This window comes from Gopherus evgoodei, chromosome 2 (genome assembly GCF_007399415.2).
Source record: "Gopherus evgoodei ecotype Sinaloan lineage chromosome 2, rGopEvg1_v1.p, whole genome shotgun sequence".
NCBI lineage: Eukaryota > Metazoa > Chordata > Testudines > Testudinidae > Gopherus > Gopherus evgoodei.
This window is the reverse complement of record NC_044323.1, coordinates 233,539,451-233,827,808: the sequence shown is the minus strand read 5'-3', so window position 1 is coordinate 233,827,808 and position 288,358 is coordinate 233,539,451. Positions and strand designations below refer to the sequence as shown.

The following is a 288,358-nucleotide window of genomic DNA, read 5'->3' as shown; positions in this document are numbered from 1 at the left end:
AACCTTGAACCATTTAAATAACATTTTTGTTTGCAAATTAGTGTTAAACTTAAATATCCCAGAAGTCACTCTCAGCGCTGGCAAAGCCAGCATTGTTGAGGTGGTGCCAGACGTGAATATTAAGAATATGGGACAAGTCAGGGATCATGTGATTTTCATGAAATACAGGAAAAAAGCCTTACAAATTTGCTTTGGGACTGCTAAAATGACTTCTGTCTAAACTGACAATGCTTGTGTGAACAAAATGGGTTTTCACAATACCAAAGGGAAGTGTAGACTGCTAAGGAATTTTAGGATAAAATTGGAGGAAGCAATGAATTTCTGGAGCAGTTTGTGTTGTGAGATTCTTCAAGTGGCAGAGGTGGATAAGGAAAAGATAAAAAAGCCCATTAATGTTTTCCTTCACTCCCATATGAGACACTGAATCTGCTACCAATTGGGCTATTGACTTCTAAAACCAATAAGTTAAACACAGCCATTTAACTCTCTTCTGTTTGTGTCTGTTGTTGTGAATCTACTGTAAACTGAAAGTGCTTTTGCAATGCTGTCACCATGATCCTAACAATGGCCATCTGCTCGAGGAAAAGATCTCTTGTCGCCAAGGCTCAAGCACACCATTTGAGACAATGCAGAGACAGCAGATGATTGCTGCTGTCTCTCTCTCGAGCACCTCCTTGCACTGCCCTTTCTATGGCTAGATTTCCTTAATTTATATCTGCTCCTATTTTCACAAATCGCATAAGCATTACCCAGGGATTATGGGTGTCAGACTGGTGGTAGGATCTTCAGGCTCTGATCCCATTATGTTGGTGCAATAGCAGGCTAGATCACAATCAAGGATCCTTAGAAACAGCCATTTGCCTTAGAAACAAGTTTACCGTTGCCCAGACTGCAGATCTGAGGCTTTACAACAGAGATGCAGTCCTATATTATAAATATATTTATCTGTACTACAAAATATATATATTAGTTGCTTGAAAAGCGAGATGTATTCATCACGCTTGAGTAAGGGAAGTAAAACCAGAATTTCACAGGAACCTGTGAGTAAATGGAATAAAAAGTTATGATTTTAGAAAATTCCCTTCTGATTCCCCATGAGCAGACGGAGGGAAAGCCCAAGTAGTTCAGTGTGTAAATGAACAGAGAAGAACACCAATATTTGTCCTAAAAAAGCTAGCAGCACCTTTTGAAGGCAGTTTGCAGCTGCTGCATGTTGCACTTTTCAATAATCAATGTATTCCCCTCAAATAAGGTATGGTCTTATTTTTTTGGAAGGTTTGACTTCAAATCAAACAGTGTTATTTGGTGCCATGCTCTTTTGACGAATTATATATCTGATGAAATACAAGCAAAAACAGTGCTTTTGGAGCAAGTGCAATAATAAATATTATACTCTGCATTAATCTATGAGAACTTCTTTTGTGGAAAATAATTGGTTCTACTTATTACCAGCAGATTCAGACTCTGTTTGTTCTTTGGCATACAAAAAGTATTCTGCCTGGAAATGTGCTTCAGACTATTTAATGCAAAGGTAAAAGGAAACATTTTATCATAGTTGCTAGACATAATGTTCTGGTGATTCAGGTCTTTGCAGTCATGGGGTAGAATGGTGTCATTACTTTGCAAATATTGATGGCTCTCAAGCTTTTAAATATGCCATCACTGTTTCATTAAGTGTAGCATTTTCAGAGTATTCCAGAGAATGAAATGCAAGATTAGATTTAAAAATTATCTGCTTCATAATATTTCCTTGATATTGCACCCTAGAATGACCTGGAAGGACTACTGAAGGAATGAGTATGACTAGAATAGTATTGAGTGCTAATTATCAGGATAGGTTTGGTGATAGAGGTGCTCGTCTATTATGACCTGGCTTGAGAGCACAAATTCAATTTTCACTAGCCAATGAACAGTCATCAGTAAAAATCAGCTTGATTTGAACCTGTGATCTAGATGTGAAAGATTCTATATCCTATTAGCAAGCCACCCAACCACTCAATGGTAAATTAAGGAGCCCATAGGCAACAAAGCTTGTGGCCTCACAAATCTCTCTTTTATTTTCTAAATAGATTCTTCCTTCCAGGTCAACCCTCCCACATGAGACAGATACCTTCAGTCTCCCAGAATGATGTTGGTCTACTTCCCATTCCTGAGTCCTTTCTTGTTCTCACATTAGACAGAGCCCTGTCTGCTAAAGTCCATTCAAATAGGTAGATGACTGATGTGTTGCAATCAGTCTCTAAAATGGCTCCCAAAACATTTTCACTCTGGTCTTTGACTCCTCCTTTCTTTAGTGAAGATATCCCTGGTGGCTCTCAACTCTTGATTTTTCTAAAGCTCTTTAGTAGCTCCTAGCAGGTGCTGGATCATTTATCTGCTCACCAGTTCTTTTATAAATCCTCCTAATTAATGCTCTACAGGTATTGAAGAAGTTAGGTGTTTGGGTTTTCTGAATGACTCCTTCCAATGGTTTGGGCTTGTCATAAACAGATAGTTAAGGGTTAATAGAACAGGAGTACTTCATGTCTCTTTTGCCTGTACAGGGTTAACAAGTTCAGTGAGCCTGGCTGTCACCTGACCAGAGGACCAATCAGGGGACAGGATACTTTCAAATCTTGAGGGAGGGAAGTTTTTGTGTGTGCTGTTAGTTTTTGGTTGTTGTTCTCTCTGGGTTCTGAGAGTGACCAGATGTGCAACCAGGTTTCTCTCCAATCTCTCTGATACAGTCTCTTATATGTCCAGAATAGTAAGTACTAGGTAGATAAGGTGAGTTAGGCTTATGTTTGTTTTCTTTATTTACAAATGTGTATTTGGCTGGAGGGAGTTCAAATTTGTATTCTGCTGAAAGGATTTTGAATTTGTACTTGTATACTTAGGCTGGGAGGGTATTCCCAGTGTCTATAGCTGAAAGACCCTGTAACATATTCCATCTTAAATTTACAAAGATAATTTTTACTGTTTTTTCTTTCTTTAATTAAAAGATTTTCTTGTTTAAGAACCTGATTTTTTTTTATTCTGGTGAGACCCCAGGGGACTGGGTCTGGATCCACCAGGGAACTGGTGGGGAGAAAGGAGGGAAGGGGGAGAGAAAGGTTAATTTTCTCTCTGTGTTAGGATTACTTTCTCTCTCAGGGAGAGTCTGGGAGGGGGAGAGAGAAGGAGGGGGGAAGGTGAATTTTCCTCTCTGTTTTAAGATTCAAGGAGTTTGAATCACAGTGATCTTCCAGGGTAACCCAGGGAGGGGAAGTCTGGGAGAGGCAACAGTGAGGGAAAGGGTTTACTTTCATTGTGTTAAGATCCAGAGGCACTGGGTCTTGGGGGTCCCCGGGCAAGGTTTTGGGGGGACCAGAGTGTACCGAACACTGGAATTCCTGATTGGTGGCAGCACTACAAGTACTAAGCTGGTAATTGAGCTTAGAGGAATTCATGCTGGTACCCCATCTTTTGGACGCTAAGGTTCAGAGTGGGGGATTATACCATGACAGGGCTCCTCAAGGATATACTGGGAAGTGAATGTCTGGCATAGTCGTCCCATGGCTACCTGAATTTTACTGATCCTATGCGTCTAATATGAGTAGTTCTGAATGTTAACATATGAAACTTTTATTTGTAGTATATCACACATTCTAACAAGATTGGTAAAGACTCTATAAACCTTAACCACCAACCCTCACAGCATCCCTACTGTATAGATGGGAAGGTTCAAATCACAAGGTCACATAGCAAATTAGGGAAGATGCAGCAATAGAATCTGCAAATCTCTTAATTCCCACCCAATTCCATGTTCTAACCTGTGGTGGTGTGACTACCCCATCTAGGTAGATGGAGGGTTAAAGCAGCCCTTTGGGAAGCTGTGCATAACCCAACCAATAGGAGGAGGGCTTGCAGAGAGCCAGTTAGGAGAAGGTTTGTTGGAGCAGCCAATCAGGGCCAGGGAGGGCCATATAAGAAAGGCTGCTCAACAGAGCAGGGGAGTCTCTCCCTGGAGGTCAAGGGAGGAGGACTAGCTGCCCTGTAGAAGGGTTGAGAGAGACAGCACCATGGACAGAGCAGTGCTGGACAGGGCCAGGGGAGCAAGAGAGAGATGCCAGACTGAGGCTCTGGCCTGGTCTACACTACGTGTTTAAACAGAATTTAGCAGCGTTAAACCGAATTAACCCTGCACCCGTCCACACAATGAAGCCCTTTATATTGATATAAAGGGCTCTTAAAACCGATTTCTGTACTCCTCCCTGATGAGGGGAGTAGCGCTAAAATCGGCAATGCCATGTCGGATTAGGGTTAGTGTGGCCGCAATTCGACAGTATTGGCCTCCGGGCGGTATTCCACAGTGCACCATTGTGACCACTCTGGAAAGCGATCTGAACTCAGATGCACTGGCCAGGTAGACAGGAAAAGCCCTGCAAACTTTTTAATTTCATTTCCAATTTGCCCAGCGTGGAGCTCTGATCAGCACGGGTGGCGATCCAGTCCCAAAACCAAAAAGAACTCCAGCATGGACCGTACAGGAGATACTGGATCTGATCGCTGTATGGGGAGACAAATCTGTTCTATTAGAGCTCCATTACAGAAGACGACATGCCAAAGCATTTGAAAAAATCTCCAGGCTATGATAGACAGACGCCACAGCAGGGACTCAGTACAGTGCTGTGTGACAACCATAACGGAAAGCCAAAGAAACAAATGGACACTCATGGAGGGAGGGAGGGGGGAATGAGGACTCCAGCTATCCCACAGTCCCCGCAGTCTCCGAAAAGCATTTGCATTCTTGGCTGAGCTCCCAATGCCTGAAGGGTCAAAAACATTTTTCTGGGTGTTTCAGGGTATATGTCATCAACTCCCCCCTCCCGAAAGAAAAGGGAAAAAATAATTTCTTGCCTTTTTTCAATGTCACCCTATGTCTACTGCATGCTGCTGGAAGATGGTGTGCTGCAGCACTGAACAGCAGCATCCCCTCCCCTCCCCAGTGGCAGACAGTGCAAAATGACTTATATCCGTCCTCATCATCATCCCTCAGTGAGGCTGGCTGGGAGCACCTGGGCAAAAATGGGAATGACTCCCTGTTATTCCTGGCAGATGGTACAGAAGGATTGAAAACCATCCTCATAATAGCAACTGGAGGCTGAGCGCCTCCCCCACCCCTTTCATGTCTAATGAAGATTCTGTACTGCCTAATTATCATAGCAGCGGGCGGCTGCCTCCCCCTCATTTTATCTCACTAAAAAGTCAGTGTTTCTTATTCCTGCATTCTTTATTACTTCATCACACAAATGGGGGGATAACTGCCATGGTAGCCCAGGAGGAGTGTGGGAGGAAGGAAGCAACAGGTGGGGTTGTTAGAGGGGCACCCCCTAGAATGGCATGCAGTTCATCATTCCTGCGGGTTATCTGGGGCTCCGACCCGGAGCGGCTGTGCTCTCTGGTTCTCTAGTAGACTTGCCCCATATTCTAGGCAGGACTGACTCTATTTAGACAAAACATAAAGAAGGGAATGACCTGGGGAGTCATTCCCAGTTTTGTCCATGCGCCCCCGGCCGACTTCAGCAAGGCCAGCCAGGAGCACCCATGACAGCAGCAGACGGTACAAAAGGATTGATAACCGTCATCGCCAACTTCCAACTGCAGACAGTACAAAAGGATTGATAACCGTCATCGCCAATCTCCAGTTGCAGACGGTGATATAGGGCTGGTAACCGTCTCTGCTACCTTGCAAAGGCGAATGGATGCTGTGTGTAGCACTGCAGTACCGCGTCTGTCAGCAGCATCCAGTACACATACGGTGACAGTGAAAAAAGGCTAAATGGGCTCCATGGTTGCTATGCTATGGCATCTGCCAGGGCAATCCAGGGAAAAAGGGTGCGAAATGATTGTCTGCCGTTGGTTTCACAGAGAAAGGATTGAGTGATGACATTTACCCAGAATCATCCGCGACACTGTTTTTGCCCCATCATGCATTGGGATCTCAACACAGAATTCCAATGGGCGGAGGAGACTGCGGGAATTATGGGATAGCTACGGGATAGCTACCCACAGTGCAACGCTCCAGAAATCAACTCTAGCCTCAGTACATGGATGCATACCGCTGAATTAATGTGCTTAGCGTGGCCGCGTGCACTCGACTTTATACAATCTGTTTTACAAAACCGGTTTCTGTAACATCGGAATAATCCCATAGTGTAGACATACCCTCTGATACAAGGGCAGAGAAGGTGCTAGGGCTGCTATGAAGTAGCCCAGGGAAACAGATGGCGAAGTAGGAAGGGCAGTATGTGGCTGCCAGCTATAGGGTCCCTGGACTGGACCCAGAGAAGTGGGTGGGCCCAGGCCCCCTCCTTTTATTCCTTTCCCCACTTGTCTTCAAAAGGAGTGGCCAGAGCATGGACTGCAGTTTGCCTGGACTGAGGACTGTCAGATCCCCCAAAAGAGGGGGAGAGAACCGAGTGGGACACAGCCAAAGGTCCTAACAGTGTAGGCAGAAGTGACTGCGGTGAGATACCACTAAAGGAAGGTGCATCGGTAACCAAGAGCTAGTTCCCAGCCCAGCCAGCAGAAGGCACCTCAGAGGTGAGTCACACCCAGGGATTTCCCTACACCCCCCTATGGAGGTGTTTACCCCCCTCGAATTTCCCCAGCACCCTCCCCCCGCAAGTTTTGTGAACTAGTTACATGCAGTGTTGCCAATTAAGTGATTGATTGTTTGGAAATTTGAACTGAAATTGAAACATTAATACACACTTTAAAAGCATATACAGTGTATGATAAAATATGTCTCTGAAAAAGTACAATAGATTTGAAAAGTATGAACATAGACTAGCTTCCTTGTACAGGTGTTTATGACAATGTCAGTGTATTCATTTCAGTGATGTTGGCCAACCTCATAATTTCAAATTATGATTTGTAAACAAAGTCTAAAAGTCTCCCTGACAGCTATGATAAGCTGGGGGAAAAGGCTTCAGGACCAGATTGTATTTACATTCACACCTAATCTACCTAGGCATCCAGTAAACAGAGCTGTGTTGCCCAGGTGATAGATTCTGGCTGGGGTTCGGTTACAAATCACTTCAATGTATGTGTGGGCGGGGGGAGTTGTAATGAAATGTTGTTGTTTTTATTGTATAGGTAAAGGGCAGCAGAACTGTACTTAGTCTGTGCTGATTGAGGGCATTGAGAGAGAGGGTAGGGACAGGTGTTTTGCTTGATGGTCTGCCTGAGTAACAAGTACTATTTGACCTGCCGCTCTCCACTGTTTAAAGGCTGATTAGGCTCCATAGATAGTCTTTGTTCTGTTAAGTGATCACTACAGCTAACATAACTGATAATCAGGTCTAAGTGCTTAGACCTGCTGTGGGACAGTGTTTCTGTGGCCCAGTCTGTACTAGCAGCGAGGTTCCCCCACTGAAAGCTGAAATCACTGGGGCTACGTCTTCACTACCCGCCGTATCAGCAGGTAGTAATTGATTTATCGGGGATCGCTATATCGCGTCTCATCTAGAAGCGATATATCAATCCCTGAATGAGCTCCTATTGATCCCGGAACTCCACCAACCCGAACGGCGGTAGCAGAGTCGACGTGGGGAGCCGCGGACATCGATCCCGAGCTGTGAGGATGGTAGGTAATTCGATCTAAGATACTTCGACTTCAGCTACATTATTCACATAGCTGAAGTTGCATATCCTAGATCGATTTCCCCCCGTAGTGTAGACCAGCCCTGAGAGCTGGGTGGAATAGGATGACCAGACAGCAAATGTGAAAAATCGGGATGGGGGTGGGGGATAACAGAAGCCTATATAAGAAAAAGACCCAAAAATCAGGACTGTCTCTATAAAATTGGGACATCTGGTGACTTTAAGGTTGAACCTCAAGAGACCAAGTCACAGAGGTCACAGTGGCAGCAGAAGGTGACAGTGCAGGGCCACTGGTAACAGAGCGATGGAGTGAATGGTGGCACAATGAACAACAGTGGCCAGAGCAAACAGTGAGCAGCTGGAGGAATGAGCAAAGTACCTTCTTGCCCCCAACTTGAGAGATGAACTTATGTGAAAGCACCTCTGAACTCTGTCTCCACTGACCAAGGACAACACCAGTGACTGTTAATGAGGCTGTTAAGAATGTTGGAGACAACACAGTTCATGCGAACAAACATGGCCACAGCATCATACTTTCTATTTAAGCAAGAGATACCACACACTAAAACTGGAAGCCAATGTTAAGTGCATTGTCACTTGTTATTCCTGAAGTTTAACACTAGTTCCGAACAAGACCAGCAAATTCTCACTATCTTTCAACAAGAAACTCAACTGACTTGCTAGACGCATGTGGTGCAACAGTGAAAGATTCAACAGTTGAAAAAGTGAATTCTCACCACATTCAAAAAATTTGCATACATGGCTGATGAATGCACCAATGCAAATGGTCATCAAGTATTAAGTCATTGTGTACATTATCTTGATGTTAGTAGTAGGCCAGTAGATGCATTTCTAGATGTTCAAGTTATAGAAGACAGATTGGCTGCATCTGTGACAACCCACATCTTAGAGTTAAATGCTTGTTAATTGGACCCCAGACAGATGGCTGCTGCAAACTTCTCTGGAAGACATGGTGAAGCACAAGCTTTGCTCAAAGAAAAGGGTAACTCTAGACTCTCCTTTACACGCTGCAGAGGCCATCTACTCCAACTAGCACTAGTATGAGCTGCAGACTCTTCAAAAGACATTAAAAAAGCTATAAATTTAATGTCTTCATTATATTCTTTTTTCAGCAAGAGTCCAAAAAGACTGAATATCTTGGAAAATATAGACTGAAGTTCAAATTAGTCCAACCTGGAAAACCCTCTGGCTTTCTCATGAGCAATCCCTGGCTGTTGTCTTAAAATTATTCCAGCCATTATTACTGGCTTTGGAAAGTATCTACCAAGATGGGATGGATCTAAGTAGTGAAGCTGGTGGATTACTTTTGCTACTACATTCAGAGAAGACTATTGCCATTCTCTCTCTTGTAAGTCTACTGTTGAAACCACTTCGGTCATTAAACAATGCCATCCAGGCATCTGCTACAACAGTAGTAGATCTTTGTCCAGCAATAGAAGCTACATTTGGATCAGAGAGCTGTCCATTGAAAAAGTACTGGAAGAAACAAAGACTTCAGTCCAGAAGTTAACTAATGAAGGCATTTATATTGAATCCTTAAGTGATGAGGACAAGTGTTTGTTAAGACAACTGAAAAAAGTACACAGACTAGATTCTTAAAAATCTACAACAGCAACTTCTAGATTCAACTCAACCTCTACATAGCTTTTACAGATCCCTGTCTTATACAACACCAACAGTTGAGTGGAGTGAGGCACTACCAGCAATGGGACTGCCATGTGCTCAGGACAGAACAGAGAATTTGAACACAGAGTGGAATATCATACAATGAATGAAGATTTGACTTCAACTTTTTTATCATCACTAGTGGCTTGACCCAATCTTTATGCTATGTTAAATATATATATCAGGGTTGGAAGGGACCTCAGGAGGTTATCTAGTCCCTGCTCAAAGCAGGACCAATCCCCAGACAGATTTTTGCCCCATATCTCTAAGTAGCCCCCTCAAGTATTGAGCTCACAACTCTGAGTTTAGCAGACCAATGCTCAAACCACTGAGCGTCCCCCACAGGCTAGGGTCAAAGATGTAGGAATTCATCTCTTGCTACTCCCAGTCACAACAGCTACCGTTGAGCATTCTTTTTCATCATTTGATAGAATTTTGTGTTTTGAAAGAAGTTGCCTTCTGCCTGATCATGGGAATGAACTAATGAGCATACCAATTGAAGGAATGGAAGTACCGGACACATGAGAAGCCACCAAAGATGAATGCATTCAAGAAGTTCATTAACAGAGTTGTGCAAAATTATAACAAGAAACCAAGAAGGATGTAGATTTAGTGCTTCATAGAAGGCTTGAGTAGCCAACTTTAATTTGTGTGATTTTAAAATCTAATAAAATGGTCATGAAACATATTTTTCAGTTTTTACTATGTTGCCATACAGCCCACCTTCACCCTCACGGTCTCACCCCTCACTGGCCCTGACTCCATCCCTGTAAATTTGAACATGCCCTCCCATTTCAATTCCTTAGGAAAACACTGATCACACCTCATCACATAACCACTTGGCACAATCCCATTTTTGTGTGTTCTTCCTGATGTTTGAGTGATGGATGAGAACAATTAAAAATAAGCAGTTCTGAGCCATATCAGAATACTTAAGTATCACAGATATGAGATTTTGAAATCCTGTTTGCAAGTCAAACTGTTGCAAAACAACCCTGGGAGAAAAGAAACAAACTATTCCCTTCATCCTTGTTCTAATTAGATCAGTCATTGAAACTCTAAGAGCAAAAAACACCATTTATTGTAAAGACTTGTTATCAAAATAAGGCAATTATAAGGTATTTCATGTCAATGCAAACTAAAATGAAAAAGCTTTGCAGAAAGAAAAGAGTGAGTGCCCTTTAATTAGAATTCATTTTTGTATATTTTCTTAAATATACTAATTTGTATAAATCCTCTATACATTAAATTAGAGTGTTCCCAGAAACCGCCTTATTTCAAGAATGTACTTCACTTCCACTTGACTTCCACTTAATTATATTTCGATTGCCTGCGTAACCCACTTTAGTGTATACTCAACACATGGTCGTGATCAGATGCCAGTGGACTCAATAACTGCTAATTAGGATTAAATCCAGACAATTGTAATTATTTCAGATAAATGAGTGGCAAGATGAGGCATGGATTTTCACCTAAATGGTTAACTCACCCATGATGTGTGAAGTCTTGATTCAGCAGTTAATTGATTCTGTGAAGTGAATTAGGTTAATTGGTATGTATGTTAGTACAACTATCCCATACTTTAAGCAATGGAACAACTCACTTAACTTTGATGGTCCTATGTATTTGGGGGTCAGGAAACTGGTGGTCTTCCCCTGCTCTGGACCCAAACCTAGGAGTCTCTCTTCCTGATCTTTAGGTTGTATTGGTTCACTAGTTCCCTTCAGCAGGCTCTTCATGATAGTGCCTGGAATAATCTGTTGCTCTTAATCTCTAAAAAGTTTTATTGTGGAAGAAGGTTCTTTTTTTTTTTGATTGCATCAGCTATCCATAACAATCTTCCCTCCTCCATAGCATGTTTTTTGTCATGTATCAGATCCTTAAACATTCAAGAGAATACAATCGATAACCATGGATGTGTTTTTATCTTCCACACAAATTTAAATTGAGTGTGTCACATAAGGCTTGGGACCATTCTATAGAAGTATTTCAGGGGTTGGTGTGGAGCATGTCATGAACCTAATAAAAAACCAATGATTCATTTTAATTTGCGGATACCCATGCCTAAAGGCCTCTAGTGTGTGTCTGCACTGCAGCTGGGAGGTATGATATTATTGAGCTAGCATGCTAAAAATAGCAGTGTGACTGTTGCAGCATGGGTGGCAGCTTAGCCTAGCTTCTGGAGCTCAGACCCAGGGGGTCAGGTGGTTTGAACTCAGGTGGCTAGCCTGAGCCGCCGCCCATGCAGCAAATCTACACTGTTATTTTTAGAGCACTAGCTTGAGCAGAGCTAGTGTGAATTTGTCTCCATGCTTTGGGAATCACATTTCCCAGCTGCAGTGTAGACCCATCCTAGATGATTTACATCACCATCTTACTGTAAGCAGAAAGCAGCAATCACCTTGGAGCTGCACTAGACTCTAGCTTGCTGTTTCAAAAAGGTGTTCATCAACACTGCTTTATTTTACATCTGTCTGCCTTTGTATGGAAATACACCCGTGCATTGCCCTTGATGAATATGATGGTGGTATTCACACTGATGGAAGCACATGTTTATGTCATCTTTATAGGTTTAGGGAATTGTAGCAAGAAAAGCAAGTTACTAAAGTGAGTGTGAAAATCAGGTCACACCTGACACACAAAAAGACAAAGAAGACGACTTCTGGGAAGCAGCATATCCCAACAGCAAAAAAGATAGATGGAACAAGGTTAAACAAGAAGTTTTGTTCTCTAGGCTTCATGGTGTACAAGCTTCCAGAGATAGACAGAAGTATGTCAGGGTTTATGGCTGTGACTCTGAAGACCATTTAGAGTGAAGAGTGTGTCAGGGACCACAAATGTCAGGTTAGTAAAACACGGATTAAGCCTTTATGACTGTGAAAAATGGATCCTTAAGGGAGCAGATGCCTTGGCCCCACCAGGGCTGGTTTGTGCTAGTCCAGTAGCACAAAACTGCTACACTGTGGGCTAAACTTCTTCTAGTGTGGAGCAATTCCCAAGCAATGTAGGGTTCCAATAGTGTCTCTTATGTCAGCCCTTGTCCCAGCCCCCAGCACTGATGGAAGCATACTTATGTCACAGGTAATGTCTCTCTGTTAAAATAGCTACTCTTGACTCTCTGCCCCCTCTTTATTCAAGGATCAAGTTAGGCTGCTTATGCTCTTTGTAAATGCAAAATGGCAGAATAGCCAGAGAATGGGCTCCTGAAAGAACAGGTGCTTGGAGATTGAAATGCTGCTGTCTTGTATGCAATGGAGGGATCTTGAGACTGGAACCAGTCTCCTAATATCCTGCCATCACAAGTTCAATACATGTATTCATCATCTGCTTTGAGAGCACCTCCATTATGAAATATCCCCTTTCTTGTCTCTTCACATGTTGGTTTAGTTTCTTAAAAGAAAAGAAAAGAAACCTACATCACTGTTTTTGTTTTAAAAAACAAACTGGGATTGGCTACTAATTATTACTTGGGGTATGTCTACACTACGAAATTAGGTCAAATTTATAGAAGTCAGTTTTTAAGAAATTGTTTTCACAGTCGATTGTGTCCCCCCCCCACAAAATGCTCTGTGTATTAAGTCGGCGGACTGCGTCCACAGTACCGAGGCTAGTGTCGACTTCCGGAGCATTGCACTGTGGGTAGCTATCCCACAGTTCCCGCAGTCTCCGCTGCCCATTGGAATTCTGGGTTGAGATCCCAATGCCTGATGGGACAAAAACAGTGTCGCAGATGGTTCTGGGTATATATCATCAGACCCCTCCCTCCCTCCCCCCGTGAAAGCAACGGCAGACAATCGTTTCGCGCCTTTTTTCCTGGGTTACTTGAGCAGACGCCATACCATGGCAAGCACGGAGCCTGCTCAGCTCACTGTCACCGTATGTCTCCTGGGTGCTGGCTGACATGGGACTGCATTGCTACACAGCAGCAGCTTATTGCTTTTTGGCAGCAGACGGTGCATTATGATTGGTAGCCATCGTCATTGTACTCGTGGGTGCTCTTTTAGCTGACCTCAGTGAGGTCAGTCAAGGGCGCCTGGGCAGACATGGGAGTGACTCAGCCAGGTCATTCTCATCTTCTGCCAAGCACCCAGGAGATGATGATGGCTAGCAATCGTAAGGCAGCATCTTCTGCCAAGCACCCAGGAGATGATGATGGCTAGCAGTTGTACTGCACCGCCTGCTGTCAGCCTAAGATGTAAAAGATAGATGGAGTGGATCAAAACAAGAAATTGACCCGATTTGTTTTGTGAAATCAACAGCCTGCTAAACCCAGGGTTTTGAGTTTAATCCTTTAGGGGGCCATTCTGTGTGACAGTTGTTTGTGTTTGTCCTTGATGCCAAGCCATCCCTTTTGTTGATTTAAATTCCCTGTAAGCCATGTGGTCAGTCGCCCCTCCTTCCGTCAGAGCAACAGCAGACAATTGTTTCACAAAAAACTAAGCGAAGAGGCGATGGCAGCACGGTGATGAAAGGGACATTGTCATAGACTTCTCACAAAGTACGGGCCGGGCAATGTGGCCAGGCAATGTGCACGTTATGCTGATGAGCTCTGCAAATATACTGGCCAAACAGGAAATGAAATTCAAAATTTCATGGGCCTTTTCCTGTCTACCTGGCCAGTGCAGCTAAGTTGAGAGCACAGTCCAGAGCGGTCACAATGGAGCACTCTGTGATAGCTTCCAGAGGCTAATACTGTCTAATTGCATCCAAGCTACCCCAAATTCGACCTGGCAAGGCCAATTTCAGCGCTAATTCCCTCCTCTGAGGTGGAGTAAAGAAATAGATTTAAATAGCCCTTTAAGTAAAAAAAAAAAAAAAGGGGCTTCATTGTGGGACAGGTGCAGGGTTAAATCGAGGTAACGCTGCTAAATTCGACCTAAAGTTGTAGTGTAGACCAGGCCTTGGTAACCTATCAACAGTACACTTTCTGTTCCTCCATGTCTCAGTGTATGTACAATGTACCTCAGCTGGCATGTGACAAGGATTCATCACTGAATTTGGTCCATGAGGACCCTTAAAGCAGCTCTTATCAGCAACCCTGAGCCAATTCTTGACTCCCAGTTATTATTCCCACTACTCCTAGCACTTTCATATTACAACCTTCTGTCCTATCTCTTGACAACATTCAAACTGTTCTTCCTGATGTTTCAATAGCAGTAGAAATGACAGAATTGTTCATTCATTCTTTTATTGAATTTATAACCTAACCACATAGATGTTTGTACAACAATTACTAAAAACAGAGAACCAAACACCACACAAATATTTTCTGTCATTCATGAAAACTCTCCAGGAAACATTCCACCAAACAAAGCAACAAATAATAATGTTCAATCAAAAACTGACTAAACAAAAGAAAGAAAAAAAAGGAAAGAAAAGCTTGGCAGAATGACCTGAAGCTACAAAACCAGGCATCTCAAAGACAGTGATGAGGAGAAAATGCTCAAGGCTTGCAATAGATACAATCAGCCTTTGGAAGCCAAGTCCCATGAATCAACAGTCAAGACACTCCACTGTTTCTCAACTGTCCTGCTGAGACTTAGGTAAAGAAACTTTTAAACAGCTGGGTCTCACTGTTGGGCTTGAAGAATATAACTAGCACATTGAATTACATATATGTAGCCATGGGTTTGCGCAGAGTACTAGTGTTGTGCTTTCATAGTGATTGTCCCCTCCCAGTAGACTGGCTTTGACGTTCTGCAGCAGCTGAAGTTTCTAGAAAACACTGGCATCATATTCCTGACTGTCACTGTGTTATCACAGGCTCTGGTAGCATCCTGACTACCTGCTGCCATATGATGCCCTCTGGGGTCACTACAGAAGTACAGTGGTGTTGACTTTCCCCACATTCCAATGCAAGTGGGGTTTTCAGTGTGGTACCATATTACTAAATGTGCCACTGAATGCATTCTACAGAGGCCAAATCCATGTACCTGATTCCATTCTCCCAGTGACATTGTAACTCTTGAATTCAGTGGCATTATTCCTGGTTCACACTAGTTTAAATGAGAGCAGATTTAGGATTTCTGGATCTATGGATCTGATGGGAAAAACATGCAATGAATAATGTAACCTCAGTACTGACTCTTAAAAGGCTGCAGAAAATTATCTGCATTACTCATCTTGGTAACTGTAAAGAGGAAAGCACTGTAGGTAAAAAACATAAAAGGATCCTATACAGTTCAGCAGATTAAAATGGCCTACTTTAAAATGTAGTTGTTGTAATACAAGCACCAGTTGCATTCAGTAAATTGGCTGCCATTAATGTTTTTACAGGCAGAAAATTGACTAAAATAACCAGTATAAATTATTGATGTATTCCTATTGACTTATTTTCATCTTTCTGATCGATAGAAAATACACGACACTAGTATAATACACATTGTATTAAGAACATGACTAGTCAAACATAATTTTTAACAGACTATGACACTAGGTCTTAAAATATTGATGTGTAATAGAGAGAGTTATTGCATTAGTAGAATCTACTCATTTCACTGACCATTTGATGTGGTCCCATCTGCCGTAAGTACTTTTCCTCATCTCTTCAGTACCCATTCAGGTGTCTTTGGAGCAGCTGGGAGATTAGTTCTCCACGGAGAACTAAGAAATTTCTGCAACAAGCCAAGGCTCCCTGCAGTTCCATGCTCCCCAGCAGCCTCTTCAACAATACAAGGTCCTTATCTGTTCCAGTTCTAATAATTTAGTCTCATAAAACAATGTAACTTAGTCCCTTAGAGATCGTTGCCTTATTAATAAAAAATGTGACAATGCAATTTACAGTTCTACACCAACATTTCTCTTATTGCTTTTTATTTAGTTGGAAGTCTTTAGACAAGACTTAGTAAACAGAGAATTGCACAAGAGGCTAGCAGTGTCCTTTGTGTAAAACGAAGGACTGGGATTATGGCAAGGAAATAGAAGGGGAGGAATAGAGCCTAATGATTTGAACAAGACAAACTAGAAAGAAAATATTACTGTCTACCAGACAGCTGTCTGTGTGTAAGCTATCAGGTTTTGAACCAGAGATCTGTAAAACCTCAGTTCGAACCCTGTCATGGGGTGTGCATACCCCACAATAGGCGAGATAGAGTTAACCCCACATTATGGGCAGCGGAAGTCCTGCCCACAGACCATGCTGGCATTCTCCAACTGCTGCCTCAGTTTAAAAGGGAGCAGCCCAGCTCATTCTGTGCTGACCACAAGGGACGAAGGACACTTGGTGGAGACTCCAGCCCATGAGCCACTTCAGCCCCTGACTGCAGGAACCAGAAACCCTGAGGCCCAGGCAGGAGACAGGTTGCCTACAGCCAGCTGAGAGGAGTCAGAGTCCCAACAAACTACTTATGCTGAAGAGCTCGGAGACCCTGATGACAAACGGACTCCGACTTCAGGACTCGTGGTAGAAAGTGGCCCAGGGAGGTGGGGTGAGTGGTATCTTCCACCCGAGGAAAGTCAGCATCTTGCAGCAGGATCCCCGCTGACTGGGTGGTGACTACACTCACTGCTGACAGGGCCATGGGCCAGGACCCAATGGAGAGGGAGGGCTTGGGTCCCCCTACCACAGCCACCACCCACCGCTAGGTGTTGGCCCACTTCCCTGACTCCGGCCAGTAGGCCGCACAGCCCCAAACCCAAATGCAGTTGTACTGACTCTGGTCACTAGCCTGCACAGCCCTTTGCCAGAGGGTAGCCATCTTGATCCTGACCACTGAGCCATACTGCCTTCAGCCTAAGGATCATCAATAGTCGCAGTAATATCACAACTCCACCTCACCCTGAAATAGGACTGGGTATGCATACTCTGTAACAAAGTTCACTTGAAAGTCTGCACATTTGTGTGAGAGCTGGTTCTCAGCCCCTGAAATATGAAAATATTCATGTTATAACTGCACTGTGTTTTCCATGGTCAAATCTCGGTGAAGACTCCTAGATAAGGTTCAGGTTTGATAAGTCTGTACTGAGTCTCTGGAAGTGGGAACAGGACTGTGTCTCAGAGGTGATACAACAGATCTAATACCTTGCACTCCAACAAAGGCAATTTATCCTGTAGAGCACTAGTTTCTGAAGTGCCATACTAGGTGCCATGTTCACTTAAAATATATTGGATTCTTGCCATCAGCACAATGTAGCTTAGAGGCCAGTAGCTAGGATTGCCACAAAAACAGCTCTCCAAGGACTGCCTTACATTCTGTCCTTTTCTAATGCGTGTACATGCTTAAGGGCAATGACAAGGGTTGAGAAAGAGCTGTTACCGCCTGAATCCATCTTGCTCCCACCACCCAATCATCCCACAGGGGTTGATATCAGGGATTGCGTTACCTACCAATACTGCTAGGATATAGGACTTTTCATATGCTAATAGGGAAAACTTTTGTGCTCTTTATTGAAATATTGTTGGTATATCATTGAGCCAAAGCTTCTATGGAGAGTTTGCAAACGTGAGCATTTTATTCACACTTGAAATTACTTGAACAAAGGCAGATTCCAAATATAAATATTTTTGTGGTTTAGGTCAAACAGTTTGCATAGCTCAACAAAGGACATCAAATTCTCATAGGGACATAATCTTTGCCTAAGAAGGGCTGAGGAATATTTTGTTATCCCTAAGGTCTCCATTCTCCTGTTGGGGAGACCTGGGTCTCTTGACTGTGGTTGTCTGTGGCTACGTCTTCACTACCCGCTGTATCGGCGGGTAGCAATCAATTTCTCGGGGATCGATATATCGCTTCTCATCTAGACGCGATATATTGATCCCCGAATGCGCTCCTGTCGACTCCGGAACTCCATCGGGGCGAGCGGCGGTAGCGGAGTCGACAGGGGGAGCCGCGGACGTCGATCCCGCGCTGTGAGGATGGTCGGTAACTCAATCTAAGATACTTCGACTTCAGCTACGTTATTCACGTAGCTGAAGTTGCGTATCTTAGATAGATTTCCCCCCCTAGCGTAGACCAGCCCTGTGTGTGAATAAATTGGCTCAAAGCAGGTTAGTCACTGTGTACAGTGCAGATCAGACTGTGGCAAGCGCTAGAATTAAGCATGTGCTGTGTGTTCAAGGTTCCTTGTTCTGGCTACCCAACCACACAACAAGTGTTTTTGTTCTTCTCTGATCACAGTAAACACAGGATAGCTTTCTAATAAGAGCTAAAATTATGTGAGGTGTATGTGTATTTGTTCTGGAAGAGCTGGCTCACAAAAAATATGTAAGCAGTATTGTAACTGTGTTGGTCCCAGGATATTAGACAAGGTGGGTGAGGTAATATTTTATTGGACCAACTTCAGTTGTTGAAAGGGAGAAGCCTTGGAGCTTACCTAGAGTAGTTCTTCAGGTGTGGGAGATGTGAAGAACTACTCAAAAGATTGTTCCTTTCATCAACAGAAGTGGTCCAACAAGAGATATTACTTTACCCACCTTGTCTGTGTAAAAAATGTTAGTTTCAAAGTGGACTATTCCAGAGATTAGGGTTTCAGAAGAAAGCAGTAGAGTTTGCTGAATTTTACTGTATGAATATGAGTGAAACTTAATGACATGTCTCACATGAGCTTTTTGCCTACATCTTCCTACTTAGGTAATGCCACATGTGATGTGATCACCTCACACTATCCTGGAAAGTGTTAAGGGGCTAAGTAACCTGGTTGGCTACACCTGAGAGAGAGTTCAGCTGTAGTGTAGCCAATAGCCTAAATCAATATAAATTATGTTGCTCAGAGGTGTGAATTAGTCACCCACTTGAGCGACATAACTTTTGCCTACTTAAGCTGTCCGCATTAGGGCTTATGTCAGCGGGAGAGCTTCTCTCACCAACATAACTACTACCTCTCATTGGGGCTGGAGTAATTAAGCTCACTGGAGAGTTTCGAGTTTTACAGTAGTACAGCTGCTTTGGTGCTTGACAGCCAATCCCTGACAGAAGATGGAGCCCAGCTGATAAGAAGCAAGTGGGGTGCTGTAAGACTAGGAAGAGAGGACATCAGGGGCTGCAGTGTTGAAGCCTGTGGCCACTCTCTGGGCTTAGAGAGGGAAAGGAGGAAATGCAGTGGGAAAGTAGAAGCTCTGGGATTCTGAGGTGGGAAGAGGTTTACCCAGAAGGCCGGTGGATAAGGAGGCCTGACAGAGATGGAGTAGAAACCAGTCCAGGAAAATAGCAGCAAGGTTTGGGATGGCAGGTTGACAGCTGATTGTAGGGTCCCTGGGCTGGAACCCAGAGTAGTGGATGGCCCCAGGGTTCCTCCACAAGCCAGTGTGAGAAGTGGCATACTTTGACTTGGAGGATGAATGAGAATGATACTGAGACAGGCAGTCCAATGAGACTGATACTCCAGAAGGGGGAAACCACATAGTAACCTAACCAGATGGCCGAGCCATGAAAAGGGAGCACCCTGAGTCATGAAGAGGAAGCACTGCAAGTCTGGGAGTATGAAAAGGGCCATGATATGAACAAGAGACAGCAAGAGAGCATCAGACTGGGCAGAGCTATTCCCCAGATGCAACCACAAGAAGGCACCCCCGCAGTGAGTAGAACCATGTTACACCACTGTGGTTGTTCTTATAATTAAGGCATGAAGAGCATGGAGAAGATCTTCACCCTGATCCTTTTACCAGGAGGAGTAAGAGTAGAAAAAAGGTGTCTCAATAGGCCCTTACCCAGCCACAAGAGGATTCCCCCAGTACAGGCCGTATGGCTGCTCTCTAAAAACTACATCACAAACTTTGGCACGTGTCATGGTATAATTCCCCACTCTGAACCTTAGCTTCCAAAAGATGGGGTACCAGCATGAATTCCTCTAAGCTCAATTACCAGCTTAGTACTTGTAGCGCTGCCACCAACCAGGAATTCCAGTGCCTGATACACTCTGGTCCCCCCAAAACCTTGCCCGGGGACCCCCAAGACCCAGTCCCTCTGGATCTTAACACAAGGAAAGTAAACCCTTTCCCTCACCGTTGCCTCTCCCAGACTTCCCCTCCCTGGGTTACTCTGAAAGATCACTGTGATTCAAACTCTTTGAATCTAAAAACAGAGAGGAAAATTCACCTTCCCCCCACCTTCTCTCTCCCCCTCCCAGACTCTCCTTGAGAGAGACAGTAATCCTAATACAGAGAGAAATTAGCCTCTCTCCCCTCGTTCCCTCCTTTCTCCCCATCAATTCCCTGGTGAATCCAGACCCTGTCCCCTGGGGTCTCACACCAGAATAAAAAAACAATCAGGTTCTTAAACAAGAAAAGCTTTTAATTAAAGGAAGAACAAAAGTAAAAATTATCTTTGTAAATTTAAGATGGAATATGTTACAGGCTTTTTTAGCTATCGACACTGGGAATACCCTCCCAGCCTAAGTATACAAGTACAAATTAAAATCTTTTTAGCAAAATACAAATTTGAACTCCTTCCAGCCAAATACACATTTGAACTCCTCCCAGCCAAATACACATTTGCAAATAAAGAAAACAAACATAAGCTTAACTCGCCTTATCTACCTAGTACTCACTATTCTGAACTTATAAGAGCCTGTATCGGAGAGATTGGAGAGAAACCTGGTTGCACATCTGGTCCCTCTGAGCCCCCAGAGTGAACAACAACCAAAATCTAACAGCATACACAATCTTCCCTCCCTTAAGATTTGAAATTATCCTGTCCCCTGATTGGTCCTCTGGTCAGGTGACAGCCAGGCTCACTGAACTTAACCCTTTACAGGCAAAAGAGACGTGAAGTACTTCTGTTCTATTAACCCTTGACTATCTGTTTATGACAGCATGTGTTTACACCAAGGTCAGGGTTGGGGACCCGAGGGATGTGCTGAGGTGGGGTGACAGGATGTAGTATTGTATTGATTCCAGGCAGCACTGAGGCCCACAAGGCAGTGCTGGAAGGCTATGACCACATTAGCATGCTAAACATAGTAGTGTCGCTGCAGTAGCACAGACAGCGGTTGCACATGCTAGAAGCCCCAAGTACAGAATCATAGATTCAGGCAGGCTTGTAATCAGGGTGGCAAGCATGGTGCAGCTGCTGCCTATGCTACTATTGCTTTGCTAGCAACCATAAAACACCATGTATAGGCCCCCATTCACTGTAGTGCCAAAAGAGGTGACACCAGTTTTAGGCCTGGCAGATGTGAGAAACACAGTCTGGTAAAACAGTGTGCTCATACTGAATCTGGCTATGAGGAACTCTGTTGGGAATATCATGACCTGTTTCAAGGGCTGAGAACACCATATGGCTGTGTGCAGCAGTTCAGAGATGCTCTCCAGTTTGTTTTATTCCTTTCTCATTCACTGGTTTGTAATTTAACAAACTCCAAGATCGTTACAACTATGTTGTAAAAACTACTGTTTTTAGTGTCCTAGCTCAGATGAGAGCTAGCATGAGTATGTCTACACAAGCTGGGAATTGGACCCCAGCTCAGTGTAGTCATAGCTTTATATATGGCTAATGCTGTCAGTCAGATTTCATTAGGGGCCTCAGCAGTCCAGGTCTTAGCAACCCCATGCACATCCTTATGCAATGACGACTACTCCACACGGCGACTATTTGTTTGTGGTATGGCACTGTCCAGCTACAGTATTATGCCATTTTAAAAGGAAGTGTATAATGTGCTTATGTCATACTCGCACACAAATTACTGCAGTCATCTAACAGCAGTCTATCCATGTGGTTCTCTTGCAGGACTGGGGCTTCATTGACTTCAAGGAGCTGCAGCTCCGCTACACCAGAGGGGCAATTAGCCAATGCTTTTTGGACACAGTGACAAACTATCTTTTTCACTCTTACTGTATATGCAACATCCTTTTGCATATTGAAGTCAATATATGCATTATTTTTTCCAGTTAAAATGTATGATTATACACATTTTAAAAATAAGAAACTGGGGGGGCATGAAAACTACATATTTTGCTCAGTCCATACATGTGAAATTTTAAAATGAAATCTAATTTTCAGATCCATCTATTTATTCATGCTGCAAAATGCTTCTTACCTTTTGGAGTTTGAGGAATGGAATATGGCTACAGTTTACTCTGTAGTGCAGATCATGAAATATATGAAAACAGGATTCTATCTAGAGTTACTTGTAATCCCAAATTGCTAATTTGTTTTTAATGGAATTGAACTCCGCCCAAGATTGCACCAAATTTATATAATGATCCTGAGTGCTAATGTTTGCACTGAGATCTTTACACTAGCAGATAAATTTGAGAGAATAAATGTATCCATATATCCTAACAGGCATATATCTGACGAGGCAACTGCACATTGAGGGTTTCTTAATCAATTGGCTTAGTGGTAAAATGGCTCCTTTTAACAAAAGAACTTGTTAACCTTAACATGGAAGTTGTAAGGACATATGGTAAAGCTCGGTATACAGTCCTGTTGGGGCAAAATTGGGGCAAATTATTTGCAAGCAAGTCACTCTGCCATCCAGACATGCTCACACCCATGTGCTTATCTAGAGTGGCTGGCCTTTGTGCAAATGCTCGTATTTGCACATGCACATGCTCGTATTTGCACATGCACAAGAATATTCAGGCATGAGGACCAGTATTTTCCATAGTCACTTGAAGTGCTTGCACTTTGTTTGTAAAATTTAAGTCATCCAATCATAAGCAGAAACACTAAGACAAATGACCAATCATGCATCCCAAAACACGAATAGCAAAGATTCAGAGACTTAGCTGAAATGAATAGTTTACAAAAAGCCATATACTGCAATATAGCTGCATAATCTAATTTCAGAATAATAAAGATGTGAAGAATACTCAAAGGGATAAAGTAATCAGACAAATTATTCATTCCAAAAAGGTAACCCAGCTCCAGTCTTCAGTATGACAATAAAAGTAGATTTTGTTCATCCAGTTCTTAATAGGATATTAGGGAACAGATCTGGCTTCTGGCCAGAAAAGAATGAAAATATTTGGGGTTTAGTAGGAATGTGAGGTAATTCTTGAGACTAAGAAATGAGCACAATTTAACAAATTTGGACTTAGTCTTGGCAAAAATGCCACTAGTTCAAGAATCAACACAAATGAATAACATACATTTGCAAACAACCTGCCAGGTAGAAAATGACTAAAGTATTTGGAAAAACAAATGATTTTCAACATATCAAATTGGTTTGTGACCATTTGCTAACTAAAATGGGGCTAAATTAATAATTTTCTTTTTTATAATGAATAATTTACCAGCTCCAGCTGTGAGTAATGATTATAGAGTTAGGGGCCTTAGCCGTGATCCTGAAAAACTTGTATATATGATTAATTTAACACACTGTGAGTAGGTTTATTGAAGTCAAAGAGACTACTCAATGTGTAAACTTCAAAACACGTGTTAGTCTTCAAAGGATCAGGGCACTGGCTCATATCTTGCTTCTCCATATGATGCACCTCCCACTTAATTTTTTACATCATCCTTAGAAATCAGACAACCAAAACAATTTCTAACATCTCTAACTTTGTTGTTTTGCATGAAATCTTACCCACACATAGGTTCTTAGATTTTCACTGGGAAGTACCTAACATAGATAAGATAGCACTTCTTTAGCCTTAATGGGTACGTACAGAATATGCATGAATATTGAACAAGTGTTCTAAAAATAGCAGTTGTCCTTCCTGATCTTTCTGGGCACCCAACTACTGCTGTATCTACAACTCAACCTTGGGATATATTTTTGTCAATTGTGTGTGTGTGTAATTCCCATTATTGCTAATAGGAGTTATGTATGAATATTGAGAGTAGAATATACCCCCAGTTTCAAGTACCTGAATTATTTTTACTTTGCATGGAATGTGATTAGTTATAATGAGAATTTAGGATTCAGTGAAGGCACAGTAGCTTAATGGTGACGATTTAGTGCACTTTTACAATCTGATTATGTTAAAAATGTCTCAACTTATAGCTTTTCCAAACAGACATAATGGACCTTATTCAATAAGTTTGCTTAATCAGGTGTTACTTGGGGAGAAATATTACTATTCTTCTAAAATAAAAGTGTTTCCATGTGCGCTACTGGGCTTTTTGCTTCTGCTTTCTGAATTGGTTATAGATCTGGCATTATTTCACTGAAGGTATTGTGTGTTCTAGCTTTTGTTTTTTACTCACATTTTCAGATTGCAAAGTATTTGATATAATGATATGATTCTTGTCATTTGGCTTGACATGTTTTAATTAACAAAACATAATAGTAATTACCCATGATTGTTTCTGAACCACACAAACCACTATCTTGTAAAGCAGTGTGAGCTGGAAGACTTGAGGGTTAGGAAACCCTGACTTCTAATTCTAGCTCAGTCACTAACTCAATGTGTAGCTTTGGGCACATGTAAAGGTGCAGGACTCACCCCTGCAGCACCTCGTGCTGGTTGTCTCTGGGAATTAGCTCATCCAGCCTCCAGGGCACCATCTGCAGGCCACTGTCCTGCTGCTGCTTGGCCCCCATGTCCCTCCTGGACCTGGTGCCCCATTATCTGGGGTGCTGCCCCCTGGCAGTAACCCCTTTCTCTTAGGGTCTACCCCTCCCCAGGAGCCCCCACCCACTATCCCCACCTCACCTCAGTATAAAGCTACTGCCAGTCATTGTCTAGCCCCCACACCCTGGGGCAGACTGTAGTATCAGCCTACTCATCACTGGCAAGGTTGGGTTTGGACCTGCTGCCTTGGCCTACCCCTGGGCTGCCCTCTGCAACCCCCAGTACCCATTAGCCTTCTGCTAGGCAACAGCCTGGGGCTTTCCAGGCTGGAGCTTCCCCAGCTCCTCTGCCTTTCTCCAGTCCTGCTTCACTCAGGTATCCTATCTCTAGCTCCCTGCAGCTAGACCATCTCCCTCTACAGCTAGAGAAAGGCTGCTGAGCTCCTGGCTCCCAGCCTCTTATACAGGCCAGTTGTGGCCTGATTGGGGAAGCAGCCGCAGCTGGGCCATGCCCCAATCAGCAGTCCCCAGCCACAGCCGTCTCCAGGGCTGCTTTCAATCCCTTCTATTTTAGGAGCAGGGTAGCCACCCTGCTACAGAATGTCATTTCATCTGTCTGTTTCCTTATCTGTAAAATGGGAACAATAATACTGATCCATATACCTCACAAGGAAGTCTGAGGGCTAATTAGTTAAAGTCTGTATGGTGCTTTGAACATATAAAGGCTATAAAAATGCTAAGTATTATTATTGTCACAGTGCTTCCTCCACATTGTCCAAAGTTTTCCAGAACCAAAGGTTATATTCTTCCCTTGTTTCTAGCATAGCATGTCTATTGATAAGGTAAATATGTACAAAGGCATAAGGGAGAATATGATGTCAACTGAAGCTCTGTGCAAGGACTGAATCTAACTCCTATGTTTGTACAATACCTAGGACATGGAGGCACAGCTCCTGATTGGCTTTACCGTAATATAAATACTGAATATTTGTAATGCCACCAAATCCACACCAAATTTTTAAAGAATCCAAGACAAAAATGTGAACCTGGAACATAGCAGCATGATTAAGAATACTCCCTTTTTACACTTCCTCCTTTAAAAGAAGTTTGTTTGTGTATGCATGTTTGCATATGCATATAGAATATACATAACGAGCTTTTTTGTTGTTTAAAGGTAAAGAATGATACAAAAAATTATCAAAATGATGTCTTCAACATTTGCTGTAGAAAGACTGAAGATTCTACTTTTGCTGTTGCCACAGATATCTGTTACACTTTGTCCAGGTGGACATTCACCTTTGGCAATATGAAAATATTGAAAATGTGAATATAAATATCTAGCATATCTAGGGTTTTCAAAATACATAACTAACTCCTACCCACTTAAACAAAGCACCAGGCCATTATATAAAAGCAAAAATGCATGCGCAAGGGGAATTTTAAATATCAGTTTCTGGGTAGAAAATTATGTGGATTATAAATATAAGGGTTAGAGTATGAAGTGTGGTGATTTTCTGTGATGGGACATGCTGCAAGAGAAACCTTGTAATTCAACAGATTGTTTTATTTCTGCATTGAATACCAATTATGTATGTTAACATCTTGGGGTGAGAAATCTGTCTAAGGCACCGATCACTGAAGTATTTAAGTATCATATAGTTTTTAATTACTCTGATACTTAACCAATAACATACAGAGGACTAGGACAGGCTGAAATTTTTTTTGACATGATTAAAATTTCATCTTCAAAACAACTATACAGTTGGTCAAAATTTGATTATTTTTTTAATTTAGAATTTAAAAGAGGAAATGAAAAATTCTTCATCTACCACTCCTGGGTTTCTTTTTTTTAAAAATTGGTTTTATGAAGGACTTAATCCTGTAGCCTGTATTCAGGCATTCTGGTCAATGGCAATTTTGCCTGAATGAGGACTGAAGAATCAGGTCATAAGTTACACTGCATTTTACTTTTTGCTGTAAATACATGTATTATGGTAGAGACGAAGTGAGCGAGATAATCTCTTACTTTTAGTTTTCCCATCTGAAATGGAAACTCCACAACATGAATAAAAAAGGGAACAAAACTTAACAGTGATATCTACTTCCTCAGCAAATGCAAGAAAGAAAACATCATCCCCAGAGGTCTCACTCTCTGACCATTATATGCAGCTCCAAACCAAGACCCGTGTAGCTTTAAAGCTTGTCTCTCTCAGCAACAGACGTTGGTCCAATAAAAGATATCACCTCACATGCCTTGTCTCTAATATCCTGGGACCGACACAGTTACAACAATGCTGCATTCATGTACTGTTGTAGTCCGATACCCTACACTTAGTCTGAGAATGTTAAGGAACAGCAGACCCTGGGCCCAAAATAGGTTCAAGAGGTCCGGTAAAAGCCAAAAGGCAAATTCCCTAGTTTGTACTTTAATTGCAGTGAGAAAGCACCAACTGAGAAACCAGTCAAGACAGAAGGAAATCAAGTAGCTTTATGCTGTAGAACGTCTTATTTCTGAACTTGCTTAGGGCTATTCTGAATAGAGTTACACAGACAAAAGCTAGTTTCATTTGCACCAGTATAAAGCTAGAGATACTCCTTTGAAGTCATTGGAGTTATTCTGATTTAAACACTGATGTGACTGAGATCAGAATATGACTCATACATTTCAACTTTCTTTCATTTCAGACCCAAGTTTTTCTCCATCTCACTTAGATTTAGACTTCTCACTTCTGTTGGAAATTGTGCGCATGAGCAATGCAAACTCATGAAACAGATGCTTTGACAATGTTAATAACGCTAAAGAAATACGATTCCTTGCACTATTATGTTTTTTCTTTGGCTTTCATTTTGGGCTTTGTCCTAGAAGTGAGTCTTCGCAGGTTGACATGAACATGCAGAATGTTCAGAGAGGAAAGAGTTTCCACTGTCATTCTGCCACACTGGTTAAAATAGCTTAAAAAAGCACATTTTTCCATGATCCTCAAGGAGCTTTAAATTACTGGCTGAACTGGCTCCATCCTTCATAAGCTTACTCTAGTCTGTTATTTCAAATTAATTTTTTAAGTGTGGAGCGTTTGTGTGTGCACCTGCTGGGGCTAAATTAGGAAGGGCATGTTTGAGGACTGGGCCAAAAAATAGAAATAACGTAAGGGAAAGACTGCTAAAAGGAAAAATACTTGTATTTGAACAGGGAGGTGTAATAATCACTTTCAAACTTTATTTTTAAAAAGGCTCCAGGTTTCTTTAATATTCCAGACTCAAAGGCAGGCTTTGGCTGAAGTGGCAGTCTCCATATACCCTACTTAACACATCATTGCCTTTTTAAGAGGTGGATGGGGAAAAGTTACAACCTCTGATGCTCTATGGGTACATGCTGCCTGCCCAAGGATAGACATGTACCCCAAACTGTGCCCACAGAAGTCATATTTACATACCTCGGTCCACTATCACAGTCAACCTTTCACTTGAAACAGAACTTAACATCTTCATTGGAAAAGATGCCACAACAATGTCTAGACCAGGGGTCGGCAACCTACAGCATGCATGCCAAACAGAGCACACAAGCCGATTTTGAGTGGCACGCTGCCGCAGTCCCGGGCCCCAGCCCAACTCAACCCCCCCCCCCCCGGCTCTCCCCTGCGGAGGCAGGAGGCAGAAGCTTGGTCCTGCAGCAGCCAAGCTTCCCTCCTCCCCTATTTCTTCCCCCAGCGTGGTGCTTTCCTGCCCCTCCCCCTCTCCTTCCCTGCGCCAATCAGCTGATGGCCCTAGAGACGGGGAGGGGGAAGAGCGGCAGCATGCACGCAGCTCTGTAGAGGCAGAGGGAGGGAGGTTTAGGGTGTAGGGGAAGGGGGTGGAACAGGGCATATCCCTTCCAGCCCCCTGCCATGAGCCACTCAGGGCAGGGGGCTGGGAACACCCCTATGAGCAGAACACTCCACCCCTCTCTCCTGACCCCTGAACCCCCACACACACCCAGTCTTCTGCCCTACACCCCAGCTCTCTGCCCTGACATCTGAACTCCCCCCACACCCAGCCTTCTGCCCTGAACCCCCCCACACACACTCCCAGCCCTCTGCCCTGACCCCTGAACCCACCCCCAGGTCTGGGGTCCCAGCCGCAGGCCCCGCTCAGCCTGCTGCCGGCCTAGGTGAACAGAACCCCAGGCTGGCAGCGAGCTGAGCAGACTGGTGGTGTAAGATCAGCATTTTAATTTAATTTTAAATGAAGCTTCTTAAATATTTTGAAAACCTTATTTACTTTACATACAACAATAGTTTAGTTAAATAATATAGACTTATAGAAAGAGACCTTCTAAAAATGTTAAAATATATTACCGGCAAGAGAAACCTTAAATTAGAACGAATAAATGAAGACTCGGCACACCACTTCTGAAAGATTGCTGACCGCTGGTCTAGACTGACCAAGAGGGTATGGCAAAACAATAAACTGAACAAAGATCTGGGTGTGTATCATGCATGTGTTAGAAGCACACTTTTGTATGGGAGCAAGACATGGACCTTATACTGTCATCAGGAAAAAGAGGCTCAACAGCTTTCATATGTGTTGCCTTTGTTGAATCTTTGGAATCTCCTGAAGATACAGAGAGACCAGCACAGAGGTGCTCAGATGAGTCAGCATACCAAATATGCAAACTCCTCAACCAGAGATGGCCCCGCTGGCTTGCACATGTGTGCCGAATGAATTATGGGCGCATCCCAAAGGACATCCTCTATGGCAAATTGGCAACTAGAAAAAACCGAGAGGATGCCCAAAATTGCATTTCAAGAATCTGTGCAAGCATGACCTCAAAGAAATGGACATGGATGTGGACAACTGGAAAGATCACACTCAAGACTTCAGCCTTTGGAAACAAGAGCTTAACAAAGGTCTCCAGAATTACCAGAGGAAGCAGTCCAGCTTAGCAGAAGAGAAAAGAGTTCGTAGAAGGCAAAGCCCAAAGGGTCAAAACATCACCTTTAAATGTGACAGATGCAGCAGAGATTCTCTCTCTCTCAAGCGGGTCTCTTCAGTCAAAGCTGTGGCTGACATAAAACAAACTGAGTAAATTCTTTACCTCTCAGAGGTGCATAGTCTTGAGACTGAAGGATGCCTACTACTACCTAGTATGATGCAGTTACAGTATTAGCATCTGAGACACTACTTAACCTGGACAGGTTTTGGAAGAATTGTTATGGATGACAATGCTATTGTCTAAATAACAAAAAAAAACAGCTTGTGACTCCTGTTCCAAATCCTCACACTTCCTCAAAGGGTATTGAAGATACTGGGCACCACATCAGCTATCAACATTTCCCCTTGTCTCTCCTCCTCTCATGGCGTCTCCTTGTTCCTGAGGACAGGAGGCACCTAGGAGGTGCAAGTTTGCTCCTGAGTGAAATTTCAGGTGACACATCTACCAGTGAAGAAATTACATATATGCATGATTTGTGTACACCCCCTCACAAAAATTTGGTCCAAGCAGAAGAACATGAGCTAAGTTTTTGTACCCACATGTAGTTCAAAACATCTGCCATAAACTCAAGAGAATATCTTGATATGCTGGGCATGTTGTCTATATTGCTCCTGCATTCTGTTAGGACTGTGACCACACATTTCCAAAGATCCTGCATCCTACCATTGTACTTCTACTTGGTCTGCACTGAATCTCCACCTTTAGTTGCAATATCAGACCTTTGAAAATTTACACCATAGTTACCTACTTCAAATATGCTTTAACAATAACATATATTTAATTCTAAATCAGAAGCCCAGAAAGCAAAGGCACCAGTAAATATCCTAGAGAAGGGAGTGAGTTGGAAGAGGTGGTTTGGAGACAAGAGAAGGAGGTATCCTGAGCATTAGGAAAATTAAGTATAAAGATACCAGCGAAATTATGAGAAAAATCAGAAGGTTTTAGTTGATTTGTCAAATAAATCTTAGTAGAAGAACAAAACCTTTTTAAGCTACATCAGTCTTGCATCATATAATCCTTTGTAAACTCCATATCAGCTCTGTGTGTGTGCAGAGTTACTTTAAACATATGCTCCTCAGGCTCTGCCAAAGCTAAACCTGAAATGTATTTAATAGTTTGGTGTCAATTGAATGAAATTTTCACATGTAATTCCTTCTAAACAAACTCTTTATTAAGACAGCAGCACAGAGACATTTTCCTAAAGCTATTTAAAAGATTTTTTTCCAAATTGCAGCTATATTCACTTTTTAATTATGTTTAATAACCCCTGCTTCCCCCACCCACCCAAAGAAAAGAAAGAGAAAAACACTGTGGGCACTAAATGTCATGGATCCATTTGCAAAAATAGCAGACTGCTCTGCTGCTAGTAGTGTAGTGTGGCTATAGCGAAACACACACTAGTGAGTTGGAATCATATCATTCTGAGCATCTGCACCACTCCTCCTTGGAGAGTGCATACTAATCATCTCTCTTCATGGTCAGTAACCACATAAGGACAACACCAGACGATGCCAGTGGTTTGGTCCTGTAGCATTTATATGCTTTCCTGCAAAGATAGTCATGCCAGATAATATTTGTCAACCTTGTCTTTGGTCTTTTCTCTTGATTGAGGCAGATGTTTATTTTCCATCTGCACTATATGTCAGTGCAACTGCAGCCTTCATCTGGCAATTGGTGCCTACAATATCATGAGGCCATCGCATAAGCTGCTGGAAAGATTACTCTTGTGAATAAAATCAGTTTATGGCTAAAAACATTTATTCTTCATTTTGATAAGCCCTTAACAAATGAATATTTGCTTTCTTACACTTTTGCCAAGCATAGGACCATGTTTATTTCTAGCTATATGGGTCACGAAGGATTCCCAGCTGTTAGATAGAGTCAGTTGTGCATTGCTGCACTCAACAACATCTGTTTCACAAAAACAGTATCCAGCTTTTAGCGCTCAAATGGAGGTTATACCATATGCCAGCAGACCACTTAGTTTTTACCTTGGGAACCAACTTTACACTAGTCAAGGTAACAGAGGAAGTACTGAGTATTTAAATGTTACCAAGCTTCAGTCACATCTTCATGTGCTCTTGTCATTTCCAACTATATATAGTAAAATTAGTTCCAAGCATATACCACAAGCTGTTCTTCTGTTTAATAATTAACTGGAAGAAAGTTTGTTTGCAAAACAGTTAAAATGTTTTTTGTGATAGACTCTGATGTTGGAAGTGGTGCCATAAGCTGCTTTTGCAAATACAGAACCTTGTTAAAATGTCAAATAATATCAGCTATCAACAAAGACAGATCAGGTTGAATACCCTTTAACTAGTGAACAGTGTGTTAAAAAGTCATATTATCGTGGAGCTCTTTGGAGTCTCGCAAAACATTTTAAATGTCTGGTGCTATGTTGTATTACCAGAATGTTTTCCATTATAATTGATATTGTACTACCAGCTGTCTTTCTCCCCTTATCTAGTGTTAATCATTTAATGGGCATCTAGAAATAAAATCATAATAAATCCCTATCTTAGGCAGCAATAGATAAACAAGGTTAAAGGAAAAGTTGTTTGTGATGTATTAACCATTCTGTACATTTTAAGAAGACTGTGGTTCTTAATAATATTGCATAATATTATATCAATTAGTTCTGTAGTGCAATACATTGTTTTACAACTGATTAATATCATAAAATATTTGGCTGGAAAGCATATATTCTTTAATACTTAATTATTTTGAATAGAATGTACTGAACATCATTCTAAGGGCTTATTTTCACTAGAGGGAGATCAACGCTGCTGCAATCAATGCAGCAAGGATTGATTTAGTGGGTCTAGTGAAGACCCGCTAAATCGACAGTAGAGTGTTCTCCAGTTGACTCCAGGTCTGAGAAGAATAAAGGAAGGCAACCAGAGAGCGTCCCGTCAACACAGCACAGTGAAGATACCGGGGTAAGTCAACTTAAGCTTTGTCGACTCTAGCTATGTCAACTTAAGCTATGTCGACTCATTAGTCACATAGCTGGAATAGCGTAATTTAGTTTGACTTATCCCCGTAGTAAAGACAAGCCCTTAGTTACACATTGTGCCTGATTCTACTAACTTACACTGGTGTAAATCAAGGGTAACACTAGTAAAGTCAAGGGGTTGGATTCTGATGTCACTTGCACAGATTTTATAAGGGTATAACTTCATTGACTTCAGAGGAGTTACTCTTGATATTAGTATTAGGCCCATATTACCTTAAACAGAAGCCTGTAGGTTGTTTGTCTTGCTACACCTTCCCACCTTGGACTCTTCATTAAACTCACCTTGGAAAATTAATGCCAAATTTGGTGAAAGTTGCATTAATTTATCACCCGTTTCCCAATCAACATTTAACCAATAAGTAACCTACATCTTCATTTATGTTATCAGAGAACCTGACCTGCAAACTTCCATGGGAGTTGCTCCTTCTTGCTACAAATTCAGTTCTGTTCTTTGTGACTGTTTTCAAGATACAACAGATACAATCTCCAGACCATATAGAGAATTCTTTCCTGGAAGTGCACCAATAAACCCAGGTAACCAATAGAACAAAATCCCAAGTATGCTGCATTCTAAATCAATTGTATCAATAATTCAAAGCTACCATGAAAATGAAAGAGTTTGATTGTCACAGAGGTGCCCAGGAGAGACAGAGACATAGGGGCAACTTGTATATGAACCGGAGGAAATTGTCCAGCACAGTTCAATGTGTAAAGACCTCTGCAGAAAAACACATACTAAAAGCCCCAGATAAGTCTGGAAGGAGAAAAACAAAAAGATAGAACTGCCCAAACTTTCAAAATGGGGAGTATAGAAGGCTGAAAACCTATATTGTTAGCATGGTCTTTACAGAAGTGGGCAGGTACCTGCTTAATTAACACTTAGGGCCAGAGGCTCAGGTGGTGTAAATTGGTGTAGTATAATTGTAGTCAATGGAGTTATGCCAATTAGCACAAGCTAAGAATCTGACCTATAATTACTACATTTTCATTTTGATTTTGCACAACTTAGGGCCACGTTGTGCCTTTGAGTTATTCTTGCAACTACATTTACTCAAGTCACTCTTCAAAACCTACTTTTATCATGTTGCCTAGAAGAAATTAGTCAGCTAATAATGGTCCATCCAAGGAGTAGTTAAGGTGTAATGGGGCTCGACTCACCACTGCGGTGCCTCCTGTTGGCTGTCCTGGGAATTAGCTGTGGTTTGCCGGTGCGCCTTCATCTAGTGGCATCTTGCTGCTGTCACTTCTGCCATCAGGACCTGTGTTGCTCTAAGGAGTGCGGTGTCCTCTTCTGGATACAACCCTCCAGCTGTGCCCCGCTCGATTCTTCCCTCTCCTCCATCCTCTTCTTGGGTGGGGGGGGAGGCAGTCCTCTCTCCAGCCACTTGCCTTAGTGGCAGTCTGCAGTCCAGGATCTAACCACCTACGTCAGTGGTACTGCATCATCTCCAACCCCTGCCATCTGTTTCCCTGGGCCACTACCCCGCAGCCCTAGCACCTTCTCCGTCCTTGTGTTAGGACCTCAGGCTGGCAGCAGCTAGCCAGCAGCTCACTCATGCTCCTCTGACCCACCTAGCACTGCTCTGACCATGGTGCTGTCTGTTCTTCCTCCTTCAGGGCAGTCAGTTCTCCCTCCTCTAACTCCAGGGAGTGACTGCAGCTGCTCTGTTCAGCAGCCTTTCTTATATGGCCCAACCTCACCCTCATTAGCTGTATCTCTAAACCTTCTCCTGAATGGCTGTCTCTACAAGCCCTTTCCTAAGTGGCTTCCTCCTGCGCAGTCTCCCCGGGCTGCTTTAACCCCTCTCCTGCCAATGTGGGGCAGATGCCTCACCACATAGTGGCATCTTGTATATTAAAAAGAAAAAATAAAAGCATTAAATGATCAAGTCCTGACCATTCATTATTATACTAACTTTCCTTGCATATTGTACCATCTTCTCACCCTCCGAAAGTTTTCAGGCCAGGGATCATGCCTTTCTAGATGTTTGTACAGTGCTTACTGCATTTGGGGTACTACTGTAAATAACAACAATGCATTGTGACTTAGGAGACTGATTTTGCCCTCAGTTCAACGAGTGTAAAATCTGTGAAGCTTTCAGGATTCATGAACATTTCATAGTTACCATGTGGTGGGCTGAAATTCAGATACCATGATGCTACAGATCACAAGTATCAGAGGGGTAGCCGTGTTAGTCTGGATCTGTAAAAGCAGCAAAGAGTCCTGTGGCACCTTATAGACCAACAGACGTTTTGGAGCATGAGCTTTCGTGGGTGAATACCCACTTCGTCATGCATCTGACGAAGTGAGTATTCACCCACGAAAGCTCATGCTCCAAAACGTCTGTTGGTCTATAAGGTGCCACAGGATTCTTTGCTGCTTTTACAGATCACAGTGAACCAAACTTAGTGCTTTTATTCTCAAAAATATTAATGAATTCTTTCAAAAAATTACATGCTTGCAATTGATTATTTGACTGCTCTTAATTTAGAATGTTTTTTATAGTCCAAAACAAGGTAAGAACAACGTGTTTACATTTTCAGTATCTCAAAGAGCAAGCACATAATAAATTGTTGCAAAAGCCGCCTATCTACTTTGCCATGAGGCAGCCGGGCTTAACATTCTACAGAGCTGCAGTACAACTCTTGTTCCACTCAAGAAGGATGAGCAAACAGGCAAATGAGAAACCTGTTCAGATCTGCAGTGCATTTGAAAGCTTTGATGTTCCAGATCAAACAAGGACAAGAGTGGTCCTCAGGTTGATTACCCGCCACAGTATTCTCATCACAATTTATATTGGAATTTGTGACCAAGAAAAAGCATGATCTACTTCTCCAATTATTGTACTCTGATGCTTAAAGTGCTGCTGGTCTCTGAAAATGCGGCATTGGGATAGTTTTGTGACATCTTAGTGATCTGATAGTAAAAAGGTGGAATTTTTTTTCCTAATTGCCAGTTGTGCAAACTCAGTCTGAGCTCTCAAACTCATTCTAGTCTTTTTCCTTTTTCACACATCATCACCAGTAATATTCTTCAGATTATATACTTATAGACACTCAGACAACCTGTTAATTTTCAGTGGGATTGCACAGGTATCTCTGAAGTCATTAGTTGGCCAAGGAACCTATATTTCTGAAGGTGATACATGAAAAGGAAAGAAGCCTTGACTTTCAGAGCTCCCAGCAGTTTGCAGGGCTAGCACAGAGAAAGAACATCTTTTTATTTGTAAACACAAATGTTTCTATAGAATCAATGGGACAGAATGAACATCCCACCTCACACTGCCATTTTACAGGCATTTTTCAGGGTAAAACTTTTTTTTCGTGGTGCCAAGAACCCTCAACTCACCACAAGAGGAGAGGATTTTGTTAAGAATGGATGAGTGAGAAGGGACTCTGTTCCCCTCCATGTAGTCTCTTTCCCTTTCCTATATGATAGTTTCCATTCTTTACACATCTCCACCACCAAAGGGATGATAACGCACACCATCTACTTTTGGTTCCCCTTTAACTGTATATCACTTCATCTAGGATTTGTATTATGATTTTTTGCTGCTGAACTCCCCCCACCCCACCCCACTTTAAAATTTCCCAATGACTTCCCCCAGCCAGCAAGTTTGAGCTTTTCAGAACAACATAAATAAAAAACAAGCTGGTTTTCCAGGTGGGTTTTCCCAAGCTCTCACAGCTCTCATTAGAGTAAAGTTTTTACAATTACATCTGTGCAAACAATGAAAACAAATGCAGTGTAATGGCACAGAGCTGAAGGATGTTAACTGTACCTCTCCACCTGCCAGGGCCCAGATGTGGGATATAATATGGCACAAATACACCAAATAAGGGACACAAGAAAAATATTGCTGCACAAGGCTTCAGGATTATGTTGGTCTAATTTTTTTAAGCACAATGTTTTCTCCTTGCTTTGTTTCACCATGCCTGCTGCAAACAGTTTTACAGAAATAAGCACAAGATGACATTTATGATATCACTACAAACAAAACTGAGCAAAATGCATGTCTAATTTGAAGAGTGTTGCTCATAATGATGTGGATTGAGAGATGGTGAGGTTGTGGCCCTTTCTGGAGACTGATAAACTGCACAGCTTAAAGAATGGTACTTACTTCTGTGTTGAATTGCACAAATTGGGTGTACATCACTGGAGCAAAAATTTCCATTTTCTGAGTCTTACCTATTCCCTCCTCCCACAAAATAAAATCTATGACATTCACATTAAGCATCATTTTTTGTCTTCTCTGTAAGCCCTCTCCTGTTGTACATACTAACGATGCAGTAAACTATAATAAGCTAATCAACCACTGGAAGTCCTCTTTCGAACCTTATACACAACTTCATCACACAGAAGCTCTCTTTATGAAGTAGTAGTAAAAAAGGTATAAATAAGTGGTGGGGAAATCTTTAAAAGGCTCTGAATGCAGTACTAAAGGAATTTGATTTGAGTCTAGGCCTTCAGGCCTTTTCACTGATTTTGATTTAGTGTGCGGTTTTGGAGGACAGGAACTCCTTTAAACTTCATTCTATAATTATGAAGTAAAAGGATCAGTATAAACAGTGGGAAAGGGAATCACTTTGTACAATCACAACAGCTGCAAGCAAACTAAGTTACAGCTAAAACACAAAGACAAGGAACTCTAGTAGGCAACATCACCATTAATGCTGCCAACATCTAGAGGAAATGAGATAAAGGGAAAAGGCAAAAGAAAACATAACTATGCCTTAGATTTGCCTACTTTGACAACATAGACACTATATATCTGCCAATTTAGGATGAGTGGTTTGGCAATGAAAAGCTAATCTTACATCTCAAGCAGCGTTGTTTTTTTTCTTTTTGGTGGCAGGGCGGGAAGTATTGTGGCATTTGTTTGTTTTTCAGGGTTACAACAAATATACACATTTAATATACTTTAAAGCATCCCAATAGAGAACCCAGCTTATTGGCCTAGAAGTGGTAAGTCCACTAGCTAACAGAAGATCCCAGACTTTCTCTTGCTTTATTAACTAGCCATGGCTGAAAAAGAAGTGTGAAAGTGGCATGTTCAGACCCCAAGTTTAAGGGTTCATCTTATGTCAAGTTGCATTAATCTCTGCAGGCGCATAAAAATAGTATGTACTGTCCTCCTATATTTGTTTCAGTCCTCTCTGTCAGAGGAGAATAGTGGAAATATACGGCAGGCAAATTGTGGGGATGAGGAAAAGGTAATAGGCAATAGAAGGAGGAAAACAGTTTTCTTGAAGGCTTGGGTTCATTTCCAGATTTCATGATTCATCCCAATTGCCCTAACCTGTGTGATTGTACAACAGTGTCTTTGACGCTTATTCCCATCAATAGCTATGAAGAGTTCCTCTTGGTTTTTAAGAACAGGTGAGACAAACATCTATCATGGATGGTCTAGAACATAAGAGTGCTTGGGGAAACCAGTACTATTGGGGAAACCAGTACTCCAATTGTCTATTTGAAGAGGTAATGCTTCATCTTCAATGTGCATGTCAGAATTAGATGTCAGTTGGAGGATTAAAAATACAATACTTTTTAAAACATTCATGTGAAATCTGTATCTACCTCACTGAATGCGTTAACTACTTTGACTTTAAGATTATACAGGGGACTGCAACCAAGGGAGTTTGAGAGGGAAAGAAGGAGATCCCACTCCTGAACGAACAAGGCCCAAGTACTAACTTTGGGGTGAGTGAGTTTGTTTGGCTGTTTGTGTTTTTTCCTTCTCTTTCAGATTATTTTCAGTTATTTCAATTATTGGGTCAGTTGGGATTGTGTGTCTGGGGACTGTTTGAGCCCTTGTTCCCTGGATCATCCTTGATCAGCCAAAATCCTGTGTGATTAATGAGGGAGTAGGGCTTACCTAGGAGGGAAGGCCTTAAAAGCCAGAGGCTAAGCAAGCAAGGGACCGCAAGCAGGGGAGTTTGAGAGAGAGGATGTAGTAGAGAGTTATAATATAGATGCTATGATTAGGAAAGGCTGCATCGCCAGTGCCAAAGCTGCTCTTGTCTCCTCCACCTGAACCTGTATCCAGACAGACAATCTAACTACGGATGCCTCTACCCAGATCTTGGTGTGGATCTGTAGAGACTGTGGCCTGCATTTCCCACTCACAGAAAGCCAGGCTGGGGGGACCATCCAGTACGAAAGGTGCCTGCTGGTGGGACCTCTCAGGAAGCAGGTGGGAGAACTACAGAAGGAGGGTGCCCAGGAAGAATTCCTCAAGAATATTTACGTGGAGACATCCAAGGCTGAGGAAGCTATCCAGCTACAGAAGATTGCTGTCATGCCACCAGGGGAGGAGGATATGGCTCTGTCACAGGGAGGACAGTGACAGCTGTTTACTTCTGGCAGCAGGCAGTGCTCCACCCCTACTCCCAAACCACCCCACCATGATGATGGAAAACCGATATGCTGCCCTGACAATGAGCAATGAGGAAACACCCCCAGTGGAGGAGGAGAAGCCATGTGCCCCCAAGGCTGAGAGGATCATAGCCACTACTCCCAGGAGAAAACATAGGGTAGTGGTGGTTGGTGACTCTTTTCTGAGGAGGCACCCATCTGTTGCCCTGACATGGCATCCCGGGAGGTATGCTGTCTGCCAGGGAGCCACATCCGAGATGTTATGGAAGGATAGTCAAGGATCATCCAGCCCTCTGACTGCTACCCCATGCTACCCCTCCGTGGGGGAATTAATAATACTATGAGGTATGACCCTCATCAGATCAGAAGTGACTACAGAGCTCTGGGAGTAAGGATGAAGGAGATGGGAGTGCAGGCGGTGCTCTCTCCGATCCTTCTGATCCAGGGTAGGATTCCAGGCAGAGACAGATGCATCCTGGAGGTGAATACCTGGCTGCAAATATTGTGTCACCAGGAAGGCTTTGGCTTCCTCGACCACAGGATACTGTTCCAGGCAGAAGTATTGCTAAGCAGAGATGGGGTCCACCTATCGAGGAAAGGGAAGAGCATATTTGGATACTGACTGGCTAACCTAGTGAAGAAGGCTTTAAACTAGGTTCAGAGGGGCAGGTGACCAAAGCCTACAGGTAAGTCAAAATCATGGAGACATGGGAGAAGGGTCAGAATCAGGGGGGAGCATGGGCTGATATAGCAGGGATAAAGGAGAGACAAGACAAAACTGGGAGCTGAAATCAGATCAGTATCTTAGATGTCTGTATATTAATGCAAGATGTATGGGGAATAAGCAGGAAGAACTCAAAATGCTAGTAAATAAACACAGCTATGACATAGTTGGCATCACAGAGACCTGGTGGGATAATACTGGAAAATACATGACTGGAATATTGGTATAGAAGTGTACAGCTTGCCAGGAAGGACTAGCAGGGAAAAAAGGGAGGAGGTGTTGCCTTATGTATTAAAAATGTATACACTTGGACTGAGATTGAGATGGAAATAGGAGACAGACTTGTTGAAAGTCTCTGGGTAAGGATAAAAAGAGTAAAAAACAAGGGTGATGTCATGGTATTGGTCTACTACAGAAAACCTTACCAGGAAGAAGAGGCGGAGGAGGCTTTTTTTTAAACAACTAACAAAATCATCCAAAGCACAGGACTTGGTGGCAGGGGTGGCTCCAGGCACCAGCGCTCAAAGAGTGTGCCTGGGGCGGAAAGCCGAGGGGGGCGCTCTGCTGGTCGCTGCTAAGGCAGCAGGCAGGGTGCCTTCGACGGCTTGCCTGCGGAGGGTCCACTGGTCCTGCCTGCGGAGGGTCCGCGGCATCGGTGGACAAGCAGACCCTCCGTGCTTGGGACGGCAAAATGTCTAGAGCCGCCCCTGCTTGGTGGTCATGGGAGACATCAACTACCTAGACATCTATTGGGAAAATAACACAGCAGGACACAGATTATCTAATAAGTTCTTAGAATGTATTGGAGATATTTTTTAATTTCAGAAGGTGGAGACAGCTGTAAGGATGAAGGAGTTGGGAGTGCAGGTGGTGTTCTCTCCAATCTAGAGGCTGTTCTAGATTTGATTTTGACAAATAGAGAGGAACTGGTTGAGCAGTTTGGGTGAAAGTGATCATGCAATGACAGAGTTCCTGATTCTAAGGAATGGTAGGAGTGAGAACAGCGAAATAAAGACAATGGATTTCAAGAAGGCAGAGTTTAGCAAACTTGGAGTTGGTAGGTAAGATCCCACAGAAGCAAGTCTAAGGGGAAAAACAATTGAAGACAGTTGGCAGTTTTTCACAGAGACTTTATTAAGGGCACAAGAAGAAACTATCCCCCTGCGTAGGAAAGATAGGAAGTATGGCAAGAGACCACCCTGGCTTAACCAGGAGATCTTCAATGATCTAAAAATCAAAAAAGAGTCCTACAAAAAGTGGAAACTAGGTCAAATTACAAAGGATGAATATAAACAAATAAAACAAGTATGTAGGGACAAAATTAGAAAAGGCAAGGCACAAAACAAGATCAAACTAGCTAGAGACATAAAGGGTAACAAGGAAACATTCTACAAATACATTAGAAGCAAGAGGAAGACCAAGGACAGGGTAGACCCACTACTCAGTGGGGTGGAGGAAATAATAACAGAAAATGTAGAAATGGCAGTAGTGCTTAATGACTTCTTTGTTTTGGTTTTCACCAAGAAGGTTGGTGGTGATTGAATGTCTAACATAGTGAATACCAGTGAAAATGAGGTAGGATCAGGAGAGGCTAAAATGGGAAAGAACAAGTTAAAAATTACTTAGACAACTTAGAAGTCTTCAAGTCACCAGAGCGTGATAAAATACAACCTAGAATACTCAAGGAGCTGACTGAGGAGATATCTGAGCTATTAGCAATTATCTTCAATAAGTCATGGAAGAGGAGTGAGATTCCAGAAGACTGGAAAAGGGCAAATATACTGCCCATCTATAAAAAAGGAAATAAGGAGAACCCAGGGAATTACAGACCAGTCAGCTTAACTTCTGTACCCAGAAAAATAATGGAGCAAATAATTAAGCAATCAATTTGCAAACATCTAGAAGATAATGAGGTGATAAGTCACAGTCAGCATGGATTTGTCAAGAACAAATGCTGTCAAGCCAACCTGATAGCTTTCTTTGACAAGGTAACAAGCCTTGCGGATGTGGGGAAGTGGTAGAGGTCGTATATCTTGATCTTAGTAAAGCTTTTCATACTGTCCCACATGATGTTCTCGTAAACAAACTAGGGAAATGCAACCTACATGGAGCTACTATAAGGTGGGTGCAAAACTGGTTTGAAAACCATTCCCAGAGAGTAGTTATCCCTGGTTCACAGTCATGTTGGAAGGGCATAACAAGTGGGGTCCTGCAGAGATCAGGTCTGGGTCCGGTTCTGTTCAATATCTTCATCAGCGATTTAGATAATGTCATACAGAGTACCCTTATAAAGTTTGTGGATGATACCAAGCTGGGAGGTGTTGCAAGTGCTTTGGAGGATAGGATTAAAATTCAAAATGATCTGGACAAACTGGAGAAATGGTCTGAAGTAAATAGGATGAAATTCAATAAGGAGAAATGCAAAGTACTCCATTTACGAAGGAACAATTAGTTGCACACATACAAAATGGGAAAAGACTGCCTAGGAAGGAGTACTGCGGAAAGGGATCTGGCGATCATAGTGGATCACAAGCTAAATATTAATCAACAGTGTAACACTGTTGCAAAAAAAGCAAACATCATTCTGGGATGTATTAGCAGGAATGTTGTAAGTCAGACATGAAACGTAATCCTTCTACTCTACTCCACTCTGATTAGGCCTCAGCTGGAATATTGTGTCCAGTTCTGGGCACCACATTTCAGGAAGGATGCAGATACGGTGACCAGATGTCCCAATTTTATAGAGACAGTCCCTATTTTTGGATCTTTTTCTTATATAGACTCCTATTACCCCCCATCCCTATTTTTCACATTTGCTGTCTGGTCACCCTAGATGTGGACAAATTGGACAAAAGCCCTGAGAGAAGGGACAAAAATGATTAAAGGTCTAGAAAACATGGCCTATGAGGGAAGATTGAAAAAAATGGGTTTGTTTAAACTGGAAAAGAGAAGACTGAGAGGGGACATGGTAACAGTTTTCAAGTACCTAAAAGGTTGTTACAAGGAGGAGGAAGAAAAATTGTTTTTCTTAACCTCTGAGGATAGGACAAGAAGCAATGGGCATAAATTACATCAAGGTAGGTTTATGTTGGACATTAGGAAAAACTTCCTAACTGTCAGGGTGGTTAAGCACTGGAATAAATTGCCAAGGGAGGTGTGGAATCTCCATCATTGGAGATTTTTAAGAGCAGGTTAGACAAATACCTGTCAGGAATGTTCGAGGTAATTAGTCCCGCCACGAGTGCAGAGGACTGGACTACATGACCTCTCGAGGTCCCTCCCAGTTCTATGATTCTATGATTAAACTATATATCTTCATATATGTAACATTTTAACAGAACATATATGAAAAAGGTATCTATCTAAAGCCACAACATGGTAGTGTTACCTTTTAAAAGCATCTGTTTGTATAATTGCTTATTTAGCATTCTGCAGTGATACTTAATCCAGGGTTATGATACAGTAGCTCAATTAGAAAATGCCTGAAAAATATCCTTGTCATGCTTTGATTACTAAAATACTTAGGGTGAAATCCTGACACCATTGAAGCAAAACTCCCATTGATTTCAGTCAGGCCATGATTTAACTTTTAATACTTAAGATAGGATCAGATTCTTATCTGGCCCTTATGCAGAAGCCACTCTTGTGGTTCTGGTTGTGCAGAATCCACTCTACATGCTGAACAGAGTGCAGGGTGTCTCCTCTACTATTTGGAGGGGAGGAGAGGTCACAGGGCCATGACTCCAACCACTCAGATGCCAGCCAGCAGCATGGAAAATATGCTATCCCCATGAAGACACATAGAGTGCGTGCTCCCCTTGCATGCCAATTTCTAAGAGGAACAAAGCCTCCTAGGGCTCACCCTGTGGTAGTGCAGCTTAGAACTGCCCGCATAGAATGGGCTACGCACATTTTGGACAATGAAGCCCATATATTTTTCAAGCCCTGCATGAACAATAATGAATTAAATGTAATTAGTCTGTGTTCAAAAAATAGGTCTCCCAAAGGAAAACCCCATCTAGACACCTTTTGTAACAGATTTCCTTTTCAATCGTAACCCTAAAATTAAACTCTTTGAGACAATTTGGCCAACAGCTACTGCTCTGTTCCATTGCATCATACACTTGCTTCCCACTGGTAATGACTTGTTCTTTGAATTGCAATTAACCTATTTAAGACCAATTAAGAAACGGATCTCGAATAGGCCTGCAGTATTACAGCTCAATACTCACAGAAGATGACAATGATGTTTTAATTAAATATGGGAGCAAAAGGTCTCAAACTGAAGCTTACGGCTAACCAAGCAGCAGTCATTTGGTTACTGAACAGGCAAGGAGCTTTATGGTCTTCTTACACATGGTTCAGCCTCCATAGCTCTCAAGTTTGCTTAAGGCTAAATAGCTTTCCTAATCTATTACTGCAAAGAAAGAGTTTTCCACCTCCTCCCATCTTCTAAATAGCACTTTGAACAAACTCTGATTTTTTTTTTAAACAAGGCGAGACTATTGCTGATGAACTGATTTAATTTAGCCAAATTAACTCTGTTAGTTACATGAAAGATTGAACACTGTTATCTTACGCTGGTATGCAGAGAGTCTCATAAGTACAAAATACACATCATGGGCCAATTACACATGAAAAACGCCTTATACTATGAGAGCTGGTTAATATTTCTGAATTATTAAGTCTGACAGCATAATCATGCTTTATTGTTGTTTGGTCTATTGATACCAGATGTTTAATGCACAGTAAAATGTGACAGTGTAATAGGAAGCACTTTAAGGTAATGCAGTTCTCCAAAATGAAGAAACTACTCGAGGTAATTTAAAAAAAATAAAAAAAGTAGATGCTGGAACTTGAAGCTGATTTCTTTGGGAAAAAAAGAACCTGTGGCTCTTCACTGTCTCTTGCTTTTCCTCTCTCAAATGCAAACAATATTCTGATTGCAGCAACAAGCTTGAACCATGTGGTCTGGACAAAGCAGTCAACATCACCATAACCTATTAATATTGCTTGACTGGCTGGCCGTGGCCACTTTTAGTATAACAATCACCTCTTTCCTCGTACAGCAGATTATTCTACCTCTGACTTTTATTCTGCTCATGATGACAACCCAAAGGCTGAATTAAGAAATTAAATTTTAGCTCCCTTTCATGCAGAGTAAAGGACTCTAATTAGGTCATCAGGCTGTCCAAGAGTGTTGGCTTTTAAATCAAATTCACCAACAAGCCACTCAGTTCAGCTTGGATCATAATAAGCCTTTGTTAACCATTGTAAATGTGTATCTATTAAAGAGCACTGTGGAATAGTACAAATCCACATATCTGATTAAATGTTCTTTAAATATTCTTGGTATGATATGGAAAAAGTGACTTTAGGGAAAAAATGCACATCAGAGCCAATTACACATGGAATGCCACTGATGATTATGAGAGCTGATTAATATTTCTAAACTATTAAGCCTGACAATATAATCATGCTTCCACCATCTCCTTGTTTCTTCTGTCGGCACACGATGCTTAAAGCACAGTAAAATGAGACTGTAATCACTATAATTAATGGTTAGAAAACACAAAAGTAGATACTGTAGTTTTGTGTTGCTATTAAGATGTTATCTTGTGGTTTGTAAAACTAAACAGATGTTCTTTTTAGGAATTTCCATTTGATGTGCTAGGAATTCCCCTTGGGAAATGAGTGTTTGGGGGAATTTTCCATGACCGAGGTGATGAGTTTATTTCTAGAATAATAAAATGAGTCTTTTAGTTAGTCAGCAATGTTATTTACACACAATAGGAGATAGGAGGCTGTGTACAAACAGTAGTCCGCCAATGTTTACAGAGATTGTGAAAGATCTTATTTCATAGTACTTTGCCTCTTCAAAGCACTTTACAAACATCAGTCTTCATAGTACAATATCCCGGCAAGGGAGGAAATATTTACACATGAAGAAACTGTGAATGGCTTGCCAATTACAAAACCAGTTCTCCTCCCTTGGTTTTCACACTTCAACTGCTAGAACAGGGCCTCATCCTACCTGATTGAACCACCTCATTATCTCTAGCTTCCCTGCATATATATATATATCTGCCCCTGGAAATTTCCACTACATGCATCTGACGAAGTGGGTATTCACCCACGAAAGCTCATGCTCCAAAATGTCTGTTAGTCTATAAGGTGCCACAGGATTCTTTGCTGCTTTTGTGAAGAGACAGTGACAAACTGAAGGCCCAACAGTGAGTTAGTAGCACAGTCAGGATTAGAATTTAGGAGTCATGACTTCAAATCATATGCTGAGCTTGCTAGATCATACTGTCTATGTAGAAACCACTCAAAAATATTCCTTAAATTCAGAAATAGGAAATTAAAATACAGAAATGATTTCGGGAGGCTATTATTTCAAAGGAGGAAGGGGAACCCGTCTACTTATCTCTTACATAAATCTAGCCCACTAGCTCTTTTAAATTTAAATAGCTTTCCTAGTCTGTTATTGTACAATCTGCTATTTTTTTTAAACAGCTGTTTTGTAGATAGCTGTTTCATTCTACAAACAACTGAGAACTGGTTTCTTGAATGTAGTAAGTAAATAGAGGACATTTTTGGTTTAGAATTGTTATTGCTCTTCTAAGTGTATTAACTTGTGAACACTGGGATGGGGCATGGGTGGATGTATCCTAAATATCCTAAATTCATCTTTTTTGTCAAACTACATGGCCTTTTTGAGAACAGGATCATTCCCATGTTGCCCTCTCCAGGCGTTCAAAAATCATGAGCCAGGCCCTCTCAAAATCATAACACTGGCTTAAAAGCATGAGATTTAAAAAATAATAAATGTTGGGTCTTTTTATTTGCCTTCTGGTTGTTTTTAGACCTTAGGGTCCACCCTTTTCTGCAATTTAGGCTAGAAACCCATATTTTTTAATGGAAACTGAGATTATCACAGAATTACCTACCTCCAGGTTCTGGGGCTTTAAGAAAAACACCGAATATCATGAGGTTTATAATAAAACCATAAGGGCTGACAGCCTTCTTGTTTAATATGCTGATCCTGCAAGTTGGGTTGCTTATACCTGTTTCAATCCATGTTGCAAATAACAGGACTCCAATTTGATTTAAATAGGAAAACACCAGAAATCCTAATGATCTGTCATAGTGTTTCAAACATTTCTCTAGCAGGCAGAAGATTGGAGTTCATCTTGGGATAGATTTTGTGAATCCAAAGTAATAATTTAGGATGACTTTTTTTTTTTTTTTGCTCTCTGTAAAAGAATCCTATATTTTATTTAAAAAAAAGAAAAGAAAAGAAAAAAAACCTATATATGATAAAATATCACAGACTTTGCTATCTCCGCCCATTAATAATACTGGATTGGTAGGATGTCTGAAATATCATTACACTGTGCCTCCATATGGCTGAGATTAAAAATGAATACAACTACAGCACATCTGTCAAAAGTACCTTACTATTTAATGAGAAATACAAACTGCTAGGGAAAAAAAAAAAGACTTTTTCCCTTTTTGCAATATAGACTTATTTCTCCTGGCAGACTGGTCAACTGGGTATTGTTCTGATTCAATCATATGATTCCAGGGGTGTCTGAGAATGACTTAAGATGCTCAAAAGGAATGAAAGAAATGTTTTGGAGATTCCTAGATCTATAATATATCTATTGTAAGAATACGAGTACATCTTAATCCTATATGGATTTCCAGTTTAAAGCGTGGAGTTACTGAAAATGGAGTTTAACGTTCAAGTGAAGAGATTTTTGAAAAATGTAGAATCCCTCTTATGCACGCTCTCTCCTTATCTTTTTTTAAGCAAAAAAAACCCCTAATGAACTTTGTGGGTATCAATGGGTTATGCTAGTAACCCCCTCAGGAAGATGGAACACTAAAATTATTTACCATGTGTACTAAAATCATTCCGATTACTTTGCTCTGAGAGGCACATAAATATAAAAAGGCATTCTTCATAACTTCCCTAACCTCAGCTGTACTTTTCAAGGATGTATTGTATGTACTGACTTGATACTGAGCCAGTCTGGCTTCATGGAGCACTTTGTTCACTCCCGAAAAGATCTGCTGCTTGAGGAGTTTGTGTCAAGATAACTTACCTTGTTTTGCTAGTTATGCCCTGGGAGACTGAAAGAACTACTGCTCCCAAGAGATTTCATAAGAGCTGTGTTTTTTTTAAAGTCTGTTTAAAGTCAGGTATTTTTGTTTATTTCACTGAGCATGGACTGTTTGTGACAGTATTTATCTACATAAGCTTTGGGTCAATATGCCTACCTTACCAACCATATGGGTGTAGAGACAGATTCTGATCTCCATTACACTGGTGTAAAGCCAAAGTAACTCCACTCATGTAAGTAAAGTTACTCCAGATTTACACCAGTGTAACAGATCAGAATCTAGCCCACAGTCTGTTCTAATCCAGCTAGTTTTCCTGTATGTGGAAATCTATTTTGCTGTAAACTAAATATACCAGTATATTGTCTAGTTAAAACTTACAGATAATAGTACAATTTTTGGTACCTTCTGGCATTGAAGGGTGGAGAGGTACTTTTCATTCTCTGCATAACTCTGATTTTGTCTGTTCTCTTTGGCTTAAGTCTCACTGTATCGTCTTCCTTGAAAACTGCCAGAAACTAGTCTGGAGAAAATCTCTCAGGGAGATTTCTTATTCTGAGAAAGACTGAGGACCCATAACTCTCACTTCCATTAATGCAGTACTCCATTCAAAGTGCTTAGCACATCGCAGGAGCAGACTCAAACTGTAGTACAAAGAGTGGAAATCACAACCTAGGCAGAGCCTATGGTAAATAGGTAGTTCAGTTCCAGCAAATATCAAGTAAACCCCTATTTTTAAATATGTATTTCATAGGTACTTTAAAGTATTTAAGAGGTATGATGCAGAATCTGAGTCTAGCAAAAGAAATGGAAAGTGGGTTGATGCATTAAATATGAAAATGAGGTAAAAGGACAGTATGTTGGTAGCATAGAAAAAGGCATGAACTTATCGTGGAGAGGAGAAGCTGCAGTAGTTCAGGCATGAACAAATGCTTTAGCTGGAGGGACAGAAAGGAGAGGTAGTTTTCAACATGTTGAGGAGAAAACAGCAGAATTTGTATCAGTCTAGATGAGCAGGCAGAGAGTGGAGTTAAAGAGTATGCCTACAATGCAATTAAAGACTCACAACTGGTCTGTGCCGGATGACTAGGGCCTCACAGGGCTATGTGGCTGTTTAATTGCAATGTAGACTTTCAGGCTGGGGTTGCAGCCCTAGCTCTAGGACCATTCTCCCCTCATAGGGTCCCAGATCCTGGGCTCCAGCTTGAGCCTGGATGTCTACCCTGCAATTAAACAGTCCTGCAGCCCGAGCCCCCAAGCCTGAGTCAGCTGGTATGGTACAGCCATGGGTTTTTAATTGCAATGTAGACATACCCAAAGAGAGTATTAAGGCCTCGGGAGACAAGTACGATGATGGTGTAGTAAACAACAGTGGAGAAAGAAAAAGCTGGAGGAGAGGGTTCATAGGAAAGATGATGAGCTGGATGCTAACCATCCTCAGCTGGTGGTGAGTCATCCACCATGGTGGGTTGAGGACGGGTAAGAAGCAGGACTGAAGACCAGATGGAAATGTTGCAGCTGCCCTTGATAGTCTTTTGCCATGCAGCTTGTATTTCCTTTGTTCCAAACACAAAGGCCATGGCTACACTGGCGCTTTACAGCGCTGCAACTTTCGCACTCAGGGGTGTGGAAAAACACTCCCCTGAGTGCTGCAAGATACAGCACTGTAAAGCCTCAGTGTAATCAGTGCCGCAGCGCTGGGAGTGCGGCTCCCAGCGCTGCAAGCTACACCCGTAAGGGATGTGGTTTACGTGCAGCGCTGGGAGAGCTCTCTCCCAGCGCTGGCACTCCGACCACACTCACACTTCAAAGCGCTGCCGTGGCAGTGCTCCCGCAGCGCTGCCGCCGCAGCGCTTTGAAATTTCAAGTGTAGCCATACCCAAACTCATAGCACAGGCACTGAAAGGCCTTACGGGATGGCTACACTTGCAGCTGTACAGCGCTGCTGCGGGAGCGCTCCCACGGCAGCGCTTTGAAGTGCAAGTGTGGTCACGGCACCAGCTCTCCCAGCGCTGCAGGTACTCCACCTCCCCGTGGGGATTAGCTTACAGCCCTGGGAGCCGAGCTCCCAGCACTGGGGCACTGTTTACACTGGCGCTTTACAGCGCTGTAACTTGCTGCGCTCAGGAGGGTATTTTTTCACACCCCTGAGCGAGAAACTTGCAGTGCTGTAAAGAGCCATTGTAGCCAAGGCCTTAGAGTTCTCTCCATAGGCGTGCCCCTGCATGCCTTGATGAGTTATAAGGTGTATCCCTGACCCTTTCAATGGGTTCATTGTACAGTTGATGTCCCTTGATGGGCCATCAAGCAGGCTAGGCAGTGCTGATGCCAATCTGCCTGGGGGTGTCACCCAGATGCAAAGCACATGTTTGAAATATAGATATACCTTTGTAGGATGAGTTATAGATACGTAGGGTGTTTACAAGTGTATAAACAAGATTATCATATATGGCATATTACATTTTCTCAGATACCTCACATGGCATATCTGGCACAACTTTTTGCCATTTTACAATATTGGCATTCACAATATCCTAAAGTGTCCCCCAAATTCCATACAGTGTCACAAGGCCATCAGTAAAATCTGTGTCAGTTGACAAGCGACTGGCAAAGTTGATATTGACAAGAGGTGAAGGTCAGAATACTTGCTTGCTGAAGGGGACTAAAAAAGTCACCAGGAGAGTATTTAGATGACTTTCTGCTTTTTAAATGACATGCTGATCACTTTATAACATACTATAGGTGACATGATCGGATTCTGCAGTCTCTGCTGCTCAGCACCATTAGCTATTATTATGGAATTGGAGACCAAACACAACAGTAAAGCTAGACAGACAAATATGGATACAAATGTGTATTAAAAAGTACATCTACTGTAGCACTGGTTCTGAGATAAAAGATGAACCTTTTATTTAACATGTGATGAAAAGATTGAGAGCTTAATTTTATCCTATCAAAGTAAAAGGATATATTCTTTAGTCTACTTTCCCATTTTTAAAGCATCTCATCATTTTATATTTTGATGCTAACCCTAACTAAGGTTTAAGTATTATCAGATGTGAGATTTTTAGAAATGAAGTTTCTAGTTTTATTGTGGAGAATATGACAAAAAGATATATCCTTGTCCTATTATTTGATTTTCCTTAAACTCTGAATTTTGTATAGGAAAATTAGACCAAAGCCCTGATCCTGAAAGCACTTATGTACATGCTTAACTGAAAGCATATGAGTAGTTCTGTTGAAAGCAATGGGACTAGTCATGTGCTCAAAGCTCAGCACATGCATAAATCATTCCAAAATAGGACCAACAGTTCAGCAGGATCCAGAAAAGGATTGAATATTTATGTAAGAGCTAGTTATTACTATTATAGATAACAAGAGTGTCCAGAATCACAATAAGAAGGATTAAAATAACTCCAAGAGTTTTGGAAGGGATATAAACCCTCATTCTTCAGAGCACAAGCAAACCTCTAATGGGGTTAGGAAGAAACTTTGCCTATGGGCAGATTATTCCAAAACTGCCTACTGCAGAGACTTTACACCGTCTTCTAAAGTATCCGGAGCTGACTGCTGTCAGACAGCATAGAAGACGAGATGGACCACTGATGTGATCCTGTGTGGTACTTCCTATGTTTCTAAAATTTCTGGGCCAGATTCTCAGCATAGCTCTATTGTTGAGTTTAATGCATGGGTAGCTGGGTGATGGTAGTGGCCTGTAATATATAGGAGGTCAGATCTGATGGTCCCTTCTGGTTTTAAACTCTATGACTTTCTATGTGTATATCAACACTGCAAGTTAAAGTTGTGATTGTAGCACAGGTAGACACAAACATGCTAGTATGGGTAAAAATAGCAGCATAGACATGGTGGCATGGGCTTTAGTGAAATTAAGTACATACCCAGGATGTCTGGGGGTATATCTGCACTGCAGCTGGGAGATATGATTTCCAGCACATGTAAACAGACTTGTGCTATCTTAGCTTGAGCTAGCGCATTGAAAATAACAGCATGGGAACTGATATGAGGTGCTGAATGAGGCACATGAAATGATGCTGCTGCTGAAACCAGTATCAGAGGAGGTTTTACTGCAGGAGCAGCTACAATACATCCTGGGGTGGTACACAGAGGAGCTGTTGGATGTCCCTGGGAAGAATTGGCAGCAGAAATGGAAGAGGGAGAAGCTACCCCAGAGCTGAGTAAGTTTCTGGCTCCATTTTTCGGTTTATTATTACAGGAATGGGAGAGACTTTTGCTCTATGAACAAATTCAAAAAATATTATAAGCCCTGGGTAGCACTAATGGCAGGTTGAATGCCAGTGTCTTGGCATCTTCCTCCCCCACCATGTGGAATTGGAGATTGGGAAACGCAAACAGTAAAACAAGCATGTAAAGGTGATTGTTTTACTAGGAAGACACACATTTTTGCTGGTATATTCCAATGTGCTTAAGAACTGTACATTACCTTCCCTCTATGTAGGCCACTCTGTACTAAACCAGCAATGTAACAAGCTGCCTGATAAGACTGAACTGTATGGGCATGAAGGGAGAGAAGTTCAAATGTAGTCCATTTTTTAAAAGTAGTCCATGTATTCCATGGTGTGATGGGGTATACAAACCCCACACTGGGACAGAAGGGGTTAAAGGACTACATTGGACCTACCTCTCCAACCCTGCCCCCGCTAGAGACAGATTTGAAAAAGGAGCAACCCAGCTCCAAAGGCAGAGGCTGGGGAGGAGTGCAGAGCCATGCAAAAGGCTCCTGCCAAAAGGGCTGGAGAAGGCTCCTTGAAGGAACAGGACTGTATGCGGAGCCAAGGCTGGAAGTTTGGTTGCCTTTTATTTTTCTTTTCTCCTTACCTGGGACTAGAAACTGAGGGAGGGAAGCAGTGTTAGGAAGCAACCCAGGGATGGTAGCTCAAAGGGCCCCTCCCAGAGGCCAAATACTGCTCATCCTCTTAGAGCCCTGGGCTGAAGCCTGGTGGAGTGGATGGGCCTGGGCTCCCTACCACCGCTCTGTGACCAAGTAGATGCAAACCCCTGGGCCCCTTGGCCCACTGAGGACCCTATTACACATAGTAACAAAATCATTAGTCCCAAATACAACTGGGGGTTGAATTCAATCCATAAATTTGTATGAAGAAAGGAATATTTTTGGAGCTTTGTGAGCAGCTTGCCCTGACCCTCCAGAATAAAGATACATACACGAGGGCTACCATGCCAGTCCAGAAGCAGGTTGCTATTGCCATCTGAAAGCTGGCTATCTCAGACTGCTACAGATCCATTGCCAACCAATTTGGTATTGGAAAGTCGACTGTGAGTAAAGTGATTGCTTGAGAAGACTCTGCCATCAGGCATGTGGTTTACCCCAAACTGGAGGGCAAAAAAGATATTCCTGAGATATGGCTGGCTTTGAGAGAATGGGTTTCCAAACTGCGATGAGGCCATTGATGGGACATGAAATGTTGAGGGAAGATATAGGGTGCTGCTATACTGCAGTTCTCCATGACCTGCAAAAGGAGGCAAGCCATAATTGTTGAACCTGTAGGTCCACAAGAGTCTGCAGCATCTATGTTTTTGCTGCTAGAGAAGTCCCATTATTTCCTGGTGAATCTCCCTCTGTGACTTCTGGCCCTTTCTCCTGTCTGCTCTTTCCTTCTCCATACAGTCTTCAATATTCATTACCCGGGCCCTTTGCTCACAGTCTGATGTAGCACTGATGTGCAGGATCTCACTGGACATGTCATATTGACATCTCTTTCTCCTCCTTCTCGGGCTCAGGCATTCCACAGGTGTGCAGAAGGAACCTTTCAAGGCTGCAATGGCAGCAGTTACAGATGAAACACACAGAAATACCATTGTCAGTATGATCCCAACTAAAAGTGAAAGTTAATGCTCTCCTAACTTTTAAACAAGACATGCTTATTGACACTTCTGCTTTGGGGTGCTTGTGCACGGTGCCATTCACCACTTCAGCCAGGGATGAGACAAATGAGGAGGTAATTGCTTAGTTGCATAAAACTGACTATAGGGCAATGGCACTGAATAATGGCACCATTTTCCATTGGTGGTGGTGATTTTAGCTATCTCACTCCTGAGGATAACAAAGGCACCCAGAGAGCACAGCTGCTACTGATGTCCCGTAGACTGCTAGCCTGTTTACTGCAGTGGGGCCTGTCAAAGTTATCACCGATTGGCATGGGAATGTATCTTACTGTGAAGGAAGAAATAAGGCTGCATGCCTAGAAACTTTGGGAGAGGACTACAGAGTACCTCCATGAAAGTTTCATTGAGATCTCTCAGGAGAATTCAGGCAAAATCCTTGCATACATAAACAAACTGCTCCACATTTCCCACTTTTTCCTCCCCCACATTGCCTAACTTCACAAGGAAATGAAAAGCAGATGACAATTCTGTATCTCTTTGTTGTACCACTACCTCTTTTCCTACAAGTAAATTAATGAAAAGTCAATAGCTGTGTCCTGCTAAGTTGGGGACACCATCAGTGTAAGGGGAAATAAATTTACACACTTACCGAAGATTCCTTCCCCTTCATTGGGCTCACACGTGTTCAACTGTTGGGACTAACTGGGCTAAAGCAGAGTCTCAAACAGGTCCTGGCTCATGACATAGCTGGACCCCCCTGTTGCATGTCTGCCATCCTCCACCTCCTCCTTATCCTTGCTGTTCACACCAGGGGCTGGTGACTTGGGCTCCTTGGAGGTATCCGTGGTGATGTGCAGGATGATGGTGGGGTCTCCACTGAGTATGGCATGCAGCTTTTTATAAAAGCAGCAGGTCTGCAGTTCAGCACCCAATTGATGGTTGGCTTCCCTGGCTTTCATGTGGCACTGCTGTTGATCCCTGTCATACCTTCTCCTGCATTCCCCCATGCAATCTGCTCATAGATGTCCACATTTCTATGGCTGGTCTGTAGCTGTGCTTGCACAGCCTCTTCTTGCCACAGGCTCAGGAAATCCAGCATCTCCTCTCTGCTCCAAGCCAAAGCACATGTGGAGCATGTAGCCTGCATGGTCAGCGTGTAGCCTGTATGGTCAGCACACAACAATGGAGAGCTGCTAGATGTGCTTGCCAAACTACACAATCGGGAAAAGGCATTTCAAAAATTTGAACTCTAAATGGGAGAGGAGCGGACACCTTCCGGTCTTCATTACCCCTGGGCAGTGAAGTTCACAATTGTGGCTAGAGTGATCAGTGTCAGGCATTGTGGGACAGCTGCTGGAGGATTGTCAGGGTTGACATAGTTTAATGCAGTGTCTACATTCATGCTGTTTTGATCTCAAAATATTGATCTTGGCTCAACGCCACTTAGGAAGGTGATGTTACTGTGCTGATGTAAAGGAGAAATGATGTCATCAATGGGAGACAATTTTAAGTATAGACAGATGTGCAGCTGGGTCAACACAAGGCAGCTTATATTGCTCTAACTTTGTAATGTAGCTCAGGCCTAAGACATCAGCTGAGTTGACCCTCAAAGGGCCCCTCCCAGAGGCCAAACACTGCTGACCCTCTTAGGGCCTTGGGCTGAACTTTAACCAGGTAAGAGGAAAATCACTTTAGTTAACATTTTAAATACGTTCTTTTATTTTCACTGCACAATTATAACTAAGGCTTATATTGTAGCTGTTATGAAGTCTACTGGGAATGAAGTCTACTGGGAATATTCAAATTTTGGGGGTACACATGCAAATTCTTTTTGTTCTTTACTCCAAAAGACAGACATAGTCAGAACTTACTAAATTGTCATTCCAGATAAATCACAATGTAAAATGCACTTTATTTTACTGCCATTTAAAATGGTTTTTGAAATAAAAGGTGAAATGAATCACTTGAATTTTATTTACTATTTTATCACCAGTGTCTCTCTTTGAATTTTAATAACAAAAATATTCTGTGGGAGGCAGAATGTCAATATAGTATAAGTATAAAGTTTTAAGATTCAGAAAGAAAGCTTCACAATTCCAGCTCCTATTTTACTGCAGTGCTTTCAAAATTGTTGTAATAAAAACTTGTAAAGGTATCAATTTTATTTTAATAGGGGATAGAATACTATGCCATCTTCCAGTATCTTGATAACTATGCTATGAGTAAAATACACATTTCTGCCTCATGAGGACTACCCCTGACTTTCAAAAGTGTTCTAAACATGGAGGACTTACAGAATCAAATCCTGGGTTTTGCACTGATATCTTAAAAGGCATCAGTTCCCAAACCACAACATTGTCAGCACTGTTACTCGCACCTTCATTGAACTTTGCTTAAATGGGCATTGTCAATTTGACTTCAGTAAAACTACTCGAGTTTAAAGCTAAGCATGTGCTTAAGTGCTTTATTGGATCAATAGCTACATTTATCCCAAAGTTTGAATTTGAAAAATAAAAAAAGCTTTTATAAAATCAAAGACCAATAGAAATATTTCCATATTAAAAAAATCCCAAATAAAACTGTTGTGTTTAAACAATTAACATTTTCTTTTTCGTTTAAAACTAAAGCATTGCAGCACTAAGTACCTGAAAGGAAAACTAATTATAAATAGAAGTGAATTTTTTTCAAGCCGAGGGAAATTCAGACACGAAACAAAAAGCATAACTTGTGAAAAGTAAACTATTCTTTAAAAATTTCTTCCACTTTCAGTAAAAAAAAGTGTTATCTGTTAACTTAGCTGGATACCTTTTAGCAGGGCCACTGACGGGGGGCGCAAAAGGGGCAGCATCGTTAAAGCTTTAAAAGGGGCAGCACTTTAAAGTCAGCTGTACAGGCAGGTACCGTTGGCCACTTTTTACCAGTATGCCATTCCAGCCTGTACTTTCATCCCTGGAGAAAGACAAACATTAGCAAACCACAACTTTTTTTCAGATTTACTGTAGTTCTTATTTCCTGTTTTGAGACTCAAACCACCTCCGAGTTGGCTTCAAATCAAGAAAAATTCCCAGAAAAAAAAAGGGAAGTGAAAAAGAAACTAAAACAAGTAGTTTGCGACCCTAAGAGCAGCACAATGCCAAATGGCAAGGGACTCCCCTATGCGTAGAGTGAGTTGCAAGTGGCCTGACCTGCCTAGTGTACATCAAATCACTATTGTCATCATCTGTTTCTAAAAGGGATCATGTAAGGTACCATATGTGAACTGGCGATTAATATAATTGTGAAATGTATGTGTAGCGGGAGGGTCACTGTGCTCTGGTCCTTAAAGGGTTAAAGCCAGCTCTGGGAGAGGGCTGGGGCTGAGAGCCAATAGGAAAAGGCTGGGAGGCAGCCAATCAGGGCTGGGCCCTATAAAAGAGCTGCAGAGGCAGAAAGGAAAGACAGACTCACTCCAGCCTTGGAGTGAGAAGGGCTAGCTGCCTGCAAGCACAGGAAGGAGCGCAATGCTGGGGAAGGGCAAGAAGAGCTGGAGAGCTCCAGCCTGGCAACTCCCCAGGTTGACGCCTTGCTAAAGGCCTAAGGAGGTACTGGGGCTGCAGAGGTGCAGCTCAGGGATAGACAGAAGCAGCTCATCCAACCCTCTTGCCAATGATAAGGGGGCTAGATGATGACTGGCAGTAGACACTGACGCAAGATGGGCATAGAGGATTGGGGGTTCCCCTGAGAGGGGAGACCTGGAGTGGGGGGGTACTGCTGGGGCAGAACGCTGAAGTAAAGGGCACTGAGGTCTGGGAGGGACATGGGGGCCTGAAGCAGGTGAGACACCGGCCAGCAGAGGGTGCTCTGAGAGCTGGAATTGAGCTAATTCCCGAGGCAACCAGCCAGAGGCACTGCGCTGGTGAGTGCTCGATCTGCTACAGTATGTATTAAGGCTATATGAGGAATTACAGATACTTGTTAATATTGCTTTTAAATCTGTTACCCAACAAAGGAAGAGAAACAGGTTTTCTCCCAGACAGGAGGGAAGGCAGCTATCAACCTGTTTCCTATGTAAATTAAGCATGGTGGAATCAAAACAGTAGAAGCTCTATTTACATATGAATCAGCAGGGGGATTGGAAGTCAACAGGAAAGGAAGAATGGCATGAGGTCATCCTAGGTCTGGGAACAAAGGAGTGAATTTGGGAAGAGATAAGTAGAGACACAAAGCCATCTTGGCATCCATTACTGGATGGACACGAGCAGCCAGAGCGCTTGCAAGCGAGGAGAGTATGGATTTGAATGCAACCAAGGGGGTTGAAATCTCTAGGAAAGGAATATAGACAAGATGCCTGCTTAGGTCAAGATCTTTCACTTAGGAAGATAAGGGAAACCAGCATATTGTACTTATGTGGAAGGTCCTGACTGAGAGCAAGTCAGTGATGGCTGGAAAGAACAAAAAGATTGGGAAGAAATCTATCTTGCACCAAGGCTATAGCTTGTTAACTCTTAAGCATTAGAAGACATATTTTAATTTTATTTGTTTATAACCATTTTATCTTTATTCCTTGTGCTTGAACTCACTTAAAAAGTCTCTTTTTGTTAATGAACTTGTTTTACTTTTAATCTAAATCAACACAGTGTGGTGCTGAAGTGATTGTTATTTCCAGTTAACACAGCAAGCTGCTGTGATTTTGTCTCTTTAAAAGAGTAGTGGACCTTATTACACCTCTGAATGTTCCAGGAGAGGGCTGGAAATTTCAGAGCAGCTGATTTTGGGGAAATTTGGGGTGTGTTGGGGTCACCAGCAAGTAATAAGCAACACTGATGGAGATCAGGATGAGTCTGTTGTGTTGTAGGCATGTAGGGGGCTGAAGTCTGAGTGTTGAACCAGGTTAGGGTTAGGGTTCATTCAGGGATCTGCATGCTTGTCTGCTGGCTGTTGGTGTGTGCATGGTGAGCTAGAGAAGTAAAGCATTTAAGGCACCCAGGATTAAAAGGTGAGCGGTGACACAACATCTCAACTCAAACTGTGACATGGCCATCTCAGTAAGAAAGGCCTGGTCTACACTACGAGTTTATATCGAATTTAGCAGCATTAAATCGCATTAACCCTGCACCCGTCCACACAACGAAGCCCTTTATATCGATATAAAGGGCTCTTAATACCGATATCTGTACTCCTTTCTGATGAGGGGAGTAGCGCTGAAATCAGTATTACCATTTTGGATTAGAGTTAGTGTGGCTGCAGTTCGACGGTATTGGCCTCTGGGCGCTATCCCACAGTGCACCATTGTGACCGCTCCGAACAGCAAGCTGAACTCGGATGAACTGGTCAGGTAGACAGGAAAAGCCTTGTGAACTTTTGAATTTCATTTCCTGTTTGCCCAGCGTGGAGCACCAATCAGCAAAGGTGACTATGCCGTACAGAATCAAAAAAGAGCTCCAGCATGGACCATATGGGAAATACTGAATCTGATCTCTGTATAGGAAGATAAATCTGTTCTATCAGAACTCCGTTCCAAAAGACAAAATGCCAAAGCATTTGAAAAAATCTCCAAGGCTATGATAGAGGCCACAATAGGGACTCAACACAGTGCTGCGTGAAACTTAAGGAGCTGAGACAAGCGTAACAGAAAGCCAAAGAATCAAATGGACACTCAAAGGGAGGGTGGAGGGACTGAGGACTTTAGCTCTCCCACAGTTCCTGCACTCTCCGAAAACAATTTGCATTCTTGGCTGAGCTCCCAATGCCTGAAAGATCAAAAACATTGTTGTGGGTGATTCAGGGTATATGTCGTCAGCCCTCCCCGCCCCCCAGTGAAAGAAAAGGGAAAAAAATAATTTCTTGCCGTTTTTCAGTGTCACCGTATGTCTACTGCAAGCTGCTGGCAGACGCGGTGCTGCAGCGCTACACAGCAGCATTCCCTTCCCCTCCCTTCCCTTCCCAATGGAAGACGGTACAATATGACTGGTATCCGTTGTCATCATCATCCCATGAGTGCTCTTGGCTGGCCTCGGTGAGGTTGGCCAGGGCGCCTGGGCAAAAATGGCTAATGACTCCTGGTCATGCCCTTCTTTAAGCTTTGTCTCCTGGAGATTCAGTCCTGCCTGGAATATCATAGCAGCTGGAGGCTGCGCTCCCCTCCCTCCATTTAATGTCAAATGGGGATTCAGTCCTGCCTGGAATATCATAGCAGCTGAAGGCTGCCTCCCCCTACTTTTATCTCTGATTGCAGACGCAATAAAGTCAGTGTTGTTTCTTATTCATGCATTCTTTATTACTTCATCACACAAATGGAGGGATAACTGCCATGGTAGCCCAGGAGGGATGCATGGGTGGGGTTGTTGCAGGGGCACCCCCTAGAATGGCATGCAGCTCATCATTTCTGTGGGATGTCTGGGCTCTGACCCAGAGCGGCTGTTTGCCTCTCTGGTTCTTTAGTAGACTTGCCTGATATTCTAGGCAGGACTGACTGTACCCTTAGACAAAAGTTAAAGAAGGGAATGACCTGGGGAGTCATTCTCATTTTTGTCCATGCGCCCCCGGCCGACCTCACCGAAGCCAGCCAGGAGCATCCATAACAGCAACAGACGGTACAATATGACTGGTAACCATCTCTGCTAACTTGCAAAGGCAAGGGAATGCTGCTGTGTAGCACTGCAGTACTGCGTCTGTCGGCAGCATCCAGTAGACATATGGTGACAGTGAAAAAAGGCTGAACGGGCTCCATGGTTGCCATGCTATGGCGTCTGCCAGGGCAATCCAAGGAAAAGGGTGCGAAATGATTGTCTGCCGTTGCTTTCATGGAGGGAGGATTGACTGACGACATTTACCTAGAATCACCTGCAACACTGTTTTTGCCCCATCATGCATTGTGATCTCAACCCAAAATTCCAATGGGCGGGGGAGACTGCAGGAACTATGGGATAGCTACCCACAGTGCAACACTCCAGAAATCATTGCTATCCTCGGTACGTAGACGTACACTGCCGAATTAATGTGCTTAATGTGGCCGTGTGGATTCAGCTTTATGCAATCTGTTTCCAAATACCGGTTTCTGTAAAATCTAAATAGCCCCGTAGTGTAAACAGACCCAAAGAAGCAGAAAAACACCCAGAGTTAAGTAGTTCTTGTCCTTTAAGGTGCTGAGGAACCTCAAGTACCATTGACTTCATTTATTACGCTTTAACTCCACCTCTAAACCAGTTTCTGGAATTTACATTAAAATTTCATAATTTACAAAGTTATGCTCTACTTTTGTATTTCACAGATGTATTTAAGTCAAAATTATTAAAAGACTGCAAATGAATGCTTTAAATAATATGAAGTTTAAAAAGTTCAAATAAAACCTATATGATGAGGGAAATCTAAACTATCGCTAACAGAATAATTATCAGATCAATAAACAAGGTGGGTTTTCATGCTTTAACTTCTACTTCCTAAGAATTTTTCTCATACAGTATTTTTGCACCCAAGCTTATCTCTAATTTGTTTTGGGGTTTTTTTGGTTTAATTCCGCAATCATGATTTTTTTTCATTGGGATAATTGTTCAGTTTTAAGATTCTTGTGGAATTTCTATTTATAAATCAGACTGCCACACTCTCTTTAATGTTGACTCACATTTACTTGTCCTAACCATACTGAACAAGATCTCCAGGATCTGCAGTTTCCCTATTAATTATGTTAACAGTATTAGCTTTTAGATGTTAGGATATCACCGTCCCTTCTTTTCTTTTTTTGTTTCTCTCAGTCACCTGTCCTCTAATTCATATTATAGCTGTGTTCACTACTTGAGAGAAATGAAATTGTCCAGATGTTGTTTATATGTGTACACCTGTCATTTAATGAGTTAATACATGCTAGTGTATTTGTTTTACAGTAGTAGAAACAGGTTCTTTAGTTATCCAAAATATTTGTTGTCAGCAAAAAATGTAATAATTCTACTATTCCCAAGGAGCCTTCAAAAAACAAAAAAACAAACAACCCCCCCAAACAAACATCACATCACAACACACATCCAAAGTTAAAAGAACATTTTTAAGATTGAAAGATTCAAGCATGAAAAAGTTGGAAAAACCAGAATTAAGGTTGATTGTGTAACCTTAATTTGGTCCCCTTGTATGGATGCATGATATAGCTACATTATATCATCATATACTTTTTCCCACAGGACCCCTACCATATTCAGTGCACAGGAAGGACGGTGCCCACATAATTATGCAATTTTTCATTTTCTCATTATTGTTCAATGTGTGGCCCCATGTCTTATTTAATGCAAACTATTCAAACCCTGTTCTGCATACAGAATTATTCATTTCTTCTTGGGCTTTTCTGTGGTGCTTATCACTCTAGTATCTGAGAGCTTCAGACCTGATTTTTCATAGCACTTAGCATTATATAGCAGTTTATGTTCTAAGCACAGCTCCCGTTGACTACAGTTGTAGGTGTGAATGCTCTTTACTTCTGTAAATCAGACCCAAAGGACTCAAGTTTGGCACCCATAAAATGAGGAAGACACAGTTATTGACCACTTGTTAAAAGTTTGGTTTAAATCTCTTGCCCAGCACCACCCAAGAACACTGAGACAAAGGCAGGGATGGAATCCATTTCAGGAACACCAGAAGGACTGCAAAAGTGAGCAAGACCAAGCAACCAAAATATCTAGAAAATCTACTGAAATGTGCAGGGGTTTTTTTTTGTTTGTTTTTTGTTTTTTACTATAGTAAAACCATATGTAACTATAGCCATGATGGAACAGCGATGAAAAAGAAAGTGAAGGATAGACAGGCAGTCTCAATGCAATCTTTTTAAGTGGTTTTACTGGGGCTGTTTACTTTTTAATTATTACTACATGACGGGAGGCCATGGATCAGCATTCATGTCGCACTCCCTGTCAGTACCTGCCCCAAGCCAGGGAGCCTATCGATCCAACCAGTGGACCAAATTCTGTGATGAATACTGGTCACGTGCCACTTGAGGCACATTGCACATAGGCTAAGAAGAAGACTACATAGCTTGACACTTAAAGAGGAATACTAATACACCTGAATACTTTCAGCCACATCAACAATATTCTGAAACAATCTTAGGCAAAAAAATCCAGTGTGGGGGTGTAGAATTTTATCTTCAGAGACTAGAATCTTGTGGATTAACTGTAAAGGCTTGGGGCTCATTCACTCATCTTGTAGATGGTGATAGCTGCTAAAAAGTTTTTATGGGAAAAGGAAGAATGAGGAAAATACACTCAGACTCAAGAGGGGCTTAACTAGTTTACTCAGCACTAGATTTATATTTCAGAGATCTGAAGGGCAGCCATAAATGCATGAAACATTGTGATGGCAGCCAGCTGTAGCTTTAGAGAAGATATTTTGAATCCTGATTTAGATAAAGAGGAAATGACTTGAGAATATTAAATTCTGAATACAATACGGAAGCTTATACTTTGCTCAGGAGCCAGATTGTGAAGTTTTTACTAAAACTTACTTGAAGTGAATGGGTGTTTTGCTTGATTAAGGAATGAGTTTAAAAAAAAACCTCTAAAAACGTTAAGATTTGGCTCCTAGATCCTAATACGTGGGCTGATAGAAGGGATAGTGATAAAATGGAATAGCACGTGTCCCTTCAAAAGTAAAGGCCAAGAGAGAATCTAGGGAATAAGGAGGATTGGTCTAAAAGTCTAATCCACAAAGTTAAAATAGGTGGAGGGAATGTCCAATAAAGTATATTTGGTTTCTGAACTGAACCTTCAGAAAAATTAATATATACAGTATATAAGGTTCTCATCTCTTAAAGTTTGTCCTCCAAGACTAATTCATTTTAGCCCAATGCTTGACACCTTGTCATGGTCAAGTAGAAATGTCATGAGGCATCAACCTGATAAGGTGATGCGTTAACCCGTGTAGTGAGGCGGTCTGGTTCCCCGCTGCCCTGGAGAGGGACGAACCCCTCCGGACTCCAAAGTGGGCAGAGCCAGTGGAGCTTGCGCCCTCCCCCCAGAGGTCAGGGCACAGGACCAGAAGTGCAAAAGCCTAACCCCAGAGCTCACTAAGGCCTGGCCGCTGGAGAAGCCAGATGCCTGTGGCCTAACTCCCAGTGGGGAGACTCCTGAAGTCAGCGATCGACCCGAGGACTGGCCAGACCAGCCAAGGCCTGATGGCGACCAGACCCCGGAAAAGCTGTTAAGCCTGCCTGTGGCAAGCTACCCAGAGGAGCTGCCAAGCCTACTGCTCTCTGAGTACCCTGAGGAGCCCATGGTGCTTGATTTCATGGAGGACACCATCCAGACGCAAGTACCTCTAGAGGGGGACATAGGAAGTAGCCCGGGGGCGGCCGACCCTAGTCTGGCTGCAGCACACCCAGAGCCGATGTCAGTGTATTGCAGCCAGGATCCCCACTGACACGGCAGGAGGCCATCTGCTGCTGCTAGGGCCCAGGACTGGGACACAGTGAAGTGGGTGGGCCAGTGTCCCTTCTGCCACCCATACGTTGGATGGCAGTCTCCCTCTCTCCCCAGGCCCTTCGAAGCCAGAGCCTAGGTCTCCTGAACTCATTTGTTTGCTCAGCCCCTGCATAAGGGCCTGAGCCATAGACTCTCAACTGCCCCGCCGTGAACCAGGGCCTGGGTCTGCGGAATAGAGCTGTTTGTTGTTCTCTACTGTTGCTGCAGCATGAAACCCCACGGTCAGGCTAGTTCTCCAAAATAATCCAACGGACGTAGCGAGGTGGTCTGGTTCCCTGCTGCCCCAGCCAAACCCTTCTACAACCCCACAGATATTTAGGACAGTGTTTAAAATCCTGCAGACCTGGGCTTTAGGATGCAGGACAGCACCATCAAATGCAAATCATCAAAATTTGGATGGCTAATAACACTAGATCTAGAGGAGAGTCATTTGGAGGTTCTGGGCTTTTTCTAAATCAGTTTAGAACTCTCTATAACAAGCTCAGCTGGAAGGTGCTACTTTCTTGCTGTGTCCTGTGGTACAAAAAAAATTATGTGACAATGGAAACAGTTCTCCCCCCCATCAATTAAATAAAGGATAAGTTTGGCACTTGCCCAACTTGCTGGCAAAGGAGAGTGAGGGGGGCGAGACTCCCCTTTAGTTTCCTCTACTAGGTACCCACATTGCCAATGACAGCATAGGCAGGGAAGCAGCCTCCCTAGGATTTCTACTCTCCCTCCTATGAAGGAGGGCAGAACTGGAGGATGAGTATAGCCCTTGACTTCACCCACCAATGTGTCAGCCAGCAAAGCTGAAATGACAGAGAGAGAGAAGTAATCTGAACCTGGTTAAGCGTTGGTACAGGGAGAAGCAGGGACTGAATTATGACTTTCAGAGTCACAATTAATTCCTGGTCTACTCCTGGAACAGCACAGGACAGATTGTATTATTAAAATCTAGTCCTAAATTTGGGATTTTTTTGTATTTTTGTCTGTTTATTTTTATCTTTTATTTATCTAAATTTTGATACTAACAGGAAAATGTGAGTGCCTTTAAGAGGTCACTGCCATAAATTTCCCTAATTGTCTCCCAGGATAACTGGGTTCAAAAAAGAATTAGAGTTAATGGAGGATAAGTCCATCAATGGCTATTGGTCAAGATGGTTGGGGACATAACCCCATGCTCCAGGTGTCCCTAAATCTGGGACTGCCAGAAGCTAGGACAGAATGACAGAGGGATGGATCACTTGTGAATTGTCCTGCTCTGTTAATTTTCTTTAAAGCATTAGGCACTGGCCACTGTCAGGAGACAGATACGGGGGTAGATGGACCATTGTTTGGATCCAGTATCAATTTTTCTAATGTTCTCCCTATTTCTCCTCTTTCTTTCATTTATTTATGTATTTACTCCACTCCCCCACGCACACACAAACACACACACACACTCACTCTCTTGTAGGGTGTGAGACACTCCTGTGAACATTGCTTCTTGGAAACCCATCATAGCCACAGTTTTATCATAAAAGCAACACAGAAGATTAAAAACCTGATAGATACTGCTCATAAAAGTTTCATGATTTTATAGCACAGTCAAGTGCTTGTTTGAAAAAAAGAACATCACATACAATAAAAATAAGTGTAAAAATGGTAGAAATTGTTTCATTTATTGTCTCTTTTTTTTAAAAAATGAGCAGTGTTTGAAGTAGCAAAAATCAAACTATTTTCAACAGCAGGTGAACAATAATATTTCATATTTGATTTCTCCCTCCCCCCTCTACCATGTATGGTACTGAGAAGATATTTATCATTTGTAAATCAGGGATTATAAATTTTACTGATTTAACTAAATTGATATCAAATCGATATTAAACTGACACAAAACCTTCTATGACACCAATGCAGAAAAGGTAATCAGTGCAGTGTAAATCCATCTAAACTAACCATAGATTTATGCCATGTTCCTTGATAAGAAGTTATGTCAGTTACCCATTCTCATTATGTGGAATAAGTGAAGATACGCTGTTGCCTCATTGTCTCAAAATTTCATTCTGCCAGAAGTACAGCTAGTAGAACCTCCCTGAGCCTCTTTCTCCCTATCCCCCATCCAGCCTGACCATATCTGCAGCCACTGCTCCACCCCCTCACCCGCCCACAAGACAAACCTTCCTGGAGGCCCTTCTTCCCCCTGCCCTTATCTTACCTTCCCTGCTGGTGCTGGCAAGCCTGAGGCCCTCAGTTTGTGGGTCCAGAGTGTCCTGCTTCCCAGACCCAGCTGATCTCTGTTGCCAAGATGAGCTGCCATCATGGTTTTGTCGATAGGTGAAGGTCCAACTGTCAGAACTGGGCCTATGGAGTGGGATCTGGCTGGCATTTGGGTGCAATGGAGAGTGGGATCCAGGTGGTGGCCAGGCCACTGTGTGCTCTCTCTCCATTGTGTTCAGACTGAACTTCAGAAGTCTTCAGGTTTTAAACAATGCGTGTGGGAGGAGGAAAGGAGGGGAGGGGAGGGAAGCAATGGCCCTTTGTCCCTCCTTCCCCATTTCCAATGTCTATGATCCATTTCTCCAGAGATGCCTTAACTAGGAGACCCTTTTTTCTCTTCCTGCAAGCCCCTGCCTCATTCATTACATACCTTTCCACTTCTGCAATAATTGAAGTAGGGGTCCCAGAATCAACAGTCCCCTTCACTACACAACCATGATTTTATCCCCGGAGCAGGTCCATCCATTCCTAACTTTTAAGGGCTTGACTTTGCAACCATAATATTCTTTTAATGTAACTTTGTGTGTGCAGTTTTCTAGGTTTATTAAAAAAATTAAAAACAAAAACAAAACCAGAAATTTCATCATGACCTATGGACAGTCACATAACTCTTCAGCAGAGTTGGAAACTTTAGATCAGGGGTAAGCAACCTATAGCACATGTGCCGAAGGCAGTACGCCAGCTGATTTTCAGTGGCACTCACACACTGCCTGGGTCCTGGGGGTCTCTGCATTTTAATTTAATTTTAAATGAAGCTTCTTAAACATTTTTAAAACCTTATTTACTTTACATACAACAATAGTTTAGTTATATATTATAGACTTATAGAAAGAAGCCTTCTAAAAATGTTAAAATGTATTACTGGCACACAAAACTTTAAATCAGAGTGAATAAATGAAGACTCGGCACAGCACTTCTGAAAGATTGCTGACCCCTGCTTCAGATATACTGCACAGACCTCTGCCACTTGAGCTAAAAGAGTAATTTATAGCAGTAGTTGGGTCTCATCCTCTAAATGGACCAGCACTAGAGGGGGATGAGACATGCACTTTGCCAATGGATTTCACAAATGTCTGCTGACGACAAAGGAATGGTGAGACTCAGGAATTGTGGGTTTCATTCCAGGCTTTGGAGGGAAGTGTTCTTTAGTGGCCACAGACTCTTCTGTTCATTCCCCACAAGCTTGACACCTTTGCCCCTTCAAACAGTCTCTGTCTCAGTCGTGTCTCTTCCCTAATCCTCCTTGTCCCAGTCCTAGTCTCATCAACTACCCAGTCCAAGTCACCCCTTTTCAGGCTTCTCAACCCAGTTGTTGTCTCCTTGCCTGGCCAGGCCTCGTTTTACCTCTGTGGACACCCCGTCCCAGTCTCCTTGCCAGCTAATTGTAGTCTCACCTCTCCAGACTTCCCATCTCAGTGTCCTTGCCCAGTCAGTCCCTGTTCTCTCCCTACCTGCTTCTAGTCTGATCCGTCTCTCTTCCCCAGTCATGTTTCCCATGCTCTTCTGGTTCCAAGTCCCAGTCTTCCTCCCCAGGCTCCTCATCTGAATTCAGTGTCATCACTTAACTACTTATTCCAGTCTCTTTGCCCAGCTGGTCCCTCTGCATCCCAACTTCTCATCAGATCTGTCTTTCCTCTCTTACCTCCTCCTTGCTGCCATTGCATTGGTTGCCAGTCCCAGCCTCCTTGACCAGATTCTACCCTCTGCTTCTCATGTGATCTCAGCCCAAGCCCCAGAAAGCTTATCAGCCCTCTTGCTGTTTCCCTCACCAATTCCCAGTCCTAGTCTCCTTGCCTGCCCAACTGCCAGTCCTAGTTTCCCTCCCCCACAGCCTTCAGTCCCAGTCTCCCTTTCCCCCCTCAGCTTCTTATGTCAATCTACTCCCTTCTCATCCCCCAGGTTTGGCTCTTGTCCCACCTGCTTTTAAATCAGACAGTTCTCTCCTTCCTGGGCCCAGTGGGGGCGGGTTGAAAGCACAGGAGGGACATGCTCTCTTTTTATTGTTCCCAGACCTGACCTGGTCTGCAGCCCAGAATTGCAGTTGCAGGGAAAGTCCTGATCAGCCCTGGCCTAGACCCTCCCCAGTGCAGATGGATTGAGGGATTTAGCTCCAAAGCTCTAGCAAGTCTGTACTAAGCATGTGCAAACTGATATTTTTAAGTGTGGAACTTAGCCAAATTTGGGCACAAGGCACATCCCTGACATAAAGGCCATTCCCCTGCCAAATTTCAAGTCCCTGGTCCAAAGACGGAGATGGTAGAGGTTCTCAATGAAAATGTCACCAGAATGATTTAACATGGACAAAACAATGTATTTTTTTTCCCTAGCTTCATTCTCTAACACAGCTGGACTGTTTTTGGCTGAAAATTTCAAAGTAAATTCAGCCTAAAATAAACAAATGACATGAAGAATGTCTGGCCAAATAGCTGACATTTGACAAAGCTATATACAAAAAGGAAACCAGCCTTATTATGGGAAATGTTCATGCAACTTTAATTACAGACGGTGCGACCAGTCACACATACAATATAAATCTCACTGATATCTTACTGATATGGACCCTGATCTTCTGAATATCACATAGCAGAATACTTACACTTAAATTCTGATTCACACAGAGGTTAGCCGGTGGAGCAGTGGCTACTCTACGTAGTGCATTGAGCATGGGCAGCGGGTATAAGAGACCAGAGGATGCTAAGCCTCAAGAACAGTGGGCCTACCACCTTTGTGGTACGTCACTGCCGCTGAAAGGGCACCCCGCCTGTGCTTCGCCCTGGGGCCCCTCTCCTGCTCATCCTCTTCCCTCCAAGTCCTGCCCTCGCTCTGCCTCTTCCTGCATGGGGGCCTCCGGGGAGGGGGTGAAGAGGCAAGCACAAGCGGTGAGCGGCCAGTTGACGGGTTGGTGGGTGGGCAGGTGGGAGGTGGGGGGTAGGGGGTAAAGAGGCACGTACGGCAGGCAAGTGAGGGGGGCCTGGGAGAGGGGGCAAAGAGATGTAAGCGACGGGTGGGGGGGCTCAGGGGAAGAGGCACGAGAGACGGGTAGGGGGCTTTGGGGGTAGGAACCGAGTGGGTGCGGGCCTTGGGGCGGGGCCATGGTCCGGGCATGCCCAGCCTCCCCAAATGGAGGAGTCATGTGCCACCCATGGCATTGAGTTACCCCTGATATCTGCAATGACATTGATTACTATATTTGATTACAATATTCTACAGCAAAATCACCCTGTGAAAAGTAACATACTGTACAGATTATGGTGCATTATGTACTAAGTTTATTTTAAATCTTCTACATTTTCATAAGGCAAAAAATATGATCAATATCATCTTACAACATTGGCAATATGAAATATACACACAGTATGCATTTTGAATTGTAGCATATGTACAGAATAGTCACAGTTTAAACAGGAGAAATTTAACTGAACATCCATTTAGCTATCTATCTTACGATGCTCACCAGAATGGTATATGAACACCTACATATAATATTACATTTACATAAGTGACTTTCAACCTGAAGGATCTCAAAATATTTTATAAAGTGCATACATGCAGATATCTCTTCATCCATCATTGTATTGCAGCCACCTCTACCAGCTTTCTAGAGATCTGTTTTGAATTCAGTGGAGTTTTGCAATTTACTTAAGACCCAATCCTGCTGGTATTTCACAGCATACAGCAGCACCACACAATAATTTAGGAGAAGCAGACACTACTGTATCCAACTGGAAATGTATTGTTAATCTTTAATAAATACTATAATATGCACATGTCTCCTGTTCATGATCACGATTAATCAGGAGCTCTATAATAGCCTCATGAAACCCTGCACCAAGAAAAAAAGAGCTTCCAGTCTTGAAATACTTTTTTTTTTAGAGTAAGGTCAAATCCTGCTGACCAAATCTGACAATGAAAGAAACATAATAATTTAAAATTATACTTCCTGATGGGGAAAGCCATTTCTTCTGAAAAAGCATCAAGTAATCAGGCTTTATGAAGGAGAAGGGGAGGGGGAAAGCTGGGAAGGTGAAAACCATTTTAAAACCCAAGCCCAGAGCGCAGGGTTTCATTTCAGCCTCTCCACTGAAGCTGCTTCAGTGTTATTGGACAACTCTGACCTGGACGGTCCCACTTTAGGTGTCAGAGGGGTAAGTCTTCCTGCCAGTTCAGTTCTTGACCTCTCTACCTACCCATCTAGGATGGCAATGTGTACATTTGTGGTGCTACATGAGTAATTGTAATGGTGTGTTTTATGTGAAACTTCTGTCCCATGGAAATTGGACTGAGATGGCTCATTTTGTATCTAGACCACCAAACAGCAATTAGATAGTAATAATATAACCGGTGCCCAGGGATGGCTCCAGGCACCAGCGCAGCAAGCACGTGCCTGGGGCAGCAAGCCGTGGGAGGGCGGCCCGCCGGTCGCCTTTGAGGATGGCAGTCAGGCTGCCTTTGACTGCTTTTCTGCAGGAGGTCCGCCTGTCCCGCGGCTTTGGTGGCAACTCATAGAGCTGCTCCTGCCAGTGCCTTACAGTTGAAAGGATCTGTGCTGTTAGGCACTTTGTAAGGTCTGATCCTGAAAATTTTGAGCACTCTTGTCCAATGAGATTTGATGGTGCTTAGCACCTAGCAGGATCAAGCCCTTAGTATTGCAAAAATGTGACCTCACCTGTGTTTTATTCTGGCCAGTAGATTTGAACAATGTTAATGGTGTTAATAATTACAAAAAACAGTTGGATCCCTCTTTATTCCCTCTCCCATACCCAGTAATCTGTTCCATGTTTAATATTTCAAATCACCTATTATTTTAGCTTTTATAGGCTATTAAAAATTGTATGCAGATTATGAATTCTCCCAGTAAGGAAGTTGTAAAATACTGGATTTTCGCAACAGAGGACATTTGTGGAATGGAAAGTATTTAACAGTCTGTAATAATGTCTTGCAGTGCAGTGGTTTTCAGTTTTAATTTGCTGCATTCACAATGGATTAGCTCAAAGACACAATGAGCTACTGATTCTTGGAAATCCCTTGGGATTTCCAAAATGGTGATTTAAAAAAAAAGAAGTCCTAAACAGGAAGCTTAAATTCTGATTCTCAAGATGCCAGGAAAATGTCAGTTTCTTTTTCAGTAAGAAAGGCCTGATCCTTGCACTACATAGTAATTCTGTCTGTCCCTTGACTTCAGTGAGACTACTCACTGTTATAGACATTATGGGCCAGATTCTGAGCCCCTTATTTGCATTGAGTAGTACCTTAGTACTTCCTTGAACAGTCCATTAAAATCAATTGGAACTGAAGTGCAAGATACACGGTATTGCCAAGCCTAAACATTCTAAAATCATGAGTCAGGTCTCCTAGTATCAAGAGATTGGCTTAAAAATCACGAGTTAAATAAATAAATAAAAACATTTAAGGTTCTTTTTATTTGCCTTCTGTACTTTGGGTATTTATGGTGCATTTGGGTCACATCTGCAAGTCTTTTCCTATAACCAGGAAGGCTAGAATCTTACTTTAAAAAAAAATGAAAGCTGAAGTTCTCATATAATCCCTTGTTTCCATGAACTCGGGTATAAAGAAAACATCAAATATTATGAAACTCAAAAAATCACAAGAGATGGCAATGCTGAAAAAGAACTGAGTTTTTTCAGGTAACCTATCCTCAGGTAAAAACACAGTGAAGACCAGCCCCAAGTTGTGTCCAGTGTTTTACCATGAGGTAAACTCACTGAGGTCAGCCCCGTACTTCTGCCTTATCTTCATTGTATTTTTATCTTGGGATAGCTCACATGTGTTACTTACCCTGAGGTAATAAATGCAGGGAAGAGAAGCCCTTAGGATGAGTAAGGGTATCCGCTGGGCTGGCTCCCAGCACCAGCGCAGCAAGCTGGTGCTTGGGGTGGCCCATGGAAGGGGGTAGTATATCTGGGTCTTCGGTGGCTATTCGGTGGCAGGTCTCTCAGTCCCTCTCAGAGGGAGGGCCCAGCCACTGAATTGCCACCGAAAAATGACAACCGCCAAAGTGCCGCCAATTGCAGCTTTTTTTTTTTCTTTGCCGCTTGGGGCGGCAAAAAAGTTGGAGCCGGCCCTGGGTATCTGGCCTCTGTTTGATAGTGTTTACCCACGAGGCCTTTAGAAAGTCGAATGAGCCTACTTGTTGTCTTAGTCAAGACCCATAAGCATGACAGAGTGGTGAGATCAGTCACTCCCCAATATTAGCACAAGGAAATATGACTGGTTTTCAAAATATGAACAAGTAGACCTCTCAAATTTTTCCACTTCCTAAATTGGTCTCCTAAAACAGCCCTAAGATTGGCATGAAGGGAGTACTATTTATCACCCTGGTTCTATCTGGCCAGTCTGGGAGCAGCACCAATTAGACCTCTGGACCTTTCATCTCATCCCACCAAAAGGAGATGCAGTCTCTGATTACATTGTTACCAGAAACCCTGAAGCTCTGTAAATTCACAAACCGCTTAAACCACACAGAATAAAGAACCTGGAGGAAGTGCTAAGACAGTGATTCCTGGCAGCTTAGGCTTGGTCTACACACAGTTTTTGTAATCACTATTTCATAGAATCATAGAATATTAGGGTTGGAAGAGACCTCAGGAGGTCATCTAGTTCAATTCCCTGCTCAAAGCAGGACCAACACCAACTAAATCATCTCAGCCAAAGCTTTGTCAAGCCAGGCCTTAAAAACCTCCAAGGATGGAGATTCCACCACCTCCTTAGGTAACCTGTTCCAGTGCTTTGCCACCCTCCTAGTGAAATAGTGTTTCCTAATATCCAACCTAGACTTCCCCCACTGCAACTTGAGACCATTGCTTCTTGTTCTGTCATCTGCCACCTCTGAGAACAGCCTAGCTCCATCCTCTTTGGAACCCCCCATCAAGTAATTGAAGGCTGCTATCAAATCCTCGCTCACTCATCTCTTCTGCAGACAGCCTCTCCTTATAAGTTATCTGCCACAGCCCCTAATCATTTCCATTGCCCTCCGCTGGACTCTCTCCAATTTGCCCACACCTCTTTTGTAGTGGAGGGACCAAAACTGGAAGCAATACTCCAGGTGTGGGCTCACCAGTGCCGAAGAGAGGGGACTAATCACTTCCCTCAATCTGCTGGCAATATTTCTACTAATACAGCCCAGTATGCCATCGGCCTTCTTGGCAATAAGGGCACACTGATGACTCATATTTCCATGAAAGGTGTGGGGTTTACTTTTTATTAGCATTACAATCCCCTAATGTGAATGCAGTTCTGGTGGTATAAAGAACGACTGTGAGGATAGTTACATTAAAGATTGGGAGGTGCTTAGATACTATGACAGATATCTTGGTAGCATAGGTGCTGGAACTAGGGGTGCTGCCACACCCCCTGTCTTGAAGTAGTTTCCATTATATACAAGCTTTACAGTTTAGTTCAATGGCTTTCAGCACCTCTGCTTGATATAGCCTATTTTATCGGAATAAACTATACCAGTTTAAGCACCCTTAGACCCATGTAACTGTGTTGACACTGGGGAAAGGGTTACAGTACTTTCACTATACAGTGTAGTTAAAGGGGCACTACTTTTGTGGATCATTCTTGGATGGGTGGATCGTTACTAGAAGGTGCATTTCCTGCCTCACTGACTCATTCCTTGGGACTTTCTAGGGCAGCAACGTAGTTTTCATCTTTTTTCCCTTCCCCGATATGAGGGGCCACTTCCCCTACCCCCGGGCATGAGGAAAGCAAAGAACTGCGCCCCGGGGAGGGGCGGGCGCATGCCCTCCTACAGCTCTGGCTACCCGCCCGCCCGCCTCTCCTCCAGACAGCAGCCGGGACAATCTTGGCGGGAGGGGCGCTCGCACGCTGGGTAGCCAAAGTTCAGCGGCTACACGCCGAAGCCAAACCCAGCCCCTGGCCGGGGGAGGATCTGAACGGCAGCTGCAGACAGGGATTGGCAACAGCAGACACAAACTTTCCCCTCCAAAGCGAAGCAGTCTTTGCAGCGGCGGCGGGGGGAAGGAAACGCGCCCGCTCCCTTAGCATGGGCCCCTGGGAGCTGCTGCTGCAGCTCTGCACCTACGGCCTAGCCATCGCCACGGCTCTGCTCCTCTGCGCGGCGTGCGCCCGCGGCGGGAGGCGAAGGTAAGGGACGGGGGAGGAGGCAGGCGCTGTACAGCGTTTGGAAGAGCGTGGGGGGAGCGGGCTTCCTGGAGGGGGGAGAGAGGGGTAAATACTCAGCCAAAGTGCCAGGGCGGGGGAGGACAGAGGTGCTGCCCCGAGCGGGGAGAGTGAGGAGAAAGGCGGCAGGTCTGGCGCCGCCTCAGGCTGCGTTCCTGAGACCAGGTTATCTCTTGTACCCCGCCCGCCCCCTGCCAGGGCCCAGGGGAAGCGCTGAAAGTAATCCAGCGGCACTGAGCTACACTGACCGAGAGCCCATTGGCAGGTCCTGAGTTCCTGCTTTCGGGGGGCAGCGTTTGGAGAGTCCCGTGTTACTGCCCTTTGCCCAGCACGCAGCATTTTTAGAGCCAGAGGTTTTCTGTGGGTCTTAAAAGTTATATATGAAATGCAGCGTTAAGTACCAAACACTATACTCCAAATAAGTGAGATGAACATATGTCCCCTATTTCAGCTGCAGTGATAAAACCAGTTAATATTTTATTAGCTGAGTGTGTTGTCTAAAGGGTCCATGTACTGGTGTGAGGCAGGATCCAAATTCAAGTTTGGAGGTTGGCACAGTTTTGAGAATTGAATGCACCCAGTGATCTGTGCAGTCTTAGGCCTGTAATTTCTAAGTGAAGTATTTCTGTGACATTCAGACACATGCATTATGTGCAAGAATGTGCTGAATTCGGGATGTAAGGACATTTTGTGCCCTAGGTGAAGCTTCCACCTTGCACCTCCCCTTCCTCTCCTCCTGGAGCATCACTTATAAACTTTCAAAAATGAATACTGCATAATGTGGCATTGTTCATTAGAATTAATACAAGGGGGTCAGAGGAGATGATCACAGCGGTCCCTTCTAGCCTAGGGGAACCTATGAGCAAGGAGGAGGCTGAGAATACCCCCAGCTTACAGAGTCTCAAGGTTCCTAGGCTCTGAGTTCTTCACCCTCTGGGGGGACCCAGGGGCAAGGAGGGCAGAACTGGGCTCTCACAGGGAACAGGTGAGGATCTCCTTGGGGATCAGGGTTGGCCCCCTACATTGGCATGATGCCATTGGGGTGTGTGTGTGTGTGGAAGTGGCACCTACGCTAGCCCTTTCCCCTCCGTTGCGCTTCGGGGTTTAGTTTCATTTTACCTTGCCTCAGGAGACGGCGCTGCCTGGCCCCAGGCGCAGTGCATTGGAGAGCGAAGCTCACCTGAGCTCAGGACTGCATCCTGCATCCCCCAACGGCTCTGTCCCTCGGCCGTGCTGGTCGCTGCTCCCGGCTAGCTGTCTTCTCCTTGCTCCGCCGCAGGCTCCCACTGACCGTCTTGCGTGGTGCCTCTCGCTGCGGGGGCGGGTTTGTTATGGAGGCCTCACCCCCTGCCCTGCTCAGCTGCCTCCTGTGATTCCGGACACCGCTTTTTGGTGCCCCCAAATCTTGGTGCCTTAGGCGGCCACCTAGTTCACCTAGTGGTTAACCGGCCGTGGCTGGACTGATAATAAATCAAGAGGGCTGATTTCTTGTGCATCCACATCAAAATCAGTGGGAATTTAAGGTGTACAAGCCATGCAGGCCTGTGCCATGTTTGCATGTAAAGTTCAATTAGGTGTGACACTTAAGCTTCATCCATACCCTAGCAAGAAAAACTTAGTGTAATATACCACACGTGGCCCCAAATAAACAATCCAGACTTTAGTGACCTGTCACATTCAGCCTCAGGTGAAGTTGTGTGTCATGTTGGTGTCAAATGTACACCATGTTGCTTCGTTATACTCCTGGGCTTCACCTGTTCTTTGCCCTCTTTTATTTACAGAGAGTGCTGATATAATGTTGAAACAGAGAAAATAAGTTGTGGGTATTTCTGTGTTTCTTGTTAGTTTCTCCCATTATGTTAGTTTTTGTTTCTTCCAACTAAAGAACTGGTGATTTCAAAGAAGATACGTGATCATAGTTTTGCACGGGCTATTTTGAGAAAATGGTGAAAATAGTTGTGTGATGCATGAATAGTTGTTAGGATGTGTTGTCCCATGTCCCTCCCTTCTACCCCACCCCAGCTTTTCTTGGCACTAAATGCAAAACTTGTGCCCATAAAATTTACAGTCAGACATGAATTGCAGGAACAATAAAAGTAAAGAACATATTCTAAGGCAGGGGTTCTCAAACTGGGGGTTGGGACCCCTCAGGAGGTTGTGAGGTTATTACATGGGGGGCCTCGAGCTGTCAGCCTCCACCCTAAATCCCGCTTTGCCTCCAGAATTTATAATGGTGTTAAATATATAAAAAGGCATTTTTAATTTATGGGGGGGGGTTGCATTCAGAGGCTTGCGATGTGAAAGGGGTCACTAGTACAAAAATTTCAGAGCCACTGTTCTAAGGGTTATATTCATAGCCGTAAGGCCTACAGACTTTTTTTTTTTTAAGTAAAAGCTTAGTTTCTGGAGCAGAAGTGTATGGCTGTTGTGCTACAACAGAATTATATTATAAATGAGACCTGGCAAGATCACTACCATGTCCAGCAAACAAAATTACTGTTTGGTTAACTAATTCTCTATGAACTGGTTTCAAAGTGGCAGCTCTGTTAGTCTGTATCAGCAAAAACAACAAGGAGTCCTTGTGGCACCTTAGGCCTGGTCTACACTACGCGTTTAAACTGAATTTAGCAGCGTTAAACTGATTTAACCCTGCACTCGTCCACACAACGAAGCCTTTTATATCGATATAAAGGGCTCTTTAAACTGATTTCTGTACTCCTCCCCGACGAGGGCAGTAGCGCTCAAATTAGTATTGCCATGTTGAATTAGGGTTAGTGTGGCCGCAATTCGATGGTATTGGCCTCTGGGAGCTATCCCACAGTGCACCATTTTGACCACTCTGGACAGCAATCTGGAGTTGGATGCACTGGCCAGGTAGACAGGAAAAGCCCCGCGAACTTCTGAATTTCATTTCCTGTTCGCCCAGCATGGAGAGATCATCAGCACAGGTGACCACGCAGAGCTCATCAGATAACAATGCAGTCTCCTGAGAATCGAAAAAGAGCTCCAGCATGGACTGCACGGGAGGTACTGGATCTGATCGCTGTATGGGGAGAGGATTCCGTGCTAACAGAACTCCGTTCCAAAAGACAAAATGAAAAAACATTTGAAAAAATTTCCAAGGCCATGATGCAGATAGGCCACACTAGGGACTCAGTACAGTGCCGTGTGAAAGTTAAGGAGCTCAGATAAACTACCAGAAAACCAGAGAAACAAACGGAAAGTCCGGGGCAGGGCCGAAAACATGCCGCTTCTACGCTGAGCTGCATGCAATTCTAGGTGGGTCCGCCACCACTACCGCACCCCTGTCCGTGGATTCCGAGGTGGGGGTGGTAATTGCAGCCATGGCTGAGGATTCCGCGGACGGAGAAGATAAGGAGGAGGAAGAGGAGGACGAGCTTGTGTAGAGCACATAGCACTCCATTCTCCCCAATAGCCAGGAGCTTTTTCTCACCCTGACGGAATTACCCTCCTAGCCCTCTCAAGTAACTATCCCAGACAATGAAGCCATGGAAGGGACCTCTGGTGAGTGTACCTTGTAAAGATAAGACATGGTTTAAAAGCAAGCGTTTTTTAATGATTAATTTGCCTTGAGGACTTGGGATGCATTCGCGGCCAGTACAGTTACTGGAAAAGTCTGTTAACATGTCTGGGGATGGAGCGGAAATCCTCCAGGGACATCTCCATGAAGCTCTCCGGGAGGTACTCCAAAAGCCTTTGCAGAAGGTTTCTGGGCAGCGCTGCTTTATTCCGTCCTCCATGGTAGGACACTTGACCATGCCATGCATGTAGCAAGTAATCTGGTATCATTGCATGACAAAGCCGAGCTGCGTATGGTCCCGGTGATTGCTGGCATTCAAGCAACATCCATTCTTTATCTCGCTTTGTTATCCTCAGGAGAATGATATCGTTCATGGCAACCTGGTTGAAATTTAGGAATTTAAGTAAGGGGAAAGAGATGGCCATTCCTACTCGGCTGTTTGCCTGTGGCTTAAAAGAAATCCTTTCCTGCAGGTAGCCAAGCGGGGGGAAGGAGGGGGGCGATTGGTGCTGAGCTTTTCCACGTTTGGCTAGCAGGGATCTTCCCTGCTACCAGCCACGCGGTTGGGGGGGGCAAGGGGGTATTTAGCAGTGATCTTCCATGATATCAGCCATGCGGTTGGGGGGCGGGAAGGGGGGTGTTTAGCAGTGATCTTCCATGATACCAGCCATGTGGTGGTTTCTGCTGCTGCACATTAACAGGAAAGAAGTAACACTCAACGGGCTTTGCTTACTATTTGGGAAAGGAGGGTGTTGGATAGATGAAGGCTGCAGAAGACAAAAGACAATGGCTTACCATGGCCGCATGCAAGCCAAATTCTTGCCTGGACCTGCATCTGTGATCTGTAACGCCAGAGCCGCAGGCACTCAATATTAAGATGCAAAATGCGACCTTGTAGTGAAAACACATGTGCTATGTAAGGTGAATAGTGTTGTTCATCGTGAAAGAGTATGACTATTGTTCTCTAAAATGTATCTTTTTAACTACTTCTCTCCATTTTTTCCCTCCCTCATGGAGCTGCACATTTTTCAAGCCTCCCTACTCCGTCCCGAAGGCTATCTCAGATAAGGCGGCGGAAAAAAAAGACGCGAGAAGAAATGTTTTCGGAAATCATGGAAGTGACCCGCAATGAAAGAGCTCATCTGAATGAGTGGAAGGACGTGGTAGCAAAGTACAGGAAAGATGCCAGTGACCGTGAGGACAGGAGGGATGAACGTGAGGATAGGAGAGATGCTCGAGATGAGAGGTGGTGGCAGGAAGATCAGCGGTGGCAGGATGCAACTCTGCGGCAGCTGCGTGATCAAACTGACATGCTCCGGCAGATGGTGGAGCTTCAGGAACGGCAGCAGGATCACAGAGTGCCGCTGCAGCCCCTGTATAATCACCCTCCCCCCTCACCATGTTCCTTAGCCTCCTCACCCGCCAGATGAGTAAGAACTCGTGAGGGTAGGCTCTGTGCACCTGCCCACTCCACCCCAGTGGACAGCCCAACCAAAAGGCTCTCATTATGAATTTTTTTTAGTGGGCTTTTCCTTCCCTATTATCCTTCTTCAAAACCCCACCCAAGCTACCTTCATAGATTCATAGACTCTAGGACTGGAAGGGACCTCGAGAGGTCATCGAGTCCAGTTCCCTGCCCTCATGGCAGGACCAAATATTGTCTAGACCATCCCTAATAGACATTTATCTAACCTACTCTTAAATATCTCCAGAGATGGAGATTCCACAACTTCCCTAGGCAATCTATTCCAGTGTTTAATTACCCTGACAGTTAGAAACTTTTTCCTAATGTCCAACCTAAATCTCCCTTGCTGCAGTTTAAGCCCATTGCTTCTTGTTCTATCATTGGAGGCTAAGGTGAACAAGTTTTCTCCCTCCTCCTGATGACACCCTTTTAGATACCTGAAAACTTCTATCATGTCCCCTCTCAGTCTTCTCTTTTCCAAACTAAACAAACCCAATTCCTTCAGCCTTCCTTCATAGGTCATGTTCTCAAGACCTTTAATCATTCTTGTTGCTCTTCTCTGGACCCTCTCCAATTTCTCCACATCTTACTTGAAATGCGGTGCCCAGAACTGGACACAGTACTCCAGCTGAGGCCTGACCAGCGCAGAGTAAAGTGGAAGAATGACTTATCATGTCTTGTTTACAACACACCTGTTAATGCATCTGTCATAAACAGATAGCTAAGGGTTAATGTCTCTTTCACCTGAAACACCTGACCAGAGAACCAATCAGGAAACCGGATTTTTTTTCAACTTTGGGTGGAGGGAATTGTGTGTCTGAGTCTTTTGTCTGTCTGCCTGCTGTCTCTGAGCTTTGGAGAAGTAGTTCTGTTTTCTAATCTTCTGTTCTAAGTGTAAGGACAAAGAGATCAGATAGTAAGTTATATGGTTTCTTTTCTTTGGTATTTGCATGAATATAAGTGCTGGAGTGCTTTGATTTGTATTCTTGTTGAATAAGGCTGTTTATTCAATATTCTTTTAAGCAATTGACCCTGTGTTGTATCATCTTAATACAGAGAGAACATTGGTATGTATTTTTTCTTTCTTTTTTATATAAAGCTTTCTTTTAAGACCTGTTGGAGTTTTTCTTTACTTCAGGGAAATTGAGTCTGTACTCACCAGGGAATTGGTGGGAGGAAGAAATCAGGGGAGGTCTGTGTGTGTTGAATTGGCTAGCCTGATTTTGCATTCCCTCTGGGGAATAGGAAAGTCCTTTTTGTTCCCAGGACTGGGGAACGGAGAGGGGGAATCACTCTGTGTAGTTTCACAGAGCTTGTGTCTGTGTATCTCTCCAGGAGCACCTGGAGGGGGGAAGGGAAACAGGATTATTTCCCTTTGTTGTGAGACTCAAGGGATTTGGGTCTTGGGGTCCCCAGGGAAGGTTTTTCAGGGGGACCAGAGTGCCCCAAAACACTCTAATTTTTGGGTGGTGGCAGCAAGTACCAGGTCCAAGCTGGTAACTAAGCTTGGAGGCTTTCATGCTAACCCCCATATTTTGGACGCTAAGGTCCAAATCTGGGAATAAGGTTATAACAGCATCCCAGAATCATGTTTGCTTTTTTTGCAACAATATCACACTGTTGACTCATATTAAGCTTGTGGTCTACTATGATCCCTAGATCTCTTTCTGCCATACTCCTTCCTAGACAGTCTCTTCCCATTCTGTATGTGTGAAACTGATTGTTCCTTCCTAAGTGGAGCACTTTGCATTTATCTTTATAGAACTTCATCCTGTTTACCTCAGACCATTTCTCCAGTTTGTCCAGATCATTTTGAATTTTGACCCTGTCCTCCAAAGCAGTTGCAATCCCTCCCAGTTTGGTATCGTCCGCAAACTTAATAAGCGTACTCTCTATGCCAACATCTAAATCGTTGATGAAGATATTGAACAGAACCGGTCCCAAAACAGACCCCTGCGGAACCCCACTTGTTATACCTTTCCAGCAGGATTGGGAGCCATTAACAACTACTCTCTGAGTACGGTTATCCAGCCAATTATGCACCCACCTTATAGTAGCCCCATCTAAATTGTACTTTCCTAGTTTATCTATAAGAATATCATGCAAGACCGTATCAAATGCCTTACTAAAGTATAGGTATATCACATCCACTGCTTCTCCCTTATCCGCAAGGCTCATTATCCTATGAAAGAATGCTATCAGATTAGTTTGACACTATTTGTTCTTTACAAATCCATGCTGGCTATTCCCTATCACCTTACCACCTTCCAAGTGTTTGCAGATGATTTCTTTAATTACCTGCTCCATTATCTTCCCTGGCACAGAAGTTAAACTAACTGGTCTGTAGTTTCCTGGGTTGTTTTTATTTCCCTTTTTATAGATGGGCACTATATTTGCCCCCTTCCAGTCTTCTGGAATATCCCCTGTCTCCCATGATTTCCCAAAGATAATAGCTAGAGGCTCAGATACCTCTTCTATTAACTCCTTGAGTATTCTAGGATGCATTTCATCAGGCCCTGGTGACTTGCAGGCATCTAACTTTTCTAAGCGCACGTCCAGACTAACCCGCGGCATTGGCGGGTTAAAATCGATTGCTCGGGGATCGATACATCGCGTCTAGTCTGGACGCAATGTATCGATCCCCGAGCGCGCTTACATCGATTCCGGAACTCCATCAACCCGAACGGAGTTCCGGAATCGACATGGAGAGCCGCGGACATCGATGCCGCGCCGTCCAGACGGGTGAGTACCTCGATTTTAGAAATTCGACTTCAGCTACGTTATTCCCGTAGCTGAAGTTGCGTATCTAAAATCGATTTTAATACCTAGTCTGGACGTGGCCTAAGTGATTTTTGTCAGTTCTCTCCCTCTTTTTATAATTAAGTAATACAGAATACATGATTTTTAAACAAGAGTGACTTTATTTCCTTAGAAAGCAAACTGTGATCGAAGGAGGGGTAGGTGGGTGGCTTACAGGGAATGAGTCAATCAAAGAGGCGGGGGGGGGGTGTCATCAAGGAGAAACAAACGCAACAGTCACACTGTACCCTGGCCAGTGATGAAACTGGTTTTCAAAGCTTCTCTAATGCGCACCGCTTCCTGGTGTGCTCTTCTAATCACCCTGGTGTCTGGCTGTGCGTAATCAGCGGCCAGGTGATTTGCCTCAGCCTCCCACCCCGCCACAAAGGTCTCTCCCTTACTCTCACAGAGATTGTGGAGCACACAGCAGGCAGCAATAACAATGGGTACATTGGTTTGGCTGAGGTCTGAGCGAGTCAGTAATGTGCGCCTGCCCGCCTTTAAACGGCCAAATGCACATTCTACCATCATTCTGCACTTGCTCAGCCTGTAGTTGAATAGCTCCTGACTACTGTCCAGGCTGCCTGTGTATGGCTTCATGAGCCATGGCATCAAGGGGTAGTCTGGGTCCCCCAGGATAACTACAGGCATTTCAACATCCCCAACTGTTATTTTCTGGTTTTGGAAGTAATTCCTTTGCTGCAGCCGTTTAAACAGAGTAGTGTTCCTGAAGACACAGGTGTCATGAACCCTTCCTGGCCATCTCATGTGGATGTTGGTGAAACGTCCCTTGTGATCCACCAGTGCTTGCAGCACCATGGAAAAGTACCTCTTGTGGTTTATGTAGTGGGTGCCCTGGTGCTCCGGTGCCAAGATAGGGATATGGCTTCCATCTATCGCCCCACCACAGTTAGGGAACCCCATTGCAGCAAAGCCATCCACTATGAGCTGCACATTTCCCAGAGTCACAACCTTTTGTAGCAGCAGCTTAGTGATTGCTTTGGCTGCTTGCATCACAGCATCCCCCACAGTAGATTTGCCCACTCCAAATTGATTCCCGACTGACTCCTAGCTGTCTGGCATTGCAAGCTTCCAGAGGGCTATTGCCACTCGCTTCTCAACTGTGAGGGCTGCTCTCATCTTGGTATTCTGGCGTTTCAGGGCAGGGGAAAGCAAGTGACAAAGTTCCATGAAAGTGCCCTTACGCATGCGAAAGTTTCACAGCCACTGGGAATCATCCCACACCTGCAAAACTATGCAGTCCCACCAGTCTGTGCTTGTTTCCTGGGCCCAAAATCGGCGTTCAATGGCTAAAACCTGCCCCATTACCAGCAGGATCTCCAAAGCGCAGGGGCCTGCAGTTTGATAGAATTCTGTGTCGAAGTCCCCATCACTCTCGTCGCCGCTCTGCCATAGCCGCCGCCTCCTCACCTGGCTTTGCAGGTCCCGGTTCAGCACTGACTGCACGAGAATGTGTGAGGTTTTTAAAACATCCATGATTGCTGTCTTGAGCTCAGCAGGGTCCATGCTTGCAGTGGAATGGCGTCTGCACAGTTCACCCAGGAAAAAAGGCGCGAAACGGTTGGCTGCTGCTGCTTTCACGGAGGGAGGGTGAGACTGTACCCAGAAGCACAAGCGGCAATGTTTTTTGCCCCATCAGGCACTGGGATCTCAACCCAGCATTCCAGTGGGCGGGGGAGACTGCGGGAACTATGGGATAGCTATGGGGGGATAGCTACCCACAGTGCAACGCACAGGAAATCGACGCTCGCCTCGGTACATGGATGCACACCGCCGAATTAATGTGCTTAGTGTGGCCGCGTGCACTCGACTTTATACAATCTGTTTTAAAAAAAGTTTCTGTAAAATCAGAATAATCCCGTAGTGTAGACATACCCTTAGAGACTAACAAATGTATTTGGGCATAAGCTTTCATGGGCTAAAACCCACTTCATCAGATGCATGGAGTGAAAAATACAGTAAGCAATATATATATTATAGCACATGAAAAGATGGGAGTTGCCTTACTAACTTAGTGGTGGGGGAATGTCAGTGCTAATGAGGCCAATTCAATCAAGGTGGAAGTGGCCTATTCTCAACAGTGACAAGAAGGGGTGAAGTAAAGAAACAGATTGACAGAGCCTGAAGGGTACCCAGAAGTCACCTACTACAGCCCAGGCCCAACAAAGAAAGTAACACAACACCACTAGCTGACACCCACAGCCCCCAAGTAAAACCTCTCCAGCGCATCATCAAGGATCTACAGCCTATCCTGAAGGACGATCCCTCACTCTCACAGACCTTGAGAAAAAGGCCAGTTCTCGCTTATAGACAGACCCTTACCTGAAGCAAATACTCACCAGCAACTATACACCACACAACAAAAACATTAACACAGGAACCAATCGCTGCAACAAACCCCATTGCCAACTCTGTCCACATATTTATTCAAGGGACACCAACATAGGACCTAACTATATCAGCCATGCCATCAGGGGCTTGTTCATCTGCACATCTACCAATGTGATATATGCCAGCAGTGTCCCTCTGCCACGTACATTAGCCAAACCAGACAGTCTGTACACAAAGAATAAATGGACATAAATCAGACATCAAGAATTTTAATATTCAAAAACCAGTAGGAGACCACTTCAGTCTCCCTGGAAACTCAATAACAGACTTAAAAATGTCAATTCTTCAACAAAAAAACTTTAAAAAACAGACTTCAAGAGAAACTGCAGAACTGGAATTAATTTGCAAACTGGACACCATCAAATCAGGCCTCAATAAAGACTGGGAGTGTCTCGGTCATTACAAAAAGTAATCTCCCCTCTGCTGATACTCACATATTCTTGTCAACTGTTGGGAATGGGCGACGTCCACCTTGACTGAATTGGCCTCGTTAGCACTACAAAAGTAATATTCCCTCTGTTGATATTCACCCCTTCTTGTCAACTGTTGAGAATAGGCCACTTCTACCTTGATTGAATTGGCCTCATTAGCATGGATCCCCCATTTGGTAAGGCAACTCCCATCTTTTCATGTGCTGTAATATATATACTGCTTACTGTATTCTTCACTCCATGCATCTGATAAAGTGAGTCTTAGCCCACGAAAGCTTATGCTCAGATACATTTGTTAGTCTCTAAGGTGCCACAAGAACTCCTCGTTATTTTTTCTCTATGAACTGAATTTGTCAATATTTGAATCAGTGCCTAAAACACCAATATATCTGACATTGGAAAGAACAAATCAAAACATCATCCAGCTAGAATACCACGGATCCCTACATAGAGCTTTCATACCAGCACACTACCTTGCTACAATAAAATGTGCAAAACTAAGGCAAATGTAAAGATTTTTTTTATCAAAAAGTGATGAGGAGAAACTGCCACATCGAGAAGAAGAAGAGACATGGCAAAGATGGCATCACACTATACAGCAGTTTGCCACTGGCTCAGGAATGGATGCTATTGACGAATGAACATGGGATCAAACCTCAAACCCAGTGTGTAGCCCCAGCCTTTGGCAACTTTGGTAACAGGTGTATAGCTTGTCATGCCAGTGAAGCCTTATTGAATTGAATGACTGAAAAATAGTTCATATTTTATGAAGTCTCTTAGCTGACCATTACTATTGCATTTCAGACTGCATAGGAGTTTAAATGTCCTAACGATTTAGAGAATTTTCTTTCATTCCTATAACTCTCATGAGATGTTGCAGGGGTCACTGTTTTTGAAGCTGTAATTGTGCTCAAAGGTGAGGAGCACGGTCGCTAGTTCAGCTTAAGCACATGCTTAATTAAAGTGCTATAAAAGTCAATGGGACTTAAGTGCTTTGCTGGTTAGGCATGGTTTGATGAACTGGGGTCCTTTATTTGGAGTGGCTTATTAAAAAAAAAACTAGAGTGCAGGATTTTGGTCTTAAATGTTACTGAATTTAATAGTTTTGCTATTACTTGCATAGTGCTATAGGTGTGCATTAGCCTTAATCAGATTTCAGGAAGAGGTAAATGCGGTTTCTCTCTTAAATTACTTAAATACATTTGTGATGCTCCGTACCTCGGGGGTACACCCTGCACCTCCATGTTTACCTTTATAAAATGATTGCGTGCTATCCAGTGCAAAGTTGGTCATGTTGGGTGTCTTTGGAAGACTCATAGTGCACTGAGCATGGTTGTTATTGTTACAGTAATGTTATAGGTTATAATTTCATGTGTATATAGTTATAAGGCTGAAAAGTACCCTCATGGCTTAAAGCAAGCCCATGCAGAAACTCTCCAAGAACAGAGAGGTACAGCCTCACAGGAACAATGGACACTGGCTTAGGCAGCAACAAAAGAATCTGTTAGACCCTTGAGGGAGTCACCCCCTTTGGGCAGTTTGGGACTGCGATGAGGTAATGCTCACCTGATTCTGAAGGGCGGGGCGTGGGGGGAAGCCAAGAGAAAAGAAAGGACAAGACAAAAGGGAAAGACATTTTGCCATGCTCTCCCTCTCTTCCAGCTATATCTACAGACACCACCACCAAGCAACTGAACCACTGATCAAAGGGGAGAGCCTGGCTGAAGAGCCAGCCTGTAGTGAGAAGCGTCTAAGTTTGTTAGGACAGTGAAAGTGTTAAGATCAGCTTAGAATGCTTTGACTTATAATCACTTAAATCTATCTTTATAGTTAATAAATCTGCTTTTTTATTCTACCTGAAGCAGTGCATTTGGTTTGCAGTGTGTCAGAAACTCCCCTGGGGAGAACAAGCCTGGTACATATCAACTTCTTTGTTAAATTGACAAACTTATGTAAACTTGCAGCGTCCAGTGGGCATAGGCTTGTTTCTGGGACCAGAGATACTGGCTAGTGTCATTCGCTTGCAAGTAGCAGCTTACATGCCGGAAGCTGTGCTTGAACAGCCCAGGAGTGGGGGTTCTCTCAGCAGAGCAGGGTAAGGCTGGCTCCCAGAGTCAAGGATTGGAGAGGCCTAGCAGGTCACTGGTCCAGATAACACCAGAGAGGAATGTCACAACATTATTTGGGGATTGTAAAGGAAGGAAGAGGAGTTTCCCTTTTAATACATGTTTATCTTTTGAATGCTGGCAATAATAATAAATAATACAAAGGAAAAGCTGATTTCTAACAGTCTTTGCCAAAGCTTAATATCAGGGATAGTGAAGGAAACAGAATCAAGAACAAAGGTTTGCTCCATCACAGCAAATATTATTTTGGGTTAAACTTCAGTATCCGATGATGCTCATTACCTCCTGCCTGCAACAAAAAGGTTTATCTCTTGTGGAAGGAAGAAAAGCTGCTCTGGAGGGACTGGGCAGTTTGCTGGAGGAAGGAATGTTTTTGTCTCCAGGGAGTTCTGCCTTCATTTCTTTCCCCATTTTTCCCCATTCAGAAAGATTTCTAATATGGAAAAACCTGGTGGCACTTGCCATTTTATTGTGAATATTCCCATTTATCGTCATAAAATTATTGAATCAGCATTGGCTTTCTAATTCTTTCTTCTCAAGCTGTTCTCCTCTGCATGCAGATAATCTATCCAAGTACGAGGTTAAACAGCACATATCTTGCTTGCTTGACTCACGGCATAGTGCCACTGAAGTCATTGTGATTATTGTCCAAAGTAGGGTGAACAGAATCTGCCCCTTAATGATGTAAGCTTTAAAATCCTTGACAAGAAACATTTCTTACCTATGGGTCTGATGCTGCAAATACGACAAGACCATGTGTACTACCATGATATCAGGAAATCTAATGATGGATAAAAATGTTAGACGTATGTGTCTGCTAAAATGATCAGCTGTGAAGTAGTTAACAAGGTTGACATTTTAATAGACAACACTAGGCTTTAGAGTTAACTCTTTGAGATGAATGAAAAAATATACATTACATGTAACTCACTTGAACGTAACCATGTAGGAGTGTAAAAACTGCAATACTGGAGTAGACCAATGGTCCTTCCAGTTCAATATCCTGTCTTTGGTGATGGCCAAAACTAGTGTTTCAAAGAACAAAACTAGTGTTTCAAAGAACCCTAAAGTGGGTAGTTATGGAAAATATTTACCCCCACGGACATTTCTTACTAACCCCCTCAGTTACAGCTTGACTGTGCCCTGAATCATGCTTGTGTTCAACTTTCTCTCTCTTCGTTAGTTTAGACTCCCTCCAAAAAAAACAGACTGAAATTTATTTAAAATCCTTCTCCAAGAGATCACCTTCCTGTGCCCAGACAGATATTTCTGAAAAGAAGTTAGATTTCATCTTTGTCTCCAGAACATCCTGTCCTTTTTTGTGACAAGTTGTGAGCCTGTTAACAGCTTTCTTACCAAGTGAATTGTAGTTCACGAGATGTCATCAGCTTGTCTGTTTTACTACTCTGCTAATTTAGGCAATATGTTAAGGTAGTTTTCTTGTTTGAGGAAACATCAGGAATGACAGATAGATTTTTCTGGTATTCTAACCTCTGCTCTCAGTATCTTTTTCTCCTAACAACTTGCTTTGTATGCTATTTATTGCAAGGGCATTGTATGCATAGACATTTTCATGACCTGTGTGTTAGTTTCATCCTCCACACTTCTTATTGTCTTAGCCATCTTTACCCTAAAATTAATAGAGCTAATGACTAATTAACTCTGTTTTAAGTAGGGAAATAAACATTTAAATAACTATGAGATAATTTGTTTTAAACAGTGCATTTATTATGTTTTTCAACATCTTGGATTCATTATTATGTTGGAAAGAGTTAAGTTGTAGTTAAAATTTATTTCTCTGCATTCTTTTTCTGTTGAAGCTCAACAATGGTTGGATGAAATGCAATAAGCAAATCTCTGCTCTTTTCAAGCTGTACAGTCTCAGTTCACTGGGTTTTTAGTTCTCAAGCAACCAGAAAAGGACTGTGAAGCTATTCTCTTGAGGATATTGCATAATGGTCTGTCTCATAAACAGTTTTTCAGTGCTGCTTCTCAGTCTGCTCAAAAAAGATCTGTGCCTAATGTATATCTAGGTTTATGTTTTTCATCTAGGTGTGGAGAATGGTATTATGGGAACAAGTAATATGCATCTTAGTAAGTAACAAACTTCACAAGAATCTATGATTTACAATATTCTTTGCTTAAGGTACACTGCCACCTAGCAACAGTTATTTTTTTCCCTCCCACTTCGTTTGACCTACTTCGTTCTGCTTTAATTTGTACTTTGTCTTATCTTTGTTAATCTCTAAAAGTCATTCATATGTGCTTTACCAATTTTTGTATAGGAAATGCCATGGAAATAAAAAAAAAAGTAGTCATTTTTGTTGCAAATAAGACTCCAAAATTATTAGCTTCTCGTAAACATTTTTTTCAGTTAAAAATCAGTATTTTGTTTTTGTCTTTCCAAAATTTGGATAGGAAACTCTGGCCATCTTTCTCTTTTAGGAAATGCTAATGGAACTTTGCTTTATTCTTTTATCAGTTACTCATTGGAGAAAATGAATAAAATAAAGGGATAATTATTTTAATTTATTATTTCAGTGCAAAATCGGTTCAGCCTTAACTATGGCACTGTGACTAGTGCCTCCATCCTATATATAGCACACCATATTATACATTGTGCAGAATGTGTAGAGCAAACAAATGTCCCTGCCCCAAAGGATTGGCATTCTTAAAGCATGAGACAGAACAAACAGAAAAGGGTGGAATGCCTCATAGAATAGATTGGTCTTTATTGATTTTTGAAGGAAGAGATGGAGGGTACTTGACAAACTGTAATTGGGTGGTTTTTTGAAGTGTAAGGGATGGTATGAAAGAAGGCACAGAGGGGAAAATCTTAAGCCTGGTGGCCCTGGCAGATACAAAGGAACAAATCTGTCTTCTGGAGGCATAATAGTGGAAGTGGCCACTTCAGCTGCTTAAGCACTGGTAATGTGATTTGGCTCTTCCTTGTCTGAGGCTTCAGGAAATGACGTCTCCTATTGTATTCCTGGGATGGTCTGGGAAGGATGGTCTTGCAGTTGGTAAAGGCATTGGACTGAGGCTCAGAAGGTCTGGGCTTGCTGCTGGTTCTGTCACAAATATAGTGTATCATCTTGAGCAAGTCATTTAGTCTTTCCGTGCTTCAGTTTCCATCTGTAACATAGGGATAATAATTATTTCCTACCTAATGATGTATTGATTCATGTATCTGAATAACTCACAAAATACTCTAAAATACTCAAAATTGCTGGAATAATCACTTATGTCCCACCTCTCATGGGAACGGGAAGACAAGATAGGCATAGCAGCAGATCCCTGACCAGTCAGTGACCTGTGTACTGTATTGCAGGGAATTCATAATAATTTATTCTGAGGGAAAACCCCCACATCATGCTAATTCTACAAACAAACTGAATCAAGCTGTATGATGTTAAGGGTAAGTACTTTGCCTTATGTTGTTACTCAATTCCTTTTGTCCCCATATTTGTGCTGTTATGGAAAGTATGGTCTGACATAATTGTTCTATTAGTTAAAGCTGTTTGCCTTCATCATTCAAATATTTGCATATGTATCATCACCACCTGGGTGAGTCATCAACAGCAAGGTTTAAGCCTTGCTGTTTCTGGATCTCAGTGCATGAGAAACTAGTGCCTGTGTTACAAGACCCATCTCTCTTAGCCCAGCCTGTAGCTCACTGATTTCTAGGTGACCCTGCCACCACCAGAGGGGGATAGAGCACCAGACCAAGTGGGGATGTCTTGAACTGTGTTCATCTTATTTATATGTTTCTATAAAACAGAAGACTTTTTCCAGTTCTGTATGTTGTCACTGGTTCAGCCTAGTGTATAGTGATGTGGGAAATGTAGAAGCTAAAAGAGGTGACTACCATAAATGCAGTAGCTCTGCAACTCAAAGGGTAAAATCTCATGTATGAATTTCAGCAGTATCCCAAATGTGAATTGCCATTTTTCTTTCATAAATGTCACACAGCAAATGTATAGCAGAACCAGGAATGGAACTCGGTTCTCCTGATTTTTAATCCCATGCTTTAACACTTGTCCATGTTTCCTGTCTAACACACGTGACCTTACAGTCTAATAGAGCAGTAAATTTTTCAAATATGAAACAGATTTTGAGTTTTGATTTAAGCTTGAGGTGTTCATAGATTCCAAGGGGCCATTGTTTCACTGGTGTTATTTTATTTATCATCTTCTGATGTTTTTTGATAAATATACTTTTTTGACTAATATCCTTTTGCACATCTGGGAAAATTTTAGCTGACCAGAAATCCTGCAGTACAAAAGTTTTCTGTTTTCTAAACCACATGGAGCTTGGCTTTATTCCTTTCTCCACAAACTGGCTTTTTGAATGTTGCCAAGTTCTTCTGTTTCTTCAGCTTTGTTTGGCACATGTCAGGAAAAAAATATATCTTGGCTCCCTTATAGAATACATCTTGTTTCTTCTTAACCGCTTGTACTTTTTCTCTTTTTGTAATTCATATCAGAAAAAAACTACTGTGGTTGTGCTTCCAATATTTCAATTTTGTTGCAGTTTTCTGAGCAGTATTCTGATATTCTGAAACACTCTTTCTCTTTGTGGGCCTGATCCAGTGCCCACTGAATTTAATGGGAATATCTCCATTGACTTCAGTGAATATTAGGTCGGGCCCTGATCAAATGGTCAGTTCCACCACTCTGCTTGCAGATGTGAAGGGAGCAAAGAAGAGTAAAATGGCTAAAAAGGGAGCATTGAGAGTAGCCCCCTTTGTAATATGCTCCTCCCTCCTTGGGAACATACTGCAAGTTTACAGGATTAAGTCTCTTGGGAGAAGTTGGATCAGGGAGTAGATGTTCTACATATGCCGTCTTGGGGACCTGTCTGACATTCTAGTGAATATTTGTCAGATGCTGAAGGTGCTCCTTGAGGTACTATCTTGTACTCCATGCCTGCAGTCTTCCTCAAAGACATATGTCTACACTGAAGCTGGGAGCATGCTTCCACTGGTAGGTATGGACAAATATGCTAGCTCCACTCAACCTGGCACCCTAAAAATAGAAGTTTAGCTGGGGATAGTATGGGGAGCAGCTTAGGCTAGCTATCTGAGTACAAACTTGCCTGGACCCCCTTGGTACATACTTGGGTGGCTAGCCTGAGCTGCCTCACTGCTACACTGCTATTTTTAGTATACTAACTTGAGCAGAGCTAGTGTGTGTCTTTCTGCATGAGCTGGTAACCATGCTCCTAACTGTAGTGTAGACATACCCATAGATAATCAGTGGCATCACGGCTTCTGAGAAATGGCCAGGCAGCACCAGGGAGGGTCAGCCCTTCTTTGTGTAGCTGGAACTCTCATTCCCTGTGGATCTTCAGGATACAGAGAATTTGAAGTCCACATCTCCTACCTCTACTGCAGCTCACCAAATCCTGCCTCCCTTACAGGAGCTGTCATCTTGCTTGCTAAGTGACTGTTGCAGAATTTTTTGGGGTCTCCTGTCCCCACGTTTAAGCTTTTATACAGGAGGATACAATGCAGCAAAAGTCTTATTAAAAAAACTTTGGACAAAGCTTTACAACTTTGATTGGTATTAAAAATAAACTCTACAGGGAGCAGAGCCCTTTAAAATATCATGGACAAAAAAATTATGAAACTGAAGTTAAGGCTGATAGTGAGTGTCATTAATTTAAGGGCCAATACCTTACAACAGCTTTGTAGCTAAAGCTAATTGAAATTTTGAGCTCTACGTTTTTTTCATTGAAAACAAAATTCTCAACATAATTTGTTATCATTCTTCAATTTTTTTATTATGTGCAAAAACTTTGTTGCCTTTTCAAATCTTCATTTAAAAATATCAAAAACATTATCAAAATGATTATTGACAATTTTTCATTTACCAAAAAACTCCAGGTTTGAGTAAATTAATATTGTCAGTGTTTTTGATAATTATTTGTAAATAGTGAAAATTTAGAAAATGTAATGACTTCTTTTCAACACTTTGAATGAGATCATGTTCAAAATTTAGATTTTTTTGTTATATGCCTTTTAGATTATTATTAATAATAATTTATTATTTTATATTATATATTTTTTACCAATTCTAATTGTAGTTAGTAAAAAAATTTAAAATTAGAAACTCCTGAAATTCAGTTAAACCCAAACATAGATAGTATGGATAATTCCTAGTTACAACTGCTAAACTCCCCTACTTCTGCCTCTCTAGCAATGCCCTGAGGAAAACCACATCTCTGAGGCAGCCTTACCTATCTGACCTTGACTGCAGAGCTGCTAGGGTAGTAGCTCTCAAACTTTTTTACTGGTGTCCCCTTTCACATAGCAAGCCTCTGAGTACGACCCCCCTTATAAATTAAAAACACATTTTAATATATTTAACACCATTATAAATTCTGGAGATAAAGCGAGGTTTGGGGTGGAGGTTGACAGCTCGCAACCCCCCATGTAATAACCTTGCAACCCCCTCAGGGGTCCCGACCCCCAGTTTGAGAACCCTTGTGCAAGGGAGAGCAGCTCTGTTTTCCACTAGGGGTCCTATCAGTAGATGCTGCTGTAGGAATGCACTGAATCAGTACCTCCCCAGCTGTGCTGCTCTCTGCCCTTCCTGGCCAGTGCTGCCTATTTTCTGGGTTTCATTAGCTCTCTGAAGGCCCCCTCTTGTGGAGGGGTAGATTGTAGCCATGATGAATCGCTGTTCCTTCTCTCCAGCAGTTTTCCCACTGCAAGTTAGTGTAGCCCTAGATTGAAACTAACTCTGTAACTTCCCCAAGTAATTATGTAGTTTGAATGCAAAAGTACAACACTTACATGGATTTTGAAGTCAGGGGGTGAGTCCTGACCCCACTGAAGTCAATGGCAAAAATTCCATTGACTTCAGTAGGGTCAGGATTTCACCCCAGATTTTCAGCCAGGTCCCAACCCCATGTTCTTTTTTGACAACACAATTTTGCATCCACAAATGATTGTACTTTTTTTTTTTATGGCACAAATATTACTAGTTAGGCATCTAATTCATTCCAGATGCAAAGATACACTCAGTTATTTGTGAATGCAGTTACACTAACAAAAATGGAGTCCACGAATTAAGTTGGCCTCCAAAATAGAAATGTATTGGTTCAGCTTGTAGGACAGATACAGAAGAGCATCACGAGCAGGTTTGATTTGGTTTCTGTGAGCTGGAATATCTCTGTTGAATTTCCAGTGGAATTTGTACCGTTTCCTTGTTCCTTTGGATAGTTCTGTTTGTATTCTCTATGATGGGATTTTTTTTGGTTATTCCACTTGGTTGGATTGTTTTTTCCTTTTTAAAAAAATTTCAGATTTCAGAGTTAGTTTTTAGTGGTGATAGGTGAAAGCTGTTTTCCCAATAAGCAGGTTTAATAACCTTTCATGTCTGAGTGTAATGGCCTATTACCACATACTGCATGCCTATTCTTGCTCATAAACTTCCTTTTAGAGGAGTGGCTATAATGATGTGCGAGAAACTGAAGAATTGTTTGTAATTCAGGCGTCACAGATGAGTCATGAATGGTGTTTTGGTAACTTAAGATATTTTAATTATCATGAACAAGAGAATCTGCACCATAGTAAAATGGAGTATAAGAATTAAATTGCTGGGATGAGAGACTTTTATTTGGGGTCAGTATTAGTTTCCACAAGAAGTTTGAAATATGTACTGCTAATCTGATTGCATTGGGAGTTACATGTCCATATCTGAGAGAGGAGCTTAGCCTACAGTACATGACTGTACAAAAATGGTATATGTACTTCTAAACAGCTAATGTCTTCACAGTATGTGTGACATGCACAAATGAATCCCCAGGCACTGAAGTGCAACAAACTGAGTTCAGAATTAGAACTCATTTGAAGGTCCAAGTGAAGATAATTAAGTTCATGTCATAGTTGGTTGCATATAATATTTTTGAAGGTTGGATTAAGGTAGCTGTCAATGCTTAGGAGTGTCAGAATTGTTAACAGTTGGGTTGGATAATTTCCTCACATCAACAGCTGCTTGTACAATACCTGGCTTGTGGTTAGAGAACTGCACTTCTGATACTGCCACTTTATTGTCAAAAATATGGTTCACCTTCAAGGGAAGAGAATGAGTAAATGAGTCAGTATTTTTTATTTCTGCAGTCTGTAAAGATATACACCTCTACCTCGATATAATGCTGTCCTTGGGAGCCAAAAAATCTTACCATGTTATAGGTGAAACCGTGTTATGTTGAACTTGCTTTGATCCACCGGTGTGCGCAGCCCTGCCCCCCTGGAGCTCTGCTTTACCGCATTATATCCAAATTCACATTATATCGGGTGGCATTATATCGAGGTAGTGGTGTAGTTTGTCATATTCTGTGTAGTGGAAATTGTACTGATGTGCAGAAATACTATGAAATTAGGCCAAGCCTGTACACTACATATAGTATAATATGAAAAATAAGCATTATTTTTTTGAACTTCCTTTGATATTGTACAGAATCACATCAGATACAATATATTCTAGGCCTTAACACTGACTTTGGTACTGTCAAAATCCTAAACCAAAGAAGTGCATCTCTCCTGGTTGGGCTGAGAGGATAACAGTCCAAAAGAGAGTGCTGAACCTTCCCCCTCTGCCCTCCTGTCTGGCTTTTTGGTACAGTTTAAAAGAAACAGAACACCGCTCCCAGCTTCTCTCAGAAATAGACTCAGATATTAAGGCCAAAAAGAAACCATTGTGACTACCTAGTCTTACTTTGTGCATAGCGAAGGTCATTCATTGCTGGTAGTTCCTTCATCAAGCTCAGTAATTTGTGGTAGAGTGATAGCATATTTTTAGGAAGATAGTCAATCCTGTTTTCAAGACTTCAAGTAATGAAGAATGTACCTCCATGCCTCGGGAAGATGTTCCAGTGGTTAATTACCCCTACTGAGTGGGAGGTAAAGCCAACCCCAAGGAGTGAATGGACATGTCTTTTAATTGCTAAATGGACATATTTTTTTTTTTTAAAGAAAGATACTTTTGGATGCCACAGTATGCTAACAGGGCCATATTCTGTGTAACATTTCGCATGCTGATGTTGTAAATAAACATTTCTTATTTTACACTGACTTCTGCTGGAAGGTGTAGACTGGATAATTCAGACATTCATTTCAACAGTGCTTGCCAAGTCAAATCACTAAGAGTTGACACCATTTGTTCTTTGTCCCCTTTTCCTCACCAAGAACATAAGCTTGGATCAATGTTTTTGTTTATTGCCTCATTCTTTGTGTAAGGCAGAGCTCTTCATTGTTTGTTGGTTGTTTGGGATTTGCCAGTTTTTTAACTGAGGCCATGCAGACAGAGATACATAAGGTTGTGTGAATATGAACCAGATGAACCACTGCCTCATTTTCATTTAGTGAAAACATTTAGAAATACTGTTTCGTTTATTTTGTACAGTATCTGGAATGTGTCTGGATTATTGTAAATACTACTGAGACTCCTGTTTAGGAGCCATGAACACTTGCGCTATCTTGCCTTTTGAGTTGTGCCTTAACAGTTACGGAGACTCAAATGGACAATTTACAGTTGGAATATGACTGGTAAAATGACTAGTATTATAGTTAAAAGATGTTAGATGTTTTTAATCAAAATGAAAACAAGAAGATTTTTGCAATTGCAAATGTTAACAGAAAAACAATAATGCATTGATTTGATGTTTCAGTTTGTTTCTATCACTACACTATGTAAAATGGATCTAATATAACTCTTTTAGTGCTAGATTATTAGTGATAGTAGCTCTCCAAGAATAAGATCTTGGTCATTGGCACTAAGAGGTTGGTGAATAAAGACTCCACACATGACTGTGATTTAAATGAATAGCTGCAGCATTGTATATTGTGTGACATTGGAAATCCCAATACTTGTTACTTGGTAATAACGTTACTCTGAAGTGGTTACCTCGTCAAACAATAACTACAGTAGGTCCCAAACCAAAATAGAAGCCCAGTGTTCCCTGCCCAATGAGATATAACTCTCAGCTGAAATCCCTCAACCAGCCCCTTCCTCATGGGAAAGATTGGCCAGGGACAAAGGGTCTTTAATATGTGTTTTATAGCAAAATCCCTCCCTTTGACCTGTGGCCCTCCCTTACTCCAGCCCTGTATTCAGGTATAGGATGAGTTACAGCGTCAATAAACACTAATACAACAGAGAGTTTCTTTTCCCATGAACTCGTGACAAATACCAAATTAACGCTAAGAGAGCACCAACATATTGAAATCCCTTCCCTACTCCTGTTGGTGGCCAGTGTTTCCTCCAAGGAGAAGGATTGGAGCATTTATATCCCACCAGAGGATTAAATGTCCTTGCTCACGGCAAACTCAGCGCAGAGTATGGTAGTTGGAATTTTCCCCCCTGGAGCCTGCTGATAGAACCACTCCCTGCCCTGCTTATCTCACCTCCCCCCCAGTAAACACTACTTAGCATTCTGAATTTCTCTAATTTCTCCAAATCTGTGTTTGTACAGCACCTAGCATAACAGGGCCCACTATCCTTACTTAGGCCTTTGAGTGCTACTGTAATTCAAATGATAATTATATTATCATATGACTACAGAGTTCATATGTCATGTAAATTTTTTTCAATAAAAGTTAAAAATCTGTTTTTATCAGTGATTAGTTTTCAGCAGGCTCTATATTTTATATCAACTTGTTTGCCAATAGATATTGAGAATTGAGAGATTCTTTCTTTCTTTCTTTTCTTTTCTCTGGGTAGTGACTCTTTCCTTTTTGGGATATTTACTGTTCGACTAATGAGATACCTCCCTTCCTCTCCCCCCCTTCTCCATTTGAGTGGGGTCTGATGATTGCTTCTGTCACTGTAACGTATAAGGGGACTTTCTAAAAACACAATGACAAAAAATTAAGTTTCTGTGTTGGTGAACCACCTGGTAATTCCACCTGGATCTTAACATAACGATCAAAAGGTATGGGTGATTCATTAATGGCTATCACCTCTAATCTTCTTCTATTCCTATTTGTCTTCTACTACAGGACTTCTCAGTTGTACCCCATCAGCTGAGAAAACAAAACAAAAAAATTAGCAAATGTGTAGACCCAGGAGGAGCCAGTGCCTGAACGGCAGTTGGCTTAGAGGAGGGGAAGAGATGCTCCAAGAAGTCATGGAACTTGAACTACAACTGCAACCTTTTCTTAAAACAGTGCTGCCCCAGATCAGAGTGCAGGGTTGGGGGAAGGAGAGGAGTGAGGAGAAAAACCCTCAACAACAACATTGTGTCCGCCCTCACTCTGGGGAAGCCTCCTACAGCTCAGCAGCAACCAGCTCAACAACTCCTAATCTGTACCGTCTCCACCAATGAGCCTGCTCACCCAGCACACCAGTTATTCACCCAGAGGTTCTTGTTTGACCCTGACCTCACAAACTTTGTCATCCGCAAGGGATTATGGGATTTGAGTAGTGTTAGCAAGAAACAACAGGTGAATGTTAAGCCACAAGAGAGGGATATTGGGAACCACTAGTGCAGTGGGTCTCAAACGTTTTTACTGGCGACCCCTTTTGCATCGCAAGCCTCTGAGTGCAACCCCCCCCAATAAATTAAACACACTTTTTAATATATTTAACACTATTATAAATGCTGGAGGCAAGCGGGGTTGGGGTGGAGGTAGACAGCTCGTGACCCCTCATGTAATGACCTCGCAACCCCCTTAGGGTCCCGACCCTCAGTTTGAGAACCCCTGCAACAGTGTATTTAGCAATGTACATCTGGGAAAGTGCTCCCACCATCATTCTCAAACAAACTGAGCTCTGCGTTTAGTTGAACATGCTCTTTTGGACCTGACTGTAATGGATCTTCTTTCAATACATTTTTCATATCTGCAAATATTTATGTAAACCCCCCCCCCTTCCCTCCCTGGTTACTCAGGAGCAGGCAACACTCACCTACCTGTGTGCCTGGACGCCTGATGTTGTTGACATTAAAGAAGAGCCTGAGTATCCCCAGGGTGCTGTTGGATGGAGAGATGGAAATCCTCTCTATTCACCCCTCTGCTGCAGTCTCTTTACTCCTAAAGGAATTTAAAATTGGCAGTGTCCCTGTACAGACTCAGTGATGTGCCTTGGGAACCTCCAGGAATAAAGCTATTCTAATAATAACTAATATAATCTGTGGCAAGGATGTAACTCAAAAATACCAATTAAAAATAATATACATCCAATATACTTAAATTAGAGTTAACACACCTTTATTTAACAACAAATCAGGGTATAGCAGTCTGAGATTATATGTCACTACTAATTTAAATCCACAGGGGACAGCTGAATAAAATCAATTAACAAATATAGTATACAGTAATAAATGAAACTTACATAACCAGCATTTACACTGCCACCGTTTACCCCACCTTAGAGTGTACACTCCTCTGGATTTCAGAGTCCTAGGCACTTGTGTGGGAGTGCTTGAAGATCTGCAGCTGGAGACAGCGCTCTGTTGGTTCTATGCATCAGTCCAGCCAAGCTGCACAACCCCTCTGAGGATTGGAGCTGGCCCCACCAAATGGCAGCAGCTCTGGGTTCTGGTTCAATGGGAAGATCACTCTGCCTCTCCTCAGACTCAGTCTCTCTGCTGTGCCCCTTCCCTTGCCAGTACTTTCCCAAACAAGAGTGCAGGTTACTCACAATTCCTTCACTGCAGGCCCACTTCCTTCAGCTCTAGGCACAGCAACAGTCTCTGCTCTGACTCCAGTGAAACCACCAACAGCCTCTGAGGCTTCCTGCTCGATCAAAGCCCCTGCAGGCTCTCAGCAGCAGCTTCTGGTACAGACAGAGCCCCACAGCAACAATCTCACTCCTTTTCCAAAAATGTAGTCCGTAGCATGTTCTCCCTGCCCAAAGAAGTCTCTCCCTCTTTCTCCAATGCATCATGGGAGTTGTAGTCTCTAGTTGCGGCACACCGGCTTTTCCCCGAACATTCCCTATAAAGTTCAGAGGCCCCTCTAGCAAAGGGTTCCTACATTTATAAATTGCTCTATGCTGATACTAAAAAAAATTATGTAATTTTGCATTAATATAATCATTGTTTTATGGGGTTTATTTATTTTTGTGTGTGTGGCAAGAAATTGTGACTTGAGACACTCCATGATCACTTTTTATTATTCTGAGTTCATTAAGTCTAGCTTCAGAATCCCCCACTTTTTCTAGAACACCCAATTACTTCAGGGCTTCCGCTCTTCCTTCCATGGTACCACTGATTTCTATGATTCTGACAATTTTTATGGCAAGCCCTTTTTGACATCAGCTAAATCTCATTGACTGGTTGATCAGATAGGTGTTCAACAGTTTTAGACAGAGACAAAAATCAATACATTTAAGAGTTCCTTGATCTTTTTGGGAGCTTCCTTGTCATTCACGCTTGTAATTTATTTGTTTATCATCAGTTTATATGGGAGCATGTTTCTCTTGATTGCTACAATCTGGCTCTGGTACAAATGACATTTCCTAATCTTAAGGCCTCTTGCTCTCTTCATTTACTTTTATAACTTGTTCATTGCTAAGAATGCCTCATCAGTCACTGCAGTATCATAGATAAAGGATAGAGGTGAAATCTTGCTTCCATTGAAATCAGTGAGAGTTTTGTCATAGACTTAAATGGGGCCAAGATTTTGCCCCAAGTTCCTTATCCGTGTCCTACAATTTATACAGAGACCTTGAAAGGTAATAGTTAAATATTCACTTTGGTATGTTGTTTTACTAAATTTAGTGAGAGAAGGTGGGTGAGATGATGTCTTTTAATAGACCACCTTTTTTTATTTTACTAAATTTCAGTTTTACAAAACTTTGACAAATGACAGATTTTTTGTTTTGAACTAAGTTTTTTGGTTTTGCAAAAGAGACATGGGGAATTCCAAAGAACATGAGTCTCTCTGGAGGCCACATGCCTTGAAGGAATGAAAACAGACTTGAGAGCCCAGAACTTCAGAGTTCTGCCATGCATTAACTTTAATAATAATTTGCATGTTGTAATGGGGATATTTGATATTCATTATTCACCCAACCCAAAAGTATACAGGATTTAAGAATTCTACCATCACGTATACTGAGAAGTTAAATGAGTCATGGTCTTGTGGTTTAGGTGTGGACAGAGGGAGAATCTTGCTTCTGACACTGACTCACTGTCTGACCATGAGCAAATTACTTCCTTTGTCTGAACCTCATTTTCAACATCTGTAAAATGTGAGTTTATTTGCCTGCTTGATAGAGATATTATGAGCCCTACTTAAATATGTCTTTAAGTGCTTTGTAAGACTTTGACGTCATCGAGAGGCGTCGCTGCTGAAATTCGGTGGCATTTTGGCGGATGCTCCACCGCCGACCAGGACGTGGGCGTGTTGGGGACCCCTGGGCTAGAAACTATTATTGCAGAAAAGGATCTGGAGGTGATAGATCACAAATGAAATATGAGCCAACTATGTGGTGCAGATGCAAAAAAGGCTAAAGGAGTATTCTATGTAAGACCTGGGAGGTAATTGACCAGCTCTGCTTGGCACTGGGGAGTCCATAGCTGGAGAATTGTGTCCAGTTCTGGGTGAAACACTTTAGGAAAGATGAGGACAACTTGTGGAGAGAGTCCGAAGAGAGCAACAAGAACAATAAAAGGGGTTTAGAAACCTGACATGAAGAAAGGTTTAAAAAAACTGGGCATGTTTAGTCTTGAGAAAAGAAGACTGGTGGCGGTGGGGGAAGCTGCTAGCAGTTTTCAAATATGCTAAGGACTATTGTAAAGAGGACTATGATCATTTGTTCTACATGTTTTGAAGGTAGGACAAGAGGTAATGGGCTTAATCTGCAGCCAAGGAGATGTAGATTAGGTATTAGGAAAATCTTTCCAACTATAAGGATAGTTAAGTTCTGAAATAGGCTTCCAAGGGAGGTTGTGGAATCCCCATCATTGGAGGTTTTTAAGAACGGGTTAGACAAACACTTGTCAGCGATGGTCTAGATATACCTGGTCCTGCCTCAGTGCAGGGGGCTGGACTGGATGACCTCTTGAGGTCCCTTCAAGCCCTACATTTCTATGATTCTATGATTGTTGTTGAAAAATTGTTCAATTTTAAATTGAATTTTCTAAAGCATCTTACTTTTTGTTATTTTGTACAAAATAATCTCCTTTTGGGAACTACATTTTCATACTGGGAAGGATAAGATAAAATTGTAGTGAAGAAACTGGCAGAACCATTACTCTTTTACTTGGAATGTACATATTGTTAAATAATGTATTTAAATTCTTTTTGTAAGGCTCTGTGGATTTATCAGACCCCTTTTCCTTCCTCCCTAGTGAGACAGTTTGTTTTTTCTTGTCAACAGAAAAGGCTACCAACTACAATTGACAGGCAGTCAGGGTGATGGAGAAATCCTCTTCCTCTACTTTTTTTTCCTTAAATCAGCTTCTAGTTTTACTTTCTAATCTAAACTTTACTTTAGAAAAACTGCCCCAGCTAAAACATGAGAGCTGCAGCCAAGCTAGAAGATGATGGCTGTAGAGTTCTAGAAGATTAAGTTTAGACTAGAAAGTTAAACTAGGATTTAGTTAAAGGATTGAAATATAGTTTCTTGTACTGCAAAATTGAAGATCTGGAGAGAGAAGAGAGGCTAGCTGAGGAGACAAGATGAGATTAAAATTACTTGGGTTACTCCCAGACATGTGTTTTATGTGTGATGGGAGCACATTGAGCCATAAAGGATCCATCAGGGAACCTCATAAACAGGGTCCTACCAATTTCACGGCTGTGAAAAACATGTCACGGACCATGAAATTGAAATAAGCCCTTCCCTGTGAAATCTGGTCTCCACCTTGCTTCTGGAAGTGCCTCAGCCAGGGGGCTCCTAGCTGCAAGTCCTGGCTGGGCTGGGGAGGGACAGGACTTGCCCTTCCATGGCAGCTGTCAGGGGTAGCGGGAGAGATCAGATTAATCTTTGAGTGCCTCCCCCTGCTGCAGGAAGCTCCAGTGCAGCACCCAGAGGTTCCTGCAGTCAGGGGCGGCTGTAGCTTTTTTGCTGCCCCAAGCATGGCAGGCAGGCTGCCTTCGGCGGTGTACCTGCGGGAGATCCGCCGGTCCCGCGGCTTCGGTGTACCTGCTGCCGAATTGCTGCCGAATCCGTGGGAACGGTGGACCTCTCACAGGCAAGCAGCCAAAGGCTGCCTAACTGCCGCCCTCACAGGGACCGGCAGAGCACCCCCTGCGACTTGCTGCCCCATGCACGCATTTGGAGTGCTGGTGCCTGGAGCCGCCGCTGCCGGCAACTGGAGGAGGCTTGTGGTGCTTGTAGATGCACTGGTGGCTAAAATTCCTAATGTGTAGACAAAGCCTCAATGAAACATTTAGTTTTTAATTATGAACATTTAAAGTGCTTGGAAAGTTCAGGAGTGACATATACTGAATGATGTATATTAAACTCTGCTTGAAGTATAGGATGATTCATAAGGACTTGAGAGATGTACATTATTTTCTGATACCTAACAACCCATGCAAAAATTGCCATTATTCAAATAGAGGTACCTGGCACATAACTCTCTCTAAAAACTTATCTAAATCACTCTCTTTGCCTCTTTGTCACTGTTAGAAGCACTGTGAAGACAAAAAGTCTGGTTCTGATTTCGCTACAACAGTTTTAACATTGCTGTACCTCCATTGACCTCAACTCCTCTATTGACTTCAGCAGAGTTATGCTTGATTTACATCAGTAATTAGAATCAGGCCCAGCAAGTACATCTTCTATGGTATAGGGAACAGCTCACTTTGCTTAACAGTGATTCCTCCTCTAGCTGGTTAAGGAAGCTCTTCCTTGGTGAGGAGGATCGTACTAGTGAAGCTTACATTAAAGTTGAGCAGAGTGTTGGTGTATGAAGTGTGATGGAACCTTTAGACTTTGTCAGAAGTGAAAAATAAAGGACTTCCAAGGAGCCGGGGGAATAGAAGATTGTTGACATAGTTAGTCTTCTAGTGTTTCAAAATAAAAGTTACAGTACATAAATATTAGAGTAATTTCATTTATAATGTATTTAAAATGATTTGCAATAATTACTGCCAAAAAATTATTTGAAGCTGGTAGACTTTTGAAACAAAGTAGTTCAATAGAGCTTGGTTTGTCATGCCTTCTTTTTCTCATAATTCTTTTCTCTGGACAAAAATTACTGCAGGATGTAGATACATCTTGTGTGTGTGTGCCCCATAACATCTAAATAAGTTAGATTAATTTTTTGGAAGCTAACCCTTATTCCAGCCTGCTACTTTTCCAGCTTCCCAGTTTCTCTGTGGTTATGCCCATTCATGGCTATCTTTCCATGACCCACCAATAAATACAGACTATACATGATGTTGAGAACATGATATGATGCAAAAGGTGTCTGTAACCTCAAGCTTTCATGAAAAGGCATCAGTTATTAACCATTTTTTCTTTCTCTACCAACACCCTGTAAGGATTGGTATTGTTTGATGGGGTGGCTGGTCTTTTTTTTTTTTTCCCTTCCAGGCCAAGAACACTTCTCCCTATGTTCGACGTTAAAATGTCAGCATTGTTGTGTACATATTATTATGTATCCTACACAAATTTTCAAACCTGTATCATCTGTGATTTATCTGACTTTATGGCAGGGAAAACAAATGGTTTTGTCAGTTTGATTTTAGTATCTCAAAAAAATGTAACTATAAAAATTAATTGGCATTCAACTCAACTACTAGAGTGGGTTTGTTTAGCTAACAACCTTTATTGCTGTGTTTTTAACTTTCTTAGAAATCAGAGGGGTATGTTTTTTGTGGCACTAATATATAACTCTAAATTTTCAAAGCATTGCATCGTGTTTTAACCATATATCTCTCATTGACTTTTATGCATAGATAGAACCCCACAATACTGAATGAAGTCAATGGAAGTTTTAACAGTTGCAAGATCAAGGCAAGAGGAGATGAAGGTCTGAATGAGAATTTGAGTAGTGGAGGAGTCGAAACATTGAAATACATGCACAAGAGTGTTGTGGAGGTAGTGGTACATTTTCAGACTTGGAATATATGGAAGAAGAGTTCAGAGTTGACAAGGATACAAACTTTAGAAATGTTGGGGGAAAATAAGAGGTCTGAGTCTAGAGAGAAGAGATAGACGTGAAGATGTTTGAAAATACTCTTTTTAGTGGAGGAATTGTGTTTACTTGATCAAGGTGGAGGGGATGGATAGGAAGGAATCATGAAAGCTTTCAAAAGATATGTACAGCGTAATATTATCTGCCTAAAATAGGTAGTTATTAAGAGTAAAGGGAGCAATTGCACTAGCAGCTGGCCAAGGAAGAGAAGGACCTAATGGTGGTGGTGATATAATTATTAATTTAATTATATCTTATAGTTGCTGGCTCTCTAAATATATTTCTGGAATGCCTCACTCTTGCACATCACAAATACTGTACACAGAGTGCCTGGGTTGCACTGAGACTTCCTGGTATTTATGATGTCACTGTGATGGGTTGGATCACAGAACCCCCCTTGGGAACTGCCAACTGATGTGTCAAGACTACTTCTGCCCCTGCTTTCCCTGTCAGCTTGGGACTCGAGCACCCTGTCTTGCTGAGCCAGACACGCCCGTCTGCTCCAACACAGACCCAGGGTCTGAAGCAAGTGCCCCAGAGCTGCAGACTTAACCAGAAAGCAGCTTACAGAAGTGTTCCTGTCTTTAACACTCAGATGCACAACTCCCAATGGGATCTAACCCCCAAATACAATCATAGAATCATAGACTTCAAGGTCAGAAGGGACCATTATGATCATCTACTCTGGCCTCCTGCACAAATAAATCCATTTTACCCTGTACAAAGCTTATACAGGGTAAACTCATAAATTGTTCGCCCTCTATAACACTGATAGAGAGATAGGCACAGCTGTTTGCCCCCACCCGTGGTATTAATACATACTCTGGGTTAATTAATAAGTAAAAAGTGATTTTATTAAATACAGAAAGTAAGATTTAAGTCACATGTCCATGCATGACTGAGTTTCTTACCAGCCAAGCCTCACTCCTGGGAAGGCTCTGATGTGGATTGGCATCTTCAAGTTCATTGCTGGCTTAAGCGGTTGTTGACTGGGCATTTAATTTGCACATTCCTTTCTCAATAGAAATCAAGCAAGTATACAGCCAATATTCCTAACTTCAAGTACAAAAATGATACATGCATACAAATAGGAGTAATGTATTCAGTAGGTCATAACCTTTACATAGATATGTTACATGGTATATGTAGCATAAAACATATTCCAGTTATATCATATATATATAAACTTATTCCCATGAACTTATTCCCATGAAGACTTACGGGATACACCGTCACAGTCGCATTCTAGGAAAATATTGAACCAGAAAGGGCCAAGAAGATGTCCCCTATAGCCTTGTGGGTAGGGGCATTCTGAACAAAAATCTGTACTTAACTCAGTTTTCAGTTTTGCTTTGTAGTTCACCATTAAAATGTTCACTTTTCCCTTGTCAGAAGAGAACAACCCTCCTCTCTACCTTCAGAGTGAACATGTCATATCTCTTTAATTAAATATCCAGTACACTGCTTCACTCCATTGGTAATATCATTTAATCCAAAATAATGAAAAATAAAAGAGAAAAATGTTCTGCATATGCATTAAGGCCAAATAACTACATGCTTCTTTTAAATTGGTGCATTTTCTTAAAGAAAGCAACAGGTTGCATCCCCTCTAAAGCTGAAAGAATTAGAGATATTACCGACCTGCAATTTATAAAGAACATTTAAATGTGACTATCTGAATTAATTCCAGACAGTCCGGTACATCTGCAGTTTTAATCCTGTCTCTAAGGATGAGATTCACCCAGGGCTGAGGGCCAGCACAAGGGCTTCTGCCACTTGAGTTCTGTGCTGCTTATCCACAAGGTGGCAAAGATGGAAGTGCTGCTTAAGGGAACTTCTGCATCGCTGTGCACTGGGAGAGGACAGGAGGGACTTTGTGTTAGTCCTGTTTAGATTGACTTGGAGAAATAGGGCCAGATTAATGCAATCCAGGCACCTTGGCTCACCACTGTAAGGACCCCTTGTTCCCATCCATAGCCCCACCTTTGTCTGAAGTGATAGTGGCAGGGGCCACCCACAAAATAGCCATCTGATGGGGGCCCACCATCACTCCATTCTAGGCATGATGGAGCCCTCCAGCTCCCCTGGCCATGGCTCTCTGATGTTAAGTGGGCTGGGGTGTATCCCAGAAGAGTGAAGACTCAGTCATCACCTACGCTTAATGTTCTAGAACAGTGTTTCCCAAACTTGGGATGCCGCTTGTGTAAGGAAATCCCCTGGCGAGCTGGACCGGTTTGTTTACCTGCTGTATCCGCAGGTCCGGCTGATCGTGGCTCCCATTGGCCGCGGTTCACTGCTCCAGGCCAAGGGGAGCTGCTGGAAGCGGTGCGGGCAGAGGCGGCATCCCAAGTTTGAGAAACACTGTTATAGAAGAACCACAGTGGGGTCGTGGCAGCAAGGGTCACACCCTTGGTATTTGTGGGGACTGCGAGATTGATAGGTTTTGGAGTTAACGTGAATGGGGTGCTCTGCACCTCTCAGAGCTATTATTTTGGGCTTTCTGCAAACACCCCTGTGATGGTTATGCATGGTCATGTTTGCGAACATTTCTTCACCAACATGAGCACTAGAAACTCAATTTTTTAAAAATTTAAAGTTGAGATTCTGATGTTATCACCGGACTCCAGGAGTCAGAGCCCTGAGCACAGGCCTGTAGTGCCTATGTCTTAATTAGGGTCTTTGAAGAAGGGGCTTTTTGATTTGTGTTATGTGGCTGCATTGGGAATGGGCGACAAGGCATGGATCACTTGATGGTTACCTGTTCTGTTCATTCCCTCTGAAGCATCTGGCATTGGCCATTGTTGGAAGACAGGCTACTGGGCTAGATGGACCTCTGGTCTGACCCAATATGGCCGTTCTTAAGTTCTTATGTTCATTGAAATTTCCTAAATAGGGGCAGCAACAGTGACTACTGTTCCATACCAAAAGCAGGAATAGTAAATTCGAAGGGGCTGTTCCCAAACTGGGGGTGGATTTCATCATTGTTAGTTCCCTATGGAATTTCCTACACAGTAACTGCAGGGCTTAATGAAAAGAGTGTTAAATAGTGAGTGAGAAGGTAAGTGTTACATTCAGTTCAGATTCCTCCTAAGATGTTATATCTCTTGTTTAAGTGACCTTTATGGTTTAATTTTGTAATTTAATTTTTGATTTTGAATGGGCTCAAAATTCTTAGCTTTCCTTATGGTCTCCTGGTACTGTATTAGTTATAGAGTGTGTGCCTATGTCTTCATACTTCTATAGAAGTATGACTTTATATATATATATATAACTAGTCCTTTTTCACTTGTTAGTGTGTTATGCCATATGGTGCTGAGCAGCATGCCAAATGATAAAAATATTTCTAGAACATATGATATCATCAGTCAATTCAAGAAGGGTGAAGCTTCTTGACCAAAGTATTTGTGGCTTTGATACATTTTCACATGTGTAAAGTGTATATTTTGAAATGATGAAATATGTCCAAGAGGTCTCTTGTTTGATATTATTTCTAAAATATTGATTCTGAGCATTTGTTTTTCAAAAAAGTAAAAATCTGAAATATGCTAAAGGAATTCATAATAAATGAGCAATTCTTTTCATAGTAAACATGATCAATTTTCCCCTCTGATATATGTAACTAGTAGAATTTTTGAAATAAGGGCTGTGCCATGGAAGTGGCATTCTTCCATCTCTCTTCTGCAGTGGACAGGTCTGTCTGATCAGAACATGCTTTGGCTCACTGTGAGTAGTCAACTAGACCGATCTGGAATAAGATCACAGTATACGTGATTAAAAAAATTATTGTCATTTGTGGCTTTAGTAGAAACAATATTCCATGATCCTTGTTAAACTTAGTTTTCAAAATATCTTGGCCAGTGGTCACATAGTCTATTGATAGGACTCAATGTATATTTTTTAGGACAAGTTATGGCGAAAACAAAACAGAAGTATAAGAGAGACATTGAAACCTGCATGCATGATCATTTACCAAGAATGGCCTACATTCTTCCATTATGATAGCAGGAATGATGCATGTGCTGTGATATTACAGTTTTGAATATTAGAGATGCCTGAATAACCAGTCTCTCCATACACATCTCAGCTCTCCAATTATTTGTATTGTCGTTCATCTTGTGCGGAAGGGATGGACAGAAACCTCAACCTCCTGTTAGGAGTTAGTTTGCACTGCTCTGTTTATTAGTATCATAGAATCATAAAATCATAGAATATTAGGGTTGGAAGAGACCTCAGGAGGTCATCTAGTCCAACTCCCTGCTTGAAGCAGGACCAGCACCAACTAAATCATCCCAGCCAGGGCTTTGTCAAACCGGGCCTTAAAAACCTCTAAGGGTGGCGATTTCACCACCTCCCTAGGTAACCCATTGCAGTGCGTCACCAGCCTCCTAGTGAAATAGTTCTTCCTAATATCCAACCTAGACCTGCCCCCACTGCAACTTGAGACCATTGCTTCTTGTTCTGTCATCTGCCACCACTGAGAACAGCCTAGCTCCATCCTCTTTGGAACCCCCTTTCAGGTAGCTAAAGGCTGCTATCAAATTCCCTCTCACTCTTCTCTTCTGCAGACTAAACAAGCCCAGTTTCTTCAGCCTCTCCTTGTAAGTCATGTGCTCCAGCCCCCCATATCATTCTCATTGCCCTCCGCTGGACTCTCTCCAATTTGTCCACATCCTTTCTGTAGCGGGGGGCCCAAAATTGGACTCAGTACTGCAGATGTGGCCTCACCAGTGCCGAATAGAGGGGAATAATCACTTCCCTCAATCTGCTGGCAGTGCTCCTACTAATGCAGGCCAATATGCTGTTAGCTTACTTGGCAACAAGGGCACACTGCTGACTCATATACAGCTTCTCATCCACATTAATCCCCAGGTCCTTTTCTGCAGAACTGCTGCTTAGCCAGTCGGTATCATCTTAATCGTATCACTGATCTCTTCCTCTTTGCTAGCTTCCCTGTTTACACTTCCTTAACGATGTTTAAAAAGTTCTGAAACTTTTAAAAAAAAGTGTTTATTGCCTGATTTATCTTAAAAGTATGAGGAATGTCAAGAGGTTAGGGATGCTGAGTCTCTTTGTTAAAAACAAAGCTCTTTTGTCCCAAATGTGTCTCGAGGTTTATTTATTATTTATTACTTACTTACAGTGGTTCTCAGATATCCCCATCAGGATGAGGCGCTCAGTTTATGGCAGGTGCTGTTTAAACTCACAATAAGAGATAGTTTCTGGACTGAAACTTATTATTTGAATTAACAGAGTTAATGAGTTAAATGGATGTTAACAAAAATGAACAAAAACCGAAGTTCAGAAGAGCCTGACTAAAATCTCTCTCTCCCTACCCTCCCTTAATTGCTCATGTTTCAATTTCTTGTGGTACTATAATCTCACTAGTTCTCCAGTTATTCTTAATCATGCTATTTCTCCAATAAGAATATCAGAGCGGCCATACTGGGTCAGAGCAATGGTCCATCTAGCCAAGTATCCTTTCTCCTGCAAGTGGTTAATGCCAGGTGCTTCAGAGGGAATGAACAGAACAGGTAATCATCAAGTGATCCGTCCCCTGTCACCCATTCTCTGCGTCTGGCGAACAGAGGCTCGGGACACTTCAGAGCATGATTTTGCATCCCTGCCTATCCTGGCTAATAGCCATTGATGGACCTATCCTCCATGAACTTCTCTAGTTCTTTTTTGAACCCTGTTATAGTTTTGGCCTTCAACATCATCTGGCAAAGAGTTCCACAGGTCGACTGTGCATTGCGTGAAGAAATACTTCCTTTTGTTTGTTTTAAACCTGCTGCCTATTAATTTCATTTGGTAACCCCTGCTTCTTGTGTTATGAGAAGGAATAAATAACACTTCCTTATTTATTTTCTCCACACCAGTCATGATTTTTATAAACCTCTATCATACACCCCCCTTAGTTATTTCTTTTCCAAGCTGAAAAGTCCCAGTCTTATTAATCTTTCCTCATACAGCAGCTGTTCCATACCCCTAATCATTTTGATTAGGTTTTCATTTGGTTTTGGTTTGGTTGTCATTTTCCGAACCTTTTCCAATTCCAATATATCTTTTTTGAGATGGAATGACCACATCTGCACACAGTATTCAAGATGTGGGCATACTGTGGAAATATGATATTTTCTGTTTTCTTATCTATCTCTTTCCTAATGATTCCCAATTTCTGGTAGCTACAACAACCATCTGTAGAGTTCCAGAGTGGATAGGACATGAATTTCTAATTTAAAAATTGGTGGATGGGAATTAAACACACCCAACCATAGGAAAAAAGTTTAGGTTTCTTTTTGTACAGCATAAAGGGAAGAAAAGAGTGGCACTGGGTGATAAACCTTTATAAAACAGTGAACATGATGAAAATGCTCTCATAAGTTAACGTCTATGTAACAGTGTGAATGGTGCAAGTATAATGAAAAAGATCTACTTCTAGTTTACGCTTTCAGCCCTTAACTGGTTATAGCTATTCTCTTTTGCATTTAATGGCCCTTCATAACAGTCTCATTCAACCCATGAACCCATCAGCAATTTGTTTTTACAGGTTAATATTCTTACAAATGATTTTATAATAGAATATCCTCATCAGAGGACAGATTTATTAACCCTCCTCCTCCTCCTCTGATTTGTCTTTTTGAATCCTAACTACATATATAATTTACCTCCTCTATAGCGAACTCTTAGTATGAAGAAGACTGCTTTGCCTTGTGATTTAATTCTTTAACCACTCGAGGGTTGACCAATGTAGCTCACCCCATGTATGTTTTAAGAACTGAGTATTATTTATTTGTTCTGATGGTTTAATGCAGAACTGAAGGGGTTAAAACAAAGATCTCATTGGATTAAGTAGCCTTCAGGGAACTTTTTGGTCCTGTATGAATAAATTTATTAATGAGGAGTTTTTGGCTGGTGATATTTACCATGGCTTTTAACGATCCATAGATGAGTGAAATGGGATATTTAAAGTCCTCAGCAATCACTGCTGATCTGTCCTGGAAATTAGAAGATGGTCTTCAGCTCAGTTACTTTCATCATTTCCAAGATGGAACACGGTTTTTACGTTTAGAGTTTTGATAATATGGAAGGGGGATATAATTTATGCAGATTTTTCAAATGCAAATACAGACATCCATCCAGTACTCTGGCACCTGTCTCATAAATTAAAAATCATAACATGAATCATAACTAAAGGATGGACTATCGGTAAGGAATATAATCTCTGTTCCCTTGTTGTCAACCTATGTTTTAGACTCAATTGACAGTGTCCAGTGATGGATTAAGACTAAATGGAGTGCAGATCCAACCTGACCAGAACCCTAACACATGAAAATCCACCCCTTCTCCTTGCTAAATTGCATAAAGCCCTCTGACTCCATGCTCTGCCAGTATTGCTTCCTCCTTTCCTCATGTGTTTGGGAGCAGGCCTCCTCTGTTTGTCCTGAGATTCAAACTTTGAGGGTCCATGGGCCTCCTTCAGGCGCACAGCCCAAGACCATGAATCCTGCCATAGAACACAATTCAGCAAGATACTTGAGTACATCCTGTGATGGGTTGGATCACAGAACCCTCCTTGGGAGCTGCCACCCGAAATGCCAAGGCTACTTCTACCCCTGCCATCCCTGCCAGTTCGGGGCCCCAGCACCCTGTCTTGCTGAGCCAGACATGCCCGTCTGCTCCAATAAAGACCCAGGGTCTGAATTACTTGCCCCAAAGCTGCAGGTTTGCCTGAAAGCAGCTAACAGAAGTATTCCTGTCTTTAACACTCAGATGCCCAACTCCCAATGGGGTCTAAACCCAAATAAATCCATTTTATCTTGTATAAAGCTTATGCAGGTAAACTCATAAATTGTTTACCCTCTATAACACTGATAGAGAGACATGCATGGCTGTTTGCTCCCCCAGGTATTAATATACTAATTAATAATATTGCTCTACAGTCAAAATGCTTCTGAAATAAATGTAGTCCAACTTTACTAATTCTGGGTCACTGAGGCCTGGTCTACACTATGCGTTTAAACCGATTTTAGCAGCGTTAAACCGATTTAATGCTGTACCCGTCCACACTACGAGGCCCTTTATATTGATATAAAGGGCTCTTTAAATCGGTTTCTGTACTCCTCCCCGATGAGAGGAGTAGCACTAAAATCGGTATTACCATATCGGATTAGGGTTAGTGTGGCCGCAAATCGACGATATTGGCCTCCGGTCGGTATCTCACAGTGCACCACTGTGACCGCTCTGGACAGCAATCTCAGCTCGGATGCAGTGGCCAGGTAAACAGGAAAAACCCCGCAAAATTTTGATTTTCATTTCCTGTTTGCCCAGCGTGAAGCTCTGATCAGCACGGGTGGCAATGCAGTCCCAAATCCAAAAAGAGCTCCAGCATGGACCATATGGGAGATACTGAATCTGATTGCTGTATGGGGAGACAAATCTGTTCTATCAAAGCTCCGTTACAGAAGACGAAATGCCAAAGTGTTTGAAAAAAAAATCTACAGGCTACACAGTGCTGTGTGACAAGCATAACGGGAAGCCAGAGACTCAAACGGACACTCATGGAGGGAGGGAGGGGGTACTGAGGACTCCAGCTATCCCACAGTCCCCAGCAGTCTCCGAAAAGTATTTGCATTCTTGGCTGAGCTCCCAATGCCTGTAGGTTCAAACACAATGTCCGGCGTGGTTCAGGGAATAGCTTGTCAATTTACTCCCCCCTCCCCACGTGAAAGAAAAGGGAAAGAAATCATTTCTTGACTTCTTTCAGTGTCACCCTATGTCTACTGAATGCTGCTGGTAGACGCGATGCTGCAGCAGTGAAGAGAAGTATCCGCTCCTCTCCCCTCCCTGGTGGCAGACGGTGCAGTAGGACTGGTAACCGTCCTTCTTATCAACCCGTGAGTGCTCCTGGCTGACTTCAGGTGAGGCTGGCTGGGGACACCTGGGTGAAAATAGGAATGACTCCCGGTCATTCCCAGTAGATGGTACAGAACAGCTGGTAACCGTCTTCATCATAGCAACTGGGGGTTGAGCTTCAATCAGCCCCCTCCCTTTCATGTGAAAAGAAAAGATTCTGTACTGCCTGGACTATCATAGCAGTGGGATGCTGGGCTCCTCTCCCCCACACTGCCTAATGTCCTGCCTGGACTATCATAGCACCTGGAGGCTGCATCCCCCTCATTTTATGTCACTAAAAACTCAGTGTTTCTTATTCCTGCATTCTTTATTACTTCATGACGCAAATGGGGGGGACACTGCCACGGTAGCCCAGGAAGGTTGGGGCAGGAGGGAAGCAATGGGTGGGGTTGTTGAAGGGGCATCTCCCATGAATGGCATGTAGCTCATCATTTCGGCGGGATCTGACACAGAGCAGCTGTACTCTCTGATACACTGCTTCTCTAGTACATTTGCCCCATATTCTAGGCAGGACTGACTCTATCTTTAGAAACCATAAAGGAGGGATTGACTTGGGGAGTCATTCCCAGTTTTGCTTTTGCGCCCCCAGCCGATCTTAGCCAGGGGCACCCATGATAGCAGCAGACAGCACAGAAGGACAGATAACCGTCATCTCATTGCCAAATTACACTGGCAGCAGACGGTACAGAACGACTGGTAACCATCTCTGCGATCATGCAAAAGCAAATGAATGCTGCTGTGTAGCGCTGGAGTATCGCCTCTGTCCGCGGCATCCAGTATACATACGGTGACTGTAAAAAAAAAAAAAAAAAAAGGTGAACGGGCTCCATGGTTGCCGTACTATGGCGTCTGCCAGGGCAATCCAGGGAAAAAGGGCGCGAAATGATTGTCTGCCATTGCTTTCCCGGAGGAAGGAATGACTGACGACATTTACCCAGAACCACCCGCGACAATGATTTTTGCCCCATCAGCCACTGGGCTCTCAACCCAGAATTCTAAGGGGCGGGGAAGACTGCGGGAACTATGGGATAGCTACAGAATAGCTACCCACAGTGCAACGCTCCGGAAATCGACGCTAGCCTTGGACCATGGACGCACACTGCCGAATTAATGTGCTTAGTGTGGTCATGTGCACTCGACTTTATACAATCTGTTTTACAAAACCGGTTTATGTAAAATCAGAATAATCCCATAGTGTAGATGTACCCTGAGAACGAAAATGATACTTAAAATTGTTGATTGGCTCTAGTTTTCAAGATATGCTATTGGGTCAGTATATATGACCCTTTACTTGGGAATGGCGGAGGATAAGGGAGTTATAAAGGGAAGGGATCTCAATTTGAACCAGAAATGATTAAAATACATCTTTGACTGGATCTATGAATAAATCTATGACTGGGTTTGGACAGTACTTGCTTTTTAGGCAAAACAATGAATGATGCAATCTGAAGCTGGAATTGCATCATACATAATATGAATTGCATCATGTTCTTCCTAGAAGTCATGGATGATGCAATCATAACGAAGCTTACATCACTCTGCTAAACAAATTGCCCTATATCAGCTCTAGAAATCATACAGTGTCATCCTCTCTTATTTGTCAGTGTTTGATTTTGCAAAGGGACACATTTCTGTTTAGCCAAAGTGAGCAGAGATGCCTCGTACTTGTGTGAACAGTGCAGATAACGTCTGCTATGTTTGTGGTGAAATGACTTTTGCATCACAAAAGCTCAGTATAACCACTATGGTTAAGAAAGCCTATCACCTTTATTTTGGCTGCAAAATTGGAGATCAGGACAAGAGGTGGGCCCCACACATATGCTGCAACACTTGTGCAACAAATCTTGGCCCGTGGTTGAACAGGAAAAGGAAATCTATGCCTTTTGCCGTGCCAGTGATTTGGAGAGAGCCAACAGATCATACCAGCAATTGTTACTTCTGCATGGTGCCTCCAGTTGGGAAAGGTGTGTCAAAGAAGTAAAAGTGGACTGTGCATTATCCAAACATTCCATCAGCTATACGCCCAGTACCCTACGGAGAAGGACTGACGGTTCCTGATGCACCAGAATCATTCTCACTTGAGTCAGACGAGGAAGAGGAAGAGGATGAAACGTCTGGTCCTGAACCATCAATGTCACAGGACCCACATTTTCTCCCATCCTTCTCCTCATAACACAAGGTGAACTGAATGACTTTGTCAGGGATTTGGAACTACCCAAGAGTAAGGCAGAGCTGTTGGGCTCCAGACTACCGCAGTGGAATCTCCTGGCAGGCTGTCAGGGCAAATGGAGCCCATCAATGCTTGCAGACTATTGCTGGACAGTGACAAGAGATGCTCCATTTAATGAATACAAGAGACAAGCCAAGAAGCGCCGAGTAGACACTGAATAGGACTAAACTATGTACATAATAGTTTTTTGCCTTTTGTTTCATAATCAATTTTATTTATATAACCCTTTTGCTGATTTTTAAAGTGTTACATAAACAGGACAGGTGAAATATTATCATGTAAAGCAACCATAAACACATGAAAAGACGTAGGTTTACAATTTATGATTAAAACTCTACTATCTACACAATATACATAGACATACATAAAATGTAAAAGCTTAAATATCTCAGAAACAGTAGCCAATCAGTTGTTTTAATTGTCATATTTGAATTCAGCACATCAAAATACATAATAAATATCACATTTTATCTCTGAAACAGACGACTTCTCAAAAATTGTAGACCAGTGTAATTAACAAGTAAAAAGTGATTTTATTAAATACAGAAAATAGGATTTAAGTGGTTCCAAGTAGTAACATACAAAACAAGGTAAGTCACTAAAAGCAAAATAAAATAAAATGCGCAAATCTATGTCTAATTAAACTGAATACAGACAAGATCTTCACCAATTCCAGAATGCTCCCTTTTCCAGACTAATCTCCTTTTAGCCTGGTTCCAGCAATCACTCACTCCCTTGCACACTGTCCTTTGTTCCAGTTTCTTTCCAGTATCTTGCGGGGTAGAGAGGCTCTCTCTTTAGCCAGCTGAAGACAAAATGGAGGGGTCTCCCAGGAATTTAAATAGACTTTCTCTTGTGGGTGGAGACCCCCTCCTCACTCCGATGCAAAGTCCAGCTCCAAGATGGAGTTCTGGAGTCACCTGGGCAAGTCACATGTCCACGCATGACTCAGTCTTTACAGGCAGAAGCCATTGTCCACATGGTATCTTGTATGTCTCCAGGAAGACTTTTTATGTGGACTGGAGCATTCCAAGATGCATTGTTCCCCAAGTGCTTCCTGATCGGGTACTTAACCTTGCGAATTCCTTCCTAAAGAAGCTGACCAAATGCCTCACAAAGCTTACTTAGAAATCAAGCAAGTATACAGCCAATATTCTTAACCTCAAGTACAAGATGATATATGTGTACAAATAGGATGAATAGATATAATGGACCATAACCTTTACAGAGATATGTTACATGGCACAGGAAGCACAAAACATTCCAGTTATGTCATATTCCCATGAAGCATTATGGGGTATACCGTCATGCAGCAAGACAGGGTGCCGAGGTCCCAGACTGGCAGGGAAGGCAGGAGTAGAAGTCGTCTTGGCACATCGGCTGGCAGTTCCCAAGAGGGATTCTGTGATCCAACCCGTCACACATACCTCCTCTTAAACTTGTGAGTAGTCCCACTGAAGTCTTTACTGCAACCGGATCATTCACATGCTTAAAGTCAGGCATGTGTCTAAGTATCTGGGTGAATCAGGGCTATAATCCACTTCTGGGTGCATCTTCCAGAAGACAGCAATAACATACTTAGGCTCCTTTTAGTGACTGATAATTTACTTAAAGGAGGGGTGAGTCCTAGTAGTCTTACACAGTGTTAATTTTAGAATTGAATCATAGCCAGGGTAATATGAGAAAGTGAAGGAAACAAATGATTATGCACTGGGATTACTGTAGCACTTAAAGTAAAAACTACATCCACATACAAGGGAAGAGTGTAGATATGGAGGTTATAAACCCAATACTCATTAATATTTTGCATTTACATTGCACCTTCTCTCTGAGGACTGCATCACTCTTTTCAAATATTAATTTGGGACCACTGAGTATTATTGTCCTTAACTTACAGATAAGGAAACTGAGGCACAGATATATACATATATTTTTAATGCTACATAATGGAACCATGCAAGGAAGGGCCCTGTGTAACCAAGTCCCCTGACATTTGTATTGATTTAGTAGATGGTGGCCTCAGTTTCTTGTCCAAAGTTAGACTGAAGGCTGTGGCAGAGTCAGGAATTTAGAATCCAAGTCTCCTAACTGAGTCTTGTGTTTTAATCACAAGGCTATCCTAAACATGTACAATAATATGTCTCGTTAAACATAGATTAATTGCTGACTTAATTACATTGCAGACCATCCTGATCCATTTGTAATCAAACAAAAATGATATAAGTAGAAACACTTTACATCTTATAAAATATAAAGTAAATGGGGGATTTTGACCCATCTGCATAAATATGTGGCAGCCTGTTTGTATGTACAGCACAAGAAATAAGAATACAAACCAAGAAACAAATCGTGTAATTTGCTAGATTGTTATTAAATAACGATCGTTATAAAATATGAGTCATTGTGTAAACCCTATATCAGCCTGTTTAGCACACTAGAAATATTTTCATAGGGGTTCTGTGTTTTTGTTTTTACTGAGGAATGATAAATGGGTAGGGCAAGGCATAGAACTTCTAGGAAACAGTTGAAGAGAATGTATGTGTTATAATAACCCTCAACATATAATATCCATCAAGCACAAGAAACCACATTTTCAAAAGGTAGAGAGACTTGTGAGCGCAAAAAATGTGCATGCACATATATGTTACTACATTTACCACGTGTTAGTGCAGTTTGAGTAATTGTGCAAACAGATAAGTAATTAGGCACCTAATTCTGAAGTGTAATTATGCTGGTTGCATGCACAGTTGCTGTAAACCTGCATGAAGATATCATTGCAGGTGGGCATTCATGAGCATACACAGATCTCTTCCTCTCTTTAGAAAATTAATCTCATAATGTCAGCATATGAGGGTCTCCCTTACAAGATTTTAAGAAGTTAGTCTTAACAGAAACCCGATGGTTTCAGAAAGCTGAAGCAAAGAAGGAAAACAAAAAACAAAAGAGATTTTAACACAAAAACACAATGTATAATGTTAAATCAAAGCCAGAGTGATAGATTAAGTTTTGATAAGAGATTACAGCAGGTAGCCTTTCTGTGAATGGGAATCTGTTCAAAAAGAAGGGTAAGAGATTAATTTTGCTTTAAAAGTTCCAGATTGAGACATTTAATACTTTGTAATGTTTCTTAGGAGACTACATCTCCTGTATAGATTGCACCAGGACAACACTTTTTATGTATTGTTGTAGATCCCAGAAGTCTAGAAATGCCAAGCCATATAACTCCTTTTCTGGGTGCTATGCATCTCCATTGTGGCATTATCAGCAGGCAAGTTTGTGGGCAAAAATGGATTGTGAAGGTGCATTTTGACCCTGGATTTTATTCTTCAGCATTGCTGAATTCAAGATTCCCAAATGAGCTTTGGTTACCTTAATGTGAGCTGGAGTGTTAAGTTTCTTACATTTTCTTCACTGATCCTTTAAGAAAGGTCTGGGGGAAGAAAAGATATCTGATTGATTGTCCCATGTTCTGGGGGACTTTTTCCTTTACTACTGTGAGGATTAATTATTTGTCTGATGTGGAGTACCTTAAAATACATGGATAAGTCTGTCTTTTCTTAGGGTGCATGTGAGAAGGGATCACATGGACTCATCTACTGCCAGTAGACTGGCCAGAATACCTTTATTTCCAACCATTTGTGAAGGAGTGGACTCAACCTTGGGAATTAGAAACTGAATCCAAATATTACCATTGAGTCCTATTTTATAAATCAACTAGGTCACTCTAAGGACATTTTCATGGTAGTCAGATATATGCTGTGGACACAACCACTGATATAGCATTCACCCTTAAATACACACACCTTATAGCACTCAGTAACATCTGTCATTTTAGTTGTTTCTTCTTCCATGTCTTGGAGGTTTCATTGCTGGAGACCTGAATGACTTGGATAGTCTGAACCTACTGCATCTTGGAGTGTTGTGGTGGTATACTAGTCTCCCAATAGTGTTTTTTTCCAGGAGAGGGATGCTAGATACTACAGTGATGGGTGCATTTAAAATGCCTGGAGTAGATGGAGAGAGTTTGTTAAAAATTTTGTATTCTTCCAAATGTACTCAGAAGTCAGTGGTTCTGTTTTGAGAATACTTGGTTCCTGACATTAGATAGGAAAGGTTTGCTGTTCTTTCCCTTTTATTAAGCTATAATAAGATGCTTTAATTTGGTAGCCATCATTAGGTCTCAGCAGAGCATAGACATTAGGCAGTCATCTAGCATCAGCATTGCATGCCTCAATAATTGTTGCTATTTAAAATTATCAGAAAAAAATCTGTATCCCAGCAGGAAGGAAAGGACAACCTATTCCACATGGCTAATTAAAATGTTTATCGTTAACTGCTTTGTTGCTTTTCTTCCAGATTATTTACAGCACTGGAGCATCACATGGTTTATCAAAATTTCAGATATACTGCACTGTAATAATTTAGTAAAACAAACTATTTCATTATCAGAATTTATACCCATTTTCCCTTCAGAACTAAATCTGTCCCAATAGTGTTAATTGCTGTTTTAGTATCCTGTATTTAAATTCCCTCCACAGTTTCCTAAGGAACTAATCTTTGTCTATACTTCAGTGTCAAATCCTGATGAAACCGAGAGGTGTCACAAAACAAGTTACAAAACGACCCCATACCTGTCTATTCAGGACCTGACTTGATTGAGAATTTGCAATGTTTGATGATAATAGCAAGGGCTAGACTGGGGGTTTAGAGTGGGATTTTCAAAAAGCATTCAGAGTTGGTCTAATTCAGTTCCCATTAAAGTCAGTTGTAAAAATAGCCTTAATAGGAACAGAGTGAGGCCAACATTAAATGCATTTGAAAATCCCACCTTTGGGCACTGGCTAGTACTGGAGGTTGTACAGAGTTTCTTTTGGCACAGAAGAAACAGTGGAAAGGATTGTGACTTGGAAAGCCCATCCTCTCCTAACTCCTGGCTCCATTGAAGTCAATGGTAACACTCCTGTTGACCTTAATAGGGCTGGAATTTCGCCTCCATATGCATGTTTTACTATCCCGTTGGGTGCTCCAACCTGGTCAACTCTGCAGGCTGGTAAGTGAGTAGCAAGGCCATGGTTGCATCTCCTGCCCACTCCTACTCCTCACATTTGGGACATTTTGGGTCTTTGGTGTTGCCAGGAAGGAAGAATTCCAGGCCCTGCCTCCCCATCATAAAGCGCATGAACTACTTTTGTACATATCCTTTGCGTGTGGTGGGTCGGGAAAAGGCTGCTTGTGTCTTTATCCCAGAACTACTGGCATATACGTAAGACATATACAATTTCCTTATAAACACTGGAACGTCGTTCATTTTGTGTCAAGTATCAGAGTGGTAGCTGTGTTACTTTGGATCTGTAAAAAGCAATAAAGAGTCCTGTGGCATCTTATAGACTAACAGAAGTTTTGGAGCATAAGCTTTCATGGGGGAATACCCACTTCATCAGAAGTGCTCCAATACTTCTGTTAGCCTATAAGGCGGCAAAAGACTCTTTGTTGATTCATTTTGTGGTTTTCCTCAGAACTAATCATGCTAACATCACATGCATATTTTGAATTGGATGAAAAAAGTATTCTAAGAATCTTGGTTTCCAATAAATTTTGGAACAACATAGTTCTATTTTTGTAACTCTTGTTAGGATGAAAATCATGTTGTGTGACTCTGAAATATAATTACTTTTTGACTTGTAACAGCCGCTACAGACAAAAGAATCTTTCACATTAACAATCCTGGGCAGTCAGTCAGATTTTGAACTCTGGAACACATCAGTCTTTTTCCCAATGGACCAGCATAGCAAGGAATGATTTGGAAACATACAACAAGTACAAAAAAGGGCCTGTGAAATTTTTTTGGGATCCAACAAGTAAATGGTGACTAGAAATCTCATTTGAAGAAATTAAGTCATGTGACAGAAGAAATAGGAAAACATGTAAAATCTGCAATCTGATACACTTTTTTTTAATTTGTACAAAACAACTATCATGAAGATAGTTTCTTAGCTGGTCAGCAGAGAGCAGACCTATTTTATTTCTAAAGAACTCTGCCCACTAGTGTGTGCTAGGAATACTTGTTCTAGTGCCAAACTTGATAACTTTGACTATTTTTTCATTTTACAGTGATATAAATCAGCAGTTATAATTTAAAAAGACATTGTCAACACCTTTGAGGAGCTAAATGTCCATTTTAAAGCAATTGAAGGATGAGTTATGACTGCAGATATTTAATTTCTGTTTAGACTGTAAAAGCTACAGCATAAAATAGCTGAAATACTGCTGCTACTGAGTACTAGAGAAGAATCATCTCTCTGCTGAATTCTGCAAAGTGCAATAGTTCTTTCTGATGTGAACTCCTATATCACGAATGGGGTACAATTACATTCTAAAAAGTCATGATTGTTTTTGAAGATTTGGATCTCCAGACGATATACAGTATATAGTAATTATTAAAAAGTCCATTATAAATGTAAAGGAGATTCAACAATGCTTTTAATCTCTACCTTCTTGTCTCAGTAACTGAAATAGTGTTTGTATTTCAGTTGGACAGAATACCAAACAGGCTCTGAATGCAGAATAAAATCAGCATCATGTCTGATTAACTCAGTAGGAGAAACTGAAGTGGATTTAAAGGAGCATTATTCTAAACTCCCTCATTTCCTCTCTTCCTCAACTATATTTTAGCATTGAAACAAAATGCCGACATAACCCCTTCAGGAAACTCAACTCACTTCATGAAGCACATCACCAGCAGTTCTTGGGCTAAAGTAAATGATTTGTAAGGGGCATGAAGTGAGATTTGTTCTTTTTTTGCCACTTGAAGAATATTAACAGTAGAAATGGAGGTCTAGTTTATGTAACTCTTACTCATGTTTAGGGCCCTACTGAATTCATGGTCCATTTTGGCCAATTTCATGGTCATAGGATTTTTAAATTCATAAATTTCATGATTTCAGCTATTTAAATCTGAAATTTCACAGTGTTGTAATTGTAGGGATCGTGGCCCAAAAAAGAGTTGGGAGGGGGGCACAAGGTTATTGTAGGGGGGTTGTAGAAATTCTATCCTTACTTTTGCACTGCTGCTGGCGGCAATGCTGCCTTCAGAGCTGGGCATCTGGAGAGCAATAGCTGCTGGCTGGGAACCCAGCTCTGAAGTGAGAGCCACCCCCAGCTGCAGCGCAGAAGAAAGGATGGCATGGTATGGTATTGCCACCTTTACTTCTGCTGCTGTTGGTGGGTGCCACCAGTTCAGAGCTGGGTGCCTTGCCAACAGCCATCATCCTCTGGCCACCCAGCTCTGCAGTCAGCACAGAAGTAAGGGTGACAATGCCAGGACCCCACTAAAATAACCTTATGACCCCCTGCAACTCCCTTTTGGGTCAGGACCCCTAATTTGAGAAATGCTGGTCTTCCCCATGAAATCTGTATAGTATAGGGTAAAAGCACAGAAAAGACCAGATTTCACAGGGGAAGACCATATTTCATGGTTCCTGATGCATTTTTCTTGGCCGTGAATTTGCTAGGACTCTACTCAAGTTGGTAAGCCCTTACTCACATGAGTAACCTTCATGAGTTTCACTTCAGTGGGACTGTTCATGTGAGTAAGTGCTCACAACCATGGGTAGGAGGTACATAATATAATCCTTGTAGTTCCCAGCTTGGTAGGTTTATATATGTGATATTTTTTTACTATATTTGATTTACCTGCATGTCTTGAGGTTTATGTCCAAAATTTAATAAAAATCCCACTGTATTTTGCATCTCTGGAAGAAGCCAATATAAAAAAGTCATTTCCCAAAATATAATTTTGCTCCATCCAATCCCATCCCATCCCATCCCATCTACCCACCTTTTGAAACAAGCTCTTGAGAAAAGAGAGAAGCTTTGTACCATGCTGTAAAATTCAACAGACTCTAGCTGTGTTGGACTATTAGAGGAAGCAAATTCTTAAGATGAGGCCCTGGAGAATGCTTGGCCACCAGCTCCAGACTTTTAGATCTAGGAAATTTTAGTCAAAGTGCCCCAGCTGTCCTCAGTTGCAACCCTGGCTCTTTGAGCGACAGACTGGCTCAGATAGCTAGGACTAAGCTATTAGGTCTTTATTGATTGAAATAAACTCCTTAAATTGCATTTGGAAGTGAATATGGTGACCACTGCAGTTTTTTGAGATCTGAAATATTGTGTTCCCTGTAAATGATATGGCTTACCTTGCCAGTAGCCGAATTCTACACCGCCTGTACCTTCTTAAGGGTTCTCAAGTGTAGTTACATATTACATTGCAGTAATCCACTCTAGAAATCCCAAAGCCATGAATTGCTGTGGGCTTAAACTGCAGCAAGGGAGATTTAGGTTGGACATTAGGAAAAAGTTCCTAACTGTCAGGGTAGTTAAACACTGGAATAGATTGCCTAGGGAAGTTGTGGAATCTCCATCTCTGGAGATATTTAAGAGTAGGTTAGATAAATGTCTATTAGGGATGGTCTAGACAATATTTGGTCCTGCCATGAGGGCAGGGGACTGGACTCGATGACCTCTTGAGGTCCCTTCCAGTCCTTGAGTCTATGAGGTACATATTTTAATTATATATGTATATATAGGAACTTTAATAAGAATTTAAAGTTCAGTGAAGAGATGCAAATGATAACAATTATAAACATTTTCAATGAAATCTGGACTTGAAGTTACTGGTATCATGTGGGTGCACGTTACTAAATTAGCTGTAATTTTATCTGCTTATATCTTTCTCCTAGTTACTCTAGCCAGATGGAACCGCTAGCCATATGCAGCGTATACCATGCACAAAATCCGCAGGATATACTTTAATCTAATCCTACTCTTAACCCTTGAATAGCTTAGTTCTAAACTTTCTAAGATGTTGATTTTGCAAAACAGAACTCTGGTGAATGTTGATGCTGTTGAGTTGCTGAACTTCATATCACGTCACTGGAGATGAATAACACCTAGAGCTGTACAAAATACAGTTCTCTGTTAAGCTAATAATTTATGGCACTACAGAAAATGTTTGTAACCACATGGGTTGTTGGGAAAAAATAGATGTTTCTGTAGATAATGTGATACTTTTCCTGTGGTCAGGAAATTACTTACAAGTATTAATGCGTAAACTTCCAGAAATGAACTTTTTGATTCCAAATGTCTGCCACTGACTTACTGTAGTTATAACTTGTGCAGTGTAATCTTAGGGTAACTTATATGGACACCATCAGTTTGAAATCTCGTGACTTTTTAAAAAAATTAATTGGAAGTGGTATAGAAACTATCCCTGCCTTTGTTTCCCCCTTGCCAAATTTTGTAATTTTACAGTTATATTTCCCTCCCTTTTTTAAGTGCTTTTCTCTTCCTTGTTGTGTTGCAAGAGCCTCACAAACAGGGGAAAATCTGCTTAACAGAGAGAACAGTGAAACTGAGTTTATGCTAGTGCTGCCAAATGCACAAAGGAAACAAAATGAAAAACAAGAGAAACATTTATAATTCTCTAAAGTTTTTTCAAACATAGAATCATAGAACTGGAAGTGACCTCGAGAGGTCATCTACTCCAGTCCCCTGCACTCACAGGAGGACTAAGTATTATCTATACTGGGGTTGGCAACCTGTGGCATGCATGCCAAAGGTGGCGCGTGGGCCGATTTTTAGTGGCATGCTGCTGCCAGCTGGGGTCCTGGCCACTGGCCCCGCTTGGCCCGCTGCCAGCCTGGATTACAGAGCCACAGACCAGCAGTGGGATGAGCCGCACAGCCCACTCCCGGTCCGGGGTTCCTGCTGCTGTCCCCTTGCCAGCTGAGGTCCGGAACCGGGCTGGCAGCGGGCTGAGCGGGGCTGGCGGCCAGGACCCTGGCTGGCAGGGGCCGGTGGACAGGACCCCAGACTGGCAGTGGGATGAGTCGCTCAGCCCGCTGCCAGTCTGGGGTCCTGGCCGCTGGCCCCTGGCCAGCCGGGCTCCCCGCCGCCCGTTCCTTGCCAGCTGGGTTCCTGGCCGCTGGCCCCACTCAGCTCACTGTCGGCCTGGATGGACGGAATCGTCTGGCAGTGGGCTGAGTGGGGGCTGGCAGCCAGGACCCTGGCTGGCAGGGTATGGCACACAAAACCTTTTCCTGGAACACGAAACCTTAATTTAATGAAGACTTGGCACACTCAAAGTTGCCGACCTCTGATCTATACCATCCCTGACAGATGTTTGTCCAACCTTCTCTTAAAAATTCCCAGTGATGGAGATTCCACAACCTCCCTAGGCAATGTTCCACTGTTTAACCACCCTGACAGTTAGGAACTTTTTCTTAATGTCCAACCTAAGTCTCCCTTGCTGCAGTTTAAAAGCCCACTGCTTCTTGTCCTATCCTCATAGGTTAAGAAGAACAATTTTTCTCCATGCTCCTTGTAACAACGTTTTATGTACTTGAAAACTGTTATCATGGTCCCTCTCAGTCTTCTCTTTTCTAAGCTAAACAAACCCAGTTATTTCAATCTTCCCTCATAGGTCATGTTTTCTAGACCTTTAATCATTTTTGTTGCTCTTCGCTGGACTTTCTCCAATTTGTTCACATCTTTCCTGAAATGTGGTGCCCAGAACTGGACATAATACTCCAGCTAAGGCCTAATCAGCATGGAGTAGAGTGGAAGAATTACTTCTTGTGTCTAGCTTACAATACTCCTGCTAATATATCCAAAATGAGGGGTTTTTTTTTGCAACAGTGTTACACTGTTGACTCTTATTTAGCTTGATCCACTATGACCCCCAGATCCCTTTCCACAGTACTCCTTCCTAAGCAGTCATTTCCCAGTTTGTATGTGTGCAACTGATTGTTCCTTTGTAAATGGAGTACTTTGCATTTGTCCTTATTGAACTTCATCCTACTTCAGATCATTTCTCCAGTTAGTCCAGATCATTTTGAATTTTAATCCTATCCTCCAAAGCAACCTCTCCCAGCTTGGTATTGTCCACAAACTTTATAAGTGTACTCTTTATGCCATTATCTAAATCATTGATGAAGATATTGAACAGAATCGGACCCAGAACAGATCTCTGAAGGACCCCACTCATTATGCCCTTCCAGCATGACTGTGAACCACTGATTACTCTCTGGGAAGGATTTTCCAACGAGTTATGCACCCACCTTATAGTAGATCCACCTAGGTTGTATTTCCCTAGTTTGTTTATGAGAAGGTCATGCAAGACAGTATCAAAAGCCTTACTAAAGTCAAGATAGACCACATCTACCGCTTTCCCCCATCCACATGGCTTGTTACCCTGTCAAAGAAAGCTATCAGGTTGGTTTGACACGATTTGTTTTTGACAAATCCATGCTGACTGTTACTTATCACCTCATTATTTTCTAGATGTTTGCGAATTGATTGCTTAATTATTTGCTCCATATCTTTTCGGGTATAGAAATTAAGCTGACTGCTCTGTAATTCCCTGGGTTATCCTTATTTCCCTTTTTATAGCTGGGCAGTATATTTGCCTTTTTCCAGTCTTCTGGAATGTCTCCCATCTTCCATGACTTTTCAAAGATAATTGCTAATGGTTCAGATATCTGCTCAGTCAACCCCTTGAGTATTCTAAGATGCATTTAATCAGGCCCTGGTGATTTGAAGACATCTAACTTGTCTAAATAATTTTTGACTTGTTCTTTCCCTATTTTAGACTCTGATCCTACCTTATTTTCACTGGCATTCACTGTGCTAGATGTCCAATTGCCACCAACCTTCTTGGTAAAAGCCAAAACAAAGAAGTCATTGAGCACCTCTGTCATTTCCACATTTTGTGTTATTCTCTTTCCCCCTTCATTGAGTAATGGGCCTACTCTATCCTTGATTATCCTCTTGCTTCCAATGTATTTGTAGAATGTTTTCTTGTTACCCTTTATGTCCCTAGCTACTTTTGTTATTTGTTATTATTCATCCTTTGTAATTTGACCTAGTTTTAATTTTTTGTAGGACTCTATTTTGAGTTTTAGATCATTGAAGATCTCCTGGTTAAGCCAGGATAGTCTCTTGCCATACTTCCTATCTTTCCTATGCAGTGGAATAGTTTGCTCTTGTGCCCTTAATAATGTCTCTCTGAAAAACTGCCGTCTTCAGTTGTTTTTCCGCTTAGGCTTGCTTCCCGTGGGATTTTGCCTACCAGCTCCCTGAGTTTGCTAAAGTTTGCCTTCTTGAAATCCGTTGTCCTTATTGTGCTGTTCTCCCTCCTACCATTCCTTAGAATCATGAACCCTATCATTGCATGATTACTTTCACCCAAGTTGCCTTCCACTTTCAAATTCTCAACCAGTTTCTCTCTATTTGTCAAAATCAAATCTAGAACAGCCTTCCCCTTGGTAGCTTTCTCCACCTTCTGAAATAAAAAATTGTCTCCAATATATTCCAAGAACTTGTTGGATAATATGTGCCCTGCTGTGTTATTTTCCCAACAAATGTCTGGGTAGTTGAAGTCCTCCATCGCCACCAAGTCCTGTGCTTTGGCTGATTTTGTTGGTTGTTTAAAAAGAGCCTCATTCACCTCTTCTTCCTAGTTTGGTGGTCTGTAGTAGACCCCCTACAAAGACATCACCCTTATTTGACTTTCTACAAGTCTGTCTCTTATTTGTATCTCAACCTCAGTCCAAGTATATACATTTTTAATATATAAGGCAACACCTCCTCCCTTTTTTCCCTGCCAGTCCTTCCTGAGCAAGCTGTACCCTTCTATACCAATATTCCAATCATGTGTATTATCCCACCAAGTCTCTGTGATGCCAACTATGTCATTGTTGTGTTTATTTACTAGCATTTTGAGTTCTTTCTGCTTATCCCCCATACTTCTTGCATTAATATACAGACATCTAAGATACTGAATTGATTTCCCCCCTCCCAGTTTTGTCTTCTCTCCCTTATTTCTGCTATAACAGCCCATGCTTCCTCCAGATTCCGACCATTCTCCAAGGTCTCCATGTTTTTGACTTACCTGTGGGCTTTGGTCACCTGCCTCCTTCGAACCTAGTTTAAACCTTCCTCACTAGGTTAGCCATTCTGTCGCCAAATGGCTCTTCCTCTTCCTTGATAGGTGGACCTCATCTCTGTTTAGCAGTCCTTCCGGGAACAGCATCCCGTGGTCAAGGAAGCCGAAGCCCTTGTCATCTTAACTGTTATTTATAACTTCTTAAATTTATATTAGCATTATGGTCATGCCTGGAGGCCTTGGTGAAGATCAGGGCCTCATTGTGCTAGGCATATTACTAACACATAGTAAGAAACAGTTCCATCCCCAAACAACTTACTATTTAAATAGACTTGACAGGAAAATGGTTGGAGGAGAAACAGAGGCAGGCAGAACTTAACTGGGTAGCCCAATAGTAGGTAAAGTATTTTCAAACAAAAATGTAATTTTTACATGTGATGTCCCTGTATATTACTGTATTTTTGCATTCCATTCCTTAATTCAAGAATTGTTATCCTACAACAAACCATGACCACAGTAATTTAGTAGTGGTATTTAAGAACTTTTCTCTTGCCAGAAGCAGTTCTCTACACTCTGGCTTCCTGCTCTTGATCTGACCCATTTACCCTCTGGTAACATTAGCGCATTGAAGTGGCCATTTCCAAGCCATCAGGGCCTCTCTTGCAGCACTTTTAATTGGTGTTCTGCAACCTCTCTAATACGTGGGATGGTTGAATGGTGGTGAGATATGTGGAGGGAGAGGGGAGTGGAAGGAATAGGGAAAGGGAGTGTGAATGGAGGTGGTCTGAACCCCAGTTTAGGACAGCATTTAAACACATTCTTAAAGTTAAGCACATGCATAAGTGCTGTCCTAAATAAGAATGCTTTCCTGAACTGGGGCCGTAGGGAAGAGGAGAAGACAGAGAAGAGGAACTAGGATGTACAGTGAACAGAGAGAGAAAGGAGTGAATGAGGATGAGAGAATAGTCGTCTAGGGAGAGGAAAAAAAGTAAAAGAGGTTGAAAGGAGAGATAATTTGAGAGAGAAGGATGAAAAAGGATAACAGGAAAATCTGAGAAGAGGGGATATAAAATAGGAAAAAACAGAATTTCTTGTCAATCACATGCAAGAACCTCTGCCTTGAGAAGGGTTAATCCAGGCACTTGAAAATATAGAAACAATAGAGAAGGGTGAATATCCTGATATAACATAGGGAAAATTAGCATTGACTTCAATGAACTTTGATTCAGACCTTCAAAGAGCTGACTAATTTAAAAAAGCCACAAATAAGTACAACAAATTACTGGAGGAAAGGAAGATGGAGGATGAGAGCACCCCCTGAATAAAATCACACAGTTATGTAGGTTACATAGGTGCATGGTTTGATAGTTCCAAATCATTTGAAAGATTTTTGTGGGTTTTTTTAATTTAAAATAAACAGATATGTTAAATCAGTATCCATGCCTTTCCTCAATTAAGCCATGATTAGTTGGCTGACTTCTTGTAGCTGTCATAGCAGAGATAGGCATTAATGATGGAAGGATTTGAAGAAGGAGACAGTAGTGACCTAAAAGTGATCTTTCCATTCAAGAAGAGCAGTATGGCAAAAAAGGCGCAAAAAAAATGGAAAGTGGGCATTCAAGGCTGGCATCATTGGCAGCGTGGAGAAACACTGATTGCATATATAGTGAATATTGTACTGCATGTCAGTATGGATTTAAAATTCCACCTTTCTGTGGCACTATTCAGGGTTGTATGAAAGTTTCCATTGTAAATCCCTTTTTATCAGGGGTTCCTGATTTGACTTTAAACATTTTTTTTCCAGACTGAAATTTAGCAGAGAGCCTGGGATTGAAATATATTATATTTTTTAAGTCACTATTTAAATGTAGAGTTTGTGGTTTTCAGTTGGGTTTTTTTGTTTCTTTGTCTGTCTTGAAATATTTGTCACATTTTCTCGAAAATGCTTGCAAAGTAGGCTTTTTGGATTTAAAACAAAAAACTTCAGAGCAGCGTAATTCTTAACGTTTGTGATCCAATTAATGTATATATTACATACATTACTTCTTCTTTATATTTTCAGTGGGCCAAATCCTGAAGCCCTTACACACACGAGTAGATTTTTGGGAGTTTTGCTTCAGATACCTCACTATTTTGCATAACATAGGCCTTGATCCTGCACAATGCTGAGCACTCTAGCCTCAATCCAGTGGAGTACTTAACCAGGTGCTTAATGTTTAAGCATGTGAGTTTTTCCATAGAAATCAAGGTTGAGTGTGTGCTTATGTGCTCTCTTGGTCTGAACCATTGTGCTCAACACCTTGCAGAATCGAATCCTAAATATCTACCTAAATAGCTGGGACTGCAAAATTTAACCCAATAAGCATATCCTTCCTAACTATGTAATAGTCTTGTGATTGAAGCAGTACTAGTTCAGGTGTCTGGGGTGGAAAGTTCTCTCTCTTTCACACACACACATAGATTTTGAATCTTTACAACCCACCAAGTGAAGAATATGAATTTTAAATATTTTCTAATAGCAAAATCCTCCATCCTTGTCCCAAGCCAGAGTATACTGACTTTTCATAGAGGAATTCCATGCTGGATCGCACTAATGGAATCCTCCCAAAGTCATAGAGCATATGCATAGCAACTATGCAATTACCCATTGATTAAATCACACCTGCTGTGCCTCAAGCCCCTTATTTCCACATTGAGGTTTGTGGCCAGTGGCTCTTCATAATCACACCTCTAACCACACTTATCCCTACTTTCCTTCATGGTGCTGCAGACTAAGGGCTTTCTACACCAGTGGTTCTCAAAGCCGGCCCGCTGCTTGTTCAAGGAAAGCCCCTGCTGGGCCGAACCGGTTTGTTTACCTGCCGCATCCGCAGGTTCGACTGATTGTGGCTCCCACTGGCCGCGGTTCGCTGCTCCAGGCCAATGGCGGCTGTGGGAAGTGGCGCGGGCCAAGGGATGTGCTGGCCGGTCTCTCCCATTGGCATAGAATGTCTTCACCAGACACGCTAGAGTGGCTCAGCTGCATTGATACATCTTTCACCCCCACTCCAGTGCACAGCAGAACCACAGCAGTTCTTATGCTTTCAGACCCTTAAGCACTTGAGTGTGGGAGGGAGCAGAATTTCATTGCAAATAGGTGTTCACAGATTCTATACCATCAGGGCTTTTATGCCTGTTCTAATGTGCTTTCCTGAAAACATTTTATCTGTAGCATTAAGAAGAGAAACACAACAAATGCGCACGCACGCACTATAATAGTATGTAAGAAGAGGCTTAATCCATAGCAAAAGCCAGGAAATTCAAAGTTCAGGCTAGCTCTCCGTTATTAACTTTCCCCTTTTGTGTCTAGGTATTCCAGTACATGTGATATGTGAGAACACTCACTGTTTGGCATTTCCCACAATGCCATGGATATTCCATAGAGTAAGTTAAGGATGAATTTTCATCCTCACCTCTGAATTTCCATCTGTAGTTTGTTTAAACCAGGTCCCTAATGTTATGAGAAGTAAGAAAGTTGGTTTGTATGTGTGTTTGAATTAATAGGATTTTTAAGTGTATTTTTAATTTTTATCATCACAGAATGCTCCATTATCTAATAGATGATAAAATGTCCTGAATAGTTGACTCTGGGGCTTTCACTAAACCACCATGAATGCTGAAACCATCTGTTTTTCTGGACGTTTGTCAGGGTGAGTGTGGCAGAGGCAGCTGTTTGAAAAGGGACGCTTTGGATGATGAACCAGCCCATTGTTTCTAAGCAATTCACTTGCATTCAGAGGCTCTACCCAAGCGTAGTATAGAGCAATCAAAATCAAACTATTGTTTGTACCAATCATATTGATCTGAAAAGAAGGTGGTGGGATGACCCTATTGTAGATGCAAATAGTTGTTTAGAGCAGCTGTATGCTGGCCAATATGTACCACAGTAGGAAACACACTTGGAAACTAGAGGGCTCTCTGCGCCCTACTGGGGAAAAAGAAAAGATTATGCCAGATTGAACTTCAGTTTAGAGCAAAAATGAAGACACAGGTCTGTTGATATTGCTAGTAATTTGCTTTTACAGAAATTGTTGACATTAACACGATGGTGCCAAAGTTATTAATCAGCTACAGCTGATTGGTTTTGCTGTATCCAAACTGTAAACTAAGAGAGTTCATAAACAAGATAAATACTAAAACTACTGCAGTTAAAAAAATTGCTTGGGCTTCAAATGGCCATTTTCTATTCTACAAAAGTTAACCAATCTCTGATTTCTTTGGTTTATTCAGAATAATTCATGTGCAATGTACAATTTTCATAATTTATGCTGCAAATATAGCAACTGAATCAAAACATATTGTGGTTCTCATTTCTGTGTTAAAAATAACTGTATTATCTATGCAGAAAGTAGAGGAAAAGATAATCTTCAGTGCATGTAATGAAGATTATAGCTTTTAGTTTAGAGTAATGGAGAAAACTATACTTCATCCATTAACATTTTAAGCTTTTTAGTTGTCCTTGTCACTTCATTGCATGCATGCTAATATCTCCTTGTATAAAATTTAATCTGTTGAACTAAATGAAGGAATTAGTATCTGAAAGACATCTTTCATTAAGCAATTAACGAATCTTTCTAACAAATCTACAAAAGCATATGTGTTTATATTTAATAAGTGTTTGTATGATCAGTCAATTACTGCACATTGCTACATCTTCTTTTATTTATTTTAATAGTACAAAGTATAAACTTAAGCATTATTGTGGCTTGAATTTTAGTGAATATATTGTAATTAATGGGTTTATGTTTCCAGGCTTATTGTCTTTCACAATCCTTGTATGGGCCTACAGAACAACAATAATAATTCCTTGTAACAGGATTCCTTGTATCTCCATAAGATTCACAGACAGAGATTATTAGGTGCTGAAGAATCAGTGCAAGAAATAAATGCAGAAAAATGTTTTAAAAACTATATTAACAAGCCTGTGCATGTGCATGTGCACACGTATGCCTGAATGAGAGGAAGGGTGAGGTGTACTGAAAGGTGACCATCTGCACCAACCAGTAATATGTTTCACAACACAGCATTAAAATACCTTTTCAGATGTATTCTCCTCTTTCTGTAGGTAAATAATCATGCCTTGTAGCTCTACTTTGTTTGGGTTACTCTTTCTTTTCTTACACATCAGCTTTAAACCATTTTCTACCAATTTGCAATTTTATTTCTAGCTTTTGGTGTAAGTGGAAAGTTTTGATGTAAAAATTAGTAACTTCTGTCGCTATCAAAGCCTGTGCCATCACTGACCAGTATGCTCCCAGTTTTGGAGGAATTAAGTTTGTCAATATTGTTCTATTAACAGCTGATAGGAATACTTTTTTATTTCACTTCACTCCCACCTGGCATGGTTCAGTCTACCTCATCTGAGGTGTAGATGCTAGCTAGCTGGATGATAATAAACTCATGGATTCGCTTTAATAATTCTGAGATAGTTCAATTATTCAAAAAGAAAATGAAGCCTATAGGATACTGTCAGATAATTTTCCTCTATTAAGTATTAAAGAATATGATTTTATATGATTTTATAAGCTTACAAGTACACATCCACAGAGAAAAGTCTATAGTAGAAGAAATAAAAGAATGAAAAGTCTGCAAAGAAATGGGGGACAGAGAAAAATCAGAGAGGAAAAAATGAAAAACAAAATCCTCCCAAAACAGAACATTATGCTGCACACACCGTTTTCTCCCTGGGGAGAGGATGGGAAGAGAACAAACCACAAATAACAGATGTTAGTCACATCTAGGGTGATCAGACAGCAAGTATGAAAAATTGGGACAGAGTGTTGGGGTAATAGATTCCCATATAAGAAAAAGCCCCAAATATCTGGACTGTCCCTATAAAATTGGGACATCTGGTCACCCTAGTCACATCATTTAATACACTCTAGGAAATTGCAGTGATGTAGTATAAAACCTAAATAGAGAAGTCTGGCAGTAGGAGAACTTAGCCTTCTTTCCCCTCACAGTCAGCAACATTAAGATAGGCAATAACACACAAGATTTGATTTTTTTTTTTTAAACCATTTTTTCATGACTAAAGAAGTCTACTTGTTGACTGTTTTATAGCTCAGCCCTTTTAATTTTAAAAGTGCTTAGCAGTTTGAAGCTAAGATGTACATCTAATAGTGTTAACACATCATGACCCAAGTAACGAAGGCTTGAAAGATTTATCAGTCACCTACTAGCTAACCCCATTAGCAAGAGGTAGAGACACAAGTCAAGAGCAGAGACTCTCACCAGCACTCCTGTCAATCTCAGCAGGTGGGAGGAGGGAGGACACTGGGATTTCTACCAGCTTGCTGTCTGCCTGCAGCTCCTTTATTTGTACCGGCCTCTGTCTAGCACTTGCCTTAGTATTGTCTACAGGCATTGGTCAGGATCAGGTTCCCATTGTGTTGTGAGTTACTCCATGTTTGTATAAGTGCAGTTCCTTCCCAAAGAGCACCACCTCCCCTCCATATACCAGAAGTTTTTATCTCTGTTTACCCCTGTATAGCTTCCTGGACAGAAATCTTTGTTGTTATGCTCCTCCTTCATCCTCCTTTTTGTTTTTTTTAGTTGGCTTCACCCATGATTAATTCCAGTGCCTTGCTCTGCTGCTATTCAGTTTTGCCAAATATCAGCTGCATGTCATCACTGTGATTCTTGACAGTTTTGCTTCTGCCTATAGTGTTCTGAATAGCAGTAATGAACAACAAAGTTATGAGCAACTGCAAAGACACTGGAGCTGTCTGCAGAGTCCGATGCAAAAATGAGAGTCCATCACTTAACTTTTCAAATGTGAAGTAAATGTAATCTTCACATCCATAAGGGCTAGAAACTTTTTTTCTCCAAAGGCCATTGTGGTATTTGGATACTTTCATATGGATTTAGATGCCAATAAATGGGCACTCAGGTCTGAAAAATTTGGCCAGGTTTAATATATCTACAAGTAACTTTAAGAATATACTTAAGGCTAAGCTAACACCAGGGTTTACCTAGTGCAGTTCATGGATCCACTTTTCCCTATTTTAATTTAAATTACTTCAGCAGAAATCACATAAAGACATTTTGACACCACAGAGAGCGGCAGTATAAATGCCTAAATTAGTGCTTTTCACACTTTTCTTCTGGCGACCCAGCTGAAGAAAATTGTTGATGCCCATCACCCAACGGAGCTGGGGATAGACTCACAGACTTTAAGGTCAGAAGGGACCATTATGATCATCTAGTCTGACCTCCTGCACAATGCAGGCCACAGAATCTCACCCATCCACTTCTATAACAACCCCCTAACCTATGTCTGAGTTATTGAAGTCCTCAAATTGTGGTTTGAAGACCTCAAGCTGCAGAGAATCCTCCAGCAAGTGACCCATGACCCATGCTGCAGAGGAAGGTGAAAAACCTCCAGGGCCTCTGCCAATCTGCCCTGGAGGAAAATTCCTTCCCGACCCCAAATATGGCGATCAGTTAAACCCTGAGCATGTGGGCAAGACTCACCAGCCAGCACCTGGGAAAGAATTCTCTGTAGTAACTCGGATCCCATCCCATCCAACATCCCATCACCGACCACTGGGCATACTTACCTGCTGATAATCAAAGATCAATTGCCAAATTAATTGCCAAAATTAGGCTATCCCATCATACCATCCCCTCCATCCCCCTGGGATGAGGGGTTTGGGATTTGGGAGGGGCTCAGAGCTGGGGCAGAGGGCTGGGGTGTGGAGGGAGAGCTTGTGGGGTGGGGCCAGTGATGAGGGGTTTGGCGTACAGGAGGGGGTGCCAGGTTTGGGGAGTGGTTGGGGCCGGGGTTAGGGTGTGGGAGAGGGTCACGGCTCTGGGCTGCTGTGCAGGCTCTGGGATTTTGGGGGGGCTCAGAGCTGGGGCAATGGATTGGGATGCAGGGTTGAGGCTTACCTCAGGTGCCTCCTGGTCAGCAGCACAGTGAGGGTGCAGAGGCAGGCTTCCTGCCTGTCCTGGCATCGCAGATCACACTGTGCCCCGGAAGTGGCCAGCAGCAGGTCCGGCTCCTAGGCAGAGGCACCCAAGTGGCTCTGCGTGGTTCTCACCAGCAGGCACCGCCCCCAGTTCCCCTTGACGGTTCCTGGCCAATGGGAGTACGGAGCTGGTGCTCAGGGTGGACCTAGTCCTGGCCGCTTCTGGGGCACAGTGCGGTGTCAAAACAGTAGGGACTAGCCTGCTTTGGGTTGTTTTGGATTGTAATCCACAGTTAGAAAACTACTGGCCTAAATAGACAAAATACTTCCATAGCTCATTGGTTTCTCTCCTTTCTCACATGATTACTTTTCTTTAAAGGATTCCCTGAAAATTAGGTTATCTTAACAGTGTGGAACACTTCTTATCAGGCAAGTCTTGCTTCTTAGATGTGCGTTGAAAGTTGAGCTGCAATTAATTAACATCTCCGTCCCCTACAACTTTATTCTCAGTTTTGTACTGTAGTAGCATACAGAGGAACATTGGTGTATGGATTTAGAGCTGGCAAAGTGTTGTGGATCCCTTTTAATTCAGCTCTGCGTTGTGCTCCAGTTCATCTATATGCTGCTCTATTTGAGCTGATAAATTGATCTCTCCAAATCCGGCATCCAGTTTGTAATCTATGCAGGAAGCTGTATGAAAGGCAGCTGCCAGCCAGAATATGGGACAATCTTTCATAGTGTTTTTGTATACTGGTTTGTGTGTGTCTTCACAAGGAAATAATAATAACAGCGCTTATAGAGCACTTCATCAGTAGATATCAGAATGTTTCACTGTCTTTAATGTATTTATCCTCATAAACCTTCTGGGAGATATTATCATTCCCATTTTACAGAGAGGCAAAGTGACTTACAAACAGGAAGTCTGTGGTGGAGCAGAGTATTAAACCCAGGTCTATAAAATCCTAGGCTGGTGCCTTAACCATAGAGGTTCTTCCTCCCAAGCTATCTTGAGTTAGCTATTTCATTGTAAAATCCTTGTCAAGACAAGAAATCAGGATAATTTTACCTCAGGATAGTTAGTGTTTATCTGGACAACTATATTGAAGTAAAATTACCCAGTGCCTTATCTCCATTAGGATTTTGCAACAAGATAGCTATCTCAAGTTAGCTTATTGTAAAAAGCAAACAAATAAATAAACAAAAGCCCCTCAGTTTCCTCCCCCTAATGAACGCAAGCCCTTTAAAGGGTTTGAGCCATTTTCCCCTCTCTAGCTGGAATTTGGCCCCTCTCCTGCCAAAAAAAAAAGTCACATTTTGAAAATGGAACCAAACCGTGCCCTCTAACGGTAGACAATATGTTAGGCTTATTATAGAAAATGTAAACAAAACAGGACCAAGGGCAAAATTGTCAAACTTGAGTCTCTAAAGTTGGATACATAAGCTTGTAGGTAGGCTCTTTAAAAACAAAACAAAAAAAACAAAACACGAACCTGCCTGGATTTCAGAGTTCATGAGTTCCCACAGCTCCCATTGACTTCAGTGAGTCACATGTACTCTGCAATGAGGCCTCTCATTACTTCAACTTTAGTACCTAAGGGCTTGTAAACAGATAGTTAAGGGTTAATTTCTCTTTTACCTGTAAAGGGTTACAAGCAGTGAACCTGGACCACCTGACCAGAGGACCAATCAGAAAACAAGATACTTTCAAATCTTGGTGGAGGGAAGTCTTTGTTTTGTGTTGTTTGTTTGTCTGTTGTTCTCTCTGGGTTTTGAGAGTAACCAGACGTACCTACAGGCTCTCTAATTTTCTGTTCAAATAGTGAGTACAATTCAAGGAGAATCAAGTGTTCATTTGCTTATTACATTGAAACTCTTTGCTGCTGCTGCTTGAAAGTAAATGTTCCGTCTGCCATTTCCCATGAACAATGGGATATTTTGAAGCCATGGGGTGGAGTTCACCCCTGTGCATCAGGTTAGTACCAAGGCCTATACACTACGTAAGTCCTCTTTCATTTTTTCTGTGTTAATGACTTCCTAACTTTGGGTTTTTTACTGTTCCCCTTTCCTTCCTGCTGGGATATAGATTTTTTTCTGATAATTTTAACTGTTCCCCTTCACCACAGTATCTTAGCACAGTGTAGTATCTTTCTCTTGCTTGACTATATACAATCATTTATTAAATTTATAAAATATAAAATAGAAACTTTGAACAGAATTTTAATTAGATAATTTTAAAAAATCTAATATTGTTGCCTCAACAAAATAAAATTGAAAAATTGGTCTATACAAAACTCTCTCTTCCACCTCTTTGAATTTTATCTTCATCTTGGTGGTATTATTTTAAATCTAAGAAGCATAGCTTTCAGTTTGGTCTAGACTTCAACTAAAATGCCATGTCAGTTTGGTAGTAACAGCAGTTAATCTTTTATTTAAGAATTATATTCTGAAGGCTTAAACTTCAGATTTTGCGAGTTGGAAAGATAAGTGATTGTACTTCTATAAAATTCAGTATAGGTGGCAGGAGTGAGATATCTTCAGAAAATATTGAAACATAGTCAGTATAAAAGTCATGCTTTTTTCAACAAAAAATATAAATAATGCTTGTTTTAGTCCAGACATTCCTCCTTGAGTTGTGATCTTATCCATTGGTGGAAGGTAAGCCAAGTCAGATCTTGTGCTTGTGGATGTTATAACAGGAGAACTTTAAGGGAAACTATATTACAGGAAGTAGCTTTGTGAAGTTGTTTAGTGTGTAGCACTCATATTCTGAGATAGTGCTGAGCTGATTTATCAGCATTGCAGTAGGTGGCATTGTGCTGCATTTTGCACAATTAGTATTGTGCTGCTAAATTCTCCACAGGTGTAAGCCAGTGGAGGTGGTCTCATTTATGTTAGTATGGAATTTATTTCACTTGCTTTTGGATGAAGATTTAAAATGAAGATTGCTTATGACAATTAAAGTTCTCACATAGGTTTCTGCAAGAGGCAGGCTGTTCACCCCAGTGTACTCATCAAATGCCAGTTTGGCTGTTTATGTACACGGATCACTAGTTTCAGAAAATACCTTGCCACTGCTGTTTAAGGCTTCCCCCATGTTGATTTAATTTGATGTACTATTTTTCATTTTCTGTCCTGAACTGTTGTGTGGCATAAGTGTTAGGGCTGGAAACAGCTTCTGTGTTTCTCATAGCTGTTGGTTACTACGCTCTGTTGAAACAACTCTAAGGTGACTGAAGTGGCCAGTAGCTGGCCAGTACTCTAAACAAAACTGGATAGTTGCAGAAATGAATATGATTCTGTCTGCCCAAAATGTGGAAGGTTTTCCAATACTCTTTCCATGCTTTATGTGAGGGAGTCAGCACTAAGATAGAAAATTTCTACTTTCACTTGGACTCTGTGATTTTTTTGGCATACAGTACAATTCTGATCATAGCCCTTTTCTTCTTAAAAAAATTTTCTTTTAGCTATCTATATTATTATGACTAATCAGTAGAGCTTTCCTTTAATTTTAAAGTTCTGGAGTATATCATTGGATTATAACACTTTATTATTACCTACAGATACATTCAGATTATTAAAATGCCTCCATACAGAAACCAAAAGTTTATCGAATTTTGGTATGAGGACAGAAATTAAAGTTTTCAAAATGTGGATTATTTGTGTTCAGATTATCTAACAGATTTGCTAATTTCCCTGCATATATTTTATATATACTGTTGTAACACCAGGCCTGCTTCTGCATGTCTGCCCTGGCCTCCATGCTTAGATGCAAAGCCAGCACGTACACCGAGCTGTTTCCTGTTTTTGTCTTTGCCAGTAAAGGCTGAGGGTTGACCATTCCAGTAAAAGGCTGAGGTTGAAGTTTGACCACTCTGTTGCAACTTTACAGATACTTTACAGATATTTTGCAAACAGCTTGCAACAAAATATCCCCCGCTCTTCGGGGAAACTCGGCGAAACCCTATCTATAGTTAATTTTACCTTATTTGATAGACGAGAAGCCCCATATAGCTGTCAGCGATTTCTTCACTAGATCTTGGGGGAAAGGGGGGGGCGTCACTTTGGGTATATCTGTCCTGCCCACAGTTTGGCAGGCAGAGAGGAGAACGCACCTGAGTCACTTGCACCTTGAGTGCACCCGTAACCGAGCCTGATCACTTCGAAGCCTCTCTCAGTTCTCGTGTTTCAGTGGAGCTTACGCGTCTGCCGGCCGTAATGAGTTTGCATTGGTTTGTATTAGTAAGTATGCTTTATAACTAATGGTTTTTGGAAGTTAACAAGATTTTCTTTTTGGGTTAACTGTATATTGTGTCTTTCTTTGTATGAGTATATTGTGTGTTTCCTTGTATAAATAGAATTGTTAGTCAATATTGTTTCTGTATCACTAATAAACCATTAAGGTAAAGCCATACGTCTCAGTGCCTGCACGCTCCAACACTGTGCCACAACTGTTCCCTCTCTAAACATCCAAGAACGAACCTCTATCGTTTGGTCACCCCTGCAACCTGGTAGATAACAGGTGTGCATCTGAGTACTTGAGTCCTCGCATACTATTGGGTGACTAACATTGTGTTCAGATTATCTAACAGATTTGCTAATTTCCCTGCATATATTTTATATATATATAACACTATATTGGTTGGGAAATTTTCTATTATCCACAAGATACATGTCTTGATTTTCCAAGATATGTGATAATACACCAGAATCCACATAGACCCTTACACTGATTCATACCTCTTTTCATAAGCCATCCCATGGATTTCAGTGGGGTTGGATGCGGAGTCAGATACTGCTCAATATAAGTAAAGATTGCACAGTTTGGCCCAGGAGTAGTGGTTTCAGTGTATGCTTCATAGAAGCATGTTCTCTTCTTGATATGGATGCATACATTGCCATCAGTATTGAGTGAAGATTTTATACTGCATCCGCAACTTAAGGCTAAAGGCTGCCTTGTTTGATTTGACAGGTGTAAATGCCCCAATTCTAGCAACGAATGAGGGAATCAAAATTTAATGACAGCACTAAGAGAAGGCTATATTAACTGAGTTTATGCATGAAATAAATATGAAATGTTATACATTTCAAGTCAGTGTCCAGAATCTTAAAATATTATAGGCCAAATGACATTCCGTTATCATCCTCCTCTTTGTGAGGGGTAATTTTTCCCCCCACTTCTTCCTGCTATCTCAAAGCCAATTTCTTTCCAGTGATGAACTAGCAGGAATTTTCTCACTTATACATATATTCAGTTGCTTGTGCCTCTCATTCAAAGGTGTTCACAGGTTGTTTTTATTTCCCCTCTTGGATTGGCTCTTCAGTCTTCTCAAAGCAGCTACAGCTATTGTACCCACTGAGAAGTATTGTGCTACTACAGGTCACTAGACTCTCGAATGCCGATCAGCAAACAGGATGTATGACAACAGAAGGGTGTTCTAAGCATCATAACTGTGAAATCTTTTTTATGGTGAATCTGCTTCTAAACTTGGATAATGCAGATAAATTATTCCCATAAATGTGAATGTAATTTCATGTATTTGAATGAGCATCTGTAGTATGTGGAAAAAAGAAGTGTCTCAAATTAAAACAAGTCAGTGTAAGTTCAGTGGTGTTGGACAGAGAACAAAATTTCTCCTCCAGGCTCTGTGTTCAGAAGGCCACCTCAAGTAGAGATTTCCTTCTTCTGGTACACTAACTTTTGCATGCACCTTCCCCCATAGTAGAAACTTCCCTTAAGGTTCATAGGCTCAATAGAGGACCAGTTTTGGGGCATGTTGCCTTCATGCAGATGGCTTGGAGCTGCTAGCAGAGTCCCCAATCTATCCAGGTTGTTCTGCTGTTCTTACTACAAAGGTACTGGAGTAGCCCAGGATTCACAGGGAACCCATTCTGTGAGGTGACCACACCTCTCCTCTCACAATTGAAATGATTTAGGAAAAATTGTCTAGTGGGTGAATATTGCAGAGATTTTCTCTCCTGATGGCTCTACCTGAGCAATTTGCCTTCTCCTTTCCTTCTCTCACCTGCCCCGCCAGCTCCCAGGCCCCAGATACAATGAGCTGGACTTCAAAGGAAAATTACTTAAAAAGAGATAGCTAAACTGAATTCTGTACTTTACAATCTGAGCCAAGAATAATGACAAGAGAAACACGTGATAGGTGAAATAGCCTATTAATTATTCAAATACTAAAATAACTGAAAGACCCAGTGTTTGAAAAGAATAATTAACAAAGAAAGTAAGATTTCTTTACAGAGCCCTAGTTTTGCTCAGCCTTGCTTACAGAGTCACTTCTTTGTAAATCATATGAGAAAATTAGATGAGAGTTAATCCAGTGGATTTATTTCAAAGCTTCCTATTGGCCCCAGTGGGAAAATTCTAAAGCTAATAGTTATACGTCAAACTCAATTCAAAGCTGAATAGGTCCGTATTATAAATAGATGAGAGTACATTATTTAGCTGTGAAGAAATCACAAGTGTAGGGTATCTGTAGGCTGAACAAAAAAAATTGACAAATCACTTGAGATATTGCAGAATTTTATCGAAATATTTTCAGATAAGCATCCAAAGTTGATCCTTCTTTTAGGTAGTAAATGCAGCACTATTACATGGGGTGTGGAGGGATGTTCCCACCCTGCTCCAAACAGCCTACATGTGCTTTTTTGCATTTTGGCTTTATTGGAAACTTAATAATAGCTGAACCATAAGCCTCAGCCTAAGCTTTCTCCCAAAATCTTGCTGTGGCTAGGGTCTCCAGCACTACTTCCTTGTCTCTTCTATAATTTCCTCTCTCATATCCTTATGTAGTTAACAAGTGAGACCTGCGGCAGTGAGTCAGTAGAACTTACCGGTACTTAGGGCTTGTATTTACTGTGGAGTTAACTTGAATTATAACTTCAGTAGTGCCCCTAACCCTAAATGCAAAGTAATCATAGAATCATAGGACTGGAAGGGTCCTTGAGAGGTCTTCTAGTCCACTTCCCTGCACTCCAAAAATATCCAGTGATAAAGATTCCACAGCCTCCCTAGACAATTTGTTCCAGTGTTTAACTACCATGACAGTTAGGAAGTTTTTCCTAATGTCCAACCTAAACAGTCCTTGATGCAATTAAAGCCCATAGCATCTTGTTCTATCCTTAGAGGTTAACGAGAACAATTTACCTCCCTCTTTGTAACGATCTTTTATGTACTTGAAAACTGTTATCCTGTACCCCCTCAGTCTTCTCTTCTCCAGACTAAACAAGCCCAATTTTTTCAATCTTCTCTCACAGATCATGTTTTCTAGACCTTTAATATTTTTTGTTGCTTTTCTCTGGACTTTCTCCAATTTGTCCACATCTTTCCTGAAATGTGGTGCCCAGAACTGGACACAATACTCTAGTTGAGGCCTAATCAGTGTGGAGTAAAGTGGAAGAATTACTTCTTGTGTCTTGCTTACAACACTCCTGCTAATACATTCCAGAATGATGCCTATTGGAAAACGTGATCCCAACTTTACATACAAAATGGAGGGGTCTAAATGAGCTATTATCACTCAAGAAAGCAATATTAGAGTCACTGTGGATAGTTCTCTGGAAACATCCACTCAATGTGCAGTAACAGTTAAAAAAGCTAACAAAATGTGAGGAAACATTAGGACAGGAATAGATAATAAGACAGTAAATATTATAATGCCACTATATAAATCCATGGAATGACCACATCTTGAATACTGTGTGCAGTTCTGGTCGTCCAATCTCAAAAAAGATATATTAGAAATGGAAAAGATACAGAGAAGGGCAACAAAAACTATTAAGGGTATGGAATAACTTCTGTATAAGGAGAGAGTAAAAAAACTGGGATTGGTCATCTTGGAAAAGAGATAACCAAGGGTATAGAGGTCTATAAAATCATTAATGGTGTGGAGAAAAAGAATAAGGCAGTGTTAACATAACATAAGAACCAGGACTACCCAATGAAATTATTAGGTAGCAGGTTTAAAACATACAAAAGAAAGTACTTCACACAGTGTACATTCAACCTGTGGAACTCATTGCCAGGGTATGTTGTGAAGGCCAAAGGTATAACTGGATTAAAAGAAGAATGAGATAAGTTCATGGAGGATAGGTTCAACAATGGCTATTAGCTAAGATGTTTAACTTGGGGATGCAACCCTCTGTTCTAGGTGTCCCTATGCCTCTAACTGCCAGATGCTGAGAGGTATTCCCCACATCCTTTTTCCCCAGTGTAATTCCTGCTGGAGAGAGGAAGGTTTTGGATCCTGGTACCCTGTTAGGTAAGATCCCATCAGCAAGAGCAATGCTTTTGTGTGCTCCCTTTCTTCACAACACATTTCAGATTCAAGGTTCAGTGATCCCTGTTGTTGCATAGTATCTGGTTTCCTGCCTGCCTTTTCCATGACTGCAAGCTGGTCTCATTGCTCCTAGACCCAGAGAGAGTTTCTTGCAGCCCAGGTGGGGATCAAAAGTATTTCCAGTCTCTCCTTTTGACTACTAGCCAGTTTTGAGCTCTTCGCTTGCTTTTTTACATGTATAATAATAAAAGCCAAGAGCAGTGTCCAGGAGTTTCCATGTGCATAGGTGGTCCAAATAGAGTCTGCCATCCATAGTAGCTCATGTGTGACTAAGTAGTGGATCATTTAGGGCAAAAGCTTAATCCCTTGCTCCTGAGCTGGCAGTTGGCTGGGTTTTCTCTTGAGGCAACAGAACTACTAGCTCTTAGTAGAAAGCAGACCTTTGTATCTCTGTGGAGCAGCATTTGTGGCTGATGCTTTTGGGTCGTTGATAGGCTGGATATGACTCCCTTCGGAGACCATCTCAAAGGAAGATGGGAATAAAGAAGGAAAAGGTGTATGTGTGGCAGGAGTAGAGGGGTGCTCTCATCTGATCTGGGAGTGGGGCTCAGAGAAGGCCCGGGACAGTTTTCAGTTTAAAAATAGCAAGTCAACATTGGGTTAATTGACTGCCAAAGTCCCTTTGTACAGTAATTTCTTCATTGTGTACTTGGAAATATTTTAATGCAAATTAACAATACACTTTTCTATAAAACCTTTTAAATAGGTTTCTCACAAATATGTGGTTTGCTAAGTTTCTGTGTCAGAATATTGAGTTGATTATGGGTTTTGATAGATCATGTCCCACAAGCTGCATAGCCTGTAGGAAAGAGCCCCTCTACTTTTTTTTTTTTAAACTTTGCTTTATAAATGGTTTTCAAAACAGTTGCAAGACTAAAGAAGCTGGGACACTGAAATAAACTTTAAAGACCACTGGTTCAGGGCTAATGCATGTATGGTTTATTAATCAAATGTATGTAGCTGAAAGAAGCCAACTACAATTCACTTACAATTGAGATTTTACCCTATTTTAATGTTATTTTAATGAGCTACAGATTTGAATGTGGGCTTTATTTATCTGTTGCTTCCACTCAATTGCAGTTTCACCCTAAGAAGACACAAGACAGATTGATCAGGCTTCCAGTCATTGTGAGACTTAAATGAAGTGAACGGGGCCTTATGTTTCAAAACCAAATGAGAGGATTAAAGGGAAAAAAAAGGCAGCTCCTAAGTTATGTCTGTTCTTCTTAAATTTGATTAAGCTACTTGCGACTAATACGTTTGGTTTTACTGTAAATATAGCTTAGAAATAAATTTTTATGACTACAGGCATCAATCAGCAAGTGGCACTGTGAATAATTAGCCCTTAGAAATGCTTGTTTGCATTGGAACATTTCTTTTATTGCCATTTCTAAAAACACATTCAGATAATAGAACTGTTCAAATTTTCTTCCAGGTCTAACTGGGATGTATCTCCATGCCAGTGACTACAGTAATAGTGTGAGCAAACTGCAAATTCGCTGATTATTTTGAAGTGCTGATTAGTGTTTTATATTTTTTGTGAAAGTAGGAAAATATTTGTTTAGTATACTGTATTCATTTTGATTTATACAGCATGTGTTTATTTTAAACCATGGAGCCCAACTTTGTGCAGTAGAGAAAACCTGTGGAAACTTGCTAAAAGCACTAGAACCACAGCTGACTTTGCCCAAAATGGAGAAGATTGCAATCACCCTCATCCTTAATGTAGCGGTGAGGCCTGTGAAGACTATATAACCAAGTATTTGGTACTCCACCCAGGGCCGGCTCCAGGCACCAGCCCAGCAAGCAGGTGCTTGGGTCGGCCAGTGGTGAGGGGCGGCACGTCCGTCTCTTCGGCGGGTCCATCGATCCCTCTCGGAGTGAAGGACCAGCCGCGGAATTCCCGCCAAAGACTGAAGCAGTAGCAGTAGAGCTGCCCCCGAAGGACCGCAGATCGCGATTAAGGCTGCTTTTTAAAAAAATTTTTTTTTTGCTGCTTGGGGCGGCAAAAACCCTAGAGCCGACCCTGACTCCACCTTAATCGGAACAGCCTCAGTTTGGATTAAGATTGTATGAGGGGGAGTGCTAATCTCAGTGGGCGATAATGCAAATAAAATTGAGGGAAGTCTTTTAGCTGCATTGCTGAACTCTCTAAGCCAGTGTTTCTCAACAACTGGTTCATGGACAGGAACCGATCCCTGAGGTCTCCTTGATACACAGGGGTGGCTCCAGGCACCAGCGCACCAAGCGCGTGCCTGGAGCGGCAAGCTGCAGGGGGCGGCCTGCCGGTCGCCGTAAGGGTGGCAGTCAGGCTGCCTTCGGCGGCGTGTCTGTGGGAGGTCTGCTGGTCCCGTGGTTTTGGCGGCAATTCAACGGTGAGTACACCGAAGGCGTGGGACCAGCGGACCTCCTGCAGGCATGCTGCCGAAAGCTGCCTGGCTGCCATGCTTGGGGCAGCAAAATACATAGAGCCACCCCTGCTGATACATTTCTGGAAGGTGGCAGGCAGTCCCTGATATCAAAAAGGCTGAGAAACACTGCCCTGGGCCATACTTCTCTTGTAGGCTTTACTTTAGCCATAAATAGTGCATTTGAATGGCTCGGGCCTTGTATAACATATGTAGATGGAGAAATGTTGTGAGGTTGCAAAGCATCCTAATGTTGTTAATGATGTCTTTTGTCTGATATTTTGACTTCCTATTTTGCAACTCAATTTTTAAGGCCTGTTAAACCTTAATATTCCAGTGCATAATATCTTTGTTCTTTTTAAACCTGAAAGGTAGAATTTGATACAAGAATTGTGAAGTAGCAAAATGATCTGACATGTCTGAGCTTCAGCCCCTATTCCTTGCACGTTCAGAACTCCCCTTCATTTCAATGGTGACTTTATGTAGGATATTAATGTATGACACTACATTTATAGATTTTTTTGGACTGAGTAGTTTGTAGGCTGTCATCTCACATGGCTTCTTAAATTGAGAGTTTAAATAATCAAAATAAATAGAAGATATCTATAATATTGACACTTATAGCAGAAAACAAGTTTTAGAATGGAAGTTGAAATGTGAAGTGAATAATAATGTCTGTCAAGGTATTTTTCACACTATGAACTTTAGCGTCCAAAAAGTGGGGACCTGCATGTACCCTTCTAAGCTTAATTCCTAGCTTAGATCTGATAGCACTGCCACCAACCAGAAATTCCAGTGTCTGGTACACTCCCTGTCCCCCCAAAACCTTCCCTGGGGGATCCAGGACCCAAACCCCTTGGGTCTTAAAACAAGGAGAAATAAACCATTTCCCCTCCTTCCCCCTCCCAGACTTTCCCCTCCCTGGGTTATTCTGAGAGGCTACACTGATCCAAACTCCTTGGATCTTAAAACAGAGAGGAATTAACCTTCCCCCCACCTCCTTTCCCCCCACCAATCCCCTGGTGAGTTTAGACCCAATCCCCTTGGGTCTTAAACAAGGGAAAAAATCAATCAGGTTCTTAAAAAAGAAAGCTTTTAATTAAAGAAAGAAAAAGTAAAAATTATCTCTGTAAAACCAGGATGGAAAATGTTTACAGGGTCTTCAGCTTATATAGACTAGAGGGACTTCCTCCCCCTTTGCCTGAGATTAAAAGTTACAGCAAATAGAGGTAAAACTCCTTCCAGCAAAATACACATTCACAAGTTAAGAAAACAAACATAAAACTAATCCGCCTTTTCTAGCTAGTACTTACTATTTTGAACATGAGAGACTGTTTCAGAAAGATTGGAGAAAGACTTGGTTGCACGTCTGGCCTCTCTTAGCCCCAAGAGCGAACAACCAACAAAACAAACAGCACAAACAAAGACTTTCCTCCACCAAGATTTGAAAGTATCTTGTCCCCCGATTGGTCCTCTGGTCAAGTGTCAGCCAGGTTCACTGAGCTTCTTAACCCTTTACAGGTAAAAGAGACATTAACCCTTAACTATCTGTTTATGACAATGTCTTTGAATACAAAGCATTTATACATTTAAAACACTGTGCACACATTAATTGTCACTACAGCTCAATGAAGTAGATACGTTTTATTATAAAGATTTGACAAATGGGGAAACTGAGGCAGGGATGTTAAGGAGATTTTCAGACATGCTGCGCTCCCACGGCTTCCATAATCTTCACTTGGAGTTGTATGTATTTGACACTTCTGAAAAATGAAGACCTAAATCACTTGCCTAAATCCATATGGTCAGTAAGCAGTAGCATGATTAGAATTTAGGTATGTCAGATTCCTAACACTTTACTTATTCCTTTAGAGCACACTCTAGCCCATTCTCTTATTTAAGTGCTAGATTAATGCATAACAATGTCAGGAAGCAAACTTATAAATGTGCTCATTCTTATTTAAGTTGGATAAGAAAAACTGAGGTGCAACCAAACAATGAGCGGTCATGCAAATATTTAGAGTAATCCAGTTATAAAGTGTGTCCTATTATTTCATAGTGTTTGTTTTAAACAATAATGTGACACACACAAGGAAACATTTCTTGTTGGTTTGGGTGGTGGGCACTGGAAGACCTGACTCCTTCTCATCCTTTTTCATGGTTTTATGTGAACTTTACAAGCCAGGTTCTACTTCTTTGCATGTGTGTGCACTTGCGTACGCTCTCATGTCTTCCACTGCAGTCAATAGCAGTAATATGATTTTATCCACAGACAGAATTTGACCCTAAGAATCCACTGGGACACTTTATATAATGTTACATAGATTTCAACGTATGATATATATTTTTCTCAGGTATATAACAATATACGTGTGCCAATATAATTTAGAAAGCAGGCTTTAACAACAAATAGTTAAATTGATTTTTAGCAACATAAGCAGTCAGTGTTTCATTTGCAGTGTGATACATGGAAGGATGTATGAAGACAAAAGCATGTGGTATAATGAAATTTTGTAAAGCATTTGTGGGTTTTTTTGTTTTTGTTTTTACAGTGGCAGGCTATTCAGCAGCAAAGGCAGTGAATATTTCTGTATAGTATCTGTTAAACAAATTTCTCTTGACATTCAGTATATGTAGGTAACTAAGAATATAGTTCATTTCATTTAGTGTTCAATCACCTAAAATCAAAGCATTTGGAATATTATTACTTAGCTTTGATAATACACGGTAGATTACTCATTTATAGGCATGCTCTGTTTAAACTGAAGTTTCCATATAGCACAGGTTACCAGCTGTGTTTGTTATATTATTATTGCCCTCATAATAAGTTCAAGGTGAGGTTTTCAGGCAGTAAGCTGCAAGTCAGTTTTCATATAAACATTTTAGAAAAGCGATCCTGACATCAGCAACTTATGCAGTCTTCCATCTATAATGTAAATGACTACACTTGCTTTATTTTATCTCTATTCATTATTTAATGCATGTTAATTTAACTTCTCTGCAAATACATGTGAAAAGAGGACAATTGTTTGTACAATAAAGCCCAAAAAAATCCAACAAACAAACAAAATTAATAACAAAAATACAAAAGAGACCACGTTAAAATGATAAACATAAAGGTCTAAGAAGTATCATTATGAGGTTCACAGATACTGTGTTTCAATCAAGCTCAATAATGGCTGAATTCCTATTATGTTTCTCAAGCCTCCAAAAAGACATGGGAAGGAACCAAAAGTTTAAGTCAAATAAAAAGCACTGAAGCCAAGAGCGCATGAATGTATAGCTGGGTAATGGACCTTTCATCTCCTAAATAAAAACAGTTCAATTCAATTGGAACTGAAGTTTCCCCCCTTTGAAAAAGTTTAATTTAATGAGTTTCCATTTTATGCGTGGGCTGTTCTTTAATCGATGCTGCTCCATTGAAGTTTTACCCAGTGAAGACACAAGACAGATTGTCCAAGCTTGCGGCTATTGTTAGGAGTTGATGAAGTGTATGGGCCCTTATGGTTGATAACAGAAGTAGATGGTCAAAGCCAATAAATAAAACTTTAACTCTGATTGTTGGGTGCTTTATACTGAAAAGCATTCTGTTAGCATGAATCTTTGGTTTTGAAGGACTTGTGAACCCAAAGGCAGCTTATAGCTCTGTCACACAAACTAAGTCAGTCAGACAAGCAGCAATCTGTCCTATCTGATAAACCCAGTTTTGTCTTTAAATTTCTAGACTTCTCTTCAGGAATCAGCATTGTTAATATCTTGACAGACCATTAACTTCATAATACATGTATCTGCTGCACTGTTGATTTATCATAAAAATGTGATGTTTAAAGAAGTTAAATTGTACTGTCCTTGATAGTATCTTAATGATGTAACTACTAGAATGAACAATTTAGTAATTGTAATCCTGTTAGTATTTGGAGAAAATTAGTAAAATATTTTTAGTGACAGCACTTACATGTGTCACAAGTGCAAAAGACCCATTAAAAAACTGGATGCATTCTCATTATAGCTAGAAATCATAATATTAACCTAATTTTTCAATGACAGATGAGGTTTAATCTGTAGATACAGCAATGTTAGAGTTAGTCTGACTCACTTGTCACTTAAATTCAATAGATCACTAAGAAGAGCCGAGCAAGTATAAATGCAGTTTAGGTATTCTGTATGTTCAATGAAGTACTGTTATCTCATTGATTTTCATTATGTGGTAAATCAATTCCTTAAATATCTGCCCTTATTCCCAATTCTTTTGTGCAACAATAGTTATAGCTTGATTGCAGCAGTTAGTTGCAGCCCCACATTGGGGGGTGGCATGCAGCTTTACTGGAAGATATTCAGCCTCAGGGAGGCATCATGCATCCTGGAGTTCCCTGGCCCACATGGAACAGGGGCTGTCATAGACAGATAGCTAAGGGTTAATAGAACAGGAGTACTTCATGTCTCTTTTGACTGTAAAGGGTTAACAAGTTCAGTGAGCCTGGCTGTCATCTGACCAGAGGACCAATCAGGGGACAGGATACTTTCAAATCTTGAGGGAGGGAAGTTTTTGTGTGTACTGTTAGTTTTTGGTTGTCGTTCACTCTGGGGGCTCAGAGGGACCAGACATGCAACCAGGTTTCTCTCCAATCTCTTTGATACAGGCTCTTATATGGCCAGAATAGTGAGTACTAGGTAGATAAGGCAAGTTAGGCTTATGTTTGTTTTCTTTATTTGCAAATGTGTATTTGGCTGGAAGGAGTTCAAACTGGTATTTTGCTGAAAGGATTTTTATTTGTACTTGTATACTTAGGCTGGGAGGGTATTCCCAGTGTCTATAGCTGAAAGACCTTGCAACATATTCCATCTTAAATTTACAAAGATAATTTTTACTGTTTTCCCTTCTTTAATTAAAAGCTTTTCTGTTTAAGAACCTGATTGTTTTTTTTTGTATTCTGGTGAGACCCCAGGGGACTGGGTCTGGATCCACCAGGGAATTGGTGGGGAGAAAGGAGGGAAGGGGGAGAGAGAGGTTATTTTCTCTCTATGTTAGAATTACTTTCTCTCTCAGGGAGAGTCTGGAAGGGGGAGAGAGAAGGAGGGAGGAAGGTGGATTTTCCTCTCTGTTTCAAGATTCAAGGAGTTTGAATCACAGTGATCGTCCAGGGTAACCCAGGGAGGGGAAGCCTGGGAAAGGCAACGGTGAGGGAAAGGGTTTACTTTCCTTGTGTTAAGATCCAGAGGGTCTGGGTCTTGGGGGTCCCCGGGCAAGGTTTTGGGGGGACCGGAGTGTACCAGGCACTGGAATTCCTGGTTGGTGGCAGCACTACGGGTACTAAGCTGGTAATTGAGCTTAGAGGAATTCATGCTGGTATCCCATCTTTTGGACGCTAAGATTCAGAGTGGGGAATTATACCATGACAGGGGCGTATGTCTGTAGCAGAGCTGTCCCTAAGGATGGTGCAGTATGTGATGTTTTCAGTTTCTGCCTCCTCAGGAGAGTGAAGGGGATGTAACTGTGTCTGGGTAAAAAAGGAGAATGGTGGGGAAGCTTCTTTGTGCACCTCTCAGCTGTGTATCTGCACAAGGGCCAAGCAAACTCTGGCCCTTCTTTTCTATTTAGGTTCTTCTACTACCCTCATCTCTGTAGCATCTGAGCACCTTCCAGAAATGAATTAAGTGAAGTGACTAACATCTGTCACTTATGGTTCATTCTCTTCCATTCTCTCCCCTGGAGGAGAATTGAGCGTGTAGTGTGATATTTTGTTTTGTTAGGTGTTTTATTGTTTGTGTTTTAAATGCACACACTGCTCTGTGTTTATGTTAGAGAAAACAGGTGGGAGAAGTGCACCTTGCACTTGGAGTGGAAGGTGGTGACTTGAGGTTCATGATGGTCCGTAGATCCTGGAGATAGAGGGAAGTTCATTCCAGCCCCAGAGAAAGCTCTGTCTCCTACATAAATGAAATTTACCCTTACATTGCAGTGATCATTTAAGTAAAGTAAGACACAAATCCAACATTAGTATAAATGGGAATCATTGATTGATTAATTTATTTCATTCCTTGTTTGTTGAGCATTACCATTGTGCATGGCCCTTTGCTAGGGTGACCAGATATCCCAATTTTATGGGGACAGTCCTGATATTTAGGGCTTTGTCTTATATAGGTGCCTATTACCCCCCACCCTGTCCCGATTTTTCACACTTGCTGTCTGGTCACCCTACCCTGTGCAGATCAGAGCACATTGCTTCCACTGAGGAATTTACAGTGTTTGAGCTTATAGACCAGATTCACTACCTGACTGCCACTGATGCAGACCCTAGCGTAGAATGCCCAGCATTTAAAAGCGTCCCCAAAGAGAGGTTGTAGGGGCACAAAATATCTGCAACCTTCACTCTGCTAGGTAGGCTGCTACAGACCAGTGCATCCCCAAAATGGATGATATTAGCATGTGAGGGGAATGTGGCCAGGGCAGCCAGGGAATGCACTAACTCAGAGCATCCCTCCTGTACTCTCAGTTAGTGGGGCACCAGTGGAGATCTCAAAGAACAAAGATTAAAGAAGCTTTCCCCAAGTGGAAGGTTCAAGGGAGAGTGCTGGAAACAGCCTATCCTCCCCTAGAGATGAATCTACTCCTGAGTATGGTGGCACTCCCTGGCACAGGGAGGTGCAATTTGCACCTTCCTAGGAGATTAATTTGTTTGTAAATTGAAAAAAATAGGCTCTTCCCATCCACCTCTTCTCAGCCTCCTCCATTGTGAGGATTTTTTCATTCTTATAGATCTGCTCTTGTCCTGTGTGACAGGTTCTTGTAGCTGGTACTCATCTTCAGGCTGTATGACCCCTGTGACTCTAAGAACCACTCAATGCCAGCTGGGAAAGGTTTCACTGCGCAGTACAAGGAAATCTTGACAGGCTTGACAAAGTGAGGTTCCATATTCTGCCTCAATGTCATTTTAGGGTCTGCAGACTCTTTAAGCAGCTTGCATAGTGGCATGACCTAGAGACTGGATTTGGCCTTAAAATCAGACACAGCCCTAACTTGCTACAATCTGTTTTTTCAATAATTTTCTTTTAAATTGAGTAGGAATCATAGAGCTTAGGTGAAGTTCCAAGAGATGGAGTAAAGTGGCTGTACTATGCAGTTGTTTATCAATCCTTTTAATGATCTGGTTTAGTCAAATACAGTAAGTTATTAGAATAGATTTAGATAATGAGAAAAATATGCAGTAAGTGAAGGGAAACTCTTATTGGCTGCATTTAAACAAGTCTATAGCTGTAGGTCCTATTCCATGAATCATTCACCTACCTCTAGCAGACACCTGAGGACCTTGGGGGAGACATTGTCTGTGACTGCAAAGCTTGGTGGCTACAGGCATTCTTTTAGCAAACAATCTGACTTCAACCCACCGTAGCTTTTAAAAATGCAATTTAATTTTGAGCTACACTGTTATCCAAACAATCAAAAAACAAGTGCCAGTTCAAGAATCCTAGGTTTGCTTATTTTGTTTTCTAACATTTTACCATCTAAATTTTCATTACTACTTGTGATCTATATATCTTAGATATTTGTAGAGCACTCAGTTGCCTCAGTATCTAGATTTTCAACCCCGAAAAATGCCGCTTGTATTTAGAAGTGCAATTATTATGGGTTTAATTCTGCAGACAGAATTAAAGTCTGCAAAACCCTATTCAGTCACAACCTCACTTTCTTCAAGATTGGGCTCTGTATGCTTGCAAAATTATTCTTGTTTCACAGTTCTTGTTTTGGATTATACAAAACAATACTTCTAGTTTTAATAGAGTGTAAGTATTTATATTGTGATGAACTGGCCGGTGTGTGTACGTACCATTGACATCTTTTGGAAAGAATCAGTTGTCAGTTGTGTCCTAGGCACTATATTGCAAACATAAAATGTAGGCTCAATGTTAGCTCATGTGGTAGGTGCTGTGGTTTTGGACTAGGTGGATCTGTGTTCCTTCTTGGTTGTTGACTAGAAGCTCTGATGTGGTGTGCAGCATAGTGACAACAGTGAAGTTCCAGGTGGCCACAAGCTTGTTACAATATCTAAAAGATTTTTAGTTTGAAAAAAACTGTTACAATGCTTGTAGGGGAAAATTAACCCCTCCTTGTACAGTGCCAGAGGAATTGGGCTTTGTGTATGGAGCTGTCTGAGGATGAAAAGTGCCTTCCCAGGCTCTGTATGGCCACTCTTCCAGACAGTAAGATGCTTGCTGCCTTTCACATCCAGGTGTGCTGGAACAAGGAGCACTGGGGGTGCGGCAGCATCCGTGTCTTGAAGTGGTTTCAAAACATCATGTACAGGGTTTACAGTTTTGTTCAATGTCCCTCAGCACCCCTGTCATAAACAGATAGCTAAGGGTTAATGTCTCTTTCACCTGAAACACCTGACCAGAGAACCAATCAGGAAACCGGATTTTTTTTCAACTTTGGGTGGAGGGAAGTGTGTCTCTGAGTCTTTTGTCTGTCTGCCTGTTTTCTCTGAGCTTTGGAGAAGTAGTTCTTTTTTCTAGTCTTCTGTTTCTAAGTGTAAGGACAAAGAGATCAGATAGTAAGTTATATGGTTTCTTTTCTTTGGTATTTGCATGAATATAAGTGCTGAAGTGCTTTGATTTGTATTCTTTTTGAATAAGGCTGTTTATTCAATATTCTTTTAAGCAATTGACCCTGTGTTGTATCATCTTAATACAGAGAGAACATTTGTATTTTTCTTTCTTTTTATATAAAGCTTTCTTTTAAGACCTGTTGGAGTTTTTCTTTACTTCAGGGAAATTGAGTCTGTACTCACCAGGGAATTGGTGGGAGGAAGAAATCAGGGGAGTTCTGTGTGTTGGATTGCTAGCCTGATTTTGCATTCCCTCTGGGGGAATAGGAAAGTACTTTTGTTCCAGGATTGGGAACGGAGAGGGGGAATCACTCTGCGTAGTTTCACAGAGCTTGTGTCTGTGTATCTCTCCAGGAGCATCTGGAGGGGGGAAGGGAAAAAGGATTATTTCCCTTTGTTGTGAGACTCAAGGGATTTGGGTCTTGGGGTCCCCAGGGAAGGTTTTTCAGTGGGACCAGAGTGCCCCAAAACACTCTAATTTTTTGGGTGGTGGCAGCAGTACCAGGTCCAAGTTGGTAACTAAGCTTGGAGGCTTTCATGCTAACCCCCATATTTTGGACGCTAAGGTCCAAATCTGGGAATAAGGTTATGATAACCCCCACTATAAAAATTGTTGCGGCACCTCTATTCATATCCCTTTTGGAGGGGCAGTGGTGTGTGCTGTCACTGATTCTGTGGTCCCTTCCCTGACTCAATCCTCCCTCCACATTAACCTATTTGGAGCTGTTGTGGAGCACACCTCTGCAGTATGCAGGAACATAGGTGATGTCCACTTATGGAGCTTTACTGCTCTTTGTGTGGGCCCCCCTTACCATTGTGAATTTCACTTATAATTATCATTTCTAGATCTGAACTTTAAAATTAGTGTCTGAAAAGATTAATTTTGTTAACTCATCATAATATAAAGGCAGCCTGCTAGGAAAACTGTATATGACAAGGAAATTTGGTGTTATGTTGACCCCTTTGCTAGAAGGTGAGTAACATTCCAATTTATTTGCATGATAAACTGACTGGTTTGAAAATATGTTGTTTACTTTCCTTTATTACAATCTCACTATTCCCAGATATGGGTCAGAAAGGTAAGACATACTCTTTTGTACCAAAGCAGTGGAGTAACGAGGACATCTGTTTTCATACGGTACTTGACACACACTACCAGAAATTTGATGTCATGCTGTCCAAACCTATACATCATTGCAGAATAGCATTAGATTTTCTGATTAATTCTGACAAGTCACTGACAGTTTTTGAGGTGAAGCACATACATGACAAAGGGCAAGCAGAGGCTGCATATGTCAGCTGGAACATACTCTTGTTGACTTGAAGGGGTGAAATTACTATCAGTCTGTCTTCATATGCCCTGATTGCTGTTTAGCCCCTCATGTCTACCAAAAGGGTACACCTTTACATCTTGTTTTGTTATGTAGTAGGGGCCTTTGATTATTATCTGGACAGAAATTTAATGCTGTAGAACACATTTTTTTGGTGGATTAATTATTGTGCCCATGAGGTGAAAGATCTATTTGAGTCATGTATTCATCATGATTTATTTATGATATTATGTCTATTATATGAAATTAGTTTGTTTCTTTTGCCTTCACCTCAGAGTATCAGTAAGTTCCTAATTTCCTACCAGAAAGAGCCTACACGTTTATATTAACACTTAAATCTCTATTCTTGGTGGCAAACATTTAATTGGGTTTTATTATTATTTTGTTTTTGTAAAACAAGAACAAATTGCATTTCTGTGATGATTTAAACAAGTTTACTATTCCTGAAAAGGCATAGGATTCCTTTAGGTGCTCCTGTCAGTAAGGTCAAATGCGTCATTTACTCTCATTTTTTTCCCATGAGTGCTAGCAGAAGACCAAGTGCTGTGCTATAACACAATAACTTGTAGTTGCAATTTGTTTTGGCATCATACATCAAAATGTAGGTCTGTTAGTTATGGTTTTTAAGCTATTGCAATTATTAAAACAACTTGTATTTTTGATGTTTATGAACTTTCTGTACTTTCTGATTTTCTCTTTTTGTTTCTTTCACTGTGCTCATATTCCAAAATGATGGTCATGATATAAGAATCTACAGTAAATAGAACAGATCTTGTGTGTGTGTAATGCACACAGAGTAAATTAAATGTATGTAGCAAGCGTGCAAAAGAAAAGATATAGGGCCAGATTTTCCCAGGCATTTATAGCTTCCATTTAGGCACCTAAATACCTGGTCAGACTTTCACAAGAGCTCTTCACACTGAGTACTGATCTCTTTTGAAAATCTGACCATAAGTGTCTCTGTGGGAGCTGCTGGGTGTTGAGTACTTATGAAAATCTGGCCTTTATGTAGTTGCCTTATTGGGAGCTGAGGTCTTTGTAAAATCTGGCCCAGTTTTGGGTGCTAGGCACTTGAAAATGTGTCCTGTGATGACATGATGCTTCTCTTAATTTTGTTTGATTTTCTGCTAGAGTGTTAGAGTAAATGGCCAAGTTGGATGAGGACCAGGACTATACAATTTAAGTCCACTCCTTTTGAAATGGCTAAAACAGTGGTTTTCAAACAGTGAGTCTGAACCCAGAACTGGGTCACAGAATGAAAGGCACTGGGTTGCCGCAGCTCTGGTCAGCACCGCAGGCTGGGCTGTTAAAAGTCTCATTGGTGATGCTGCCCGGCTAAGGCAGGCTAGTCCCTACCTGTTCCAACGGGGGCGAGGGCGGTGCCTGCGGGCAAGAGCCAGACCTGCTGCTGGCTGCTTCTGGAGTGCAGCATGGTCCATGGTGCCAGGACAGGCAGGAAGCCTGCCTCTGCACCCCCACTGCCTGAGAGCCACCTGAGGTAAGCCTGTGCCCCAATCCCCTGCCCCAGCTCTGAGCCCCCCCACAATCCCGGAGCCCCTTCCTGCACTCCAAATCCCTCATCCTTGGCCCCACCCCAGAGCCTGCACCCCCCCACCCCAGAGCCCTGACCCCTTCCCACACGCCAACTCCTTGCTCCAGCTCTGAGCCCCTCCTATACCCCAAACCCCTCATCCCCAGCTCTTTCGGGTCACAGACATCAACAATTTTCTTCAACTGGGTCGCCAGAAAAAAAGTTTGAAAACCACTGGGCTGAAACATTAAACAAGTTGTGCCACTCCTCCCCTTTCCACTCCAATGAGTGACATCATGTCAGGAGATCTGGTTTTGGCAGTTTCTGGACAAGAATATTTATTATAGCAAACATGTCAGCAGATGTAAGAGAAAAATAGCAAGTAAGTGTACTTCTACTGAATATTGTGTAATGCATCTACACTATGAAGTGATGCAAGGATTCAAGTGGGATAGAAAAATACAATTCAGGTACAATTTATGCAGCCAGCCTTGCACAGGAATTAGTATAACATAAAGGGCCAAATCCTGCCTGCTGTATTCAAACTATGTGGTGGAGACACTAAGCTGATCTCTATTTTTTAAACTAAAAAGGCAGGAATAAAGGGATGCATTTTCAGCTGAGTTTTTCCATTAATTATCTAAAATGGTATTTACAATTTTAACTGGCGAGAGAGCCCAAAACCAAGGGCCATGGTCTGCTTAATGCTCTAGCGCTGAAAGATTTCTGAAGAGAAACAGACAACAGCTTCTGATTACAAAATTGTAACACTTTTGAGGATCTATATGGAAAAAGAAAATTGGAATATAAAGACCATGATGATTAATTTTAAAGTCCTGAAGTAAATTTGAAAATCAGTGTGATGAACAGCTGATAGTCACTGCAAAGACTGCAAGATAAGAATAACATGTTGTTCAACAGTGCCTTATACATGAGCCTAGAAATTTCACTTTGAATAGGTTGTGATCTTTGAATGAATTTAGTTGGGAGGCCTAGGGAAAGGGACTCGAAGATGAGTCCAAGACAGTATTATCAAACCAGCCTTCCTGGAAAGAAATCATGTGAGGTAGGAAGAGACAAATTTCCCCAGCTTTCAAAAGATAGAATAAGTTTAAAGAAATTTATACAGTTTATCATCTCCACCCCAATAGAAAATGTGAAAAGTAGAAGGCATTTGGAGGACAGTGGCATCTTATTTCACTGACAATCTGAGCTACCAAAAATGTGCAGATAATGATGGTTAATGTAATAGTCTTGTTGCTGTTTTAATGGCAATAATTAGGAGCGTCATACACAGATCTACATATATTGCTTTTTGCGACTCGCACTTCAGGGGTTTAACTGGCTAACTTTAGATTTGCAATGTGGGCAGCCTGAGTCAGTTTGTAGATGCACCCTTTTCTCTATTTGTTGACTTGAAATAGACACACACTTGTATTTTTTGACAGGTTTCAGAGTGGTAGCCGTGTTAGTCTGTTTCAGCAAAAACAACAAGGAGTCCTTGTGGCACCTTAGAGACTAAATAAATAAATAAATACATTTGTTAGTCTCTGAGGTGCCACAAAGACTCCTCGTTGTTTTTACTTGTATTTTGAACATTCTCATCATCCACTTTTCTCACTGTCCAGGCTATTTTGGTTTCTGGGTACCTTTTACCTGCTGTATTTGTTTGTTTTGCTCTTGTAATGTTCAGGCATTACAGAGAAATGTGCAAGAATCTTGTTTCCATTTCAGAGAACATAACTCTCATAAATTTCATATAGAACTGCACACAAGACCGGAACAAACAGGCACAACAAAGGAATATTTGCATACATACCATTTGTTGTGGAATTGTACATATTTAGCAGGTTCTTAGAATTATTCTATCATGTTTAAATTGTATAGCACATATTATATGTATGATCACCTACTATTATGAAACTTCTGCAATAGTTCTGATTAATATGAGTTAAAGATGATATTTCAGCTTTATTTCTACATTATCCATATTTTTGCTTTTAAAGTTTTCAGCTAAAACTTAATGGACTTTAATTTCCCATTGTGTTTTTGTGGCTGTATTAAAGCAATCCTTCTACAAAAACATATTCACTTAGGACCAGAGTCAATCTTTGGGTGTGCAGTGTGAAGTTCGAATTACCATGGACTTCAATCAGAGCTGCAGTTGCATGTATGTAGATGAGGGCAGAATTTGACTCCTGATTGTTCAAATAAACTCTGGTGCTCTTTATGTCGACCTGTGTTCAGTGCTTCCAGTTTGAGTTGTATCAAAATGCTGTCTTGGCAGTAGTCATTGAAAAGCATGGGATAATTCTAAGCTCATTCCTATAAGGGTGTAACTTTCCCCTGGGGAGGTCTAGGTAACCAGAATTAGGGTGAACTTTATTAAAGGAGAAGTTGAACATTAAAGAGTGAATTTGGCTAATGTGATTCTTAAATAGATTAGTTCAAAATATAGTCTAATGGGCTAAAATCTTTATGCATGTAAAACAAGCATCTGGTAGCAATAAACATCTATATTTTATTTAAATCTATATAACATAAAGTTGGCCTTTTTTTCAATATAACATTAATATTTATTTTATCTTGGGGATATGTACTTATCATTAAAGACAATACAAATACTGAAAATGCACTGCTATCAGCCTCAAAATCCAAGAGTTATAAATACAAAAGCATCAGTTGAGCTGAGCTGTCACAATAGTACACTGGAGAGAATCGATTTCTTAGGTAGCTAGGATTCAAACCATGTGATAATACTTTAAAGCTCACTCTGTGGTTCAGACCTTATATGAATATGCAGGGCCAGCAACAGGCTCCAGATGAGAAAGCATGTGCCTGGGGTGGCACATTGTAAGGGGCGGCATTCCGGCCAATCTTGGGGCAGCACATTCCGGCCGCCCTGCCGTGGTTCTTTTTATTTTTTTTTTTTTCTTTTTTTTTGCTTTGGTTGCCCGGTCCGCAGCTCCGGGGAGTCCCTGGCCAGCTCCCTGCGCTCCGCCAGTCCCAGCCCAGCTGGGGCATGGACCACGGCCCAGGGGGCAGGAACTAGTGATCCCTGCTGCTCACCGTGCCGCCGGGCTCCCCAGTACATGCCACTCCCTGCTGCCTGCACCGGCCTCCGCCTCCTGCGCTGCTCTGAGCCCGGCCCGGCCGAGCCGGCCTTAAAGAAGCAGCTGAGCAAACACCTCCTGCAGCCCCTGGGGGCTCCACCTGCCCGGCCGGGAGAGGCACTCCAAGGCTGGAGGGGGGATCCCCTTTTGCCCAGCTGCGAACGGGCTGCAGCACCACCCTTCACCCCCCTGCGAGCCGCCTTGACCGCCCTCCACAGACTCCCTGCGGCTGCCTTTTTTTTTCTTCGGCAGTCTGGCAGGCAGTAGGAGGTGTTTATTTTTTCCTTCAGCAGTCCGGCCGTCCTTTTTTTTTTATTATTATTATTATTATTTTTTGCTTAGGGCAGCAAAAAAGCTAGAGCCAGCCCTCTGAATACTCGCAGGGAATATGTTATAGCCATGGTGTGTTCCCCTGAAAGTAGCCACTGTAATGGAAATGCTGGCAGACTTTCAGTTATATCATCATTCGTAGGCATCAGTATAATTATTTACAGTGACAGGTTGTAATACCTACAGCAGTCTTTCCCATGGCAGCATGCTTCTGCAGTCTTTGTCTTAACCTGTAATATAAACATTCTTGATGGACCTTGTTTATTTCCCACCAAATTGTATTGGTATCATTCCCAGGGCTGCCCAGAGGATTCAGGGGGCCTGGGGCAAAGGGGGGGAGTTACGGCGCTTGTACTCACCTGGCGGTGGTTCAGGTCTTCGATGGCATTTCAGTGATAGGGGGCCTTTCTGTCACTCCATGTCTTTGGCAGCACTGAAGGCCCCCTCCCCGCTGCCGAAATGCCACTGAAGACCCAGAGCGACTGAAGGGCCCCCCGCCGGTGAAATGCCGCTGAAGACCCGGACCGCCATCAGGCCAGGGCTTGCAGGGCATTTTGGCAGGGGGGGCCCTTCAGTTGCTCCGCGTCTTTGGCAGACCTGGACTGCTGCCGAGCCAGGGCTCGCGGGGCCCCTGCGGGGCCCGAGGCCTGGGGCAAATTGCCCCACTTGCCCCCCCCCCCCCGGGCAGCCCTGATCATTCCTGCCTCTCAACTTAAAATTCATGAGGCAAATTTAGGCCACTTCTTCTGCATATGCATACAAGGGGAAATGGAGAGCCAAGTAGGGTACTGCTGTTGGAGCTGTTCCAGACTCCCCCAACCCACTGAATGCACATCCCACAGGTCATCTGGAACTGCAGAGGGGCATTGCAGGGTATATTTAGGAGGTGTGCTTAGTGCGTATGTAACTCAGACCTGCTTGGTGTGGCGCTCTGTCCTCCTCTAGTGGTACCAAGCCCACCTAGAGATTGATGAGTTTACTACAGCCTTGGGTAAGAACCAAGAGCTGTGGAAGCACCATAAAAGTGGGGAGGTCACAGGTGCCTGAAGTGTGCCCCCCAGAGTTCCCACCCTTGCAGTAATGATGTGGTTCTGACGGGACCCAACTGAGACAAAATGCTTAAAACAGGGCAGTTACAGCCCAAGGATGGGGTTTTTCCATCTCTAAGGCAAACCAAACCAGCCAGACAAAGAAGACTGTGGTTTCACCCCACTGGCTAACCACAAATCACACAAGCAATTCTCTTAAACACCCCAGTTTCCGAGTATCACCACCAGTGCCACTTGTTATGGGGACAAATGGTTATGAAAACCAATACCCCAATAAAGAAAAAAGGGTTCTCTCGATCCCAAAGAATCAAGCCCCAGATCCAGGTCAATGTACAAATCAGATCTTACCCACAAATCACGCTGTTGCCAATCCTTTAGAATCTAAAATCCTTCATAAAAGGAAAAAGATATATATGAGAGCTAGAATTGGTTAAATGGAACCAATTACATACAGTAATAGCAAAGTTCTTGGTTCAGGCCTGTAGCAGTGATAGAATAAACTGCAGGTTCAAATCAAGTCTCTGGAACATCCCCAGCTGGGATGGGTCATTCAGTCCTTTGTTCAAAGCTTCTGTTTGTAGCAAAGTCCCTCCAGAGGTAAGAAGCAGTATTGAAGACAAGATGGAGATGAGGCATCAGCCTTTTATAGTCTTTTCCAGGTGTAAAAATACCTCTTTGTTTTTACTGTGGAAAATTACAGCAAAATGGAGTCTGGAGTCACATGGGCAAGTTCCTGCATACTTTGCTGAGTTACAAGGGTATCTGCCTTCTCTCAATGGGCCAGTTGTATAACTGATGGTCCTTAATGGGCCATGTCATAAACAGATGGTTACGGGTTAATGTCTCTTTTACCTGTAAAGGGTTAAGAAGCTCAGGAACCTGGCTGACACCTGACCAGAGGACCAATGGGGGGACAAGATACTTTCAAATCTTGGTGGAGGGAAGACTTTGTATTGTTTGTTTTGTTTGTTGTTCGCTCTTGGGGCTAAGAGGGACCAGACATACCTCCAGACTTTCCCAATCTTTCTGAATCAGTCTTTCATGTTTCAAAATTGTAAGTATAGCCAGGCAAGGCAGATTAGTCTTATGTTTGTTTTCTTAACTTGTAAATGTGTCTTTTTGCTGGAAGGATTTTTACCTCTGTTTGCTGTAACTTTGAATCTCAGGCTGGGTAGAGGGGGAGTCCCTCTAGTCTATATGAATCTGGGTACTCTGTAAAGCATTTTCCATCCTGATTTTACAGAGATAAATTTTACCTTTTCTTTCTTTAATTAAAATCTTTCTTTTTAAGAACCTGATTTATTTTTCCTTGTTTTAGAATCCAAGGGATTGAGTCTAAACTCACCAGGGATTGGTGGGGGGGGGGGAAGGAAGGAGGGAGGGTTAATTCCTCGTTTGTTTAAGATCCAAGGAGTTTGGATCTGTGTAGCCTCTCAGGGCAACCCAGGGAGGGGAGAGTCGGGGGGGGGGGAAAGAGGGATTAATTTCTCCTTGTTTTAAGACCCAAGGGTTTGGGTCTTGGGTTCCCCAGGGAAGGTTTTGAGGAAACAGAAGTGTGCCAGACACAGACTTCTGGCTGGTGGCAGCGTAGCAAATTTAAGCTGGTAATTAAGCTTAAAAGTGATCATGCAGGTCCCCGCTTTTTGGACGCTAAAGTTCAAAGTGGGGGAAAAAACCTTGACATCAAGCAGGCTAGGTAGAGCTAACACCAACTTGCCTGGGATGTCACCCAGAAGCATAGCATAAGTTTGAAGTACAGACAGTACAGAGCCAATATTCATAACTTTAACTACAAAAATGATACATGCATACAGACAGCATAATCATAACCAGCAACCTATAACCTGGTCTTAGACACCTCATTGGCCCCCTTTATACGAGAGTTGGTGCCACTACAGGACTTTGGTTGCAACTATGTTCTGTATGGTCCCAGATTATGTCAATATCATCACACTTGCACCGACCCTTCGCCTGAAGCCTCCACCTGTGTGCTACCCCTTCATCTCCACCTCCTCCCTCCGTTGCCCTTACAGCTGGTAAAAGTGGAGGGGCCATGGCCTCCTCCCCCACTGTTCCGGCACTCCTGGTAAGAGCCATGTGGCTTTTAGCTCAGGCAGTAGAGGCTCATATGCTATGCTTCAGAGATCCCAGGTTCGATCCCGCCCACTGATGGCCCAGGTCTGTCGGTGTTACACGTAGTCCCTAATTAGGCTCACACCCACACATCTTCCAGGGATTACTGCAGATCTTGGCAGGAATTATTTTCATGGATGTTCTGCAGGTGAGGATCTGGACACATTTGCTAAACCAAATGTATGTCAATCTGTCAATGAAATCAAATAGTCTGAATGTGGTACAGTATCTTGGATCATCTTATCTTTTAATCTGTATTAACTGACTTTGTGCCCATGTTATGTATCTGTATTATGTAACTGAAGTCTGTGGTTTCTGTTATGTTGCATTTGTTAATGGCAATTACTAATTCAGATTATGCTAAAATTTGTACAGTGCCTGCTTATGGCACCAACAGTTGTGTGCTGAACTTCACAGGTATATGTACTGTTCAGGCTACTGATGTTGTCTTGACTGATAGCCTGTTAAGGTATATCTTAATTATAGTGCCTGAATATTACTAGGCTTAATATATTGGTAAAAACAAAGTAGCACATTTTCCTCACTATTGTAATGTGCAGAAAAGAAATCTTTTTCTATCAGGCTCTGGATAGTATTACAAGCTATTGCAGAAACAAATACTAATACACTGTGACATTATAAAATGATTACAGCATATTCATCTTACTGTTTTTAGTATGGCAGGGCCATTCCACAATTAAGTTAATTGTAAGAAAACTGCTCCTGGGCTTGCCAGCTTGTTTTCTATACTGAGATCCAGATTGCAAAAACTTGCTGATTTATACCCTGTTGGATCCAAATGTTTTTACCGTAATAAAAGATTTGTAGGTTCACCTCTTATTATGAATGTGTTATTTTAAGATGTTCTCATCTACAAAGTCAATTTCATTAGTGTACCAGGGAAAATATAACAGTATTTCCCTTGAAAGAATATCCCAATTACTTCTTTGCTTCTCAGAGCAATTTTTTGGCTGTCTGACAGGTTTAGGGGTGGAGAGGGATAGAATATGATGTGCTATAAGGAGACTCAAAACAGGAAAAGGTATGAGATTATGATAGACAAAAGTAACCAAGGATATAAAAGGGAGTTATTCCTGAACGTTCAGAATGTGCACGACCTTTCTAGAGTTCTCTTCAGGAGGAATACGTCACTTAGGGTATGTCTACACTGGCAGAGTTACAGCGCTGCTCAGAGAACGCTGAAAGGAAACCGCTGTTGTGTGTTCATACTGTCAGCTGCCTGCGCAATAGCATGTCCACTTGCAGCAGTGTTCGGAGCAGTACACTTTGGGCAGCTATCCCACAGAGCATCTCTTCCTCTTCTGCTGCTAAGAGTTGTGGGAAGACGGAGGGGGTTGCGGGGCATCCTGGGTCCTGTCCCAATGTCCCATGATGCATTGCTTCACATCCTCAAAAATCCCTGCATTTGGTGCCATCTTTCAACAGTTTGTGTACTGCAGGCTCTCCCTCTTTGGTCTGCAGGAATGGATCCTGAACTGTTGACCAGTATGCTGTTCACTCTGACTAACACGTCATGAGTGACAGTGGAGTTATTCCTTAAGCTACAAAGGCAGGAGGAGTGCAACATTGATCTTACCATGCATACTAGCTATGACACGAGATTGCTTAGGGCATTCACGGAGGTACTGACCACAGTGGAACACCACTTTTCGGCTTGGGAAACAAGCACTGAGTGGTGGGATCACATCTTCATGCACATCTGGGATGACAAGCAGTGGCTACAGAACTTTCGGATGAGGAAAGCCACATTCATGGGACTGTGTGATGAGCTCACCTCAGCCTTGCGGTGTAAGAACAGAAGAATAAGAGCTGCCCTGCCATTGGAGAAGCATGTGGTGATTGCACTGTGGAAGCTGGCTACTCCAGACTGCTACCAGTCGGTCACTAACCAGTTCGGAGTGGGAAAGTCGACCATTGGACTCGTATTGATGGAAGTGTGGAGGGCCATTAATCGCATTCTGTTCTGAAAGACTGTGACTCTGGGCAACGTGTGTGACACTGTGGATGGCTTTGGATAAATGGGCTTCCCTAACTGCGGAGGAGTGATAGTCACGCATATTCCAATTCTGACACCAGACCACCTAGCCACTGAGTACATTAATCAGAGGGGGTATTTCTCTGTGGTTCTCCAGGCACTTGTGGGTCACCGTGGGTGTTTCACAGACTTTAACGCAGGCTGTTCTGGAAAGGTGCATGATGCACGCATCTTTCAGAACACTGGCCTGTTCAGGAAGCTGCAGGCAGGGACTTTGTTCCCAGACCAGAAGATCATTGTAGGGGAAGTCGAAATGCCCATTGTGACCCTGCCTACCCCTTAAGGCTTATGAAGCCATACACAGGGCATCTTGACAGCAGCAGGAAACAGTTCAACAACAGGCAGAGCAAGTGCAGAATGACTGTTGCGTGTGCTTCTGGCCATTTAAAGGCCCACCGATGCTGCTATATGAGAAGCTGGACCTGGCTGATGACAATATTCCTATGCTTATAGCCACGTGATGTACGCTCCATAATATTTGTGAAGGGAAAGATGAAAGCTTACTCAGGCTGGGCCACTGAGGCTCAGATCCTGAAGGCTGAATTTGAACAGCCAGAGACCAGGGCTATTAGAGGGGTGCAGAGCAGGGCCATAAGGATTAGGGATGCCTTGAGGCAGCAATTTGAAGCTGAAAGCTGCTGATATTTGTTATGCTCAGGAGTGCAGTGCTTGTAATGCTGGGAGGTGACTATAATTGGTGCAGACGATGCAATATGAAGGTTTAAGATAATTGTCTGTTGCTTTGCAGGGCTCTGTTTGATTTCAATTAATAGAGTAAAGATTGCTTTCAAACCAACACAATTGTTTTATTAAAAAACAACAACTAGAAGAGAGAGACAAACAAAAAAACACATCAGTATTGAGAGGGATGGGGAAAGGGAAGTTCCCTGGAGGAGGTCGGGTCCCAGGACGGTTAAAGATTTGTGTATGTCCAGATATCATATGGTACCTTGTCCTCTGAAGTACAGTGCAGCGGTTACTGTACTTCAGCAGGGTAAACTGCAGAGGGACGGGAGTTGAGTGCAGTGGGTACTGGGAGTCCACAGTGCTGGACTGTGAGGGGGGAGGAGTGGAATGCTGCAAGGACAGACTGGAGCCAGGAGGTTGATAAGAATGTGTTGGCAGTGTCTGGGGGGCACATAGGAAAGAGTTTTGCGACAGTAGCTATAGGGGAGGGCGGGTGCGGAGCTGCTCGGTTTGCAGTGCTAGAATTTCCTGGAGCATGTCCACTTGGCGCTCCATAACATTTAAGAGCCGTGCCATGCCTTCATTCTGGCATGCTGTGTTCTCCTTTTTGGTCCCTCTTCTCACTGTCCCGCCACTCCTTCAGTTCCTGTTTTTTGGCCCCAGAGTGCATCATAACCTCACGCAGAAAGTCCTCTTTAGTTCTTCATGCCGCTTTCTAATTCTGTGCAGCCGTTCAGCCGGTGATAAAGAGGTAGGCTGGGCTCCCAAGATCATCTCTGTGAAGTCAAAATGCAACATTTTACAGAAGCAACATTGTTTTCAACACAGAGACCACTGATTCAGTGATTTAAAACACAGCCACTATTCCCATACCGGTCACTAACTGGCTGACCCCAAGCAAGCACATATGAGCCACAAGACCTCCAAAATGGTGAGTAACTGCAGGGGCAGGGGAAATCACTCTTCCCAGACCCTACTGTAAACTGGGCACATGGCTCTTGGGGAGGGCCAGCACTTTAAGGGGGCGGGGGAGGGTTTGAAAATCATTCCTATGAGAGTTTCCTGGAGATCTCTGAGGCAGATTCCTGTGAAGTGAGGGAGTCAATCAACAGCCTGTTCTACCACTCAGACTAGGCATGTGGTGGTATGCGCATCATACAGACACAAGCCTGCTTTGTGCAACCCTCCTGCCACCAACAACTCGATTCAGCTATTCCCAAAATCAAATCCACTTACCAGGGGCCTCCTCTCCTGTTTGCACTTCACCAAGCTCCGATTGCTGTGACTGACTTGCCTGCTCTGGGATAGAGAAGAGCTCCTGGCTGCATGCATCTCTGCCCTCCAAGTCATCATCTGCCTCTGGGTCCCCCTTCTCCTCCACATCCTCATCCAAGATTTCTTCTTTCTGACTTGGTCCACTCTCGACTGGCACGCAAGCCATCAAAGTATCCACAGTGGCCTTCGCAGTGGAGGTGGGGTTGCCACTGAGTATTGCATCCAGCTCTTTCTAGAACCGTCAGCTCGTGGGTACAGCACTAGAGCAGTGGTTTGCCTCCCACACCTTGTGGTAGGTGTTCCGCAGCTCCTTCACTTTGACCTTGCACTGCAGTGTGTCCCGGTCATGGCTGCTTTCTGTCATGCATCATGAAATCTGTCTGTAGGTATCATAATTCCCACGGCTGGAGCACAGCTGGAACTGGACAGCCTCCTCTCCCTAAATGCTGATGATGTCCAGTAGCTTGGCATTGCTCCAAGTGGGGGATCGCCTGGTGTATGGAGCAATCATGGTCATTTGGAAAGATGCCCTGAGACCACTGCACATGTCATCGAGCAAACAGTAAGGGGACTTTCAAAATTCCCAAGGATTTAAGGGGTGGGGCTCATGGTTGGTCACCTGAAGTCAGGGCAGTAGAGTTCAAACCGATGACTAGAGAGGCAAGAACAGGCATTGTGGGACACCTGCCAGAGGCCAATTGCAGCACTGTAATTGACCAGGATGTCTACACTGGCACCGTGGCACTGTAACCCTGGCGCAGAAAGCTGTACACTTCTCATCGGGATGGTTTTTTTACAGCTCTGCAACTGCGCAGTTTCTGTGCAGTTACATGGCTTGGCAGTGTGTACACTTCGGGAATTACAATGCAGAAAGCTGCTTTACTGCACAGAAACTTGCCAGTGTAGACAAGACCTTAGAGAGAAGCTTTAGTTCTTGGCTTGGATATCATAAGTGGTGAGCATCATATCCTATGATAAACTTATTTGTCTGGTTATAAAGAGAAATAGAGTAACACCAAAAGGACTTATGCTATATTTGTCTTCCAGAAAAAAAGCAAGAACATTAACATCATGTAAACCTTAATTTCCTTTAAGCAGTAGTTCATTTCAGAGAGTGACAGGTAAAGTGATTGACATCAAGCAGGCAGCTTTTTCTTGTCATCTGACACAGTTCTCAGTTCCACGATTCATCCCTTAACACGGGGCATTGCACTTACAGTTGGTCTACAATGATTTGTTACAGCAGTACTGCAGGCATGTTGTACTGTACAGGCATCTGGACGGTGGATTTATAGTGTAGAGTAAAACCATTTCTAATGAGTGATCAAGTGAGGCAGAATGGTCACATAGTTGATATGCAGTGATTTCAAAAAATGCTAAGAAGTTTATAGCATAGCAATTCTTCTGAGCAGTGGTGATGTTAAGGGTTCAAAATATGATAGTGTCACTATATTTGAGGTTTGTCTGCAGTTCTGTTGGAACCTCTACATTCAGGGGATTATAACTGTGGAAACTAAACTCCTTTCGAATTAAAATTTAGTGTATCACTCTGCTGAAGTTGTTAAGCTGTCTTGCTTTTTAAAGGCAGCAAAGAAAGATTTTAAAAAAGAAACTTGGTAGGTATTTATTCTGCGCTGGGCCAATGCTTGATGAGATTTTGAAATAAATCTATTTTAATATAGGTGAGAATACTTAAAATTTAGCTCTGTGTATAGATTGAACTCTTGTGGAGCCCTTGTGCCTTTGCATCTCACAAAGTGGCAGGAATTCTCCCTCAACCTCTTACAAAGATCCCTTGGGGACCTCTTTCCCCAGGCTTCGGTATCCCTGCCATTTCACAGCAATAAATGTCATGATGTTTATCAGTATGCGGCTGGTTTAGCCACATATGCATGTGCAGCAAATTGCTCTTTAACTACTCAGTTTGGTCTTGATCCAAAGCCCAGTAAAGTCAATGGAAAGACTCCCTTTGACTCTAGCAGACTTTGAATCATGCTTTTTAAGAGTGTAGTGAAAAGAATATACTGTGCATGTTCAGTATTCAGTATATTATTTCCCAAGGCTCGTCATTCTGTCAAATCAAAGCCAGTTTTCTCTGGAACAAGCAAAGGCATTCCTTCTCAGTATGAGGCATTTTCTTGCCAAATACAAGCTCTGAAACCCCGTCTGCTCTGGCTGTAGAGCTGTCCAGAACAAGGATGCATAATCTTATTCATTATGATATCTTTTTCAGGTTACTCTCCTCCTACTCAGCTACGGCTGATATGTTGATTTTCAAACTTTCTTTAAAAATTCATATTCAGGCACAAACCAAACATGGGAGATTTCAGCAGGAGGGTGAAAGTTGTGATCAGTTGAAAGCAGGGCTAGAGTGAGAAGAGTTACGACAGCTTACCACTAGAGGTTGATGATGCTATCAGAATAATTATTATTAATAAAAAAATTCTGGCATATTCTATTCAGAGCCTAACTCAGAACATAGCCCTAGTAGCCTATCTGTGCATCCAGTTTAGTTTAAATTGATTGATTGTACCTTGCCTGACTTAATTTGTAATCTTTAAAGTTTTACTTTCAACAAAAGGAAAGAGGAGTCATGGGGTGATTCTGAAACTGTAACAGTCCTTGTTTAGAAAACTTTTATTGCCTTAGATGGGAAAGTATCTCTTTGACTCCTTGGTCAGAAAAATTGATGTTGTTTCATGTAATGCATATGAGGCATGTTGCAAAAATTTGAGAGCGGTCATTATTATGTTTTACGTGTCCAAACCTCTTTATCTTTGACTAATAAAGTTTAAAAAACAGTTTAAAATCAATAAGCAAGGATCTAAGAGAGAAAGAATGTAGGCAGCTATTTTAACTTGTGAGTTCCAAAGTAATGCAGCTTGTTACCTCATCAAATTGGTAGCCAAGGGAATAGCCAGCAATATAATGGCCTGTAAAGCATTTAGGATGAGTCCAGGGGTTAAATTCTAATCTTGGACATACGCTCATCTCTTGTTGATGTTAATGAAGACAACTGTCACAGAAGTCAACATATGCATATACTATATCTAGTGATAGATTTTTGGCCCAGTGATAAATTTTGGTTAGAGATGTTCCCTCTGTTACACCTTTCCCATCCCACCCCACCCCTTACAAGTTGGAGACCTTCTTTGGAGAGAAACTTGATCAAATAGTTAAAGAATCAACTGATGTTCAATCCTGACTTGTCCCATCCAGAGAAGAAAGGTAGAAATTTTACATTAACTGTTTTGTATCCAGCCTCAAAAATGTTTCATTAGCAAAATTTGAGCAAATTGCTTCAGATTTGTGAATTCAAGTAAAAATCAAATGCCAGTTGATCCTGAGTTTTTTTCAGGATGAATATTTCACACAGCTCTATTAGTGAGTTTAAGAAGCTTTATGATTTCTGGGATAAAACTAGCTGCTGCTGGCCATTGTGCAGTCCCTGCATAATTATTGATTTTTTTATTTGATTAAAGAATTTCCAGTGTTTTGATTATCTGTGTTTAGAACAAATTTGAAGATTTCTAAACTTCGACATGGAATATGCACTTCACATGGAATACACATCAACATTTATTATAGATCTCAAGACTGATATCCAGTATATTTTAATAATAAAGAGATCATTCTTCCAAAAATTTGAAGGTTTTAATTATCTCAAAAGACTAAGACCTTGTTACTGAATTTTAAATGTATCAGCTGCTCGGAGACATTGGAGGACTTGTAATGTAATTGTTTAAATCTTTTTTCCAGAAGTCTTTTTCCAGAAGTCTTGTTTGCAAGGAGTAACTTTTAAATCCCTCAAACTTTACAGTCCAAAACAATTTCTCTTAGAACTTTAAAGTAAGATCAGTACTAGCTAACACCTGCCTTCTCTCTTATGGACCACAAACAAAATGCATAAATGATACCAACTTTAGTCACACTTCTCTTTGAGTATATTATCTCTACTGTTTTTCCATATTAATTTACTATAAAAAAAGAGAAAAGAAAACCCTATATTTTTTAAGTTTGTTCATTTTGTGCATCGTTTACAGTATTTAGTTTCTAGTCCATTACGCTGTTAACCTGATATAAGCCACAGGAGCCTGGTCTGAAGCGCGTTGAAGTCAGTACAAGTCTTAGTCAGTTTCCCCTTTTGTTTGGGTATTTGGCACAGCAACAGAAAAGAACAAATATTTTTTAATAAAAATGGGAAAATATTATTGTAAAATCACAAAAATTGGCAGATCGGCTCAATGATAGGTCCAATACCTGAAACTGTTTTAAATCATTTTTTCTTAAATTGATTGGATTTAAAGTTGATAGCATCCCTTTAACAAGCCCCATAGAAATACCAAAATCAAAATCTATACTTCACTAATTGTCAGTGCATTTTTTATTCTAATTCTTGTTGCAACTTTGAAATTTATTTGAAAAGATAGACATCACTGAGCTACATTCCTCCAAAAACAATTGTTAGTGTGTGAAACGCAGTATAGTTCTGACCGTTTTTGATTTTTCTGCACAGAATAGTGACCGCCTAGCCACAGGCAAATTATAATCTGGCAGATACATAAGGCCCTAAAGACTTCAGAGTAACTGAAAAGAAAGGGCCATATATCTCATTTTAAAGCTTTATGCAGTAGTTTTCAATTCCTTGCTCCTCTGAGGATTTGTATGTTTAAAAGATCTACCTCTTGACACAGCAACTGAGGGAGAAGGATTAGGTGAACACTTTTTATTACTTACACTAGATGTCTCATTTCTTTCCTTGGTGTTTCAGAGTTCTTGCTAGGAGTGATTGCTTCATACAGTTTTGCATCTGTCTCACATGTTGAAACTGTGCTTAATGGATGCATTGAGATTTCCAGCTTACTGCAGAAGAAGCAGTGTTCTTCTCAAAACCCATGCCATTGGACCTCGTATAAGCCGAGTCTTGCCCACACCCTGCATTAGTCCTTGCATCTTCAACTTTTCTCCAACCTTGCCAAATTCAGTTTATAGGTGCACTTATTGTAGCATGTAAGGCCACCGAGCATTACGTTTAACAAACCCAATTTGCAATGGTATTCTCCAAAAGATTCAACTACTAGTTGGATCTCTTTGTCTCCCTATTGATGCCTGGGGCCTCTCATGTGGGGCCATTCCTGAATAGGAAAGAGACCTCCCTCGATCGAGAAGTTTGTTTCCAGAGCCAATGCTATATGTGCAGGAGAGGCTGGTTATATCTAGTCAGTACCTTTCCACCTCTTCCATCAACTCTGGCTACTTCCTTGCCAGTGAAGTGATGTTCAACGTCCCTAGAGACAGTTTCCATTGTGGAGGGCCAGTCCATTGTGGTCTATCCCTCTTGCTGCCATTCTGGCATTGCACCCAACCCTCACCCTTTGCCTCGCAGGGGGTGAGCCCACGAGACAAGTCCATCTCACCTTTTCAAGATGGGCCTGGCTGGGTTACATGGGTGGCCCGACCATCAGACATTCTTCTGACACCACCCCCAGGCCTAGTTCCAAGGGTAGGTCGTGGTATCCCTAATCCAGGCAAGGTTTGTGTGGTCATTTTTGGGCTTTCATGAGGGTCTTGAGATGGATAGTTTTTAGTCTGGAACCTTCCCACAGACCTGTTTGCCTAGGGTGGCCCTATCAGGAGCACTAGATTCCAGACAACATAGGCATGGGATTTGTTGGAACACACAAGCCCCTCCACCACAACAAGGTAACGATCCTTGCAGGAGTAACAACACCATTTATTGTTTATCCTTATATAAATGCCAACAGGCTAAGTGTTGTTTTTCTGAGAAAGCAAGCTACTGAAAAAACCCTGTGTCTGAGCACACAAGCCTCATTCTTGAGCCTTTATTGTTCCTGATGAGCACTGCTGTCACGAGTGGTCTACATCTAAGGGAAGGAATGCAGCTTGTTATATATTCTGGGTAAGATCACTGATGATTTTGAAAATAAGGAATGAGGCTACGGCCTAGATCCTCCAAGGTATTTAGGCATCCAACTCTCATTTAAATTAATGGGAGTTAGGCCCTAAATATCTTCGAGGATCTGGGCCCAAGATCTCAAACTGGGCTGTGTGTGCTCAGTAGGGAGCCAGAAGAGTGAGCAGCATTCAGGGTGATGTTCTCTGTGTAACCTGTGTTGCGGAGGAGGTGAACTGCTGCTTTCTGCATTGGGTACAGATATAGAGACTTAAATAAACTTGTTGTTATCCAAGGGACAGTGTTAATGCTGATATGTATAGGAACTAAGTTCATTTTGTTTTCAGAGAGGTGGGCAGGAAGAGAAGTCTTAACAATTTATAAAATTTGTTGGAAGCTACATCAGACATCCAAAGAGGAGTTTTACAAAGGCAGATTTAACCTAATTTGGAGTAAAATAGGGGATTTGGGGCTTTTTAAGTGGTTCAGTGAGTAAGTGCATCACCTCTAGCCATTAGGTTCAAACAAACCCACATTTAGGTTGCAAATTAATATGAGCTAGATGGTCTAATCCTGGTCGACTGTTGTACACAGATGAAACCACTGCACAGTTTTCATTAATTTAACTTTGATTTTTTGTTTTTTGGAAGGTAGATGAATCTGCACACAGAGTCTTTCAAATGGAAATTAGCTAATTCCAGAATGTGGGAGATATTGCTGAGGTTGGCTATGAAACTAATTATTTGTCACCATTAATTAGGGCTTTTTCTACTACATTCAGGCATGGTCTACACTATGTGTTTATACCGAATTTAGCAGCGTTAAACCGATTTAACCCTGCACCCGTCCACACAACAAAGCCCTTATATCGATATAAAGGGCTCTTAAAACCGATTTCTGTACTCCTCCCCGACGAGGGGAGTAGTGCTGAAATCGGTATTACCATGTCGGATTAGGGGTTAGTGTGGCTGCAATTCGACAGTATTGGCCTCCGGGTGGTATCCCACAGTGCACCATTGTGACCGCTCTGGAAAGCAATCTGAACTCGGATGCACTGGCCAGGTAGACAGGAAAAGCCCTGCGAACTTTTGAATTTCATTTCCTGCTTGTCCAGCGTGGAGTGCTGATCAGCACGGGTGGCCATGCAGTCCCAAATCCAAAAAGAGCTCCAGCATGGACTGTACGGGAGATACTGGATCTGATCGCTGTATGGTGAGACAAATCTGTTCTATCAGAGCTCCGTTCCAGAAGACGACACGCCAAAGCATTTGAAAAAATCTCCAGGCTATGATAGATAGAGGCCACAGCAGGGACTCAACACAGTGCTGTGTGGCAACCGTAACAGAAAGCCAAAGAATCAAATGGACACTCCTGGAGGGAGGGAGGGGGGACTGAGGACTCGAGCTATCCCACAGTTCCTGCAGTCTTCGAAAAGCATTTGCATTCTTGGCTGAGCTCCCAATGCCTGAAGGGTCAAAAACATTGTCGCCAGTGGTTCTGGGAATATGTCATCAATTTACCCTCTCCCCCCCACCAAAGAAAAGGGAAAAAAAATGTTTCTCGCCTCTTTTCAATGTCACGGTATGTCTACTGGATGCTGCTGGTAGATGGGGTGCTGCAGCGCTAAACAGCAGCATCCTCTCCCCTCCCCTCCCTGGTGGCAGACAGTACAGTACAAAATGACTGATAGCCATCCTTGTCATCATCCTGTGAGTGCTCCTGGCTGGCCTCAGTGAGATTGGCCGGGGATGCCTGGGCAAAAATGGGAGTGATTCCCGGTCATTCCCTTCTTTAAGCTTTGTGTCCTGGAGATTTAGTACTGGAAGATGGTGCAATAGGGCTGGTAACCATCCTCATCATAGCAGCTGGAGGCTGAGCTCCTCTCCCCACCCCCCTTTCATGTCTAATGGAGATTCTGGACAATCATAGCAGCGGGAGGCTGTGCTCCTCTCCCCCCTCACCCTTTAATGGGTAATGGAGATGTCCTGCCTGGAATATCATAGCAGCTGGAGGCTGCCTCCCCGTCGTTTTATCTCACTAAAAAATCAGTGTTTCTTATTCCTGCATTCTTTATTACTTCATCACACAAATGAGGGGATAACTGCCACGGTAGCCCAGGAGGGGTGTGGGAGGAGGGAAGCAATGGGTGGCGTTGTTGCAGGGGCACCCCCTAGAATGGCATGCAGCTCATCATTTCTGCGGGATATCTGGGGCTCTGACCCGGAGTGACTGTGCTCTCTGGTTCTCTAGTAGACTTGCCCCATATTCTAGCAGGACTGACTCTATTTTTAGACAAAACATAAACAAGGGAATGATGTGTGAAGTCATTCCCATTTTTGTCCATGTGCCACCGGCCAACCTCAGTGAGGCCAGCCAGGAGCACCCATGACAGCAGCAGACGGTACAATATGACTGGTAACCGTCGTCGCCAATTTCCAAAGCAGCAGACGGTGCAATAGGGCTGGTAACGGTCTCTGCTACCTTGCAAAGGCAAATGAATGCTGCTGTGTAGCACTGCAGTACCGCGTCTGTCAGCAGCATCCAGTACACATACGATGACAGTGAAAAAAGGCTGTTGTGGAACAGACCACCACCCAGTTGATTTGGATCAGACAGCCGGAGGCACCTTTATTAATAAAAAAACAAGATTACAAGTATGCATACAGGGAGAGACAGCGTAACCTTATGCAAAAGGTAGGCTGTTCTGCCCCTTACAATTTTCACCAAGCTTATAAAGGTTAAAACCGCAAAACGTCATATTGATTACACAAGTTATTTGTCCTTTTCTGGTAAATTAATATTGCGAATCAGCAAGCTATTTTAACATACATTATGCGTTTTGGCAGTGATTGAGCTGGTCATTCTGTAACTCCACCTTGCAGTTACTGTAAGCAGGCAATATTTGCTGCACTATACTTGCCTAAAGCTGAACTGGCACTCAAGTGACCCCTTGTACCCCTCCTAGTTCCTCTTCTGTCAGTGTTCCATACCCCGCTTTCTCATATCTAGTTTCTCCACACCCAGTGCCACAGTATGCACTACACTATACTTAGAGAACTAAAACCATGGCTTTTATTTTGCATTTATTTAGCTTGCATGGCCTGTAAACTAATAAAGCTAAAAGCATATAATTGTTACAATATTATATGTTAAAATCACAGATGCTTATATCAATGGCAGAGCTCTGCGGCAGGGACTGACAGATTACTATTTTTAATCAAGGCCCTGGCAGTGACAGCAACCTCCAAAAGGCTTTGGTGGCAAGACAAGATCCCATATAAACAGTTGCAAAGCTCTATCCAACGAGACAGGGGGGAGGGGTTATGTTCCCTTACAAGGCTAAACGGGCTCCATGGTTACCATGCTACGGCGTCTGCCAGGGCAATCCAGAGAAAAAGGGCGCGAAATGACTGTCTGCCATTGCTTTCACGGAGGAAGGATTGAGTGATGACATTTACCCAGAATCACCAGCGACACTGTTTTTGCTCCATCATGCATTGTGATCTCAACCCAGAATTCCAATGGGCGGGGGAGACTGTGGGAACTATGTGATAGCTACCCACAATGCACCACTCAGGAAATCGACGCTAGCCTCGGTACATGGACACACACCACCGAATTAATGTGCTTAGTGTGGCTGCGTGCACTCGACTTTATACAATCTGTTTTAAAAAACTGATTTATGTAAAATCGGAATAATCCCGTAGTGTAGACATACCCTCAGTTTTTGTACCAATTTAACTATATTGGTTTAGTAAGATATGGTGAAATTGGTACAGTTTCTAGTGTGGATGAAGTGCTATAAAAGCTCGTATATTGGGATAGCTTATTTCAGTTTGTTATCAGGGGCTGGCTATTTCCCACAAATAGCGAAGATGGTTGCATTTACAAATCTAGCTTTAGAATGTCATTTTCTTAGTACTTGCTGAATGTATTGATTTTAGACCAATTTAAAACTAATATCATTATGTAAATAATTAATGTAAACAGACATTTACATTCATCATAGGAAGAAGGCACAAATCAGCAAAGACTTAAGCATGTGCTATTCCTTTTTAAGCAAAGCATTTAAACACATGCTTAAAGGTGAGCACACATTTCAGTGGGACTATTCCACTGCTTAAAGTTAAGCATATGCTTAAGTGATTTGCCAAATCAGGGCCTGTTTGTTGTGATGGTTTGATTTTTTTTTTAATGAAACCAAGTTAAATGTTAAAGTACTATTGCAATAATAAATAATTATTAAAGGGCATGCTTTCATTAAAGCAGTAAAGAGTCCTGTGGCACCTTATAGACTAACAGACGTATTGGAGCATGAGCTTTCGTGGGGGAATACCCACATCGTCGGATGCATGCTTTCATAAGTTATTTTGAAATTCAAAACTAGGGTTACATTTTTACATGTCAATGAGGACATCACGTACTCCTTTGAACTGGCAACTCAAGATCACTCAAAATGACTAGACTTATGACCCCAACTCGCATTTAGGATATGCAGGTGAGGTGTTTGTTTGTTTTTTTTAAAGCTGTAACACAATTAACCTGTAAAGCTAACTCTCTAAAGTGCTGATCGGATCAAATAGAAAGATGGGACCTTAACAGCCTGTAAGGAGGCGCCCTGGCTCCCCGCCACGCCTGAGAGGAACGAGCCAGAGCAGGTGCCTCAGTGCGCGGAGCCACTGCCGCCTGTCCCTGCCCCCCGGACGTCATGGGGCGGGACAGGAAGTATAAAAGCCCAGCCCAAGCGCTCAGTTGGTGGCCGGCGGCCGGAGAGGACAGATGCTGGAGCCCGAGCTCCTGCCAGGCCCAGCCTACCCTGTGCTCACTACCCGGAGGAGCGCTGGCCTGACCTGCCTCGCGCTCGGTATCCGGAGGAACGCTGGCCTGACCTGCCCCGTGCTCACTACCCAGAGGAACGCTGGCCGGACTTGCCTCATACCCAGTACCTGGAAGAACATCGGCCTGACCTGCCTTGCGCCTGGTACCCCGAGGAGCGGCCTGAGCTTCCCTACGACCGGTATCCCGAGGAGCTGCCTGAGCCTCCCTACGACCGGTACCCGGAAGAGCCCATGGTCTGGGACCCCCCAGACGAAGCTGGCGAGAGACAGGAACCCAGAGAGGGGGAGGTCGGAATTGGCGGGGGGTAGCCGACCCTGGTTTGGCTCCTGAAGAGCCTGAACCCATGTCAGTGTGTTGCGGCCAGGATCTCCACTGACAGCAGCAAGTCTTGGCCACTGCTAGGGCCCCTGGCTGGAACGCAGTGGAGTGGGAGGGCCTGCGTTCCCCCTGCCACCCCCCCAAGGGTGGCAGACTCCCTCTCTCCCTGGCCTGAGGAGGCCTGCTGTATAGATTTCTGGGATACTGTGTTTGCTCAGCCTGCTGAAGGCCTGAGCCTGAACTGCTACTGTCCCGCCCTGCCCAAGGGCCTGGGCGGATATACTTTGTTTGCTCAGCCTGCTGGAGGCCTGAGCTTGAACTGTTTACTGCCCCGCCCTGCCCAAGGGTCTGGCCTGATATACTTTGTTTGCAGATCCTTTATTCCCTCAATGCCTGCTGAGGGGTTAGGCCTACCCGGACTGCTGTGTGTAAGGAGGCGCCCTGGCTCCCCGCCGCGCCTGAGAGGGACGTGCCCCGACACCGCTGGCTTACACGTGGTACCAGAAGTGGGGAGTTCCGCCCAGGATGTGGGCGTGGACTCTTAATGCCGGTGAACGGGGGGCTGCTGGAGAGGGAGCCCCCTCCCCCGAGATGGACATGTCGCAACTCGTCGCCCTTCTGACCGAGAACCACGATCGGCAGCAAGCGGCTCAGTCACGGCGGCAAGAGGAGCAGCAGGCCGCCCAGCTCCAGCAGCAGCAGCAGCTCGTCGAGCAGCTGGGGACTCAACAGCGCCAGCTGATCCAGGACCTGGTTCAGCAGCAGCAGGAGTTCCAGCTGAAATGCCTCCAGCACCTTGCCGCGGAGCGGGCCCCCCAAGAGGGGGCCCAGTCGGGAGGCACTAATGGGGGCCCGAGCCCCCGCCCACCGATCCGACTGACCAAGATGGGCCCTGGCGATGACCCCGAGGCCTTCCTGGTCACCTTCGAGCGGGTGGTGACCGTCGCGGGGTGGAACCCTGACCAATGGGCCTCCATCCTGGCCCCATACCTGACAGGAACGGCTCAGGCACTCTATTGAGGCCTGTCTGCCGAGGCCGTCCAGGAGTATAGTCAGGTGAAATCCGCTATCCTGGACGCCCTCGATGTAAGCCCGGAGACTTTCCGACAGCGGTTCAGGGACCTGACGTACCCCACCAGGGCCCAGCCTTGTATGGTTGCCCAGGAGCTCCAGGAGACCTGCCGGCGGTGGTTGCAGCCCAAACGTCGAATGTTGGAAGAGCTGGCAGAGCAGGTGATCCTCGAACAGTTCACTCACATCCTTCCATCGCGAGGAAGAGTCTGGGTCCTCCGTCATCGACCGGCCACACTGGCCGCTGCTGTCACCCTGATGGAGGACTTCCTAGCAGCGGAAGCACCGGTGGGCCCAACTGGCTGAACAACCCCATTGGGGCCGGAACGCCCCAACCCCGAGAAGGAGGAGATGCCCACTCGGGCTGCAGCCCCACCTGCGAGGCCGGCCCAAGCCCCAACTCCTGCTCCCTGGAAGATGCCCTGGAACCCTGCTCGGGACTCCCCCAGGATTCAGCCCCGATCGGGACGAACCGACCTGGGGCCTTGTTTCTCTTGCGGCAAGTCAGGACATCTCCAGAGAGACTGCCCCCACATGGAGTGCACCTTTGGCCAAGTCTGCTCCAGGCAGGCTCGGGCCCGTCGCCGACAGCCCACCAAGGTTACGGCACCCGTGGTGGTTGAGGGGTACCCGACCATGGCCCTCCTCGACTGCAGCTGCGGACAGACGTTAATCCGTGACCACTTAGGTCCCCAGGCAGATGCACGCCTGGGGGAAATTCACCTGCAGTGCATCCATGGTGACATATGGCCTTACCCCAGCGCCTGGGCCCAACTGACAATAGACGGGGTGACCCGACGGCTGGTAGTAGGCCTCGCACCCAGACTGGCGTATCCAGTGATCCTGGGCTGGGACTGGCCCGAGTTTCCGGCTGTCCTGCGCCAACATACCGGAGGCAGCATGGGTCCCGTACCGGCGTTGGAAGGAGAGACCCCAGAAGGAAAGGAAGATGAGCGGGGGGGCCCCCAAATGGAGGAGGATGAGCAGGACCCCCCCCGAGAACCCCGTCGAGATAAAGGATGGGGACGATGCTTCCCCGGGGGAGGCAAGGGGTCCCTCGGTCCCCGCAGACTTCTGCCTGGACCAAAGAGCTGACCCCACCCTCAGCGGGGCATATGAGCAGCTCGCCGCCGTGGATGGGACTATCCTCGATCCGGGTCGAGCAGCCCGGTGGCCGCATTTTGAGTTGCGGCAGGACCACTTATATCGGGTCGAGAGGGACCCGCACACCAGGGAGCCCCGAACTTAACTCCTCGTGCCCCGATGTCATCGACGGGCGGTCATGAAACTGGCCCATGATATCCCGGCTGCCGGACATCTGGGTACCAAAAAGACCCTGGCCCAAATATTGGGATGCTTCTGTTGGCCAGGGATACACCATGAGGTGAAGAACTATTGTACCTCGTGCCCGGATTGCCAGTTGACCGCTCCGGCAAGGACGCCCAAGGCACCGCTGGTCCCGATGCCACTAATCAAGACCCCTTTCGAGCGTGTGGCCATGGATCTGGAGGGGCCCCTCTCTAAGAGTGTTGCGGGGATCCAGTACATCCTAGTGATGCTGGACTATGCCACCCGGTTCCCCGAAGCGATCCCGCTCCGTAACATCACCGCCCGCACTATCGCAGGCGAACTGGTCAAGGTCTTCGCCTGCGTCGGCTTGCCCCAGGAGATCCTCACGGATCAGGGGACCAACTTCACCTCGTGGCTGTGGAGCAGGTGTGCGGGCTCCTAGGGATCAAGCAGCTGCAGACATCGGTATATCATCCCCAAACCGATGGGCTGGTAGAGAGGTTCAATCAAACCCTGAAAGACATGTTACGAAAATTTCCCCCAGAGGACCTCCGCTGGTGGGACCAGCTACTCCCGCCCTTGCTCTTGGCGGTGCGAGAGGTCCCCCAGTCTTCAACCAAGTTCTCGCCTTTCGAACTATTGTATGGCCGCCGACCCTGGGGCCTCTTGGACCTGATGAGGGAAACCTGGGAGCAAACCCCATCACCCGCCCAGGGTCTCCTACAATATGTGATCCAGCTCCAGGAGCGTCTCAAACAGGCTGGGACCCTGGGGCAGGCAAACTTGAAAGCCGCCCAAGAAACGCAGGCCCAGACGTACAACCGGGATGCACGCACCTGTGACTTCCAACCTGGAGACCGGGTCTTACTCCTCCTCCCCTCCAGTGAGTCCAAGATCCTGGCTCGATGGCAGGGCCCTTATGAGGTGGTTCGAAAGGTGGGCCCCATTACGTATGAAATTCGTCAGCCTGACCGGCGGAAAGAGCTCCAATGGTACCATGTCAACCTCCTCAAGCCCTGGCGGGAACGAGAAGGGTTGTTGATCAATCCCTATCCACCGGAACCCGAGCTAGGGCCCCAGGTACACCCCAATTAAGACCCCGAGGGACCCCAGCTTGGGGAAACACTAACGGAAGAACAGCTCGAGCAGACCCGCTGCCTCCTTCAAGCGTTCCCCCGTATTTTTACGGCCCAGCCGGGACACACCTCCATGGTCTATCATCGGATTCAGACAGAGCCGGGGGTGGTGATCCAGGCCTTGACCAGACCCCTGCCGTATCACCGAAGGCGGATCATTGACGACGAGGTGCGGGCAATGCTAGACCTGGGAGTAATCGAACCTTCGCAAAGTGAGTGGCGTAGTCCAGATGTCCTGATGCCAAAGCCCGATGGCTCCCAGCGATTTTGTATTGACTTTAGGCGCATTAACGCCATCTCCAAGTTTGACGCCTACGCCATGCCCTGGATAGATGAGCTGCTGGCCCGGTTGGGGGAGGCCCGCTATATCACTACCCTGGACTTAAGCAAGAGGTATTGGCAGATCCCCCTGGAACCGGCCTCCAGGGAGAAGACCGCGTTTGCCACTCCGACCGGCCTGTATCACTTCACACGGATGCCCTTCGGCCTTCATGGGGCACCCGCCACGTTCCAGCGCTTGATGAACCGCCTCCTCCAACCACATCACGACTACTCCGCAGCCTATCTAGATGACGTAGTCATCTACAGTTGGCAGTGGGAGACTCACCTAGAAAAGGTAGCCGCCGTCCTAAGGTCCTTGCGGGCGGCCGGGTTAACAGCCAACCCTAAGAAGTGCCGGATCGGCTGGCGGGAGACCACCTGTTTGGGGTATACCATCGGAAATGGGCAAGTGAAACCTCTCGTGAACAAGGTTCAGGCAATTGCAGCCTGTCCTCCGCTGACCATGAAGCGCCAAGTCCGCCAGTTCTTGGGGCTGGCAGGATATTATCGACGGTTCATCCCCCAGTTTGCGGCGATGGCCGCCCCCTTGACCGGGCTCCTCACCAACGACAGCCCGCGACAAGTACGCTGGACCTCCGAGTGTGAGGAGGCTTTCCAGTCGCTTAAGGCAAGCCTCTGTAGCAAGCCGGTCTCGTTTAGCCTTGACTTCCATCGACCATTCGTCCTGCAGACCGACGCGTCAGAAGTGGGGCTCGGGGCTGTCCTCTCACAGGAGGTGAATGGGGAGGAGCATCCGGTCCTCTACATCAGCCGGAAGCTGTTCCCCAGAGAGCAGAACTATGCAGTGGTCGAAAAGGAAGCCTTTGTGGCGAAGTGGGCCTGCGATGTCCTGCGTTATTACCTCCTTGGGGCCCCGTTCACCTTGGTCACTGACCACTCCACCCTCCAATGGTTGTGCTGTATGAAGGACCACAACATGCGACTTCAACGGTGGTACTTGGCTATGCAGCCCTACGCCTTCACCATCTGCCACAGGGCTGGAAAGGACCACGCCAATGCTGACTTCCTTTCCCGCTTGGGAGATATGGACGAGCCTGGCCCCGTTGCCCGGGAGCCAGCCTTGGGTGGGGGAGGGTGCAAGAAGGCGCCCCGTCTCCCCGCCGCGCCTGAGAGGGACAAGCCAGAGCAGGTGCTTCAGTGCGCGGAGCCGCTGCCGCCTGTCCCCCGCCCCCTGGAAGTCAAGGGGCGGGACAGGAAGTATAAAAGCCAAGCCCAAGTGCTCAGTTGGCGGCCGGCTGCCGGAGAGGACAGACGCTGGAGCCCGAGCTCCTGCCAGGCCCAGCCTACCCTGTGCTCACTACCCGGAGGAGCGCTGGCCTGACCTGCCCTGCGCTCACTACCTGGAGGAACGCTGGCCGGACTTGCCTCATACCCGGTACCCGGAGGAACATCGGCCTGACCTGCCTTGCGCCCGGTACCCCGAGGAGCGGCCTGAGCTTCCCTACGACCGGTATCCCGAGGAGCGGCCTGAGCCTCCCTTCGACCGGTACCCGGAGGAGCCCATGGTCTGGGACTCCCCAGACGAATCTGGCGAGAGACAGGTACCCAGGAGAGGGGGAGGTCGGAAGTGGCCCGGGGGTAGCCGACCCTGGTTTGGCTCCTGAAGAGCCTGAACCCATGTCACTGTGTTGCGGCCAGGATCCCCACTGACAGCAGCGAGTCTTGGCCGCTGCTAGGGCCCTGAGCTGGAACGCAGTGGAGTAGGAGGGCCTGCGTTCCCCCTGCCACCCCCCCAAGGGTGGTAGACTCCCCCTCTCCCTGGCCTTAGGAGACCTGCTGTATAGACTTCTGGGTTACTGTGTTTGCTCAGCCTGCTGGAGGCCTGAGCTTGAACTGTTTACTGCCCCGCCCTGCCCAAGGGCCTGGGCTGAGATACTTTGTTTGCAGACCCTTTATTCCCTCAATGCCTGCTGAGGGGTTAGGCCTACCCGGATTGCTGTGTGTAAGGAGGCGCCCTGGCTCCCCGCCGCGCCTGAGAGGGACGAGCCCTGACACCGCCGGCTTACACAGCCTCTTAATACTTACCGCATAGGTATGTCTATCTCACACCTGGGCACTAAGGAACGTGCCTCTGTAGGTGACATCGTCTACCTGAGTGAATAGAGTCAGTTTAGTGGCTGAGTAAAAGGATCAGATAAACTCAGGGAGCCACTAATACAAAATGACAATGATCTCCACATAGGTTGAACTAAATCTTATTTTTTTAAAACCTTTAGCGGGCTTGTCCAGAGTTCATAAAAGATCCTCTGAGATACCAGGTACATATACAAACTGTACATAATTATGTTTAGTGTTTATTATATAGCAATTCACATTTACAGGGTAGAGTCATTGTTTTAATTTAAAACACTGATTTTTTTAGATGTTGGCCCAGACAAATTCCTTAAGCAGTATGTGTTCCAAAATGGAAGAAACATTATTTGAACCCTATTTATAAAATTTTTAATAAGATAGAAATTAATTTCCTTACAAATACCTCTGGTTAGTATAGTTACTTTATCATGTAGACCAGTAGTCTCCAACCTTTTTATGCCCAAGATCACTTTTTGAATCTAAAGGCAACCCAGGATCTTCCCCACCCCTTCCCCAAAGCCCCACCCTGTTCACTCCACCCCCCTCCTCCCACTCTCTCTCCCCCACCCTCACTCACTTTTACTGGACTGGGGTAGGGGGTTGGGGTGCAAGCTCTAGGAGGGAGTTTGGGTGTAGGAGGGGGCTCCAGGCAGGAGCAGAGTGTTGGGGTCCAGGAGGGGGTTTGGGGTGCTGGCTCCAGGAGGAGACTCAGGGATGAGGGTTGGGGTGTGGCCTCCTGCTAAGTAACACTTACCTCCTGTGTCTCCCGGTCGGCAGCAGGCGCAGTGAGGCCAAGGCAGCCTTCCTGCCTATCCCAGCCCCACACTGCTCCCAGAAGAGACCAACCCCTGTGGCCCCTGGGGCAAGGAGAGGGGGGCACATGGCTCCGTGCGCTGCCCCACTCTGCAAGCACCACCCCCACAGCTCTTCTGGTCAATGAGCGCTGTGGGGGCAGTTCTTGCAGGCTGCAGCAGTGCGTGGAGGAAGACCTTTGCCCCCAGTGCCACAGTAGGCAGGGAGCCTGCCTTAGCGGCAGCCACACTACACCACCAGAGTTCGCAATCAACTGGGAGATCCTCTAGGATCGACCAGGTGATCGCGATTGACCGGTTAGTGACCTCTGATAGAGACTTTTTTGTATTTTGAGATGGTTGTGATAATTCTGTGTGAGAAACACAGTATCACTTTCTTCTAAGCATGTGTCATAAACAGATTGTTAAGGGTTAATATCTCTTGTACCTGTAAAGGGTTACAAGCAGGGAACTGGACACCTGACCAGAAGACCAATCAGAAGACAAGATACTTTTAAATTGGGGTGGAGGGAAGCTTTTGTGTGTTTTCTTTGTCCGTTATCTGTTCTTCTCTCAGAGGGTCTGAAAGAGACCAGACATTACTACAGGCTCTCTAAGTTTCTTTTCAAATAGTAAGTAAAAACTGGCGGTTTAGGCTTTTTGATTGTTTTACTCTATTTGCAATTGTGGATCTGGCTGGTTAACTTTTATATGTGTAGTTGCTGGGAATATTTTGATTTGTATTAGTACTGGGGGGAAAGTCTCTTTCTGGTGTCTGTAAGCTATAGGACCCTGTAATATTTACATCTTGACGTTACAGAGATAATTCTTTACTTTTTCCTTTCTTTTATTAAAAGGTTTCTTTTTAGAGAACCTGACTGATTTTTTTTTGTCTCCCTTGCTTTATTCCAGGGAATTGGGATAACTCACCAGGACGGGGGGGGGAGACGAGAGGGGGAGAGATAGAATCTCTCTCTGTTTTCCTTGAATCTGTTTGCCTCTTTGTGGAAGGGAAGGGAGATGCTTCTGTGTATGGTGATTTAGAGATTGGATCAGTATCTCTCAGGATAGCCCAGGGAGGGAAATTCTGAGAGGGGGAAAGGTGGGGGAATGGTTTATTTCTCCTTGTGTTAAGAAGCCAAGGGATCTGGGTTTCTTGGAGTCCCCAGGGAAGGTTGGGGAGATCAGAGTGCCCCAAAATACTATATTTTTGGGTGGTGGCAATGCTATCAGATCTAAGCTGGTAATTAAGCTTAGAGGATTCAGGTGCTAGTATCTCATTTTCTGAACTCTAAGGTTCAGATCTGAGAAGGAATGCTATGATGCGATTGACCGGTTAGTGACCTCTGATATAGACTTTTTTGTATTTTGAGATGGTTGTGATAATTCTGTGTGAGAAACACAGTATCACTTTCTTCTAAGCGTGTGGAATTGTTATTTTTCAGAAGGTTGTTTTAAATAATGCTAACCATCAGTTTATTTAAATGAGGACTACTAATTTGTACTTACATTAAAGGCTTGTATTGGTGCTCAGCATTTCCCAGAGTTGGGCCCAAAGTAACTTTCATTCAAAGATATTAGAATTTTACAAACATAAATAAACTTTCACATAGCTCTCACAGTTCTTTTAGTTCAAAGACCTGGGAAATACTTTGTGTGTGTTTGTTCCGTGAAAGTCCACATGCTTCCATGCAATCTTATCAGGTTCCAAGTGTGTAAAGGTCCAGTTGCAAAAGTAAAACAAAATGTTTTCAATGCAAACTGTGTTTACGGTTATTTAAGAAAAACATATATAAAAATAGAGAGAGAGCGTGTGGTATTTAAAACTTGACCTCCCTTTTCTGAATCAAAAAAGTGTGTGTGGGCATAACTGATATGATTTGGATATTTAATATATTCTGTGAAGTTGGTATTTTGCAATGTTGGTATATGATCTTTTTCATGGTATAGATGACAACATCTATATCCTAGACAAGATGAGATGCAATTTCAATAGCTATCTCTAACAGTAAGAAATGCATTCTGTGTTATGTATTTTATTTTAGAAAATGTATAATTAGCACGTATTGCTGAGCTAGTATTTTATTAGTCATTCTATGCTTAAAGAAAAACAACCTTTTCACCAATCAGAACCTCTGCTTACTCTGGGGGCTGTGTCAGACACCATTCTTACTAAATAAAAGGGTTTTTTAGATCCTTGAAGAACCCTGGATGTCAGTTGGTTGGGGCCCAACCCTTACTCATATAAGTAATCCCATTTGCTTCAATAGTAAAGAATACTCTGCTATAAAGGGCTGCGGGAGAGGGTAGTTGATGAAGAGATGCCCATTTGTAATTTCTCAAATGTTTGATCTGTGAGGATGGATAATACACATTTTCAACGTAGCAGCATTGTAATCTGTTTGTAAAGAATCACCCAGGGTATGTAATACTGCTTCGGGATATTGTGTGAAGGCTTATGTCTGGGATTTAAGATTATTTACATGTTAGATTTTTTGTGTTTACTTCATATACATATTTTACAAAATATCCTAGCCTGGCATCCCTACACTAGCTTAGAGCTGCTCTTTAAAATGTCCTTGACTTTGAATAAGTATACAGCCAGAGCAGGCATATTCTTGGCTTCAATTTAATGTGCCTTAGTCCATTCTCAGACAAGGATGTTAAAAAGGATTCCAGTGATTTCCAGTAGGTATTTGTACAAAAGGCAATTCCTTTGTGGACAGGGTCTCTTGAGAATAATGCAGAAGGAATATTATTTAGACAAAAGTAAGGCACCCAATCCAATGGGACCCCATTCTGAATTGGTCCTTTGGGTACTACTGCAATACAAATAATAAATAACTATTGATAATGATCGAATACAAATACTAATATTGCTTTGAATATCATTAGATTTGAGAAAGCCAGTAATGTGTTGCCATTACTTTAACGAGGGGCTCCCACGACACATTTTCCACTTGGGCTCTGATAAACTCTGTGTACCAGGGCAGCATATGCTCATAAAGAGGAGCAACAAAGAATTGTGGAATCTACTCTTTTAATTTCCCATTTAAATTGAACGTTTTCTCATAACCAGAGACAGGATATGATGCTGAATATTGGATCCGAGCTATGAAGAATAGAAACAGCCTCACGCCTGTCCCCTATTTTGCCCATGAACTTTACAGAAAATGTGTTTTTTGAGCTTGAGGAGAATAGCTGGAATTGTGCCACTTTTTTATTTTATGGAAGAAGGAGAGCAGGGCTGGGACCATCTGTAGATTGGCTCCACCTGTAGGTCCATTCCCTTTCTCTTCTAAGGTCTTCGATTCAGAGCCTAGGTCTGAGGACTTATTAGAACACTTTGTCACAGTCTAGGGCAATTGCACTTGTATTCCCACTCTGTGGTCCCCCCCGGGCACCCACTCCTGGCTCCTCAGCCATCACCTTTCTTAGATAGAAACCCGCATCTCTCTCCCAGCTGGCCTGGGTTTTTCTAGGTGACACAGTTTTCTGCCTACGCTGTGATATCCTCAGCAAGCCAGACTGCCTAAACAGGCCAGCATCTGCACATTGCTTTCTCTTCACAGACCATAAACAGTGTAATTGCCTGCAGTTACAAGTTACCACACAACTCTTTATAAGCAAGCACATTTATTCTATGGTGAAAGCGTTACAGAGAAAACATTAAAAATAGTGAAATAACCTACACTCACATGCTAAACAGCTTACCAAAGGTCACCCCAGCTCCGGCCTCAGATTCTGATAGGTGTCAGTCCTTCAAAACCCACACTGCTTTACTACCAGAGTTGCTAAATATCCAAGTATCTCTTTGCTTCAATGGCAATTGAGTGCTCAGCTTTTCCCTAAAGAGTTATGCCCCAGCGTCTCAAACTGGGCATCCAGAAAATGAGGAACACCTGTCAACATTTTAGTTTAAGTGATTTGCCCAGCATCACACAGGAAATCTGTGGTAGAGGGAAGGTGTTGCGTGTCTGGATGCTCTGCAAGGACAAGGCCCACACACACAGGTGAATTAATTGGCTCTAATGAAGGTTAAGTGACACACCTGCAACGGGAACTCCACGCGTTGCTGCCACTGGCTTGGGGAGTCCAACGTCTGAACAGCTCAGTCAGGTGCGAAGTTCAACGCGCAAGCTCTAACCCTTAGCAATATAGCATCATGCTAATAGCATGCAAAGCAGCTTTTACATATGCAATGGGAGACTTTCCATCAGCAATGGCCACGTCCCCTGGCCTCAGGCCAGGGACTTTCTGCAGTTCCCCAAAACACCGGGGCTTCCCACACAGGGCAGTTCTAACTGGTTAGAAGCAGCAGCTGCTAGCAACTTCTGTCCGCTAATAACCTCTCCTTGAGAAAGCGCAGGCCCTAGCTTAAACCGTAACAATATCTTCCGGGGTCCCATACAGAAGGATAGACCAGTTTTTCTGTTTGGCATTCACCTTAACTAGCCTTTCTCCTGTGGTTCCATGGCTCATTTGCTACAAACCTTCCAACTTCTAGAGCAATTTTGGTTGGAGCCCTACAGACAACAGTCCATGCACTACACAATCTTGCTTAATGCCTGAGAACTGTCCCTCCTAACCACTGAATGAGGCAGGCGCCCTGTGGAAAAAAAATGGTATGTAATCCTGTAACTAGTGGTTGTATCAGAATACATACATGAGGGAGGTGAATTGAGGTTACATGGACAATCTTAATTTTGGCTTTTCCTAACTTTTGAGTGCTTAATAAATGTAAATAACTTTCTTTTAACTTAGATTTTTATTTTAAAGTTATTTCCCAGTTTAAACAAACAAACAGAAAACCCATATCCTATTCTGTACTATTGCAACAGTCTCCCCCACCACAGACATCATCATTATTTGAACCCTGGACCTTCATCATGACAGTACAGACATCTGTTATCTGAGTTACAGGACTAACAACATAGTTAGCAATAGAAGGACGTTTTTGTCCTCTATGCAGCAGCTACTAGAGGCATATGCATAACCTGTGGAACAGTGCTTTACCTATTGTAAAAAAAAGAATTGATGGTGGCTGCCGCCACAATCCTTTACATAACCTCAGACTGCGGTTTGCATTTAGCTTCGGAGACTGCAGGTTCAGTCCCGCCTGCTGACGACCAGGGTCTGGCAGTGTTACAAGTGTGTAGCATCAACAGACCCCAGTTGTCGGCAGGCAGGATTGAACCTGGGGGCTTCTGGAGCACAGTGCATGAGCCTCTATTGCATGAGCTAAAAGCCACAAGGCTTGTAGCTAAGGCTGTAGAGCAGACTAATTAATCTCTCTCTAAGTGGTCTTGGTGTCACTAGATGGGACAGAGCACCACACCCAGGAGGTGTGTGGGTTACAGTAACAGCTAATTTAGACCCCAGCATTTTATATGTATAGGTGGGATTATGTTTTCCAATGTGCATTTCTTTGCATTTATCAATATTGAATTTCATCTTCCATTTGTTGCCCAGTCACCCAGTTTTGTGAGATCCCTTTGTAACTCTTTGCAGTCTGCTTTGGATAACCCCAACTATACATACAATATGATGGGGGCTAATTTAGCTACATCTAATCAGGAAAGAGATTTTGAAGTCATCGTGGATGGTTCTCTGAAGACATCGACGCAGTGCAGTGGCAGTCAGAAAGCAAACAGGATGTTAGGAATCATTAAAAAGGAGATAGAAAATAAGACTGAGAATATCTTATTGCCCTTATATAAATCCATGATATGCCCACATCTTGAATACTGTATACAGATGTGGTCTCCTCACCTCAAAAAAGATATTCTAGCACTAGAAAAGGTTCAGAAAAGGGCAACTAAAATGATTAGGGGGTTGGAGAGGGTCCCATATAAGGAAAGATTAAAGAGGCTAGGCCTCTTCAGCTTGGAAAAGAGAAGGCTAAGGGGGGATATGATAGAGGTATATAAAATCATGAGTGATGTGGAGAAAGTGGCTAAGGAAAAGTTATTTACTTATTCCCATAATTCAAGAACTAGGAGTCACCAAATGAAATTAATAGGCAGCAGGTTTAAAACAAATAAAAGGAAGTTCTTCTTCACACAGCGCATAGTCAACTTGTGGAACTCCTTACCTGAGGAGGTTGTGAAGGCTGGGACTATAACAGCATTTCAAAGAGAACTGGATAAATTCATGGAGGTTAAGTCCAGTAATGACTATTAGCCAGGATGGTTAAGGAATGGTGTCCCTAGCCTCTGTTCATCAGAGGATGGAGATGGATGGCAGGAGAGAGATCAATTGATCATTGCCTGTTAGCTTCACTCCCTCTGGGGCACCTGGCATTGGCCACTGTCGGTAGACAGATACTGGGCTAGATGGACCTTTGGTCTGACCCGGTACAGCTGTTCTTATGTTCTTATTTGTCAATATTTAGTTGTCTGCCTTCATGTGATGCAATTGAATGGAACTCTTTTTCATATAACTGTTTCTCTTCAGTTCCTACCTGTACTTTATTGACTTCTGTTCTCTCCTTTTCACTACAATAGAGAATCCCCTTTAATAAATCTTCCCCCAAAGGATATCTCTGTCTGATCCCTGTGCTCTTCCTCACCTATTGGCTTTCCCTCACCCCTTAGTTTAAAAATTGAACTTTTTAATTTCATATGCCAGCAATCTGGTTCCATTTTGGTTCAAGTGGAGCTCTTCCTTTCCCAAAAGATTTCCCAGTTCTTAATAAACCTAAATCCTGTCACCGAATACCATCATTTGATCCATGCATTGAGACCCTGCGGTTTTGCCTGTCTAACTGGCTATGCATGTGGAACTGGAAGCATTTTCAGATAATGCTGCCATGGAGCATTTGTTGGTGCAATTGCTGCTCTGATGTGCCAAACTTGTTCGAAAATGTGACCTCTGTGTGTGTGTAGTATTTGTAACACCCTCTATGAAATATGATGCTATTAATGTTATATTTTATGTCTCTTAAGATTATATCTGGTTTTAATTTAACAAGGAAAATCAAAGGCCTGTTGTCTGTGGTTCATTTCCTGAATTTATTATGTAACACAGTTTTTGCTCAGACTTTACTCAGGCAAAACTCACATACTTCAGTGGGAGATTTGTCTTGCACCAATTTTACTCATCTGAACAGTTGGGAGTAACGTTATTTGGAACACAGTTAATGTTTCCGAAGTAGGGTGACCAGGTATCTGGTTTTGGACTGGAACACCGGTCGAAAAGGGATCCTGGCAGCCATTGCCTGTCCAGTTCGCAGCACCACCCAGCGAGGCTGGCAGGCTCCGCTAGTCGCCGTACTGCACGGCTCCTGGGTCGGGAAGCAGCTGACATGTCCGGCTCCTAGCCTTTGGGGCTGCCGGGGGGAACCTGCAGGTGCAGCTCCCATTGGCTGGGTCAGGGCAGGGGAAGAACTCGCAAACGCTCAGCATGTGATTGTTGAGGGGTCAGTTGGTGCGTGCCTCTCCCGCTGCTGCCCAGCCCTCTTCTCCTCACGCCCTTCATGTGGCTGGGCTTGAGCTGCAGTGCATGCCCTGTGGCGAAACGTGGTCTATTGCCCCATCTCCGGCACCAAGGAGTTGGAGGTATGTATCCCCATCTCCAAGTGCTGGGAATGGAGCTGCATCCCTCCTCATCCCTCCTCATCCCTTTGCCCCCCATTTCCCTCACTGCATCCCTCTCCTGTCCCATCCCGTCCTGCCCCCCACACCTACCCATCACAGCCCTGTACCCCTTACAGCACTCTCCTACCCATCCTCTCCACCTCCCAGAGCTACCCACTCCCATGTCCCTCATCCTTCACACTCCATTCACCTCCGTACATTGCTGCACTCCCATTATGTCCCTATACGCCCCTGTGCTCCCCAGATCCTCATGCATGTGTAGCCGCCTGCTTTCCCCTGTATCTCCATCCACCCCACATACCTCCCTTTCCCCGTCCTCTCTCCTTCACTGCCCCCTCTTACCCCCCACCCTGCTCTCGTCCTTGGCCTCTTTCCCTCCCCATCCTCTTTCCTCCACCCCCACCCCCATCTTTTCCCCTCCAGCCCACTCTCCTCCCTTACCAGCTGGGTGATTTAGGCAGCCCTCGTAAAACTGTATGAAAAAGCGTCTGTATGGGCAAGTGTGTGCATGCATGCATTGTATATGTATAAGAGACTGTGGTCTTTGTGTAGGGAGGTGCATGTATTGCTGCATGTGTGTATACCTGTGTGAATAAAATGTGCAGCCTAACTAAATAAAAAACAAAACACACACACAAAAATTGATGAAATAAAATGTGTTTTATGATGTCATAAGTTTTTAAAAGAGAAGGGAATGCTAAAAGAAATTTTATTGTTTCTTTAAAAGTGAATGTTGTTGACTAGTAATTGCAGAAGAGCCAATGTATCAAATATTTTCCCCCACCTTTGTCTAGCTACATTATAAACTCTTTGTTACAGGCTCTCTCTTTTTATGTGTATGTCCAGCACCTATCACCCTGGAGCCCTGATCTTAGTTGGGGTCTCTAGGCACTAAAGAACAATTGTAATAATAAATAATGCTGAAGTATACGTGTTAGTGCATGCTAGATGTATACACATGAATACACGTGTGTATCTGCCTGTAGGTGTGGGAGTCAGTTTCTACAGATTTATTTATATAGGTATCTGGACAGGTGTGCATTTCTGTGGTTGTGCTCTATGGATTTGTATTTGGGCTTCAGTAGTGGGCCTTTAATGGACCCATTGCAGCTGTGATAATGTGTGGCCCTAACAGAGGGAGGGGAGATGGAGTGAGCGGTGGGGGAGAAGCAGGGGTGTTCGGTTTTCTGGAATTAGAAAGTTGGCAACCCTATTCTGAAGGTATGCCAGGAACCCAATAGAGAATCTGAAATAATATTATCTGAGGGATTATGTTAGAAAACAAATAGCAAAACTGTCACATACTGCAGTAAGGCCAAACATCATAGAACTCCAGTGCAGGGCTCTGTCATCTAGCAGTTGAGTTCCAAAGAGAAAGCAGCGAGGGATATACAGTACTTTGTGGCGCGATGTGAATAGTAGTGAAGTGAAAAGGAAAGCCACATGCCAGGAAGTATTGCAACCCCCTATTGCATTTTGCATAAGCAATTTTCCAGTCTGTTGTCTTCTGTCAAATGTGATGTTCTGAAACATTTAAATACAATAAATATTACTGTTGAGTTATATTTGGAGCTATGTGAAACTTCCATAATGAAACTCCAAGCCAGACAAAACATGCTTGTTTTCAGGTTTGTATAAAATCTCATACTTAGTCCAGGTTTGCCAAACAGGTCATATAGGTTCATGAACTGGTCAGTGAAAGTGGGATGAGTTCCAAACAAAGCTGGTGATGACTTCAGGTGGAAAAAACACCCAACATCTATGATTTTGCAGTTATGCCATCCAAAATCAGGCAAAATTGAGTGATTTGGGGTAAGTTTGAATTTGAATTTGTGGATTTCTTTGAACCTGAAAGTCAAACTGCAAATTATGTGAATATGTGCAGGTGGAAACAGGAATAAAGGTTCCCACAAACTCCCGTGCATGGAAATCACTGAGTTATGCACAGATCTGCTTATATATTATAGGTGGATTACTTACTAAATGATAACAGCTTGTGCAGACTGGTGACACCGAGAGTAAGCAGGTGAAATAAATGTGTAAAGGTGCATCAGAGTTAACTTGCAGCAGCAGGTAGAGAATGCACTAGCATTCACACAGAATAAGTTAGCGGACAGACTCCCAGTGGATTGAATCCTATATGACTAGAGTGAATAAACCATTTATTAGATTTATGCATTCCAGTTTCCCTCAGGAAGTATCGGTGGTATCCCTGAGTGCTAGATTTTTGCATCTGGATCTCCTAGTTAGTTGATAGGTATGTAACATCTCATAGAACCAGGCCGCTGCCTATTGGCTACGCATCCTGAGGAGGGTCATGAGTGCAATAACTTACACTCAAATACTGTGTTTCTGATACTTCCAATTGACTTTGTGGGATATGAATAACTGGGGCATAGGAACCTCTGACGTGGTCAGACTAGGCCCCATTTTGAGGGTCCTTGAGCACAGATGAGTTAAACATGCATATCTATCCCCACCATTTGTGGGCTGGCTGGGTGCCAGCAGGGCAACTGTTTATCATGTAAGCTGCAGAGATTCCTGCCAGTGCACATGTTATTTTACTTTTCCATGATACTATAGTACAGGTCTAGGGGTGGGATCAAACCATAAGTAAATACAGATGTGTTGGTAACAGTAATTGCTGCTTTATGACTTTCTTTCCATCTTTTATTTTTAGAATGCTTTTAAAATACTGTCATTTCTTGTAAAGATATATTAAATAAGTTTTGGATTTTAAAAAAAGGAAACCAAAAAAGAAAATATATTAGTGAAAAAATGCACAGATTTGGTAATAACAGTAGTCGTCTAGTTGTGAAGGTTATGTTATAAAAATAAAAGCATACACAGTTTACGAGCCATTGTATTTTTTTTCCCAATAGGAACCTTCTTTTATTCTGGTAAAAGTTAACCTCGTTTGAAAATATATTAAGAAGGGGAGCAGAAACCTCTGTTCTCCAGAGGGTTGAATTCTGTTGTGAGATATGATAGACAAAGCAGGCATCCCTTTTACAAGATATGTAAAGCCTGTCTCCAGACATTGTGACATTGCTACAGACAGAGTTTGTCATCCATAAATTTACAGCTTATTCCAGTCTATTCATAAATTGACTAAAATTTTTTTGAAATAAAAAAATACATATAGGTGTATAAAATACCCACTTACAGGTTGTGTTCTATTTAGCCCTTGATTGAAACGTATTGCTCCTCAGTATCTTTTAGCTATGAAAATTATAATATGGAACAGAGATTAGAATGAAATTATCATGGCTAGAAGGCATTTACTCAGTGGTGGCAGCCACATAAACCTGGACCCCGAGAATGATGATAATGCATTAGGTTCTGCATGCCCGATATTATTGCTGTACATTATGTATGTTTCATTTATACTATTTCGCACACACCAGCAACACTGACAGATAGGTAATTACTCTCTGCGCCAATGAACACTTATCAGCACTGCCGCTGTTTATTGCTGGAATGAAGTGCGCTTGTCAGTCAAGGTCACTTGTTTGTGTGTCCTTTTTAATAGTTCTTTCACAGTTGTTGAACTTTGCCTACAGTTCTTATGGCAGGGTTTCTGGAGGTTATTTTACTACATAATGTGTTGCTTGTGTTATCAAAGTCACTTGTATTTATCACTTTAATTGATAAACAGCCACGTTGCAGGAAGCAGAACTGAAGATGTGAAAAAGCATATTTTGCTAGTCAGCTGATCCCAGCAGGTATTCAGTAACAAATGACCTCAAGAAGAAGCATTCAGCGTAGACTTTTTTAGATTGTGATATGCCGCTAGCATAAGCTAGTGAAATTTCTTCTTATAAAGATAAACCTTAATTTAATGGTGATAGATACCAACATAATTTTCAAACTGTCATAGGGTTAACATTTGTGCTCTAGGGCAGAATATTTGCCATTTCTGAATGGCACGTTTTTTGTTTCCATCCTTAGTATGTTTATATGATAGGCAAACCCACTTTATTTGACTTCAAATAAATAATGTTTGCTTTTTGACTGTTAACTGTAAGAAACCCTCACTAAAACCTCATTATTCTGGGGAAAAGTATCATTTTTGTGCTACTTCAGTGATCCTTTTCTAAAATGAACATTTTGTTCTTTTGAATAAAAGTAGCATCAAAGCCATTGTGGCAAACCTCTAATTTAATCACTTACAAAGGAAAAGAAAATTCTCAAGCTCTTTTTTTTTCCACTGGAGCTTTACTAGAAAAAAACAGAATAACCTCTAGGATATAATAATTTATCCAGTCAAGATAACTGCAGCTATTTCCTTAAGCCTGTAATCAGCCTGAGTTTGTGTGTTGTGAGATTTATAGTGCAGTTGCTTATTACCAAAGAAACAGTTAAAAAGGATTTATGTAGTGCCTGCTATGTGTGTGTCTGGAATTTTTGTATATTTGTTTAACTTCTCTGCTCTGCTATCTCTTTAGTCCTTTTTAGCAGTGGGCATTATTTTGAAGTGGAGACTGAACATACACCTACAATTAAATGCAAATTTTATTCAGATATTAAAGCAGAATCACATTCATTCATTAAAGGAAATAATGCTTTTATTTAGAAAAATATATCAGCACATGGTAGCACCACATGCTGCTTATAAATAACTATGGTGATCTGGTTGTGCAAAAGTATATAATTTCATTATTAAAGGATTTAAACTACTGACAGGGTGCATGGTGTCCATGAATGTTTCAGTTAATTTGATTACATCCATAGAAAAAGAATTTCACTTACATTAGAGGCAGTGGGTCTCATATCTTATGGGTGCAGTTTTCTAATGCATTATGATCCCGAGCTCACACTTGAAGGTGCTGACTTTGCTGGATGGGTTTAATATTTCTGATGAATGGATGCAGATTTGAGCAAATCTGAATCTAGCTTCCTGTGCTTCCCTATTTTCAAACCACTTCTTTTTCTTAGTTCTTAGTTACCAGAGTGTTACAAAGAAAGGGTTTTGATCTCATGTAGATAGCATAGCATTAATTACCCTGACACTAATTAAACTGCATCAAACAAATACCACCGTGTTCCTCAGGGGGACAACAGAAGGCAGTTTAAAATAATTACTGGAGCTTCATGCATGTGTGAAGTTTTCATTACTCTTAGGACCAAGCAAAAGAGATTTGATATTATTAAAATCCCACCCCCCCTTAGTGTTTGCAAAAAATGACTAAAATTTCCTTAGAGCGTATTGATGTCTGAATAGTAGTGATTTCAATTCTTGCAAATAGTAACTTTTCTTTAAAAATTGTAGGTCTGTGAAACAGGAACAGGTGTTCCAGTCCACATTCTGGTATGATTATGTATTAGCTTATGTTTGTCAGACCATTTCATTAACCACCCACTGCTATCACATATACATATACTTTGTTCTTTCTGAACCATGAAATGAAATGCATATATCTTCACTAATGCTTGCTATCAATGTAAATGAGAAAAGGAGGCTTATTACCAATCACTGCTGCTGTGAAGCACACACCTCTGTACAGTTACAGGTAATAAACATCTTTTTGTAAGTAGGAAGCAAGATATATTGAATTCTGCCTACAATGAGAAACAGAGATCCTTTCTACCATACTTCAGTATTAATGGATTGTAATTCCCATGCATATTTACACATTCAACAGGACATCCTAAACCATGTTTCTAATCTCTGAACCAGAAGGTGTTTAGTCCTTTTCATGCTCATTTATATCTTGCAAATGTTTTGACGCTAACACAACTTTTCTGGCCAACAGTTAATGGACCAATTTCTCAGATGAAAATTAGAGCATATTTGCACCATTGAGCAAGTGCTGATTTCTGGACCAGTGGCCACTATTGTCAGGGTCTACAGCCTGCAGCATCAGCTTTATGGTTTCTTTTAAGTAGTCGGTGTGAGAGTGGACTAGTACAAAGGAGGCAAACATTGGCAAAAAAAAATGACTTCAGGGAAAATAAATAGGAAAACCTGGAGCTACCAGATTTTATAAAATATATAAATGGCATATTTTGTTATTAGTGAAACATTGTTTTTTGCACCACAAGATATTTTGTTTTATGTTTCCAAGGACTGTGTAAGCTACATAATTTATTGTATGGGGTCACTTATCATGTTTATTTCTGTGATATCTGCACAATCTCAACAAATTTTCTTAGAGTTTAGGACCAATGTCAATCACCTACAATGAAAGGTATTCATGATAGAAAGCAGGGGGGTCATTCCTAGATGTATACAGGTCATATTTTTCTATGTGGGTGAATTTTAGTAAATAATACTTAACATGTATGTAAAGCCATATATCGAAAGCCATTTATTTTATGCCTTATTTGGAGTAACAATTTAGAAGAATTGTCCATACTGAATGTTTCCTGTGTCCTAGTTTTTTTGTTTTATTTTGTTTTGCAGTTGCAATAATGCCCGATATTACTAAACTAGTCCAGAAATATAGCATTGAATTAGTATTGTGGAATTGACACACTAAGCAGAGATGGATCAAAACTGATTGTAAAGGAAATACAACATTAATCCAGTTGTAGGGATTCTGCAAGTTCAACTAATATGCAGAGAAGAGTACTTTTATTCCTTTTGGAGCCAGATGGTTTGTCCTATTTTAAGCTGATAGAAACTTCATACATTTGTTTTGGATGTCATTGGTTTTAACTGCCAGACAGTATCTACTGATAGAACTTTCCTTATTCCTAGATGATTTAAAGTGTATTTTTGGCACATTTGGAAGATCATACTGTACACCAAGTTAATTTTTCCTTACACTTAGCTCATACTTGAAAAAGTGTTTATATAATAATAAAAAAACTCCAAACCCTCTAAAATGAACAGTTCTTTTTTTCCTTCTTTTGACATGATGTTGACAGAAGTCGCTTTGATGTAGTTTAGAGTCATGAATTTTCTATCTGTTCTGTTTTTCCTGGGGCTCCATCTATTCAGACATCCTGAACTGTCATTTTGCAACACTTTGTGAAGTGCTTGACAGATAGTGGTTTTGACAAGTGCTGGACATCAGCAGCAATTCCTAATAAGCAGTATACATTTCTCCAGGTAAAGTGACAAAACGTCTAAAAGTGTAAGAAGAACTGTACAGTCTTCAATCACATTTAATGTTACAAAACAAGACTTTTTCTGTATTTGTTCTAGCATTGTGTAGTAGTTTATACTTGAATATCCATAAGAATTTTATTTTGGGAATGCTTTTCCTTCTATATATCTCAATAAAGGATTTTTTTTTTTACTGCAGCAAAAACTGAAAAGGCTTAATGACACAGAGCTATCATCCAGAAATGTACAGTTCAACTAATTTCATGTAGTCATAATTTCTAGTGCCTTTCAGGAAAAGTGTTCATTTGACTTAAGCAATGTGTATGTGATCAATTGTCCTTGATTTTTAAAATGATATTTAATGTCACCAATTGATCATGCTATAATTTAGAGAAACCTCCATTGCTGGTAGATACCTACTGACTAGTCATTCTGTTTGCTACTGCATTTATCAATTGTTTTTCTAATCACAATCTGTTATGTCACATATATCCACTATTAGAATCTATATTTACATGTACTATATTGAAAATCTAAAACATTTTGTATAATTATTTTGCATCTGTATTCACTCAAGAAACAGCTGTTGAAAGTTGAGGGGGATGCAAAATGGCACAGCCTGAAGATGTTCTTGTTCATTCAGCTAACTCCCTTTTGATGTGATACCTACTGGCAGGGTTGTGTGGTGAATTCAACTTCTTTGACAGCTATCAGCCCCACTGACCAGTAGTTTCAGGTTTTGTAGTTAGGGGAGAGATGAGAAAAAATATTTCCATAATTTAGATTTTTTTCAGCTGCTGGATCGAAAGCCCCTGCCAACAACTATCTAAATCAACACCATGCCAACATGTTCTGTAGTTCGAAGGTCACTAAAACATCTGGCCCCACAGTCTTGTTCTTTAAGGTTTGTCACTGGGCAGCATCTGTTTATAGATTCTTTCTCAACCTCCCTTTGATCACTTTGACAGCAAAAAGAAGTTTCTATCACCCTTGATGTGTTAAGATAAAAATATCAGAAACATGGACCATTGTAAAACTGATGTAATCTCATAGAATGTTATATCTGCACTTTTAGTTTCCCAACTTGTACATTTTTCTTGGCTGAGTAAGATGGTACTCTCTGCTGGTGAGATTAAAAAATATATATATATATATTGTCAAAGCTGATAAGTGCAGTGGAGATGTGAAAATGACTAAGCTAAGCAGGTCTTGTCCAGTTGAGCTTTGTCAGCATTTAAAAAAAATTTTGGAAAGTGAATAGATCAGGCATGTTCAGCCTTTGTTTATTTTCAGTACCATGTTATCTAACTCTCTCTGGGTATGTCTACACTACGAAATTAGGTCGAATTTATAGAAGTTGATTTTTAGGAAGCAATTTTATACCGTTGATTGTGTGTGTCCCTACTAAGCGCATTAAGTCGGCGGAGCGCATACACAGTACCGTGGCTAGCGTCGACTTTTGGAGCATTGCACTGTGTGTAGCTATCCCACAGTTCCTGCAGTCTCCACTGCCCATTGGAATTCTGGGTTGAGCTCCCAATGCTTGCTGGGGCAAAAACATTCTCCTGGGTGGTTTTGGGTACATGTCATCAGTCGCCCCTTCCTCCATGACAGCAACGCAGACAATCGTTTCGTGCTTTTTTTCTGTGCAAACACCATACTGCTTTCAGCAGACGGTGCAGTAGGACTGCTAACTATCATCATCCAACCATCGCTTCCGCTACAGCTCTGCTGTCCTGGTGTCATGAATCCATCTCGCAGGTCCTCTTGTCATTCAGTATAAATATCTATTCTCATGGCATCTGTCGTCATCCACCGCTTCCGCTGCAACTCTGCTCTCCTGCAAACACCATACCACGGCAAGCATGCAGCCCGCTCAGCTCACCGTTGCTGTTCTGAGCATTGTAAACACCTCGCACATTATCCTGCAGTATGTGCAGAATCAGAACCTGCAAAAGCAGGCGAGGAGGTGACGACAGCACGATCACAATAGTGATGAGGACATGGACAGTGACTTCTCTCAAAGCATGGGTAATTTGGACATCACGGTGTTAATGGGGCAGGTTCATGCCATGGAATGCCAATTCTGGGCCCGGGAAACAAGCATAGACTGGTGGGACCACATAGTGTTGCAGGTCTGGGATGATTCCCACTGTCTGCGAAACTTTTGCATGCGTAAGGGCACTTTCATGGAACTTTCCTCTGCCCTGAAGCGCAAGAATACCAAGATGAGAGCAGCCCTCACAGTTGAGAAGTGAGTGGCAATAGCCCTCTAAAGCTTGCAATGCCAAACAGCTACCGGTCAGTTGGGAAGCAGTTTGGAGTGGGTAAATCTACTGTAGGGGCTGCTGTGTAGCCAACGCAATCACAGAGCTGCTACTATCAAGGGTAGTAACTCTGGGAAATCTGCAGGTCAGAGTGGATGGCTTTGCTGCAATGGGATTCCCTAACTGTGATGGGGCGATAGATAGAATACATATCCCTGTCTTGAAACCGGACCATCTCGGCAGCCAGTACATAAACCACAAAGGGTACTTTTCAATGGTGCTGCAAGCACTGGTGGATCACATGGGATGTTTCACCAACATCAATATGGGATGGCCGGGAAAGATATATGACACTTGCATCTTCAGGAACTCTGGTCTGTTTGAACAGCTGCAGAAAGGGACTTACTTCCCAGATCAGAAAATAACTGTTGGGGATGTTGAAATGCCTATAGTTATCCTTGGAGACCCAGCCTACCCCTTAATGCCATGGCTTATGAAGCCATACACAGGCACCCTGGACAGTAGTAATGAGCTGTTCAACTATAGGCTGAGCAAGTGCAGCATGGTGGTAGAATGTGCATTTGGATATTTAAAAGCGCGCTGGTGCAGTTTACTGACTCGGTTAGACCTCAGCGAAACCAATATTCCAGTTGTTATTGCCGCTTGCTGTGTGATCCACAATATCTGTGAGAGTAAGGAGAAGACATTTATGGAATTGTGGGAGGTTGAGGCAAATCACCTGGCCGCTGATTACACACAGCCAGACACCAGGACAATTAGAAGAGCGCAGGAGGGTGCACTGCACATCAGAGAAGCTTTGAAAACCAGTTTCATGACTGGCCAGGCTATAGTGTGACAGTTCTGTTTGTTTCTCCTTGATGAAAACCTGCCCCCTGGGTTCACTCTACTTCCCTGTAAGCCAACCGCCCTCCCCCCTTCAATCACCGCTTGCAGAGGAAATAAGGTCATTATTGTTTCAAAATCATGCACTCTTTATTAATTCATCACACAAATAGGGGGATAACTGCCCAGGTAGCCCAGGAGTGGTGGGGGTGGAGGGAAGCACCAGGTGGGGTGATGGCGGAGGGAAGGACAAGGCCACACTGCACTTCAAATCTTATTGAATTCCAGCCTTCTGTTGCTTAGCCAGTCCTCTGGGGTGGAGTGGTTGGGTGTTCAGAGGCGGTGTCCTCCTGCCCCGACATTCTTGGGCATCTGGGTGAGGACGCTATGGAACTTGGGGAGGAGGGAAGGCAGTTACACAGGGGCAGCAGCGGTGGTCTGTGCTCCTGCTGCCTTTCCTGCAGCTCCATCAGACACCGGAGCATATCAGTTTGATCCTCCAGTAGCCTCAGCATTGCATCCTGCCTCCTCTCATCGCGCTGCTGCCACCTCTCATCTTGCTCCCACCACATCTCATCTTGCTCATCCCTCCTGTCCTCGCGCATTTTCTGCTTTCCTTGACTCTGACATTGTTTGCCTCCACACATTCTGCAGAGCTCTTTCAGTGCGAGAGGACTGCATGAGCTCGGAGAACATTTCATCGTGAGTGCATTTTTTTCGCCTTCTTATCTGCGCTAGCCTCTGGGATGGAGATGATAGGGGGAGCGTCAAAACATTTGCAACTGCAGGAGGAAAAAAAGGCAGAGTAGTATTTAAAAAGACACCTTTTAGAAAACAATGGGTAGACTCTTTCATGGTGAACCAAGCTGTTAACATTACGTAGCACATGTGCTTTCGGTACCAGGTCGCATTTTGCCTCTTATATTGAGGGCCTGCCGGTTTGGTGTGAGAGATCACACACGCAGGGCCTGGCAACAGAATTCAGCTTGCAGGCAGCCAGGATAAGCCACAGTCTTTCGGCTTTTTCAACCTTCATAACATGTGGGAATGGTTTCAAACAGCAGTGCCCTCCTTTCCCATACCAAGCACCCGTTGGGTTGGCCAGTTAAAAGGAGGGGCTGTACTGGCCACAAATGCATCCCAAGTCTTCAGGGCAAATTAATCATTAAATATGCTTGCTTTTAAACCATGCATTATATTTACAAAGGTACACTCACCAGAGGTGCCTTCTTCAGCTTCATGTGAGCCCACCTTGGGATGATTGGGAGGGTATTGGCTCCAGGGCGATAAACAGTTCCTGACTGTCGGGGAGAATGGCTTCTCCGCTTGCGTGCTGTGTGCTATCCTCATCTTCCTCGTCCCCAAAATCCTCATCCCTGTTGCATGAGACTCCACCCTTGCAGGTGTCCGTGGACAGGGGTAAAGTAGTGGTAGGGCCCCCCCCCCTGAATTGCATGCAGCTCATCATAGAAGCAGCATGTCTGGGGGTCTGACCCAGAGTGGCCGTTTGCCTCTTTGATTTTTTGGTAGGCTTTCACACGGCACTGCTGTGGGTCCCTATTGTAGCCTCTGAACATCATGCCATTGGAGATTTTTTTCAATATTTTGGAATTTCGTCTTTTGGAATGGAGTTCTGATTGCATGGATTCATCTCCCCAAACAGCGATCAGATCTTCCTGTTGGGTCCATGCTGGAGCTCTTTTGCAGTTCTGGAACTGCGTGGTCATCTGTGCTGATGAGCTCGCCATGCTGGCCAAACAAGAAATGAAATTCAGAAGTTCGTGGGGCTTTTGCTGTGTATCTGTCTAGTGCATCTGAGTTGAAAGCGCTTTCCAGGGCAGTCACAATGGAGCACTCTGGGATAGCTCCCAGAGGCCAGTACCATCGAATTGTGTCCACACAAATTCGACCCGGCAATGTCAATTTCAGTACTAATCCCCTTGTCAGGGAGGAGTACAGAAATTGATTTTAAGAGCCTTTTAAATTGACAAAAATGGCTTCGTTGTGTGGACAGGTGCAGGGTTAAATCAATCTAACGCTGCTAAATTCAATATAAACTCGTAGTGTAGACCTGGGCTCTGTGTCTGTATCTCATAATTGCATAAAGAGATACCAGACTTCCTGATGATTTGTTTCTGCTGTGACATATTTAGTCATTTCTCTTATTATGCATAAATGTAAAAGTGGAAATTACTCCACTGAAAGTTTACATATTTCCCTTAGTAACTTCTGTAGCCTCACCATGGGATCTATTTCCTGAAATGAATATGGAATGTTACCACTCCTTGTTTTAAAGCTCTTTTGGGTGTAAAGAGGCCAGAATCAAAACCCTGCATCTGTATATCCCTGGCCAGTGCATTAATGGTACAATATGGCCCTGAATCTCAGAATTATCAGATTTCTCAAAGTTCTTGTAGGCTAGACTACCATGAAAGCACACCTCCAAGAAGGAGTGGTGAGAAGCTGCGCTATCCTAGGAGGATTTTGGAGGTACAATTGTATGGTTTAGATCTCAGTGAGAGCCACTGCCTTTTAACTGTTAAAGAAATGTGGTTTAGAACTAATCAAGTTACAGTATCAATGTGAAAAATCGCATAATGCATTTAGCACTACTTTTTTGTTATGCGTGTTTAGGGTTTATGAAAGGAGCTGAATTGACAGCTATGGAGATGAAGCCATTTTACTTATCCACAACGTAGATACAGCATGGGCATCAGCCACTCATGTTTCTACATCTGCAAGATAACACTTGAATCCTTGGCCCCTCTTCTGGGGCTGTTCACAAGGTTGCCAATTCTGATGGTGGTTTTATTATATGAATGCCCCTGTCCACTAGGAGCTGGACTGATATCACCAACTCACTTCACATAGGCAATTGAACAGCCAGTTGATGGCAAACACGTTTGACCATTATTATTGTCCTTCGCTAGCTTTGACCCACTGAATAGAAATTGAAGACTCTATTCCGCCACTGAGTTATCCAATTCCATCCATTAATATTTTAACAGTGTACTGCAATGGGTAGCTCCTATATACCCGGAGGTGGTAGGTGTACTCTACACATGGAATCAGAATGCAAACAGGTTAAGATAGACCAGTCAGGTTTGGCTCAAGTTATTCATCCTGAGATGCTTGCACTACACTTTGCATGTCAAAAGCATTTTGACTGCGTTTATTTTTTCCTCATTAATATTGGTGGTATTGTACAGGGCTTTTAATTTTAATAGTTAAGTCTTAGACTGGGAATTACTATTATTATAGCAGCACCTAGTGACCTCCACCAGGGATTGAGGCCTATAGGCATGCGGCCTATCCGGGTAATCTGCTGGAGGGTCGCAAGACAATTTGTTTATGTGGACCGTCTGCAGGCATGGCCCCCCGCAGCTCACAGTGGCTGGAAAAGGTGAACCACGGCCACTGGGAGTTGCAGGGGGCCATGCCTGCAGATAGTCCACCTAAACAAAATGCCTCGCAGACCACCAGTGGATTACCCTGATGGGCCGTGTGCCGAAGGTTGCCAACCTCTTCCCTATTGTGTTATGTGTTCTACACACACATAACAAAAAAAACTTTCCTGCCCCAGAGACATCACAATTTAAGTATACAATGATATGACAGGTGAATATAAAAAACAAATAGGTGGAGCGCAAACTAACAATCAGATTATTGTGATTAGCATAATTAGTAGTGCTCACAGTGCACCAGCAGTGTAGGATTCACCTTGTGTGGAGGTGAGTTTTTAAGCAGGGATTTAAAAGAAGATAATATGGCTTTGCAGAGCTCCTCCCCTACAAAAGGTGGAGGGACATGGAAGAAAACAAAGATGTTTGAGGGAAAAATGGACTAAAGGGTAATAAAGGTTGGTACCGTTGGCAGCATGGTGTCAGAAGTTGAAAGCTCAGTAGTCTGTAAGGGATAAAAGGTGGAGCGGGGCTAGAATTGAAGACAAGTGGTTTGTGCTTGTTGCAGTGGAAAAGGGGAAGTCAGTGGAGGGATACAGAAAATGGTTGAAGGGTCCCAGTGAAGAACCCAGGAGATGATCTTTGCTGTAGCATTTTCAGTGGACTTAAAGGGGCCAAGATGACATTTGTCAGTGCCATACAGGAGGAGGATTCAGTAGTCAAGAAGTGAGATACTGAGGGTGAGTTTTGGCTGTGTGGACAGAGAGGAAAGGCCAGATTTCAGAGACATTGTGCAGGAAGATGTGGTAACATTTAGATGCCACCTGGATATATGGGTCCACAAAGAGGGCCATGTCCAAAGTGACACCCAAATTACAAACCATATAGAGCAGCATTTCTCAAACTGTGGGTCGGGACCCCAAAGTGGGTCACAACTCCATTTTAATTGGATTGCCAGGGCTGGCGTTAGACTTGCTGGGCCAAAGCCCAAACCTAAACCCCCACCATCCAAGGTAAAATCCAAAGTCCCACTACCCGTAGCCAAAGCCCAAGGGCTTTATCCCTAGGTGGCGAGACTCAGGTTATAGCCCCCTCCCCACACACTTGGGGCTGAAGCCTTTGGGCTTCGACTTTGCCCCCGCCTCCCTCACCCACCTTAGTTTCTAGTTAGTTAGTATAGCATCGTTAGTTCACTTATGAGTTTCAGTTATGGGGGGTTCCCCCATTCTGTTTTCCCTCCCCTGCCCCTTATTTGTCACCAGGGCATGCCATGATCCCCGGGCTTCAAGACTTGCCAGGACTGCACAAAGCGCATGCCCAAAAGTGATCTCCACACCTCCTGTTTACAGTGTTTGGGCGAGGGCACTGAAAAGACCGCTGCAGGATCAATCAGGAATTCTGACTGAGAACTCATAGAGGGAGCAGCAGGTTAAAATACTCCTCATGGAGGCAGTTCTCTGACCTCAGTCGGACCCAGGTGCCGGGGATCCCGCTCCCAGTACATCTTCTTCAGCGCAAAGTGCTCTGGCGCTGTCTTCGAGAGATCTGGCATCAAAGGAAGACACTGCCAAGGAGGCTCGGCACCGGTCCCAATCGCCAGTGCAGAAGAAGAAGACAGGAAGAGGCCGATCTCTCTCAGCAAGTTCCAGGAACTAGCCATCAGTGGCACCTCAGTCAGGCCACTACTCTGAGGTTCAGAGTGGGGCTATGTCGTCTGCTGCCCAAGTGAGGCAGACAAGTCCGGGCCTGTCGTGCTCGCCAAAGCCCTCTGTAAGCGTGTGGACTCACCCCTGCGGCGCCTCCTGCTGGTGGTCTCAGGGAATTAGCTGTCCAGCTGTTGAAGCGCCCTCTGCAGGCCAGTGTCCCGCTACCGCTTGGCCCCCATGTCCCTCCCAGACCCGGTGCCCTGTTTTCTGGGGCGCTGCCCCCTGGCAATAACCCCTCAGTCTTAGGATCTCCCCTCCCCAGGGAACCCCCACCCACTATCCCCACTTGACCTCAGTATACGGCTACTGCCAGTCATTGTCTAGCTCCCTTTCCCTGGGGCAGACTGCAGTATCAGTCTACTCATCACTGGCAGGGTGGGGTTGGGTTGGACCTGCTGCCTTTGCCTATGCCTGGGCTGCCCTCTGCAACCCCCGGTACCTATTTGCCTTCTGCTAGGGGCTTTCCAGGCTGGAGCTCCCCAGCTCCTCTGCCTTTCCCCAGCCCTGCTCCACTCAGGTACCTTGTCTCTAGCTCCCTGCAGCCAGGCCCTTCTCCCTCTACAAACAGAGAGAGGCTGCCTGGGCTTCTGTCTCACAGCCTCTTATCGGGGCCAGCTGGGCCTGCCTGGGGCATGGCCACAGCTGAGCCTACTTTCCCCAATCAACCTAGGTTTCTTGCCCCAGCCACAGCCCTCTATTTGGCTGTTTTAAGCCCTTCAGGGCAGGAGCAGGGTAAGCACCCTGCTACACACCCTCCCCCTTAAGAATGCACAGGGGCAGATCCTTATCGCCCCAGCATCTCGCAGCTGGACCCGCAGGGAATCCCTCTCCTTGTGCACACTGTCCAGTGCAAGGAGCAGCCAGTTTCCTTCCTCCATAGTTTGGGTTCCCCTGGTAGCCCGTTCCGCTCCCCCATGGGACCCCCGGCTTGTCTGGGACCTCTCTACCCCTGACACTCCCCTCTTTTGGGCCCTGGTCATCAATACCCCCTCCGGGGCAGTCTCGGACCTGGCCTGATCCTCTGGCCTCCCCATCCTTCTCTGGGGACTAGACTGCTTTCCCTGGTCCCCCTTGTGGCAGAGGAGGCACAGCCAGTGCCCACCTCGACCACCTTAGGGCTAGCCTGGGCCTTGCGAGTTCCATAAGAGCACTCCCTCTTCATGTGCCCTGGCTCCCCACAGGCCCAACAAGTTTGGAACCCCCCTGTTAACTTCACAAGGGGCACTCTCTTCTGTCCCTGGTCTGTCTCTGGCGTAGCCCTTCCTTCAGGACTCACCTGGGCCCTGCAAGTTCCATGGGGGCACTCCCTCTTCAAGTGCCCTGGTTCCCCACAGGCCCAACAGTTCTTTGGCCTTGTCACTGGCTTCCTGCCCGAGGTGCCTGGCCCCCAATGAGGTCTTTGTGCCCTCCTCCGCAGCAGCTGAAGCAGCCCTGCTTGCTGCTCAGTGAGATGGGCCACACAGGCTCTCCAGTAGTAGTCTCTCATTTCTTCTCCACTGAGAGTTCCTCAACTTCCTGATTCAGGCAATCATTCCACAGTCCGTGCCCTGGCCTGGGGTGGACCGCTATACCCACATTCTCCACCACGTGTAAGTGTGTGGACTCACCCCTGTGGCGCCTCCTGCTGGTGGTCTCAGGGAATTAGCTGTCCAGCCATTGGAGCGCCCTCTGCAGGCCAGTGTTTCACTACCACTTGGTCCCCGTGTCCCTCTCGGACCCGGTGCCCTGTTATCTGGGGCACTGCCCCCTGGCAGTAACCCCTCAGTCTTAGGGTCTCCCCTCCCCAGGGAAACCCCACCCACTATCCCCACCTCGCCTCAGTATATGGCTACTGCCAGTCATTGTCTAGCTCCCCTCCCCTGGGGCAGACTGCAGTATCAGTCTACTCATCACTGACAAGGTTGGGTTTGACCTGCTGCCTTTGCCTACCTCTGGGCTGCCCTCTGCAACCCGCAGTACCTATTTGCCTTCTGCTAGGCCACAGCCTGGGTCTTTCCAGGCTGGAGCTCCCCAGCTCCTCTGCCTTTCCCCAGCCCTGCTTCACTCAGGTACCCTGTCTCTAAATGAAGTGTAATTAGAGGGGGGTGGGAAAAATGAACTACATTTCAAGTAAAAATGAAGATATTTTCAAATATATTTGTGATAGAAGTTAAAGGGAAAAAAGCTCTGTCTAAAATATAGATGTGGAAAAGTACTAATCTAGTCCATATGGGTTTAATGTTTGTTCATCAATGTCATATCTGAGCACTGTCCAGTAGTGCATTAAGGGTCCTGGGCTGGCCCCATTGTAGTAAGACAGCCTTGGTTCCCATACCAGTCACCAGTAAAGTGGCATGAGCCTGGAGTTGGTGCTAAAGATTCTTGTGAGGACATTGAACTGTTTTATGTTGGATTTTCGGTTAAGCCAGTGTCCTCCCAATCGAGCCCTGGCTGGAGGGCCGAATTACGGGAAGAACAACCACCACAGTGACAGAGCGGCCATCAGCAAGGGGCACCAGACTGAAAAACAGCTGCTACTCCATGCCTGGCCCCGAGGAGGTACTCCAGCAGTGAGTGAACCCCTTCCCAGCCCACACAGATTAGCTTCCCCTTACTATAGAATTCCAGCATGCCAGAGGAGTGGAGTTGTAGACCATAGTCTTCATCTCAGAGCTTTAGGCCATCTTTTAGATATCCCAGGTCCAGGCCATTGAGCATCTTGAAGATAATGACTTGATATTTTGTGGAAGCCAGTGTAGGGAGCATAGGACAGGTTTCATTTGTTAGCAGTATCCCATGTTTGTGAGAGATGATGCTGTTACTAGCAGCATGGTACATAAGTACAAGGCAATATAAAGAAAAGGCAGATTTATTACCCAGCTACTTTTCCATAATTGTGCCATTTGAGGCTTGAGTTTCATGTTTAATAGGCTTTTCTGTGGTTCTCATCACCATAGTGTTGGAGCATCTTGCCTACATTAATTAATTTGCTCTCACCACAGCTCTATGAGGTAAGAAAGTATGTTGATGGTAGTTTGTTATTGTTTTATTGTAGTAGCATTAGTAGTAGTTATAAATATTGGACAGTTTGAAATAGCTATCTAACTTAAAGCTCTTTTGGAAAAAACTGGGGCCTTGCCTCTTTCAGGCTCATTTCTTTTTCTAGAGACCGCTGGCAATGCTGAAACCAAGCAAAGTACCTCAGAGAATCTCTATTTTAATCATGTGGCACTGCATTTCAGAAAGATGCCTTAAGCCCTGATCCTCCATAGGATTCCACTTGTATGGACCCTTACATCTCTTCCAGTGGGACTCCATGCAGCTGTTTTCGTTTTGAAGGGTTGAGGTCTTTAGTCTTCCAAATCATGAGTGCTTCCCAATCTACCAATAGATTTAATTTAGAAAAATATTTAAAACAGCAACAGATCAATGAATTAAACTAAGTGACAAGACAGTGAATGAATACTACTGCTTTCTTATAAACTACAAACATAGGATGGTAGAGTCTGTTTCACAACAACTTACTAGACTTCACGTGCAGGCAACTGACCTTCAATATAATCCCTTGGAATGATTAATTCTGGGTTTTTATAGGAATGAAAGATAATAAGGCACCGAGGAGTAAAGTTGTCAGAGTATATAGCACTACGGTCTGGAATTTAAGCCTGCAGAACACTGGAAATGACAATCTGGCTGTCTCCTGGGTTTTGTTTGATTTTTTTTATTTAATCCAACTGGCTATCTGAATGTTTGGCTTCTGCTATTTCTTCTAATTCGTTACCGGTGGCCTCAGCATGGCACTTTTCCTGCCAAAATAATTTGTGCCATCAGCAATTGTTTTAATGGTTCTTGTATTTTGCAGTACAATGGAAGTCAACAAAATACTAGATAAAGGAAAATGACTAAATAGAATATACTTAGACTTTCTAAATCCTTCACGAAAGGCTGTTAAGGGCACTCAATAGTCACTGGGTGAAAGGTGATGTACTTTTGTCATGCAGAGGAAACTATTTATGAGATGGAAACCAATGAGGATTCAAAAGGATTTTTTTAAAAGAAATGCTTAGACATTTACACAAATGATAAGAACATAGTCGATAGCTACACTAGCTAGGATACAAGTTAGCAACGGCTATCAAAGAGCAAATTGAAAATGGAGATGTCAAGCCACTGTGGCCCTTTTATAGAGAGAGTACTAATGTGGTCCAGAAGGGCACTCTTTTTTTCATCATTTATACTGCACTCTTGAGGCATCCTCTTTTCTAATCAGGTACTTATGTGACACCTCCCCCCATCATTCATCACAGATTGTGAGTGTAACCTATGCTAATGAAATGTGGCTCTTTGTTCTTTTCTAATCACAGTAGACCACATATGAAGGTGTTTGAATCTCTTACTGCCTTGGAGTAATTAGACCTGCAGCCAGATCCTAGCTGTTCAGCACACAATTGTTGGATTTCAATGAAGCTATGACAGTTTACACCAGCTAGCATCTGGCCCAAATCCATTAGCTCCAAGGCAGTAGCAGATTCATGCTTTTCAATCCAGAGGCCCAAATTAACTTCTTGCAGCGGCAGCTCCAGGCACCAGCACTCCAAGCGTGTGCCTGGGGCAGCAAGCAGCGGGGGGTGCCCTGCCGGTTCCTGCGAGGGCATCAGTCAATTAGCCTTCGGCAGCTTGCTTGTGGGAGGTCCGCCAGTCCCGTGGATTCAGCAGCAATTCGGCGACGGGTATGCCGAATCCACAGGACCAGCGGACCTCCTGCAGGCAAGCCACCGAATCCGCAGAACTGGGGACCTCCTGCAGGCGTGCCGCAAAAGGCAGCCTGCCTGCCATGCTTGGGGTGGCAAAAAAGCTAGAGTCACCCCTGACTTCTTGCACATGACTTATTCAGGGGCATTGCTAAAAGTGGTGGCCTGGATGAGGATTTAAGTCAGCCTCTCTGAATCAGAAAGCATGAGTTTCTACTTTTTGAACTAGTAGACCTGCAAGATCGAACTCACAATCCTCAGTTGGTGGTCTAACAGCTAGACAAAAACAAAGCCACACTTTATTCACATGGGTTATTATGAACATATAGTAAAATCTCTATTAAATTTTTATATCAATTAAAAAATATAATTAATAGATAGTTACATGTCATTATCTCCTCCCTACAAACATATTTACAGCCTAGTGAATATGAGAGATTCCTAAACCTACCCAAAATACAAAACAAAACCCAAAACATAAAAATACATCTTTTAAAATGTAGGCCCTGATCCTGAAAATGCTTACTTAAATATGCTTAATTGTTTGCAAAAGTCCGGGCCTTACATTGCACAGTACTTTCATCTGTTTCTAGAATGTTAAGACCATGTAAGTGCACTGCATTATTTAATACCATTGAGCACTCTTTATAATTTTCTTAATACTGTGAGTCATTCAGCTTCTGGGCTTTAGTTAGCTTGTTACATAGATGATTTCCTTCATAATTGTGGACAGTTTTGTTGCCTTGCTTTTCTCTTTTCCTTGGCAAACAGTGATACTTCATCAGTGTTAATGAAGTAGCATGTTGCTATTATAAGTTTAGCTAGCTGAGGCTGCAGTTTCATTTCTTACTGCCATGCATTCAGATATGATATTCAGTCCATTAATTACTTCACTCAAGTAAGCTACTTATCCGTGCAATTCCTGGGCCAGATCCATAGCGATGCTGCACTCTTGCTGCTTTGAAGTTGCATTGACTTTACTGGGAGTGGAGGGGATGTGAGCACATATGTGGATAATTTTTCTCCTTTCTATCACAGCAGGAGGAGGCATCTTCTTTCTAGATATTTCGCTCCATATTTCTGAAAATGTTTGCTGAATTTGAGACTAAATTTAGGAATTGTCTTGACTTTTGGTCTCATTTATTTCTTATGTGAGGTTGTAGTTGAGCATTCTGTGGGTCTTCTGGCTGCCACGCAAGGGATAGAAGTTATGTATACAGTTCTTCTGAATCATCAAGCAGCCTTACACAATAATAGTTCATTTCTAAGTAGAAAAATATAAAGCTAATGGCTTTTGGGTATTTGACCTTTAACCTATCTAGATGAACTGGCCAATGTATTTGACATAATAGTTCCATCTTGACTTTTCCTTCAGATCTAATTGGTATTGCATCGGGATCATAGTGATATGTATATTGTGGCAATTGTTATTTTCAAAATGAAACAGTGCTCCCGATTCAAGAGGTCTGGTTTTATCATTTAAAAACAAAACAAAATAAAACCATTACAGACATACACTTCTTGTTTCCAAATCCGCTAGCTACCCCTCAAAGCTGTCACTGTCACTCAGAGAGGTAGGAGGGAGAGCACTGTCAGCAGTGAGCAACAGAGATCATCAAAAGGAAAGTAACATGGAAATAAAATACACTTGAAAAGAGACACGTTGGTTAAGCAGAGCAAAAACAAATTAGAAAAGGGAAAATAAAATGAAAGGGTCAAGGCAAGAAACCATCTAGGCAAACAGTAGTCAGAGAAAATTAAAATTAAAACTCTGGCTCTTAATAAATATAAAGTATAGATGGTGATAGGAGAACAGAATAAAATTTTTAAAATGAGATTCTTTTTTTTTTTTAATTTCATTTTATGAAGATTATGTGTCACAAAAGAAAAAGAAAAGGGACAAACAGGATTAGGGATGGAAATATTGTTTAAAAAGTTAACCATTTAAATGATTAAAATTATATCTTTTAACTGGGTAACTGATTAAAGGGATAGAGGCTGGGGCTGCTCCAGCCAGTGCGCAGGGGGTTAACAGTAAGACTAATGCTTACCGGTTAACCAGTTAATATTTTACATCCCTAAACAGGATAAGTGTGAAAAATATAAAATGAAGAGCATTAAATGAATGAAAGATGGCAAATCCAAAAAGGAAGAGAAAACAGAGCAATATGTAATAACTGCCTTAATGTTAAAGTAAAGAATAAGTGGTGCTTGATAGTCTCATCACACTAACAAACCAGACTTTTAACTCAGGACTTCCAATATCTGCTCACTCCCATTGATCAGAAAGCTTTGCCTAGTGAGCAAGGGAGCTAAGAAATCAATCTAATCTATGACTTAAAACAAAAATGTTTCTAACCCTTATAGGTATGAAGATAACTGTTTGAGTATGAACCAGTGCAGTGCTGTGTTTCTGAATCTGTAGTTCAACACCTCCAGTTGCCTCTGTGACTTCTCATAGGTTTCCCAAGCAGCAGCAGACTGAAATGCCTAAGACTGAATCATCTCAGTTTCTCTATACTGGTGTTTCGGAGAAACTATGAACAGCAGCAGAAGGCACACATGAGCTACCCACAAGACACAAATAATGTGAGACCAGAAGAAAGAAAGGGGAAACTTCTTCATTGCAGTAGTCAGGAGACTGATTTATGTAGTTTGTAACTGACTCATAATCTCAGTTCCTCAACTGCAGGTGAGAAAAAAAATAGCACACCTACTAAGAAAGATGTGCAAAGGTGGCTTTAAGTCAACTTTATGTTCCCCCAGTCCTGTGCCATCAGCTATGTGCCAGCCCAGACTTTCAGTATAACTTAGAACAGCCTGAAGGTTGCTCTAAGTCCTGCTGGCTGTCAATGGCCCTAAGTGCCTGTTTCAGCAACCAGGAATTGCTGGGGCATATTGAAGGCTTGGCCATACCTCTTTTCCCTTGGCCATGTCCTTTGAACCAGACAGAAGAAATGAGAAGTTGGGAATGGCATAGGAGTTACTATGGTGACTGTCACTGCAGGAGACCCTTATCTTTAAGTAAACTTCCCATAGTTGGCTTGCCAGCTTTTGGTGCTGGCACAAACTGGCCCTAAATTCAGAGACAATATTTTACAAAGGTGTAGGATTCTGTGACTATGCAATGGCTGCCATTTTGGCCTGCGATTTTGAAGGTTTCATTCACAGTTCAGCTTCTCTAAGGCTTCCTTGAGAGTTCTTAAGTTTATATATGTAATTACCATTTATCTGATAATCTGAGTTCTGTAATGATCATAGTGAAACCATCTAGTCTTTTATTCCTTGAAGCTCTGTGAATGCTTGTACCTTGTGATCCATTTAGTCTATCCTGTTGGTGTAACAATTTTAGGTCAATGTTATAACTGGCTCAGATCCTCAGCTAGTGTAAATTGGCTTGGCTCCATTTACATTAACGCAGCTGTAGTGATTAATACCAGTTGAGGATATGTAGTAGTAGTAGTAGTAGTACATTCTAGATCTGGTTAAAATAGGAATTTCCATCCTGCAGCAAATTCTGATAGTTTAACCTTTTGTTTTAGTCCCAAATGGGGACCAAAAGTTGAAATGTTAATTTTTTTTTCCAGGACAGAAAATTCTTCTAGGAGTGTCCCTGTGGGTGCTCCACTTTAGGTGTCTTGGTGCCCTGTACCTGTAGTCAGAAATTTGTAGAAGCAGTGCCCTGGTTGGCCGCACATGCATGGCAACCATCTCGCGCCACTCCAAGTGGCTATCTAGTATGTGCAGCCAACTGACCCCAGTTCCTTCTCTACCACCCTCAGCTTGAGTCAGAGCAATAGCAGCACGCCTTCAAATCCATAGATAGTTCATATTCCTTCTTTTTTCATTTATCCTCTCAATCTTAGTTAACTTCAGTTAACAGTCTTAACTTCTTCCATATTTAAAAAAAAAATGTGTAAGTTTCCCCACTCCCTGCCGCCACCCGGTGGGCCTCTGTCAATGACGACTGATTAAAAACAGGTTACCCGTTTCTCTCCAGCGCTGGCTGTTCCTCAGGCATGCCTAGTTCCCCTGGATTTAAATGCTACCTGACCTGCAGGCTGTCAATACTGTTTCAGACGGCCATGCTCAATGCATCTGCTGTCTCAGAGAGACCCATATTCCCCAAAGGTGTCTCATCGTAAAAAAAACTGATCACCAGGACACTGAAGGCCAGGGACCTCCAACTTAAGTTACCAGAACCTAGAGTCCAGGATGCCTCTTGGCCAACGGTCACCAGCAGCAGTCTCAGACAAGGACTCCGGTACCAAGTCTGCCTCTATAGACCCTGTCCCTAAAAAGGCAGCCAAACACCAGTCTCAGTCATCGCCACAGCGAGATCCGGCTAAAATAAAGTGAAAAAATTGCCCCAGTACTGACAGTACTGAGAGCCTCAGTCTGAGAGGCACTGGGAATATCCAGTACTGAGACTTCCCGAGGAGCCAAGGACCCAGTACGGGCAGGCTCTCAGTCAGATGCGTGATCTAAAGCCAAGCTCCCTAGCTGGGCACTGACCGTGGCGAAAAATGTCCCGGCACCGACCAGTGTAATGGTGCCACCTGCTGCACATATACAACTCAGCAAGACCTCGGCATCAACATTTCTGACTCTCTCTTCTCAGACTGCCCTGCCATCCCTGGCACCGAGCTTCCCGGTGCAGCAACTTTTCACTAGACAGGTAGACCTAGTAGTCTCTTCTACGCCGGGGACCCCCTTATTCAGTACTGACAGTACCCTAGCAAAGCCTGGACCAAGCCAGGGATCACCACCCCAGGGGCATCAGCGCCACCTCTCTGCATGATGATGAGTAGGATGACCCAGTATTGTACACACCCTCACCACTTCTCTTCTAAAGCTGGACCCTCATATTACCAGCCACTGGTAGACGTGCGAGCCTGGCAGCCCTAATCCTGGCTGCCACCTCCTATGGCCCTCCCACCCAACTGGCCATATTGGGACTCATGGGCCATCTATGGGGCCCAGAACATTAGATTGCCTAACCCACCAGTCTCCAGAGCATGCCTCTGTCCCTCACCAATGAACTCAGCACCTGCAGAGCCTAAAATGAGGAGACTGAAGAGCAGGAGGATGCACCTGAAGGAGACCTTGCCACCTACACACATTTCATTTTCGTCTTCAAATGAAACAATCATGCCACCACCCCCTTCTTCGGGGGATGATTTCAAGTCCTTTCAGGACCTTTTAAAAAGGGTAGTGGACTCCCTTGACATATCCTTCTCTGAGCTCCCTGAGACCCAACATAAGCTCACTGACATACTCCAGGCATCCCCATTGGCAAAAATAGCACTGCCTATTAATGCTGCCATAATGGACCCTAAGAAAATCATCTGGCAGACACCAGCTATGGCCCCTCCTACTTGCAAAAGATTAGACAAAAAATATTACATGCCAGCAAAAGGGGCTGAATTGCTTTTTACCCATCCAACTCCTAATTCACTGGTCATGGCGGCAGTAAATCAGAGGGGCAAGCAGCAACAGTCTAGATCCATCCCTTACTACAAGGACTGGAAGAGGCGAGACCTCTTTGGGCGCAAAGCCTATTCTTCCGCCACCTTACAGTTCCGCATCGCAAATTACTCTGCACTACTCACAAAATATACGCACAACCACCTTTCTATAATGTCATCTTTTATTGAACATCTCCCAGAGGACAGGAGAGATGCATATAAGTCCAACATTTCTGAAGGCGCTCTCATTGCAAGGACGGCCCTCCAAGCCTCTCTCAATTCGATGAACACAGCAGCACTCTCCATCATGACCTTCACGGTCATGCATCGGGCATCCTGGCTCCACCTATTGGGATTCCCGAGGGAGGTGCAGTCTATGGTTAAGGACCTACTCTTTGAGTGTCAGAAACTGTTTGCCAAATCCACCGATGTGTCCTTTCATACTTAATGGACTCCCGGGCCACCTTAAAGATTCTTGGCATCTATGTCCCTGGAAACAAGAAAAAACTGGGCAGGTTTTACATCCAAAAATTCCAGGCTGCACCATACTCTCAGCCCCAAAGACACTATACCCAATGGCACAAACAGAGGTAGACGGAACAAAGGCAGAATCAAGACCAGCCTTCCACCCCCAGATAATCATTTTGAAGGTCTGGTCGAGGGCTTGAGACCTCTACACTCTCTAATTCTGAATCTCAACCCCACTCTAACACCTTCTGGGAACTACCTGTCACCATATTGCCTAATCTGGAACAACATCACCACAAACAGATGGGTTCTGGAAATTATCCAGCTGGGTTACTCCATCCCATTTGTTTCTATCTCACCTACCCACCCCGTTTCCCCATTTCTCTTCAGGGACCCCTCACATCAGCCCCTATGACAACAGGAAATATACCACCTCATGCAATTAGGGGCTGTGGAATCAGTACCAGTTCAACAAAGGGGAAAAGGATTTTATTCCCATTATTTCCTTGCTCAGAAAAAGAACAGTGGATGGAGACCCATCCTGGATTTATGCAAACTTAACAAGTTTGTGAGAACACAATGATTCAAAATGGTGACCCTATTAGTGATAATTCTGGCATTAGAGAAAGGAGATTGGCTCTCATCCTTCGACCAATAAGACAATTACTTTCATGTCATCATTCACCCAGTGCACAGAAGATTCTTGCGCTTCACCCTAGGACATCAACATTACCAATACAAAGTGCTACCCTTCGGCCGGTCAGTTGCCCCAAGGGTCTTTTCCAAGGTCCTTGCCGTCACTGCAGCTCACCTTCATAGACTGGGGGTCATGATTTTTCCATGCCTGGACCTGGATGTTTCCATGCCTGTTAAAAGCACCAACTCAGCAGGTAGCACTAGAAGCCACACATACCATAATGGCCCTCTTTACAAACCTTGGATTTGAAATAAATCTTCAGAAGTCCACTTTAATCCCTGTCCAACAACTGAAATTTATAGGGGCCTGTCTCGACTGCCTCAGAGCAACAGCAAGGTTACCCCAACAGCACTTCCTCAGCTTAACCACTCTGATTACCACAGACCCAGACAGCCCACAAACGTCTGCCAGGACGTGCCTACGACTGTTGGGACACATGGCCACTACGACTTTCATCGTCAAACATGCCAGACTACATATGAGATGCCTAGAAGCCTGGCTCTGCACATGCTATATACCACACGAGCACTCCCTCAACAGGAGCTCACCATGCCCTGCAAGGTAAAGGATTCTCTCGAGTAGTGAATGCACCCACAAAATGTCTGCTCAGGTGTCCCATTCCAACACAGAGCTCCTTCAGTAACGATCACCACAGATGTCGCCCTCATGGGATGGGGAGCTCATCTTGGCGACAACACAATCCAGGATCGTTGGTCTTGCATATAAACATACTAGAACTAAGAGCAGTCAGAAATGCATGTGATCATTTCCTTCCTGTAATCCACAACACTACTATCAAAATCCTTATGGACAACACAGTATGCATGTTCTACATAAACTGCCAAGGGGGAGCCTGATCATACTCTCTGTGCATGGAGGCAGTATGCCTCTGGAATTGGTGCATCTCCCACAGTGTAGACATCTCAGCATCCTACCTGCTTGGACACCAGAACACCACAGGTGACCAACTGAGCAGAGACTTCTCACAAACCCATGAGTGGGAGATGGACTACGCAACCCTCACCACCATATTCAGCCTACGGGGGTTGCCCACTGTAGACCTATTTGCAACAGCCCGCATTACTAAGTGCCCTCGATACTGCTCCCGAGCGGGGCTGAGAGGCCACTCCTTTGGCGATGCCCTACTCATGAAATGGGAGGAGCCACTAATGTATGCATTCTCTCCAATTCCACTTCTGAGTCGAGTTATACACAGGATCAGGCAAGACAACTCCAGGGTCATTCTCATTGCACCTACATGGCCCAGACAGACATGATTCCCATACCTGAGACAGATGGCAGTGAAACCACCTCAAACCATCCCTTTAATACCTCATCTCCTGACACAGGACTCTGGATGCATCAATCACCCCAGTCTAGCCCTTCTCCATCTCAACGCCTGGTTTCTCCATGGCTAACAGGTATTGACAAAGACTATTCCAACGAAGTTAAAGGCATACTCTTGAACAGCGCAGACTAAGCCCACGAAAAACATATACACAGAAGTGGACACAATTTTGCACCTGCTGAGAGGCTAACCATATTTCTCCACGGTCGGGCCCACTGCCCAGGGTCCTCGAATATATACTGGGTCTTAAAAAATTGGGGCTATCCAACAGCTCCATCAGAGTACACCTCGCTGTAATCAACTCGTTACATGGCCACACCCCAAATTCATACCCAAGGTAGCCTCACCCTTGCATCTAAATCAACCGATATACTTACCTGTGTTTTTCCTGAAACCACATGCTGACAACAGAGAGACTTCTCTTCACACATTCGATGTCCACAGAGCACTAGCCTTTTACCCAGAAAGAACAAAATCTTTTAGAAAATTGTCTAATCTCTCGATCAAAGGGTCAGACAGTCTCTGTTTAGAGATGATCTAAATGAATATGGTGCTGTATCCATTTGTGCTACCAGCAGAACAACCTCCCTGCTCCACCAGGAGTTTGCACACACTCCATAAGAGCATTATCAATATCAATAGCATTTCTCAGTGACATACCTATCGCAGACATTTGCAAAGCAGCTACCTGGGCCTCTCTCCACACTTTTACTAAACACTACCCTCTCGAGCAACAATCAGCTACAGACACGCAATTTGGACTCTTAGTGCTAGCCACCATCAATAAACCAACTCCGAAGTCCCCCCTTCACTGAGGGATACTGCTCCATAGTCACCTAAAGTGGAGCACCCACAGGGACACTCCTCAAAGAAGAAAAGAAGGTTACTCACCCTGTGCAGTAACTGAGGTTCTTCAAGATGGTGGTCCCTGTGGGTGCTCCACTACCCGCCCTTCCCTTCTACTTCATGCTAAGTAGCCACTCAGACCAGTCAACCGGGGCACTACTACTACAAATCTCCGATTACAGGCTTAGGGCACCAAGACACTTGAAGTGGAACACCCACAGGGACAACCATCTCAAAGAACCTCAGTTACTGAACAGAGTGAGTAATCTTCTCTTCTGAAAAATTCAGATTTGGAATTTTCAAAGAAAATATTTCAACATACCTGAATGGAAATGTTTAGTTGTGGCTTGTTTGGACATAAACCTATGTTTCCTAGTGCTCCATAGGCATTGTCTTTTGGATGCCTTCTACCACCAATGTCCTCTATGAGCCAGGCTCTCCAGCCACACTACTACATTATTTAGGCACAGTGATTAATTAAATAATTTTGTGGGCCTGTGCACTATGGCACCCTCATTGCCCCTGGGGGTTCCTGCCCCTGGGAGGCTATTGGAGAGTGAGCCAAACCCACACTCACTTCACAGTGGCTCCTATCCCACAGGGATGACTATGCTCCCTGCTCTACCCTGTTGGCTTTCACCACAGCATGCAGGCAGGCCTCCCTCTCCCCCACCCCGCCAAGGCCCTCCTCACCCTAGATGTGTCAGATCTAACAACACACTCTCCAAAACAAGGAACATGTATTCTGCCACATCATTCCCCTCCTCCCATCCATCACCAAATTAGCTAACCTTAAGAAAGAGTGTCATAGAATGCTATAAAGGACTAAATTCCAGGTGATTCTAAAATGTGCAGTTAGAGAAGAGCCTGGACAAAAGTTGCATCTTAAATCATATCCGTAGAATGTTTTCAGTTCAAATGTCTGTCCAGCCGCAGTGAATTCCAGAGGCCCTGCTGCTTGCCCTGGCTCCCATGAGCTTCACTTTTGGGGCAGTCAACCAAAGTATTCTATGATGTAGCATAGAAGTTGTAGTGATGTCTTAGATAACAGGGAATAGACCATATAGGGGTTTGTAGGTAGCAAACAGCTCATGGAATTCTACCTTGGAAATGAAATGTCAGTAAATGCAAAAGATAGAGCACAGACCTACCTAAAAGGTGAACAACTACATTCCCCACCAGCTGATTCGTTGTGCAGTCCAGAGTAGAGTGCAAGTCTACGCTGGTCTAACAGACCTCTAGGCAATCATAGGAAGGCCCACATCTGAGAGAAAAAGACACAATCTCTTAGTCAAAGATGAAAGAAAATATTTCTTGCCACTGTTGCTATGTGGGAACGAGGGAGCCTGGATAAATTTGCAGAGACCCACAATGGAAAACTAAGTATTCCCACAGGTCCCATTGGCTGGGAATGGTGAACCGCAGCCACTGGGAGCTGTGGGAGGGCCATGCCTGCAGATGGTCAACGTCAGGAAAATGTCTTGCGGTCCTCAATCAGATTACCCTGATGGGCTGCATGCAGGCCACGGGCTGCAGGTTGCCCGCCACTGCTTTAAACCGTTGAGATTGACTACTACGTGTCTAAAAATTGGAGGTCATCTAATGCCGTTGAAGTTGGCTGCCACCATCTTGTCCATGACATTTTTAGTTAGAACAGGGACTAGAGCATCGATGTGAACAAGTAAGAGTCTCCCAGGATGAACCATTATTGAAAGTCCTCACTGTTGGGAGAGCTGAAGAACCCTTACTTCAGGAGAAGATGGTGACCAGGTCACAGGAGAGGCATATTCATTAAATCCACCTTAATATCTCAGCCAGGGCTGAAATCATATCCAGAGTGTGTTCTTCTGCATACCAGAGTCTATTAAGCAGATGGACGCATGTCCTTACATGCAAGTATTTTGAGGTATTCAACAGCTTAGTTTTTTTCCCTGAGGATTTATCGTTCAGTGGATGCCATCTTCTTGTTTGAGATGGAAATATATGAGCAGAGTGTCAGATCATAAACAGTCAGACACATTAGAGATTATTCTTGCATTGTTTGTTTTCGATACTAGGACTTAATATTTTATGTATTATCTTCCTTTAACTCATTATATATGTACATGTGCCTTTTTTATTAACAGAGTGAGCCTATTTCAATTTATCCATGATATATTTTATCATCTTGGGGTTTTTGGTTAAAATTCCCATGGTTTTTGTTTTAGCATAACAATAGTGGTGTTTATTGCCTTTTACATTAGAACAAAAGCACTTGGATGTCAGTTGATAGATTGACATAACCAGCTTTCTCTCTTAATTAGAAAAGAGAATAAAGCTGTGTAGGGATGTCAATAAAATGACAGATGTATCATTAACAGAAGGCTACATTGGATCAGTACTCTGCAAATGCTTGGAATAGAAATAGTAGCAATTGCTACTAATATCTTTACATTCTGATTTCCATTTTGTAGTGTACTTTTTTAAATTGAAAAATGATAAAACTAAAGAGTATAATATATGAAAAGAACAGTTGTTAGTACCAGAGAACTCCAAGATTTTACATAAAGACAAGCTTATATGTAAAGTATTTTTAATGAATTGTAAGGTGTAAAAACTAGGGCTATCAAGCGATTAAAAAATTAATTGTGATTAACTGAGCTATTTAAATAAATGGTATTCTATTATTGTTTCACATTTTTAGATGTTTTCTACATTTTCAAATATATTGATTTCAATTGCAACACAGAATACAAGTGTACAGTGCTCACTTTATATTTATTTTTTTACAAATATTTGCACTGTAAAAAAACAAAAGAAATAATATTTTTCAATTCACCTAATACAAATACTGTAGTGCAATCTCTATATCATGAAAGTTGAACTTATAAATGTACAATTATGTCCAAAAAATAACTTCATTCAAAAATAAAAAAATGTAAAACTTTAAGGCCGACAAGTCCACTCATTCCTACTTCTTGTTCAGCCAATCACTCAGACAAACAAGTTTTTTTCATTTGCAGGAGATAATGCTGCCCACTTCTTGTTTACAATGTCACCTGAAAGTGAGAACAGGCATTCACATGGCATTGTTATAGCCAGCATCACAAGATATTTACGTGCCAGATGCACTAAAGATTCATATGTCCCTTCATGCTTCAACCACTGTTCCAGAGGAACGTGTGTCCGTGTTGATGACGGATTCTGCTCTTCTTACACTTTGGATTGAGTGCTGTAGCTATCTTTAGAAATCTGATATACAAGCTGTAGAATCATAGAATATCAGGGTTGGAAGGGACCTCAGGAGGTCATCTAGTCCAACCCCCTGCTCAAAGCAGGACCAATTCCCTTCTTTGTGTTTTGTCAAATCTGCAGTGAAAGTGTTAAATCAAACAGCATATGCTGGGTCATCATCCAAGAATACCATAATATATGGCAGAATGTGCGTAAAACCATAGAGCAGAAGACATACAATTCTCCTCCAAGGAGCTGAGTCACAAATTTAATTAACATATTTTTTAACAAGCATCATCAGCATGGAAGCATGTCCTCTGGAATGGTGGTAAAAGTATGAAATGGCACATGAATATTTAGCATATCTGGCATGTAAATACCTTGCAATGCCAGCTACAAAAGTGCCATGTGAATACCTGTTCTCCCTTTCAGGTGACATTGTAAACAAGAAGCAGGCAGTATTCTCTGCAGTAAAAGTAAACAAACTTGTTTCATTTAGCGATTGGCTGAACAAGAAGTAGGACTGAGTGGACTTGTAGGCTCTAAAGTTGTGCATTGTTTTGTTATGGAGTGCAGTTATGTAACAAAAAAAAATCTACATTTGTAAGTTGCACTTTCACGATAAAGAGATTGTACTACAGTACTTGCATGAGATGAATTGAAAAATACTTTTTCTTTTGTCATTTTTACAGTGCAAATATTTGTATTCAAAATAATATAAAGTGAGCACTGTACACTTTGTATTCTGTGTTTTAATTGAAATCAATATATTTGAAAACGTAGAAAAACATCTAAAAATGTTTAATAAATGTCAATTGGTAGTCTGTTGTTTAACAGTGCAATTAATTGCAATTAATTTTTTTAATTGTGATTAATTTTTGAGTTAATCATGTGAATTAATTGTGATTAAGTGACAGCACTTGTAAAAACATATTATTCAAGAAGTTTTTTCTCAATAAATCCTTAACATATAGATTTCCCCAGCAAGATGAGAACTTCTATGCATCCACACCTTTGTACAAACACAATACTAATAACTGTGTAAATATCAAGATTTGTTTGTGCAAAAAAATAGGATTTGTAAATTAAGAGTAATGACCACACCACATCTCTAAGCCGGGGGTGAGGTGATTTGGCTGGCTGGTTGAATGAAGGGAACAGTGCTTTATGGCTGGGGAGGGGAGAGAAAGAGGTCAAACTGCTGTAAAAGGGGCAAGGGGTGACACTGCCTCATCCCCGGAACTGGGTGGGCATAAGGATTTAAAAGGGGCAGCCTGTGAGGTGAAGCCCCCTTTCATATAGAGCAGGCTGAGGCAGCACCCTCTCTCCCTCCCAGTTAGGTAGTGAAATACCAGGTTTGGTCAAGACCTGCTGTGAGCCTTGCACTAGCCACCCCTTTTTTGGGGGGCTGGGAAGGAATTTTTCCCTTACCACCAGATCAGCCTAGGTGGATTTGGGATTTTTTCACTTTCCCCACAGCAGGTTTGAGGAGGGCTTTGTTGACATGTGTCATGAAGGGTAGCAGGCTGTATATCACAACTCATTATATAAGTGCAGGGCGGATGTCCAGTGCAGGTACTCCATAGGGAAGGTTTACAGTGACCAGATAAATGGCTTGGTAAAGGACTTGGAAAGGAGGTGTTGGTTAAAGGAACAGAACAGGTGGGGGCAGGGGTTGGGGACTCCTATGATTGGTACAGCAGGGAGCCATCCCCCCCTTTTTTATAGCCCACCTTAACCCTCCTACAAGAGGGGAGCGTGGATGGTAAGGTCCCAACAACGGGTGGGCTGGGGGCCCTGAATTTAAAAAGAGGAGTGCTGGTGGAAGTCCCCCAGGAAGTTATTGAATGGACATGGTGTTACTTGCACTGTACACTTTTATCTGCCGGGTAATCCCAGGCATCTAATAATAAAGTTTTGGCCTGATTAAAACCATATGTAATGTCTCCTGTCCTTCTTTCGGTATAGCCAAACAATATACCCCACATGTTTATCTTGTCAGTGCAACTTGGACACCCTGGGAGAAATCTTGGTCCCAGTAAACTGATTTGTAAACTGCCACTGACTTCAGTGGGACCAGGATTTTGTTGAAAAATTGTCCATCAGTATATAGTATTATTGATATCCAGCCTTTTGTCATGAATAAAATAAGTGGCATCTGCAATACATGGCACTTTTCATCTGAAACTTTAGAACCTGACAAAATTTAGATACTTTAGAACCTGACAAAATTACCATGAGCTATGTAAATAGTATTATTTGCATTATACAAATGATTAAATGGAAATGGAGAACTTAAATGCGCAAGAAGTCAGTGGCAGGGCTGGAAATAGAACCCAGGAGTCCTGGATCCCAGTCGCTTGCTCCTGCTTTATCCACTAGGGAACACTTCCTTTTAATTAAAGCCAGTACTACAGTTATCTCAACAGTGGAAATGCTTTGGGGTTAACATTTTAATCATCAATAATATTTTAAATTATAATGAAACTTTCACAAACTTAACACTTTTTAGTGGATTTCAAATTCTACATATAGACATAACTTCATCCATCACTGGCATTCAGCCACTTATCATGCGGACCATGGCAGCCACCTTAATGGTGCCCAGAGAAGCTGATTGAAAAATTTTGTTTTTTTTTCATTAAAATTTCAAATGTTCAGCCAGACCACTTCTCAGCAGCCTTAAACAATATGTTAGGGACAAGAAATAGAGGTTACTTTGCCCACTTAAAATGACGGAGGTAGATAAAATGTAATTACGAGAAATGGATCTGAGACAGAAAGTTTGAATTAGGAAATAAATCTGCAGTTTGAATATGGTGTTCCATGTGATCCCAATATTGAGAGGCCCAACCTACAGGCCCTGTTTCACCAATGTCTAGCACTGTACTGCACTGTAGTCATGTACACTTGTGCAAAATGAGCATGCAAATGTTACCTGATCAAAATAGTAATGTTTTACACTCTGCATATGTGTAAACTACCACAAAAAGGAGTGAAGAATTAGGCCCATGAAATTGACATCTAAATCTGAACTTCCCTAAAGTTTGGGTGATTTGGATCTGCAGTTCAGTTTTAAACCAACTCTGGGAATTACCCAAGTTGAAATTATCAACTTGTTGAAAAATACCATAAAATATTTAAATTATCCTAAGACAGTTATTTGACCATTCAGGAGCAAGTACACATTTTACTCTAAGGTACTAATTTGTTCATTAAACAGTGTTGAAATTGGTCCTTTGAAGTTTGTGAATTTTTTTTTAAAAATTCTGTTTGTAGTCCCAAAACTACATATTTTAAAAATTTCTATTACTGGAGGGTGAATGTTGTTTTTTTTTACTTGATTAACAGTATCCTTTAGTTCCAGTTTTAGGATACATTCCAGAGCATAAACATAATTAGCTCAGACAAATCTAAGACATAGAGGAGTTTCATTTGAATTTAACCCATTTGCCTTTGTATATATTAGGGCCTATACGTAAGTAACTGGAAAAGGCAGGCATAGACCAGCTAAAGGAATATGTTTTCCAATCATCAAACCTATTTTTATGGAAATATATTGAAGTTCTTTTAAATTACTACCTCTTAAGGGCCAAAGCATGACATTTAGGCACTGGCCTGAGTAGAAGATAAAGCATATCACACCACCATCACTGCTCGGAGATGTGCCCTTCTGAGACATAATCTTTCCCAAAGTGTCTATGCAGGTTGTACAGTCATTTAGGACTGGTACAGCCTGTTCCACAAGTCAACTCAAGAAGAGAGGATGGACAAGGCCCCAATTCTCAGCCAGTTTGGGACTCTTATGTTCTTATGTGGATGAGTTAAGGAAGCAGTGTCTATGATCTCCAAGTGCAGAGATTTCAAATATCATAGGCTATAGTACTGCATGGGAATTTTCCATTGGAATGATTTTCCTGTGAAAAATTCACTTTCCATGGGAAGATTTCAACTTTGCCAGAAATTTAGATTTTGTGCTAGAACAGGGATCGGCAACCTTTGGCACACGGCCCATCAGGGAAATCTGCTGGCGGGCCGGGACGGTTTGTTTACCTGCAGTGTCTTCAGGTTCGGCCGATCCCAGGTACCACTGGCCGCAGTTTGCTGTTCCAGGCCAATGGGGGCTGCAGAAAGTGGCAGCCAGCACATCCCTCGGCTCCATTGGCCTGGAATGGCGAACCATGGCCAGTGGGACCTGTTATCGGCCGAACCTGTAAAACTCTATGCTTCTGCGATGCCCTCTGCCATTTGGCACTAACGTGTTCCTGGGTCACACATAGGTCTTTGTATGGACGCTGTAAGGGGGAGGTGCCACCATAAACACATTCTAAGAACCAGTCACAAACGGTCCATAGATAAATAAATTTTCGAAGTATCTGTAATTGATTGCCCCCAATCTATTTCAGTATTTTGCTAAGATAGAGACTGGATTTGGGAAACGAAAATTTGAACTGTCTGACAGAAAGTCTGGTCTGGACTTTTTAAAACCTTTTTGTGTATATGTATATTGTGTTGCTGGTTGAGGGTGTTATTTTTGGTGCTTTCCAGGGTTCACTGAATGTATTTGGTTGATTGATTTTATCCTGTGCAATAGGGAATAAAAAACCTGAGTAGGAGTTTGTTTGTGCTGGACAGCATTTGCTTCCTTATTCTTTCAAATTGTGTTGCTGTCTCTTCCCTGTGTCGTGGAAATGATCACCACCCTGTTGAGTTGATCAGACAGCCTGAGGCTCCTTTATTGATTAATCAGAGAATACATGCATATGCACGGAGTCCTTTTACTGTATTTCTTAATTTGGGGTATACATTGAAGTTGGGCCTCTATTATGGTGTCTTTAAAAAGGGCCCATGCAACTTTCAGGAATTTCACTTTAGTCACTGTACCTTTTAACTTTTGTTTAACTAACTCCCTCATTTTTGTATAGTTCCCTCTTTTGAAATTAAATGCCACAGTGGTGGGCTGTTGAGATGTTCTTCCCCCACAGGGATGTTGAATGCTATTGTATTATGGTCACTATTTCCAAGCGGTTCTGCTATAGTTACCTCTTGGACCAGCTCCTGCACTCCACTTAGGATTAAATCTAGAGTTGCCTCTCCCCTTGTGGGTTTCCTTACCAGCTGCTCCAGGAAGCAGTCATTTAAAGAATCGAGAAATTTTATCTCTGCATTTCGTCCTGAAGTGAAATGTTCCCAGTCAATATGGGGATAATTGAAATCCCCCACTATTATTGGGTTCTTAATTTTGATAGCCTCTCTAATTTCCCTTAGCATTTCATTATCACTATTACTGTCCTGGTCAGGTGGTCGATAATAGATCCCTAATGTTATATTTTTATTAGAGCATGAAATTTCTATCCATAGCGATTCTATGGAATATGTGGATTCGCTTAAGATTTTTACTTCATTTGAATCTACATTTTCTTTCACATCTAGTGCCACTCCTCCCCCTGCACGACCTGTTCTGTCCTTCCGATATATTTTGTACCCCTGAATGATTGTGTCCCATTGATTGTCCTCAGTCCACCAGGTTTCTGTGATGCCTATTATATCAATATCCTCCTTTATCACAAGCCACTCTAGTTCACCCATCTTATTATTTAGACTTCTAGCTTTGTGTACAAGCACTTTAAAAACTTGTCCCTGTTTATTTGTCTGCCCTTATCTGATGTGCCAAATTCTTTTTTATGTGACTGTTTATCATATGATCCGGCCCTTACATTATCCTCTTCTGTCCTCTGTTCCTGACTATAAACTGGAGATTCCCTATCATCAGACTCTCCCCTAAGAGAAGTCTGTGTCCAATCCACATGCTCCTCTGCAACAGTCAGCTTTCCCCCATCTCCTAGTTTTAAAACTGCTCTACAACCTTTTTAATGTTTAGTGCCAGCAGTCTGGTTCCACTTTGGTTTAGGTAGAACCTATCTCTCCTGTATAGGCTCCCTGCATCCCAAAAGTTTCCCCAGTTCCTAATGAACATAAATCCCTCCTCTCTACACCAACGTCTCATCCACGCATTGAGGCTCTGAAGCTCTGCCTGCCTATCTGGCCCTGAGTGTGGAACTGGGAGCATTTCTGAGAATGCCACCATAGAGGTCCTGGATTTCAGTCTCTTCCCTAGCAGCCTAAATTTGGCTTCCAGGACATCTCTCCTACCCTTCCCTATGTCATTGGTACCTACATGTACCACGACCACCGGCTCCTCCCCAGCGCTACACATAAGGCTGTCTAGATGCCTTAAGAGATCTGTAACCTTCACACCAGGCAGGCAAGTCACCATACAGTTCTCCCGGTCATCACAAATCCAGCTATCTATGTTTCTAATGATCGAATCTCCCATTACTAACACCTGCCTTTTCCTAGCAACTGGAGTTCCCTCCCCCAGAGAGGTAACCTCAGTGCGAGAGGCAACCCCAGCACCATCTAGAAGGAGAGTCCCAAGTATGGGAAGGTTTTCCTCTGCTCCCATTGACTGCTCTGCTTCCCTGGGCCTTTCTTCCTCCTCAACAGCACAGAGGCTGTCTGAGCGGAGGTGGGACAATTCTTCAGTGTCCCAGAAAGCCTCATCAACATACCTCTCTGCCTCTCTTAGCTCCTCCAGTTCCACCACCCTGGCCTCCAAAGTCCGTACTTGGTCTTTGAGGGCCAGGAGCTCCTTGCACCGGCTGCACACATACGCCGCCCATCCACAAGGCAGGTAATCATGCATGCTACACTCAGCACAATAAACTGGATAGCCCCCACTCTGCTGCTGGGCTTCTGCCTGCATTGTCTCCTAGTTAATGAAAGGGTGGTTTAAAGAAAGTGGTTTTGGAATATGGTTTGGATTATAGGTTCTTATGTAGGCTGCTGCCACAAGCCTGAAGGTGAGTCACTGCAGTCTCTGTGGCAAGGATACGTTAGTGCAGCTGGGTTCTTGCTGCATGCTTGAGTGGTGACTCACCACAGCTTTCTTGGAGTGGCACCTTTTGATGGTCTGGGGATGCGCAGTATTAAAAGCCCTCTCCTATAGCGTAAGAGGGAGGCACTGGACCCAGGCATCAACTAATCATGGGGGACAACAGATGAAAAATGGAGAGTGAAGGTGACAGGGATGAAATCAGGGATCCAGAGTGGGGAGACGGGGACACTGAGAAGAGAACCCTGGACAGTTCACACTGCTTCTTGAAGGCATCCAGGAAGGCAGTGGACACAGCCCAGAAGATCTCTTCCCAGAGACGTGATTTGAAGAGGGATCAGAAATAAGCCCCACAGTCGCAGAGCACTCCCCTTCCCCCAGTCTAGGTTCCTCTTGCTGGTAGATAGCCTCTGTTGGAGAGTCAGCTGAGCAAGCAGTCCTGGCTTGGCTGCAGGTTTACCTCACAGATGCAATTACATCAGATAGTTGACCTATATTAATTTGTGATCCACTGTAACCTCTAGGTCTTTTTCAGCAGGGCTCCCACCTAGCCAGTTATTCCCTGTTTTTTAGTTGTTCATTTGATTTTTCCTTCCTAAATGAAGTACTTTGCTCTTGTCCTTGTTGAAATTTCACCTTGTTGATATCAGATCAATTCTCCAATTTGTCAAGGTTCTTTTGAATTCTAATAGTGTCCTCCAAGGTGCTTACAACCCTTCCCAGATTGCTGTCCTCTGCAAATTTTATAAGCATACTCTCCACTCCATGGGACTGTGTCAACAGCCTTACTAAAATATATACTCACTTGGAGTTCCATTAATGTCAGTTGGATTCACTTTGCAGAATCAGGGCTATAATGACCAGAAATACATTCAAAGAAAACAATAACTTGAGATGTATTTAATAAGTTAATTAAAATTTGAATATTGCCAAGAGTTACTGTTTTGAGGCTCATTTAGCCTGCAGCATTCTAAGGACTGTGAATCTGATTCCAAGACCATTGACTTCAATAGGTTTTAGATCAGATCTAATGTTTGCTTGAGTCTGAACTGATTTTTTTTCCTGAGCTTTTTTGAAATAACTTTATATTTTGAACACAAATGGAGATTTTGGGCTAGCATCTTTGATTTTGGTTGGTTGGTTGGGTTTTTGGTTTGTTTGCTTGTCTCCAGCTATATAACAGCTTACTAACAAACAATCTTCTGAAGTCTTCCAGGGATTGATTCTTGGACCTTTGCTTCTGCTTTATATGTTATCATTGTTTTGTGCTACCCAGGGACATAATGTATACATTTATCTTATTTCCATTGCCAAAGCTTTTCTAATGAAGTTACTGTATTATCTCATTATGTATCATCCATAAAATCTTACACTAAATTAGCCTTGATTTTTATGAACAAATATTCCTACATCTGTAATTATTACAGTGGGCACTCCGAGACAATTGAGCCAGTGCCAGACAGATCTGAGCATACGCACAACATGCCTCAGTTGGCACGTGACCAGGATTGATCACTGAATTTGGTCCATTAGTTGAATCATTAGCGTCCCTGGCCTGGACCAGGTACTGACAGAGTGTGCTACGTGACTGCTGACCCAGGCCCCTTGCCAGACAGATAATATATATCTCTCAGTGAAATATCTTTCTCTCCCTGCACGGTAGTAAAATTCTTTGTATTTTAAGAGCTTCCCACCATTCTTCTTAGATTACCTGAATTCCTTTGTTTGTTGCTCTTTCTTGTATTAAGGAGTACTTCTTGCATACTTGAATATTGCCTGTGCAAGCTGCTGAAATTCTTATTCACACTTTACTTGACATTTGGAGGCCAGGCTATGTTACTCTAATTTCCTTTTATGAGCTATTTTGCACTACTTTTATATGTCTGAAGTTAACCAATATGATATACAAGAAGATGTGGACACAAATTATGGAAGAGCTGGACATGAAAGCTGTATTGGTGGAGTTTGCCTGCAAAACTCAATAAATATAGAATGTCAATGCATTCCTGAATGGTGTTTGGAAGACATGTTGGTGAGGTTCATATGCTAGTCTCACCGTCCTCACACAAATGAGGATTAAATAGGGAGGGGAAAGGCCAAGACCAAACAAGAGTTATAAGATTAAATATGTAAAGTAAGTAATTTGAGCCTTGTCCTGGAAGGTGCTGAGCACCACAGCTCACTATTATTAGCTTCAGAAGGAGTGGACATTGTAGTGTGAGGACAAAGCCATGCCTTAAGCAGTAACTGGAGTGCTTCCTAACCATGTAGTCCCTCTTTTTATTAAGCTTCCCTGTTAAGACATCCTGGTTCTTCTTCAAGTAGTGTCCATTGTAGGGGTGCTTGCGTCCCTGCGCTGCTGATTGGAGAACTTTGGTAGCAGTGTCCATTAGGCCGTCGCATGGGCTGTCTCTCCTCGTGCCCCGCCATGAGGCTAAATAGTGCACATGGGCTAACCCCCCTCAGTTCCTTCTCTACCACCCTGGCTAGAGACTGAGACATCAGCAGTCCGTTTGCAATTGATTAGCTTCTTTAGAATTTTTAATGATAGTATCCTCTTAAAAATAAAAAGAGAAGGCGCACATGTCATACTGATTGTTCCCATTTGGCTGAGACAGACTTGGTATCTTTACCTGTCACAACTCGTGACATGCCCGCCAGTCTCTCTCCAATGCACTCCATACCTCCTATCGCAGAACGAGAAACAGAATCTACATCCTAAGCTGGGGATTCTCTGCCTCAAGACTTGGCTTCTTCATAGTTCCAACACATAGAAAGGACCTGCTCGAAGGAGATACAGGAGATATAACTCCACAGTAGAAAGTCCAAAACATGCAATATTATACCTACAAAAGTGGTCCAGGTTTCAGGTTTAGTGTAATTCCCAACAAATTTCTCCAACATCCACAGCTCTACCAAAGATCCTAGACTGTGTACTGACTCTTAAAAAATCAAGACTGTTTCTCAGTTCACTTAGGGTCCACTTAGCAGTTATAGCAGTCTTCCACCGACAAGTAGAGGGGTTGTCAAGGTCTTATTCCCACTTTGAACTTTAGCGTCCAGAAAGTGGGGACTTGCATGTACCCCTCTAAACTTAATTCCTAGCTTAGATCTGATAGTGCTGCCACCAACCAAAAATATAGTGTTTTGGTACACTTTCTGTCCCCCAAAAACCTTCCCTGGGGAACCCAAGACCCAAATCCCTTGGATCTTAAAACAGAGAGAAATAAACCATTCCCCCTCCTTTCCCCCTCCCAGATTTTCCCCTCCCTCAGTTACCCTGAGAGATCACTGTGATTCAACTCCTTGAATCTTAAAACAGAGAGGAATTAATCTCTCCCCCTCCCTCCTTTTCCCCCCACCTATCCCTGGTGAGTTCAGACCCAATCCCCTTGGGTCTTACACAAGGGAAAAAAATCAGTCAGGTTCTTAAAAAGAAAAACTTCTAATTAAAGAAAGAAAAAGTAAAAATTATCTCTGTAAAATAAAGATGGAAAATGTTTACAGGGTCTCAGCTTTACATAGACCAGAGGGACTCCCTCCCCGCTAGCCTAAGTATAAGTTACAGCCAACAGAGGTAAAATATCCTTCCAGCAAAATACACATTTGCAAATAAAGAAAACAAACAAAAAGACTATTCCACCTTCTAGCTATTACTTACTATTTTGAACATGAGAGACTGTTTCAGAAAGATTGGAGAAAACTGGTTGCACGACTGGCTCCTCTTAATCCCAAGAGAGAACAAAGAACAACCCAAAAAGCACAAACAAAGACTTCCCTCCAACAAGGTTTGAAAGTATCTTGTCCCCCGATTGGTCCTTTGGTGAGGTGTCAGCCAGGTTCACTGAGCTTGTTAACCCTTTACAGGTAAAAGAGACATTAACCCTTAACTATCTGTTTATGACAGGGGTACTCAGTACTGTCACATAAAATGATTCCTCTGAGGTATAGTAAACCTTTTCCCACAACTCCAACATTCCGCCCATACATAGGATTTAAACCTGGTGTCGAAAGGCCTGGCTAGACCTCCCTTCAAACTCATGGCAGCTTGCTCGCTTACACACCTGTCAGTGAAAATGGCCTTCCTGGTGGTGATCACCTCAGCTAAGAGCATAAGAGAAATAGAGGCTTTGATGGCACATCCCTCCTCCACAGTATTCTTTTGGGACAAGGTCACACTCAGGCCACACCCAAAATTCATCCCTAAGGTAACTTCCCTGTTTCACATGAACCAACTGGTCCACCTTCTGACTTTTTACCCCAAGCCTCACCATGATAATAGGGAGGCTATACTACACACGCTAGTTGTTCAGAGAGCCCTAGCTTTTTATCTGGATAGGATGAAGGCTTTTAGGAATTCCCCTGAGCTTTTTCTTTCTATTGTGGAGTGATCCAAGGGCTCAGCGATGTCAGCCCAGAGACTAAGTGGGTCTCAAACTGCATTAGACAATGTTATCAGATTCACAACATGGCACCTTCAGATAGTATTTGCACACACTCCATGAGGCCAATCTCCTCATCTGTCGCCTTCCTGAAGAATGCCCCTATCTAAGAAATCTGTAGAGCAGCCACGTAGGTGTGAGTTCACACCTTCATAGAACACTCTACAATTAGTGGGAACTCCTCCTCCAATGCCACCTTCAGCTCCACTGTTCTGTCATCTGTAACTGACCCATCTCTGAAGCCTCCAGCCCTCCAGTAGAGATACTGCTCAGAACTCAACTACAGTGAAGCACCCATAGGGAACACTACTCGAAGAAGTTACTCACCTTGTGCAATAACAATAGTTCTCTGAGATGTGTATCACTAGGGGTGCTCCACAACCCACCCTCCTCCCCTCTACATCAGAGTTCTTGTTAATGACTCTGCGGTAAAGAAGGAACTGTGGGGGGTTAGCATGCACACGCTGGTTAGCCTCGTGGTGAGGCCCGAGGAGAGACAGCGCATGTGTGGGCCTAACGAACCCTGCTATCAAAGTTCTCCAATTAGCAGCACAGGGATGCAAGCACACCTACAATGGAGTACCCAAAGGGACACACATCTTGAGAAACCATCGTTACTGCACGAGGTAAGTAATTTCTTCTCTGGTAATTACTCCAGAGAGCTCATGCAACATATTACAGAGTTGTGCCCATCAACAGCTCTAAAGCTAAATTCTTATGTAGTATTTAATATCACTTAAATTTGATTTTTTCTACAATCTAATATACCCTGGCCGGCAGTTATGGAACTTTTTCTAAACTCTCCAGAATCATTATGGGAATCTTCAGCTACCAATGAGGCTAAGCCAAGAGGTTTGTGGCAGTGCTACATTGTTGTCTTTTTAAAACTGCCAAAATAACTTTCTCATGGTGCTGTTTGCCTGGAAAGTCAGGTCCCACCAAACAGATGGATAATGTCCTACCTGGACATTCCAAATACAGAATTTGAAAGAGTTAACTCATGGACAGTTTCCACAGCTCACTCATGGACAATGTGAAAGAGAAAGAAGGGTGAAGTGGGGGATTATATGGATAACATAATTTCTCTCTACCCAGCTGGTTACATAATACCCAAGGAGTTCTTAACAGAGATGATGTTTGGGAGCTTATGGATTGCTGGGTCCTGAAGTTTCCTTGGTATTTTGGAATGACTTGTTGGGGTATTAGGAAAGAAAAGAAATCTGTGGAGGAAATGAGTAAGGAAGCTATTATGATGAACTCCTCCACCAATTAATACTTCTGCAACTTACAAAGCACTGTGGGAAAGATTGTCAACTGGTGTAACTCCATTTCAGTCAATAGAGCTATACCAATTTACTCCCACAGAGGATCTGGCCCTGTATTTACAACGTCAAATTCTTTCTTAGCTAGGAGTGACTGAATCAGGAGTATCAATGACTATAATTTCTAAGTGCTATTAGGTAGATACATCTACTAGGCTGTTAGAGAAATTTCCATTAAAACTGTTTCTCAACAGAAAATTGAGGCAAAATCATTTTTTCCAGAAAGATTCTGCTTTCCATGGGAAATTTTGTCTTGGTGTCAAAAAAACAAAAATGCTTCAGCTGAAAATTTTCAGTTTTTGATGAAATGTCCAAAATTTTCCACGGAAAATTTCAATTAAAAGGATTTTTTTTTCATTTTCCGTCAACATTTTCCACTGAAGAAAGAAACATTTTTCCAGCCAACTCTGTAATCTACTGTTTTAAAATTTTCTTTGAGTCTATATAAACCATCCTCCATTTAGTATTCCATAAGGGTCTGTTCACTTCTCATTCCTGTGTTTACTTATTGACTCTTGGGTTGTGTGTATAATGGGTATTATACTTGTTGTATAGCTAAGGCTAAGATTTTGTCATGGATATTTTTAGTAAAAACCCTGGATAGGTCATGGGCAATAAACAGAAATTCACAGAAGCCCATGACCTGACCCTGACTTTCACTAAAAATATCATTGACAAAATGGGGAGGGAGGTGAGTTCAGCACCCACTGCAGCTCATTGGAAAAAATGACCCCAACTATACATACAATATGATGGGGGCTAATTTAGCTGCAACTAATCAGGAAAGAGATCTTGAAGTCTTCGTAGATGGTTCTCTGAAGACATCCATGCAGTATGCAGCGGCAGTCAAAAAAGCAGACAGAATGTTAGGAATCATTCAAAAAGGGATAGAGAATAAGACAGAGAAGATCTTATTGCCCTTATATAAATCCATGGTACACCCACATCTTGAATACTGCGTACAGATATACTGGCATTAGAAAACATTCAGAAAAGGGCAACTAAAATGGAATAGGGTTTTGGAACAGGTCCCATGTGAGGAGAGATTAAAGAGACTAGGACTTTTCAGCTTGGAAAAGAGGAGACTAAGGGGGGATATGAGAGAGGTATATAAAATCATGAGTGGTGTGGAGAAAGTGAATAAGGAAAAGTGATTTACTTGTTCCCATAATATAAGAACTAGGGGCTACCAAATGAAATTAATGGGAAGCATGTTTAAAACAAATAAAAGGAAGTTCTTCTTCACACAGCGCACAGTCAACCTGTGGAAATCCTTGCCTGCGGAGGTTATGAAGGCTAGGACTATAACAGGGTTTAAAGGAGAAACAATGTCAAATTCTTTCTTAGCTTAGATTTTATGTACTTCACAGGAGGAAACTTACCACAGCTCCTCCAGGAATTTATAAGGGAATGATTAAAGCAAATCACTTAGGTTATAACATCTCCAGAGAGGTCCCACCTCCAGAGGAGTCTTGCATATTCTGTTTCAGACTGGATTCTCCAGAGACCGACAGGCAAAGAAAGGACTTTTGGATAAATAGCCTGAGTTTAAACTGACTCGGGGCCTTCATACTGGTTCCTGATCTAAAGACTGATGTGAACTTGTAACCACAGGGAAAACCCAGTTAAGGGATTTGAAGGACTGACACCTAGCAGAACGCTAGGTTGGAGTTAGGGGTGACCTCTGCTAAGATTTTTTAGCATGTGTGCAGGTTCTTTTATTGTTTTATCTGCTTTCTCTGTGATGCTTTTACCTTCAAAATAAAGATGCTTGCTTAGAAAGAGCTCTCTGGTAACTTGTAACTGCTGACAATACACTGGTTATAGCCCTCTGAGAGAAAGCAAAGCACAGACGCTGACCTTTTAGGCAGACTGGCTTGCTGGGGATATCACAGTGTGGATTACAAAGATTTACAGCCTTAAAGCCCCCAGTCAGAAGGGAGTGAAATGCTGCTCTCCTGCCAGAAGAGGTGATGCCTGGGAGCCAGAAGCCTTTAAGTGAGAGCCCTTAAGGGACCACAGAGAGGGAAATACAGGCGTAGTTACCCTGAAACTCTGATAGTTGCATATTCTCCTACTAAACCTCTCATCCATTTAGTTTCTCAGGGAATAATTTTTAATACAGTATCAGTTTAGCATGGAAAATTCATGACTACAGGAAATTGTCAAGGTAAATAATTTAGTAGGATATTTTAAAGGAATGGATAATTTAATAAGCATTAAGAGCATTTGTGTTTTTGCATACTATGTCAGTGTTATAAAAAGAATCAAAACTCATGCTTCAGAGCAAAGTCTTATTTTTATGCATCTTGTATTTATACCAGTCGCCTCGGGTAGCAAGTAACCTGAGTGCCTATGGGAGTCAAATGTTTGTCAGGGTGCAATTGAACACATGCATTACAGGTTTGCGGTTTAGTAGTTGTTGTTATTTTTGCCTTTTTCTAAAACCTCAAGTATCGTCCCTAGTTAGAATAAGGTTACCAAACTAGAAGTACCAGATATCTGTTCCATTATGGCAATTCTTTCTGTAATTTCCTATGTGAAATAAAAGCATCATTAGAGGTCAGAAAAATAACTGCTGGTGATATATACACTTTTGAGAAGTTTGAACAAATAATTAGAAGAAAATAATATTCTCTCTATCCATTTACTTATAGAGTACCTAACATTATGGTATCCAGCCATGAATATGGTAGGGTTTTGTAACTACTAAATCAGAAGAGGAGTCAGTTAAAATACATAGACTTGCTAGCCTTACATTGTCCTAAACGTCCTGTGTTCTCTTTTTCCTAATGCAGTAAGACACAACAGGCAGCACATTTCTGGGGATTACCTTTCTGGGGTATGAAGCCTGTGGCCTCATTCTTCACGTCTCAGTCAAAGTGTTCATAGGCCCCAGAAACACACTGCCTGTCGTGTCTTGTTGTTTAAATATTGTGTTAGAACCTGTGGATAACTGAAAACTGTTTTGACATGTTCGTAATAGCTTTTGTTCTACATCTGTACCGATACATTGCCTTTTCTAAAAATTCAGCATAGCTTGCTTTTTACTTTGTGGTTACATTTAATACTTTGATGAGAAGTATTAGAGCAGGGAATTAACTTCTCTACCAAGAAATCAAATCAAGCTTGAAATCAGTAGCTTTAAATTTTTGGCAATGAGGTTTTGTAAAGTGAAAAGGTTCTTCTTCATGACAAGCAATTTTATTAGACCTTTATCAGCAACTTCAATGAAAGTTGCTCAGAAGTATTCAGCTGAATCACTGGTATCCTGTGGAGTGACGCTTTCATGTGGGGCTTTTTCAGTTTTCTTTGTGCAGCAAAGGTTGTGTTAACACCAGATGCCAATCACATACCACCAGTGGATTTGCAAGATTATAGGACAGGAAAAAAGATGAAGGTTAAACACAGGGCACAATAGAGATTACTTATGGTAATGAATTGTATAATTTTTCTAGACAGATCTGGATTAATGTTTATCCCAGGCAAGAGATTACTATATGTCTGATTCTGATTGTAAACACATATTATTAACAGAAGGTTTATGTTCATGAAATGCAACTATGAGTGTTAACACACTTATGATTCATTATGTGCAAAGAGAAAAATTAACTTGTTCATCTGCTATACCAATGGATACACTATGGTTTTTGCATACATTGGAGGTGAATTATAGGCATCTGCTGTCTTTAGAAAACAAATAACTCCTGAAATGGCAAAAATTCTTCTCTCAGTTACAGCCAGACTACCCCATAGACTTTGATGGAGTTACACCAGTGTAACTAAAAAAAGAATAGCCTTAGATATTTTTATATGGAAAAAATAGCTTTTGTACTGGAGCTATCCAAAGGCAATGTATAATAATGATACTTGCTAACTTTTGGATCTTTTTTTCTTTTTCAATGAAAAAACAGTATGTTCACATTCACAGAATATAGTGAACGGTGTCCCAAATTTTGATTTCCCAAATGATTCAGTTATATTAACTGTAAAAAAAATAGTATTTTGAGGACTTGCCACTTTCAGTTTTTTAAAAAATACTTTGTATTTGTATTGATATTTAGCTATACTTCACATCGTTTGCTTTTCACGTCCGCTGTCATCCTCTGTTTTATAGATGCTCTGCTGGTGAGCATGCCTGCGACATACGTGTGATCTTCACATTTTTTAAATAATATGTTGCCTTAGTAGTTAAATGATCACAATTCATTCAATTATCTGATTTTTGGATGACCAAAGGGGAAAAAAAAATCTCTTAAAAGACAGTCAACATATTCCAAAACTTTGCTCCTTGCATTGAATAGATGCAATAACAATCTTGTAACCGAGTAATGAATATGTTTGCTTTCAGATAAAAAAAAATTCAGTTTTTATAATCTGTGTATGCTATTTACAAACAGTACATGATAGCTAAATGCCTTTTCATAATGCTGTTTTAAATTCCCTCTCCATTTAATAATTGTTGATAGTACTGATAGCCTGATTTTCACTGTCCCTCTTAACTAGTCTGTCTAATTATAAGTTACAATAAATTTATCTCTGATGTTTTATTTTTTGAACCCCACTTTCATATGTGAGAAACTTGACTTGCCTTATTAGTCCCATTGACTTCAGTGAGACTAGTAAAGTTACCATGGACAGAAGCCGAATGAGACCTTTAAGCTGTAATAAGAATGTTGAAAAGGCCTGAGAATACTATAAATTATCAATTATGTTGACTGGATTAAACTATTATAACAATTGGGCTAGATCTGACTTGCCTTGTGCACTGTAACACTGAGATCACATCAATGCTAGTAAGTAGCTCTGATATCTTGAATACAAACTTGGTTTTACTGATAAACTGAAAACTAAACTGGAAACTAAACAGTTCAAATTTGAATTTTTTGTTGTCTTTTTAAAAAAGTCAGAGCAATATATTTTTATTCTTTCAATGCTAAGAAGAAAATGTTTTAAAACCATTTATATTTCTTATATTAACAGCCCATTTGGGACAACCTAACTTTGGCTTTTGTAATATTTTTTAAAGGCTGCAAAAAGTGAATTATGAATTAGGAGTTGAAAGAAACATTTAATATTTGTTTAATTATTTCTAGAGGGTTGTATTATGGCTCTTTCAAATAGCTTTAAAACTGACCTATCATTTCTATGTGCACTATCAGATATATATCTGAAATCTTTATTACAGATGAGAAGCCAAAATCAAGTGTATTATACTGCTTAAAAGTTTGTGCAGTGAAGCATTATATTTTGGGAGCTTATAAAATATATATAGTGTTCTCTGTTCCCTTTGCTATATGTCGGCAGACATCTATAAGTCATTAAGGTGACCTCCATCTTCCTAAGAGAAGTAAAGGTAAAAATGAAGACACATTTCTGTTATCAGTCTACTATGGGTCGTAAGTTGAACTAACGTTATATTTTCCTCTGAAATCCGCATAGCCTTGACATGGTGTTTAACAGTGTTAAGCTTATTGCTGCTGAGCTAAACATGTCTGAAGCAAACGATGACCCTCACGTCTTTGTGATAGCAAAATGTCTCCCTGATGTGATCCCACAGACTTGGAGCATTAAGTTAATTTTCCCCTGGATTTCTGAGCTGCGTCCTTTTTACCCCGCGGAAACCTTGTGAGGAATACAGCTTTTGACCGAATGACAGAGCATGGAGGGTGAAATTAGATGCATTAAATTAAAATATGACAAAAAGCCTATCTAAATATTTGTCACAGTGTTACTTGTGCGGCGTAATGTCCAATCCAGGAAGTGAAAGCAGGCTATTGCTGGGACTTAATAGTCTGAAAAAAAAATTGGTAAACCATCCAGATTCCTTACAGGCTTTAAGAGGATAGTTGAGGGTATGGTGTAAGATATCATAGTTCCCAGTTTGGTGATCCCTCTATCTAATCTCAGATTAATTCTTTTCCTGTTTTCATTTTAAATAGAATTAACCATTACAAAGTTTTCTTTGGTCTATGGCCATTTTTGTGCCAGTTGAACAAATAATTCTGGTACTGGCCACTAGAGGTTCTATAACGCGTAAAGTATAAAAGTGAAATACCCCCCACACACACCCTAAAAAAGGTAATAGTATCCAATGCATATTTTTAGGCTACAAAAATTATTTTCCAGTTTGTCGTACAGCACTTGTGAAAGAAAAAAATATTATCTCAAGCTACTATATAAATAATTATTAGAAAAATTAGTGTATTCCGTTAGTATTAAATATAGGAAGAGATCAAGTCATATGGCTTATTTCATTCATGTGCATTCATCAAAACAAGAGGTTTTAATTTTTTTAAAGAGCTAAATATCGATATGGCACATTTATCTTTTCTTTTTGATTTTCCGTTATAACAGGCTATGGAAAATAGGAGACTATGATAGGATTAACCCCGCTACACAAAAATCTATGCTGTGTATGATGGTAGTAAAGCTTGTGATCCCTTGATCTTTGATTAGATTCAAGCTAGTAAATATCTTATGATTAATCAGAATGAGTTGTTCTGCATGTCGTATAAGTCACCTACACAGATGGGTTGTAAAATCAGTTGTTTGTGAATATTTGTTTTAATCCTTTCTAAAACAGACTTGCTTTATGTGCTCAAATCATATTCAGGCAACTAAATATCAGTACTAAGGGAGGAAACTTGCAGTTATGAATAGGATAGTAGGTCAGCATTATAAAAGGAAAAAAACTAACATAACTTAAAATGTCACTCTGCTATTGTTAAAATATAAGTGATACACAGAGTATGCTTCTCATAAGTTGGCATATATAATTATATGGAAAAGCAGTTATAAACCATTCACATAAATTGCTGTCTTTCAGGTAGAAGAAGAACTGTAGAGACACACACACTAAAAACCATGTTAAGTATTTGGTCTTTATTAATATTCTGTTTTTAAAAAATGCTTAGTTAGAATTATAGCATTTTGGGGTGTAGGTAGAGTGTAAAAAATCTATAGGGCTACCCTTTTCTATGGTCTGTCAGCCTCCTAATTACTTAAATCCATCATAATTGCCTTCTGATATAGTTTACATTGACATGCAAAATACTGTGTGAGAGAGCTCTTGCTATGATGCTTGCATTACCACATCCCTAAGGATTTTCTATAGAATGTTGATTTCCACAGATCACATATAACATTATGAGAGTGATAGGAAGACATTGTGCTGTGTAGTAAAAGCACCTCAATTTCTGTCTGATTTCTCATAATTGCTACAGTGAGCCTTTTGTGCACAGAGGTGTGATTAGATTTAACCTGCCAACATATATGAAGAACTTTCTCTAGAATACATTTTTATATTATATATATATATAAAAGGTGCATGTAATCAAGCGTGCATGAGTTGCTATCATGCAAAGTTAATCCCCTTTTCTCTAATGTTTTTAACAGGAGGACCAGAGAACCCCCATTAATAAATGGTTGGATTCCTTTCATTGGGAAGGCCTTAACTTTTAGGAAAGATGCTTTCAAATTCTTGATATCTCAGCAACGAAAATTTGGAGATGTTTTCACTGTACACATTGCCGGTGAGAAGCATTTTACTATTTCTCTTGCCTTTTATGTCAATTAAATTAATTATTAACATTTTTATATTTTATTTAGAATTTTATTTATTGAAAAGCCCTTAGCTGTACTTATGACAGGTCTAAGTTTTAGAGCCACATGACCAATGAAAATTACTTTGTAAATGAAATATTTTAATGTGTATTATATATAATCACAACTATTATTTTGTGTGTGTGTGTGTGTGTGTGTGTGTGTGTGTGTGTGTGTACATACTATATGTGTGCATATACTAACTCATGCATACATATTATGCCAGCACATATAATATAGGTAAATAGAATATTTACTATAGCTTGTGTTCTCTATAAAAGTGAGAACTAATATCATCTTAACACTGCACAGGAAAACATTAGATCAAATTTAGAAAATACTCATAAAAATTGTATAGAATATATTTTTTACCCTCTCTACATCTGGGTTGACAGGAGCGCTAGGAAGTGAGTGACACATTGACTCATTGATACAATCAAGATTAGAACATGGAAACTTCCTGCCTAACCATACATCCTAACAATGGCATAATAGTAGAGACTGAGACAATGATCTGAAATACAGTAACTTCAGTGTTTTATATCTCCTTAATTTTAGGCCTAATCCTGTTCTGGCTTACATTCACAAAAGTCACCTTGCTTTCATTTGGAAACTTTGGGGTACAGGAATGCAGGATGGCCCCTAATGCTTTCTTTATATCTTTTAAAATGTGTAGGTATAGGTAGATAGACTAGTTATTTAATGGGTCTTTTTCTTCTCTAACTTCTGTGATCCTAGTTCAAATTAACAGTTTTACAGTAGCATGAATAAACATTGCTATAATGGAGGCACTCTCATTTTTTCTACTATTCCCATATTTTTAGGGAGTTTCAGACCAAAATGTGAATTTAATGAAGTCTGCTCTATAATCTCCCAGCAGCAGGGAAAGTTTTTATGTTTACATATTTAAAATTTTAAGTAAAAAAACAAACTATTTTTCAATGAATTTCAAGTTATTGGGTTACAAACAGGATGCTCATTTTTGAAACACTTTCTCCATATAACCAAAAATTGCTTAATTTTTAGATGTGCAATTTTACAAGCTGTTAGTTTTATTACCTTCATTCATTCTTTTTGCTGTTTTGAAACTTAAAAGAAGTTCTTTCATTTAGAAGGGGACTACTGCACATGCACAGAAACGACTTTTGGTAAAATGCAATCTGTACGTACTATTGTTAATATACTTTCATAATGTATAAAATAATGGCTACTTCTGAATGCAGATTAATAATAATAATAACTCAGAGCAAGACAGCTGTTATGAATATACTAATAAAATTGAGTACAGTTGCACTTCAGAACTTGTGTGTCAATGGGACATTTCTTTCTCTCTCCCTTTTTCGTATTTTAATATAAGAAAAGAGTTAGTGAGTTAATTTGTTAAAGTGTTAAAATTTGTGACTGAGACTTAAATTAACAAATCCCATCTCAGTGTGATGGTAAAAATTCTGCCTTTAATCCATCTTCTCATGCCTAGATATTGTACTGAGGGATTCATTGATTAATGCAATATGTGCTTAAAATAGTGAGGCATATAGAGTGAGTTACGCAACTAAATTTGTCATTATTTTGGAATATCCCAGGTTTTGTGAATTTATGTTGCATCCATGCTATTACTTTAATGTCACTTTCTATAATTCAATATTGAAAATACTGATAACTGAGAGTTTACTAAAGAGAAATAGTAGCGAACCATCTTGTTTGTTTTTGTTTTGTTTCGTTTTTTTTAAAGCTTAGTTAGTACTTAATATCATAACCTTAGATACCAAAACACACTGGATTTCATGATGTTTTAGTGATTTGACAAAGATGATGTTTGTGTGTGCAGCAAACAGAACTTCCCCTGTTTTATATGTGCTATCATTACTTTACCCCTCTGGTGGGTGAATAAAGATCTTGTCAGAAAATTCTATCAATATATATTGTTCTAATTATCAGTTCTCAAAGTAGTTCATTTGGAAAATGTGGAACGATGCTTGGAGTTTCTGGCATTGCTCCGTACCGGTAATGCGATTTCACTGATTGTACTTTCCCATGTGATGAGCAAATGATTGTCATTCCGAAAAGTCGGAAGGGACATGGATGTCATCTTAATAAAGAAATTAAAAAGCACATCTTTCTCTGAGAAACAATGTAAATTCCTGACCTGTCGCAGAAAATAGTTCTCTAATTGGTTTTGTGTGGTGGTGCAGCAGAATCGTTTTCCCCAAACGTCATACCGGCGAAGCACTACTGTACATCATTGTCAACAGTTCAGCAAAATCTTCCTAATAAGAGGACGATTACGTAAATATGATAGTCTTTAAAAAAAGAGTTGTTTCTTTATGATAGTACTTCCAAACCCAATCTTTTTACTTGATAAGGATCAAGAACAAATAGACAGCCAACTAGGTAAGAACTTTTAAGACCTTTGAAAAGTCTTTTCATTGTTTTTCATGATAAGACTTTGTTTATTTTTACTGATACATGATTAGGAACCATACCGGATGTTGTAGTAGTATATTTTTTGACTAACCAATCTCAATTTAAAAGAAGACAATCTACATCTTATAGTTGTTATACTGAATACATTTAGCCTCTTTAAAAGCACTCCTAGTACATTTAAGAAAAATTAATATACATATATACCATTTAAAAACTTTTCAATCCAAAAATAGATGAAAAGTAATTTATCTTAACTATTTAAGCACTGAAGTCCATTGAAAACATTATTTTAATAACTTACATCATTATATATCCTATGAAATGCTTGTCATTCATAATTAGCATTAAAAAGGGTTCCGAGTGCATTATTAGAATAATTTCTTAACTATCATACAAATACTGATTTATGTGCTAGAATTCACCAACAGTTGACAATTTTCATATCTTCTACATCAGTCTTTTGTTCTGAGGAGACTGTAAGCTGAACGGAGATATTTTAGGCATTCTCAGTAATGGCTGTAATAAAAGCTGAAGGATTGGAAAGAGAAGAACAGTCATGTCCACAGATAGAGAAGGAATCTGAAGGCTTTTACAGGAACAAGTGAAATATTCAGCTAATTTTACTTGTTTTTATGGTATTAAATAGAAGAATTTATTCAGCTTACTAAACTAGAAGGAATTTGAGCGTGACTTTATTGTACAGACGTGTCTTCTCAAATGGTTGTGAAACAGGATTTTTTTAGTGTCCACAGACATTGTTGAACAGCTACAAAGGACTTTTAAATTGTCACAGTGGATTCTGTATAAATGGATTTAATATCTAAAGCCACTACTATGGAGAGCTTGTGGTCTGTTATCCTGCACTTTTTAGCAGATTTGGGAATTAGCTCCTACAGCTAGTCAGAGCGAAACTGTGGTGAGCACCAAAATTTTGGTTTCTTTGTTTATGGTATGGGTTCACTTCTGAGAGGTAACTCCTGAGGGTAACTGAAGTGGGGGGGCCTGTAGGGGGCATGCCTATTAAAGTGCTGAATAATGACTCAAAAATGTAGGAAGGCCTGCATTTGTTAGTGCCTGTTACCACCAGTACATAGACACTGTAGAAGTGAAAACAGAGTCCAATAGGGGAAATAAAATGATTTATTTTATTGTTTTAATTAGCCCATGCAAAAAAATTATAATCCTAATATTATTTTTGATAACTTAGTTGAAATCAACAAACTTTGATGATTGGTTTTAGATCCCAAAATGCTGCTGAGGGATTGTATGTTGATAGAGGAGATATTTTTACTTTATTATACCAGGTAATTGACAATATGTTACAGACGCAGGGTGGGTGAGGTAATGTCTTTTTACAGAAGTTCATCCAGTTTAAGATATTTCCTCACCCACTTTGTGTCTCGAATATCCTGGGACCAACACGGCCACATCACTGTACACAAATATGAATACACTGTTAAACAGTAAAGCTATGTAGTTCTTCTGTATGCTAGTAGGACAGAAATCACTAAAGGTTCCAGTTGCTAGTAACACTTCAACAGTTTTATAGCCGCAAGTAGTGACCTATAGGTTTTGGTCTTCATTTAGAGAGAGATCTAAAATCTTAAATTATTTGGGCATAGGTTCTATTGGAGATACCTTAACAATTTGCACAATTTTTTTTTTAAACCAGCCATTTTTGCCTTCTCTCTATATGGGTCAAATATCTCTCATTAGAATTTTGCAAATACTGTAACAGAGTTTTTGTGTCATATATTTCTATAATTTGTTGACTTTTTGGCAGTGATGTGGCCTGGAAGCTGAATTTGACTTTGCAAAAATGAATTATATTTTGGCATTTTTTTATCAGCTGGAAAATAAGACTAATAGAAATGTTGATCTGTGGCACATCCTTAATCATAGAAAATTCTCAGTGAAGTCTTTTCTTTCCAAAAGTTTGTAATTACACTAACATTGAATGAATGTTGTTTTAAGATTATTTATTAAAATGATGTTGTTTGCTTGAAGAATAATTTGCTTAGAATCATGTTGCTTATTTTTTAAAAATTATCAGAATTGATGTGCATTTGCTAAATGTCTGATTAAAGATCACAAAGAAACTTGTATTTTGCATGTGATATAAGCAGATGGTGCACAGATGGTTTAAATTAATATTAATTACAAAATCTTAAGTTAAAATTGTTTACCCTGTAAACTCGAAGTTGGAAAGCTAGCTAACTTCTTTTGGGTTAATAGCGCTCCAGTCTACTTATTAAAAATCATACCAAAGGTTTTTTTATTTCCAGCCCTTGATCAGAAAGATAGTAGCCTCAATAAAGGGTCTTGAGGAGAAAAGGTATAAGAACTGGAGTGGGGAGAGTGCTGAAGGTTGGCAACGCTCATATCTCCAACAAAGATCTTGGGTATCCTGGATTTAAAAGATTAAAGAAGCTCTTATTCTGAGATCGAAAATGCATTCACGTCCTGCAGTCTAGTAAGGGAGACCTCTTATCTAGTGATTGGAGCAAGGTCAGGAAGCCTCAGTTCTGCTCCTGACACTGCCACTAGTCTGTCGTGATTATTTTTAGACCAAGAAAGGAAGTAACTCTAAGATCCCAATCCCACATTGTTTAATTAGTAAATTACATTATAGTAAAACAAACAAAGAGTAACTTAAAAACACTCAAAAGTGTTTCTTTGACAAAGATCTTGGACAGAATTCTACCTTGATATGTGTTTTGTGCAACCCCATTGATTTCAACAGGAATGCAAGAGTCCAATATGTACTCATAATTACCATACCATGGTATATGTATCCACAGTCAGAACGGGAAGTAATTATGCACTCTCACATACCACTATATGTTACCGAGAGGTAATTGCAGACTTTTAAATAGTGGCTACTTTATGTACACAGAGCCAAATTCTGTCTTCAGTTACACATGTGCAGCTCACATTAAAGTCAAAAGGAGTTTCACCCATTCAGCAGGGCAGAATTAGGCCTCAGATCTTGTAAGGATTATTCCTGGTTTTCTTTTATAGTGTGGATATTTCACTGAATATATGTACATTTTAATGAGTACTTTCTTTTTTCTAATGTGTGCGCAAGTTAACACTCACAAACCTTTACTGTAAATTTAAACTTAGCATGGGCCCAGCTATAGTAAATTCAGAATTAATTTTATTTTGAGGGCATTATTTTTTTTGATCCCTGATAAATGGCCAGCAATTTGACTTACCAGAATCTCTTTACTAGTAATTGACTTTCGGGGGAAAAAAGCTACAAAATTAACCCTAAAAACATCTCACACAGAAAAATAAATGGAACATTTTTAAAGGAAGTAAAAATTAATGTCAATTCTCTCTCTAATGTTGTTATCGGGTCAGCACTATTTCTTTTGATTACGAATGTAAGAAAGGGTGATAGAGTATGTTGTTAATGCATTCTGATGCGATAATATTGGGTTCTCTTTCTTTGGGATTAGCTTAAAATCAAGATAGGATAGCATACTTCCAAAAATACTTTTCCATTATTTTAAAATGATGGTATATTGCACAGAAAACTATTTTTTAAAATAAACCACCAGGTTATAATTTGTTGATACTATAATAAAGCTGCATCATCCTGTTAAATTTTAAAAAGTCAGGAAAACATGGAAGTAAACAAGACTGAAAAAGTATTTTAGTTGTCATGTTTTCTTTGAGCTATGGGAAACCTCACAGGCCCTGATCCTACAATAGACTTTCATGTAGATGGACCCCTCTGCTCATGGTAACCCCCATTGATTTCAGTGGGCTCTATATAATCATAGAAATGTAGGTCATCTAATCCAGAAGCCATCTAGTTCAGCCTGCTACACTGAGGCAGGACCAAGTATATGCCGGCAGGTGTGCAGAGCTCATTGTAAAATTGAAATCTTGGTTGTTGGGACTAACCTGGTCCACATAATTTATTCTCTTCTGCTTGAAGAAAAGCAGCATGCTGATATGTTAGCATATTTCCCACTTCAATCCCTCTCAAGCTATTGATATATTGCCCTTTCATATGGAACCATTTGTTTGTCCCTTTTTTGCCATTAAAAGATATCTAAAGATGTATAGTTTTCAAAATGCTTTTGAAAAGCATAATAAAGCTATATTGCATTTTTCATGAGTTATGCCAATTTAGTAAATGATTCACATGACTCCAAAGTACCATGATTATGTCACCCTCTGCTGTTGTCAAAACAATAGCTCGATCTACACTTGACTTCCCTCATTCTAGTCTACTACAAAAATAAAGTCTCTGACTTTTTAAAAAAACTAATTATTGTAATTTCTCTCTGTCTCTCTCTCTCTCTCTCTTTTTACAACTAACTTTTGAAGATTTCTGTGTGCTTATCACTTGAAATGCTGTGGGGGGAATGACTTAAATCAGTGGTTCCCAAACTTGTTCCGCCGCTTGTGCAGAGAAAGCCCTTGGCGGGCGGGCCGGTTTGTTTACCAGCCACGTCCGCAGGTTCAGCCGATCGCGGCTCCCAGTGGCCACAATTCACTGCTCCAGGCCAATGGGAGCCGCTGGAAGCAGCGGCCAGTACGTCCCTTAGCCTGCACCACTTCCTGGAGCTCTCATTGGCCTGGAGTGGTGAACCGTGGCCCAGTGGGAGCCACAATCAGCCAAACCTGTGGACACAGGAGGTAAACAAACCGGCCTGGCCCGCCAGGGACTTTCCCTACACAAGCGGCGGAACAAGTTTGGGAACCACTGGCTTAAATTAACATTGAATATTATTAATAATAGTAGTAGTATCACAAAAGAACTTATTTGTATATGTGGTTCTTTTTCTTCTGTTCAGGTAGATATGTTACCTTTATCATGGACCCATTCCAGTATGTTTATGTGATCAGAAATAGCAAGCAACTTGAATTTTATGAATTTGCTGATAAAATGGCATCAAGAACTTTTGGCTATCCCTCTTTGTCAAATTTCCCAAACCTAAATGAGAATCTGCATCGAATTTACCAATACCTGCAAGGCAAGCCTTTGGACATAATTTCTGACCACATGATGAAAAATCTCCAGCATATATTTGAATGGAAATGCTCACAAGCAACAGATTGGAAAACAGAAAAAATGTACAAGTTCTGCAGCTTTCTAATGTTTGAAGCCAGTTTTATAACACTATATGGAAGAGATCCTGCTGCAGATGGCCACAATGTTATTAGTGAAATCAGAGACAAATTTACCAAGTTTGATGCCAACTTTCCCTATTTAGCTGCAAACATACCAATTGAGTTGCTAGGAGTTACCAAGAAGGTTCGGAAGGAGCTTATACATCATTTTTTACTTCAGAACATGGCAAAATGGATGGGAGGGTCAGAAGTGATCCAAGCCAGAAAAGATACATTAGAGAAATATGAGCTGCTCCAAGATTATGACAAAGCAGGTAGGAAACTTATGAATGATTGCTTGTCTAAAATAAAATAATTTACTATAGACCTTTGAAATAAAAAGGCAAAATGGCGACCTTGAAATTTTTTATGTTCTTTCTAATTGGCTAATGATAAAATATTTTACTCTGAAACAACCATCTATGATAATTGATTTTTTTTTTTGGCTGAGGTGGTAAAACAAGATACTTAATGGTGATAATGAGAGAGATTATAACTGAGCAGCATTTACTTCCCTTCTCTTCTTCCCTCCCCCCACCCATTACATTTCAAACTATTCTCATTAAGCAGAAAATTAGACTTCAGAAGCCTATTGGTCCTCATTAGCATTCACTGATCCTTGGCTGGGTCTGTGTCCTAACATCTTTTAATTAGCACACTGCAAATCTAATCAGTGTAATAAACGCTATTAATCTTCCTTTTCACTTATTTTCTCCCAGCACATCATTTTGCCTTCCTGTGGGCCTCTGTGGGAAACACGATTCCAGCTACATTCTGGGCCATGTATTATCTTCTGCGGCACCCAGAAGCTCTTGCAGTGGTGCGTGACGAAATTGACCATTTGCTGCAGTCAACAGGTCAAAAGAAAGGGCCTGGATATAGCATCCACCTCACCAGAGAACAATTGGACAACCTGGTCTACCTAGGTAATTTATTTTTATCTGTTGTGAAGAAAAGAGGGTATCTTTCTGCAAACTCAGTTTATCACTCATTTCTGTTTACTGAGAAGGTGGAGGACACAGCTGCTTAATTGACATAATAACACCCATTTACATCAATTATAAATTATGTAGTTTATAGCTGTAGATACTCTCATTGCATGTAAACATTAAAGCCTAGGTAATTAACTATGCAAAGTATGCAAAAGGCTAAATCGAAGCTTTGCAATTATTTGAAAAAAGTTTATATGCCTATTAAGTTGTTTGATTCTGAGCATCTGCCGAAGTGCTAATGCATTTCAGATACTTCTGTAGTGTGTTGCCAAGAAAGACCCTTTCCTGAACTGAGTAAAAGTAGTTAGGAAAATCAATTTGTGCTCAGAATGTAGTTTACTATTTTCAAAACCAGTTTTATCTTTTTAGATCTTAAAAAAAGCTTGTTTTGTTTTAAAGTAACCTCAGATGTGTGACTCCTAATCAAACACAAGCAGATACCATCTTTGCAAATGAGAACCAATATTTTTAACAATAAAAATGAATAAGACCTTGAAATAATATGGAGAGTCTTAAGGGATAGGTAAGAAATTACAGAGTTTTCTAGGTCACTGATTCAAATGTGAACCATGTTAGTAGACGTTGAAAGTTGTTTCCATTTAGTGACTGGATTAGCCTTTATAATTAGTTGATGGTCTCCGTTCATTTCCTAATGCACAAACACCTGCATCACAAAGCTTAATGGGGTTGATTTTCAGAGGGACTAATGGCAGTCAGGCACCTAACTCTTAGGCCACTGAAAATGTCTACCATATCCTTTGACACAAGGCTCCATTGTCATCAGTTGGTTATAGCATGGACAACCACTGACGGAGAACATAGAGACTGAAGTTCCATTGAAGTTAATGGAACCACTTGTGTGCTTGAAATTGAGCATGTGCTTAACTGCCCTACTGGATCAGGGCTTGAATTGCTTTTCCACTCCTTGAAGAGATCCCTTCAGGTTAATGCTGAGACACATCAGCAGAGAAAGATGGGAAGAGTTTTCATTCTTTGCTCAAACTGTACTTGTTTTGCAAATAATAGAAGCCTCTATTCTCCAGGGCTGTCCTATCTGGCAAGTGTCACAAACCTTACATTCACTTCTTAAAACTGAATTGATTATCATAGAACAAATGTAAAACCAAGTTTGTTTTTTCCCCACCTTTTTGGTATAGGCTGATACTGTCATCCAACTGTATATAAACTTAGAACGTTGGCTTCATTACAGAGTCACTGAAGTCTATTGGTGAAGATTTACTTTTATAAATTGATAAAGAACATTTTTGATGTAGAGGAGATGAACAATGTTACTCTGAATGAATGTCCATGAACTGCATGACTTTCCAAGCATGTAATGTATGTTGTTTGGGAACATGAGTAGAGCTATAGCATACCAAGGTTAATAGATGCATGGAAAAAGTTACCAGGGAAAACATGAAGAAGTTTAAATGAAGTCAAAAGACAACTTATTGTGTGTTTGGAAGAGGAGACTGAATGGTATTGTGAAAAAACAGGAAGACTGGATGAAGGAAAATGAAAAGGATAAGCACATTGGGCTCGACAGCCTTATCCTGAACTTAAAACATCTATCCGTGTTGTACGTTTAGCTTTTTAAAACTTAACAGTTTCATAAAGTAACTATTTCATGATTTGCACCCAGTATCATTAAGTATCAAACCAATTTAAGTACCTCACTAAAACTATCTGATGCAAAATGTCTGATGAACAGTTCAAAAACATTAAATATATCATCCAAACTTATGTTCTTTGAAACCTTACGGTACCTTAATACCAGTCAATTTATATGTTTGGGTGGAAGTGAGGGCAGCAGATTCTGCCTCAGACATTTTCGTGACAAGTTTGGTAAATTTTCTGATCAGGTGAAGCTGAATGTTGTGTAAACAGAAGCCAGCTTTCAGTTCTTCTTTCACTTTAATCATAAAGGAACAGATACAGTCCCACAAAACAATTAAAAAAGAGAAAAATCGACATACTGCTATGTGCATTAAATAAATGCTTTAATGAAAAGTGACTCTAGGCTAATAATACCTTTGGAAGAACGTGGGGCTGATCCAGCACTGCTAGCACTCCCACAATTCCCAGCTGCTACACTGACAGTTTTGAGTACATAAAGAAAGCAGGATCAAGCCCCATCTGTACATTTAAAGCATTCTAACCATAGCATCTGAGAACAAGTTTTTCCCTCTTCATCTCACCCTTGAACCCAGTGCATACAGAATTGGGAATTCATCCCTCTGCTCCGACATGAGTAAGATAGACCAGGTGGGATTCTTGCATGTGTATCACCTTGTCATCCTGAGCTTGTTATTTTTTTCCTGTTCTAAATGTTCTGATTCCTGCACCCCTGTTTTGTCTTACTATAGCTTTAAGAAGAAGAATAGTCAAGATCTGTCAAAAGAAACATCATCTTTGTTGTGGTCAAATTTTATGGTCTAGGGAATGGTATGGCTTGACTGACTTCTGAATCCATCATTTAGATATCTATAAAAACTAAGTCCTGTCACCAATTCACAGGCCTGATTTCCCCCCCCCCCCCCCCGTTCCCCCGCAGCTATTTCTGGAACAGCACAGTTTCCTTTTTGTCCTGACTTCTCCAGGAACCAGAATGTGCTTATTTGTATGTGCAGAGTAACATACATTATTAGTCATTATGACTCACAATGGAACTCTAATATATAGTAAACAATAACGGTATTTAGCGCACATTTTGTTCTGGCCATGTTTTCTTTATTTAGTTTATTTTATAATTTTTACATGAATTCATAAGTGAAGTATTCTTGCCCCATGACATTGCTGAATTCCAGATATTTGTTTCTAAAGGACAACTGCTTGAAAAATAATTGTATGTATATGAAAAGGAAGAAAAATTTTTAATAGCTGCAATGCAAGTGTTAAGCATGAAAAAATGTTGCTGGCATTTGAAAAAATAAATATATTCCCTAGTATGTGCTGGTTAGTACTGCTCGGTTCTTAGTAAGCCACAGATACACTTGTTTCAGACATTATTACTTGTGTTGGCACACTATAATGCATGATGTAAATTATCACCAAAATATTTGCATACTCGATAGCTATTTTTCTATAATATACTCTAATAATTATAGTGCCCTATTACCTGCTAAATGTTAGTATAAAATTAACAATCCATTATGCACAATAAGTTTTATAAAACATTTACAGATAGAGATCATGTTTAATTAAAATTAACTTGCATATGAAAGCCAAATGCACTAATGATTCGCAATGACCTTTTATTACCTGCAGTCCCTTGTTTTGGCTGGATGATTGACAACTTGCTGTTTGGCTACCATGTTGTATTTCAGCTGACAAGACTTTTCATTTTAACTCAATTTGCCTGCCTATCACAAGCTGGTGGCAGGCCAGGCTCAAGTCACCCAGCTTTGCCTCAGCAGCTTGCTCTATTTCTCATTAGTACGCATTTATTCAGTGGAAATTGGAAGACAAATGCTTGAAGGCATGTGAACTAAGTATAGCAAATTAGGTTTAAAGACTGAATATTTATAAGTGTATTGAAACAGTTTTTTAAAAAAAATCTAGAATGAATTGAGAGCTAAGTGCTAGCTTTGGTATAAGAGAAATGAAGACAGAAGTGGGAGGGTTCTAAGAATAACAATACTATGAGATGTCTCTCTCTGTATAGAAAATATGTAAAATCGCTCTGACAACACCTTATCAACTAACAGCCTGGCTTCCTCTTTATGTAGCACTTGTACAATGAAGTTTAGCATCTCGTGTGTGTAAGAAGGGAAAAAAATGAGGGTCATGTTCATTTGCTGCTTGGTTATCCCTTGGTATGCTTTAAATTGCCTTGTTTGTTCGGCACTAGCACAGAAACAGATGTTGCTCTACCGTGCTGGATAATTTACTGTACCTCATGGTGCAGAATGGAAGGCCTCCCAAGCTACCCAGCTGGTCTGTCAGTTGCACTGACTGGTGTCTGCTGAACTATGACAACTGCAAGTAAAGGCTGCAATTTTATTGTGCAGTTGTCATTCTTCTCAATGTATAGCTCCGGCATTCATACAGGGTTGTGGAAGGCTGAGTGTCTATTTTTTAATGTTAGACTGCAAGCCCATCTAAGCTCCATTCTCCTTTGTTGATCATAATGTGACTCATTACTTTTGTCATCTAATGATTATCGGCATGATCGCTCAGAGCTAGAGCCAAGCTCGCCTTCCTCACATAACTGGTACTGGAAGGTAAAACAGATTTGTCATTTATGATCTGACCGCTAAGGCACACTTTGTGCTCCATTATTGTGATTAACTTCTGCATAAGATATGCTTGCCCAATTGTCATTTGTGATACTGCAATGGGCACAGACTGCCATGCTTCCTGGGAGAATGTCAGCCAATAGGAGGTGACCGTGTAGCTCATGATGTTAAATGTAAACCTGCTATTTCACAGCAGCAGGTCCATAATTATTTTGCTTTTCTTTTTTTTCCTCCTTATTTGATTTCTTGGGTGAACAGTGTTGCTGCATATGTCAGCTACCATTTTCATATTGTAGACTAAAGTGGTGTTATCAGCTTCATTTTTCCAAGGATGGAGACAGCACAAGAGTGAAGGCTGGACCTTTTCTTTGTACCGTGTAAAGTTTTGTTGCCAGAGCGCTGCCAGTTGAAATCTATCGTGTCAGGTGCCTTGTGGCTATCCACAGTAGAGGCCATATTCTGGAACCACAGTTCTTTTCTAGCTTCGTCACCAACAAGCCGATTTGACTCTGCCTGATTATAGTAACGAAGGCAGTCCAAAAGAATATGCACAGACTCACTGTGCGTCACATTGAATCACAGCGCTGGCCACACAAAGCTGACCGCAGCCTCATTTCTTTAGACAAATGCACGCTTAAGGAAAAACCTCCTGCGAGAAAGCATCCAAGGCCGCTTTATTTGCTATGCATGCTACACCAGATTTAATTTTTAGTGAAAGAACGTTTGTTATTATCTTTTTCAGATGTATCTACGCTGTGTAGCTACTGTCTCTAATAAACTAACCTTTGGGTGCAGGGATTATGGTGCCATGCTAAACACTTACAGGAGGTTTATTTTATAATACAGAGCATTAATAAAGTCATAAATGTATTATCATGTGAAAATGAAACTCTATTTTAGGCTATTTTTCACACTGATGATTAGAAGGAATCAAGTCGCATATTACAGCACCCATACATGCTGGTGGAAAAATAGTCAGTTTTGATTACAAAGTGAGAGATGCAGCACTAGACAGGAGCTACATGCTGATATGCATGCTATCAGAATGATTTATGCAAATTATGCATATTATTCCCAAAGGAATTCCTCCTCAAACTGCCAGGATAAATTGCCGGAAATTAGCCATAAAATCTGTCGTGCTAGGAGCAAAAGGTGAAGGCCATTGGGAAAGCAAGGACATTCAGCTTCTGGAGCCTTCCAGCATCTGATGATGTTAGAAATCTTGTTTGCCATAATACTGAGAAGAATATTTTTTCTCATGATTCAGTAAAAGTATTTTCTCTTTTAAAATTGCCAAGCAAATTGTTTACATTCACTCTGAAAATAATTGAAATCAGAGTTTGGCAGCATATCTTGTTGGATATTAAAAAATGTCTCAAAATACCTCAAAATTATTAACAAGTTAAATGATTTTTCTCACAGTTCTTCTATTACAATCAACAGCTTTTGAAAGGCAGGCTAAATAGTCCTTTCAGTGCTTTGACTGGTATTTGCTCCAAAATATATTTAAATGCATAAAGCATTCATCTCTTTCAATTGTGTTGTTTTCAGCATGATACCTGAATAATGGCTTTCCACCCAATATTCACTACTGCCTAAAGCCTACAAGATGCCTCAGAACCATCAGTGAGAATTTCATTTAAAGGTTCAGAATTGCAGCTTTTCCCCCCAACCCCTCTGGGATAGTTTATTACCTCCTTGTAGCATCTAGCATGATTGGGGGCTGGGGGGTGTTAGCCTGCCCTACTGAACTTTTAGTGATCCAGCAGCTTTAGCCACGTATAACTTCCAATCATCTTCCATATTTTAATGCTTTTCCTTTTCTCTTTGTTTAAATTCAGAGAGTGCTTTAAACGAGAGTTTACGAATGTGCTCAGCTTCCATGAACATTCGGATCAGCCAAGAGGATTATATTCTCAAACTGGAAGGAAATCAGGAAGTCAGTTTGAGGAAAGGAGACTGGATAGCTCTTTACCCTCAAATTTTGCACATGGACCCTGAGGTCTATGAAGATCCTGAGGTAAAACATTCAGCTGGTGCTACTCATCATACTTCAGGCACATTGCAGCAGCCGTGCTTTTTGTGATAGTTTTTTACTGCTGTTCCTTCTTGTGGAACAAATCTTCCTACTTTCAGATGTATTTTCTAGGGCCCTGTAGGTCAAAGGATTCATGGCCTGAAGAGAGAAATATGGTGATGAGACTGACTGCTACTGCTTTCAAAGGAATTTACAATTGCACATTGACTACCATAAACTTTAGGCTAAATGTGGGTTATGTTTGGCAGTGGATCATTTGATACCCAGGAAGGGCTGAATAATAGAAGGTGCTTTAAATAGCAGATAATGTGGACCATTTAACTAAGTGCCCCCAAAGCATCATTGACTCTCCAAAGCCCTATAATAGCAGTGTCTTACTTGAGCCATGTGCTTTTTCACCTCTCTTCATAGGGATTCACCCCTTTTTGGTCAATTAGTATGATGTTGTGAACTTGAGATTGTAACGCTGTTGCTCTGCGGTGAAGCTCTGAGGGTAATTGTGTCATCTCCTTATATTTTTTTCTGAAGCTAGAGTTAATGAATATCAAAGACTGGAAATTAATCCACCCTGGCTCAGCCTTAATATGACTTCAGAAGTTCACCACCTGCATGCAAATTGAATAGTCATACTCTTGCATAGATTTTACTGAAGGATTGTTGTTGCTAGTCCGGTGTGCTGTACAGTAAGTGAGATTTTACAGAGCAAGACCAGTCAATGCCAACTGCATCTTACAGAGATGGCAGTTTATAACTAAATCATTTCTCCTCACCTGCCCCCTCATTTTCTGAGCAAGTGGTTGTTTGTCGATCATTCTCGTTTAAACACTTATTAAGACTGTTGCAGATATATTCCAAATCATCGTCCAGCTTCAGAAGGGAAATTAGATTTGTTTACACATTTTTAGAAGATGATTGCTTGGATAAAACACACAACCAGTTTAAGAATAAAAACATGTTTATCAGGTTGCAGGAAAAGAGCCAGATTCTGATGTCCTTATTCACATAGAATAGTATTGTACTCTACAGGTAGTCCTACTGAAGTCAGTGGGACTAGTCTTGAAGTGTAAGGTGCGACTCAACATAATTGAGGATGTTTGAAGGCTGGCCAGAAGAAGAAATTATAAATGGAAGTACTGCTACAGATATGAACACAATATCTAATTTCTTAGTAAAAACCAATTCTCTGTCCATATACAAAAAAGGAAAACTCTATGTATAAAATTAGTAGCTGAGCATTTCTTGAAGTCTCCCTTACTTAGTAATTGTCAGAATGTGATACCATGTTTCCATAGGTGGATGATATTTTCTCAATATACATTTTCTCCTCAGCTTTCACAGTATCACTTCAGTTTATATACTTTCTCATTTTGATGGTGAATGATTTATCAGTACGTGGCAGAGTACATTGATTTCAACACTGAGACCCACTCAAAAAGGGGGAAAATAACTTCTGTTGTATTCTTGAACTTGTAGTGCACACATCTATTGAATATGAGATGCAAACTGAATTTTATTAAAGAGCAGTCTTGGGTTTGTCATATATTTGGGTGGGAAAAGTTTTCTGGGAAAACAGGTAGCTCAGTGGATTAGTTCAGTATTAACAATTCACTTCTGCAGACTTTTATATTAAATTCAGGCCACAGATGAAATTAACATCTTATGTTTAGGTATCATATTAAATAAGTGTAACTGTGTGTTGGTGACCTCTTTCCCCACTCCTCAAAGCCTAAGTAAATGCTAGTCAGATCTTTTCATGGACTATACACCTCCACTGCTTGCTTCTCAAGATAGTCTACAGACAGCCAGGAGGCCCTGCTGATCACAGTTTAAGAACCTCTAATCTGATAGATAGAACAGGGATCTGGTAATCAGAAGTCTAGGCCTCTCTATCACTGTTTCTTACTGATGTTCAAGAGCATTATGGAAACTGAGTCTTTTTATTTTTCCATAGGACACATAGAACAGGCAATCAGAAAATGTACAGTATTATTATGTTTGTATTTTTATTAAAATTAATATATTGCTTTCTGGCAAAGAGCTAATCAATCCACTTTTTCCTCCATGGTATGGCTTGACCAGGAACCTGCCTGGTAAACTTTCTATGACTTTTTTACTATCAGCTGAGATGGTTTCTGTCTGAATTGCTTGTTCAAGTCTAACTTTCAAAAGCTTGAACTATAGCAGATGTATGCTAACTGCCCAAGTGCTAATGAATGAACATAAGCAGAGAGTGTTTTGTTATTTTCATTCAAAGCATACATGACTATTTTTATGTGGTTCAATTCACCATGGACTGAGCTAGCATTGCCATATCTCCTTCATTCACAAACTCAAGTTAGCCATTAATTATGACGCTGATATTAAAGGTCTTCAGAAAGGTGTTAAATTTATGGGACCTAAGATACTAGCTAAACTTATTGGAGTAAATTCTAGAGTACTTACTCTAGAAAAACGCTTACTGCTATGGTCACTTATTAACATGTGGCCTGCTTTGCACACATCTTCCATAACAAGCCATTGAAAGTCAGGTGTGAACAAGTGAGACAGATGGAAACTATCTTCTACTGACAAGAAAACTTATAGTAAGTTATCAGGGCTAGTTCCTGAACAATCCATACCATGAGAGGGAAGGTGGGGGTTGCAGTAGATCAATTTTCTGCTTGCCAGAAAGAGCAACATCATTGTACCAATGGGATTTTGCCAGTTTTTGCCGATTATTATTAATAGTAATGTATGTAGCCTCCTGGGTGAATAGGATGCTTCACAAACAAACAAACTCTTTCTGAGGATCATTGTCCCTGCCTCAAAATGCCCATAATTAGAACAGAAGAAGGCTTTTCCTGCACTGGCGTGGACATAAAGAGTCCTCTCTCTCTTCCAGTCACTTGGTGGGAATGGGTCCCCATGCTGACCTGCTATTAAGCTGCCATAGCAACTAACACTCTCTCTAGCCCTTAAAGGGGCAGCACACCTTTTCCAACAACCCAGACAACAGCCTTTGCCACTTAATGTGCAGTGAGGTAATTTGAGGGTACATAAAACTCAATTTAAGTGAACAGACTAAAAAGAGGAAGCTGTCAGTTCCTTGGCTTAGCTCTTAATTTACTTCAGGGTTTTAGAAGCACCCTCTTGCAAATGAAACCGCTTTTGTAACTGCTCCGTTAATTTTCACCGTCTCTCTTTTATTTTCAGGTGTATAAGTTTGATCGTTATGTAGAGAATGGCAAGAAGAAAACCACCTTCTACAAGGGGGGAAGAAAGCTGAAATACTTTCTGATGCCTTTTGGCTCTGGAATCAGCATGTGTCCTGGCAGGTTCTTTGCAATGAATGAAATGAAGCTGTTTCTGATTTTATTCTTGGCTCACTTTGACATAGAACTAGTGGAAAAGAAGCCCGTAGGGCTTGACAACAGTCGTATGGGCCTTGGTATCCTCTTGCCGGACTCTGATATTGCCTTTTGTTACAAGATAAGGTCTTTTTAGAAAAGTAAACTGCCTATTGCAGACTTCCCACTAATCTCACTTTTTTGCTGTTTCCTGGCTGTGTATTTTCTTTTTAGACATGTTTGCTTTTTCCTGTTCTGCTTTCATCTCTCTCCTACTTCTGTATGTTTAAGTGAAGAGAGAATAATGCTAAATGTCTTAGGGCTGGAGGATCACCTCCACAGACACGAGAACAGGAGTGGCTGGAAATTGATAAGGGGGCATGGAAGAAAGCAGCAAGTCTGAGACAGTCACCCTGCACAATACCCTGAGCCAATAGAAGTCATTAGCTGCCATTCCACACTGCACCCTCTCTGCTGAGGGGGAAGTATCGCAATCGGGGTAGCCAGTGGCCGCATGCCTTTGTAACCCACATGAACCCAATGTGGGCCTCTGTCCTCCTCTAGTGGCTGAACCACATGAGAGATTTTTGTCGCCTCTGCTGCCCTGGTGCTAATATATCTGGTCCTTTAACTCAGCTCGTGGAGGCTCAGCCTTTTAGATGTGAAGGTCTTGGGTTCAATCCCACAGACAGTTGACCCATCTGGAGGTGCCATTACACCTGCTCAAGGAAACATGCTGCCCAAGGATAAAGGGGACCTGGAGAGCAATGTGGCAGAGAAAGGGGACTTTTTTTATTCCCGCCATCTCCAAGCCCCTTTCCCCTCAGCACAGCATTCACTAGAAACTGCACAAAATCTGTCTTGCTGGTTTCCTGGACCCATTTTCCTCTCTGATGGATTTAACTCTGGGAGGGTGCAGTGTGACCTTTGATGACCCCCAAAATTTATGATGCACAGTGAGCGTTCCATTGGCCCCCTCTTCCATCCAGGCATCCTTGCACTAAAGAAAAGCCTTGGAAAAAATACTAGTGTTTTTGTTTAGAAAACCAACCTCAATGAAGTGCTGGATGGGGCTCCTGAGAGCCCTTGCTTAAATTATACCACCAAATAGAAGGAGAGTGAATTGCTGTCAATGGAGCTAACTTTTAAATTCCCATGGAGAGTATCTCCTCAGATCCCTCTCATCCCTCCCCACCCATCCCCCGCAAAAAACATAAAGTAACCTCCACCCCATTTCAAATCACACAGCATGAACACTGTTCTACACTATCAATATAGTCTGTATATTTTTCAGGAACAAAAATATAAACAATTCCATGAAATGCATTTACTGGTAAATTGTTCACCTGATGGTGCCGCCCCTGTCTTGCTTATGGCTATTTTCATGTAAATAGAAAAACAAATGAATGGGTCCTTCTGCCATCCCCTCCCTGAGAAATCCAACCTTGATACATGGGGTTTATCACAGGCTAAGGGTGTTATGACTTGTAAGAGTGTCTTGTTATCATTCTGGCAGCATTTTACTGGTTTAGGAGTACTTTTTGAAATTCAACAGTTTGTTACTTATGCAACATGAATCAGTAATCTGAATCTACTACTGTTATAGGGCCTGATTCAAACCCTATTAAAGTCAATGGGAAGCTTTTGTTGACTTTAACAGGGTCTGAATCAGGCCCATACTGTCTACTGATTTATCTGAGCCACAACACTACATTATTTCATATTCAATGTGAGCCTATTTAAAATGACACTACCATCTTAAAAATGAGACTTCGGCCTACTAGCATTACCAGTAACGGTTTGGAGTATTACATTTGAAAGAGATTAGAGAAGAAAACAGAATTGTTTGGCTTGTTTACTTTGTGCATTTGACATCACTTTGTATTTGCCAGTTTCTCCTGCTGTCTTTAACACATACACAGAAAAGAAGAAACTTTTCCAACTCTAGAAAAATATGATTGCAAAACCACAAAACTTGGCAGGGGGATTCAAGGACAAAAGTTGCACACTAAAACTACTTTTAACTTGTTTTTAAAAAGATGACTAATTTTCAAGTTGATGGTGACATTTAATCTGTGTTTAGAAGTAGAATACTATACCTGCAAATTGTGAAGTAGTCTGTATCACTGGCTCTTGTCTGAGATAACTTCCCGCAACTCTTTAACTCCACATTCCTGATGATTCTAAAGAAACTTAAAGTGCTAGGAATATGAGTGAAACTCTGTGTGATTAAGACAATTTTTTAGAAATCTAAAAGCAGGATTTATTTACAGAGAGGTGGCTTCTAACGAATGCCATTTTTCCCTAGTCTTTTACATATTTCAAAGCTGTGGCCTAAATAATGTTGTGCTACTTAAAAGAATATTGCTATTGTACAAGAAGCTAACGACTTTAGCCTCACGCATATCCTACAGATTCTGGAAATTGTCCCCACATCAATTACACACAATTTCTTACTGATGCTACATTCCTCCTTAATATACCTCCTTTGGGGCCAAATCCTGAGCCTGCTCTTTGCCATTCGCCTTTATGTGGTAACTCCATACAACCATATAAATGAGCTGTGGACTGATTTTAGTGAGAGCTGAGCTAGTTGTAAGTGGGCCCCAAAGGTTCTGCTTCATAAATAAGCTCCTCAGTACTCATGCAGATTGTCGGCCCCTCATTCGCTTTTTTTCTTTCCCCAGCTGGAGACAGGGCCAGAAAGTCACTTCATGGGAGCATTACCTGCCCTGAAGATGTGCTCCAGCATACAATTATCATTTATAGAAGTTAGACTGAAAGAGGTTGGAGAGCCATGGCAGCATATCAATGCTAGTTTGGGGAACCTACCTTTGCTTGGTCCCACACCAGATTTGCATTGGTCTCTGTAGTTGCAAACTAATTTATGCAGAGCTGTTTTAGCTACATGGATGTGAGCAGAGACAAATTTGCCCCATAAACATTTATAGATACATGCCTGAGTTGTAATTAGTGACTCATGTGGAGCAGGGCCGGCTCTAGCCATTTCGCCCCCCCAAGCACAGCAGCACGCCGCAGGGGCGCTCTGCCGCTCGCCAGTCCCGCGGCTCTGGTGGATGTCCCACGGACGTGGCTGTGGAGGGTCCGCTGGTCCCGCGGCTCCGGTGGACCTCCCACAGGCGTGCCTGCGGATGCTCCACCGGAGCCGCGGGACCAGCGGACCCTCTGCAGGCATGCCTGCGGGAGGTCCACCGGAGCCACCTGCTGCCTCCCAGCAACCAGCAGAGCACCACCCGTGGCATGCCGCCCCAAGCACGCGCTTGGCGTGCTGGAGCCTGGAGCCGGCCCTGATGTGGAGTCAAAGAACACAAAAGGAATTGTGGAAAGTGATCTCAGTGTTCTTTGAACAAGTAATTTAGAACTAAATTCCCAAGCGTTCATTCATTTTTAGTGCCTCCTTTTTTAAGTGCCCTAAATTGACAGCACCCAAGGCTTAGTATTCAGAGGTGCTGAGCACCCACAACTTCACTTGACCTCCATGGAAGCTGTAGACGCTCTGAAAAATCTGAAAAGTTGGTCGAAGGTGTCTCCATCCAATTGAGCACCAAAGCCAGTGGACATTTTTTTTTAAGTAAGCCTTAATTTCCTTCTGCCGCATTCTTCCTCATATTTAAAATGGAGAAAATCTTTCCCCTCTTTTAAAGCACTTAAAGACCTATGGATGAAAAGCATTATATAAATACTAAGGATTAGTATTATTTGTTGTTTATGCCTGAGGCCATTTAATTATTCATGTAAACAATATACTCAAAATCAGCATCACTAGAAAGATTTTCAAAGATTGGCACATCTAAGCTCCCAGGCCTCTGGGAAGAAAATTGTTTCTGAGAGATATATTGAATGACCATTTTCTCTTCATATATAATTATCAATACTACCTATGGTATTGGAGTATACTTATGTTAAATGGGCTTTTCAGTTGATTAAATGCCCTAACTTTGCTTCAACATTTAATCAACTGCAAAAGCAGTTTATTGCTTGTATACTCCAGCTCAATAGAATAAAATTTGTTTTTATATACAGACTTTCATATTCAGGTTAGTTACTAGTGTAGTGACTCTGTAGCCAAACATCACCGCTATTATATATTCAGCCATCGCTCACGATCCTCTTGGATGTTAGAACCTGTGTTATTGAGAGAGAAAATGTTGACATCATTACAATGTTGACTATAGACATTATTGCTTAAATGTAAGCCGTAACATGTCTCATGCCACAATTATGATCAATCTTTCATTGGCATTCTATTTTGAAACAAATGTGAAGCAACTGTGAAAATACAAGTAGGTATTTGTTTTAACCATCAGACCTTCTTTGACTCATACTGTGCTTTTAGGATTTTGAATTAGAGTATAACTTGATATAGCATAATTTAGTAGGACATACTGGGACAGTGCCAAAAGTAACTGAAAAACATTACTAGTTTCAGATTAATCACTGATCAGTCAGTATAAATATCTATTCAGAAATAAAACAAGTATGTGCAAACAAGTAAATAAAAATCTATATCCCCAGCTGTATCTTAGAGCATCAGGTCACAAGTAAGAAGTTGAGGCACAGTCTTGCAAGGTGTTGAGCACCCTCTACATATTTACTCACTTTAATAGGAGTATAGGGTGCTCTGCATCTCACAGGATTGAATACTTGATTTGAGGTAAAATTGGCCTTAGCTTTTGTTAAATTGACCAAACCTAAACCAAGCAGTGAGAGTCCCTGCTGAACAGATTCAGATCTACCCAGGCTGTATCGAGAATCTGTATGATGTCTTGGCCAGATGCCTAACACTGGCTGTCCAGAGCTGGCATCCCCTGGTAAGATCCCATCCTCGGACTTTCTACTTATGCCTAGCAATGGCGCAACCTAGTATTGTGGCCTTCTCATAAGAGTGCCTCACATACTCCAATCCATTGCAAAGAGCAAACCTCATCTTGCATGTGTTAGTAGGGTCAAGCCTTGCTAAGAAGTATGTGTGAGAGTTGAAGAGAGAGGGCTTTCATCCAGATGCTCCTTTGGATTATCTTTTATTAGGAAGACTGACTGGACATAACCCCCTGAAAACTGGGTCATATTGACCATGGCCAGTCCAATTAGATTTCTGTATAACTGACACCCATATGATCAGTCAGAATCTGAGGTCAGTAAGCCTACCCAGAAGAGACCATTTGGGTTCAGAGTGGGTGAGTGAAAGTTTAGAACCCACATGCTCCCCATGAACCACATCAGTCCACAGTCTTTGGGCCTGAAGTGGACACACCCAAATGATTAACTCTAACACATTCTAGTTGGCTTTAGCCAGTCATGAAGCCACCCAGGAATGCTAGAGTTCTGTGATTGTTGCATGGCAGAGGGAGCAGTGCAAGGCTGTAATCCCATTTAGGGTGACCAAACAGCAAGTGTGAAAAATCGGGACAGGAGATGGGTGGTAATAGGAGCCTGTATAAAAAAGACCCAAAAATCAGGACTGTCCCTATAAAATTGGGACATCTGGTCATCCTAATCCCATCAAATGTTTCTGGTGTGACCCTAAACCAAAAAAAGACCTTGAGTAGTTTTCAGCGTCACTAGAGCCCTAAAATGGTCATATATGTAAAGACTATTTCATTGCGTACAATGTGGAATTGCCATTAATCCTTCTTTTAAAAAGTCATGGTTTTTGCTCTCTTTTGCACCCTATTCATTGCCTCCCTGAAAGGCCTTGCAACGTTATGACCATCCCTCCCAGATAGCTCCTAAGGTTAGATAGGACTTCTCCTTACTGTATGTCGGGCCAGGAGTTATTCAGGTGCCACTCAAGCCACTGGAATCTCAGTTTTGCTCCCCTTTGTGGTAGAAAGGTGCACTGCCCAAGCCTTTTAAAAAGTGAAACTGCTGATCAGCAACAGCTTCTTGCAGGAACACGCTGCCCATGGTTGTGCCAGCTGCCAAAACTCACTGCCCCATGCCCCAGCAGCTCATCTTTTTAAATATAAAATTAAAGTACAGTTCCAGTGCAGCCACTTGTGGGAGCCACTGGAAGACTCAGTCTGACTTTTAAAGTTAATATTTTTTTAACAAGTGAACTGCTCATGAACCAATGTGAACACTAAAATGTGAGTCTAATTGTTATGTATGGGTAATACCCACCTTGTAAGCAGTTGTATAGTCCTGTTTGAAAGGATTAGGGTGCTTCCATGTATGATTATATGAATAGTTATGTGTAATTGTTTGCAAATTAGATTTGGCTACATTGCCATGTCTCTAGCAATGTGCTTTAATGTATTAAAAAACACATAATAAATGTGCTTTAGTTTACTTCGTTAAGCCATATTGTATTACACTACTCTCAGAATTGTCATTTTGTTATTAGTAATCACTGATCTTTGTACTCATTTGTAGGGGTAGAAATTATAGTTTATTTCATTATTGCTGAATATTTGGATGCTGAAAAGATTGTCAATTGTTCTTAATTCCATAAACTGACATGTTGTAAATAGATGAACAAAGTGAGGTTCTCCTTTAATAGTTAGTGCCTCATTAAGGCTCTTAGATTGAATAAGGTACATCTGTGAATTTCTTAGCAAGAAAAGTGAAACTTCATGTACTTTACTAATCTGACCTTATATGTGAATTTTGCATTTCAAAAGATACAATAAAATTGAATGTATCTATTTGCATATTGAATGACTTTCCTTGTCCATCCGTCCCCCACACCTGAACGTACGTTCTTTAGGCAGGATCACAGCTATCGCTTTCATTTAAAAAAACATACTGACTTATGTAGAGTATGGCATTCTGTTACTTGACAATGAGATTTTTAAAGAGAAAAAAGGTGAGTCAGTGTTAGACTATGATAACCATTGTTCATTTGTTAAAATACTCAGTCCTTTTAATCTTGCCCATCTTAAACCAGTCCTGAAGAGACAGTAAAGGAAGGAGATATTTCTGTAATGCTTATGGCAAACTTGAAAGGAGGTGTGAGTGGGTGCAACTCCACCATTAAACTCATTTCCAAATGTGACCCTCAGTCTTTGACTCCTGTATACCATTGAGTACAGCAAAAGGCATGACAAACTAAGGAAAACAATGTAAAATGTTCCAACCTTAATAGGTCATTAATAAAAACATTTAAAAAATTAAATGTGGCTGTTGCTGTATACCAGTGATTTTCAAACTTTTGTACTGGTGACCCCTTTCACATAGCAAGCCTCTGAGTATGACCCCCCTTATAAATGAAAAACACTTTTTTATATATTTAACACCATTATAAATGCTGGCGGCAAAGCAGAGTTTGGGATGGAGGCTGGCAGCTCGCAACCCCCCATGTAATAACCTTATGACCCTTGAGAGGTCCCAACCCCCAGTCTGAGAACCCCTGCTGTACACTTTGCAACATATGGCCTTGCACTAGGAAACTTAGCTTTTCTAAGAATCACTTGTCGTTGCTGGAATTCTTCAGTTGGCTCTCTAATATGCAAGTCAAACATTGATGAGGACATTGTCTTTTGATTCTTAATGCGTACATATTTTTAACAGTTAAGCATGCCAGTGTGGGTTTTTTGGAGATGTATTTAGCAGAAAGCAGACTTGCATAGCTTTGCTATATTTCAGAAATAAGTTTGCATAACATAATGTTTTCAAAACATTTACCTCACTTTGTAAAGAAAAAAGGCCATAGTGGTTAGGACTTAATTAAATGAACATTTTTGAGTGAAGTGAAGTATCCTTGCTGTTCTAGAAGCTAGCTGCGTGAGTGAAAAATTAGTTGCTGATTGTACTGTATTTTATCTAGTATTGGTCTTGACACTAAATGCTTTCATAAAGTTATTTAAATTGTGTGTGATACTTTAACATTACTTGGCACACCACTTTTACACAATATATGTTCAATTCAGATAAATAATGTTATTTTTAACTGTGACAACAGAAACTTAAGGTTAAGAAGAAATTTAATGTAACTGGAGTATTTTTCTGCCAGTTATTTTATTCTGCTAAATTTATATTTATAAGGACTTTAGAGTGACAACTCAAGAAAATAGTAGAATTACAACAATTTTAGGTAAAGGAATCACTTCTAGAAAAGTTGGATTCTTTAAAGAAATGTATATATTCACGTATAAAGTGCAATGAACAAGCAGCAAGAATTTTTCATTGCATCTATAGAATCATTCACCATACAATTGCATATTTTTCATTTGCAAGGACTGAATTAAAATTAAATGTTGGGTGCAATGTGATCTTTATCATTAATCATAAAACAGTTCTGTGTATTAAATTGCTTTTGCTATGCAGTGTGTTTCACTGCAATCTCAACTATGTACGTGATTATTTATAATAGTAGAAATACACTTGCCTTCAAACATTACTATATGACAAAATAAGAAGTTCAAACAAATTGGTTTCATCTATACTGAAACTATTCCTCTGAAAGTTTACTAGAAGTTTTAATAATGATTTGGTGTAATTTTTATTAAAGTTGACCTAAATTGTTCACAATACATGTTATTTTCTTACCAAAACAGTATTGATTGGGAGTACAGCAGAGCTGAGAAAGTACAAGTTAACAGATCCAGTAAGTATATACACTGTAAGACATAGCAATGATTTATTTTTGATCAGTTGATCCCACTTACTGCCTCTCTCCTCAGATTGTTTAGTTGTTAACCTCATACTGTCAGGAAGTCTTTCCATTTCTATTTTCTTGTTTGTGGGCCATTTAATTCACTATTCAGTATGTAAATGTTTTTCAGTGGTCATCTAAAAATGAAATATTTACATCAATGTAACTGGAGTCTCAGAAAAGGGGGAAATTTGTAACTACAATTCACTTAAAAGTCAGGATATTAAAGACTTGTACATGAAAAGTGGATGGACATTGATTGAGCAATAGATTAGAAGATTATCCTTTGAAGAGGAATTCTGTTTGTGAAATGCAGAAACAGTAATTGCTTCCTGATGTCCCTTGGTTTTGCAAGAGGTTACCTTTTTACTTTTAATGCAGCAACATACTTGAAAAATTCACTCTAAGAACATGGCTATATGTCCAAGAATACCACTAATTTTAATTGAGATTTTTTAAATGATAGAATTTAGTATTAAACTTTGTGTTATCTGATTAGATTTTAATGCTGCAAGAGGGATAGTACTTTGCACTTATTTCCACTTGTGAGCTATGGCTTAAAACTTCCTCAAATTAAAATATTACACACCTCCAATTACTTTTTAGTCATCTGACCTCAGAATGAGACAGAGAGACCAGACAGTCCTAAAAATACCACCTTCTTCAGTAACCGTTTGAATGGGATAAAAGAAATGGGATTTCCTAATTAGCCAGTCTGTTAGCATGTTATGTCTGAATTCCTGGACCTAAATATGTATATTGATATAAAAGAGAAGAGCAGTTAGCCATAAACAGAGATACTTGGATATTAGAAAACGTTTGCAAATTATTAAGATTTGTAAAAATCCATGGTGAACTTTCTTCTGAAACTTCTTCGAAGAAATAATAACTGTTTTGGATAACCACTGATACCTTTCTAAGGTGTGATGAAGATGTTATTTTACGGTTGATTAGCAGTCTGAGTGTCTTTAATGTTTCAGTTTTGCCCATAGTAGAAATGTATTTTTCTTTTCTATTTTAATCTGTGGCAATTATATAAGGAAATGTGGTTTATCTACAATGCATCATTTTGCTATAGCTTTCAAATCAGTCACAGATCTGATATGTGCAGATATGGATTTAAAAATACAGCAGTCAAATGCTTGAAACAGATCATACATTTATTTCACGTCTCTGAATCAGAGTGAGAGGACAAGGGCGAGTACGGGCTTTGGGAAACGTTTAACTCTTGCAAAGTCTGCATGAGGATAGCCCGTGCAAATTAAAGTAAACCCATTAGAAAGCATTTCTCTTAGCATGTTGAAAGGGAGCTGATCTTAAGCCATTATTCTGTAGAGCCACGGGGCTGGAAGTAGCTCACAAGCTTTTGCTCTCTTAGATTGCTTAGCAAACGTGCTGCAGTGTTTCTTCAGCAACAGCCGTGACTAATATACTTAGTTCCGAGTTACCCCTTAGTGTAAAAGAAAAGCCAAACCAAGCAAGCGCTTCCTGTGTACTGCAACTTGTCTATCTTGTGAAGCGATGGTACCTGATCTGCTTAACCCTTGCTACGCCTGAATGAACGATTAATATCAGTATTTTCTATAGGAAGGGAGAACCCATTACTGAACTCTGGTGAACGTTGCTCCACTCGAGCCCAAGAGGGTCTCTCGGAAGGAGCGCTGAAGGATCGGGACAGGTGAAGATTCAGGGAAAGGAAATAAATAAATATTCCCCCCTTGAGCTTCTGCCCCGGTCTTGCCTGGCACGGCGGAGCGTTAAGGGAAGAAAGAAGTCCCGCGAAATAATTTTCCCTTCTGTCCACACTAACAAGCCAAATTCCTGGGAGTGCAGGAGCTGGAAATCCACCTGCCCCAAGAGAGCGAGAGCACTAAGGGGGAAATCCCAGTGGGGCATTTCCAGCTGCCTGATTGGAGAGAAGGAGGAGCAGTAATGAGCCTCGGGGAACTCAAAGCCCAGGACAATTAGCTGCACTACACAAGGAGAGCGGACTGCAATCGGTGGCAGCCGCTCTATAGACAGTGCAGCTAAAGAATCCGTGCTTCACATTGAAAGGCGAAGCAGCTTCGCTTCTCCATGGCAATCTGTTAAATTAATGTTTATATCAAACGGGCGATCTTGTTTTAAAAAGGGGAACCAAAGTCAGCCAATCCAGCCCCCGTCAATTAACCTGGCCCTGCAACTGAGCCGTGAGCAGACTGACTTCCTTTAAAGGTATGTACCTGTCAGGCAGTGACTCGCTCTGCCATCTGGTTAAAAGCCCAGTTTAAAGCGCCTCTGAGGGTATCGGCAATGGGCGAAATCACAATTATAAAGGATCCTGGCGATAGCATACGCACTAGTGGCTCATTTATTTTACCAACATCCCACTTTAAAAAAAAAGTGTTAATTGCTGCAAACTTTCCCAGCAAGTGGATAATTTACTTTGACGGCTGCATTTTAATTAAAAGCCAACTTATTTATGTTTCTGATGTTTATGTTGCGCAATTTAATTACGTTTAGAGGCAGCACCGCATCGCCCCCCTCCCAATCCTAAATCACATTTTCATTAAAGGTTTGAATAAGAAAACTCACTTGACCACTATTCATTATCTCTTCCCCTCCATGCACACAAGTTCACTTACCCATTCATTTAGTCACTTACTCATTCCAGCAGATCCGCTGCAACTGCTGCCAGCCGGGCTGTGCACACTCATAATTATTTGTCAAAGTCTAGAGAGTGTATGAGCCCTTTTTCTAGCGGTAATTAGTTACCATAGCATCTAATACGTAAATGTGCCCAGAGCACACCATTAACAGTTAAACGAAGGATTCAATTTAACACATGATTATATCTTTCATAAGTCATTACATTAGGAAAGTCAATGTCACTCATGCTGGGACAGTCGCAGGATTAGAACTGGGGAAAGGGCAGGGGGTGAGGGGGAGTCTGGCTTGGCAACCGAAGCTTAGGGGTGGTTTTGGCGCAGGCAGGTTGGATGGGCTCTGTTTGGCTGGGTGTTGGGCACAAGCTCGTCCAGGGGCTGGTCAGTTCGGATCCTATCGGGCTCCATCAGGAAAGAAAGGGGGAAATCCCCCCACGCGCGCGCACCCCGCTGGTCTGACAGAGACAATGTGTAAGACCGGTTCCACGTCAGGTCCCAGCGACGCTACTGATTACAGGGGAATAGGCAAGAAGTGTTAAAAGCGGCACAGCCTCGGAAACTGTCACAGACTCGACAAAAAGAAGGTCAGATCAGTCACCCCCTGACAGGAGGCGCTGGCCGCGACTGAAACGCATTTTCTGCGCCAGCTCGGCTGATCTTCGCAGCTAACTCAGGCTGGCGCAAACCAAGCTTATAAAAGCAGCTGGGGTGTGAGGGTGGGGGTTCTTGGAAGATTGCACTGCAAAAAATACAGCGTGAATTGAAACCACTAGGACGGCACCTGCGTGCACACAGCTAGAGAACGGTAGCGACATTGGTGGCTCAGAACTAGCTTTGATTTCAACTGCCAGCTCGGTCGTTTAAATGTCAAATTTCAGACAACTTAAGCTTCCCGAGTGAATGCCTGGGGAGAACCGCTCCTAGGCGGGTGAGGCTGTCGTAGCAAGTCGCTGCTCTCTAGCAAACTTTTGGTCACTCGTCAGCACGTTAAGGCACTTCCAAAGAATGTCCCAGATCACAGGAACTAGCTCAGAGTCAGTTCCAGATCTGCGGAGACCTCGGATCAGTGCAGGTTGTTAACTGTGCAGAGCAGCTGTTTTCCAGCCTAGGAGGGGACGTGTTTGAATTAAAGTAGCGGAACAAGCCAGACTTACTTAAAAAGTTTGGCCCCACCCTTTGATTCATAAAGACACCCCCCCAGCCTTCACTTTGCCTTCCATAGCAATGATCATCATAGCATTTCCACACGGGATTATTAAAACTGCTGGAAATCTTTTTTTTCCACTCCATAATTTGTTATGCGGTACTAATTGCAGTGAGAATTGAGAAACCAGCCGCACCTACGAGCGGACTATTTCAAGGAAGTCTTTGTCATGAGAAATATGAAGCAGTAACTCTTGCAGCAAATGTGGCCTGAGATGTTAATATACGCGCGCGCACACACACGCACAAAAGAGTCAGACGGGTAGCTGTGGTTAATTCCTAATCAGAATGATGGACAGCAGAGACAGAACAATACAAACTAATGGCTGTGTTGCTGATCACTTTACCCCTTGATTAAAGACACCCAATTATGGCGCAGAACAGTGTCGTAATTATGTTCCTTAATCACATCCAGGAGGTTTAATTGCCTTAACGATGTGTTTCATTAAATGAATTTAGGTATTATAGTCGACAGTTTTCATACACAGTTGTTTTCAAATTAACATAATATTAGACATCGTCATGGAAATTGTTTTAATAATCATAATTAGACGCACCCAGGCTTTGTCTGGTAAATGCTGAGAGACGGCTCTGCTTGCGCCTGGGGGCTGAGCTGCCCACCGTGCCTGGGCTGCCTTCCCGCAGCTTCGTGGCACTTTGCAGTTATGGTTCCTGAAAAGTTACAGGTTCTGATTAATCTCTTTGATGGGAAGCGGTGAGGAAAATATGTGTCCCCTTTTACCCCGCTGGATGGGGCTATCATTAGAAGCTGACACTACCCAGAGCCAGTAAATGGAGCAGATTGTATGCAGCGGGCACATACACATAACCCTGACCCCAGCAGGCTGGCGGTGGGTCTGGGGTCCACGGAGGAAAGAGCTCTAGTGCCGCCCCCTCGGGACCCCTCCGCTGAGCCGGATGCTCAGGCTCCAGCCCAACGCGGGCAATAGGCACTTCAGCACTGAGGTTCCTGCTGGTATGTACAATCGAGCCTGACTGCTCCCCGGGGGCGACGAGCAAGCCGCTTTTGGACCAGGGGCTCGAGCTCCCAGAAAGTTTAAGGGACTGCAAAGAGGACCAAAAAATGTCTAGCCAACTGTGTGTGTGTGTTCTTTCCCCCCGCCCCATCCTGTAAGCAATTGCAGACCGTTACTCTTGTTAACAACGCCATATGTGGGAACATACCAAAACCCTAACAGCTTGCATCTTTCCAGCATTAGCTCCCTCCCAGACAGAGGTTTTATCTCCAGGCTGGAAGTGTGAAGAGAGCCTTCAATCGGCCTACAAGCAAACTTGAGGGCTCTTCTCTCTCTTCCTCGGCCTCTCACTACTGCCTTCATTTCTCTTTAATTGGCACGGGGTTGACTCGTTGCAAGAAACAGGTGAACAATAACAATGGATCTGTGTCAAGAACGTGAATGCCACAGTCCCCGAGCCATGCTATTTTTGTGTTTGGCACCCAGGCAAAGCGAGAGAAAGGGGATACCCCCCCCCCGTTCCTGGTACAAAGCACAGCATAATAAAAAGTTTGTTGAAAATATTTTAATAAAGATTCTTTCCGACATAGATACACATACAAACGATCGTACATTGCTGTCACCATCCGATCGACCTATTTAATATATATCACTCTTTACACATCCATGACCTGCCAACAGATCCATCACGGCTCCTATTTTGCCATCCAACCTGACAGTCCGAATTTGTATTATCAGCAAATAGTGGAAAAGAGCAGGACTCCTTTTTGAAGCGGGGAGGGGGGAGTGGGAAGGAATATCTTAATTTACAAATGGCAGAGAGCCACCCAGCCATGCAAACTCAGACTGAACGCTCACTTTGGGTGAAGGAACACTTTTTGCTCTTCTCCCTATTTTATTTTTCCTTAGATTAAAAAAAAATAGATTTCAGGCCTTCTGTAACTCACCCCAAAGTATTTCAATTTAAATAATCATCCAGTCAGATTAATTTACATACATATTGAGAGCAAATAAATTATACCTTTGGAAAAATAAAGAAAATAAAAAAAGAGAACAGCGCCTGGGAACACGAGCTTGGCAAGTGTCTCCCCCCATCCCCATAGGAGCTATTGCTTTGATGCCTTGTAAAAGTAAATAGCTATTACCCTTTACAATGCAAAGAACCCCCTTTTTAAAAAGTCAGTTAATTGAGAATTAAGAATACACCTTTCCTGTGATTTTTGGACTGAAGCAATTTATTAAAGCTCAATTTAAATACAGGGATGATGCAACTTAAAATCCAGACGACCTTTCATAAACCTAAGCAGCTTCGATACAGCAATAGTTTGCGTATACGTTGTTGGCAAATAAACGTTTTAAACACTTGGCACACAGTTTTAGTTAATCCATAAAACAGAATTTTAGAAGCATTTTAAAACAACCTGCACATAAGACCCGTGACCTTAACACATGATAAATATTGTTGGCATGGAAGGGTCCTTGAAAGAAGAATAAATATCATGTCTTGTTTATACATCATTGCAACGTGGAAAGAAACAAGGTGCACATAAATATTTGTTTTAAAAATGCAATATTTTCAGCCACACGGAGTAGGGTGTTAGTCTCTCTCTCTCTCTCTCTTTAAATCACTCTCGCCAAAACTTCGCGCATTTTCACAGGATCAAAGTTCAGAGACAATAAAAAATACAAGTCAGTCTTTCATAACAATGGTTCAGTCTCTTGGTTTCGTTTAAATAAGTAGTCTACATTTCAAGTTTGTTTGGCGCCTGGCTCAGCATCGAAACAATTGGTTGCAAGTGCCCCTTCGGATTTGTCTGAATGACCATGCAGCTGGAGCACCCCGCCACCCGCCCCTGGTCCTCAGCTCGCTGGGGCAGAGTCCCCGAGTCCCAGTAAGCGAGATTTAAATATATCAGCCGGGGAGTGGGGGGGGCTTCCTTCTTCCTCCCCCGGCTGCTATTTCTCAGCCTCTCTGCTTACACACACACACACACACACACACACACTTGCGATTTTTTACTTCGCTGAGGTCTTGGTTGCGATCAAGTCACCACTTCCACGAGGAAAGCCCTCAAGCCCACCCCCGGCCCTTTCCAAAAGAGAAAAAAACCCCATAAGCCTATTAACCGCGAGAAACGGATGATTTAGCTTAAGTCCTTGCCCCGAGTCCCTCCCGGCCAGCTCCTTGCCCTGCCCGGGGCTTTAAGGCTTCTCCGTGCACTGTTTGCAGAGGCTGGAGGAGACGCTGTTGAAAATGGCACATTTCTCCGGGCAGGAGCTGGCAGGGGGCAGGCCGGCGCTGAAGGGGTAGCTGGCCGCCTGCTCGTAGGCGCCGAGCGCTGGGTGCAAAGCGGCGGCCGCGGCCGCCGCCGCCGCCGCCGAGCTGGGCAGGGAAGCGGCCGAGATGGCCTGGCCCTGGTTGAGATAAGCCACCAGGCGCCGCATCTCCTCCAGAGCCTGCGCCTGCATGAGGATGTAGTTCTTGGCCAGCAGCAGCGTGGCGATCTTGGAGAGCTTCCGCACCGAGGGGCTGTGCGCGTAGGGGATCACCGCCCGCAGCTCGTCCAGCGCGTCGTTCAGGTCGTGCATCCGCCGCCGCTCGCGCGCGTTGATGTTGAGCCGCAGCGCCTTCTGCTCCTTCGACTTCTTGCTCCCGCCCAGGCCGTGGCTGTTGGAGCAGCCGCCCTCGGCCGCCTTCAGGCCCCCCCCGGCGCCCCCCGCCCCGGGCGAGGCGGCCCGCGGGTCTCCCCCGCGCAGCACCAGCTCGCAGCGCCCGTCGCTGTCGTCGTCGGGGCTCTGCTCGCCGCCGCTGCTCTCCGCCACCGAGCTGCGGCTGGTGCTCTCGCCGTACTTGCCGCACACCGAGCCGGCCGGCAGCGAGAGGGGGTCGCCGGCCCCCAGCGCCGCCCCGGGCTGCAGCAGCCCCTCCGCCTCGCCCGGCTCGAAGCAGCTGAGGGGCGAGGGCTGGCGCTCGCGCGGGTGGCTCAGGTCGAGCCCCGGGGGCGCGCGGAAGGCGGCCTCCATCCTCGCGGCCGAGGCGCCGAGACTCTTGTGGAACAAGTCCTCCTCCGCGGCCAGGCTGAGCGCCCGCTCCATGCTGCCCGCCGGGCTCCTCCGCGTCGCCTTCGCTGCTGGCCGCGAGCTCTCACCAGGGGATGCGCTCGGGCATTGTGAGCTGCGAGCAGCCCCCTCGTCCGCCGTTTATCTTGCTTGGCTTCACCTTCAAGAGATTTCCGGCCCCAGCAGCCGCCGCCGCAGACGGGGGAGTCTTTTACATCATTAGCTCGGCGAGTAGGTTATTATGAGGAAGACTCGCCTGTTGGGACAGAGCTCGCTACCCAATCAGGTTAACGTTTTAATTAATAGGATTAAAGCGGTGACAAACAAGCCCAGGCGCTAGCTGGCCCTGAGTCTGAAGAGTTCCATTGCCCAGGAATGAAGACAGGCAGCAGCTAGAGCTTTATAAAAGGCGCCTGCTCTATTATTCTCCCCGCCATCTGTAGACACAGCTCCACGCATATGTTTGCAAGACGTTGTGTCCTGTTAGGAGCCCAACAACTGCCTTTAGCTTGACATGTGTGGCGACTTTCACTCATCAATGAGCACACTAAAAGCCCTGCTCAGAGCTCGGGATGGGCTTCGCCTCCTTCAGCAAATTACGGAGCTGCACTGCGGAGGTGCCCACTCGAGCGCTTTCCTGCAAGTGCTGCCAGCACACTTCTGCTAACTTAGCAAGAGAGCGTCACTCCCCATCCCCACCCCGTTTACATGAACTTAGATCTCCCAGCGGAAAGGGAGCGAGCGCGTGGAACAGCAAAAGCGAGGCTGCTCCTTGCTAACTCGCCATAAAAGTTCACCTTGGCTTCGCACAACACAATCTTTTTTCTCTCGTTCGAAACAAATTGAGAACAAACTGCAAGATGCTGCTTTTCTCTGCCCCCTCCCCAACTTTACAGTTTTCCACTCGCAGATTTGCTACTTCATAGTAATGGCCCCCCATGTTTCGATAAAAATAAAAGCATCAGCTTTAAAATAAATTAACTTGGGGGCAAATAATAATAGTAATTAATGACCAGCTTTTCTAGCGATTTCTTCCTTATAATAAGGGTACTTTACAAGGACGGTCCTGCCTACCTCAGAAAGGGGGGGAGTAGTTTGTGCATCTGAATGTATCAGATCAACTTGAGATCATGTAATTCATTAATATTATCCGCCATGTATTTCTATGTCTTAGGCTTCAGCTAAAACTCTTCACCTTAAGGCCACTTTCCTTACAGCCGGGCTCTCCCACTAAAGTGTAAACACATGCACTTGTCTAAAATGTGTCCTGCTGATCCTCTAATAATAGAGACAAGCAGCCCTTTCTCCTTTTACTGTAATCGCATTGAAAACCCATGGTATTTAGAGGCAGGTTTTCCTTCTTATGACATCAGTAAAAACAATATTCCCCAACACCTCCAGAGCACCATTCGGTTGTGGCAGAATTACCGAAGGCTCTGAAATTTTTGGTTTCTCTGGTTTCATTAAAAACCTTTTAATTGTGTCTTTCCGAGATGGCCCCAGGTGTTGGACTCTTTTCATTACATTTTGCTCTAATGTGATGAAATTCTAATTCTCTCCTTACCATATGGTTAAATTTGCCCACTGAGAATTAGTTGAAAAAGGAAAAATAATCTATTAATCTCTGTAATAGATTCACAAATGAGGTTCGCCACAGAACCTGGTTTTGAATGGTAATATCAGAACAGTTGGGTGCCTTGTTTCAGGAAAGAAAGGACCAGGCTACAACAACAGAGACGTTTGAATTTTCACCTGTAAAGAATAAAAAGAAGCCAAGCTGCAGATTTTCAAAGTAATTGAGATTTCATCTAGCAAGGACATGGCTACAATACAGCCTTCAGTCACCTTGTGTCTTTATATTTAAAATGAACAAACAAACCTAACACCCCCCCCACACGCCCTGTTCAGCCTCCACCCTACCCCCATCCTCACCCAAGTCTAGCATTTGACTTGTGCAAACGTCACTGATTGAAACTCAAAGTGCACATTCAAATCCAGTTTCTTTTTTATAGATACTTCTGTTAATCTCTATCATTATTAATCCAAAATGATCCATTCTGTCTCAGACCTGAGGAAGAGCTCAGTGTAAACTCGAAAGCTTCTCTCTCTCACCAACAGAAGTTGTTCCAGTAAAAGATATTACCTCACCCACCTTGTCTATTAATTCAAAGGCATTTTAGGTTTATTGTTTTCCAATTAGCAACTTCATTTTCACTGGGATCATAAACGAAGAGCTTGATAATTACAATAGGTTTTTATCTGTTTAATATCAACTTGTAAAACTCATTTGATCACTTAAGGATGACGAATACTATTATTGTAATTTGATGGTTTAAGGAGAACATTTTACTGCTCCCAGTTTGTTTCGTCGCAGAGAGGCTTTCTGCGAAATCTCTCTGGCTGATATATGGCTTCATTAATCCTGCCTTTCTCTTTTGCTTGAAACTTTTCGGATGGTGTATTCACCTGCTCTGTAAACAGTTTGGGAGCTGGACGATTGAATGGCTCTGATGTTGCTTCAGTGTTAAAGAGATTTCATCATCATCAGAGTCCTGATCGCAGAACTAGGGGATGGTTATCGGAGTGATTAATGCTTTGTCATGCTTTGGACAGGTGCAACACGCATAAAGGACAGGTGCAACTAGTATAAGGTCACGTTATCAACAATGATATTTAATAAACCTAGTTTTGTAATTTCCGAGTGGGCCATAGCTCTTTTCCACTTTCTGCCATCATCCGGGGTGTCGGTGCTTACCTGATTAAAGACAATATTATCTATCTAGCTATAATCTTCCTTTGTTTTCTTTCTCTGTCTGTCTTTACCTGTGATATGTATCAACCACCTTTCTGCTCATTCACTCTTGATCTGCCCTACTTAAGTGTTGAGACGGTCTATCAAGCTTCAACTTATATTTACTACCTTCCCCTCCCCAAAGCCCCCACCTTCTTCCAGTCGCATTTGGTGTGAGCCATCCTGGATCACACTCCTCTGGGCTCCCTGCAGAAGGTGGCTGTTAAATAGTCACCAGTAACTTTGGTTTGGAAGCAGGAAAAAGAATTTATAGAAGCTTTAAATGCGGGGCTTATAAAAAATACTCGAGGAATAGTCTTCGAGGTTTATGCACTCGTAAACTTTTGCTGATTGCTTCTGGGAAGTTGTCAGGCATTTAACACTGCATTTATCTTACGGTGCAATGAAAACACATCTGCCCAGTGTCTCGTTACCCGATTTAATTGTGACACAATCCTATGTCACTCACTAGATTTCCATCTCTTTCATTATGTCGGTAGCAAGCAGCCGGGAGCTGAGGTGAAGAAGGGAAGGAGACAAAACGCCTTAACAAATCAAACAACTTCGCCGTTATGCCCAAAAAGCATAAACTGCGGGTGAACTTTCCTGCGGGGCGGTGCTTCAATTTGCAAGAGTGGTGAGAGCAGGGAGGCCGAAAAGAATTATGCCCATTTCAGGAAAGCATGGTCGGGCTTTCGACAAGTTTATTTCTCTGAAGTTTGGCTGTGAGCACAGCGTCCCTGCCAGGCAGCTTACCCCAAATATTAAGCTGAACCCTGTAAAGCAGTAAAATAAGAATCACTTTAAATGATAATGGCCTCAGAGATTACACAATTTATTACTGAAAACGTGAACGCAGTTTTTTTTTAGGTGCACTGGTGTATGAAACTAGCTAGATCTTCACCTAATGAACAATTTCTAAAGCCCCGGGTCCTAAATTTCAAGCGTTGGAGGGGAGATTAGAAAACCCTTCCAGTAAACAGATCGCCGAGTAGCGCATAAAGTTGTGTATTCCGTTTGCTATAAAACTCAAGAAAGCCAGAATCTCCCATTTACGTCTGGATATACCCAGAAGTTTAATGATAGCGAGGTATATTTCATAAAGATTAAGACAGTTTCATTGCAGCCGAAGAGACTACTGTAACTCCCCAGAGCTTTGACATGCTTTGGAAATAATTGGCATTTCACTGATACCAGAAGAATAACTCTCCGATCAAACTAATATTAACATGAGATTCAAGTTTACTCCGCTCTGGCCGCACTAAAGACTTCATCAGTGTGTCCCCACACGCGGCTACATGGATTTGACACTGAACCTACATGAAAGGAAAGCCAAATATCAAGTTTAAATATTTTGTAATAACACTCCAATGTACAGTATTTTCTTTATTTTCCCCACTTTCTTCCATTCTCCAGATGCTTGTAGCTTCGTCGTAGCAATATCTTGTTAAACATTTTATTGACTCTTAGAGAACCATCAACCCAGTCCGGAAATAAAATAGCAATTTTCACTAAATTACCAGCTTCTTCTACAAATTCGCCTAGAAGTAAGTGTGTGTGTGTGTGTGTGTGTGTGTGTGTGTGTGTGTGTGTGTGTGTGTGTGTGTGTGAAAATTACACTACAGTGGACCTGAAGGTCTGGCCCTTGACAAATCATGTTGTGTCTCAACAACTGGGGAAAGATCTGTTTTTTTGAAAACAGCGCAGAGAGTAAACAATCCTTACAAAATCACACCTTGTGAAATGTCCCCATGTGCCTGATAGCTTACACTGAAATATATTGGACAATAATTGGGCCCTGCAATCCCCCAAAGGAATTTCATGTGCCTTATGGGACATGTTTATAGCTTCAATTGCTTACAAACGTCCCAAACCCCAGCGAGTAATTATTTTAAGATAAGAAAAAGAATAGACTTGAAGTTTTGTTGCTATGGAGAAAATTCTGTCTTGTGACTCAAATCTACCTCTAATGCTCACCTCGATCTCCCCCACCCAGGGCTAAGCAAACGTTGGCCAAATAACTTCTTTTGTAATTAAAGCGATACAACTAGCTGTTCATTTGGCAGTTTCAAGGCGCAATAGGAGGGTTAAGAAAAGCCCGATAGAAGGGAAACTTTCCCAGTCAGGATGAGTATCCCTTTTGAAAATCAGGAACCATGCCGCATCATCTAAGACTTTGAAAAGTGTTTTTAAAGCACCTTAGGGTATTCAAAGCTTACGCGCCGGTTGTTGAGAAAGAGGGCAAAAGGATCAAAAGGGACTTCTTAAACAGCTGATAACGCGTGAGTATTTCTGCGGAGTATCCCCAACAGTAAATCCCCTACAGGATGGGAGTTGTGGTCGGATACAGCTAACCATTCTTTACTACTGTAACTTTTGGAGCAGGTTTGCTGTTCGTTATACTGCAAATGCTAATCCAAAAATACACCCTCCTAAGGGACAGTTCTCCCCACAATTAGTTTTTCAGGCGAAGACGGTCAGAAAACTGCACTGAGTAGGAAACTGTGGATGTAGTTTAGCGATCAATTACACTGTGATTAATAAAAGCAAAGAATATTTTTTTGGTGTGCTTGACACTTCACCTTTACAACAGAAATACCTAACCTCCTTTAGTTGTGCACTAACAGTTATCCAGATGGGAGGGCTGGGAATTAACTTCCCTACATTTTAGACAGAAAGAAGACCTGTGGGATAAAATGAAAACACTGGTGTAATGTGATGGCATTGTTTTAAAAATGCACTGTACTTAATAATACGTCATTATCGCAGATTAGATATAGGGAGGAAGTATTCTGTGCCTTTATTCA

The 288,358-nt window shown here is 42.2% G+C and overlaps 2 protein-coding genes and 1 long non-coding RNA gene across 6 annotated transcripts; 1 reads left to right on the top strand and 2 right to left on the bottom strand.

Moving 5' to 3' along the window:
- The first annotated feature begins 74,432 nt into the window (after positions 1–74,432).
- Positions 74,433–269,296, top strand: LOC115646825 (cytochrome P450 7B1). Its single transcript, XM_030553175.1, has 6 exons — positions 74,433–74,613; positions 247,904–248,040; positions 255,349–255,939; positions 256,384–256,590; positions 262,736–262,914; positions 266,125–269,296. The coding sequence occupies exons 1-6, from the start codon at positions 74,513–74,515 to the stop codon at positions 266,413–266,415; spliced, it is 1,506 nt and encodes a 501-aa protein (XP_030409035.1). The 5' UTR covers positions 74,433–74,512; the 3' UTR covers positions 266,416–269,296.
- Positions 90,126–100,274, bottom strand: LOC115646826. 4 transcript variants are annotated; one of them, XR_003999133.1, is made up of 5 exons: positions 99,765–100,274; positions 99,339–99,463; positions 98,393–98,455; positions 95,438–95,501; positions 90,126–90,558 (listed from the first exon to the last, which is right to left on the bottom strand). It is a non-coding gene; the product is annotated as an uncharacterized LOC115646826 (long non-coding RNA). The 4 variants fall into 4 exon arrangements; XR_003999132.1 differs by having other exon boundaries at positions 99,343–99,463; XR_003999135.1 differs by lacking the exon at positions 98,393–98,455.
- A 10,992-nt stretch (positions 269,297–280,288) lies between the features above and the next one.
- On the bottom strand, positions 280,289–283,384 carry BHLHE22 (basic helix-loop-helix family member e22). Its single transcript, XM_030549572.1, has one exon. It carries the CDS (start codon positions 282,794–282,796, stop codon positions 281,903–281,905), a length of 894 nt encoding a protein of 297 aa, XP_030405432.1. The 5' UTR covers positions 282,797–283,384; the 3' UTR covers positions 280,289–281,902.
- Between the last annotated feature and the right edge of the window lie 4,974 nt (positions 283,385–288,358).

Excerpts from the sequence above, each read along its gene's own strand:
- BHLHE22 (XM_030549572.1), bottom strand. The coding sequence starts at position 282,796 with ATGGAGCGGGCGCTCAGCCTGGCCGCGGAGGAGGACTTGTTCCACAAG.
- LOC115646825 (XM_030553175.1), top strand. The coding sequence starts at position 74,513 with ATGGGCCCCTGGGAGCTGCTGCTGCAGCTCTGCACCTACGGCCTAGCC. Across the intron at positions 256,591-262,735 it reads GGACAACCTGGTCTACCTAG|AGAGTGCTTTAAACGAGAGT; the intron begins GTAATTTATTTT and ends GTTTAAATTCAG. Across the intron at positions 262,915-266,124 it reads AGGTCTATGAAGATCCTGAG|GTGTATAAGTTTGATCGTTA; the intron begins GTAAAACATTCA and ends TTTTATTTTCAG.